The 236,975-nt window shown below is 44.3% G+C and overlaps 1 protein-coding gene across 1 annotated transcript; it reads left to right on the top strand.

Moving 5' to 3' along the window:
* The first annotated feature begins 5,996 nt into the window (after positions 1-5,996).
* Positions 5,997-210,609, top strand: TSPAN14 (tetraspanin 14). Its single transcript, XM_033941676.1, has 9 exons — positions 5,997-6,177; positions 118,673-118,776; positions 158,186-158,236; positions 186,863-187,009; positions 188,362-188,532; positions 193,191-193,316; positions 197,747-197,797; positions 199,904-200,023; positions 209,699-210,609. The coding sequence occupies exons 2-9, from the start codon at positions 118,696-118,698 to the stop codon at positions 209,768-209,770; spliced, it is 819 nt and encodes a 272-aa protein (XP_033797567.1). The 5' UTR covers positions 5,997-6,177; positions 118,673-118,695; the 3' UTR covers positions 209,771-210,609.
* The last annotated feature ends 26,366 nt before the right edge of the window (positions 210,610-236,975 follow it).

The raw sequence follows: 236,975 nt of genomic DNA, 5'->3' as shown, positions 1-236,975 counted from the left end.
GGGTGTTAGTCAGGAGGGAGTGGGTGTCCCTCTTACTGATCTTGGTGGGTGTTGGGGGGGTCCATTGTTTGCCGCTAGGACAGGCACACTTACACACTAGCTAGGTGCTATTCTTTAAAACTGACTTATATCATTGCTGAGGCTCGGAGGCGATTTTTTCCATCATAATAAGAAAACATTGCATTGGCAGAGCTGGGATTTGAACCAGCTCTAGCCTGGGACCCTGGGGACTACAGAGCAGGTGCTCTGACTGCAGAGCCAGGAAAGGGGTCCCTGTAGAGTTAGCACATCCAACAGACTTATTGCCGAGGCGATTGTCTTTTGTTTGTTTTTTTCATAATACGAAAACATTGCATTGCATTGGTGGGGCTGGGATTCAAATTGGCTCCAGCCTGGGGCCCGCAGGGCGGGCGCTCTGCGGAGTCACGACAAAGTCCCTCCTTGAGTGCCGCAATCCAGTCAGGTTTTCAGGATTTCCCCAATGAATATGCATGAGATCTATGTGCATGCACTGCTTTCAATGCATATTCATTGGGGAAATCCTGATGGAGGGACTTTGAGATACCTGCTCTAGAGCTTGCACATCCAACAGACTTTATCATTGCCAAAGCTCGGAGACAATTTTTTTTTTTTTTTTTTTTAATTTTATTCATAATAAGAAAGCATTGCATGGGCAGAGCTGGGATTTGAACCAGCTCCTGCCTGGGACTCTCTGAGCCTACAGGGCAGATGCTCTGGCTGTTGAGCCACAACAGAGGTCCTTGTAGTGCTTTATTATTATAGGGGGAGGGGGGAGGGAAACACTCGCCTCCGAGCTGGAGAGCTGCACGGGAACGGGGACGACGGGGATCCCGCGGGTTCCCCCTTCGGGTCGCGGGGATCCCGTGGGGATTCCCCCTGGGGTCGCGGGGATCCCTTGGGGACGCCTCCAAGGGTCGCGGGGTTCCTGCAGGGTTGGATGCGAGGCTCGTCTTCTCCCTACCTGCCCTGTTGCAGCACACAGCCGATCGTAACAAGTCTTCCACGATGTCAGTGCTGCGTCAGAGGGAGGGCTTAAGCAAAGCCCTCCCTCCAACGTCAGCGCTGACATCGGGAAGACTTCCATTCCGATAGGCTGTGTGCTGCGATCGGCAGTGGCATACCAAGGGGGGGGGGGTGCACAGCCGGCCAGGTCCCCTTTGTGGCGCTTCCTCCAACTGACCGACAACAGGCCCGGTCCGACAAACCTCCCTGCCCTGTAGCCGCGAATCTAAATTACTTTCTTACAGCAGCTTCAAAACACTCGAGCTGCTGTAAGAAGGTAATTTAGATTTGCAGCTACAGGGCAGGGAGGTTTGTGGGACCGGGTCTCTTCTGTTGTCAGTCGGGCAGGGAAGTGCCACAAAGGTAAGCGGTAAGGAGGGAGAAAGGGAGGAAAGATGGAGTGGAGAGGAAAAGACGCTTAAGGTAAAACTGAGGGGGGAGAAGGACGCTGAAAGCACTGGGGAAGACAAAGGGGTGGAGAAGGACGCTGGAATGACATGGGGAAGATGGGGGGAGAAGGACACTGAAAGGAAATGGGGAAGAGAGAGTGGGGAGAAGACACTGGCAGGGAAGAAGACAGAGATGTTAGACTATGGGGGGAGCGGAGGGAAGAAGATGGGTGCCAGACCAATTTGGAAGGGGGAAGAGGAACAGTAACAAGAGCAAATAGAAGACGCAGAGAGAAGAGAGATAGTGGGTGGAAGGAATTGAATGAGAACATGAGGAAAGCAGAAACCAGGCAACAAAGGTAGGAAAAAAATTCTATTTATTTATTTATTTTTTGCTTTAGGATAAAGTAGTATATTAGCTGTGTTGATAAAAATTTATAAACATTAGAGGCTCTGGTAGAAACCCGTTTACAAAATATGTATTCTCCCCAATTAATATTTCCTAATTAATAAAGTCTTTTTGCTTATTTGTAAATGGGTTTCTACCAGAGCCTTTAATTCAGTAGCATAATTAAATGCAATAACTATTTCTGTAATTTATAGGGACGGGTGGGGATGGAGGGGATTCCTCGTGGGGACGGGTGGGGACAGAGGGGATTCCTCACAGGGATGGATGGGGACAGAGGGATTCCTCGTGGGGATGGGTGGGACTTTGGTGGGGACGGGTGGGATTTCTGTCCCCGCGCAACTCTCTACTCCGAGCCTCACCAATGATAAAGTCTGTTGAATGTACTATCTGTACAAGGACCGCTGTTGTGGCTCAGCAAAGTCTATTGAATGTACTATCTGTACAGGGACTCCTGTTGTGGTTCAGCAGTCAGAGCACCCGCCTTCTAGTCACCAGCAGCCCAGGCTGGAGCCAGTTCAAATCCCAGGTCAGGCAATGCAATGTTTTATTATGAGGGGAAAAAAAAATCACCTCCAAGCCTCGGCAATGATAAAGTCTATTGAATGTACTACCTCTACAGTAGTGGTCTCAAACTCAAACCCTTTGCAGGGCCACATTTTGGATTTGTAGGTACTTGGAGGGCCTCAGAAAAAATAGTTAATGTCTTGTTAAAGAAATGACAAATTTGCATGAGGTAAAACTCTTTATAAGCTTTACTTTTGGCTAAGCCTTAATAATAATATTGTCATTTATAGCTAAAGAGACATATGATCAAGAAACTTTTATTTTACTTTTGTGATTATGATAAACATACCGAGGGCCTCAAAATAGTACCTGGCGGGCCACGAGTTTGAGACCACTGCTCTACAGGGACCCCTTTCTTGGCTCAGCAGTCAGAGTACCTGCCATGTGGTCCCAGGATGGAGCCAGATCAAATCCCAGGTTCAGTAATGCAATATTTTATTATGAGGGGAAAAAAAACAATTGCCTCCAAGCCTCGGCAATGCAATGCTTTATTATTATAGGGGGGAAACAAACCAATCGCCTCCAAGGCTCGGCAGTGATAAAGTCTGGTGAAAGTACTACCTCTATAGGGACCTCTGTTGTGGCTCAGCAGTCGGAGCACCCACCCTGTGGTCCCAGGCTGTAGCTATTTCAAATCCCAGTTCCACCAATGCAATGCCCTATTATGAGGGGGGGGGGTAAAAAAATCACCTCTGAGCCTCAGCAATGATAAAATCTGTTGAATATACTACCTCTACAGGGATCCCTGTCATGGCTCAGCACTCAGAGCACCCACCCCCACCCTGTAGTCCCCAGGGTCCCAGGATGGAGCCAGTTCAAATCCCAGGTCTGGCAATGCAATGTTTTATTATGAGGGGAAAAAATCCAATCACCTCCGAGCCTCAGCAATGATAAAGTCTGTTGAATGTACTACCTCTACAGGGATCCCTATCCTGGCTCAGCAGTCAAAGCACCCATCTTGTAGATCCCAGGGTCCCAGGCTGGAGCCAGTTCAAATCCTGGGTCCAGCAATGCAATGTTTTATTATGAGGGGAAAAAAATCACCTCCTAGCCTCGGCAATGCAATCCTTTATTATAGGGGGAAAAAAACAATCACCTCCAAGCCTTGGCAATGTGATGCTTTATTATGAGGGGGAAAAAAATCACAGTCAAGCCTCAGCAATGCAATGGCTTATTATTAAGGGGGAAAAAAACAATTGCCTCCAAGCCTCAGCAATGATAAAGTCTGTTGAATGTACTACCTCTACAGCAACCCCCTGTCGTGGCTCAGCAGTCAGAGCACCTGTCCTGTAGTCACCAGTGTCCCGGGTTGGAGCCAGTTCAAATCCCAGGTCAGGCAATGCAATGTTTTATTATGAGGGAAAAAAAATCACCTCCGAGTCTCAGCAATGCAATGCTTTATTATTATAGGGGGGAAAAAAAACAATCACCTCCGAGCCTCAGCAATGATAAAGTCTGTTGAATGTACTACCTCTACATCAACCCCTGTCATGGCTCAGCAGTCAGAGCACCTGCCCTGTAATCACCATGGTCCCAGGCTGGAGCTACTTCAAATCCCAGATCCAGCAATGCAATGGTTTATTATGAAGGAGGGGAAAAAAAATATCACTTCCGAGCCTCAGTAATGATAAAGTCTTTTGAATGTACTACTTTTTGACCCCAAAATCCCAGTTTATATTCGAGTATATACAGTAGCTGATTACCCAGCATTGCCTAGATATTTATTTATCCAATCAACTGTCATTTTTGATAATTTTTACAAGTCACCCCCCCTCCCACCACACAGTATTTTTCCATAGATCGTAGTGATATGTGTACCAAGTTTGGATGAAATCTGCCCATGCGTTTCAGAGTTATGCTGGAACACACACACACTTTTATACACTATATAGACTAGCTGATTACCCAGCATTGCACAGATATTTATTTATCCTAATCTTCCGGTATCGACAGACTTGTATTCAGTAATTATGCCTGATAAAACGGGAAGTATTTGATTGTTTATTTCATGGACATCTTAATTTTTAGCAGCAAGAATGGACCTCTCTATGGGGTTGAAGTTGGACTTAAACAGCATCAGGAGTGTCAGTATGCATCTCAGTGAGCCTGAAAACTATGGATTAGATCAGGGGGGTCCAATCTGTGGCCCCATGAAGCATTTTGTGCGGGCCCGGTTGAGGGCGATGCAGTGTTTCCCTCTGCTGCCCCCGGGTGTTTACTGTCTTGCTGGCTCCCTCCTCTGTCTTGCTGTAGTGTTTGTGCGGCCCCATAAACATTTTTTTCAGCCAATTTGGCCCAGGAAAGCCAAAAGGTTGGACACCCCTGGATTAGACAATTATATCTGTCATTTATGATTATTTTTACGTCACCCCCTTCCCACCCCACAGAATATTTTCACAGATAGTAAGTAATATGTACACCAAGTTTGGTTGAAATCTCTGCATGCGTTCCAGTTATGCAGGAACATACACACAGATACATCCAATTTTTTATATATAAGATGTTGGAGACAGAGGGTCAGGTCAATGAGAGAGAGGGTCAAAGGGCTGATGCAAAAAGCTACGGGGGGCATGTGGGTTGGGTAGTATTAAAATTTTTTCAACTAGGAAAATATAACTACAAAAATCCAGATCAGAATGAGTACAAATGAAATCACATTTCAAGGAAACAAGTCCAAAGGAGTGGAAGCAAGGAGGAAAATTGAAGGCAGGTGTAGCCTTCCATTATAAAGAACTAGAGAAAATAGGGAATCTATTTCAAGTCAAGGGGAGGGGTGCTGCTAGACACCAGGGACAAAGGGCAGATGCAAAAAGCTGTTGGGGGAGGGGCAAGTGAGGTGTGTTGGGAAGGTAGCATTTGAGTTAACCAGTGCTAAAACCCTTTATGCATCACAGGGCTAGCAATAAGTAGCTACTGTTTATTGTGGACCTTCTGCACCTTCTGTGTACAAAACTCTTTTAGTCCTAGGAGGCAGGAAAATATCTATTGTACCTGAATGTTAACTCACCTCCAAGTAGAGAGGTGCGAGTAAAAGCCATACTCAAGATTTGAGGCGAATTTAGACATTGTGACAAAGTTATGCTGTAAACAAAGAGTAACACAAGAAATAAGAAACACCTCCTGTAATAACAAGAAATGGGTCTCATACGCCATAAGAACCGCAGGTCACAAGTACCTGGTAGAATTCTGTCCTCTTCGGCATTATTACTGTATTCTAACCTCCTCTGCCCCTTTATTCTCGGGCTCTCATTGTTTTCTTCACCCTCCCTCACGCCTATGACTGTGACGTCACAATCCGGGGGCGCTGCGGTGAGACTGGGGGTGGGGCGTTTTTTGCTGGCAGTTTCCTGTGCTGCAGACCCGGTGTCTTATTATATGCTGTAAAGAGTTACACAAGAAATAACTAACAATCTCCTGAGTAATAACAAGAAATGGACCTCATACGCTAAAAGAACATACTAGTCATGGTGGGGTAGAGTACAGTATCCTACTTCCAGCAGGTCACAAGTACCTGGCAGAATTCTGTCCCCTTCCGGTTTTTTATTACTGTTTCTTAACCTCTGCCCTTTTTATTCTCAGGCTTTCATTTTTTTTCTTCACTCTCCTGCACGCCCATGACTGTGACGTCACAATCCGGGGCTGCCCGAATGGAAGCGCTGCAGTGAGACTGGGGGTGGGGCGGATTTTGCTGGCAGTTTCCTGTGCTGCAAACCGGTGTCTTATCTACTTCTATTGCTCTGTTTCTCTCTCTCTATGGGAAAGCGGTGTTCTGGGTCCTGCTGAGGGCGATCAGTAAGTTTCAGCTGTGTCAAATTTCTCTCCGGGGGATGGGAAGGTTTTCGTGCCTGGGCTGCTGTGCACAGCCCGGGGAAGCTCAGCCTGGCTCGCTTTCTTCCTGCTCTGCTTGTTTAGGTGCTGGCTAGCAAGGTGTAGTTTATTTTTTAGTAGTGGGGTGCGTTGTTTTATGTAAGTATGTGTGTACAACACACGACATCCGATCTATTTCCCACCGGACTCTTTGTTTGTGTTTAGCATGAGAACAGCACACAGCTTCCTCACTGGGCTCAGGCTGAAACTTGTTTCTTTGTACATTTAGATGTTTTGTCCGGAAAGCCTTTTTTTCCACGTGAAGCCCGCGTTTAAAAGAGAAAAGTGGCGTTTGATTCATTTAAAAATCGGATTGGTTGGCCAGGCTTGATTTCACTAACGCACTTTTAAACGTCCAAAATGAGTAAATCGAGTAAGCAGCAGAAAGGGCGGAGAAGTTTAACAACAACAAAAATCCTCCACTTTCTGAGCAAAAGAACTTGGTAGTTTGTTTTGTTTTTTTGGAAGACTAGGAGCTAGATGCATTAAAAGTGGTCGTTAAGATTGTGTGGGTCACTGTGGGCCATTTATTTTGGCTGATTTCTAAACAGTGATCGATGTTCAAATGGCTTCCCATGCAAATGAGTTTTGCAGAGCTCTGCCATAATCCCCATCCAGTCAATTGTTTAGAAACTGGCTCTCCTACATACACAGAGCCAGCAGGAAAAGCCCCAAAACAGCCTCCTGCCACTCAGCTGTTTGGGGCATTTTTTTTTAATGGCACAGATGTGGGTGTGTTACACACACACACACACAATATCTGCCCCATTAAAAATAAAAAGTTGAGCCACCGCTACTCACATCCTCCTGCCACAGGATGAACTGACCCCCTCCCTTCCCCATATTTTGCAAAAAAATCAGCATGAGGGATGCCCACTCCCCCCTCCCACACCCCCTAAAACACTCATACCTAGGTCAGGAGTAGGCAATTCCGGTCCTCGAGAGCCAGAGCCAGATCAGGTTTTCAGGATATCCACAATAAATATGCATGACATAGATTTGCATCTCAAGAAGGCAGTGCATGCAAATCCATCTCATACATATTCATTGTGGATATCCTGAAAATCTGACTTGGCTCCGGCTCTTGAGGACTGGAATTGCTTACCCCTGCTCTAGGTGAAGAAGACAGCAGGAGGGATGCACAGTCCCTCCTGCTTGCAGGCCCGCCACTCCAAAATGGTGACCTGCTCGGTTCATCCTAGGATTCCTGGGGAGAGGCTTAAAGCCCTGATTGACCCAGATGCTTAAGGCCCCTTCCAGGGGGCGTCTGAGTCAATCAAGGCTTTAGCTTCCCTGCCCAGTGCATCTTGCCATACACTGGGGGAAGGAAGCCTAAGGCCCTGATTGGCTCTGATGCCCACCACTGGGAAGGGCCTTAGGAGTCTGAGCCAATGAGGGCCAAAGGGCCCTCTATGTGCATCCCAGAGTGCACTGGGAAGGCCTTCCATTTTGGAATGGCAATCCCGTGGGCAGAAGGGACTGGGCATCCCTCCTGCAGTCTTCATCATGTAGAGATATGGGGGAGCTGTGGGACATCTAATAATAATAATAGTTTATTTTTATATACCGCTAAACCAGTTCATGGCGGTTTACACAATAATAATTACACTAGGCAATTAGAAATACAAAGCCATGTAACAATTATTATAAACGAAAATAACATCGTTCAGAATAAAATACTAGTTAGCAAAATACAGTCCTATAAAAACTTATAAAAGATAGTGGTAGGAGGGAAAGCTCATCCCTCCCTGCTAATTTTTTGCAAAGTACAGGGAGTGTAAAAGGGGAGGGAGGTCATGGCATGGGTGGTCCCTTCTGCTGATTTTTTTTTTTTTTTTTTTTAAATGGGGTATAGAAAGGGAAGTAGTTTGTGGTATGGGTGGAGTTGCAGTAGCAGGAAGGAGTGGGCATCCCTCCTGCCTCTATTTTTGTGATCATTGGGGGTGGAGTCTGTTATCAGGGAGGCCGGCTTGACTTTTTTTTATGGGTCAGATATTTGTGCACGTGTTACACATGCACATCTGTTACCTTTATAGAAAAAAAAATGAAAATACATGGCAGACCTGTCGGTCACTCAGTTACCTAGACTTGTCATTTTTTTAGGTTGGTATTAGCGGTTGCTTATGACTTTGCAATGTTAGGCCATTGATCGGATGGCTCGTTTGAATATTAATGACCTAATTTTAATAGTAGTGAGGCCATTTGTTTGCCATGTATGAACCCATGGAAAACCAAGCAGGGAGTCGTTTTGTACATCAGGTTACCAAATTCAGTCGGTCGCTAAATCAGTCAAACTGGTTTAGTAACTATTGGTATATGATCGCAACGTTTAGTGCATCTAGGACTAGGTATGCCTTATTAAGTCTACCCTCCAGAATTGTAGGTGGAGAAAGTAAGAATAGAGGAGCTGATCTTTCTCCCCATTACAGGCAGTCCCTGGGTTAAGAGCATCTGACTTAACATTGGATTCATACTTATGAACCGGGGTCCTGCCTCTCCCTTCTTTTGCCAACATGCCCCCCTCTTCCTCCCAACACGCTCCTTATTATCCTTACCTCTCTTTGTTCTGCGTCCCAAATTTGTGCCTCTCTCCCGCGAGTGTTTACCTCCTCTGGCCGGCTCCCTCCTCCCAGCCGCAAGCTTTTTGTCAGCTGCAGGCCGCACCTTTGTGAAGAGAAGTGCGGCTGTGAGGAGGGAGCCAGCCAAAAGATGTAAACACCAGTGGAAGGGAGGGAGGCATGAATTTGAGATACAGAACAGAGGGTGGGAAGAAAGACGAGGGTCGTGTTGGGACACGGAAGGGAAGAGGAGGGGTGCATTGGCACAGGATGGGAGAAACAGGTGGAAGGGAAGAGGAGGGTCGCGTTGAGACACAGAAGGGAGGAGGAGGAGGGTCGCATTGGAACAAGAAAGGGAGGAGGAGCAGGAGGGTCACGTTGGGACAAGGAAGGGAGGAGGAGCAGGAGGGTCACGGGAAAATGAAGGGAGGAGGAGGAGAAAGAGGGTTGCATTGAAACAAGGAAGGAAAGAAGAGGGTTGCGTTGGGACAAGGAAGGGAGGAGGAGGGTTGCGTTGGGACAAGGAAGGGAGGAGGAGGGTTGCGTTGGGACAAGGAAGGGAGGAGGAGGGTCGCGTTGGGACAAGGAAGGGAGGAGGAGGGTTGTGTTGGGACAAGGAAGAGGAGGGACACGGAAGGGAGGAGGAGGTTTGCATTGGGACAAGAAAGGGAGGAGGAGCAGGAGGGTCGTGTTGGGACAAGGAAGGGAGGAGGAGGAGGGTTGTGTTGGGACAAGGAAGGGAGGAGGAGGGTCACGTTGGGACAAGGAAGGAAGGGAGGAGGAGGGTCACGTTGGGACAAGGAAAGGAGGAGGAGGGTCGCGCATTGGAGCTTTGGGACACGGAAGGGAGGAGGAGAGTCGCGTTGGGACATGGAAGGGAGGAGGAGGGTCACGGGACAAGGAAGGAAGGGAGGAGGAGGGTCGCGTTGGGACAAGGGAGGAGGAAGAGGGTCGCGTTGGGACAAGGAAGGGAGGTGGAAGGTCACTTGGGACCAGGAAGGGAGGAGGAGGAAGAGGGTCACATTGGGACAAGGAAGGAAGGGAGGAGGAGGGTTGCGTTGGGACAAGGAAGGGAGGAGTAGGGTCATGGGACAACGAAGGGAGGAGGAGGGTCACTTTGGGACACGGAGGGGTGGAGGAGGTTTGCGTTGGCATAGTATGGGTGAAGCAGAGGTGTGTTGGGACATGGAAAGGAGGAGGAGGTTTGTGTTGGGACACAGAAGGGAGGAGGAGGGTTGTGTTGGGATGCAGAAGGGAGGAAGAGGTTCATGTTAGCACGGAAAGGGAGAAGGATGGGAAAAGCAAAGGCGCATTGGGACATGGAAGGAAGGGAGCACCAACTTCAGACAAAGGATGACACGAGGACAAATTTTTCCCCATCCCCTTGGGAACTCATTTTCCCGTCCCGTCCTCGTGTGTTCTTTTCCTGTCCCTGCCCCGTTCCTGCAGGTTCTGTCCTCATCTGCACAAGACTCAAACACTTTAAAATCATAAGTGTTTGAGGCTTGTGCGGTTAAGGCAGAGCTTGCAGGAATGGGGCAGGGACAGCGACATAGTTTGTGGGGATGGGACGGGGAAATTGAGTTCCTGCGGGGACGGAGAAAAATATGTCCCCATGTCATTCTTTAAAAGGAAGGAAGGATGTGATGTCAAGCCGCTGAGCAGATGTCGGAGAGGTGAGCTCCAGCGGCCCTTCGCCTTCCTTTTCATAATCCAGCCAATTGGTGCCTCTCCTGCTCTGCCTACTCTTCCGGGAGCTGTGTTGGCCAGTGAGTAATGAGTAGGCAGCCGTTGTGCAGCTTAATGACCTCCAGACTGCCTCGCCGGGAGAGAGATAGGAGCCGGGTCGGGGACTCCAAGATGGCGGAGGGTGATTCCTCTTCTTCGCTGGCGGTTAACTCAGCTTGGGTGGCTGCGGTTGTCACAGAGGTAAAATTATTCCTGGAGGACTCGCTAATGGCCAAGCTACAGCCGCTAGTTGACAAGTTGGACACGTGGCTGGAATCACTGCAGGGAGAATTTTCTACTTACCAGACCCGCCTAGCCGCCGTGGAGGATCAGGTGCAGCAGAATGACGGGGAGCATTAGCATCTTCGTGCTCGGGTTTTGGCACTTGAAGAAGAGATTGAGGACATGGAGAATCGATCCTGTTGGGGTAATCTTCGTCTGGTTGGTCTCCCAGAGACAAGGATGGTGAACTCTATTCTTTTTTGGAAACCTGGCTTCCCCGCACACTTGCCCTACCGCCCACTCATGGTCCGTTACGGATTCAACGGGCCCATCGGCTGGGCCCTCTGGGGGCACCTGGAGTCAGGCCCCATACAGTCATCTTGAAGTTGCTGAATTCATCCCATAAGTAGGACATTCTCCAGGCCATCAGATCCTTGGGCCTGCTGTGAAAATTCTTTGCTTCCAAGACTACTCACCTGCATTGCAAAAGAAACGCAAGGAATTCACGCCTGCTTGCACTTTGCGCTTTCAGAAGCGAGTCCAATTTGCCCTTTTGTATCCGGCCCGGCTACGGATTCGACACGGGGGTTGCATGCATTTTTTCACGGTGGCTCCAGAAGCACTCTCCACTTTGCCCAGGCCCTCCCGGACTGAGTGGAAGATCCATCGCAACAGTAGCGTTCTTTTGAAGATGGTATCCTAGATGGATGTTGTGTTGGATTTTGCATGCGTTGTGGCTTCTCAGTGGGACCCAGGGCTGTTTTTGTGGCCCCCTGGCTTTCTGGGAGGGTCTCTGGGGGGAGGTTGCTGCTGGTGGGTTCTGGCTATTAGCAAGAGGGCTGCCGTTGAAGCCTTGTGTAGCATTGTTCCCCCTTTCTTATGATTTGGTTGGGCAGGGGTTCAGTATGCTGTTTTTATTCAGAGGGGCAGCGGGAGCAACTTCTCCAGACCTCTAGACCTTGGGAAGGTCGGGTTTGATGAGGGTGAATGGTATAGTGGAGGGTGGAAGGGGGGGAAGGGATTGGGAGGGTTTTGGTAGACAGTTTTTTTGGGGGGATTTCTTTTTCTTTTTTGCACGCTCTCGGTCGACCTGCTGCCTACAGGTACATATATAGGAGGACCCCAAGGCCTTTGGGTTTTGGTTGGAGGAGGGGATCCCAGGCTGGGGGGACCTTTCTCTCCTCTCCCTCTACAGTATTTTCGCCTTTTTCGAGTCTATGCATTGCTTGTCCCATAGCACCCCCACGTTTTATATCATGGAATGTTAATAGGGTGACTTCTCTAGTTAAACGTCAGAAAATTCTGCGTGCCCTCAATCGTCAGAAAGCTGATGTTGCGTCTGCAGGAAACTCACCTCTCAGATCTGGAACATGCCAAATTCCAAAGGTGGTGGGTTAAACGTCAGAAAATTCTGCGTGCCCTCAATCGTCAGAAAGCTGACGTTGCGTCTGCAGGAAACTCACCTCTCAGATCTGGAACATGCCAAATTCCAAAGGTGGTGGGTTGGACACCAATTGGGGGCCGCCGTGGTGCACCGCAAAGCAGGAGTTTTGATTTTGATTCGCAAAGGGGTTTCCTTTAGAGTTCAACAATAGTGGACGGACTTGGACGGTCACTTTATCTTAGCCCAGGTGGTCCTGAACTGTCAGGAGCTGGTTCTGTGTAATGTTTATGCGCCCAACACTTATGATCCGTCCTTTTACGCTGCTTTAATATCTAAATTGAGCCAATTTCTTGATACTCCTCTTGTTATCGGGGTGATTTTAACTTGGTATTTGATCTTTACATTGATAAATCACACCCACTACCTCATGATAGAGTCCACCTTACTGTGCTGTGCTTTGGACATCTTGGACATTTGGCTGTTATTACACCCGGGTGATAAGGATTTTATACACTTGTCTAGGGCACACGCCTCTCTTTCTAGAATTGATTATTGGCTAGTTTCCCGGTCCATTTTCTCCCGGATAGAGTCTTCCGATATTGGCTCCTTTGACGTGTCTGATAATGCCATGATTACTGTTATTATACATTTGGGGGAGGGTCCCCCTGGCGATTCCCTTGTCACCTTTATCATGATGTCAAATTTTGTGAATTTTTTCTTAGGAAAAGGGAGGATTATCGGCACAACAACCTGGAGCATCAGGGCACTCCTATTTTATTTTGGGAAGCGGCTAAAGTGGTGTTACGGGGTGACATACTGTCCTATACTTGCCACCAGCATAGGGTGCGGGATCGGGAGATTTTACGTCTGGAGTCACAGGGTAGCCGGTTTTGCCGTTTGTATGGTCAGAAGCCCTCTTCAGCTCTTAAGTCTCAGTTACTGACCTCTCAACAGGCTCTTCAGCTCGAGCAGCAAAGTCCTGGGCTTATTATCGATATCAGTTCCACTGTTACGGTAATAAGCGAAGTCGTCTTTTGGCCAGGGCAATCCATCAAGCGAGGGGCCCCTCTAATATCTTACAGTTATACTCGTCAGGAGGCCGGATGACCCGGACGGATACGGAGATTAATGCTATCTTTTTTGAATATTATAAATCCCTTTATATCGCCTCCCTGAATTTGATGGAAGACGATGGATTCCTGGATGGTCTTTCTCTGTCACAGTTTTCCACTTCCGATTTAGCTGTCATTAATCGGCCATTTACAGAGGGCGAGGTGCAAGCGGTTATCCGCAACGGGCAATTGTTGAAAGCCCCGGGTCCGGATGGCTACCGGATGGAATTCTATAAGTTAGTGTGTGACTTTATAGTTCCCACCTTCACGGCGTCCTTTAATTCTTCAATTCAGCAGGGCTCGCTGGCAGCCTCGCTTACGACAGCGCAGATCATAGTCTTATTAAAACCGCATAAAGACCCAGTGCACTTATCAACCCATCTCTCTTTTGAACGTTGAAGCTAAACTGTTTGCAAAAATTTTGGCCAATCGCCTGGCCCGTTATTTGCCACAGTTAACCGCATAGAACTTCCATGGTTATGCGGTATACAAGAATAAAGTTATTATTATTATTATTAATTGCTTCGCCTCAAGTTGGTTTTGTACGAGGCCGTACAAGCACCCATAATGTACGATCCATACTGGCTACGCTGGAATATGTTGAGCGGATGAAGATTCCATCACTTGTTGTCAGCTTTGATGCAGAAAAAGCTTTTGACCGGGTATCGTGGCAGTTCCTCTTTGCGGTCTTGGACAAATATGGTTTGTGTGTTTTTTTCCACAAAGCCATACGGGTACTTTATCATTCGCCTCAAGCTTATGTGTGGGCCAATGGGCTCAGTTCAGAGTCATTTCCGATTACTCACAGAATGCAGCAGGGCTGCTCTCTATCCCCTTTACTTTTTGCTTTGTTCTTGGACCCTTTGCTTAGGGATATTTTATAGAATGGATAGGCACGGCTGAATTTAAACTATTGACTTTCGTGGACGATCTTCTGTACCATCTCTCGGATCTTATAGTATCCTTGGCTAATTTAATGGATACTTTTCAAGAATATGGGGATTACTCTGGCTTTAAGTTGAACCTTGACAAATCTTTGGCAATGCCCACTTCCCCTCAGCTCTGCGACTCTTGGCCGGGTCAGTTTCCTTTACAATGGTCTTCTATTTCCTTCCGTTATCTTGGTATCGTCTTGACTCCCCAGACATCGACTCTGTATCGCAGTAATGTTGAGCCTTTGTTTTGTGTTACTGAGGAGCTTTTGTCCCGTTTGGCTTCACTCCCCCTTTCCTTATACGGGAGAGTACAATTGTTTAATATGTCCCTGTTTCCTAAATGGTTATATGTATTGCAGCTCCTTCCGTTGTGGCTCTTGAAGAAGGATATTCAGCGGCTGTATTCCCTGATCTCCCGTTTCTGTTGGAATGGGAAGAAGCCGAAGATAGCGTTTAAATTTATGGTGGGAGCGTGGAGGAATGGGGGGGATTGGACCTTCCTGATTTTCGGGCTTATAACTTGGCATGTTTAATGCGATATTTGGGGGACTGGTTCTCAGATCAGGACTACACTCCCTAGTAACTGGAGACAGCTTTATTTGCTCCCTGGAGTATCCTTTCTCTCCTTCATACATTTCAACGTCATCTCCCAGATTGTTTTAAATGTAGTTTACTGTTGCGTTCCTTGCGGGAGATCTGGTCATTTCTGATGGGGACATGGGGTGGCAACCCCCGGGTGACTGGTTACCTGCCTATCCAGGGTAATCTGCAGTTCTCCCTGGATATTCAGGGTAATCTGCAGTTCTCCCCTGGTTCTGACACTGTTAGTTTCTGGAAACTCAGCGCTCAGAGGTTTACTCTTTTGCATCATGTTTTAAGGGCGGATGGCACACTGTTGTCATGGGTGGAGCTATGGACTCGGTGCCAATTATCATTGGGAGATTTTCTGGCTTTTAAGCAACTGCAGCATTATATTCAATCGCTGGACCGGGTTAGCTTGACTTTCCCAATTGAGGCCCATTTTCAGGAGATGTTACAACCTTTCTTAGAAGATGGCTTCACCGTCTCTGGGTTGCATAATGTTGTTCAGAGTCTAACTCCACCTCCTAGTAGGGGGGGGGGGTGTTGCGGGAGAAGTGGTGTGCCGACTTGGGTGTTCCCCCAGTTTCCTTGGATTTGGCGGCTTTGATTCACCGGATACCGAGCATTTCGGTTAATGCTGACCTGCGGGGAATGTCATTTTCGGGTGCTCCATCGGGTGTACTATACACAGAGCTAGCTCCACCATTCCGGGTTTGGTGCCTTCGCCCGACTGCCAGAAATGTACTCATCACACCCACTCCTTTATTCATGCCTTTTGGTTGTGTCCACAAGTTAAGCGTTTTTGGAGGCTCTTTTTGATTGTACCATACCGTTGTCCACAGCAGGCCTCCTGCTCAATAAGTATGAAGCTTTTCGGCTTCCTTTGCGGGGACAGCGGCAGTTTATGCGGCGGGTTGGAGTTGGGTAAAAAGATAATCCTGTCGATGTGGACCACTGTGGCGGCTCCCTCCTTTTGTGCCTGGAGAAATAGACTTCATTCATTGTTGCTTTTGGAGCGGGGAGAAGCTATTTCCTCCAGATCTGGGATCCCTACATTCAGTCCTTGGCCCCTAGGGCATGCAGTGAGATCCTGAACTTACTATCCTAATACTGCAGTTGCCGGGTGGCGGTCAAGGTCAAGGTGGTCAAGGTGGCGCGTGAGAGTTGGTTTTTTGTTTTTGTTGTTGCTGTTTTCTTCTGTTCTATTAGGGGTGGGGTTTGCTCGTCTTCCTGCTTTTGGGACAGCAGGCACAGTACATACAGAGGACTGCCAGAGTCTGAAGTTCTCCGAGTTTCCTGTTGTGAGCTGTTTTGGTAGGGGTTGGGGTGGGGGGGGAAGTTCTATGGGTTTTTGAGCTATTGGTTTTCCTTTTCCTACTGGTTTGGCGGCTGCAGTGCCTCACTATGTTTTCTGTTTTTTGTGGGGCTATGGTCCTATCAATAGCTGTTATTTAGTCTGTTGTTTAACACGGTGGATTCACCCTGGTCTGGGAGGGGGTGGAGGGTGGGGGTGGGGTTGCATGCAATTTATTCTTGGTTATTGCTCTAAGATGTATGGACTTTGCTCTGGTTTGGGGCTTTGCCCGGTGTGTGAATTTGTGCTTTATTTGAAAATCGATAAAAAAATTGTTCTACCTTAAAAGGAAGGAAGGAGAGAGGGAGCATGAACTTGGGACATAGAATGGAAGAATGGAGGAAGAGAGGAAGAGATTTGAGGTGGAGGAAGGAATAGAAAGGGAGAATTGTTGGGTATAGGGAGGGAGAGAGAAATATTGGATGTGGTGGTGGAGAGGGAACAGTGGGACAGATGAAGAACAAAAATAAGTATAAGCCTCCTATCTTTTCTTTCTATTTACACTACGGTACTTTATTTTGAGGACTGTTTCTTTAATGTTAAATTTTTTTTTTGACTATGTATTGTATACGATCTGAGTTACATACAAATTCAACTTAAGAACAGTTTTAAAAATGGATCTCTTTCTTAACCTGGGGACTGCCTGTCAGGTGTTTAGCCTTTGCCTTCCTAGAATACATTTTATGATTCATTTGGCTTTTCTGCTGCTGCTTTTTTTTTTTTTTTTTTTAATAGATTCTGTTAGTAAAAACATATATTTAGTTTAATAAACAACTGTAATTGTGTATTAACCTGCTTGTCCTTTCTTAACTTTTTTGAGGGGCCTGAAATTTTCTTTGTCTTTAATTTGTTGTACCATTTGTTACTTTTCAGATAAGTTGCTTTAGTTCAGAGTAACAAAATTACATTTTAGAAAGGAATTTTGCAGGTAAAGTCTTTTATAAAATCTTAGGGAATATATGTGCAGTGCCAAGAATGTGTACACTTGAACGTAGCTACAAGGTCATTTTGTGTAAGGGTGGAATGAGGGCAGAAGGTGGGCAGAGTTGTAAATTATTTTATAAACATGCATAAACTTCATGTGCACTTGTACCTTACTCTTGTTTTAGAGCAGGTGTATATGTCCTTGGCTTCAATATAAGTATGATTTCTGCCACTGTAGCCCTGGTGTTTTATAGAAATAGTCGCATGCATGCCTATATAACAGGGGTAGGCAATTCCGGTCCTCGAGAGCCACAGGCAGGTCAGGGTTTCAGGATATCCACAATGAATATACAGGAGGATTTGCATCTCAAAGAGGCAGTGCATGCAAATCCATCTCGTACGTATTCATTGTGGATATCCTGAAAACCTGACCTGCCTGTGGCTCTCGAGGTCCGGAATATATAAGATTATAGGACAGAAATGGGTCTCTTCTTGGCATTCAAACATAGGTAGCCTGTTATAAAATGAGCCTTGTATGGTCTAATCAGTTTCATGAAGTGTAGACCTTTGAGGACAGAAGTCCCCAATGGTATCCTTGAAAATGGCTCACTAAATAAATTAGTTAAGCCCTGGGCTTCCCAAAATGTCCTGGGATCCCTGCAGCCAGTCAGATTTTCAGGATAGCCACAATTAATATGCGTGACAGAGAATCCAAGTTTATTATAAATTTAATATACTACACTGTGGGTTGATATCTTCTAGGCAGTTTACACAAAGGAGAAAAACTGGACAATCAGTGAAGTACAAAATATTAAAACGAGAATACAGCATATTAACTAAAAGGACAATAAATATTTAAATTGATGCAGAAAAATTATTATGTTAAAAATAAAAACATCAAATTAAGAGATAAATGAGGGATAGGGGTAAGGGTCACATGTGGTAGACAAACATGAAAGAGGATAGAACTACAATATTTTTAATAGGTTTTTTTTTGGGGGGGGGGTAAATCACATAAGGATTCTAATGTATTTAACTACTCACAGCTGTAATCATAGCGATCATGGTTTAGATGATTAATGAAGTAGAAAAATTAAGTGAATGCATCCTTACAAAGAAAACTCTTCAGTCTTAATGCATTCATGTGGTTATAAATCAAAGGGTTATCAGTAAGGAATTCCATAATTTTGGACTTTGGACAGAGAAGGTTGATTGCCTAATGTGTTCATGTACTATATCATGGTAAGTAGGGACAAGGAGTTGCTTATGATTCATGGACCTGAGAGATCTTGATGGAATGTAGGGAATGAGACAGCAATTAATATACATGGATTCTTCTGAGCTGAACATCTTGAAGGTTAAAATCAATATTTTATATGTAATTCTGTGAGATACAGGGATGCCAGTGTGCTTATTTGAAGAGAGGGGTGATGTGGTCAAATTTTTTTTGCATTTTGCATTAAACGCATTGCTGTATTTTGATTAGTTGTAGTCTGCGAAGATCTTTCTGCTAACGCCTGCATATAGGGAATCGTATGCAGATTAATATTGTGCATATTTCTTACTGGATATCATGGAAACCTGACTGGTTGTGGGTCCACAAGCATTGTCCTTAAAGGTGCTAGTGGACTATCACATTAGTTTGTCATTTATAATTGATTTTTAGCTCAGTTTTTCAAATATTGCTCAAGGTGGCATAGCAGTATAAATATTCATGGACGATAACTCCCTTCCCAAAAGAGCTGATGATCCATAGAAGAGAAAGAGGCCTTTGTATTAAAGGTTAGTGTTCACGCTAAATGCTGAGGAGCGCAAATTGACCTTTAGTAAAAGGGTCCCAAAATGATTTGCAGAAGGTCAGATCCCAATTCCCCACTCATGCTTTGTGAATTCTGCTTTCTGGCTATCAACCTGTTGCTTAGTCTCAACATTATATATATTCAAACAGACTGACTAACAAAAAAGTTTAGTCTACAGAGAGTGATCAGTACATATATACTCCGCTCAGAGACATGAAACTCAAAAAAAGAAGGCTAAAAAGCCATCTTTGCAAAAAGAGTTCACCTTCCAGTCATTGGTGGAACAAAGTATCTAATATTTCAATAAATAGTTTCAAAAAAATCTTTTAACCAACTTTCTTCATGTTGGTTTGAATGTATCAATAAATATCTTCATTTAATTCACATGTGTCAAAGTCCATAATATGCAAGGATGCGTTGTCAAGAAAAAATATTTGATTGTAATGAAAGAGTACTTAGCTTATTATATCAATTTGAGGACCCTCAATAAGCTAAGCTAAGTACTGAGCATGGTGTCTGGTCCAGGAGACACGACTCTGGTTTTGTCGTGACCAGGCGCCCTCAGCGGGCTAGTTCCCGGCGTTACAACTGAAGCTCCCTGCATCTTCCGCAGGCACTGCTCAATGGTGCCAAAGGTCGGGACATCGGGGCGTCGTGAGGCACTAACGGCGCTCCTGCCTCTCTCTTAGGCATCGCTGGAGGTAGGCTACACGAGCTGCAATAGTTATCAGGAAAAAGGCTTTGAGTGGAGCGGTTCAGGTGCGATCCTCTCAGCACTTCTGTACTGCGGCCATCTTGGAAAAGGGGAACAATATTCTATAGTGTTCATTCTCTCTTGCATCAAGATTCCGCTTTCAAGTTCTAGCTCCACTACTTTGGCTATCCAAGCTGGCTTCTCTTGTTCCAAATTCTCCACCTCTGCAATCAACTCAGTAAATAAATCATTCTGCTGAACAAGAATAAACACTGAGCATTGTTCAATTCTTTGCAGTTCAATATTTTGTTGTGGCATCTCCACTTCTCCTCCCATCCATTCTTTTGTATACCAGCAGTGCCTTCTCACCCTGGGAACTTCCGTTGTATCAGACTGCTGGGCTTCAATCCCACTACAACCAACTGAATTCTCCAGATGTTCTTTGTCTGCGGTTGTAACCTCAGCTTGAATATCCATTTCAATGCTGGGAAAAGAATTTGATGCACTGGCATTGGCCTCACCATTTGTACCCTCCTTAGCAGCAATCTGATGACTTTTCTTTCATGCCTTCGTAAATTCTGCCATCATTTTATCAAAGGCCTCGTTCAACTGATGGCGTCTTTCTTCCATCTCCTCCTTCTCTTTTTGCTCTTTCTCTTGCCTCTTGCTTAATGCAGCTTCCCTCTGCATTTCCTGGTACCATTCTTCCTCCCATCGCTTTCTTTCCAATTGAAATTCAAGTTCTAATGTGTTTCTCTGGGCTGTGATGAGGCATTTTCTGAGCTCTAATGAAAACGCCTTCCTCATAAACAGGATACCACCTTTCAGGACTTGGGCTTCATTCACGCCTTTCCAGACTTAGGCTCAGTTCCTGCGGACCCTCAGGGGCAAATTCTCTAAAAGACGCCTAAAAGTTAGGCATCGTAGACATCTGGAAGCACAATGCTCAGTGCAATTCTATTATACATAGATGCACAATAGAGAATTGTGCTCATCAGCGTCCAGCGAATTTAAGTGCATCTGTATAGTTAGGCGTCCTTTATATAATCACCTTTTGGGTGTCGCATAGACATCCTGGTAACATCTGTAACGTTATTGCATTTTAGCATTATAACATCATTAAAATGGTGATTTTATGTTCTTTTTACATTAAAAGTGCATACAGTAAAATGGCACCACTATTATATTTTATTTATCTTTTAATTATTTATATACCACTTATATCCTAAGTGGCATTTACATTTGGCTACTCTTATCATAGAAGCATGATGGCAGATAAAGACCAAATGGCCCATCAGTCTGCCCATCCAAAGTAACCATTATCTCTTCCTCTCTCTAAGAGATCCCACGTGCCTATCCCAGGCTTTCTTGAATTCGGACACAGTCTCTGTCTCCACCACCTCTTCTTGGAGACTGTTCCATGCATCTACCACCCTTTCTATAAAAAAGTATTTCCTTAGATTACTCTGTAGCCTCTCATTCCAGAGCTTCCTTTCAAATGAGAGATTCGACTCGTGCGCATTTACATCACATAGGTGTTTAAACATCTCTATCATATCTCCCCTCTCCTGCCTTTCCTTCAAAGTACAGTGGTGCCTCACACAACGAACTTAATTCGTTCCAGGAGCAAGTTTGTTATGCGAAAAGTTCGTTATGTGAAACGCGTTTTCCCATAACAATACATGTTAAAAAAAATAATTCGTTCTGCAGCATAAAATATGCTAAGATGACATAAAAAAAGATAAATTTGTCAAAATGGTGAAAATGGTGGTCTTGCTGAGGCCAAACTCTTTGACGAGGTCACACTGTTTTACCCCACATTCACTCCTTCTAATTATTTCCCGTTTCATTTCAACAGAAATCACCTTCCTGCTTTTTTTAGAAGCCATGATATATAAAAAATATTGAGTTTATCTTAAAAGGACGACTGTATACAGTGAGAGAGGGCAGTTAAGCGCAGTGACTAACGACTGCCTGCAGTGCCTGCGCGGAAGGATGCAATATATCGGCAGCTCGGGCGACTTCGTTGTGTGAAACGAAGTTCGTTGTGTGAAACGAAGTTCGTTGTGTGAAACGAAGTTCGTTGTGTGAAACGAAGTTCGTTGTGTGAAACGAAGTTCATTGTGTGAAACGAAGTTCGTTGTGTGAATCAAGACATGAAGTTCGTTGTGTGCAGCGTTCGTTGTGCGAGGCGTTCGTTATGCGAGGCACCACTGTATACAGATTGAGATCTTTATGTCTGTCCCCATACTCCTTATGATGAAGACCATGCCCCATTTTAGTAGCCTTCTTCTGGACCAACTCTTATCTTTTTAACATCTTTTTGAAGGCGTGGCCTCCAGAATTGTACATAATATTCTAAATGAGGTATCACCAGAGTCTTATACAGAGGCATCAATACCTCCTTTTTCCTACTGGCCATACCTCTCCCTATGCACCCTAGCATCCTTCTAGCTTCCACTGTCACCTTTTCAACCTGTTTGGCCACCTTAAGATCATCACATACCCTACTCACAGTGGCTGTGGCTCAGAGCAAGTTGACATGTTTGATGCACAATCTTGACATCTTTGTGACATTATCAATATGCACTTAGATTGTCATTAAAAAAAAATAGGAATATGTGCTGGGGTACCTGACCATACTAGGGATTTAAACACACCACTTTGGGAAGATGGAAGAAATGCCTTTAACCACTGAGCCACATATGCTTCCTTTTAGGCAGTGGTTCCTGCCATATGAGATGATACCTTTGGAGATCATAGCCATCCCAGGGTAAAAATAAGTTTCCCTATGGACCCTGGAAACAGAGTGCAAATGTAAATGGCAAAGTCCTCAACCCATACGCTCTTATGAGCCCAAAAAGAAGCTGTTGAAGTACCGGGCAGGGGGGAGGTTGTGTGGATTTGAACCCATGACCTATGGAAGATAGAAGAAGTGCCTTTAACCACTGAGCCACAGGAGCTTCCATTTAGCCTAGGATTCCTATTATTTTTTAGTGACATTCTGCCATCTAGGTGTATATTGATGATGTCAAGATTGTGCATCAGACATGTCCACTTGCTCTGAACAACAGCCATTGTGAATAGGATTTCTCTTTTTATTTTCTTAAACTTTGGGAATGAGGTTTAGTATGCAATATATTTGTTCATGTGCTTTGCTTGAGTAATGCATTATTAAATATCTTTTATCAAACTGGAGTATTCTTTACCCCCAAAAAACAAAACTAATACCACTATATCTGGACGCCTTCAGCATTATCCCACGCCTAGCTAGCACCCAACTCGTGTCCAAAAGTAGACCTGGTTTTGCAATGCTTACATTTTCGGTGAGAATGTAGACGCGTTAGGACGCTGAGCAGCATGCGATTCTGTAAATGGATGTCCATATTAAAACCACGCTCATGTCTAACCCGTTAGGTGCAGCTTTTTCCGATGGGTGTATGAAATTCTGGATGCCTATTCTGTGACTCACACATAGCCTTTGGACGTCTAACTTCCAATTATTGCTTGTTAAAGTTGTTAGGTGTCCAAATAGATTAATAAGCACAATTAAGTCATTGGACATCCACATTTTGGATGCCTCACTTTAGGTGTTCTTTACAGAATTTATTCCCCAGGGCTTACATATAACTCCCTATCTGGGCTTTCAAATCTTGCAGACTTTTGAATATTAAAGTTCCTTGGATCTTCCAGCCTATTTCTGCAGAACCATAAGAGGTGTCCAGGTTGATCACAATGGTAACAAACAACTGGTTTTCTCTCCCTCTGGTTCTGTTGGGTATCTTCTCCCATTTTCATATTTTTTTCTGGAGAATACTGTTGACTCCTGTTCTGCTGCCAGTATTCCTCGTGATTCCATTCTTGCTGCTCAACTGAAGTATTGTAAGATTTTCCTCTTTTCTTCTTTCATTAGAGTACTCCTCTCTATTTCTTGACCATCCTTTTCATAACTCTTCTCCCCTTTGGCCTTGTTTCCATCTGCTTCTGTAGACCAATCTCTCCTTATACCAGTATTCTTCCATTCTTCCTTCGTGGGGTTCCAAACTATCAGAGAAGATGGGTCATTACTCAGGGATTACAATACCAGTGTGTACCAGAAGAGCTCCAAAACTGCAAGAATCCTGTCCTGTGACACCAAAAGTGAAAACTCCTGCAACTCCCTCTGGGATTCAGTGCTACTCTGACCCAATACAGCAGTTAATTAGTAAGTGGAATTTCCCCTGGGTAAGAGTACACTTCCTCCCAAACACACTGCAGTTGTATAAAACCTTGCAAAATCTATGCGTATGTCTTCAGTATATTTCTAATAGGCAGAGACAAACCTACTTAAGGTTGAATTGAGGTATTACAATTTTTATTGCACACAAAAGGCATACCTTATTTTCCGTTCCATAAAACGCACTCCCCCCCCCCAAAGTGGGTGGAAAAGTCGGTGCGTCTTATGGAGCGAATGTAAACACGCACCCCCGTACCTTCCGTTTCCATCAGCTGTTTCCATCATGGCTGACTTGCCTGTACGCTGCATTTGCATCTGACACCCTCATCTCCGGCTCCATCAGCCGCAGGCACCGGCCACTCCCCTTCGCTGCACCCTCGACAGTGTCAGATGCAAGCCTCCTCCATGGAACACACACCCTCCGAGCTCCTCAGATGCGTCGCTCACAACCCGGCAATCCAAACGTTAATCTTCCCATCACTGACCTCCAATACCAGCAGCCAACTCCCCAGAAGTGCGCTTCTGCTGGTTAGTAGCTGCCTGTCTCCACGTGCCCTTTAACAACAACGGAGCCTCGGTCCACGAGGGAGGCTTGCATGCTGCTACTGTGCACAGTCCCACCGAAGTTTCAGCTCAGGGTTGGGCCCCGAGACCCCGCCTTCTCTCCTTGGCCTTCGGCCGTTGGGCCCTTCCTGCCTCTGCCTCCTTACCTTCGGCTGCTTCAGGACCTGTCACTGGAGATTGAGGCAACCTTGCAGAGATCTGCCGAGCTGCTTAATTAACTTTCATTTACTCCCAGTTTATTTTTATTTATTTATTTTTCTTCTTCTTACATTTGTTTTTGTTTTTATTATTTTATTTTTATTCCATACAAATTTTTTCCTATGTTTCTGATTCTCTTCCTGCTCTCTTCTGGCCATTCCTAACTCAAGATGTTGTCTATAGATAGCAGTCAATGTGTTTATTTCCATTTTTTTGTGCCATATAAAGAATTAGATCGTTTCAGTAACAGCAACGATGCTCATAGGAATTCTATGAGCGTCAGAGCTGTTACCGCCATGGCTGGCGCTAAAAACTGTGCTGTGGTTTTATAAAAAAAAAAAAAGGGGGGGTGTAAATGAATTAAAATAATCTGCCCATTGACAATATTGGCAAAGAATAGAACAAGAAAAGAATAATGTAAACAAATACCAACCTTTCCCCCCCCCCAAGCTACAAACATATAGCATAACACTTGGGAATAATTTCAAAATAAAAATCTTGGCAATGCAAAGAAGAAATAATCTCAAAATGTCAAAGAAAGAGCAACATATGCCTGTTGCTGAAGGCTGAACTGTGGCTGGAGCAGAAGCAGTTGCCAAAAATGCGCTGCTGCAGTGGACCAACTTTTCCTTTCAGTTGATAAATTGCACAGTGTCAGATTGACAAATTTGATGCTTTAAAACATTTATGTGCTCCATTTAGTGCTTGTTTCCAACAGATGTGAACGGTGCGAGGCATAAATGTGGCCGCAGTAGTTTTTATAGCAGCGCTTTTGATGTATTTAACTTCAGAAGTCTGCTCTTTGGTGGAGCTAGCTCCCGTGAACTATATCATGCAGCATTGCCCTGGGTTAGAAACATCCCTTAAACCAATATTTGGCGAAGAACACTAGCCAGGAAATCCAAGCCTTTCCTCCCCTGTCACAGAGGGATTTTTTTCTCAGCCTGTCACTAGAGTACATTCATCTCGGTCTGCCCCAGATACATCTGGCTAAGGAGGCTTGCAGACTGCTAGGCAATGAATGGTGAGACTCTTCTGTTCATTGTAGCTCCAGAAAAGAATATAATTGTTTTTTAAAGACACATCAATATTCAGCTGGTGGCTGTGAGTGTTAAAATAAAAACACTCGAAGGTGCTAGCTACTTTAGACCTAGACATTTAGGGCTCCTTTTACAAAGGTGCGCTAGCGTTTTTAGCGCACGCATCAGATTAGTGCACGCTGTAGTGCATGCTACCCGAAAAACTGCTACTTGCTCAAGAGGAGGCGGTAACGGCTAGTGTGTGCGGCATTTTAGCGCACGCTATTCTGCGCGTTAAGGCCCTAACGCACCTTTGTAAAAAGAACCCTTAATGCTAGGCCATGTCCTGGTACTAGCATTGAATATTCAGATCAGCACTGACGCTCTTAAGCAGGGGTTCTCAGATCTAGGCCTCGAGGTCCACAACCCAGCCTGGTTGGGTTTTTTTTTTTTTTTAGGATTTCCACAATGAGTATGTATGACATCTATGAAGGTGGTTTCAAAGTTTTGTTAAAAAGCAAGTTTAACAGCGTAATCTCCATCAAGGGCTATATCCTTAATCCAGCGAGTTTCCAGTGTTTTTTATATCGTAGGGAAAATTGCTTATGAAAAAACTGGGAACTTGCTGGACTAAGAACCAGATTCTCTAAAGTCGCCGTGCATTTACCTTCTGAGTCTCATAATGGCTCACCGTGGGGTTTTTTTCTGTGCTTCCTAGCAGCTTTCGATTGTGCTATGCAAATGTAGTACAACGAGGTCATTAATACTAAAATGAGCGCTCTTTGTGATTCTCAAAAAGGCACGCCCATCTATTTACGAGGAATTGGTGCCGATATTTACCAGCAGAGTCTGAACTGTCGTAGCCTTACTTTTCCTGTCGGTGCCTGAGCGCTGATTGGCTCGGCCACTGACAGGAAAATAAAGCAGCTCAGACCCGCCACCAAAAACGCTGTATAGGACCATCTCATCTTTTGTATGCAGTTTTGGCTCTTTTTTTTTTTTTTGTACAGGATGTCTCTTCACTTGCTTTTTACTGATATCATCATCTTTAACTAAGTTGAGACAGTGTCTGCCTCTGTAGTGTAGTTCCAACTTTCTACTAGTCTTGGTATTGGCCCAACCTCCTGTTTTACACTGCAGTTCTATCGTTCACTCGGCGGAATCTTCCTCTTCTGTATTATGGTTCTGTTTTATCAGGCCTTTCATTGCTGCTCCACTTGCAGTTATTTCTTGTCTGTGAAACATTCCAGCATGGCTATCTAGAGGAGTTTCCTGTGTCCTTTCGGCAACAGTTTATTTTGTTGCTCTTTGGTTTGGCTGCAATGTAATTTACTCATTGGCTCCAAGGTTGGCATCTGGCCTCTACAACTTGCTGAGTTTCTAGGACAGCGCAGATCCAACCCCCTGCTCAAGGCACACCTATGCAGCCAGTGGCATAGCGAGGGTAAGAGGCACCCGGAGCAGTGGCGCCCCTCCCCCATCCATGCCTTATCCACCCCCCTCCTGCCACGCATGCACGCCCCTTCCCTTCCCCAGTACCTCTTTAATGTTCCTGGCGCCAGCATCGGCTCTTCCTCTGATGTTACTTTCTAGGTGTGTGCCCAGGAAGTGACATCAGAGGAAGAGCTAAACTGAATAAAATCATTTCCCCTACCTTTTGTTGTCTGCTGATTTTGTTTTTCAAATGATCTTTTCCCAGTCTCTGGCTGCACTTCTGTCTGTGCTCTTAACTGTGTATCCAAAGCCACCTTATCCATTTGCTGTTTTTCTCTTCTTCACTTTCTGCCATACATCCATCTTTGTTTCCTGTAGAAAAGTCAGGGATAATAAATATCAAGATGGAAGTCAGAAAGGAGTTTAAATACAACAAAATTAACTGACTTCTATGAAAGAGTGATATATTATGTATATAAAAGTGCTCAGAGATATGAAACTACGAAGGGAAGGCTGAAAAACCTCCCTGCAAAATGAGTTCACCTTCCAGTCATTGCAACCTCTAATCATATTCAAAAGCTAAGTGAACAGTGTATCATACTAAATTAACTCAGTGATTGTTGCACATTATACTTTAAAACATGAAGAGAAGATATTATTCTCAGCATTTTTGAACGACTAAAGAACTATATGACAAGCACAATTTAACATCAAGTCTCAGAGAATGATAAAGTTATGAGGTTGCAATAACTGGAAGGTGAACTCCTTTTGCAGGGAGGTTTTTCAGCCTTCCCTTTGGAGTTTTATATCTCTGAGCACTTTATATACATAACTGATCACTCTCTATAGACTGTTTTTCATAGAAGTCAGTTTATTTTGTTGTATATATCCATCTTTAGCATTAACTTTAAACATTGAACTTTCTTCCATTTTTCTGCTTCTCAAAATCTATTTACTTTTCCATGTCTTCCCTTCCCATCTATCCATGTGTACCATCTCCTCCCTCTTTCTTCTCCCCTATTCCCATCTATCTTTAAGAAGCTTTTCTTCTCATTTCTACCCTGCCACACCCATTACTGTGCACCATCTCCCACTGTCTCCCCTTCCCCTCCATCCCTGTGTACCATCTCATCCCTCTCCCATGGTCAGACAGCTCTTGTCTTCCCCCCTCATATGGTCTGGCATCTTTCTCCTCTCCTTCCCATAGCCTGGAATCTCTCTCCTCTTCCCAAGGTCTAACATCTTTCTCCTCTCCTTTCTGCGATCTGGCATCTCTCTCTCCCCTTCTTCTCTTCCATTCCGTGGTGTGGCATCTCTCTCCTCATTCCTGTGGTTTGACATCTCTCTTCCCTCATTCCTTCACCCTTCTCTGGAATCTGACATCTCTCCCTTCTTTGAGTAATCTCCTCTCCCTCCCAGTTTATATTTCTCCCTCCCTCCTCTCCACCACTATCATGTGCAACAATTTAAGTTTCAACTTTATTAAAAGTTTGTTGTACACGCAATGTCAAGTACTTCAATGCGTATAACAGTTTAAAAATAGGAGACAAGAATAAAACAATTTTATACAAATAAACACAGGGCTCTTTTTACAAAGCCACGCTAGAGCCTTAACACGCGGAATAGTGCGCGCTAAATTGCCCTGTGTACTAGCCGCTACCACCTCCTTTTGAGCCAGCGGTAGATTTTCGGCTAGTTCGCGCTAATCTGTGCGTGCATTAAAAATGCTAGCGCACCTTTGTAAAAGGAGCCTATAGTAAGTACATACAAATAAATAACATATACAAAAGGAGAGGGGGATGAACTACAATTTTAAAGAAAATAAACAATCAGGGAAAACACATCTGGAGGGTAACAAAGAATAAATATAAGAGCAAGGATAAGCATAGAAGAGAAGAAAGAGAAGTTTGCGACCTATACATAGGTCTAATTAAGATTAAATATTAGATCATAAGATTTAATGATAGATGAGTTATCCTGTCTATATCTCAAATGCATCCTTATTCAAGAAACTTTTTAAAGAGCTTTTGAATTTTTCTAATGAGGGTTCATCGCGTAAGTAAATTGGTAATTTGTTCCAGGGCAGGGGTGCTATAAACAAAACAAAAAAATAGTAGATCTCCTAGTACCTATTACTTTTAAAGAAGGGATAGTCATTAAATACTGTTCTGTTGATCTGAGTGTCCTGAATGGAGAATATGGTATCAAAAGATGATCCAGAAATATTGGCGCATTAGATTGTGGGATTTTAAAGGTTAACAATGCGATTTTATAAGTTATTATATGCAAAATTGGTAACTAATGTGCTTTTTATAGACATGGTCGTATTTATTTGAATTAGTAATAATTTTTATTGCTGTATTTTGTATAATTTGTAGTCTTATTTCTTTCTGGGTTATACCATGATATAATGTGTTGCAATAATCAAGCCTAGAAATAATTAATGAATGAATGAGGATGTTAAGAGCTTCTGGTTTTAAAACTTTTGATAAAGATCTAATGAGACGTAACTTATAAAAACAGTTTTTAACCACTGAACTAATCTGATCATGATAAGAAAGTTCCTGATCTAGTATCACTCCCAGTATTTTTGTTGTTGTTACTATTTGGAGTGGGGACTTATCTAGGAATATTTGTAATGAAAATTTAAGATAATTTTTTCATGGAAAAAAACATTACTGAAGATTTTGTTACGTTCAAGGTCAACATATTATCTTTAAGCCATTGACTTATTTGTTTTAACTTATTGTTTATATTTGTTATCTCATGGGAATCTACTATATTTAACGGGTGCAGGAGTTGGATGTCATCTGCAAAGGCAAAAGAGGAGAATCCAATAGACTTACTGAGGGTTAGAAGAGGTGACAGAATTGAGCCTTGAGGTATACCATAAGAGTTTGTGTAGTTATTCGATAACAAATTGTTAAAGATAACTTTAGCTGACCGATCTTGAAAATATGATTTAAACCAATTTAATACTTGGTCAGAAATTCTCCTTCTTCCCCATGTATACCATCTCTTTCCCCTCCCACTCCACACACCTGTGTCCAAGAATTTATTTTTCTCTTCCCTTCCCTTACCCACTGGCAGCATCTCTCTTTTCCTACCTTCCTAACCCCGAGTCTGTGCAGCCTCTGTCCTTCCCAATCCCCTCCCAGCCCATGTAGCATCTGTCTTTCTTGCTTTCCCAACCCTCCGCAGCTCGTGCAGCATGTCCTTCCCTCATTCCCAACCCCAACCCTTCCATTTCAGCTGGATCCCAACTCTCCCATCTACCACTTCTCCGCCGCTGAAATTTAAAATCTTCAGGCAACCGACATGAAGCCAGCCTCCCGCCATTGGCCTGCCTTGGAAGTGTTCTTTCTGCAGCACTTCCTCTTCCTGCGTAAGCAGGATGCTGTAGAAAGAACACTTCTGGGGTAGGCCGACGGCGGGAGGCTTGCTTTGCGTTGGCTTACCAAAGATTTTAAATTTCAGTGGTGGGGAGGTGGTAGGTGGGTGAGTCTGGGGTCAAGGAGATGCTTGGAGAGTGTAGTGTGAGGCGTACAGTCACCGTGGGCCGCATAAAACGGCCAGGCAGGCCGTATTCAGCCCGTGGGCCTTGTGTTTGACACATGTGTTCTAGATAATGGCTTCATCAATTCCTTTAGTGCTTCTAAAGAGATTTTTTTTAAAATGTTTTTATGTAGGCTTACCCTTGGTTACCTTTTGCAGTTCCCATTTGCTGATGCTGCAGTTTGTTCCTTCTCTGTTGGGGTTTTTTTTTCTTTGTCCCACCTAACTGGGGCATTGCTTTGCTGCATCCCATTTGTTCTAGACTGGTCTGGCATAGATGGAAGGGAAAATTCTTTCTTACCTGAATAATTTTCTTTCCTTTAGTCATGCCAGACCAGTCTAGAAACCCTCCCTGTCTGGTTTTCTTCTCATAGATAATAGTTTCTGCTATTCATTTCCTTCACATAGATGCCTCACAACTCCTGACTCGGTCAAATACCTGTATATCAGTTGATTATGAGCCTCATTCTATAATGTTAACAGTATCTTCAGTGGCATGTTGGTTTTCATCTTTGCAAATTGTCAACTATATTTGCTTTGAGCACCATTGCTTGGCTTTTCGAAATACTGAACATTCCAGGCTGCACGATACCCTTACAGGGCGAAACTCTTGGGACTATTTTTTTTCTCTGTTTCTTTCCGCTGGTAGATGGACGTAACCAATTTGTTCTGGACTAGTCTGGCACATTAAAGGAAAGAAAATTATCAGGTAATAAACATAATTTTCCTTTAGATTTTGTGCACATTGATTTGCAAAGGAAAAATGGAGCTAAGGTCTTTACCTCAACTCTGTACGGTATATTTTATAACATTTTTGCTGCGAAGAAGGAGCATGTTATCTTTGCAGACACACATTCACATTTCTGAGAAATGCAAAACCAAACATCTGAGATAATTTCTTCTAGATCGAAAAATTGCCTGTGACATTATGAATGGATTAATGGATTTCATTTACCAAAAAAAAATAAACATTGCATGAATATACAGCCTTATGCTACATAATTAAAAACTAATCCTTATTTCATGCTGATTAAATTTTGGACTATAATGTATCTTAAATAGAAAACTATCTTTAGATAGATTTTTCCTCAAAAGAACATTTTATTAAAAAAAAAATATCCAATTTATATTTTTTTAAAAAATCACTTTTATCCACCCTCTTATGGTCATTATTTGTAAAGTTGTCTTCACTTGAGCTCATGTTTAACTGTCTGCAGTATATTTATATTTTTACATGATTGTGTGGTGGGAATTCCTCATTTGTAATGCAGAGTGGATAAGTATGGGGAGCTTTGAAAGGAACTAGCCTGCGTTAAATCTCTCTTCAGGAATTATATCAATTGGAATATTAAGGGCTCTTTTTACGAAGGTGCGCTAGTGTTTTTAGCGCATGCACCGGATTAGCGCGTGCTATAGCTGAAAAACTACCGCCTGCTCAAGAGGAGGCGGTAGCTGCTAGCGTGCGGCATTTTAGCGTATGCTATTCCACGCGTTAAGGCCCTAACGCGCCTTCGTAAAAGGAGCCCTAAATCTTTTAGTTCTATTCATTTATGCTTTTCTTCCATTCTCTATAGAAAGTTGGTAAGTTAGGCCCATCATAACGGCTGGCCAAATTATTTCATCTTCATCCAAGAACTGCTGCAATTGTAATTCTCTCCCCTCATCTATAAAACCCCAAAATAAAACCCTGTTATAATCCTTATCCAAAACAGTTGATTTTAACATTCTTATGCTGCCTTGCTGCTTCTGTTAGTTAGGTAATTCTAGTTTTCAAATGATCAACTGCTGTGTTTTGCATAATAGTCAGGAATACTTAAGTGCATCATTTTTGAATAATTATCTTGTTTATCTAATAAAAACAAATCTTAGCCTGCAAAGAATCTTTAGTGCATTTCAGACATTATTTACCTGGGATCTTTCAAAAAAAAAAACCACTCAAAGATTACGAACCATCCAAAACACGGCAATCCGACTGATCTTCGGACTAAAAAAATGGGAACACTTTTAACTCCCTACTACCACAAACTTCACTGGCTACCCTTGGAAGCAAGAGTGCAATTCAAGTTCGCCTGTTTCTGTTTCAAATCCATCCTTGGCTCTGCCCCTCTTTACTTGGTACCCCATTTTATCCTAGACCGCCCATTCAGACACACACGCAGAACCCACCTGTTTAGCTATCCTACTCTAAAGGCCTGCCATTACAAAAGATATCTAAATAGAATTCTTGCCTTCCAAGCAGGTCAGCTCAATAACTGGCTGGCCCACATCATCTCACGTGCTTCATCCTACCTAAACCTCAGGAAACTACCAAAAACTAATCTATTCACCCAATTTACAACCCAAGACCTCAAAGCCCTACCCATGGCCTCTCACCACATCCTGCTTCCCATTATACTGCATCTTCTTCTGCTGATTTTACCCTTTTTTGATACCTTTCTCAGATTGTCTTGACCTTCTTCACTGTACGTTTTTTTGCTCTGATCGTACCTATTTCTCTGATCGTACCTATTTCTCTGATTGTACCATTTTCGCTGATTTGTTCCTTTTTTTCTGTTTGTACCATTTGCTCTGGTACCTATTTTCTCTGATTGTACCATTGTACCATTTTCGCTGATTGTCCAGTCCTTCTTCATTGTAAACCGCCTCAAACTACTATGGCTTTGGCGGTATATAAGAAATAAAATTGTTATTATTATTATTATTAATCTCTAGATGCAGTTCAGTAAACAAAATAACAGAAGCCAGTGGCCATAATCATTTTTTTTTCTCTCTCTCTTTTAATCTTTAATTACAGTCTCTAGTACTTCGTTTGTATATGGTTCCTTTTTTGTGTGACATTTTTAAACATTTTTGGTCCAGCAGTTACTTCCTGCTCATCTGGGGGTTCCATCTCGGTTGGGATAGACTTCTGTTGGTTTTGGGGCGTGGGCTTTATTCATAACTGCTCAGAGCATGCCTCCTATTTTATAACCCTCACTTAGGGCTGCTTTTACGAAGGTGCGCTAGCATTTTTAGCGCATGCACTGGATTAGTGTGCGCTAGCCGAAAAACTACTGCCTGCTCAAGAGGAGGCGGTAGCGGCTGGTGTGCGCTATTCCGCGCGTTAAGGCCCTAACGCAACTTCGTAAAAGGAGCTCTTAGTCCAGTTGAAACTCCCTCTGAAACTTGATAAGCATTGCACCCTTAGTCTGACCAATAGGAGTTGAACAGTGACCGAGAGGCCCATCTCCCCTAGAGCTCCTGGCTAGTGGTGTGCACTGTGCAGTACTTCTCTGCAGCTGCTTCTCATGCCAGCTCACTGAAATGCTATATACCTTTTTTTTTTTTTTTTTGTGCATTCATAAGAGGGATACTGTCCTTCACAGAGAAGGCCACGAATGTAACAGGACTTGGCTTTGCTTAAGTTTGGACTCTGTAACCAAAGCAAATTCCTTTGCTCTCCTTGGTGACCCAGGGGCAAGGAGACTTGTGCTGCACTTCTTTTTGACTGATCACCCGAGTTCAATAGGTACCTGGAATTTTTCCGCCCCATTAGACACTAAATCGTAACAGTATCTTCCTTGTATGAGTGAAACGCTTTTACTAAGGCATGACACAGTTGTATTAGGTTTAGAGAGAGCTGGCACTCAGAATGTGACTTAACTCTTGTTAGGCAAAAATGCAAAGCATCTTATCAGAATTACCAAAATCCTTTGTAAGCGGTGTTTTATTTTACTGTACATTAAATATCAGAGCTTGAGGGAACTATCCTTCAGATATACAGTTCTGCTGATGAACTTGAGGTATTAAGCATCAGAGGTGGACAAGGGAAACAGGCAGTTGCCCAGGTCACTTGGGAGGAGGAAGGAACAGTATGTTGCCTCCGTCACTAAAATGGCAACAGAAGTGAGGGCTGGTGTTAGGGGGTGCAAATATGGCACTTGTTCTAGGCCCCTGTATCAGATGGAGCCCCTAATCTGGCCAAAGTAGAAGAAATTATAGCCTGCCAATGTGGCTATGGGGCCTTCTCCCAAATTCTGCCCTAAGCCTCTGCATGTGTTAACATCATGAAGTGGAGGAGTAGACGAATGGTTAACGCAGTGGGCCAAGAACCTGGGGATTGGGTTAAACTCTTACTGTGGCTCCTTGGGACTCTGGGCAAGTCATTTAACTCCCCATTCCCCCAGGTTAAAACAAAACAAATTATGAGCCCACTAGGGACAGGAAAAATACCTGCATATGATAAATTTTAACTGCTTTGGTTGTACCACAGAAAGGCAGTATATTAAGTCCAGATGGGACCTACTAAAATGGTCAGTGGTCTTTGTCAAAAAGCCCATGGGGACAGACTTTAAAGATCTCAATTTTTATACTTTGGAAGAAAGTTAGAAGAGGGTTGATCTGAGAGAAACATACTTCCATGTAGAGAAGGTGAGGTGTGGCCTAGTGGTAGAGCTGATTTCTCAGCACCCTGAGGTTGTGGGATCAATGCCAGCGCTGCTCTTTGTGACCTCGGGCAAGTCATTTAATCCTCCATTGTTCCAGGAACAAAATTAAGTGTGGCGTAGTGGTTAAAACTATAGCTTCAGCACCTGAGGTTGTGGGTTCAAATCTACGCTGTTCCTTGTGATCCCTGGGCAAGTCACTTAATCCCCCCATTGCCCCAGGTACATTAGATAGATTGTGAGCATGCCAGGACAGATGGAAAAATGCTTGAGTAACTGAATAAATTCATGTAAACCGTTCTGAGCTCCCCTGGGAGAACGGTATAGAAAATAGAATAAATAAATAAAAAACATGTTTTTTCACTCGTTGCTCGCTCTGGTTGTTATGCCTATCTCTGTTTTCTCCACTTCTGGTTGTATGTCCCTTTGCAATTGCTAATAAAAATATTAAAAAACAAAAACACTTTTTACGGAAAGGATGGCAGATGGCATGGAATGGTCTCCCAAGTGAAGTGGTAGAGGTGAAGACTGTACCTGAATTCAAGAGAGCATGGGGTAAACTTGGGACAAGTACAGAGGATCTCTAAGGGAGAGGAAGGGTTAATAGAGATTAGTAGATGCATGGCTGGGCAGGATAGGTCAAATGGTCTTTATCACGTTTCAGGTTTATTTAAAATTTCTTATACTGCCTAATCGTCCTTCTCAGCGGTGTACAAATTCGTAAAAGCATACATTGGCTAAAATACAAATTTAAGATGACGGGGCATCTCAGGGTACGACAACAACTTTCAAAGACATAAAACCATGACAAATGGGGACAAAAGGTAAATAATCAAGAACTACAATTATCTGCTGTTATCTTCTATGTAGCTTCAAAGGATGGTGTTGAGCATCCTATAATTACAGTTAAGGTTGTGAAATCCATGATTCAACTGTCTGGAGTGTGGATTAGATGATAGTGCTTGAATAAAGAGGTTAAAATGCAAGGTGGGCTCACTGGATTCCATGTTTTCAGATCTTTTTCAATTTGGCTTACAGATAACTATCAAACTAAAATATATACACCCTTTAGAAGTTCTTCAACCGGTTTTTATTTCTTATCCAGTAACACTGCTCTATCTGCAGAAAATTTGAACCGTTTTAGTTTCAAGCATTAAAATAGTAGGTTAACTTTTCTAAAAAGAGAAGCTGGCAAGACTTATGATATAACTCAGAGATGATGATATATTATCCTATAATGATATCCTATGTGATTGTTGTTTCCAAAGCAAAGTATCCCTGCAGGGTGGGTAACAATGTTCTTGACCTTTGTTTTATTTCTTCAAACGAAGATCAAGAACATTGTTGTTTCCACAGTTCTGTTTGATTTTTTTTGGTTTGCCATTTTCCTCTATGGAAATTTGGGTCTTCTTTTTGTTTGTTGTTCTGGGATACTTTAGTATGCATTCACATTAGTAATTCTGGACAGGCCACCTTAAACTCTCAGGCAGTGTGTCTGCAAATCTTAACATACCTTGAGCTTGATTTAGTTACAAACCAGATACCTCTGCCACCTCCATCCTGTGAATATCACTTTCCTTAGCAACGGCAGCAGATGAATTCAGAGACTAGCGGGATAGCACACATCTACCAGCAGGTGGAGATAGAGAAACTGATTAACAGGTGGTCCTATTGGCAGGCACTCTTCCTGTATTTTCAGTATGCTCTATCTCCCAGCAGGTTATGGTCGCTATTCGACTAGCTCCTGGATTCTGGCTGTTACTGGAACCTTCTTTTCTCCTGATGAGGTTTTCTCTTCAGTGAGATACCAGCTATATTTCTCCTGTTGAGATTTTCTCTTCAGTGAGACAGGGGTGTCCGGCTGAACGGTGCCGGCTTTAAGGGTTACACTTAGGCCACCCCAGGTCCCTTCCGCACCCTCCCTCCTGTGATAGAGGGTCTGACTTAGTCCCTATTTTTCTTCTTTCCCTTAATAAAAAAAAAAAAGGGACTCCACAGTTTCTACATTGCATTTCTGCCCTCATAGTGCTGAGCAACCGGCTTTTACCAGCATCTACCTGCACTTACGAGCCCTGACAACAGTTTGTGAGTATGCAACTTTTGTTTTGCGAGGGATTCCGTCGCGGGTGTGTGTTTGTTAGGGACATTTTGGTGTGGTGGTAATTTTATTTAGCCCGCTCTATCTTTTAGGGCTATAGCGGTTGTGCAACTGTGTTTGAGTGCGGGTACCTTCAACCTATTTTTAGCATGGGAATTTGCAATTGCTTGAGGCCCTCCGGGTGTGAGATTGGGCAAGTAGTTGGAGTGGCTGCCCGAATTTTGACAGTATCTAGGGGCGTCATGGCTCTTCGCTTTTTCATATGGGCAACACTGTCTTTATATAAGTCTAGGGTGCCAGGACCTATACCAAAAACAAAGGTCCTCCTTTTTCCTTCAAAACAGGGAATAATATTATCTTCTCCTTTCTTGATAGATGATTTAATAATTGAAACAGTGACTTCACTCAAAATTTTAGGTGTAATCATAGATGACAAGTTTACTTATCAAGAACATGTCAACAACATCGTCAAATGCTGTCTTTATCGTCTTCGTTTAATCCGTTCAATGACAAAATATTTAGAATCACAATCTTTAAATATTTTAATGCACTCTCTTGTTATAGCAAAACTAGATTACTGTAACTCACTGCTACAAAATATTACTCAAAAAGAAAAAAAACGTTTACAAATTATTCAGAACATAGCAATCAAAATAATTCATAATGGGAAAAAATATGACCACGTAACACCTCTGCTAATCAAATCACATTGGCTGCCCATAAATAACCGAATAATTTATAAAATAGCTTTATTGACTTTCAAAACACTAAATTCTAATGAACCACAATTCATAGATCGTTTATTAATTCCCCATTCTTCAAATCGCTCTTTACGTTCTGATTCCCAAGAACTATTAATGGTTCCCTCTCTAAAAATAGTAGGGACAAAACGCCACGATATTTTCTCTGTAGTGGCTCCTCTTACTTGGAATTCTCTTCCTTTATATATCAGAAAAAATAAGAATTTAAACCACTTCAAAACTAATTTAAAATCATTTCTTTTTAAAATTTCTTTTGACCTCTAAACTCACTTCACTGCCAATTTCTATCTGAGAACCTTCAATCCCTCCCTAATGTTTTTTCCCTCCCCTTTCAGACCTCTCTTTCTCCCTTTTTAGGGAAAATATTTTTGTAACTTTAAGTCCTCATGTTCATTCCATATGTTTCATAGTTTGTCAATATCGTTTTGTGTGTCAAATTCCTTTTAGTTAAAGAAATATTATAATACTGTTATTTTACCCCTTTAGTGTTCAATAATATATAATTCAACGATGATTGTAATACTTTGTTAATCGCTTAGTTTGTAATAAGTGATACATCAAATAAAATTAAACTTGAAAACTTGAAACTTATCACGCCAGATTCTACGGTAGCCAAGGATTGCAAACCCTATGTGGCTGTTGGCTTCATCCTTGGAGTTCGTTTTAGGAGTGCAAATCTTGTCTTCTCTCTGTCAAAGTGCAGCTCATTTTCAAATGGGGCGGCATATTCAGCTTCCAGATTAGGCCAAGCACGCCCTCCCTTTAAGGGCAGTGGGTTCTTGGAAAAGTTTGCATGAAGTTAATACTGGATTTTAGGGTTTCCGGATAACAGAGATTCCCGCACCTTACTCCTGGGAGTTCTTTGAGTGTTCTCACCTTCAGGGTTCTGGTTTCCGCATGTTATTATGTTTCTTGTTACATCACAACATGGGATTTTTCTGAACTTTCGACTATTCTCTTGTCTGTTCGCCGGCATTCTGTGTTTCACTCTGAACAGGAGGGCTAGATCTCCGTGCTTTCGGCATTCTCACGAAGACAGAGCCACAATGATGGCAGGTCAGGTGCCTGTCGACATTTTTTGAGATGATTGCAACTTTGAATCTTTCTTCTCCCATTTCCACTTCTTTCTTGGGGTCGCCATGTATTCAGCTTCCATAAGGTTGCGTCGCTGTGAGACCCTCTAAGTGTTCCTGGAACTCGAGGTAGTAGTTTCAGTTCTTTCAATACTCAGGGCCGTTGTTCCAGTCATTTCCTAGTTCCTAGGGAATTAGTCAGACTGGGGCATGATTTCTTGTGGGTCACTTAGTTTCTCAGACTTGGATTTTTCCAGCCTGGTTATTTTCTTTAGCACAACCGGATGATTTCTTTCTTCATTCTTTGCCTGTGCATCTTCACATTTGCTGAGAACTCTCTTGTCCTGTACCATTTATTGGGCTATCTGGCGATGCTCCTCATTAGAGAATGACACGGGGAGCGATCCCCGCAGCGAACCGCTGCGTGGCTGCGGTTTGGCTGCGGGTTATGGTGACCTCATTAGCAAATCGCCGCAGACGCGGGGACAAATCCTTTCACCGACCGCAAAAACGGTGAATAGATTTGTCCCCGCAGGCCAATGTCCCCCCCTCTAGGAACCGCAATTTACCTGTGTTTTCACCGTGCTCCTCATTTGTCAGATCAACCCTTCCTGCCAATAGAACCCGCCCCCCCCCCCGACGATCGCCCTCACTGGTAGGAGGGTGCTCAACCCCTCCTGCCGGCACCCCCAACGGCCCCCTATATCGCCAATAGGAGGGTGCCCAACCCCTCCTGCCGGTCCCTCCCCCAACAAACCCCGCCATCCCGAAACACCACCCTTAGTCTTACTTTCCAAGTTGGACCGGACAGCTCCTCGCTCGTCTGGCCAGCAGGCCTGCCTCCGTCCAAATGAGGCGGGCCCGCCCCTCCCCTCCCCTGCCTAACCCACAGGATCCTAGGGCCTGATTGGCCCAAGCACCTAAGGCCCCTCCTATAGCGGGAGTGGCTTTAGGTGCCTAGACCAATCAGGCCCTAGGATCCTGTGGGTTGGGCAGGGTAGGGGCGGGCCCGCCTCATTTGGACGGAGGCAAGCCTGCTGGCCATACGTGTGAGGAGCCGTCCGGTCCAACTTGGAAAGTAAGACTAAGGGGGTTCCGGGGTGGGAGGGTTCGTTGGGGGGGGGGTCCAGCAGGAGGGGTTGGGTACCCTCCTGCCGGCGATCTTAGGGGAGGCCATTGGGAGGACCGGCAGGAGGGGTTGGGTACCCTTCTGCTGCGATTGTCGGGAGGGCCGTTGGGTGCCCTCCTGCCGTGATCGCTGGGGGGAGGGGAGACTTGCAACCGTAGCCGCGGTCACTATGCTAATCACGGCAGGGAGATCTTTGCCGCGATTAGGTACAGCGGCCGCGTCTACTTACCATATAGGCTAACATTGTAAGCATTTAAAGTACATGTCGTGTTTGTTTTTGCATTGCTAGCCCCAGGGGTGGTGGAAGATTAGTGATTGAAAAACTGTATGAAAAATAACTATTTTAAATTTAGTGATCAAAATGTGTCAGTTTTGAGAATTTATATTAATTAATTTTTTCTCTGCGTGTTTTGTTTTTGTATAGTTATTAACTAATATTTAACTAAGTTTTAAAGTTTTAAAGAATGTTTCCTTTATACGTAAATAAAGAAAAGTGAATGGGATTGTAGTGGCGGTGACGGGGCGGTGAATGGGGTGGCAGTGGCGGTGACGGGGCGGTGAAGAGGATGGTGAGACGGGGACGGGGCGGTGACGGGGATGGTGAGACGGGGACGGGGCGGTGACGGGGATGGTGAGACGGGAACGGGGCGGTGACGGGGACCAATTTTTTCACCGTGTCATTCTCTACTCCTCATCTCGGAGGTTAGAAATTCTCTACATTCTTTCTTGGCGACTGCTTGATTCTGACGTCTTCAGCCAGGTCGATTGGTCGTACTTATTCAGGCGATTTATTTTCTTCATTATTTGGAGATGAATTTTCATATTTGCAAGAGCTCTCTTATCCTGCACGTAGGAGAGTACTGTGCTTCTTCCCAGCGACTGGGGTGCCAGGTTACAGTCTCAGGTTTCCCTTCTTCAGCTACCGAGAACAAGAGTATGGGATTCTGTACAGGTTCTAAGATCTGTGACCCCACTGGGAACTTTGGCTTGCTTTTCCAGGCGGCTGCTACGACAGTTGCTTTTATTCCGGTGGTTCCCGGTATTTCAAGGCTCCGGTTGTGGTATCTCGTGAGCTCCTCAAACATCGCTCAATATAATTTGGTGGCTCCGCGCTTGATTTTTTTCAAAGGCATGCCTCAGTCTTTGCTGGACTAGCTCTCAGTCACCAAACTTCCCAGGCTGTCGGGTTAGGGGGCTTCCAGTTCAAGCGCAAGCCGCACGTAGGAGCCTTTTCCCACGGTTTTGTGCACTGCAGCACTCAGGGAGCCAGCCTGAAGACACCGCATTGATTGCACCGTGGACCGGCGGCTGAAGAACACTATCTTGGGCCTGATAGATGTACCGGCCCTGCGGACTGGCAGAAAATGTCTGCGGACCGGCACCAGTCCATGGACCGGCGTTGAAGAACACTGTTTTAGACAGTGGGGCAATGAAGTGTTAAGTGACTTGCCCAGAGTCGTAGGAAGCTGCAGTGGGAATTGAAAGCACAATCTCAGGGTGCTGGGGCAGCCGCTGTAACCACTAGGCCACACCTCCATTGGCCACTTGGGCCACCAGGAACCATGAACCACCTAAGGTGAAGTGCAGTACTTCAGCTCAGATGATCCCTTTTCTTGTGCTCGGAGTTGGTTCCAAGATTAAGTATTGTAGGAAAAATAAAAAAAAACTAAGTTTCATCACAAGTTTTTTTTTAAGTTGGGAACAATATCCCGTTCTTTCATTTGCATGCAATTTGTATGTCCTTTAGTTCAGTAGTTTTACTCAAGATTTTCCCATTTCTTGAAGTCTTCCTGCATTGGGAGTAAGATAAGCCTGGGGACATCTTGAATAAACTTCTACACTACAGCATAGTACAGCCATGCATATCATATTAAAAAAAAAAAAAAAAAATTGTCTTTAATTTTCTGTAACATGTATGTACTACTATTGGTACACTGTCAATAGCGCACAGGACATTGGTGCACCGACAATTCTGCTGCGTGAAATGCACGCAGCGACAAGTGCATGCATGAAAGGAGGGGAATTGTCGAGGGCCCCCCCCCCCCCCGAGTTTGAGTGCAGGTTGTAAGTATAGTGCGGGGGTATCCCCTCAACCCCCCGTCAACGAAAGCATGAGTGTAGTGGGGGGGGTCCCCCCCCCAGAGCACAAAAGGAAAGGCATAGAGCGGCGCGTGCACTTGTCCTGCGTGCAGATGTCGGGGTGGAATTGTCGGCGCACCAGTATCCTGCGCACATTTGATGTGTCACCACTACTATTACTACTACCACTTATCACTTTAGTACTGAAAGGCATACGCAGTGCTGTACATTTTGATATTGTGTGGTGCAGTGGTTAGAACTACAGCCCTAGCATCCTGAGCGGCTTCAGAGTGAATGCACTTTTGTAGGTCAGTAAGAGGAATTTGAATTGTATTCAGAAATGGATGGGGAGCCAACGAAGTGACTTGAGGAGAGGGGTAATATGAGTATGGCGGCTCTTGTGGTATAGAAGTCGTGCAGCAGAATTTTGAACAGATTGAAGGAGAGAGAGAGAGAGATGGTTGATCGGAAGACCCGATAGTTTATGAGTTTAATTTGTTTGTTTGAGATGTGCTTTTGTGTTTTTATGATATAGTCCTTGCATTATTTATATTGCTTTTGGCAGACTAGATGGGCCATTTGGCCTTTATCTGCCATCATATTTCTGTGGTTTGGACTATGTCCAAGGAAGGTGACATAAAAATGTGTTTGACTGAAAAAGTCTAGGTGAATATAGCCATCCAGTCGGGGCCTTTCCTGAGAACATTTCTACTCATAGCCAAACCTGAATGACTTACGCTACAAATGAGTATAGAGGGGTAACCCACACAGGTCAGTTGGTACCCTGCATGAAGTATAGGTTTGACTATAGCCACCTTCCTGGGCAGACTAGATGGATCATACTGCTCTTTGTTTTTAAGTCTTTGGCAGAGCTATGAGGGAGAGAGAGAGGCTGGGTGAGCTGCTAAACAAAACCTGAACAGTGATATGTAACTGCAGCAGGGCATAAAAATATATATTTCTCTGTACCTCTTTTTATGTATAACTACTTTTTTATCTGTTTATTTTTTAAATTGGAATTCCACTTCCATGATGCTCTTCCTGCAGCCTTGGTAAAACTAGTAAGAACATAAGAGTTGCCATACTGGGACAGACTGAAGGTCCATCAAGCCCAGTATCCTGTTTCCAACAGTGGCCAACCCAGATCACAAGTATCTGGCAAGATCCCAATGAGAAAAACAGATTTTAAGCATCTTATCTTAGGAATAAGCAGTGGATTTCCCCAAGCTATCTTAATAATGGCTTATGAAATTCTCTTTTAGGAATTATCCAAATCTTTTTTTAAACCCTGCTGAGCTAACTGCTTTCCCCACATTCTCTGGCAATGAATTTCAGAATTTTTAAATTACATGTTGAGTGAAGAAATATTGTCTCCGGTTTGTTTTAAATCTAATACAGTATTTAGCTTCATTGCATGCCCTCTAGTATTTTTGGAAAAAGTAAACAAGTGATTCACATCTACCCATTCCACTTAATTCAATATTTTATAGACATTTCTCATATCTCCCCTGAACCATCTCTTCTCCAAGCTGAAGAGCCGTAGCTGCTTTAGTCTTTCCTCATATGCAAGTTGTCCCATCCCTTTGATCATTTTCATCGCCCTTCTCTGTACCTTTTCTAATTCCGCTATATCTTTTTTGAGATGTGACAGCCAGAATTACACACAGTATTTGAGATGTGCCCACAGCATTGAGCGATACAAAGGCATTATTGAAGATATCCCCTCTTTCTATTCTCAGTAACCAAAAGTTTAATGTTATTTGTGAGACTGAGAACCCTTGTGACAATTACCTGTGATTTTACCGCTAGGGCTCCAGAGCTCTGTCCTCTGCTAAGCAGATCGAAGAGCTGTATGGTCTGAAATTTTGCAGGATCTGAATTGTCCATAATCTTCAGGAGGTTGGCTACACAGCTTTCTCTAGTTCATTTTCAAGGTCATCACACTGCTTACTAAGATGTAGCTTTCTCTATAGATTGACTGACAGACTTCAGGTGTGCTGTAGTCAGAGTTCAAGGTGTTTTAAGTTTCTGCATTGAATCAGGTTAATAAGGTCACAAAGTCAGTCTCCTCAGCTGAGAATAACTTCAGTTTAGTGTCCTTATTTGCGGATTTTTTTTTCCTGCTCCAGAGATTTACCATGGTCTCTCATATCATTTTTATAGTATCGGGATGAACCTGGTTTTTTGCACAGTGTGGAAGCTCTCTGCCTGGCCTCCTCTGTCGCAGACATTCATGCTTTTAGCTATTCTGTGAGGTTTAGAAATCTTTTCAGCCCAATCCACAGATAGATACACTTATAATGCCGTCAGATATCTTAGACTCTAGTACCCATGATTATATGAGGTTTACCGTGTATCTTGTCTTATCCCAGGACAAGCAGGCAGCATATTCTTAACACATGGGTGACGTCACCGACGGAGCCCTCGGTACGGACCTTTTAACTAGAAGTTTCTAGTTGGCCGCACCGCGCGTGCGCGAGTGCCTTCCCGCCCGACGGAGGAGTGCGTGGTCCCCAGTTTCTTCGTTTCCGCGGAGCGAAGAAGACGCGTGTATTTTTTCAACGGCCGTTGAAATCACTTTTTGCCTTCCCGCTCGCGCTTTTGTTATATTTTTTTTCTTCCTCTACCTTCGGGTTTCCTTTTTCTTTCAATTGCAAAAAAAAAAAAAAAAAAAAACTTTGATTTTTATTGTTTCTTTCGTTTTTGCCCCGGCGGGGCCTGTTGCCATTATACAGGCCTCGGACTTCGATTTTGCGGAGGCTATCTTCCCCTTCATGCCCCCGCAGGTCGGTTTTAAGAAGTGCCAGCGGTGTGCACGCCCGATCTCCGTTTCTGACCCACACAATTGGTGTTTGCAGTGCCTGGGTCCGGAGCATCGGGCAGATTCCTGCACCCGCTGTGCCACTTTACAAAAACGTACTCTTAAAAACCGAAGAATCCAGCAAACCCTGCTCTTCGGCTCCGAGTCGGCGATGGATTCATCACCCTCAGCGGCGGTACCGCAGAAATCGGCACCGTCCAGCTCGACACCGACCGATCCCGCATCGGCGCCACTGGCGCCAGGTAAGCCGGCTAAGAAGCCTTCCTCTTCCCTCGAGCGCCCTCCAGCTACGGTGACGACACCGTCCATACCGGCATCGCACCGGTCCCGTAAACGCTCCGCCCCGATAACGGTGAGTGCCTCGTCATCGGCCTCCTCATCGCCGGGGCGTGGAGCGGCATCCAAGGAACCGAAGAAAAAGAAAGCGGTTCCGATGCCACCCCTGGATGACCGTATCTCGGCCATCCTACAAACTCAGCTTCAGGAGCAGTTGAAGAAACAGCTTGAACAACTGCTACCCTCTATCCTGGCACCGCTCCTTCCGGTACCAGACCGGCCCGAGCCCCGCACCGAGCCCCCGGTGTCCACTCCTTCGGTACCGGTAAACACCTCGATGCCGATCCTTTCGGCACAACAACTTCCTGATGATCCTGTGGTTCATTCTCGAACCACAGTGGATCCTGCTCGGCACCAGGCGGTACGGCACTCTTCTCGGGACCGAGAACGACGCCGATCGTCCTCCCCTGGTGCCGTTTCGGTGCGCTCTGGTAAATCTTTGTCCAAAACTCACCACACCGCACCCTCCACCCCGGTGTCCCGACACGCACCAGAGGTCAGGGATCCGGATTTATGGGAGGAGACTCCTCTCGGTACCGAGGAGGATCCCTCCTCATCTGATGAGGAACCATCGGCGCCTGATGCCTCCTCTAAACCTGAGCAGTCCTCTTTTTCTAAATTTCTGAGGGAAATGTCTGCTGCTCTGTCACTTCCCCTTGAATCTGACTCCAAAAAGTCCCAAGCCTTTTTAGAAGCCTTAGACTTTGAGCAACCTCCTAAAGAGTTCCTCAAACTTCCCGTACATGACATCTTACGGGAGACATTCTACAAAAATTTGGAAAATCCCCTCACGGTACCGGGAGCTCCCCGTAAACTGGACAACCTTTACCGTGTCATCCCTATTCCAGGATTCGACAAATCTCAATTGCCCCATGAGTCCCTTCTGGTGGAATCCACCTTAAAAAAGACTCAGGGCTCCAGTGTCTATGCCTCTACCCCTCCTGGCAGAGAAGGTAAGACCATGGACAAGTTTGGCAAGAGGCTTTACCAAAATGCCATGCTTGCCAACAGGGCAAACAACTATTCCTTCCATTTTTCCTTTTATCTCAAACACTTGGTCCAACAGCTGTCTGCCCTCCAGAAGTACCTTCCTGAGCGCAAGGTCCCGCTATTCCAGCAGCACATATCTGGCCTTCTCCAAATGCGCAAGTATATGGTCCGCTCGATCTACGACTCCTTCGAGCTCACCTCTCGGGCCTCTGCCATGGCTGTAGCCATGCGTCGCTTGGCCTGGCTCAGAGTCTCCGACCTGGACATCAACCACCAGGACCGCCTGGCCAACGCCCCCTGTCTCGGGGATGAGCTTTTTGGAGAGTCACTGGATTCCACCACCCAGAAACTCTCCGCCCATGAGACTAGGTGGGACACCCTAATCAAGCCGAAAAAGAAGGCTCCACCTGCTCGACCCTATCGGCCTCAATCATCCTACCAGCGGAGGTTCTCAGCCAGGCCACTCAATCCGCCTCCCCAACAATCTCGGCGACCCCGTCAACAGCAGCACCATGCCCAGGCTCGGTCTCAGGCCACCCAACCCTCCAAGCCTCCTCAGCCTGCTAAACAATCTCAGCCCTTTTGACTCTTCTCTCCAGGGCATAGCCAGTCATCCACCCTCGCTACCTCTTCCACAGCCTATCGGGGGTCGTCTCACCATTTTCTCAAGCCGTTGGGAAGTCATCACGTCGGACCAGTGGGTCCTCAACATCATCCGCCACGGCTACTCTCTCAACTTCCAGACTCTGCCTCCGGACAACCTTCCCGTAGAGTCTGCTTCAAACTCATCTCAAACCCCCCTCCTCCTGAGGGAGGTTCAATCCCTCCTCCTTCTCAATGCCATCGAAGAAGTACCTCCAGATCAAAGGGGGCAGGGATTCTACTCCCGCTACTTCCTGGTACCCAAAAAGACGGGAGACCTCCGTCCCATTCTCGATCTAAGGGACCTCAACAAGTGTCTGGTCAAGGAGAAGTTCAGAATGCTCTCCCTTGCCACACTCTATCCTCTTCTTTCTCAACACGACTGGCTATGTTCCCTGGACCTCAAAGAGGCCTACACTCACATCTCCATCAATCCACATTCTCGCCGCTACCTGCGATTCCAGGTACTGCACCACCACTATCAGTACAAGGTGCTACCGTTCGGCCTCGCCTCCTCACCCAGGGTCTTCACCAAGTGCCTCATAGTGGTAGCGGCCTTCCTCAGGTCTCACAACCTCCAGGTGTTCCCCTATTTGGACGATTGGTTGGTGAAAGCACCTACGTCTCCACTTGTGCTACAGGCTACTCATCACACCATCTCTCTCCTCCACCTCCTGGGGTTCGAGATCAACTACCCCAAGTCGCATCTGCTTCCCACCCAGCGACTTCAATTCATTGGAGCAGTTCTGGACACCACGCTAATGAGGGCTTTTCTCCCCTCCGATCGCAAGCAGACCCTGCTCCATCTCTGCCGTCAGGTACTCTTGCATCCCTCCATTCCTGCTCGACAGATGATGGTCCTCCTGGGTCACATGGCCTCGACAGTGCATGTCCTCCCTCTGGCTCGTCTCCACCTTCGTACACCTCAGTGGACGCTCGCCAACCAGTGGTCACAGACTACGGATCTTCTTTCTCATCCCATCTCTGTGACATCATCTCTTCAGCAATCTCTCCAATGGTGGTTGAACTCCTCAAATCTTTCCAGGGGTCTACTTTTCCATCTGCCCCCCCACTCTATGATCATCACCACAGATGCGTCCCCCTACGCGTGGGGAGCTCACCTGGGAGATCTACGCACCCAGGGACTTTGGACCCCACAGGAGCGTCGTCATCACATCAATTTCCTGGAACTCAGAGCCATTTTCTACGCCCTCAAGGCTTTCCAGCATCTTCTCTGTCCTCAAGTCCTCCTCCTATGCACAGACAATCAAGTCGCCATGTACTACATAAACAAGCAAGGCGGCACCGGATCTCGCCCCCTTTGTCTGGAGGCTCTGCGCATCTGGACCTGGGCCACGGACCGCAATCTCTTTCTCAGGGCGGTCTACATCCAGGGCGAACAGAACTCTCTGGCCGACAATCTCAGCCGCATCCTTCAACCTCACGAGTGGACGTTGGACCCTCCGACTCTACTCTCCATCTTTGCTCGATGGGGCACTCCGCAGGTGGACCTCTTTGCAGCACCTCACAACCATCAGCTGCCCCAATTCTGTTCCAGACTCTTCTCTCCTCACCGTCTGGCCCCGGATGCATTCCTGCTCGACTGGAGGGATCGGTTCCTCTATGCCTTCCCTCCACTTCCTTTGATGTTGCGGACCTTGTCCAAACTCCGCAAGGACAATGCCACCATGATCCTCATCGCCCCTCGGTGGCCTCGTCAACACTGGTTCTCCCTTCTGCTTCAACTCAGCTCCAGGGAGCCCATTCCTCTTCCTGTGTTTCCTACTCTACTTACACAGCAGAATCAGTCTCTACTACATCCCAACCTGTCTTCCCTCCACCTGACAGCTTGGTTTCTCTCGGGCTGACCTCTCCGGAGAATCTATCTCAACCGGTCCGCCTCATTTTGGACGCCTCCAGGAAACCGGCCACTCTTCAATGTTACCATCAGAAGTGGACCAGATTCTCCTCGTGGTGTCTCCGGCATCATCAAGAACCCACCTCTTTGGCGGTGGAAACTGTCTTGGACTATTTGCTCTCGCTGTCCAACGCTGGCCTCAAAACCACTTCCATCAGAGTCCACCTCAGTGCCATCACTGCGTTTCACGAGCCTATTCTCGGAAAACCCCTCACGGCTCATCCGCTGGTTTCAAGATTTATGAGAGGGCTCTTCAACATCAAACCGCCTCTCAAGCCTCCTCCCGTCGTCTGGGACCTGAATGTGGTTCTCTCTGCCCTTATGAAACCTCCGTTTGAGCCTCTTGCCACAACTTCATTCAGGCTTCTTACCTGGAAGGTGCTTTTCCTAATTGCCATCACCTCTGCCAGGAGGGTTAGCGAACTGCATGCACTGGTTGCCGACCCACCGTTCACTGTTTTTCACCATGACAAGGTTGTTCTGCGTACCCACCCTAAATTCCTTCCCAAGGTGGTCTCAGCTTTTCACCTCAACCAGTCCATTGTGCTTCCCGTCTTCTTTCCTAAGCCTCACTCGCATCCTGGAGAACAGGCGTTGCACACGCTGGATTGTAAGCGTGCCCTTGCTTACTACCTTGATCGTACCAGAGCTCACCGAACATCCCCCCAGCTCTTTTTGTCTTTCGATCCCAACCGTTTGGGCCGTCCTGTCTCCAAACGGACACTTTCAAATTGGCTTGCTGCCTGTATTGCCTTCTGTTATGCTCGGGCCGGTCTCTCACTGGAAGGATCTGTCACGGCCCACAGAGTCCGAGCTATGGCTGCTTCTGTGGCTTTCCTCCGTTCCACGCCCATCGAGGAAATCTGCAAGGCGGCCACTTGGTCCTCAGTTCACACGTTCACTACTCACTACTGTCTGGATGCATTCTCCAGACGGGATGGACACTTCGGCCAATCTGTGTTACAAAATTTATTTTCCTAATGGCCAACCATCCCTCCTCCCTCTTTGTTAGCTTGGAGGTCACCCATGTGTTAAGAATATGCTGCCTGCTTGTCCTGGGATAAAGCACAGTTACTTACCGTAACAGGTGTTATCCAGGGACAGCAGGCAGATATTCTTAAGTCCCACCCACCTCCCCGGGTTGGCTTCTTAGCTGGCTTATCCTAACTGGGGACCACGCACTCCTCCGTCGGGCGGGAAGGCACTCGCGCACGCGCGGTGCGGCCAACTAGAAACTTCTAGTTAAAAGGTCCGTACCGAGGGCTCCGTCGGTGACGTCACCCATGTGTTAAGAATATCTGCCTGCTGTCCCTGGATAACACCTGTTACGGTAAGTAACTGTGCTTTTTTAGTTCTTTGGTCACACTCTGTTTCAAAATTGGCTAATTTAATGATGAAAAGAATAGTTCTTGAAGATTTAACCTTGCAAGACTGCTGCTACCTTGCTTCAAAGTGTTACCGGACCTCCTGTGTTTTGATGTGATAACAGGTTTATCAAAAGACAGAGGGATACTCCTTGGTTGATACCCTATTAATTTTTCTTCCTGTTATCCAGCAAGATGAAGTTCAATGTTGTAGCCTCAAACTCTGTCAGACCACTACATAGTGTAGGCTTTCATTTAAGATTCCAGCTTCTGGAGAAATGATAATAACTGTTTCCCCAATGGAAAATGCCTTTCCTTTCTGTACCAGGGATAAGATCATCTCTTCTATCACCCCGCTCTTTGTATAAAAGAGCCCAGTGTTCCCCCTCCCCCCTCAGTTATCTGATTTCCAAAGAAAATAACCCCGGCGAGGATCAACATGCAGCATAGCAAAGTTTTCTGTTCCCTTTTTTTAATTAGCTAAATTATCAACATTCTGCATGTTGACTACAGCGTGGCTGCAAAGCAGGAATGAAGTGTTACCAAGGGGAGTACTGAAGGTCCGTGTTTTATTGTTAGCAATGCCGGTCTGGCAGATGTATTCCCAAAACGCCCAACAAAGAGGGAGAACAATTATTCTCATCATGAAAGTCTGAATCTCTATAAATGTAAGCTCCAAATTGTCTGCAACAGTCCATGCAGTCATTAAATAATTATAGTATACAGGTAACCCTTTAGTGCAGTGTCTCTCAAACTTTTTTAGTTCTAGCACACTAATCGGAGCAAATGTTTTTCACAGCACATTATAACTGAAATTATAAAATTGCAAAACCAACAAAGAATTAAATTTGAAAGTTATTTATTTAAAGTTCTTTAAGCTATGTAAAGGTAATTGTAACAATGGTGAAATTGAATTGCTAATGGATGTGCTTGTTTTTGAGTGCAAATTAACTTAAAGTGTGGCTCGATAGTTGACAAGCAAACATCTGCAGGTCTCTTTTTTTTTTTTTTCAATTTAATTTGTCCAACTTCGCAAAGGTAAGAAGATCCAAACGGTGACAAGGCCTTGATTGCTTTGTTGTTAAAGTAAGGATAACTACTGCATAAAAAGTAAAATAACTAAAATTATTTGCCGACAGTTTTCAAGGACTAATCATGTCAAAGAATATTTGTCTGGGCGGTTGTATCCTTACACAGATGCTCATAACGTTGATGGACTTTAGTGTACACGACGTACATGCCACCTAGGGTTCTTTTTACGAAGGCACATTAGGGCCTTAACGTGTGGAAGAGCGCGCTAGCCGCTACCTCCTCCTCGAGCAGGTGGTAGTTTTTCGGATAGCATGCGCTAAAAACGCTAGCGCACCTTCGTAAAAGGAGCCCCCTAGTGTATACTTAAGGGAATTTTTTAAAATAAAATTCTGGAATCTCTCGTGGCACACCCAGAATCTCTTTTTGTGGCACACAGTTTGAGAGACACTGATCTCATGCCTAGCACCCATAACCTACTTTAGCATAATGCTTTAAATAGTTTCCAGGTTTATTTAATTTTGAAATACCACCAATGGTGAACCCTCATGACAATTTACAATAAAAAAGAACTCATATTATAAAGTAGATGAATAAAAGTTCCATCTTAAGCAAAGAGAAAAGCAAAGATGCTTCAGCCATCCAGTCCTGGTCTGAGCACCTTCATATACTTCCTACAAAATCTAAGTATTTCTAACTGCTAAATAAATCTGCAGATAGGTAAGATTTAAGATGATTCCAGGCATAAGGTCTGGGGTAGATAGTTTCATAAAGTTGGTCCAACAGTTCTCAAGAGAAGTTCTCAAATGCCCAAAAAGATGATGGAATAACTAGTTGATTTTGCTGAGAATTTAACTCCAATAAAGTACGATATGGTATTAAATGTCTAGATAAAAATACTGATAAACTTGAGTAGTGAATCCTAAGTATTAATCTAGGAAGCTTACCCACAGGTCCTCTCACAGAGCAGGGTTTTATTAACCTTTTTTGTTCTTGCATCCCTTTAACTGATCAATGAAACCCTCGCACTCCCTTCCTAAACCATGTGTCCACTAGTGACTACTTCAAAAGTTTGGAAAGTTTGGAAGAATTCCTTCATTATATGAAAAATTTCTCTCATCTGAGTCACATGTTTTTCCTTGGCATTTGAAGTATATAACCTCTCTTTTCTTGGGTTCCTTGAAAAAGACCCTCGAAACATGGTCCATGTCGGGACCTGCAACAACTCTTTAAGTTAAGTGAATTTTTTTTTCTTGCCACTGAAAATCTTTATTGTTATAACACAAAGAGCATTTTGCCTTAGCCAGCATTTTTACACTAAAGCCATACACTGTGATGGGACAGTGTGTTCGGCTATAGGAGTCTAGGCTCTTGGTCGTATCACACATTTTCTAAGTGTATGTGAAGAATGTATAGATGCAATTTATATATTTATACTTTCAGTTCTATATATATTGAGAAGTCTTATTTACAGTATCACTAGTGACTACTGACAGCACTGTTAGTGGCTAACAGTATTATATGTAGCTAATGGCTAACATGTCACTAAAATTGCAACAGTACACAATTATACTATCAATAAGCATCCTAATAACTGCCTGCACTAGGTCTAGAACAGGGGTCTCAAAGTCCCTCCATGAGGGCCGCAATCCAGTCGGGTTTTCAGGATTTCCCCAATGAATATGCATGAGATCTATGTGTATGCACTGCTTTCAATGCATATTCATTGGGGAAATCCTGAAAACCCGACTGGATTGCGGCCCTCAAGGAGGGACTTTGAGATCCCTGGTCTAGAAAGTGTCAATAAATTTCACAGATTTCAAGAACTTTCTCTGCACTCTGTTTGACATTTTCCCACACCAGTGGCTAAGAAACCCATGTTGGAGAGTAAAACTGCCATATTGCTCACTTTAGAGCATAACATTTCCGTGCTCAAAATCTGTACACGACACACACACACCAATAAAGGTACATACAATATTGAAACAAGGTCGGAGCAGATAAAAACAAAAGCAGAAAGATTCAATCCTTGCAATAGGTCAAATGCTCAAAGAAATGCATCAACAAATAATTGCGTTTTCAGCAATTTCCTGAATGAATTCCTATTCCCACATTTCCGAATTTGACCAAGAAGGCCATTCCACAGTTTTACTCCTGTACATGCGGTGACTATTTCTTACTTTTTTTTTTCTTTTGTGTGATGGTGGGGAGGGGGTAGAATTGGTGCGCCTTATTTCTGAGAAACCAGGTTATAGCTGACTGGATGGGTTAGTGTGGACTGTGGAGGTTCATGTGTGGTTAAGTCACACCCTTTCTGTTGTGATTCAGGACTGCATGAGCTGGGCATGACCTGCATACCTGTGAGGAAATGAATAACAAAAATCAACTGTGATAGTTTCTAGGAATAACATGACACATGAAAGTGGGTGAAACTTATGCAACAGAAAACATGTATTGAGCTGAGTCAGCATGGGACACTGAACGGTCAGTAGGAGCTACAGTTAGCAGTGTTAGTAATTTCTTCACCGCAAATAGCTACTCTCTATCCTAAAATCAGCCAAAGGTCAGAGAAGCAAGAGAGGACGTGGAAGGAATGCTCTGTAAATAATGGTGTGGGAAGGAAGGAATAGACCTCGTGTGTGTGTGTATATGTGTAAAATAGGTTTGGAGGAAGGAGGAGGTTAGAACTGTTGCCTCGGCACCCTGAGGCTGCAAGTTTGATCCCAGCCTTTGTTTGACCATGTGTCACTTCTCTGATCATAGGGAGTGGAGGAATAAACTAGCAGAGCGATGGGCTACAAACTAAGGAGGCAAGGGTTCATATCCTGTCTCGGATTCAAACTCAAGGGTCTCTGCAGCTCACTGTAGATTTCTGAATTGGCCCCTCAGATTTTAAGTTCTCTGGGGATCGGACAATGCCTTCTGTATCTGAATGTAACCCTCCTTGAGCTACTACTGGAAAAGGGCATGATCTGAATTGCACAGGTCAATCCGTTTTTGAAAGTTTAAATCGTACAAAATCCAGAAGCTAGAAACTTTCAACCCACAACAAAAGTTCTTTAGTATGTAACTTTATCCACTGCTCAGTCACACAATCGCATTCAATCTAATGGCTGGTGATATTCAATATTTTTAGCTAAGTGTTGTTTAAAGTTCAGCCCATAGGCAAACCCCAGTCCTCGGAACTTCAAGTTTCAAGTTTATTGTAAATTTGATTAATCGCTTACTCAAATTTCTAAGCGATGAACATATCGTTAAAGTTATATACAATTAGGAGGGCAGCAAAACAAACAGACTAAACATACATAACATGATAAGGACTAACAGTACAAATATGTTAAAACGAGAGGAAAGGATGGGTAAGAAATACATATCGCTGATAGAAAAGAAGACAATTATGGTAACAAATAATAGGGAGGGAATAAATAGTGAACCTTAAAGAGGTTATGAAGATGAAATGAAATTCTCAAGCAACTTGATTTCTTTCACACTATACATTTTCTTCCAGTGGTCAGTCCATCTACTCACCCATTCAAAGGTAAATATGACAGATGACAGTTGTGGAGAAAAGATAAAAGAATGAAATGGACAGAGTGAGGTAGCAATGCAAAAATTTACTTTTAAGGGCATGTTAGTATGCCCCATACTCTGGAATCGGCTGCCTGAGGCCTTGCACATTGTCTTGCTATTATTGATATTTAAGTGACAACTTGAGGGGTGGCTTAGTGATTAGAGCTGCTGCCCCAGCATGCTGAGGTTGTGAGTAGAGAATCACACGGGAAAAAATCTGTCCCCGGAAGTTGCGTCAGAGGAGAAGCTTCTGCCCACACACGCACGCAACTGCACGTACACTCCGGCGGCTTTCAACAAGTCTGAAATCTTAAAACATGCCGTGAAGGTAAGGGGGAGGGAGATAGATAGATTTGGGTGGGTAGGTAGGAAGGAGGGAGGGGGCCGTGCGCGTTCCCTCCCTTAACTGCGGGGACAAGGCCATTCACCACTCCACGGGGTGGTGGATAGGCCTTGTCCCCATACCTGCGGTGAGCATCTTCCTCCCTCCACCATTTTGGCGGGATACCCGCGGCTACTCGTGGCTAGCCGCGGGTAACATCCACCATGTCATTCTCTAGTTGTGAGTTTGATACCAGCCTGCACCTTGTGACTCTGTGCAAGTCACTTAGTAATCTATTGCCCAAGGTACCACAGTTAGATAGGAAAAATACTTAAGAGAATCTGATTAGTATTCAATTAATAAATCCAAATAAATAAGATGTCGGTAAAACAGTAGTAGTAGTAGTTATATCAAAATAGCTTTAGATAATTAAGCACTGAATGGTGATACTTAAGTAAGATGACTAAGGACTAGATTCTCAAAACTCGCCATGCATTTAACGATGGATGCTAAACCAGTCCTAGCCAGTTTAGTGTCTCAAGTATTTTCAGAATGGCTCATTGTGGTCTTTTCCGTGCTTCCTAGCAGCCTCTGATTGTACTATGAAAATGTAGTACAACGAGGTCATTAATATTAAAACAAGCACTCCGGTCGATTCTCTAAACTTTTGCCCACTTTTATGGGCAAAATTTTCTGGCGGGGTCTGAATTGTCATAGCCTTACTTTCCTGTTAGTATCTGAACGCTGATTGGCTCTGGCTCAGGCACTGACAAGAAAGTAAGGCTTGATAACTCAGACCCCACCAAAAAAAATCTCCTCCTGACCACACATTTTAAAAAAATACCCCTGATTTCTCCCTTCCTCCCACTGATTCCCCCCCCCCCCCCGGGCCATTTGATGCACCCCAGCACTAAGAAAAAATGCCCACTCCCTCCTGCCATTGGAGTCACCTGCCCCCCTTAAGAACCGCAGGTGACTCCTGTACCTTTAACTTGAAGGATGGCAGGAGGGCTGCCCACTCTCCTGGCTGAACACTGACCATTTGGTAACTATCTGGAGAGGGACTGAGGACCTAAGTTCAGAGTCCTCTCCCTCCTAAGCTCTCTCCTGGTTTCCTAATGATACCTCTTCTTTCCTGATTTACCTCCAGATTCACCATCCCTCTGCAATCTAGAATTTAAGTAACTTTGGGTTAGCTTAGCAGGAGGAAGATAGAAAGGGCTGGATTTCAGTTGTCAAAGGTAAAAACTGGGCTGCTTGTTAACAATGGTTCTATGACAAGTCTATCCTTGGGTAAAAAACTGCAAAAAAAATAATCATTAAAAAAACAAACATAAGGAACAAATTTTCAGAACAGCCAACACTGCCTCCCCCATACAGTTTGTTGCTCAAGAACAAAAACTTCTCAGATTGTACTGGATGTCTGTGTTGTAGTTTGTATTTCTGTGTGTGTTGTGTTTTAGTGTTTCTTCCCTAATAATTTCGAAAATGGCTTTAGGAAATTGAACCAAGATACTTGTGGCATTAAACCCTTGCAGAGAGATTGGAATTTTCAAAACTTCCCCCCCCCCCCTTTTTTTTTGTTTTTACAAAAGCGTAGTGCGGTTTTTAGGACCAGCTACGGCGGTAACAGCTCCTACGCTCTTAGCAATTCTATGAGCGTCCAAGCTGTTACCACGGCAGCTGACGCTAAAACCGCGCTACGCTTTTATAAAAGGGGTTGGGGGTTTAGTGAAGTGGTGGGCGAGGTGCCTCTTAAAAGGACAAGTTGGCAGTTTTCTTACAAGAAATGAATTGGGGAGGGGGTGAAAGACCAATACTATCCACAATGGTATATTTGTGCTGGAGTGGTGTGGGTGGAATTTTTCTCTCCCTTTCTTTTAGGGATGTATTGGGTGCTGAAAGAGAGGGATTCAGAATAGGTTTTTTTTTTTTTTTTAAATTGCTAGTTAAGTTGAAAGAGGGAGGGAGGATGGCTGGCTCCAAGGGTGGATTTTGAAAGAATTTAAAGTACTGATTTCAGTGCTAACCAGCTAAATTTAGAGACTGAACCAAACTGCTTAGAGAGCTGTCCAAAATCTTAGCTGATCATGTTTTGAATGGCTAGAGAGCTGAATTTCGAGCTGAAAATTAACTGGTGATCTTCGTTTCTTCAATGTTTTTTTGTTAAGTTGACTATATGGTGAATATAGATCACAAGGCTTAAGTAAAACGAGGCTTACAGCAGAAAACCCATGTAATGGCACACGCATAGAATGCTGTAGGATCCTGGGTCTACCTTACAAATGATAGAATTCTGCAGTATTCCTGCACTGTGTAAAATAAATGATAAACATTTGGAGAAGGTATTTGGCTTAGAACATTTTTTTTTAGTGTAAAACAAGATTACAGTAGTTGGCTGTGTCCTGTGGAGCTTTACTAGAGTGCAGAATTCCTGGCTCATGTGTTTTTTGTGTTTCATAGTGAAAATACAAAGTTCTTTACATTCCTGTGGCTGGTTGCTGATGTTCTGTTATTAATTACCTTTTTTCCCCCTTTTTTTGTCTTCCTCTTGATTTTATTAACTATCCATCTTTGCAATTGCAAGTAGCTTTTTCAGCTATCTAGTGTATGTACAGATCAAAGTTCTGTTGATCCATTAGGGGGAAAGGGAAGGGGGCTTGTATACTTAACGTGACCATTTATTTTTTTCATCAAAACGGGACATCTATTAATATTCAATCCCGCCCTAGCCCCGCCCCCAATTTCTTCTATTCATTTTTCATGTACACACAATATCTTATTATTTCATAATGGTAACCATAAAATAAAAAACAAAAACAGAAAGCACCCTATACGCAGAGAAAATGTTAATTATCATTTATATTTAGGGGGTTTCAAAGATGTCACCTCAGTAACTATAGAAAAATAGACAAATATATTGCAAAATATAGACAGCAGATATAAATTCTCAAAACTGACACATTTTGATCACTAAATTGAAAATAAAATCATTTTTCCTACCTTTGCTGTCTGGTGATTTCATGAGTCTCTGGTTGCATTTCCTTCTGACTGTGCATCCTTTCTTTCATTTCTTTCTGAACTCAGGCTCAACAATTGTCCCTTTCTAATCTCTCCCTCCTTCTTTCCTATGTCCTTAGTGCCCCCAGTGCCTCCTTCCTATGTCCTTAGTGTCCCCAGCGCCTCCTTCCTATGTCCTTAGTGCCCCTTTCTATGTCCTTAGTGCCCCCAGCGCCTCCTTCCTATGTTCTTAGTGCCCCCAGATCCAGTGTCAGTTCTCCTTTGTACTTTTGTTCCAGATCTCCCTCCTCTGTTATGATCTTGCCTCTCTCTGTTCTTCCTCAGGGGCTCTCCCCCTCTGTCTGCACCTCCCAAAGTCCTGCTTCTGCCTCCTGTCTTTCCCCTTTGGTCCAGGCCTTTATCTCTCTAGTCTTTCTTCTACTTACAACCCCCCCTTCTCTGCCTCTTTCTCTCCTTCCTTCATCCCTCCTTCCTATGTCCCCCTTACTGCCTTCCAGCCTTTGTCCCACCCCTTCCCAAAAAGCCTGCTGGCCTACCTCCCCCAAAGCTAGCCAGCCAGCCTGCTTGCCTACCTACCTCTGCTGCGCAAAAGCCAGGCAGCTTGCCTGCCTACCTTCTTCCCTCCCTACCACGGAAAAAAAAAGCCTACCTCCAGGCCTGATTTAAACTACCCCCCCCCCCCGGTCCACCGCCGCTGCTCCTCTGCTTACCTCTCTGCTGCTAATTGCGCCTAGAAGCCTTCTTCCCGACGTCAATTCTGACGTCAGAATTGACGTCAGGAAGAAGGCTTCTGAGCGCGATTAGCGGCAGGAAGGTAAGCAGAGGAGCAGCGGCGGTGGACCTGGGGGGAGGTTTAAATCGGGCTTGGATGGAGGCTGCCTTTTTTTTTTTGGTGCGGCAGGGATGGACAGGAAGCGATCGCCTGTCCTGTTGTCCCCGCGCACAACTTCGGGACGCTGTCCCTGAAAATGGGACATTTTGGCATCCTGAAGCTGTGTGTGGGGACAACGGAACAGGGGATCAGAAAACGGCACTGTCCCGTTCAAAACGGGATGTATGGTCACCTTATGTATACTGCCTTATTCTGGTTGCACATTCAAAGCGGTTTACGTATACTGTAGATATAAGTACTTATTTTGTACCTGGGGCAACGAAGGATTAAGGAACTTGCCCAGTGTCAGAAGGAGCAGCTCTGGGATTTGATCCCACAATCTCAGGGTGCTGAGGCAGTATTTCTACCACTAGGCCACTCCTTGCCTCCAGATAATCATAAAAAGACCCTTGATGGAATGCATACAGCTATCTAATATAATAAAATGGTAGGCCGCGCAAGCGCACTAAAAAAAACGTGTTCCCTGATCTGTTGCGAAAATACGACTGCACATGCGCGGCCCCGGCGGCGGCTTTCAAATAAAAATAAAAAAAATACACAGCGAGACAGGAGCTGCGGCGGCGGCGACGGCGACTTTCAACGACGAAGAAGCTGCAGCTCGGGAAGTTGGGGCCTCCCCCGCCACGTACAACCCGCTCCCTCTCCTGCAGCTCAGGCACCACAGAAGCTGTGAAAACGAGCAACCCGGTCCCCGCGTCTGCCTACCCTTCCCCCCAACACAGCGCATTTGCCCCCCCCCTCTCAGAGAATCCTTTGCCGCTCACCACCCTTCCCTTGCCGCTGACCCGACTACCTACCCGGCGATTTAAGAAGCAGTCTTCACATGCTGCTTCAGGCACTTCTACTGCCCTGACTTGCTCTGCCGCGTCTCTGATGATGTCATCAGGGACGTGCCAGAGTAAATCAGGGCAGTAGAAGAACCCGAAGCAGCGTGTGAAGACTGCTGCACAGGCTGCTTGAATGGGAGCAGGAAGAGGTGATGATGGACAGGGGGGGAAAAAGGAAGGGAGGCCTATTGTTGGACAGGGGGAGCAGGAAGAGGTGCTGATGGACAGGGGGGGGGAATGAAGAGAGGCCTACTGCTGGACAGAGGGAGCAGGAAGAGGTGCTGATGGACGGGGGGAGGTAAAACAAAGGGAGAAGGACTGCTGCTGGATAAGGGGAGCTTGAATGGGTGGTGGTGGACAGGGGGGAAAAATGAAGGGAGGCCTGCTGATGGACAGGGAGAAAAAATGAAGGGAGGCCTGCTGGACAGGGGGAGCAGGAAGAGATGCTGATGGACAGGGGGAAAAAATGAAGGGAGGCCTACTGCTGGACAGGGGGATCAGGAAGAGATGCTGATGGACGGGGGGGGGGGGGGGGGAAATGAAGGGAGACCTGCTGGACAGAGGGAGCAGGAAGAGGTGATGATGGACAGGGGGGAAAAAAAGGAAGAGGGAATGCTGATATGGCTACTGTACAGGAAAGTAGACAAGGGGAGATAAATGCTGCATAGGGGGCAGAAAGAGAGACAAATAATAGGAGGGAGGGAGACAGAAAGAAAAGAAGAAAGACACAAGGGCAGGGAGTGAGACAGAAAGAAAGAAAGACAGACATACATATATTCTAGCACCCATTAATGTAACGGGCTTAAAGACTAGTATGTTATATATTAACATCAGAATGTACAATAAAGCCATTCTTGACCCATCTCTGCTCAGTCTTGCTCATTCATAGCCCCTCCGCCCCTTGCCGCCTCTCCGCACCAGTTTGCAGCAGATGTTAATTAATTCACTTTGATTGCCACTGGTAAGTTATCTCAGGAGGTATTTTTTTCAGGTTTCCTTCATTGCAAATCAGTTGCAACATAACAGTCAAGTCACATTCTCTCTTTTTAAACGTTAGCTGCTGATGCTTCTCCTCCTGTGCTTCAGCAAAGGGGAAATAAAACCAGTGGCCATCACTGGGAAGCTTACACTCGCTTATTGCCATTAAGAGAGTATGATAACGTTGTTCTTAATAGGCAAAAATCATGAGTAACTTTTCATCCCAGATGAACAGCACAGTCTTCACCAAACCCTTGCTGGTATGTCACTGAGTATAGCTAAGAAAATCAGTAGAGGGTTTCACAATCAAAGGGTATGCGCCGTTTTTAGGAATGGAAAACAAAGTAAAAAAGCAAATTAGCCTCTTCATGTTTGTTTTCCCCAAGATCTGAGAAATGTGTTGACTTTTAAGAATTTCCTGGGGCTCAGGGTGCGTTTGTCTTGTACGTCATGAGTGTAACCAAGTGATAATCTTGGTCCTGTAATGTAAAAATGTACCGACTGCAGCTTAAAAATTTACAATATGTTATAATGTTGCAAATTCTAACTTAGATCTTTTTGCATTTTACTAGTACTTTAAATCCAGAATATAAAATTTTAAAACTAAATTAGTAGGAGTTGGATAGTAAAAAAAAACAGAGGAGTTGAAGTTGGTTTGGTGTACTGACCCCACAGCCCTGCTTTGCTGTCATTTTAAAAATTGCTTATTAATTTTATATAACAATATATAGCTGATACACAGTGTAAGAAAAATTTACATAAATTGACAATACGATCAGAAAACACTAAGAAACTATACATAAAAATAACTTGAGACAAACCCACCAAATACACCCATCCCAATGTCAGCTTTGCTGATGGCTAATGGAAAATGAACACTGGCACAGTACAAAATATCTATAACGAAATCAACTGTGTGTTGAAAGTACCGTATATACTCAATTATGTTTCGGTCATGTTTATTGGAAATGAGAAGTCAGAACAACGTTCAGAGATAAACAAGAGGGCTGACCACAACTTCCCATAACAAAACAAAGAGGAGTAAGTTTGGGGGCAGCTCCAAATACAGTGGAACCTTGGTTTACGAGCATAATTCGTTCCAGAAGCATGCTCGTAAACCAAAATACTCGTATATCAAAGCGAGTTTCCCCATAGGAAATAATGGAATCTCGCTTGATATGTTACCATCCCCCCAAACTGTCCCCCCCCGGCTCGCAAAGCCCCCCCCCCTGCGCGTTCCGGCACCCCCCACTCGAACAACTTGATCTCCGAGATTCTCAGCAAGAGGGAGAATTAGAAGGCCTTGAGCATGCGCAGATGCATGCTCAAGGCTCGGCAGAGGCAGGAAGTTCTTCAAGTGGCACCGGCACGTCCTGTGGGCTACGTGTCGGTGCCAGATGAGGGATAAGTTTCAAGTTGTTCAGGTGGGGGGTGCCGGTTCGAGCAGGGAGGCCTTTACGAGTGGGGGGGAGTGATGCTGGATCTTGGGGAGGGGGGTGCTCGCAAATCGAGTCAACACTCAGTTTGCGAGACAAGTTTTGTGAGAATGTTTTGCTCGTCTTGCAAAACACTCGCAAACCGGGTTACTCGCAAACCGAGGTTTGACTGTATATACTCGATTTATAAGCTGAGATTTTTGAGCCCAAAAATTGGGATCTCGGCGTATAATCAAGTTAGAGGATTTCTGTGCTCCTCTCCTGCCCATGCGACTGGACAGTCCGCTCTCAAAACCCCCCTCCCTCACCACCACTGCTGCCACAACCAAGTAACTACCAAGTAATTGCTAAACCTGCAGAACCAGAATCTAACTGGCAAAATTGGGTCGCCCTCTCCGAGTCCACCTTCCATTCCCTCGCCCCTCTCTCCACTAAAACCATTTCCTACTCCCGTAAGGCCCCTTGGTACCTCCCATACCACAGAGAACTGAAACAGAAATGCCGTGCTCTGGAACGAAAATGGAAAAAATCTAAATTCCCTACAGACAGACTCTCCTGGAGGGTCAACATTAAAATCTATAATAATGTTCTAAAAAAAGCAAGGAAAAACTTCTACGGTGACAAAAAATCTCCAAATCCAACAATCAGAGTAGCACATTATTTAACATCTGGTGTTCCTTAACCTCCAAAAATGACTCCATACTTCCCTCCCCCCTCAGCCGATTCTCTAGCAAAGTTCTTCAATGATAAGGTCTCCACCTTGAGGCGCTCCTTCCCACCTGCAATCTCCTACAAATCTCCGATTCCAATTGACCCCAACCCTATCCCAACAGACTCCTACCCTATCCCAGCAGACAGATCCTGGTCTTCCTTCGAACTGGTTTCCGAATCCCTGGTCTATAATCTCTGCCTCAAATTGTAATCTTGCAACTGTACCTTGGATCCTTTCCCCTCATACCTCTACGAGAACACTCCCCCTCAGGCCATCTCATCTCTTACCATTCTCATAAACTCCGCCCTCCATTCGGGTCTCTTCTCCCCAGAAATGGGCCATATTTCCTTAATCCCACTACTGAAAAAACCTGAGCTTGACCCCTCTACACCATCCAGCTACCGTCCAATAGCTAACATTCCCCTTCTTACCAAGATGCTAGAGTCCATCATATTCCCTCAACTATCTTCCTACCTTGAGAAATTCACCATTCTTCAACCCTACCAATACGGCTTCCGTCCCAATTTCAGCACCGAACCCCTTCTGACCTCCTTAATCTCAAAAGTTCAATATCTCCATTCTCGCAACAAGTTAGCCGTCCTTCTTCAATTCGACCTCTCTGCAGCTTTTGATGTCGTCCATCATGATATTCTAATTTACCAACTCACTGAGATAGGCATAAACTCCACAGTCATTGACTGGTTCTTGAAGTTCTTACGCTCCCGCTCCTACATAGTCAACATGAAGGGCACTTCTTCCTCCCCCCCTGGAACCCGATCTGTGGAGTCCCGCAAGGCTCACCTCTCTCTCCTATCCTCTTCAACATTTATATGTCCTCCCTTAAACTCCTCCATCTCACCCCCCTTGAAACACTCTACACTTACGCAGACTACATCTTTGTCCTCCTCGAGACCGACCGGAACCTCACCAACCTCTCGGCGAACATATCCTCATGTATATCGAACCTTCAATCCTGGGCCCACACTGTGCAGATGAAACTGAACGAATCTAAAACAAAACTTCTCTGGCTCGGCCCAAAATTAGACCAACTGCCCACCTCCATCCCACTGTCCTCTGGCCCCACCCTGCATCTTGAATATTCTAGTAAAGTTCTGGGAGTCATCATTGACTCTACACTTTCCTTCAATGACCACCTCAACTCCCTAGTAAAAAAAATGTTTCTTCAGCCTTCACATGCTGAGAAAAGTGAGATCCTGTTTCCATCAAAAACACTTTGCCGTCCTTGTCCAATCCACCATCCTTTCCAGATTGGACTACTGCAACTCTATCTACCTTAGCCTAACAAAGAAAAACCTTCAAAGACTCCAGCGGATTCAGAATACCGCTGCTAAGCTTATCTTCGCAAAAAGCAAATTTGACCACGTCTCACCGCTTTTATCCAAGCTCCACTGGCTTCCGATTATCTCCAGAGTCCACTTCAAATGTGCCTGCCTCACTTTCAAGATCCTACACAGTATTCTCCCTCCCTTCATTCCTCTTTCTTGGAACTCCTCTAACCCCAATTCTGCCAGATCCACCCCAAAACTGAAACTTTCCTTTCCTTCTCTAAAAGGCGTTTCACTTGAAGGAAAACTAGGTTCTTCCCTCCCTTTCAGAATCACTCAGCTCTGGAACAACCTTACCTCTCCTCTTAGGAATCTGAGCTCCCTCCAACTCTTCTGTAAACATCTGAAAACCTGGTTATTCTCAAAAATGGAACTCCTCCTCCCTCTCTGGTTATTCTAGTCCTCTAAATTTTCTCTTAATTTTGCCTCTTCCCTCCACTGGAGTTCCTTTCTACCCTAACTCTTGTTAACCGTATCGAGCTTTACGAATGTAGAGATGATGCGGTATACAAACCTAAGGTTTAGATTAGATTAGATTAGATTAGGTCGAATGTTTACCGGCAGCGAGCAGTGTGACTGATACACTGCTTGTGCTGGCCCCTTCAGTCTTTCCTTCTGATGTAACAGGAAGTTGTGTCTGCTCTCTGTCTCTGCTTCTATACTTCCTCTAGAATAGATCCACAGTCATCTTGTGTGTCCCTGACCCTCCCCAAGTTCAGCTTCTCTCCTCTTTTCCTTTCATCCTGCACCCCCCACAGAACACTATCCTTCCTCTTCTTTCCCCCCATCTGTGGTCCTATATCCCTCTCCTCCCTCCCTCCCTTGGCCTATTGTTTGTTGCCCCTCCCCTTTGGTCCAGTTTTCTCTTTCACTGTCTCTTCCCCCTGTTTTGCTCCATCTTTTTCTCTCTATTTCAGCTGCCCCTCCCATCATCCAGTGTCTCTCCTCTTCTTTCCCCATTCCTTTCCTGCATGGTTCAGTGTTGTTTGAACTCCTCTCCTCCCACATATCTAGCTCCGTTCTTTGTCTCCCTCTTGCCCCGCCAGCCTTCTGCATTGTCTTTGCTGCGACCAGCCCAAAGGGATTGCTGGCATGGTGGGAGAAGAGAAAACATAGAAACATGATGGTAGATAAAGGCCAAATGGCCCATCCAGTCTGCCCATCCGCAATAATCATTATCTCTTCCTCTCTCTAAGAGATCCCACATGCCTATCCCACGCTTTCTTGAATTCAAACGCAGTCTCTTTCTCCACAACCTCTTCCGGGAGACTATTCCACGCATCTATCACCCTTTCTGTAAAAAAGTATTTGCTTAGATTATTCTTAAGCCTATCACCTCTTCCTGTGTAGGCAGAGCGTTGTAGAAAAAACACTTCTGGGGCAGGCTGATAGTGGGAGGCTGGCTTCATTGCACCATTGGCCGCCTAAAGATTTTAAATTTCAGCGTTTGGGAGGTGGTAGATGGGGGAGTCGGGACTCAAAGAGGTTCCTGGAGAGGGTTTCACTACAGTGTAGTGTCATGCGCACAGTCATCGTGGGCTGCATAAAACAGCCAGGTGGGCCAGATTTGGCCTGTGGGCCTTGTGTTTGATACGTGGTATAGGGCAATCCTGAGCCGGTGGGTGTCAATCACTAGTTTAAAAACCACTACTATCCAACAGCGAAGCTGTGCAATATCAATGTCTTGCTATACAAAACAAAGGCATTTAAATATATATTTTTTTTAAGTGCTGAAAGGTGAAAACACTTATCTGTTTTTTGTCCGATATCCCAATGGGAGCCCGTTTCACCAGGGCTTCATCAAGGGATATACTGTGCCAGTAATATGATGCCTGTATATTATATTCATACACTATAGACTACTGGCTACCTTTCAACTGGGTAATAGAAAGATATCAATTACAAACGCAACCTAGTATAAAACAGTAATTTTTACTTTTTAAAAAAACATTTTTAATTTTATAAACTTTTGCAGAATCTTCAGTAGGCTCTCAATCTTCTTGTGTGTTTTTTATACTGGAGTAGCACAAGCCATTATCTTCAGCAGATCCTTTTTATATTTGAATTGTACAACATCAATTATCTAGAAACAGGAACGAAGTGCGAGATAATAAAATTTGCGGACGACACCAAACTATTTAAGGGAGCTCGGACTACAGAGGACTGCGAAAAGTTGCAAAGGGACTTGAACAAATTAGAAGAATGGGCGGTGAAATGGCAGATGAAGTTCAACATTGAAAAATGTAAAGTATTACATGTGGGGAGCAGAAACTCGAGGTACAACTATACAATGGGAGGGATGTTATTGAATAAGAGTACCCAGGAAAGGGACTTGGGGGTAATGGTGGACATGACAATGAAGCCGTCGGCACAGTGTGCAGCGGCCGCTAAGAGAGCGAATAGAATGCTTGGTATAATCAAAAAGGGTATCACAGCCAGAACGAAAGAAGTTATCCTGCCGTTGTATCGGGCGATGGTGCGCCCGCATTTGGAGTACTGCGTCCAATATTGGTCGCCGTATCTTAAGAAGGATATGGCGTTAGTCGAGAGGGTTCAAAGGAGAGCAACACGTCTGATAATAGGTATGGAAAACCTGTCATATTCTGAGAGATTGGAGAAGCTGGGTCTCTTTTCCCTGGAGAAGAGGAGACTTAGAGGGGATATGATAGAGACTTACAAGATCATGAAGGGCATAGAGAGAGTAGAGAGGGGCAGATTCTTCGAACTTTCGAAAAATAAGAGAACAGGGCATTCGGAAAAGTTGAAAGGGGACAGATTCAAAACAAATGCTAGGAAGTTCTTCTTTACCCAACGTGTGGTGGACACCTGGAATGCGCTTCCAGAGGACGTTATAAGGCAGAGTACGGTACTGGGGTTCAAGAAAGGATTGGACAAATTCCTACTGGAAATGGGGATAGAGGGATATAGATAGAAGATTACTGCACAGGTCCTGGACCTGTTGGGCCGCCGCGTGAGCGGACTGCTGGGCACGATGGACCTCGGGTCTGACCCAGCAGAGGCATTTCTTATGTTCTTATGTTCTTAATTAATATAAAAATAATTTTTTTTTAGAAAATTATTTAGAAAAATGACTTATCTTGCATATTTAACTCAAGGGAGCATTTCCACTGACATGACATGTTTCAAATTCCTTTCATCAGGGTCAAGGCTCCCAGCACGTGATTCTAAAAACATGAAACATTTTAGGATCCCATCGAAATAAGAGGACACACTCATGCATTACTTAAGATATAAGATAATAAACATAGCAAAAATAGTGTTGCCAATACAAAAATGCCTAGAGTTCAAAGACTTACTATTGAGTTGTTCTCATGTCGCGCTCCATGGCATTTCATTTAGAACTAACAGCGTCTGACGTCAGATCCGGCATTTTAAACTAGTAGAACAGCTGATTCCGGCAAGAGGAAAAATATCCATCAAGGATTGATCATCACCCGACATCAAACCACAGCATTTACACGAGGGACACCCAGTCTATTTCTTCATTGAGTCCCTCCAGTACCAGAGCATTTAAAGAAAAAAAATCCATTTTTGTTCTTTAACATTCGAGGCCTTTTGATAGTTACCTACCTCCCTCCCAGCATGAACTGTATCAGTCACTCTCCATTTGATGTCTTGTATGATTCACAATTGGGGCTATATCTGTGTTCGTATTGACCCTAGACTTGTGCTCTGTAAGGTGTACTTTAATAGATCTACCAGTACGTCCAACGTAAATTTTATCACATGGGCATGGTATGATGTAAACTATAAGAGATGTTGACTGCAGTATAGAATTGTACCCTAGTCTTGGGATGTACCCATACATCTCCTGTCATAGCTAGCGGACACCACAGACATTGACCACACATACTGTGGTAACCTTGATGTTACTGACTAGAAGGTGTTTTTAAGAGTTCGCCTACATTACGATTTCTCTGGTAGGCAAAAGTTGGAAAATCCTGAAATCCATTGAGTAATTGCATTTATAATTATCTGTTTAATCTTCATAGGGAGGGGGACTTTTGAATGTAAATCAGCCCCTGTTCCGTGGCTATAGTTTTAGGTTTTACTAAAAGATCGTGCTGGGCATAACAGCTTTAGGGTATCCCCTTTTTTATGCTTCCACAGTTTTCATCCATATCTTCAGTGTTTGTGGAGTCGGGGCCACTTTCATTGGGTTATACAATGGGAAAAGACCACAGTAGTATTTTCACTATTAGTTTCTGTGCCACGATGCTGCGGAGCCTTTGAATGTGCTTTCCTGTGGTCTCTGTATAAAAGATACTTGTCAATCTGTGTAAAAATTCTGAAGGGACATACACAGGGTGTGGTCTCAACTCAAGAGTTTCCCTAAACTACCGTATATACTTGAATATAAACTGAGATTTTTGGGCCCAAAAAATGGCCCCAAAATGGGGGGGGGGGGGGGGTTCTTGGTTTATATTCGGGTCAGCGCTGACTCGCCTCCCTCCCAAACCTGTTGCAGGCCTATGGTGGGCTGGGACAGGAGCGATCCCTCATGCCCCAGCCAACTTTAACAATTTTTATCTCCCTCCCGCTGCCTCCCCCAGTACCTTTTAAATCCCTGGTGGTCCAGCAGTGGGCTGGGATAGGAGGGATCCTTCCGTCTCCTGCCCCAGCCAACTGTAAACAACTTTTATCTCCCTCCTGCCCCCTCCACGTACTTGATAAGTCCCTGGTGGTCCAGCAATGAACTTTGGCAAGAGCTGCTCACTAATTGGCTGCTGTGAGTTCTCACAGGGGTTAGGGGATGATGAGAAGGAGATAAAAATTGTTAAAGTTGACTGGGGCAGGAGACAGGAGAGATCCCTCCCTGTCCTGGCCCACCAGGACATATAGTAGGTCCGGTGGAGGCCTGTAAGGCATCGGGAGGGAGGGATGACGGTACAGAACTTGGCAGGGCGGGAAGGAGTGGGGCTGGGTACAGAGACTAGCAGGGGAAGAAGTGAGGAAGGGGGATGGATGCATAGCCTGGCAGGGAGGGAAGGGGACAGGGTGCAGAGACTGGCATGGCAGGCAAGGGAGTAAGGGAGGGGGCTGGATGTAGAGTCGGACAGAGCAGGGAGAGATGGTAAACAGGGTGCACAGCCTAGCAGGGAAGGAGGGGGGCTGGGTGCAGAGCCTGGCAGGGGAGAGATGGTGGTTGCTGGAAGCAGAGCTGGGCAGGGCACTGGAGTTGAATATTAACCCCCCCCCCCCCCCGGGTCTATATTGAGGTCAACCTTTATTCCTCATTTGGAAGGTTATCTCGGTTTATATTTGAGTATTTAAGGTGCTTCTAAAGTTGCATCCTAGGGTATAGAAATGTACAATGACCGAATATCCAAAGTCCCTAAAATGAAATCCCCTACCAATTCAGTGTGACTTTCTCCCTGCAAGTTTTTAATATCTTAGCCACAGTAATGTGGTTGCAGTATTCAATTACTTACACAGCATGTGCCAATAAATAATTGTGGGTAGAAAATTATTCTTTGGGTTTTGTTGTAGCAACTGGACTGTTTCTGAAGGTTAGAAATGGTTTTTAAGAGGCACCCAAATATCTTAATACTACTGTACTACTATCAAATCTAAAATTGGAACAAACAGTTCCTAGTCTTATATGATAAACTTAATTTCTAGGGTAAATTTAAGTGTAAGCCAACAAACAGGAGAGATTTAAAAAAATGTTTTTCTACTGCAGTCTCCCTTTCTTCTCTCAAAATAGTTAATGTAAATGAAGCGGGTGTGTGCAACTTTTTATTTGAAAAGAGGTGGCGTTTCCTCTTTCTTGTTTGCTCGTTTTATAGGACGTGAACTTTAAGATTTACTAGCTGAAAGAGCTACAAATATACTATGCCCAATATGATCCTATGGCAATAAACACTAAATAGCAGATGATGGAAGAAGAGAGTAGAGATCTATTATCTCCCTCTACTTATTTAAAGCATGAAGCCAACAATGGTGCTAGCAGTAGCAGTCAGCTCTCATCTTGTGCTTTTGTGAGTTCACAGACCTTACAGACCGAGGATGGAAAAAGTCCTGTGGGATTCCCTCCCTGGACTGGAAGTTGCCATGAGATTCCAGAGTTTAGCCAAAGCCCCTGGCAATGCCAGACTGAGGCTTGGAACACACTGAACAAGGTAATTGGAGTGCTAGTTTTCTTGGTTGAACAGGAAGCTGTTGGTGGTCAGAGGAAATGGAGAGTTCCAATTGACTAAGCAACAGCATTGACTGCTACTGGTACAGATGGAGATGGAGGAGATTAATCTGTGGCGATTGAATGGGTTTTATTGGGTACGGGTGGGTATGTTTTGGATTCCAATGGGGACAGTTGGGGTTGGATACAATTTCTGTCCTTTTGAAACTCCACTCATTGATCACAGTACCACTGAAACCGGAAACCCACACAGGAGGAGAGGGCCTGTGAATATTCACTGACTTACAGGCTCCTTGCTGACTACCACTACTGGGTGTAGGTCACAGTGGAGGCTTAGCGGAAGGGGGAGCTACCCTGATTCTGTGAACCTTTTCATTAATGATGTAACCCCATCTAGGGGTTTGACTCAAGATTAGGAACAATTATACTAGGTGCTCTGGAATATATCACGTTTGCCTTGACACACAAAGGAGGAGGCATTGTCTTGTTCAGTGTTTCTTGATCTTGTTTTGGCATATACCCTGATGAGTCTAGTTTTCAGTATATCTGCAGTGAATATGCAGAAGCAATCCAGGTTTAGGCACAACTAAAGTAGGAAATGGCCACTAGTGCCAAATTTAGATAGGATCTATACTGTGAGGCGGTGGCCAAAAATAGCATATAGGATGCTAGGAATTATTAGAAAAAAATATGGTAAATAAGACCAAAAATATTATGATGCAACCTCACCTTGAGTATTGTGTTCAGTTCTTGTCGCTGTATCTCAAAAAAAGATATAGATTATTGTAATGTCCTATATCAGGGAATTACCCAAAATGAGCTTCGGCAATTACAGGTAATATAGAACGCTACAGTGAAACTCCTGTCAAAAAACCAAAAATACGATCAGGTCACCTCCACTTTTAATTTTGACTTGCTGGTTACCAATTACACACTAGCTAATATTCAAAATTTTGCTCCTTACATTTAAATTTAGACAAAATCACAGCGTTCATAGACAGCCTACTTATTCCTTATGTTCCTTCATGGATAGTTCGTTTTAGCCAACAAAATCTCCCAATCATACCCTCTGCTCATCACATTGCCTACAATACCACTCATAAAACCATATTTTCTGTAACAGCCCCTACATTACGGAATGCCCTTCTGTCATATCTTCACCATGAAACCTCTCTAGTCAAATTCAAATCCAGCCTCAAAGCCTTTCTATTCAAAGGTGCATATGATACAAGGGGCGTTCAATAATTTATCTGAGTATGAAAGAAAGTAGCAAGTGTGTTTAAACAAGTCTGTGCATGTTGTGACGTGTTTCAAGGTTACTCATGCACAGTTGTAGCTCAGTGTGAGTCTAACATTCCAAGATACAGGATGTCAGAGTCCTTGTGTGAAGTTTAAACTAGATTTGGAAAACTGTTCAGTGATAAAATTTCTCATAAAAGAAAGGAAAAGCCAAAGGAGATCCATGAACACATGACTACAGTTTATGGTAAATTTACCCCATCATCCTACAAAATAAAATTTTGGAGCAAGCAGTTTAAGTGGGATAGAGACTCCTTTGAAGATGACCTTCACACTGGACTGCCGGTGGAAGCAACTTCCACAAAAATGTTCAAGAAAGTTGAGAATTTAATTTTTTCAGACAGACGAATTAAGGTTTCCCGAATAGCTGAAGAAATGAGTATCTTAGCTGGTACAGTTTGGAAAATAATTCATGTAAAGTTGGGCATGTCCAAGGTTAGTGTAAGATGGGTTCCAAGAATGCTGAGACCATGTCAGAAGACCACGAGGCTACAGTGCTGTCAGGAGAACTTGGAGATGATACATGAAGACCAAATGAATTTTTTTCATTGTTTGGTGACTGGAGATGCTCCATGAAGACCAAGTGAATTTTCTTTATTGTTTGGTGACTGGAGATGAGACTTGGGTCTATCATAGAGATCCTGAGTCTAAAATTAGGTCAATGCAGTAGAAGCACAAGTCATCCCCCACTCCCAAAAATACTAAGAGAGACAAATCTGCAGGCAAAGTCATGGCAACTGTCTTCTGGGATGATGAAAGACTTTGCTTCTGGAATTCATGCTACATAAGACAACCATAACCAGGGAGAGTTATGCCAACACAATGATCGCTTTGTGGGAGTCAGATCAAGGAGAAAAGATGAGGAAAACTCACAGCAGGCGTTCTACTTCTTCACAATGCGCTGGTGCACATATCATGACATCAGAGGCTGCCATCCGAGAATATGGGTTTCAGCAGCTGAACCATCTTGATCTGGCTGAACCATCTTGATCTGGCTCCCTTGGATTATTTCTTCTGATTTTTGAAGAAATCTCTCCACGGACAGTGGTTTTCAAGTGATGAATACAATCAAGGAAGTTGTGATATCTTAGTTTGAAGGTCAAACAGAAGAATTCTTTTCAAAAGGGATAAAAGTCATTGCAGAAAAAGTGGATGAAGCTATCAGGAGACTAAATCGAAAAATAAAGCAAAACTTTTTTTAAAACTTTCCTTTTGAGGTAGATAAATTATTGAATGCCATGTGTGTGATTAGAGTAGGCTATTTTAGAACTACACATTCATTTTACAACCTGCAACATGGAGTTGCCTATAGCAGTGTTTCTCAACACATGGTATGCATTCCCTTGGGGTTACGTGTCCTGGCTAATGCCGGGGATCCCTCCCTGACGCCCGCTGCTGAAGTTGCTGCCAGGGATCCCTCCCTGCCTGCCTGTCTGCAGGCTCACTGCACTATCCCCCACCCATAATGCCAACCCTGTTACTTCGTTGGAGCCAGACTCGCTCCATCCTCCCCCAGCAGCAACTCCATGCAGGGACGCAAGCAGCAACTCACACTTTGCACAGCTGATCTGGAACCTTCTCTTTGACATTACAATTGACATCAGAGGGAAGGCTTGTGGACCAGCCATGTGCATTGTGTGAATCGTTGCATGCACCGTCCCTGAACAAGAGTTGCTGCTGGGGGAGAATGGAGCAAGTCCAGCTCCAGCAAAGTAACGGGGTCAGATTCAGGAGTGGTGCAGTGAGCAGGCAGGGAGGGAGGGATTCCCATCAGTGGCTTCAGCATGGGATGGACGGGCAGGGAGGGGAAGTGCAGGCAGATGGGCAGGCAGGGATCCCCAGCAGTGCCTGTGGCTTCTGTGGACTCGTTAGCTTCGGGGGATGGATGGAATGCGGGCGAGGCAGGCAGGGATCCCCAGCATGCAACTTATTTTGGGGACAAAATGAAGGCAAGGAAGGGGAAGGGGCATAAACACGACACAGAATGAAGGGAAGGGGCATGAGCATGGGACAGAAGGGAGGGAATAGAAAGAGAGAATTGATGGGCATGAGTGTGTGAGTGAGAGATGGTACACATGGGGAAAGGAAGAAAAGAAAATTGGGCATAAAGCAGAGTGAGGTAGAGATGCATGGGGAATAGAAGGATGAGAGGGAGAAATGTTGGATATGGTGGTGGAGAGGGCAGATTGAAGGGGATGCAAGGGGGAGAAATGTTGGAGGGAGAAATGTGGCATTGTGAGGGGTGATAGAAGGAGAAATGGACATGGGGCTGGTGGGCAGTGGTGAAAAATGCTGCACATGATCAGGGGATGAGAGAGGGAGAAATGTTGGATGTGGCAGTAGAGGGGGTGGGAGAGATGCCTGGATCTTTTGACAGATGGACAGTGAGTGAGGGAGAGAGAGGGAGACATGTTGCCAGTAGGGGTGGAGGAGAGAGGAAGAAAAGTTAGACTCATGGAGGGACAGCGAGAGATGTTGTTTGGGTAATGAAATGAGTTCCGGAGCAAGCAAGAGGCAGAAAGAAAGAAATATTGGATGCACAGTCAGAAGGAAATGCAAACAGAAACTCAATAAATCACCAGACAACAAAAGTAGGAAAAATGATTTTATTTTCAATTTAGTGATCAAAATGTGTCAGTTTTGAGAATTTATATCAGCTGTCTATATTTTTGTACTATATTTGTCTATTTTTCTATAGTTATTACTGAGGTGACATTGCATATTTTAAGGTCATCTGCCTTGACCTCTTTGGAAAAAAAAAAGAATATAAATGATAATTAACATTTTCTCAGCGTCCAGTGTGCTTTGTTTTTTAAATTTTGTGGTTACCATTATATATTAATAAGATTATATTGTGTATATGAAAAATGGGTGGAAGAAATTGTGTTACAATTAGGACTATTAGGGGTCAGGGGTGGAGCTTGGGTGGGCCTGGGGCAGAGCTTGGGCAGGGGTATTCGGTACAGTAAACCCCTGCGACTTCACGGTTCTCGGACTCAGTCTTTCGCTGGTATTTTCTGACCACCTCTTCCTAGAACTAAAATCAGGCTACACCAATCAGGAGCTGCTTTGACGCGCCAGATAACATATCAAAGCAGCTCCCGATTGGTGTAGCCTGACTTTAGTTTCCATAAGAGGCAGTCAAAAAGTACTAAGAACGATCCCGCACCTGATTTTCAGCATCTGCCATCACCCCTGCAGCCCTCTCCTGCCTCCGATCCACTTTGGTTTTTCAAAATTCGCGGGTGCTCTTGGAACGGAACCCCCCACAAATTTCGGGAGGGTACTGTATTTGTTAGGCTTAGGGGGTACTTGGCTTGAAGAAATTGAGAAACAGTGGCCTATAGCAACCCCCTGCCCTCTTTACTCATGTTATTTTCCCATTTTCTTTCCTATCATGACATTGTAGTTCCTCCCCTTTTCCCTCTATCATTTTATCCTTACTGTATCCTTCTTGAGCACCTCTCCCTTTATTTTTATTCCTTTTTGCTTTGCTCCTATTGATTTCATATGCCCCTGTAATTTTTACAGTAATTGTATACCGCTCAGGCATTTGATGTGTGGTATATCAAAGATTAAAATAAACTTGAAACTTAAGCCACTCCTAATGGAAAAGGAGAAGAAAAAACTTGTCTTTGAAGAGAATTAGCCTAGGTAAGACTGACAATGATGCCTTTGTATGATATGTGTTGGAACAATTGTTTATTGCATAGTATCATATTTACTGCTGAGAGCTGATTTCTTTATGCCAAGTCACTTTCCTTTACTGTACATTACATAACATAACATGTTTCTGTACTTTAATTCAAGTTATGCAACTAGAAGAATGTTAGCTTCATTTTCTGCTTCTTTGAGGTATAACTGAAAGTACAGTTTTTGTTTTTATGACTCCAGAGAATGAAGTCTGTAAAAACATAAAATATTCCTCCTGCCCCCTCAGGAGTTATTCTTAGTTGGTAAACTAACACTCGCTCTGGTTAGAGCTATTTTAACACTGTGATTAAGGGGGTAAGGGCGTATGCTTAGGAGAAGGAGGACTGATTTGATGCTGTTTTTCTGTTGTGTGTTCTCTAATTTTCTGTTCTCATGAATAGACATGTGACTTGGAATTGCATGAAGATACTTGCCTTCTTGTATATCTGAAAATAGGTCTAGAGGTAGAGAATATCTGAATTAGTGAGGTTAATGGGAACATCTCAGTCTAGTTGAGTTTTTACAACATTCTCTGGCAACGAATCCCAGAGTTTAATTATATGTTGTATGAAAAAATATTTTCTCCTGTTTGTTTTAAATCTACTACTTAGTAGCTTCATCGCATGCCCCCTAGTCCTAGTATTTTTGAAAAGAGTAAACAAGTGATTCACATATATCCTTTCCACTCCATTCAGTATTTTATAGACCTCCTTTTTCCATCCCCCCTACACTTTTAGTTTTGGGTCATTCTTTGTCAATTAGTCCAGAACTCCCCACTTGACCATCTCAGAAATTGCTGAAATTATTTCAGGGGATATGTTGGGACCTATAATGAAGTCCCAAAAATTTCACTGGTTGGAGCCACAGCGAGATCAAATCAGGACCATCACAACACTTATGCGTCCCTTGGCTGATATTGATCATTAAATAATCACCAGAGCTGGTATATAATGGAATATCCTTATTGATATACTAATCAATCACACTTAACTTATGATTTGCCAGCAATGATGATTTAAACATTGTGGCTACACAGGTGTCCTCCACCTCGTGTTCAATCATATGTGCAAATCTCTTGGCATCTCTTGGCTCCAATGTAGGAGATTGGGCACTGAACACTTATGATTTCATTAATTATTTATATAGATAGATAGATACACATAATTTGAGTGTATATTATTATAGTTAAGATTTAAGATTGAAGCATCAAACTTACAGACCAGTGAAATTTTTGGGACTTCTTATGTATACACTAGAATAGTACCTAATATACTTCTGATAATTATACAGGGGACCTGTAATGAAGACATCCAAAGTTTTGGGGCATGATCTCAACCAGGTCCAGAGTTAGGGGCCCCTTTATTTGGACCACTTATTAACATCCAGTTGACATGGAATTACCCTTTTCCATTCTTCTTGTGTTATTGAAGGACTTATTTCCAAAACTTGATATGTCCTTATTGGACTTAGAGGGTTTTGTCCTTTCAGTTGTTTTCCGTAAAAATAACACACATAATATACCACTGTCTGGAATCTCTCCCAGGCTTGTAGTTTCCAAAGAGGAAAGTCACTTGTATTGATGACACAAACAAGGTTTTAAACTAAGCTTGTCGCTTTTTCAAAGGGGTGTGTGCTTGGAGATCTCTGCTTTTCGTTAGCCTCTTGGCTGAGTAGCTAGAATCTTGTCTTGCTTAGGAATAGAGACAAAATTTCTGGCTCCTTGCCAAGCAATGTCCCATAGTTATCGAGCATTGCAAAAAAACAAAGAGAAGGAGAAGGAAGAATGCGATGGTGGAAAGGTAGTATGTGGTAGGAGGGTGAGGAAAAGGACTTGTGTTGCAACGGCTTGAAAGTGAAAAATTGTTCAGGAAAAGAGAATGAAAAGAGGAAAAAGATGGGGTAAAACTTGGGGAATGATGAGAGAGGACAAGGATTGGTGTTCAGAGAAGAAATAAGGTTTAGGGTGGAGGAGAGCTATTCTTGGAAGAAAAGATGTGACACAGGCAAGACAGTGAAAAAGGAAGGCAGTCTGAGAAAATGGAATCTGTTTTTGCTGCCACTATAATGGGATTCCCAAAAAAAGATCAAGAGACGGTGGGGAAACGGTACTCTTTTTGTGCTAGCAAGTAATCAAGGCCGCCCTACTGACACCGGGTACCTTGTTACTGGGATTTTTAGCGATCCAAAAAAGTGACTGGTCAAGACCAGTCGCTTGCATTTCTCTAATATTTTCTTTTTTAATGGGCACAGATGATGTGCATGTTATACATGCATAATATCTGCCCCATTAGGAAAAAAAGAACCCCCCTGCCAATGACATCCCTCCCTGACGCACCGGAAATGACCCCCCCCCCCCATGCCAGCGAAAACAGCAGGAGGAATACCTACTTCCTCCTGCCATGACAACCCTAACTCCCCCGCATGAGAAAAGATGGCTGAAGGGATGCCCACTGCCTCCTGCCATGGTGTCACTCCCCCCCGCAACAGTGAAATGGCAGGAGGGATTACCACTCCCTCCTGCCACCCAAAGCCCATTACCGCGCCAGGTGCCCCCCAAACATTCTTTCTTCTCTCCCTTCCCTCTCTGAAAAAGGCAGGAGGAAAACCCACTCCCTCCTGTCTTTCCCTCCCCAGTGCATCATGCAATGCATGAAGAGCAGCCTAAGGCCTTGATTGGCTCAGATTCCTAAGGCCCCTCTCTCTGTATCCTGGGATACAAGGGGGAAGGGCATAAGTCTGAGCCAGTCAGAGCTTTATGTCGCTCCCCATACATCACATGATGCACCGGGGAGGGAAAAGCCCACCATTTTGGACTGGCAGGCCCATGAGCAAGATGGACTGAGCTTCCCTCCTGCTCCAACTTCTCTGAAAAGGTATGGGAGGGCAGGAGGGAGTGGGCATCCTTCCTATCTTTTTTTTTTGAGGGGGGAGACAGGGAGGGTAGTGAATGTTTGGGGTGGCCGCCTGGTGCGGGAGTGGGTCCTTTGGTGGCAAGAAGGAGTGGACATCCCTCCTACGGTTTCTCTGCCATGGGGGAGGAGTCAGCATGGCAGGAAGGAGTGGGCATCCTTCCTGCCATTTTTGTCTTGCGGGGGGCGAATGGCAGTATGGAATGGCCATTCCTCCTGCCGTTTTTTTGCTAGTGTGAGGGGGGGGCGTTACCCGGTGCTGCGATTGTCAGGGGTCGTTGGGGGGGGCTTTTTTTTAATGGGGCAGATATTGTGTGTGTGTGTAACACGCACAGCATCTGTGCCCATTTAAAAAAAGAAAGAAAAAAAAAAGTTTCCTGCCCTGAACAACTGAGTGGTAGGAGGCTTTCCCCTGTCTCTCAGCTGTTCTCCTGCTGGCTCTTTGTATGTGTGAGTGTCGCTCTCAGCAATCAATCGTACGGTGGAGTTGGGGATTACGATGAATATCCACATGAATCATTTGCAAGCAAACATTTTAGTGCATCAATAGCTCTTTCTGAATCGGCCAAAAAATTGGTTTGGAGTAGACCAACACGATCTTACTGATCCTCTTAGTGCATCTAGGCCAGGGGTCTCAAAGTCCCTCCTTGAGGGCTGCAATCCAGTCGGGTTTTCAGGATTTCCCCAATGAATATGCATTGAAAGCAGTGCATGCACATAGATCTCATTGGGAAAATCCTGAAAACCCAACTGGATTGCGGCCCTCAAGGAGGGACTTTGAGACCTCTGATCTAGGCCAAAACCTTCTGATTTACTGATATGCGTTTGCACATGTATTAAGATGGACAGGTAAACTTATCTTTTCAAAAATAGGCATTTGTCCTTTATTGTGAAGTGTGGATTGGTAAAAACATCTTTGGAAATCAGCAAGTAGTTTAAAAATCAATTTTTAAAAAAACCCACTATTGCCTTTATCATTTCAGATAGGTATTTAATTCCATACATATTCTTCATAACAAAAGATATTGCAGACATTGCCACATTCCAGTAGTGAAATTAGTTGTCTCGCAGTCATCTTCTCCCCCTTTTAAGCATGTCATAAGCTTAGAACCAGGGATGTGTAGTTGGAATAAGAAGCAATTTTGGGTGGAGACATTTGGTAAAAGGTACGGATTACGACTGTAGCTTAAAAATAAAATGTTATATTTATCATATTATACTTAACTTTGTCCTGGACCTAAACTACTGATAAATAAGTTATATTTACCAGTACTCTTAGTTAAAAACAAAATTTAAAACCTAATAATACTAGGAGTAGGGGACATGCAATGAAGCTACTAAGTAGATTTAAAACAAACTAGAGAAAATATTTCTTCGATCGATGTGTAATTAAGCTCTGGGATTCATTGCCAGAGAATGTGGTGAAAACAGTTTAGCAGCGTTTAAAAAGGTTTCGATAATTTCATAAAAGAAAAGTCCTTAACATGTTAAGGAGGAGCTGGAGAAAATCCACTGCTCATTTCTAAGATAAGCACTATGAAATCTGATTTACTCTTTTGGCAACTGTTGGAAACAGGGTCCTGGGCTTGATGAACCTTTGGTCTGTCCCAGTATGGCAACTCTTAAGCTCTTATGTTGGAGCCGGAGCCGGAGTTGGCATCAGATAGTAGAAAATAGAGGAGTCAGAGGTGAAGGTTTAGTGTACCGACTCCATACTCGGAACAATAAAGCACCTAGATCTAAATTAAATCATTCAAAATAAGGCGGAATGTCCCATATATGTGTGATGTAATCTTCCTGTGCAAAGTTTTATCTGTTAATATCACATGTACAGAGAGATTTAGTTTAAGGCACAGTAAATGCATTACAACTTCATTCCATTTGAAAAAGAGGGGGAAGTCATCATGGGTAGCAAAACTTTATGTGAAGATATGCAATTCTGTATGCAGAATATTTTCTGAGGCTAAAAGAAATCTTAGAGGATTGTTTCCTATGGCTCCAATCTTGTGTTACTGTGATTCTAAGCACTTAGTATAGTGAAAATGTGCAAGGTCCATTCCTTTTCCACCTGTGAAAGCAGTATATGAACAGTAATTTGGATGTAGTTTTTGTTAGCCCATCTTTCTAAACAATTCTTAAGGCAACTATATATATATATATATATATATATATATATATATATATATATATATATTTTTTTTTTTTTTTTTTTTTTAATGATGTATGCGGTAACCCTAGTGTTAATTGAGTAAGAAACATTGTGAAGGAAAGATACTGAGGCAGCAGTTTTCACTGTGGGCCCATTTACTAAGGGCTAGCTTCACTAAGCCCACCGATCAAGTCCAGACCACTTTGTGACCACTTAGCAACCCGATTTCCCTCCGACCTGATTCACTAACCTCGTGGCCAATCATCCTCCAATCCGATCCGATCTGTGCATGTAAAGTAGGCAGGCAGCGATTCACTAACCAAAAACTGGAACACCAAATGGGCTGGCCGATCAACAAACGACTGCTGGGGATCAGTTACTCACGTTGTTTCCGATTGCATCTCCTGCTCTCTGCCCCTACTTTCCTGCTCTCTGCCCTGATCGCCGCCCTGCTTCTGCCCCTGCTCTTATGCTCTCTCTGCCCCTGACTCTACTGCTCTCTCTGCCCTGACTTTCCAGCTCTCTCTCTGTCCCCGACTCTCCTGGCCTTCCCCTGCAGTGCGAGCCCATGGTTTTAACCCACAGGTTAAAACCACAGGCTCGCTATAATCAACAGTAAAAAAATAAAAATAAAAAAAAAGTTGCTGCTATGTAAGCATGTGCAGATCTGCGCATGTGTCAGAATCGCTATTCAGTGATCCCTGCAGTCGGTTGGGGGGGGGCGTGATTCTGAGTGTCCTCATTTTCATGAAAACGCACCGTGAATCTGCCCACGGATCGGATCGCTCACGGGAGGGTGCTGAAGGGAAGTGAAGAGGGGGAGGGAGGAACAGATGCTGCATGGAAGTGGGTAGGAGAGAGAGAGGGGAACAGACGCTGGAAAGAAAAGAGGAGAGAGAGGAGAGCAGACGCTGAAGGGAAATGGAAAGAGAGGAAGGAGCAGATGCTGCATGGAAGTGGGGAGGGGAGAGGAACAGACGCTGGGAGGAAGTGGGGAGGGAAGAGAGTGAAACAGATGCTGAAGGGAAGTGGGGAGGAGAGAGAAAGGGGCACACATACTGGATGGTAGACGGGGGATAAAAAAAAAGGGCACATGCTGGATTGGGGAGACAGATACCAGATCTCAGGGGATGAAAGGAGTAGAGAGATGCTAAAAACCATCTGGGAGAGAGAGTGAGATATGGAAGGGAAGAAGACAGAGATGCCAGACCATGGGAGAAGTGGAGGGAAGAATATGGGTGCCAGACCAATGGGGAGGGGGGGAAGGATAGATGAAAGGGGGAGGCAGACAGTTTCTGATAGAGGCATAGAAATAGAACAGATGCCATATGGAAGAGTAGAGCGAAGGCAGACAGTGGATGAAAGGAAGAGAATGACGAGAAACTAGACAGCAAAGGTAGTAAAAAAATTATATTTCTTTTCTTTTTTTTGCTTTAGGATAAAGTAGGATATTGTAGCTGTGTTGATAAACATTTATAAACAAAGCCCTGCCAGCAGAAGATCTCTTCTTCTAGTTCATCAGCCAGACTCTGATTTATGAAATGACAATTGTACAGAATGTTGTTTCTTTTTATACTTTAATAAAATAAGTTCAATATAAAACTATTCAAGGCTTGTGTGGATGGGATCAGATGGTTTGCAGGGACGGAGCGGAGATGGGGACTGAGCTTGCGGAGACGAGGCAGAGACGGGGACTGAGCTAGCCAATCAGGGACTTCCTTAGGCTGCTCCCTAAAAGAAGTCCCTGATTGGCTCAGGTACCTCAGGCCCCTCTCAAGGGAGGTGCCAGAGGCACCTGAGCCAATCGGGGCCTTAGGCCCCTCCCCATGCATCACATGATGCACTGGGGCAGGGCCTAAGGCCTCAGACATGTCACGGGAGGCATTAGAGTAGGAGGGAATGAGCACGAGGGAATAAGCACCTCTCCTCCGTTACAGAGAGGGGGTGGGGAGGGGACTGGGAACAGGGAGGGGGCGTCCGGTGGGTGGCAGGAGGGAGTTGGCATTCCTCTTGCCATTTGATTTTTTGGGGGAGAAGTGGGAACCCTCCTGCCATAATTTTGAAGTGGTGTCAGACATTGGTGCGGGGGAGTGGGCATGGCACGGGTTAAAACCACGGTCTAGCAAATGCGCTTTTTGCAGAATATATAAAAAAAGGAAAATTTCCTTTTTTATATATTCTGCTAAAAGCGCATTGCGAACCCGTGGTTTTAAAGGGCAGAAGAGAGCAGGAGAGTCGGTAAGGAAGTAAGCGACTGGTCCTCAGGAATCACTTAACTTCAGATCAGCAAGCCCAATTAGTGTTCCTTCCTATGTTTAGTGAATCGAGGGCTCCCTACTTATGCATGCCATTTCCCCTAATTTGCATGATTGGAGATTGATCGCACAGCTGTTTAGTGAATCGGGTCGAGTAACGATCGCAAAATCATCGGTACACGATCGGTAAGTTTTGTGAATCTTGCCCTAAATCGTTTGAAAACGGTTGTCTATGTTAGACCAGGAGTTCTAAACTTGGTCTTTGGTTTTGAAAATATCCATAATGAATATGTATGTGAGAAATTAGATTTGCATGCAATGGAGGGAGTGCATGCAATCTCATGCATATTTATTGTGGATATCCTGAAAACCTGATCTGCTGGGTTGAGAAATATTTGCCAAATCGATCCTCGCAATCACAGTCAGCAATGAGTTTATCCATTGAATCAGTGAATATGATATATTCATTATATGAAAACATGATCTACAGCAGTGGTCTCAAACTCAAACCCTTTGCAGGGCCGCATTTTGGATTTGTAGATACTTGGAGGGCCTCAGAAAAAATAGTTAATATCTTATTAAAGAAATGGCAATTTTGCATGAGGTAAAACTCTTTATAGTTTATAAATCTTTCCTTTTGGCTAAGTCTTAATAATAATATTGTAATTTATAGCTAAAGAGACATATGATCAAGAAACTGTTTTATTTTACTTTTGTGATTATGATAAACATACCGAGGGCCTCAAAATAGTACCTGGCGGGCCGCGTGTTTGAGACCACTGGTCTATAGCTATATTTTGGTGGCTGGTACACAATTCTGGAACACTTTACCAGGTTCTTTAAGATTTAAGTAATAATTTGAAATCATTTAAAAAGCAGCTAAAAACTCATTTGTTTTTTAAAGCATTTTATTAGAATGGATGATCTTTTAGCACATTCTTCGAATGGTAAATTTCTTGTCTTGTTTAAAAGGATATTCTGGCAGCTCAGTTCTGTAGCAGTTTGGTAATGTTTGTGATGTATTGATGTTTTATTGATGTGATAAGATATGTATGCTTTATTGTAATCCACTTAGGCATTAAATGGAATAGAATTTTTTTTAAATAAAAAAAATTCTAAAATCCTTCTTTTTTTATATGTTCAAAAACAGGAATAATAGAATGCGTCTTTATTTAGTCATCTGCATTTATACAAGGAAGTTGGAAGGGGATCATAGTCTCCGATACTGTGATCTTCCATAACTTTCCCTCTCCTTAAAAAAAATGTGTCCGAGTAACACTTCCACTCACTAGCTGCATTTCTGCAGTGAACCAAAATAGTGGGTTTCAGGGATAAGGTTCAGTAATCTTTCCTGTAGCCTTGGTCCATTCATATTTCTTATTCAACAGTAGAAGCAGCACTGAAAACGTCTGCATTTACATACTACTCCTGAAAGAACTCTGTATGCAAAGGATTTCCATCTAGTTCCCAGGTCTTGGTGTAAGATTTTCATAATTCCTTCCCTTTTCAGTGACCAACAAACATTCTCGCCAAAATTCAAATTTATGACCAAAAGTCTTTCCTGCCTCAATCACCTCAAGCCCCAGCCAGTCAGGGTTGAGAACCCACTAAACATAAAGCCAAACAGCAGACCTCATAGCACACCCTGAAGAAAGCCTCAGCATGATAGCTGGAACATTGGTTCTACCTATCCAGATGTGGCGAGACTCGGCCAAGTTCAACAATCACAAATATTGTGGTTTCTCTTGAAACTATGCTTTATGTGTAAGGATTAACAATTTTTTATTTGGCGCAATATATACATGGCAACCAGTGAGCTGGATTTAGGAGTGGTGTGTGGCGGTCAAATCGCTACTATACAGTAGTTATTTTTATAACAACATTATGAATGGTTTGCAATCTAATTTGATAAGTCTATTGCCTACTTTGCCATTCATTCTGACAGTCTCATTCTCATTGTTCCATCATTTGGAGTAGACACTTTGAAAGCATGCAATTAGGTCATGCTTGTTGTGGGGTTTTGTTTTATTTTTTTTGCAACTACCGTGTTTCCCTGAAAATAAGACCTACCCCAAAAATAAGCCCTAGCATGATTTTTGGGGCAGGTCTTAATATAAGCCCTACCCCAAAAATAAGCCCTAGTTAGATAGACCTTCCGAAGCCCCTCCCGAATGTCCCTGATACTCCCCGACTCCATCCCTCCTGACAATAATGCTGCCCAATTCACGGGCGGCGATGCTTTCTTCCCCTCTCACCCATCCCCTTGCACAGCATCTTTCCCTCCCATTCCCAGCTACCAGCCGATTGGCAGCCTCTGCACCCTGCTTGTCTGACCCACGATCCTGCCTAATAAACCCGCTGACACTCCCACCCATCCACCACACCCCCGCGCAACAGAACCCCGCCGACCCTCTGCTCCCTTCAACATCGGCAGCAGCATTCTGAACAGGCTGCTTTGTTGTCATCAGTGATGCGGCAGAAGGGAAGGCCCCGGCAGGGAATGCTGCAATGCAGTCTGTTCAGAGTGCTGCTGCTGATGCTGAAGGGAGTGGAGGTAAGGTATATCGGTTTGGCGGTGGGAGGGTCGGCAGGTTCTGCTGTGCAGGGGGGATGGGTGGGAGAACATAAGAACATAAGCTGTGCCTCTGCTGGGTCAGACCTGAGGTCCATCATGCCCAGCAATCCGCTCACGTGGCGGCCCATCAGGTCCTCTATCTATACCCTTCTATCCCCTTTTCCTTCAGAAAATTGTCCAATCCCTTCTTGAACTCCAATACCGTACCCTGTGCTATCACTCCCTCTGGAAGCACGTTCCAGGTGTCCACCACCCACCCGTTGGGTGAAGAAGAACTTCCTAGTATTGGTTCTGAATCTGTCTCCTTTTAATTTTTCGGAATGCCCTCTCGTTCTTGTAGTTGTCGAAAGTTTGAAGAATCTGTCCCTCTCCACTTTCTCTATGCCCTTCGTGATCTTATAAGTCTCTATCATATCCCCTCTAAGTCTCCGCTTCTCCATTGAAAAAAGCCCCAGTCTCTCTAATCTTTCAGCATATGAAAGGTTTTCCATACCTTTTATCAAACGTGTCGCTCTCTTCTGAATCCTCTCGAGTATTGTCATATCCTTCTTTAGGTACGGCGACCAATATTGGACGCAGTACTCCAGATGTGGGTGCACCATCGCCCGATACAACGGCAGGATAACTTCTTTCGTTCTGCTTGTAATACCCTTCTTGATTATTCCTAGCATTCTATTTGCTTTCTTAGCAGCTGCTGCGCATTGTGTGATGGCTTCATTGTCATGTCCACTATTACCCCCAAGTCCCTTTCTTGGGAACTCTCACTCAATAACAGCCCTCCCATTGTGTAGCTGTACCTCGGGTTTCTGTTTCCTACGTGTAAGACTTTGCATTTCTGTACATTGAACTTCATCTGCCATCTCGTCGCCCACTCCCCTAGTTTGTTTAGGTCCCTTTTTAAATCTTCGCAGTCCTCTTTAGTCCTAGCCCCATTGAATAGCTTGGTGTTAACAACGAATTTTATTACTTCACTCTTCGTCCCCGTTTCTAGATCATTTATAAATACATTGAATAGCAGCGGTCCAAGCACCGACCCCTGCAGAACACCACTCGTGACCTTCCTCCAGTCCGAATAGTGGCCCTTCACTCCTACCCTCTGCTTTCTGCCCGCCAACCAATTCCTGATCCATCTGTGTACGTCTCCTTTCACCCCATGGTTCTTTAGTTTCCGAAGTAGGCGTTCATGGGGTACCTTGTCAAAGGTTTTTTGGAAGTCTAAGTATACAATGTCTATGTGGTCCCCTTTGTCCATCCGTTTGTTAATTCCTTCGAAGAAGTGCAATAAGTTCGTCAGGCATGATCTTCCCTTGCAGAAGCCATGTTGGCTTGTTTTCATAAATTTATGCTTCTCTAGATGCTCCTCGATGCTATCTTTTATCAGCGCTTCCGCCATTTCCCCCGCAACTGAGGTCAGACTTACTAGTCTGTAGTTCCCTGGGTCACCTCTCAATCCCTTTTTAAAGATGGGCGTAACATTGGCTATCTTCCAATCCTCCGGGATCACGCCTGTTTTCAGGAATAGATTACAAACCTGCTGTAGTAGTTCCGCTATTTCCTCCTTTAGTTCTTTCAATACTCTAGGGTGGATTTCGTCCGGGTCCAGCGATTTGTCAGATTTTAATATCTGCCTGTCACGTCCTCAAGGCTTACTTCTAGGGATGTTAATTTCTCTTCTTGGTCTCCTTTGAAGATTTGTTCAGGTTCCGGTATGTTGGATGTGTCTTCTTTTGTAAATACTGACGAAAAGAACATGTTTAGTCTTTCAGCCACTTCTTTCTCCTCCTTCACCACTCCTTTCCTATCTCCGTCATCCAGCGGTCCCACTTCCTCCCTAGCCGGCTGCTTCCCTTTAACATATCTGAAGAACGGTTTGAAATTTCGTGCTTCCCTGGCTAGCCTCTCTTCATATTCTCTTTTTGCTTTTCTAACCATGAGGTGACATTCTTTTTGATACTTCCTGTGTTCATTCCGGTTCTCCTTGGTTTTGCCCTTTTTCCATTTCTTGAATGAATTCTTCTTGTCCCCTATCGCTTTCTTCACTTCTTTAGTTATCCATGCCAGGTCTTTTGTTCGGCTCTTTTTGCACCCTTTTCTGAATTTGGGGATATACCGATTTTGCACCTCGCTTACCATGTCCTTCAATAAAGACTAGGCTTGCTCTACAGTCTGCCATTTCTTTGTGTTGTTCTTGAGTTTCTTCCTTACCATTACCCTCATTGCTTCATAGTTTCCTTTCTTGAAGTTAAAAGTTGTCGCTGTGGTTCTCTTTCCCTTTGATATTCCTACTTCAACTTTGAACTTGATCAGCAGGTTTATTAGGCAGGATCGTGGGCCAGACAAGCAGGGTACAGAGGCTGCCAATCGGCCGGTAGTTGGAGTATCATGCACATATATGGGACTGGGTGATGGAAGACAGAATAGAAGGTAGGTTGAAGGTAAATTTGGGCTGGAGGATAAGGGAGTTTCTACTGTATAGACTTCTCCTCTTCGTCCTTATTCTTGAGTACTAACTGCAACGGAGCACTTACAAAGACTCTAGAAGTGCTTTTGTTCTGGCTTTTTTAAAAATTATTTATTTTATTTCCTTCATCCAAAGCAAATGTGGAAGGGGGACAGATTATTAAGGTACACAACCCTCTGCAATGTGGCACAAGAATTGGGGTGGAGGAGAGGAAGGGAGAAATGATCATTGTACATGAAAAAAAAAATAAGACATCCCCGAAGATAAGCCGTAGTGCGTTTTTGGGACCAAAAATTAATATAAGACACTGTCTTATTTTGGGGGAAACACAGTAAATAGCATGTACTTTAGGCTTTGCTTCAACTTGGATTTGGAAAGGTGAATAATTTAAATCACTTATCCAGATCCAAATCTTTAGTGTGTTAACCTCCACTGTCAATCCTGTCAAGAGTGTTCCAGGATTACCATACCGTACAATTTCTTATACCTCACAAATTTCAGCAAGGTTCCATTACAGTTTATAATAAGATTCCTAGACGTACATTGTAGTTACAGTAGGAGACCTAAATTATAAATGAATGGGGAAAGTCAGCAGCCTGTCTTCGATGTTAGGCCCCTGAGGCGGGTTTGGAACATATGTTCTGGACCTGCCCGAACATTCAATCCTTTTGGGACGCCATCTTTCTTTTTGTGAAGCGCATTTGGGATATTACTGTAACACGTTCTCCCCTGGTCTTATTTGGAGCTGTCCCCCATTATTCCCCCTATAAACGGGGAGCTTCTGCTTTCCTCAAATGGACAGTTCTTATTGCCTTGAAATGTATTTTACTTAAATGGCTTGATGGGGGGAGGCGCCAGACTACTATCTATGGCGGTACCAATGATTACTCTCCTGATGTGGGAACGTCAGGATGTGCTGGACTTTTCCTCACTCCCTGGCCGCTCTTTTCAGTGCACCTGGGAGCCCTTCTGGACCACTATGACTTCTGTGGTTCGCAGCCGCTAACTTAACTGTTGATATTTCTTTTATATTGTTGTATTCCTTTTATGTGTGCCTGCTTCTTACTGTAATACAGTTCGTATTTGAGGTTTCACTCGGAAGGAGGACCTGGGGTGGGATGGGTTGGGGTTTGGGGGGTTGGGTTTATTGAATATAACTTGAGCTTGTTCTTGCTGTCTTGTGTGCTCATACATGTTTTCTTTTACTTTGTTGAGCTCAATAAAGTATATTTGAATCATAAATGAATGAGGATCTGGAGAACTACATCAATCGGTATACGGAAGATGTACCGGGTCCACTTCAGTTTCTTTCAAACTGGATTCCATTTTTGTCCTTTCTATGAAGATATTTCCTTGTATTCTTTCTGAGTCTGTCCCTCATCAAACTTGCTTTTGTATTAAAACTCTTTTGTTCTTTAATATCTTACATTTAAAGGTATCTTCACATGTAAAATGTGCATGGATAGATTCTCTGATCTCATCTTGTAGGAAAGGGAAAGGGGATGGAGCTTGATATACAGTACTCCTCTGAAATTCGCAGGGGTTCCGTTCTTCGCCTGTCAAAAGGCAGGAGAGGGCAGCTGGAGCGCCGGCGGGTGAAGAAAATCACTCGCTGTCTGCTCCGACCGCCTCTTCCTGTAGTGAAGTTGGGCTACACCAATCAGGAGCTATTTTGACACGCAGCTCCTGATTGGTGTAGCCCGATTTTACTACAGGAAGAGGCAGTCGGAACAGACCGCAAATGATTGAGTTCACGAACCGCAAATTTGCGGGGGAACACTGTCTGTGGTTACAATCAAAGCAGTTTACATTTGATATACAGATACTTATGTTGTACCTGGGCAGTGGAGGGGGTCGGTGACTTGCTTAGAGTGCAGAAAAATCATTAAAAAAACTTTGTCTCAATTAAAGGCTTATTTTTAAATGGCATTTGAAAGAACTCATAATTTTCATACCTCTGTTCTTCCCCCTTTTCCTTCAGTTGTCTTCCTCTTTGTGTTTCCCTACAAATGTTGTTAACCTTCACTTTCCCTTTTACTCCATTTCTGTTAGTTTTCTTCATGGTTGAGTTACACTGTCTGTCATTGATTTTTGCAATGTTGCCCTTGTTTTTATTATTGTAAACCGCTTTGGTTTAACATTTCTGTTAAGTAGATCAAATAAAGTAACTGTCACAAAGGAGCTGCAGTGGGCATCAAACCCGATTGCCCTAGTTCTCGGGCCACTGCACTAACCATTAGGCTACTCCTCTTTTTTTTTTTTTTTTTTTTTATAAATCTTTATTTATTTTCCATTACTAACAAAAAGTGCAACATAATATTCATATCAGTAACAATAACAACTAAACACTTAAATTTCATCAAGAGCTTTGCAACAATATAAGCCCACCCCACAATTATATCAAGGAATCACACTAAAGGTATTTCCCTAGCAACAGCAGCAGATGAATCCAGAGACCAATGGGATAGCTCACATCTACCAGCAGGCGGAGATAGAGAAACTGATTAACAGGTGGTCCTATTGGCTGGCACTCCTCCTGTTTATCTAGTATTCTCTATCTCCCAGCAGGAAAAAGTCGCTATTCAACTAGCTCCTGAATTCTGGCTGTGGCTGGAACTTTATTTTCTCCTGTTGAGGTTTCTCTTCAGTGAGACTGCCATTCTGTTTCTCCTGTTGAGGTTTCTCTTCAGTGAGACTGCCATTCTGTTTCTCCTGTTGAGATTTTTCTCTTCAGTGAGACAGGGGTGTCCGGCTGAATGGTGCCGGCTTTAGAGGTTACACTTGGGCCCCCCCTTGTCCCTGCCTCACCCTCCCTCCATTGCTAGAGGGTCTGACTGGGTCTCAATTTTTTTCTTCTTTTCCTTCTCTGTGTAAAAAAAAAAAAAAAAAAAAGAGACCACAGTTGTTACATTCTGCTATGCTTTTGCTGCAAACTGGCTTCAACCAGCCCTAACAACTAGCTTGTGAGTATGTCTGGCTTTTACAGTTGTTTGAACTTCAGGTTCTGTTTGGGAGTCTTAGTACTGTGGGTTCGGTCATCGTACATTTAAGGCATGGATATTTTATTGAGGCTAAGTTTTATGACTAGAAATCCGTGGAGGGAGCCGGGACTTCCCGCCCTTTGCATGCACACGCTTGGTTTCCATTGTTGATTACAGTGCGGCAGTAGCGGTGCGATTTCTTGCTCGCACTTGTTCTCATTGTTGGGTTTCAGTGCAGCAGTAGTCCTGTTTATTCTGAGGCTCTCTTTCATCGGTGTTTGTCACGGTCATGTGCAGCTGATTGTGCAGGTGCCGGTTTATAGCAGCATGAGATGGGACATGTTTTTTCCGGCGCTGTGGGCCGTTCTTCTGGTTATTCCCTGAGTCTGATTTTATTTCTATGCAAGCCGCGGCAGGGTAAATTTTGCGGGGCTTGAATCTAACTATGTTTCTAGGAGCGTTGATGCAGCGGCCACGTGTCAGTGAGAATCCGGCGTGCGCTTGGGTCTCCGGCGATGGCGGGAGAGCTGCAGCGTTCCGGTAGTTTGTTTCCAGCTGACTTTGGTCAGGGTATGCCGGGGCTTCTCTCCTTTCCGGTTCAGACAATTTGTATGTGTGTCACCAGCTTTGGGACAAGCTTGGGCAGCTTATATGTCTATGTCTGTGTTCCTGCTGTACTCCCTTGAAGGAAGCTGCTTGTTTAATCGGACTCTGGGGTTAGCACTCAAGGGGTTTACCAGAGAGACTCTGCCCTGTGCTAGGTCACCCAGTCTCGGTTTGTCTCCGGACTGGGGCGACATACGGCAACTCACGGCACGGTGAGATCAGCAGTAAGATAGTGCCCTGTATTTCACACAGGTATCTCATTGTCTCTCTTGGGGTCCCTGCAGATTTAGCCTTTGTCTGTTGGTAATTGTCCTTATTTGGGCCTCTGTGCTGAGCTGCATGTGTCTAGTAGTGGCACAGGATATATATGCCTAAAGGTAGTACAAACAGTTCGGGCTGTCTCTATGGGCATAATGAAACTGCGCATCTTCCTGCGGCCAGGACTCTCTTTCTCTATTTCTGAGGGGGCCTGGACTTCAGATTTCCATGCTTATCACGCTGGTTTCTCCTGTCACCATTTTCTCATGGCACATGCTAGACGGGCCCCCCATCCAGACAGGAAGGGCTATACAGTTCCTTTTAACCAGGAGCCAGTTACCTGTTCTATCAAACCCACGGAGGATCACGCGCTATGTGGCTGTTAGCCTCATCCCTGAATCTCTCATTAGCGATGTGAGCTTTGTCTGATACCTGTAAGGATGCTGTTGTTTTCCACGGGGCGGTAGATGCAGCATCTTGATGAGTGTAGTATGTATTCACTTTAAAGGACATACGTATTTCGCTTATGTTACATGGGGTTAGTACTGTTTTCATGGTTCCAGTATATTCCTCTTTACATTGTGAAACTTGAATTTTCCTAGGAGAATCTTCTTGCAGATCCTACAGTCTCATCCTGCCATTACCTGACCTTCTGCACTTCATTCTGAGGGGATCTTGACTTCTTTCAATGACTCTTCAGGCTTTCTCATGAGGGTGAAGACACTATAATGTCAGGTCAGGGGGCTGTGAAGATTTTTCAGGATGCTTGCATCTTTGCATCCTCCTCAGGTTTCCAGTTCGTTCTTGGAGTCTCTATGATTTGTGTTTCCCTTTTCAGTGTTACTGGTCCTCAGGACAGTTCTTGTAGTTCTTCGGGAACTAAGGGACGTTGTTCCACTTACTGCATGGTGCCCGAGACGGGGGCATTGGGCAGGCTGGATCCCATTCTTCTGAATTAGTTTCTCGAGGTTACACATTTCTGCAGACAACATGGTAGTATATTTACATTTTCTCTATGGACTCCGAATCGGCACTGGGTTTGCCTGCCTCCCTTGGAGCAGCGCTTTCGGTTTTGGCACATGCCAAAGCCTACCCAAGGCTTCACGAACGTTTTAGGTGATGTGGGCGGTGGTACCGTTTTGGCGCTACCAGGCGATTCATCTAATTTCTTCTTGACTGCCTGCTTGATTTGGTCGACTTCCAGTCGGGCCATTTGACTGACACGAAAAGGGTGGTATCATTTCCTCAGTTCTTTACACGTGCATCTTCGAATTTGCACAGCGCTCTTTTCTCCTGTACTATTTATAGGTATATCGGGGTAATGTTTTTATTCATATAGGAGAGACGTGTTTCTTTCCGGAGACTTGGGCGTGAGGTCTCGGTCTCAGATTAGTATTCTTCTTCGCTTACCATGACCAAGAGTATGGGATTCTGTACAATTTCTGTGATCCATATTGCTGACTCCACTGGGAACTTCGGCTTGCTTTCCCCTTCTTACGCTGCAGCAGTCGCTTTTGTTCCGGTGGTTCCCGGTAGCTCAGGGCTCCAATTATTTGGTATGCTCCTCCTGCATCGCTCTGTATGATTTGGTGGCTCAGCGCGATTTCTCTTTTCAAGGCATGCCTCGTTCTTTGCTGGACTAGCTCATGACCACCGACCATCCCGGGCTGTCAGGTTAGGGAGCTCGGTGGCTTCCATCCTCAGCTCCAGGAGTCTGGTCTTCAGAGGCGACTCAGTACTTGTTCATTCTTCTACTCTTGAGCAGGGTCAGGCTACCTTTCTGGAGCTTCAGATCATTCTTCCGGATTGCCGCTGAGGGTCATTTTGGTCAGTATTATGATGGGGGTATTTCTCTACAGCTTGGGCAGTAGGTGTTGTACTCAGTTGGCAGGTGAAGTTGGTCTGCTTCAATGGGTGGATTCTCATCTTCGTCTTCTGTTGGCAGATCCTTTTCTGGATCAGGATAAGAGTTTGGATAGACTTTCTCTCCGCGGAATCTGAGCATGGCCCATTTCTTATATGTTACAGTGTACAGCGCTGTGTACGCTCTGGAAATTGGGCATGTTAGTAATAGTGTAATCTTCTGCATCCTGGATATTGAGATTTGTGGCTCAGGCGTTCTAGCTCTTTTTATGGACATGAGATCTCCTTGACCTAGACCTCATGGCCTCGTCTCTCAATTCTAAGCTTCCTAGCTTCTTCGGCGGGCCCAGGAAGTGGGAGTTAGAGGGGGTAGCTGCATGGCTCCTTTCTCGCCTCTGCCTTCTCTTTTTCAGTGTTTTCTGCTGGCTGATGATGGCTTGGATTTGCCATCTCGAGCTCGCTTTCCGGGCACAGTATTTGTAGAATCTCTGGATTGGCGGCGCCATCCTTACTATGCGGATTTGATTAGTCTTTCGACAGCCGGACTAAGAAGTTTCCTGGCTTTGCTCGCCTAGGGTCCGATCAACATGGATATTTGTACTACTTTAGTATTACGACCTAGTTTTTTGAAAAATCTTGGTTGACGTGTAAGGGTTATGCGAAGCAGGTAGTTTCTTCTCTTATCCAGGTGCTACAGTCGTCTTCTCCTGTGGCTTCTGCTTCCTTTTGGAGGTTTTTCCTTTCTTGGGTGCTTCTTAACGTTTGAAACACTTCAGAGTTCCTTTTTGGCACAAGTGGATTGCCGAGGGCTTAGCTTTCAATTCGCTTCAGCTTCTAGTGTCATTCTTGGCTTGTTACTTCTCAGCTTCATGTAGTTCAGTTCCTAAACAGAGTGCGGTATATTCATGCGCCTCTTAGAAAGCCCGGTTTGGAGTACAATCTTCACGTACTTCTTCTCAGTTTACCGAAGGCTTCATTTCATCCTTGTCTTTTGGGACACTAAAGGGCTGTGCCGTTGAACATGGGGGTTTCTTGTGGCCATGGCTTCAGCTCTGCAGTTTTCTATGTTGCAGGCCTTGTTTAACGGGGATTCCTATTTCTGATTTCCGAAATATGGGGTATCAGTTCGGATGGTACCACTATTTCTTTCTAGGGGGGTGTCATCCTTTCTTTTATGTCATGCTCGCTTTTCCTTCCTTCTTCCTGGGAGGAGAAATTGGGAGCAGTGCTTTTATTCACTGCATTTTTTGATACGTACGTAGCGTTCTCCGCGAGCTCGGTTTCTAACGACTTTTAGTTGTTTATATCTCCTTTTTGTATTCTTTAAGGGATACCTCAAACATATGGCGGCGTCCGAAGCCTCCATCGCTCAATGGGTCCAGGAGGACATTCTTTATGCTTGCTTGCTGGCAGGGAAGCAGTTGGCGAAAGAACTTTATGACCATTCCGCCGGAGCGATGGCTACTTCTTGGGCTCGGCCCAGAGGTTTTTTCCTTGGAGGAGATTTGTCTCGCGGCTACTTGGTCTTCCGAGAGTGCTTTCTCTCTGCATTTCTGCTTGGATGTGGGGGTGCATGTGGTAGGGGCGTTTTGTGTTTGGTTGTTGCGGAGGCGGCGTTTGCTTCCCACCCAGATTGAGGATTGCTTTGCTACATCCCATTGGTCTCTGGATTCATCTGCTGCTGTTGCTAGGGAAGGAAAAATTATGTTCTTACCTGTTAATTTTCTTTCCCTTAGACGCAGCAGATGAATCCAGAGCCCCACCCTTTCTGGATATTGTCTCTCGGTTTTTTCTTTTGCAACTTTCACAGTTGGTTATTATGGCAGGTTGTTTTCTGTATTATTGCATTTTGAGATTTGTTATGGGAAATAAGTTTTTTACATGCTATGCCTATTGATGGTTACGGATGCTTGGGCAAGGAGCTATACTAGATAAACAGGAGGAGTGCCAGCCAATAGGACCACCTGTTAATCAGTTTCTCTATCTCCGCCTGCTGGTAGATGTGAGCTATCCCATTGGTCTCTGGATTCATCTGCTGCGTCTAAGGGAAAGAAAATTAACAGGTAAGAACATAATTTTTCCATCCCTCCCCTCCCTCCCCCTGGATATCTTTGTATTATACCAGCAAAAAGAAGGATAAAAGAACTATAACAATTGTACAAAAGACGTCAGTGGACCCCAAACTTAAGTTAAATATCTTAGAATGTCCTAGTATGTCAGCATTCATTTTCTCATACCTATAGCTTAAACATAAGCTCGCCCACCAAAAAGAAAAATTAAGTCGATCGGCTACTCCTAACGCATACATTTTGCTAGCCCTTCAGGAGTTAGTCTTCAAAATGGTAAACACTATTCTTGGTGAAACCTCAACAACGACCTGGGAAACAACATAAGTTTCCTCTTTCTAATTTGCTGTGCCTTTTTCTTGCTATTGTGACCTTATGGCTGCTTAAGGAATGTTTGTTTTTTTTATTCATGGAGCTTGCAGCCAAAATCTTCAGACCTTGTAATTTGTATCTTTTCACTGTACAATAAAACCTTGGATTGCAAGTAACTTGGTTTACAAGTGTTTGCAAGACAAGCAAAACATTTGATTAAATTTTAACTTGCTATACAAGCAATGTCTTGCAATACAAGTACATACAGTATACACACATCACAACTGAGCCGATGGTTCTTCTCTCTCTGACGCTGCAAGAGTGTAGTGATTGTTCTAAACAAGCAAAGTCTTGCAATACGAGTACATACAGTATACACGCGTCACATCATCACGGTTCTTCTCTCTCTGACGCTGAAGTTTAGTAACTGTTTTAAATGAGCGAGGTCTTACAATACAAGTACATATAGTATTTTGTATTAAAGTTTTTGGGTTGTGGAATGAATTGTCTTGAGTTTCCATTATTTCCTATGGGGAAATTTACTTTGATATATGAGTACTTTGGATTACAAGCATGCTTCTGGAACAAATTATGCTCGCAAACCAAGGTTTTACTGTATATGTTGTCTTTTTTATATAAGTCTTCTCAAATCAGGTCAGATTACATTCACTTGGAAAATGGTTATGAGATCCTCTACTCACATGACCTGCTGGTTTCCTTTCACGCACAGTAAGCGTCACCTGAAATGTCTCCCTTGCATTAGTCTGTGTGGCTGATCCTGGGAGACGATGCCCAACAAGGGCTACCCATTAGAGAATGACCCGGGGAGTTGTCTCTGTCTCTGTCCCTGCCCCATTCCTGTAAGCTCTGCCTTAACCGCACAAGCCTCGAACACTTATGATTTTAAAGTGCTTGAGGCTTGTGCAGATTAGGACAGAGATTGCAGGAATGTGGCAGGGACAGGAAAAGAACTCGCGGGGACAGGACAGGAAAATTTGTCCCCGTGTCATTCTCCACTACCCATCACTTTGTATCAGCCCTCTGGCAGACTTCAATCCACTGGGTCCTCAGATGCCTTCCTGTTTCAAGGGTTACAAGTGCTGCCTCCACAGTGCTTCTAGCCAAAGTTGGCATGAGGAGGGGGGTGGTGCTGTGGTCATGATCTTCAGTATCTTGTATGGGTAATACTTTGTTCTTGTCCAGGATGTGTGTCAACCACAGCACATGTTTATGAATGTCTTAATCACTTCAGTTTCTTTCCAGCTAGAGTTTATGAATCATACTTTAATATGCTGAAAAATCCATATCCATTTAACTCGTGTTTGACATTCTTTGTTAGAGAACAGTAAGATCCATTGAAATGTCTCTACAGTACTACGACTGGGCACTGAACAGATGCTGTGCTCGTTCCCCCCCTCCCTACCCCCCCTCCACTGGTGAGCAAGAATATGTTGGGAATTCCTATGGCTGTGTTCATTGCTGGTGTGGTGGAATGATACATGTGTCCTTGCTTTCTTTTGATGACTCAAGCTATAGAGCTTTGCCTTGAGTCATATCTATTAACTTTTAGGGTCTGATAACTCTCTTTCCCAGAAAGAATGTTGTAGCTGGAGGCAGAGGCAGCAGATCCATTCTGCAAGAATTCCAAGAAATCTCTTTGCCTTTATATTGACTGTATTCAGAGCCTCTTCAGTTTCCTGTTGCTAAGGTTCAAGGGTCTTGTGTGTGATACATTTTTGTTAAATATTTTGAGAGGCAGGCAATCAATGCAAGATAGTGAGTTCTTAGACATTCAGGGATTGTGAGCTCCAACTATAGACCCTCCACCTTTTTGAGTTTTCAATAAGGGTAGTTGCAGAATTTACCCTCGGGTGACTGGTTTGTGGTAGATAGCACAGAGGCCTCCAAGATGTATTATTTTTTATTTATTTAAAACATTTATATATTGTCTAAAGTCTAGGCAGTTTACAAAACAACACACAAAATAAATAATAACAATGCAACATATACTCATAAACTCTCTGACATCCTCCACTACGAACATACTCATTATCCCAGGACAAGCAGGCAGGTATTCTCACTAGGGGGTGATGTCATCAGACAGAGCCCCGGTACGGACGTCTCACAAGCACGTGTTGCTTGTAGAAACTTAAAAGTTTCTAGACGCCCGCACCGCGCATGCGCCGGTGCCTTCCCGCCCGGAGATCCGGGCGTGTCTCCTCAGTTCTTTTCTTTCCGCGGAGCTGAGAAGTTCAACTTCATCATGCGCTAGCTGAATTCAGTTAAATTTGCCTTCCTTGTCCGCGTTTTTCGCTTTCTTTTAATTATAGTTAACAGTACATTTCTTTTTCAGTAAAAAAAAAAAAAGATTATTTCCTCCGGCGGGTCGAACGGGCCGGCCACGTGGCTCAGGCCCACAGGCTTCGACCTCGCGGCGGAGATTTTCCGGCCTATGTCCCGGCCAATCACCGGGTTTAAAAAGTGCAGCAAGTGCCAACGCGCGATTTCACTCACGGACCCTCACCGGCGCTGTTTGCAGTGTTTGGGTCCTGACCACATTCCGAAATCGTGCAGGCCTTGCTCTACCCTTACGGCACGCTCATTCAAACGGCGTTGCCTATTGTGGGAATCGATGTTCAAGATGGACGCAGCTAAGGATCCTTCAGCCTCCACTTCATCTGATACCTCCCCGGTTCGGGCGAAACCGGTATCGACCCCTCCTGCATCGAGTGTGGTGAAACCGGCATCGTTCATCCCGACAACATCCACGAGCTCGACGTCGGTGCCTGCCCCGGTCTCCTCGGTTCAGGTACCTCTTCCTTCCACAGTACCACCAGTGGTCATCAAAGTGCCGAAAGCTACTAAGCAGAAGCACTCGACCTCGAAGGAGCGCGATGACCGTGCAGGAGGACCCCCTTTCGGTGCGGATCCCTCCTTATCGGCTTTGCTACGGTCCATGCTGGAAGCTCAATTCGTTGAGCTCATGCAGACCATCGGACCCGGGCTCATCGCTGCCATACAGGGTGACCTCCCGGTACCGGTCCAAAGGGGCGGTCCGCCCCCTCCCCCTCCTCCACGCCGTTCGACCTCGAAAACCGACGAGGACGAACGGGGGAGGGCGGCGATGCCCATGCGGCAAGCCTCGCTTACCGATATGCCGCCATTAGAGCCCATTACGCCTCCGCGCCAACATGTGACCAGACCTCCGATCGATACTCAAAGCCCTGGGCATAGTCAGGAAGAGTTCTTCCGTACTCCTTACCAGACTTGGGTAGCATCGCAAGAATCCGCATCGCAACCCCAGTTGCGATCCACCGCTTCCAGCCCTATCCACCACTTGGGGGCCTCGGGAGACCATGCGATGCACAGACGATCCCGATCCCCGTCCCGCCACCGAGACGGGCACCGATCAAGACACTCATCTGGCACTCTTCACGCCACTCGGAGGTGTCACCGCAGAAAAAACTGCAACGTATGGGATACTCCTCCTCGGAGGTGTCCCCTCCGGAGGGACCGGAGTACGAGGAGACACCCGTACCCGATTCTCCTTGCCACTCCCCGATGTCCATGGATCCGGAGGTCTCTTCCTCCTCCAGCCCGTCCCACAGACCGACGCTGGCGGATCAATTGTCTTTCTCATCATTCCTCCGACAAATGGCGGATGATCTGGATGTGACCCTTGACACGGGCTCCCGATACTCCAAAGAGTATCTGGACACCATGCATTTACCTAACCCTCCAACGGAGTCGCTTCGGCTCCCCCTGCATAAATTGCTGGATCAGACCTTCATGCAGTGTTTCGAAACACCGTACTCCATACCGGCGATTCCCAGCAAACTCGATGCTCGATACCGCATCGTGCACCATAAAGGGTTTGAGGGCTCTCAACTCTCCCACCAATCCCTACTGGTTGAGTCTTCTCTTAAACGCTCTCATCCCTCTCAGGTCTACGCCTCTGTACCGCCGGGCCGAGAGGGGAGAACGATGGACAAATTTGGTAGAAAATTCTATCAAAACTCCATGATGGCATCACGGGTGCTGAACTACAATTTCTTTTTCTCTTCCTATCTGGAGTTCTTCTTGCCGGTGCTCCGCAAGTTCACTCCGTTCATAGACACCCAAGCTCGATTCGAGTTCGAGGAAGTGGTAGCCTCCCTCTCCCAATTACGCCTCCAGCTGATGCAATCCTCCTTCGATGCATTCGAACTCTCGGCACGTGCTGCCGCAAGCGCGGTAGCCATGCGTCGCCTGGCATGGCTCCGTACAATCGATATGGATCCCAACCTCCAGGACAGACTCGCCAACGTACCATGTGCGGGAGCTGACCTGTTCGATGAATCTATCGAAACGGTTACCAAGAAGCTGTCGGATCATGAAAAATCTTTTCAATCCATCCTGCGGCCCAAACCCAAACCTCAACAGTCTCGACCTTCCAGGCCACCCCTGATTTACCAGCGGCGTTACATGCCCAGACAAACGCCCGCTGCGAGACAACCTGCGAAGAGACAACCTCCCCAGAAGTCTCAGCAAAAACCTCAGCCACCGGCTGCACCCAAGGCTCCCCAGCCCTTTTGACTCCCCTCCGGGGAGCATAACCGACACCGTTCTGCACCCCTCAGCCTCTCCCATAGGGGGCCGCCTCCATCTTTTTTACCATCGATGGGAGGCCATAACCACGGACCTATGGGTCCTTACCATCATAAGAGAAGGATACTCTCTTCACTTCCACCGGGTCCCCCCGGACCATCCTCCAAGAGAGTATCCTTCAAGCTCGACACAGACCGCCCTTCTTCTCCAGGAAGTCCAAACCTTACTTCAGCTTCGGGCCGTCGAGCCGGTCCCGTCAGACCAGTTGAACCGAGGGTTTTACTCCCGGTACTTCCTCGTCCCGAAGAAAACGGGCGACCTGCGACCCATTTTAGACCTTCGGGCCCTCAACAAGTTTCTGGTCAAAGAGAAGTTTCGCATGTTGACTTTGGCTTCTCTATACCCCCTCCTCGAGCAGAACGACTGGTTATGCTCCCTGGATCTCAAGGAGGCCTACACTCACATCCCCATTCACCCGGCCTCCCGAAAGTTCCTCAGATTTCGGGTGGGAAATCTGCACCTACAGTATCGAGTGCTACCATTCGGCCTCTCTTCGTCCCCCAGAGTCTTCACAAAGTGCCTGGTGGTAGTGGCCGCGGCACTCCGAGACAGGGGCCTACAGGTGTTCCCATACCTCGACGACTGGCTCATCAAGGCCCCGTCAGCCCCAGAGGTCACTTCGGCGGTCTTGGCTACAACCTACTTCCTCCAGAATTTGGGCTTCGAGATCAACTTTTCCAAGTCTCATCTACAACCCACCCAGTCCCTCCCCTTCATCGGAGCGGTCCTGGACACCACTCGACTCCGAGCATTCCTGCCTCTGCAACGCATGGAGTCCCTTCTCCATCTCTGCCAGTCGGTGTCTACTCGCCAAACCCTACCGGCGAGACAACTGATGGTGCTCCTGGGCCATATGGCCTCCACAGTACATGTGACACCCTTTGCCAGACTCCATCTCAGGATCCCCCAGTGGACCCTGGCATCACAGTGGAATCAGACGTCCGATCCACTAACCAAACACATCTTAGTCACACCTGCTCTTCGGCAGTCTCTACTTTGGTGGATGACCTCTTCGAATCTATCCAGAGGTTTGCTGTTGCACTCTCCCCCCCATCAGAAAGTCCTCACAACCGATTCGTCGAACTATGCATGGGGGGCCCACCTGGATGGTCTCCGCACCCAAGGATTCTGGACCAGTGCGGAAAGACTACATCAAATCAATCTACTGGAGCTCAGAGCCATCTTCAATGCGCTCCAAGCCTTCCAACACCTACTTCACGACATGGTGATCCTCATTCGCACAGACAATCAGGCCGCCATGTATTATATCAACAAGCAAGGAGGCACGGGCTCGGCCCTCCTTTGCCAGGAAGCTCTACGAGTCTGGGACTGGGCGGTGCGCCACAACGCCTTCCTCAGAGCTGTCTACATTCAGGGGGAGAACAACGTCTTAGCAGACAAACTAAGCCGTCTGCTACAACCGCACGAATGGACTCTCCATTCCAGCCCCCTTCACCAAATCTTCACGCAGTGGGGGACGCCTCAGATAGACCTCTTTGCGGCTCCCCACAACTCCAAACTGCCTCAGTTTTGCTCCAGGATCTACACTCCTCATCGCCTCGAGGCAGATGCTTTTCTACTGAACTGGGGGAAACGATTTCTATATGCGTTCCCACCATTCCCGCTGATCCAGAAGACTCTGGTCAAGCTGAAACTCGAACGGGCTACCATGATTCTAATAGCTCCTCGGTGGCTCAGACAACCTTGGTTCTCCCTCCTACTTCAACTCAGCAGCAGGGAACCAGTACCACTTCCAGTGTTTCCTTCACTACTTACTCAACATCAAGGATCACTGCTTCATCCCAACCTGCAGTCTCTCCACCTGACAGCTTGGTTCCTCTCAACGTAACCCCTCACCAATTCTCACAAGAAGTGAGGGAGGTCTTGGAAGCTTCCAGGAAGCCCGCCACTCGACAATGCTACTCCCAGAAATGGACTAGATTCTCCTCATGGTGTGTTTCTAAATCAAAGGAACCTCAGCGAGCTTCCTTATCCTCCGTGCTGGACTATCTCCTACACCTATCTCAATCTGGGCTCAAGTCTACATCCATACGAGTCCACCTGAGCGCTATTGCGGCGTTCCACCAGCCCCTACAAGGGAAACCCCTCTCGGCCCATCCGGTGGTCGCCAGATTTATGAAAGGACTCTTCCATGTTAACCCTCCTCTCAAATCACCCCCAGTAGTTTGGGACCTCAATGTAGTCCTTTCCCGTCTCATGAAGCCCCCGTTTGAACCACTCAACAGGGCCCCTCTTAAGTATCTCACCTGGAAAGTGCTTTTTCTTGTAGCCCTTACGTCCGCTCGCAGAGTCAGCGAACTCCAGGCATTGATGGCGGATCCACCATTCACAGTATTCCATCATGACAAGGTGGTCCTCCGCACTCACCCGAAATTCCTGCCTAAGGTGGTCTCCGAATTTCATCTCAACCAATCCATTGTACTTCCAGTATTCTTCCCTAAGCCCCATTCTCACCACGGAGAATCGGCCCTTCACACTCTAGACTGTAAACGTGCTTTGGCTTTCTACCTGGATCGCACCAAGCCACACAGAACCACTCCTCAACTTTTTGTCTCCTTCGATCCTAATAAGTTGGGAAGACCCGTATCAAAGCGCACCATCTCTAATTGGATGGCGGCTTGTATCTCTTTCTGCTATGCCCAGGCTGGATTATCACTTCCTAGTAAGGTCACAGCCCATAAGGTCAGAGCAATGGCAACCTCAGTAGCATTTCTCAGATCAACACCAATCGAGGAAATTTGTAAGGCTGCCACCTGGTCCTCGGTTCACACATTCACCTCACATTATTGTCTGGATACTCTCTCCAGACGGGATGGACAGTTTGGCCAAACAGTATTGAAAAATTTATTCTCTTAAGTCGCCAACTCCCCCTCCATCCCACTGAGGTTAGCTTGGAGGTCACCCACTAGTGAGAATACCTGCCTGCTTGTCCTGGGATAAAGCAATGTTACTTACCGTAACAGTTGTTATCCAGGGACAGCAGGCAGCTATTCTCACGTCCCACCCACCTCCCCTGGGTTGGCTTCTCAGGCTAGCTACCTGAACTGAGGAGACACGCCCGGATCTCCGGGCGGGAAGGCACCGGCGCATGCGCGGTGCGGGCGTCTAGAAACTTTTAAGTTTCTACAAGCAACACGTGCTTGTGAGACGTCCGTACCGGGGCTCTGTCTGATGACATCACCCCCTAGTGAGAATAGCTGCCTGCTGTCCCTGGATAACAACTGTTACGGTAAGTAACATTGCTTTTCGTTCACATAAATACATTCTTATAACTAAATCTTCATGTGTTTTTAAAAGTATCACAGAATACTTACTGTATTTTTGTTCACATATGAGTACATTGACAAATAACTGTGTTTTCAAAAGTTTCTTAAAAGTATCCCTAGGTTTACATAATCATAACTGACCTGTCAATGAGTTCCAAAATTTCACCCCTACTATTAAGGAGCCCTGATGCAGTGCTGCTTCACTTATCCAGAGATGTTTTCTGAACCATTGATAAATACAGGACCACAGAGCAATACCATTACCATAGAAACATAGAAACATGATGGCAGATAAAGGCCAAATGGCCCATCTAGTCTGCCCATCCGCAGTAGCTATTATCTTTCTCTCTCCGAGAGATCCCATGTGCCCATCCCAGGCCCTTTTGAATTCAGACACAGTCTCTGTCTCCACCACATCTTCTGGGAGACTATTCCATGCATCTACTACCCTTTCTGTCAAAAAGTATTTCCTTAGATTACTCCAGAGCCTATCACCTCTTAACTTCATCCTATGCCCTCTCATTGCAGAGTTTCCTTTCAAATGAAAGAGACTCAACTCATGCACATTTACATTACGTAGGTATTTAAATATCTCTATTGATCTCCCCTCTCCCGCCTTTCCTCCAAAGTATACAGATTGAGATCTTTAAAGTCTGTCCCCTTACGCCTTAGGATAAAGACTACATACCATTTTAGTAGCCTTCCTCTGGTCCGACTCCATCCTTTTTATATCTTTTATAATAACAAAATATTGCTCAATTAGTCCTTAGGTATCTCCACCTATGTCTTTGAGATCTAGAACAGTGGTTCCCAACCCTGTCCTGGAGGACCACCAGGCCAATCGGGTTTTCAGGATAGCCCTAATGAATATGCATGGAGCAGATTTGCATGCCTGTCACCTCCATTATAAGTAAATCTCTCTCATGATATTCATTAGAGCTAGCCTGAAAACCCGATTGGCCTAGTGGTCCTCCAGGACAGGGTTGAGAACCACTGATCTAGAATACAAAGCTAAATTAAAGTCTATACAGTTCCCAGAAGAGATAGGCCAGACTCTAAGACTATTAAGGTGTCTGTGGTGTGTATAAAGAGAGAGAAAATTATATACATCTACCTTCATTTATTATCCTCCCATCTGCTAATTTTTCACTAGCTTATCATTCTGCTCCCTCATTGACTTGTCTTGTGTGCTGATGGGTTATGTGCAAGTATTTCTTGTGTAGATTCTTCTTGTGTTTTTCAAAGGATGCACATTTTTTTAAATTTCCTTTGATATACCAGCAATCACCAAAAATGACAGCAGTGTGGTTATAATAAAAGCTCTAGATGAACTATGGAGAGAAGAGAAATCGTAGAGGATATGTTTGTACATTCCTGTCATTACAAAGGAAAGGCTTGACTGAAAAGCCAGAATTTAAGGAGCTTCTTAAAAGTTAAATATGAGGATTCAGGTTTAAGTTCAAACGATCTGGGTCCAATATTGGCAAATGCAGTAGCTCAGGTGGTATTAAGCCATACAAGGGGAGCGAGAAAGTAAAGAACTTGTTGAGAAGAGTGCAAATTCTGGGGGGAAACATTGGGAATGAGCAAGTTGGAAATGTGTTTTGGAACTGATAGTAACAAGCACTTATAAACAAATTAGAGTAATTTGTAGTTGATGCAAAAAGAAACTTGACAGCCAGACTTTATTTTTATGTAACAGCATCTCATAATCAAATTTATGTGCATTTTACAGTATAAGAGTAGCCATTGATTGAATGAGTTGAAGGTGTTTTAAAAAAGAAAGAGGAAATCCAGAGAATAGTGCATTACAGTAATCCTAATGTGTAATGACAAGGGAGAGAATAAGGGTGAAGAGGCAAGATGCAGGTAAATAGAACTTGACTGAGCAGATTTGTTGCAGAGCAAAAAGTGAGAATTAAATAATTTTATTAATGTGTAGTTTGAAGGTAATTTTCAGATACCTTTGAAAAGTTACACATCTTAAATTAAAAGCAAATTGGACACAATCTTGAATGAAGGGAATGTTCGGGATCCCAGTCAGCATGGATTCACCAAGGGTAGGTCCTGCCAATCCAATCTCATCAGCTTCTTTGACTGGGTAACAAGAAAGTTGGACTTGGGAGAGTCTTTGGACGTCGTGTACCTGGACTTCAGTAAAGCTTTTGACAGTGTCCCACACCGCAGGCTGCTAAGCAAGATGGAATCGATGGGGTTAGGAGAGACACTAACTGCATGGGTCAATGATTGGCTGAGTGGCAGACTTCAGAGCGTGGTGGTTAATGGTACCCTCTCTAAAACATCGGAGGTGACCAGTGGAGTGCCGCAGGGCTCGGTCCTGGGTCCACTCCTTTTCAACATATTCATAGGGGATCTGACTCAAGGGCTTCAAGGTAAAATAACACTATTCGCCGATGACGCCAAACTATGTAATATAGTAAGTGAATGCAGTTTACAGAATTATATGGCGCAGGACCTGCTTACATTGGAAAGTTGGTCCTCCACCTGGCAGCTAGGCTTCAATGCTAAGAAATGTAAGGTCATGCACCTCGGAAGCGGAAATCCATGCAGGACGTACTTCTTGAACGGAGAAACTTTAACTAGGACTTCAGCAGAACGAGATTTAGGAGTAATCATCAGTGCAGACATGAAAACTGCCAATCAAGTGGAGAAGGCTTCATCTAAGGCAAGGCAGATATTGGGTTGTATCAATAGAAGTTTCGTCAGCCGAAAGCCTGAAGTCATAATGCCATTGTACAGGGCCATGGTGAGACCTCATCTGGAGTACTGTGTGCAATTCTGGAGGCCACATTACAGTAAAGATGTGCGCAGAATTGAATCGGTTCAGCGGACGGCCACCAGGATGATCTCGGGGCGAAGAGAGACTGAACAAATTGCAGCTCTACACTCTCGAGGAACGTAGGGAGAGGGGAGAAATGATCGAAACATTTAAGTACCTCACGGGACGTGTCGAAGTGGAAGATGATATTTTCTTTCTCAAGGGACCCTCGGCCACAAGAGGGCACCCGCTCAAACTCAGGGGCGGAAAATTTCAAGGCGACACCAGAAAGTATTTCTTCACAGAAAGAGTGGTTGATCATTGGAACAAGCTTCCAGTGCAGGTGATCGAGGCAGACTTTAAGAATAAATGGGATACCCACGTGGGATCCCTATGAGGGTCAAGATAAGGAAATTGGGTCATTAGGGCATAGACAGGGGGTAGGTAAGCAGAGTGGGCAGACTTGATGGGCTGTAGCCCTTTTCTGCCGTCATCTTCTATGTTTCTATGTTTCTATGATCTTAATTGATTATTACCTCCACCCTTTGATGTGAGGACAGTCTGTCCATTACAGCCTCTGTCTCGGAAGAGATTGTGGAGACAGAGACTGTGTCTGAATTCAAGAAGGCATGGTATAGGCTAGGCTGGGATCTCTTAGAGAGAGGAATAGATAATGGTTACTGCAGATGGGCAGACTGGATGGGCCATTTAGCCTTTATCTGCCATCATGTTTCTACTAATCAGGGCACCTTGCTAGTCCAGAGTTTGTTTACCTTCTCAATTCTTTCAGATGTCAAAGCCATTTTCTCCTCTTGTTGTGATCTAATTCCAATTTAATAGATATTGAAGAAAGTTCTAAAGTTTTAGGTACAGAGATATCTAACTGAATTAAGGCAGACCAAATGGCATGAAATATGATCATCGATGGTTTAATTAAAGGGACAGGAGCAGAGACATGTTCTCCAGGATACAAATACCAGAAGCTTGGACTGAATTACCCAGCCTCACTTCTGTTCTCTATCCCGAACTGACAAGACAGTACCTCCCCACTCATACAAATAACTCTAGGAATTGCACCATTAGAAGAAGCTGCTAAAATTGGCAAACCACTCACTGTCAGAATCCATTCCAAGCAATGCCTCTTGACTCTGCACTTCAGCATCCCGGGAGGCGTCCTGTGACTTCCCTTTTCTGGAGCTCAGCAGGAAGGTGGGGCTCCATGTATCTGGGCTCAACAAATATTCCAGCAGTTGGTGAACCAAAGCTGCCTGTGCTAGACACTGGAGACACTAATTGGGGATAAGCAATGAAAATTGTATCAATGACTATTCTTCATTGGGAAGGTTTAGGAGGTTTGGAAGAATAGCTCCTGACTTTCCTCTCATCTTCATGGCCATCTCAAGGATGTAAGAGTAGAACCAAAAGTTTATAAAGCTGCAGTACAGCATAGAATAGGACTTGGTCAGTCATGTGCATCTTTCCAGGCAGCTGTCATCTTGTATTTCCCATATGTTGATTTAAGTGGGTTTGGATTAATTGATATAGAAACTAGTCTTCAGAAATATATGTTGGAGAAGCTTTTGATTTAGAGGCCGACCAAATTTCTGTTTTGGTTTTGGCCTAAAATCTATATTTGTTCTTTCTCTGGTTTTGGTTGAAAGTTCTAGCATGTTTTCAATTGAAACTTAGTGTTGTGTCCCATAACTCCCTTTTGCTCCATTCCATCAAACAGGAGTAGCCACAACTCCCATCTTTCCTCCTGGGCTTACATTACAATTGCTGGTGGTATAGTTGGGGTAGGAATGATCCCCATTTGCTCCTGCCCATACCAGGTCTGCTGTCAAAATGGCAGTCACGACCTCTACTGGCAGTATAGCAGCAGCCATTTTGATAATGGAGCCAACATGGGTAGGATTGATTGGACCTCATTTCTGTTCCAATTATATCAGGCCAACTGCAATTTAGAAATTTGGTTATATAATTTTGGATTTGGTACCTGGAATATCCTTTCTGTACCACTTCTGCCAAACAGCTGTTTTCTGTGTAAGTGCAACTCAGTTGGGAGCAAGTCTTATGGTGTCTGAATTTCTAGAATGTTGGTGTGATACTTGAGACCGCAAGACCATCACAGTTCAGGAATTGTGCAGCTCAAATTTATTAAGAACCATGAGGGTTCAGAACTGAAAATAGCTGAAGGCAAGGTACAGAAGAACATCACCTGGAGTACTGCGTCTAGCACTGGTCGCCATACATGAAGAAGGACAATGTACTATTCGAAAGGGTCCAGAGACGAGCGACTAAAATGGTTAAGGGGCTGGAGAAGTTGCCGTACAGTGAGAGACTGGAGAAACTGGGCCTCTTCTCCCTTGAAAAGAGGAGACTGAGAGGGGACATGATCAAAACATTCAAAATACTGAATGGAATAGACTTAGCAGATAAAGACAGATTGTTCACCCTCTCCAAGGTAGGGAGAATGAGAGGGCACTCTCTAAAGCTGAAAGGGGATAGATTCCGTACAAACGTAAGGAAGTTCTTCTTCACCCAGAGAGTGGTAGAAAACTGGAATGCTGTTAAGGAGTCTGTTATAGGGGAAAACAAACTCCATGGATTCAAGTCAAAGTTGGACAAGTTTTTGCTAAACTGGAACGTGTGCAGGCGAGGCTGGACTCATTTAGAGCACTGGTCTTTGACCTGGGGGCCGCTGCGTGAGCGGACTGCTGGGCACAATGGACCACTGGTCTGACCCAGCAGCAGCAATTCTTATGCTCTTATAATAGCATCATTGATTGAGATGGAAAGAGCATGGAAGAACAGGAACAGTTGAAAATTGTGGACTTGGGAGCATCAGTGAACCACAGCTTAGTCTCGAGAGCAAATAGCAGATAGGAAGGTGAGGGGGAGGGGTGGGTGGTTGAAACTGGCTAGGTTACTAATGGGAAATACCTGGCTTGGTTTGAGGGGGGAGGGCAGGGCAAAGCAGAGAGAAAATAATGATAGAGTTTCCTAGGGATCTTTTGGGTTACAGTGGAGGTGGGTTTGAGGCTGGTAAGGAGAAGGGTGAAAGGTTGAGAGAAGGGACAGGTTGGTGGTAGCAGGGTGGGGGGAAGATTGCTGGGGGACAGATTCAGAGGATGAAAGATACCAGGCAAAGGCAGTGTGATCGGGAAGAGAGAAAGAGAAAGTGGATGGTAACAGTATTATAAAGATCCTCGCCATATTACCTCTCCCCATGGCACAGAACATAAAAAACACCCTTTGTGAATCAGGCCGTAAAAGAGCTTTGATAAACTTGGAGGGAGAACCCATAAAATGTGGAAGTCAGCTGTTGGAGTGTTACCTAAAGTTTCTTCTCTCCCCTATTCTATCTTTAACCTTGATGGAGATGACAGGAAGATTGAGAGAGCTGTCAGGTGCTGGCTCTTAAGATTTTAGGCTGGCACGTAGATGTAGACAAGATTGTGGAATGACTTGTGTAGGTTTCTTTAAAGTTCCTTTTTTTCTATGATTAAAAGAGGAAATGTAGTAACCATAGATGTAAAAGAATGTTGCATCATAGAATTAAATTGCATAAGTTTTCTAGGAAAAAGTTAATATTTGTAGTTTTGCAAGGTAGTCTGCTATCATTTTGAGGCTTTCAGAGACTAGGAAACAGGTTTCATTTGGTTTTGGTATTGCAGTAGCGATTAATATTATAAGATTTTTGTCAGGCAAATCTAAGAAACTTGTTCGGTGAAAGGGGAGAGTAGTAAGGGGAGGAACCCTCTTGTTGCTTTTCCTGTCTGCCTTTTGGACCCACCCCTTTCTTTCCTATCTTTCTCTGAAGTCTGGGTGACAGGACCACATGACCAGTCAGGAACTTCTGATCAGTTCCTGCTGTTACCGTTTCTGTCTCTTCTCCTGCATAGTGTTAAAACATTTTGATCTAACCTGCATGGGAGGTTAGAGAGCCCACAGCAGAAGGAGTATGTTAGAAGTACCTGACTGATGATCAGGTATTCCTTCCAGCTGGACTGAAGGGTAGGGGTAGGGGTAGGGGACAGCACTTTAGAATGCCTATTTGGTCCCAGCAAGATTCAGATTTTAGAAATGGGGAGCAGCAATCGGCAGAGGTCCACTTAGACAAGAAAAGCAGTGGTTAGTTTTTGGACAGGGCCAGCACAGGCCACATTGGAGGCAAGGAACATCATTTTATTTGGCCCTTGGTTGACCACATTGAGAAAAACAGCTGTCTTGACTTTACTTAAGTTGAGCATGGGTCAAATGTTGGGAGGATGGGCCTGCTGCCCACTGATGGCCTGAAGAAAGTGTTCCATCACCTTCCTTTTCTCCTTGAATAAAGAGATGGATGATCTCCACCCCCTATACAATTGTTGGCCACATCTAACCTGTGGACAGGGTTGAAGCTCGCTAGTGAGTGCTGCCATCATTATCTGTGGTACAGCCAGGGGGGGGGAACCCATGCCTCTGAGGACAAAGCTTTAAATTGAGGGGTCAGTTTCCAGACATCATTGATGTCTAGTAGCAATTATTGATGTGTACATTCTTTTTATGTGTTTTTGTTATGGGAATATGGGGCTTTTGAACTATTTTGTCACCTCTTTGTCCCTCCATCCCCTTTCACTGAGTTTGTACTACTAAAAATCATAAATGGATTGTTTTGTGACGTGAAGAAAAATAACTCTTGAAAGCTTATCAAACATACCTTTTCATTGAACTAATAATGTATTTGCCTGTAACTTAGTGGTTAACGGTTATTCCGGAACTTGGAGGCGAGGAGGATGGCAGTTTGAGTGCAGAGCTCCTCTCCCTGGACAATCTGCCTGCTTTTAAATATCAGCAGCAGTGGGAGATCAATTGCTTTTACACCTAAGCAGCAACGGGACCAACCCACCAAAAACCCACAGTCCCGGTCCTGCAAAAATATGAGCTCCACCCTCCCTGCAGTTCGCTAGGAAAATCAACTGCTTTTACACCTAAGCAGCAGCAGGACCAGCCACCACTACCAAGAGCCCTTTGCCCCGATCCAGCCAGGCATGTGAGCTCCTCCCTCTGCAGTCCATTGGAGAGATCAATCTACCTGCTTTTAAATATCAGCAACAGTGGGAAATCAACTGCTTTTACACCTCAGCAGCAGCGGAACTATCCGCAACTACCAAGAGCACACAGACCCGATCCAGCCAAGAGTGTGAGCTCCACCTCCCCCTGCAGTCCACTAGGAAGATCAACTGTTTTTTTACACCTAAGCAGCAACAGGACCAGCCACCACTACCGAGAGCCCTTTGCCCTGATCCAGCCAAACAAGTAAGCTCTTCCCCCAGCATTCCGTTGGAAAAATCAATATGCTTGCTTTTAAATATTATCAGAAGTAGGAGATCAACTGCTTTTACACCTAAGCAGCCTATAATAGGAGCCCTTGCCCCGATCCAACCAGGCATGTGAGCTCCTCCCCCTATATCCCGTTTAAGAGATCAATCTACCTGCTTTAAATATCAGCAGCAGTAGAAAAACAACTGCTTTTACATACAAGCAGCAGCGAGACCTACCGCAACCACCAAGAGCCCACAGACCCGATCCTGCCAGGAGTGTGAACTCCTCCCCCTGCAGTCCATTGGAGAGATCAATCTGCCTGCTTTTAAATATCAGCAGCAGTGGAGATCAACTGCTTTTACACCTAAGCAGCAACGAGACCAGCCACAACCACCGAGAGCACACAGACCCGATCCTACCAAGAGTGTGAACTCTTCCCCCCATGCAATCCGCTAAGAAGATCGACTGTCGGCTCCGGGCGGCTTTCCCACAGAGGAGAGAATCCTGCATTCACCGTGGGCCTCATCTGGGGCAGCCTCCTTGGAGCGGCTGGGGCACGGGCAGTGTGTCTGGGAGGGAATGCATGGATGGGAGAACATCGCAGGGGAGGAGACATAGGCATCCTGGGACTGTCTGCCAAGTCTCTTCCCTGAAGAAGCCCTTTCTGGAAACATCAATCGCTCCTCCTAAACTTACTTGCTCCACTTCATCACTGACGCTGAAACCGTGGATTGAAGACAAAGTTTTATTTTATTTTTCTTTCCAGCTTATGATTTATCTTTAATCTTATCTATTGTTTTGCCTTTTGTCTTTGTTTTGTTCTATTTCTATCATTTAAATTTCTCCAGAATTCTACTGTTCAACGGCTCCCCCTTCTGCTTCTATTCCTTTCTCTCCTCTCTTCTACCTTCCAAAGTATTTAGATCAATGCTGTCTTGTTAAAATGTTTATTTTATTTTTATTTTTCCTCTAACTCTACTTTTCACTTCTCTATTACCCTCCAGGTACTTTAGTTAGATTGTGAGCCTTCGGGACAGTAAGGGAATTTTTCAAGTACCTTTCTTATTTCTAATCTTAATGTATATTTTCTGTAAACCGCTTAGAACCTAACGGATGTAGCGGTATATAAGAAATAAATTACATTACATTACATTACATTATTCTTGACAATTCACAATTTCATTAATGTACTTAAACTAAAGGACACAAAAAAGAGAGTGGGAATTGACAATGAACACTCCACTGAAGATCACTGTTGTAGAAAGATCTGTTTATTTCATGGACACATATATAAGCTATGGACCCGACACAGCACTGTGTTTTGGCGACTGAAAGACGCCTGCATCAGGGGTCACTGCAACGTTGTAAGTCACAAAATAGCAAGTCCAAGCAATGAGAAGCTGTCGAAACAGAACAACGTTGGCAACCTGAGAAAGGATAGTGGCTTACAGAAAATTAAGGAAGTGTGTATAGCTGCATTTTCTGCTGCCAGGCTGTGCTTCCTGATGCCATTGTTCCACATTAGAAAGGGAAATGCTGTACTTGGGGGAAATGGGGAGAGTAGACTAGGAATTGCAGGATTCTTAGGGTTAGAGGGGAAGAGAAAGGGGCTAGAGAAATGCTGAAAGGAAGGAAGAATGGACAGGAAGATGTTGGGCTACAAGTGTAGGAGCAAGAGAGAGAGGAGATGCTGGATTGCACGTGTGAAGGAAGCGAGATGCTGGATGTGGTGAACATAATTAAGAATAGCCTTACTGGGTCAGGCCAGTGGTCTATCAAGCCCAGTAGCCTGTTCTCATGGTGGCCAATCCAGGTCCCTAATACCTGGCCAAAACCCAAGGAGGGTGGGAGAACCATATGGGAGTGGCCATAAGGGTTGTGAAGTAGATGAGTGAGAGAAGGATAATGAGTTCAGAAGATGGAAGTGTTTTATTGGGGAGTGCGTGAAAAATCAGGGAAGGTGTGAGACAGGAGAAATGAAAGAACTAAGGGATGAGAGAAGGAGGTAGAAAAGAGGTAAGTAAAAAGAAAATTGAAGACTACAGAGTGAGAGTGTGAAATTTGAGAGAAAATATGTCTGACTTAATGAGGGAATGGAAGAAAAAGAAGGAAGAAAAACAGATGGACAGCAGCCATTGGAACGAGAGTCGTCAAATAATCAGGAAATAGAAAAGAGAAACTTGGCCCAACATACTTGGCAAAATAAAATGCCTAGACAAAAAAGATACAGGATTTTTTTAAAATTTATTAATTGCGTTGGAAGTGTCTTTGAAATTTGGTCAGTACAAGAAGAAATGTCTTAGGCGCCCGGGCCATTCAGAGTCTTAGGCCCCTCCCAGTGCATTCCAGGAATTAGCTTGGTGTAGCCCAGACTGTGGGGCCACCCCAGCTGACTCAGATGGTGGAGGGAAGAGCCCTCCATCTTCTGCTACCCTCACGCTGCCTGTCAGGGAGTGCGGAGTCTATACAAGGCCCGGCACTGGCTCTAACTTAACTGATGCAGAGCCTTCAAGTCTATCCACTCGTGAGGCCCTGTTGGTACCGCCCCTCTGATACAAATGTGTCAAAGGGGTGGAGCTGACAAGGCCTTCCCGAGCGCATGGCTGTGAAGGCTCTTCGTTGAAGTTAACGCTGGTGCCAGGCCCTGTGTGGAATCCAGAGTACAGGTCAGGCAGTGGTAAGGCAACAGAAGTAGGAAGGTTAGAGGTGGGAAAATGCTTGACTTGTGGGGGGGGAGGATAGGGAGAGATGTTGGACTGAGGGATGTGGGGAAATGGAGATAGTTGGTAAGGTTGGATAGATGGATGGGTGTGGGGAAATGCGGGACATGGACGGAGAAGTAGGGCTATGCTTCTTATGGGAAGGAGAGGAAGGGAAGAAAGAGAATAAAATGCACATGGATGGAGGAGAGGGAAGGGGAACTGAAGAGAAAGGGAAGATATGCACATGGATGAAGAGGAAAAGACAAGAGGAAGAAGGTGCACATGGATAAAGTGGAATGGAAGGCTGGAAGGGAAAAGGAAGATAGGAAATGATGCATGTTGATGAAGGAAGGGAGGGGCATGAACTTGGGACACAGAAGGGAGGGAAGGAATAGAAAGGGAGAATTGTTAGGCGTAAGTGAGAGGGAAAGAGATGGTGCACACGGGGAAAGGAAGAAAGAGGAAAATTGTTGGGCACAGAGAGAAGAGTGAGGTAGAGATGCATGGGGAAGAGAAAGATGAGAGGGAGAAATGTTGGATATGGTTGTGGAGAGGGAACAGTGGGACAGATTGAAAGGGATGCAAGGGGAGGAATGTTGGACATAGTGGTGGATGGAATGGCGGGAGAGATGTTGCATGTGCTGGAGAGAGGTGATAAAAGGAGAAATGTTGGACATGGGACTGGTGGGCAGTGGTGAAAAATTCACATGATCTTGGGGATGAGAGGGGGGAGAAATGTTGGATGTAGTAGTAGAGGGGAATGGGAGAGATGCACCATGGACCTCTCTCTCCCTCTACTCCCTTTGCAGCAAGGGAAGGAATGAGAGCAAGACAGATGAACAGTGAGAGAGTGAGACATGTTGCTAATGGGGATGGAGGAGAGAGGAAGAAATTCATGGAGGGACAGAGAGAGATATTGGTTGGGGAAGAGAATGAGATCCAAAGGAGAGGAAAGAAGGCAGGAGGCAGAAAGAAAGAAATGTTGGATGCACAGTCAAGGAAATGCAACCAGAGACTAATAAAATCACCAGACAACAAAGGTAGGGAAAATAATTTTATTTTCAATTTAGTGATCAAAATACATCAGCTTTGAGAATTTATATCTACTGTCTATATTTTGCACTATATATGTCTGGGTTTTTTTGTAGCTGTTCCTGAGGTGACATTGCATATTTTAAAGTTATCTGCCTTGACCTCTTTGAAAAACCCCCAAATATAAATGATAATTAACATTTTCTCTGCATATAGTGTGCTTTTTGTTATTAAATTTTGCATTACCATTATGTATTGTTAATAAGATTAGACTGTATGTGAAAAATGAATGGAAGAAATTGCATTACAATTAGTACTATTATTATGGGGGTGGGTTCAGGGACAGAGCTTAGGCAGCGGTACTCTGTTGATATTTGTTAGACTTAGGGGGTACTTGGCTTGAAGAAGTTGAGAAACACTGCTGTAGAAAAAAAGCCATTTGGTCTATCCTCTCTGCCCAGATATATCTGACAGCATTGTTAGATATATTTTAGCTGACAGCCACAGAGCCTGACTTTTTATAAGATAATCCCTCCCCCATCCAACCTTAGAACCTTAGCTTTTTGGTGGATGGGTATGAGAGATCTCTTATTTAATTCCCAACCAGTATCCATCTTTCTTAGTGTCCAACCATGAGCTGTTATCCCAACAGTTCAGCCTCTAGACGTGCCTTTCCACATCAGTACCCATTAAGACTTCTGATTAGTTCACAGGATGTGATGGAGTAGCAGAATGGTTAAAATGGTGGACTGATACCTGGGAAAGCCAGGGTTCATATCCCATATTGGACCCTTGGACATGTCACTTTACTGTCTATTACTACAGGTGCTAACAGGAGACTGTGGTGTAGTGTTTAGAGCTATAGCCTCAGCACCCTGAAGTTGTGGGTTCAACCCCCCCTCTCCCTTGCTGCTCCCTATGACCCTGGGCAAGTCACGTGGGGGAAGAGTCAAAATTTCATGGTAAAATCCAACAGGCCGCTGTTGCGGCAGTAAATATAATGATTTGCAAAAGACGAGTCATTCTTAAAAACCCATACATGCAAATGAGGATAGCTATATTTGCATGTGGTGATAGCGATCTGCACATCTGCAGAATATACCCCTGAATTAAAGGATGGCAAGAGGGATGCCCACTCCCTCCTGCTGCTGGGGTCCCTATCCTCCCCATCCCTCAGCAGTAGGGATGCCCATTTCCTCCTGCTACCGGAGATGCATAAACCCCACCCCTGGCAAGAGGGATGCCCACTCCCTCCTGCCGCTGGTGATGCCCACCCCCTTGACACCTTCGTACCTCTCATGGCCGGCCAGAGGGATGCTTGTTCCCTCCTGCTGGCAGGCCCGCCTCTTCAAAATGTGCATCCTGGGAAGTCCAGAGAAATAAAAAAAAAAAAAAAAAAACTCTGTGGAGTGATGATGTTCCTAAATGGACTTTATTTGAAAGTGTCAAAGTTCCAAAGGTACACTGAAATCATCCACATAAAAATAAATCATCCACATAAAAGCCTTAAAGGGCCAAGTCCGCTAGGGATACAGGACCCAACACGGTCCGAGTTTCAACAAAAAGTCTTCTTCAGGGGTCCCTGGGGGACTATAAAGGTGAATACGTGGGAAACAATTGTATAGTGAGCCCGAAGTGAGACATGGAATGGGCAGAGTGACCACGGAAGCATTAACCAGCTAGTGTTTTACACTTACTGTGTACTAACTGGCTAATACAGGGCAACAAAGGGCCTACTTATTGCCTTTTAAATACTGTAAAACAGTACACTGAAAGTAAACTAAAAATTGTTGGCTTGTAGTCAATGGAGTGGGAAAAGGGATTGTGGGAGGTGGAGGGAAAATGGCTGGATCCAGTACTAGGGGAGAGGAAAGGACAGGCCAGTCACCCTTTCTCCCAGCAGCCATTCCCCTCCTTTACCGACTCCTCATATCCCCTGCTGATTTCCTTCCCTCACAACCCCTGTCACTTGTTTAGCAAAAGGTGCCTGATCTTGGCAGCTTCAAAAGCACAGCAGGGAATTTGGCCTTTAAATCACATCACAGCCTCCTTCCTTGCTTCTGGCCCAGCATGCCTATTTTGAAGCACTTAAAAGCAGGCACACCAGTCCCAAAGAAGTGAGGAAGGATGTGACTTGAAGCACAGCCCCTCCTGCTGTGCTTGGAAGCAGCCGGGATTGAACTGAGGTGGCAGACTCAAAGCAGCCACTGATAGTGTTGGTGTACTGGCGCTCAATTTTCCACAGCATTTGGAGGGAACAGGGGTTTTCTCTGGATAACTGCAAGGCTTTATTTTCAAAAATTCTAGCTGACAGAAAATGTCTTTCAGCTGAAAAACCTTACAAATAAATGCCTTTTAATGCAAATCTCACATATCCAATGGCTATCTACGCTGGTCCAGATTCTCAAAAATAAAATCAGCATTTAACGTGATCACTAAACTGGTTTCCGATGGTTTAGTCTGCATGCATTTTAGTGGTGAATTATCAAAACAGCTTATGGCAGTCTTTTGCGAACTTTCTAATAATCTCTGACATTGCCATTCAAATGGGCTCTTCAGTATTCAAACGAGCGCTCCAGTGGATTCTTAAACCTCTGTGCAAATCATTTTCATGCAAGCTTGATAGTGCGTCAATCGCTGCTGGAGAATCGGCCAACAGCGATCGAGGTGCTATCTTTAGTGCATCTAGCCCTTAGTGGTTAGAGCAGTAGACCTGATATCCAGTGATGTCTGGTTCAGTTCCCACTGCTGCTGCTCGTGACTTTGGGTAAGCCACTTAACCCTTCATTTCTTCAGGCACAAAATTAGACTGGTAGCCCCCTAATGATAGGGAAATATAGAGTGAACCTGAATGTAATTCATCTTGAGCTACTGCTGAAAAATGTATGAGGAAAGCTCCAAAATATTCATTATGGACCCAAGGGGCTGTGGGATTTTCATGATTAATTTGGGAAACTCTGATTAAAGCCCTTTTGAGTGAATTGAAGCTTTGATTTCTTTACCAAACTTATTTTATTTCTCTTTTCTCTGTAGAAATTTTGCTTTCTATCTAGAAGATGCACTATTATCGATATTCTACCGCAGAAGTCAGCTGCTGTTACAAATACCTACTCTTCAGCTACAACATAATTTTCTGGGTGAGTGGAAAGGGAAAAAGTCTTTTATCATGTTATGTGGCTGATCAGATTAGTTTACGCCTTTGCTGCTCAATCATTTTCTGTGCAATATGAGCATGCAAATTTTAAATGTTCAAATGGACTCTGAAAAAAGCAGAAATGTTCTTGAGGACCTGACATGCACTATTCAAGTTGTTTAATAAAGGTGGAGCTTTAGAATCATCCAAGAATCTCTTCCTCTGTGTATAAATTTTGGCAGATCACAATTGTAGTACCCTGAAACAGACAGATTGTGCTGAAATGCAGCTGTGTTGGGTCAGCAAGAATAGCTGGTTGTTTCACAGCAATACTTTTGGATGTCACAATAAAATCTTTGAATCCTTTGAAACTTATCTATTGTTTCTCCTGTTGGTTGTCACCACTGTCCTTGTTTTTTTTGTGGTCTGCAGGGATCTTTACTGATTCCTTCTCATGTGTTTTTGGGATTGCAATCCACACTTATTGTATGTCTGCAGTCCCTATTGTTCTTTCGAAGGGGGGGGGGGTACAAAAATTCCTGTTTGCCTAGCCTTGTGGTTAATTTGCTATTCTAGTACTATGTTTCTGGTTTTATTCTGTTTGAATTATTGTAAATCATTTTGAATGGTGGTTACTAAATTACGAGTTAAAATGTTATAAATAAATAAGTTCCAAACTTATGTCCTGTCGATGAAGATCAGATAAAACAGGTCCTGGCTTGTGTGTGTTCATACTCGTACCTGACATTGCCTAATTACCATATTGTTCGGACCATAAGACGCACCCACCTGTAAAGGAGGAAAAACCAAGGAAAAAAAATTTGGTTCAGAATTTTTTCTTCTTGGTTTTTCCTCTACATGTAGGTGCATCTGGTGCTGGGAAGCCCGCTGCCCGCAGCCCCCCCCCCCCCCCGGTACCTATTTTAGTTGCGGTGGTCCAGCGCGGTCTCCTGGATGGCTGCTTTTGTCTTAGAAGAGCGACGCACAACGCAGGAGCGCGACCTTTGCGCTTCCTGCCTGGTCCCGCGCCGCTCTGTGATTGGCTGCAGTCAGTTACTGATTGTAGCCAATCACAGAGCGGCGCGCGACCAGGCAGGAAGCGCAAAGGTTTGCTCCTGTATTGTGCGTCGCTCTTCTAAGACAAAGACAGCCATCCAGGAGACCGCGCTGGACCACCGCCACTAAAAAAGGTACCAGGGAGGAGGCGCGTAGTGTATTCGATCCATAAGATACCCTTTTTGGGAGGTGGAGAAAGTGTGGCTTATGGTCCGAAAAATACAGTAATACCCTGAAAGTCAGCAAACAGCTTATAGATCTGTGGCTACACTGTAGTACAGGCTCGTTCTGAAAGTAAAATGCTATACAGACCCTTTTGTAAAGCTTGAAGATTACCTCCTCTTATCTATTTATTTATTTGGGGATGGAGGTGATTGGCGGTGTACTATGTCACAAGAGACAAGCAGGAAAGGTGTAGCTGTCATATAAAATGATTGTGAAGAGTTTTGTTGTATGAATTTTTTTTTTTAAAATGGGCAATGGACATGCAGGTCTAGTCTCTGTGTCCTAACTGTAATCTGCTTCAGCCTTTCTGTTTTGTTGACAAGACTATAATGGAACATTCCTTAGTTTTGTACTATTTACGCTCATCACTTCAACACCCAGACTTCAGAAACTGGTAACATACGTTCCACAGTTGTCTTCTGTAAATGAAGAGGGTAATTTCATAAATCGGGAGGCCATGGATGCACCTATTTTAAGCTTGCTTTATAAAGACAACTAGGCACCTATATGTCATTATAAAATTGTCCCATAACAGAACCCACAGAAATTCTGGCCTAACTTGCAACCATGTAAATTTACACCTATTCAGGAGATGACATAAATGCACGCAGCTGATGTAGAGGAAGAGGGGAAGTTTGGACCTTTTCTCAAAATTTGAAAATTGCCCAGTTTTTTATTTTATATTGTTTTATTTTTTTTTAGTTAATTTATTTTTGTTTTTTGGTGAAGTATGGTTGATGATGTACAAACTCCTCCCTTGACGATGTTTACAGGTAGGTGATGCAAAAGTACATGCCGCCTAAACATGAGGAAGCTTTATAAGGGGCCTTTTACTTATATATAAAGGCAAATCCATGAAAAAAAAATGGCCTGCCAGGAGTTATGATTTCAGTTGGTTTGTTGAGGGACATATGGTGGAGCCTTTTAGAACCTTTTGGGCTGGTGCTGCTATATTTTCAGCCCAAGGAGTGGGGGTCAAGTCTGCAAATTTAAAAGCTAGATCTGCTGAGTAGGGTGCTTTTACTTTGCTTGACCTGAACTTGGTGATTCAGAGGAAACTCGGGTTTGAGACTTTGAACAGGCACAGAATTTTCAGGCAGTGCCTGTTAATTCTAAAATCTTTTTGTCTGTTTACTTCTGCTCTTTTGGGCTTCCAGCTGATCAGAAGCAGGACTGGGATTTGATGCCATGAATTATCATTCACATCTGCTCAAATTTATTTTGTATCCCTTTTACATTTATTTAATGTACTTGTTGCAGTTGATAGCTTTTGGTAGGGGCAATGTTCCAAGGTTTCCTTTCAAAACACTGCGTGCTCCAAATCCAGCACTAGGTGTCACTAGTTCACAGTGACTGACTCAGCTGCAATATCCTCTGTCATAGACCGGAGCCACAGGGCTGGCCCACCTGACCATTCTTCAAAAATACCATGTATCTGCTTGGCACTGCTTAGAAACATAGAAACAAAATGGCAGATAAAGGCCAAATGGCCCATCTAGTCTGCCCATCCACAGTAACCATTATCTCTTTCTCTCTCCGAGATCCCATGTGCCTATCCCAGGCCCTTTTGAATTCAGACACAGTTTCTGTCTCCACCACCAGTGCAGGATTAATTCATCGAGGGCCCCTAGGCATACAAGTCCACTTGGCCCCTTTACCTACCCCACCATGCCCCACCCCTTTCTCACCATGCTCCACCCTCTTCCCCACCCCCTTTTATTTACCCATTTTTTAATTTACTTCTTTATTTCCACTTTATTTCTTTTATTGTGAAATTCAAAACAAACAACAAAGACAGTAAATTTCTTCCCGCTATGCCCCATGCCTTCCACCCAAATGCAAAATATAAATTGGTGGGCTTCCCAAAACCCTGCCAGTTGAAGATCTCTTCCCCTAGGAAGGAAGGAAGGGGGGATTTGGTCAAAGATGTTTGGAGGTTGCACAGAAGAAAAATAACACATTTACTGTCTGCCATTTTATTGGACTGATACATTTCTCAATTAGCTTTCAGAGGTTAAAACCTCTTTCTTCAGGTCTGTAAACTATATTGCTGTTACATTATCCCTTTCCTGACCTGAGGAAAGGAGTTATGGTCTCTGAATAAATAAAAAAATGTATTAAAATTAGTCCAAAAAACAGTATCACCTTATTTCCATTTTCTATTAATAAACGATTATCAACACAGCTACAATAATACTTTTTCCTAAAGCAAAAATAAATAAATAAAACAAATAGAAAATGGATCTTCGGTCTGTCACAGTATGACAACTCTTATGTTCTTATGTAACATATCACCAACTGTGAACTTGGGCTTTAGGCCTAATGATTTACCTCCTTCTGAATCCCTTCCTGGCTCCACTTCCTCTACAAAGTCTTCCAGTGATGCTGACAGGAAAAGGAACTTACAAGCAATATTCAATGTATGCGAGAGCCTTGTGTTATGTAGGAGGACCAGACTCTAGTACTGAAGATCTCCTTAGCCCTTATCTATCTCTGACATAGATTCTTTAATACCCAGTTACTCAAACAGTCATTAGTGTTCAATCTTAATAAGCCAGCCCTCAAGGCTGTGAGTGTGATGGATATGGGAAGGCTCATATGAGCCATATTTGGAGCTGTGTGTATGGAAAAGATAAACGGTCACTTAACCCAAAAGAAACAGCAGTGCAACTTCAGAAAAACATCAGTCCCAAGACTCCAGTATAGCATCTGGCAAAGCTAAAGTACACTATCAATACTTAAAGAAGAGATGCAAAAGTATCAAACAATTAAATTAACAAAGTCAAATGTAAAAATGCATCTCACACTATGTGTAGAGTGACAGATTAAAGCTATTATATACAGAAAGGGGCCTCAAAGCCAGACTACAACTCCAGGTGCAAAAATCTCCTATAAGGAGTACTTTTTCTAATCATTGGCCCACCCCGAAAACAGCCAGATAGAAAAATAACTGGCCAAAAAAACAGGGTCATCATGTACAAACAAAAAAACAGATTTTTCCACGCTCCACACAGTGAGTGTTATTTAAATATACATAAAGAAATTCAGAGGAATAGCAACAGTGGAGGCAAAGTACTTATCTCTTAGTAGATCTAGGCTGTAGTACAACCATTGTCCTACCTGTAAGTGCATGTCACGGCAGTGGAGACATCAATAATAGTACAAACACTGACTGCTGCTTGGCCAAAGCTTCTCTCTGCTCTGACATGAACCGCCCAGGCGGAAACAGGAAGCTGTATCAGAGCCGGGGAAGCTTTGGGCTGAGCACCGGTTGTCATTGCCCCCCGGCGTCAACAGCAAAATCGGAAGTTCCAGGAATTGGCAACTCGGCACCCCCCCTCCCGGCATCAAAGCAAGATCAGAAGTATAATCGGCAATGTGCCCCCCCACCCCAGCATCAACAACAAAATCGTAAGATCTGATATTACTGTTGATGCCGGGGGGCCCCCGCGTTGCCGATTTCACCGCCGATCTTGCTGTTGATGCGGGCCCGAGGGGGGGGGGGTTGCCGTCGTCGTCCATTGGGCCCTCCTGACAATGTCGGGCTCTAGTCACATGCCTGCTAGGCCTATCCTTTAATCCGGCCCTGTCCACCACCTCTTCTGGGAGACTGTTCCACGCATCTACCACCCTTTCTGTAAAAAAGTATTTCCTTAGATTACTCCGGAGACTATCGCCTCTTAACTTCATCCTATGCCCTCTCATTGCTGCGTTTCCTTTCAAATGAAAGAGACTCGACTCGTGCATTTACATTACGTAGGTATTTAAAACATCTCTATCATGTCTCCCCTCTCCCATAGACTACACATAAGGAGAGAATTAGTAAAGATGATTTAAATGCTCAGTGCCATATTTAGTGCAAAACTCTTGCAGGTGCTTGACCAGTTTTGAAAAGATTTCAGTCTTATAGAATCGGAGGGGAAAATCATTACACAGAAAAAATTGTGCACCCACAAAATATTTCCTGTGTTTCAGAAGTTCCACAGTGGTTTCTGCAGTGTGTAATGTTTATTCACCTATCAACAAATGCAGGAAATAAAGCAAGTTTAAGTGATTAACTTTATTAGATTAACATACAACATCTGCAGCTAGAATTTGAGAGTTGAAAATGATTAAACCCTTTAGAAGAAGCACAAAGAGTCTCAGATATAGGCTTTATTGCTCATTGCCAGCCATAAGAATATTATTGCATAAATAGTTATTTGCATAGCAGGTGATGTTCTTTTGAAGGGCCGCTCAGAGCTTTCTCCCCAGCTTTTCCTTTGACTTTAGAACTCTGGATTTGTGGAGGGCAAAACCCTGATGTCTAATCGTACAATTTTACTTGTATATCTGTTTATTTAAAATATTTAATTTCTGCCTAAAACCTAGGCAGCTTACAATAAAACATTCATATTCAGTTGAACAAATGAGCATTAAACAAATACCACATTATTTACATCACCCATAAGCTGTAATAATATAGAAAATTTACCAAGTTCATAGATCTTCTTTTCAACTGAATGCCTGGACAAAAAAAAAAAAAAAAAGATTTTTTAACAATTTCCTAAACCTCAAAACATTATCATATAAATGTAAATTCCCAGGCATCTCATATTCCATCTAACTGGGCCAGCCACTGGCCCAGTTTTGTCAGGCTTCAAAGCCTTACTTTGCATTGACCAAATAAAGGAAACACAGTTCTGGAAGGTGTGTGATTAAATTATTAAATTCCAAAAACAGGCCTGTTTAATCTTTATTTCTACTTGCCTTTCAAGGGAAAAGGAACGTCCAAATTAATATTGTAAATGGTTTTTAGGACTGCTTAGATACTGTGTTGATATGTAGTGTATCAAATATATTTGAAACTTCTAATCATTTTCTCTGCAAGAAACTTTCTAACCCCTATTTGCCCTCCTGTCTATCTGCCCAAATTGGATTGAAAGTTCTTCTGAGCAGGGACTGTCTGTTAACATGGCAAATGTACAGTGCTGCACATACCTTTCAGCGCTATAGAAATGATAAATAGTAGTACTAATAATGGTAGAATATGATTACTGCTTGTAAGTCTTCTAGTGACCTGTTCTCTGTCAATTTCAAGTCATTGTTTTTGTAACCTCACAGAATAAACAGTGTGTCTGTAAAAGGTCAAAAGTCATTTGCACTTCCTGCTAGCCGGGCTATCTCCTGCCTCCAGCTCTTCCCTTCAACTGATTCCCTGTATCTTTCACTGTAAGTTCTGTTTTCTCTACTATCTATGCCTGCATTTTCCTTTGCCTCAGCGATTTCTCATACTTTTTTTAAGTAAAAAGTTATTTGCCTGTTTTTTTTGTAAAGGTTGTTTGTCTTTCTCTTGAAAGGCGTTTGCTTGCCATGTTGAACTAAGAGTTCAGACTGATAATTGAGGGGACATAAAAACATCTGCATCCTCTCTACCCTGACTAATGTTTCAGAAGTAAACACAGGAAGTGCTCAGCTCACATCCACCTTTACCATCTGAGATGTTCACTTTATCCTGTGCATATTTTCCTCATGTTATCTGCACAGCAGCCACATTAAAAACTCTTGTTACTTGATTGGTTTGTTTGCTCTATTTTGGATGGTGATTTTCAAAGGGATTTCTGCATGTAAATGGGAGTTAGCCCTCGGAAAATCTTAATTTTCAACCTCCCTCCCTCCAAAGTAGGTGCAGTTGGGACAGAGAGAGGTACGGGGAAGGAAGGAACATACAAATTGGGCTAGCCTTTTAAAGACCACATTTATTTATTTATTTTTTGGCAAGTATGCTTGCGTCAGCTTCAAAGCAGGTGCAAATGTACATTCTAAAATGTTACCTTCTTCCCATGGTTGGACATATTTTCAAATTGTATTGTAAATTTTTGTGCTGTAAGTTGGGGGGAAGTGCAGCATAGGGTGGCCTGAAAGTTAATTGAGAGGGGTCCAAGACTTTGGCTGCCTAACACCCTTCCACTGACCCTGGGTTTTATTTAAGATCATAGAAGAATCCAGTTTTATATGAAGTATTTTTAGCTGTACCCATTTATCAGCTCTCAGTTCCTTTTTTTCCCCTTCCTCCCCCACCCCCCAAAAGAAGAAAAAAAAAACATCACAAACTCTCCAGAAATGACTGTTCTAGTCTTCAAACTTTGCAATTATAACCGTTTCCTTTCATTCCTCACTCATTAAACTTACCATATCTAGCTTCCAAGTTATTGTTTCAGCATCTGTAGACTGGAGCATAGGACAAAGTTTGGTCAGTTCTACCTTTATCCACTGACTTTGGCTGAGACCATTATCAAACCTGCTAAATCAGACTGTGCATGTCTTAAATATTTTATGCAGGCACATTAAAATATAGCATCCTTCGTGATTAGTATTAATTGAAAAACAGATTGCCCTAGAGTATTTTAAATGAGATTCTCTCTGCTTCCATCACTTGAGTTTAAGTAAAACAGGCCCGTGCAGACTGACTGTGCTCTGCATATTTCTATTAAACCATTAATCTCTGTTAATAAATTAAAAGTTTAACATGGTACACAGACTCTATAGAGTAGGCATTGTGGATATGGGAGAGGATGTGGATGGCTTTGGGTAAATTTATTCTAAGAGGTGGTAAATATATCCTAACAAATGAAAGAAAGGCTAGACAAAATACTGAAAGCCTCACCAGAGGCTGGAAAGACTGAAAGAGAAAGGAAGAGGAGCGGATGCTTTATGCTAGTGTTTCCACTGTTGGAAAACCTAAGCTAAAAAGCTCATCCGTACTATTGCCCAATAGAGCTCTGTGCCGTCCCTCCTCCAGTAAACTGTCTCTCTCTGGGCTCATCCAAACTGTGGCTTTGCAATTGGGTCTGCTACTACCTGACAATAGAGCTCCATGTCAGCCTCTTACCCAGAAAGCTCTCGCTCTCTATCTGCTGATTCTGGGTTCCCCTTTACTGCGACTATGCAAACAGACCTGAGACTGCCTGAACAGAGCTTCATGCCAGTTCCCCTACTAACACACACCATCTTCCTCTGGCCATCTCAGGCTTGGAGCTCTGTGCTCCCCCCCCCCCCCCCCCTTATTGGAGAAAGCCAATCTTCATCTGGCCATTTCAGTATTGAAGCCTTGTCTACCCTTCCCTCCCTCCCCCCTGGAAAAGCAGTCGTTATCTGATCTGGTCTCCTCAGAATTAAATCTCTTTGCTGTCCCACCCACCCACCACAAGTCCTCCACGATTAAAAAGCTATATCTGCCTCTGGGCTGTGCAGTCAGGTCAGGAGACCCAATTCCATCTGGGATGCAGCCGTAATCCAATTTTTCACTCCACCTCAGTGCTTGGATTGCAACAACAACAAAAAATTTACTCTGGGGTTGGAATAAGTGAGTACAAGAAAGAAATGATGGGGTAGAGTGAAGAAGGAAGATTTTGGGGCAGCAGAATAGGAGGGACAGGATGGGAAAAAGGAGGGAACAGACGTGAGCAATCAGATTACCTCAACATCCACAAAAGGGGCCATTGGAGCAGCCTGTAGTGCTGCACCCCTATTACAAACGACACCCACAAACCCCCTGTGTATGGTCATTATACTTCACTTTATCTCTTTATTCTTTTCATACACTCAAAGACAAGAAATGTTCTATAAGAAGTCGGAATAAACAGGAGCGTTATAGCCCAAATTCCTATACACAAAACTCTTAAGGTGAACGTTATAACACACACACTTCAATAAAGACACTATCAAAGAGACAGACAGGGAAAACATCTGGGAATCTGTCCTCCTGGTTGGGAAATACAACCCCTGAAACCAGATCAGGACAGAGTCTGTTCTGCTGGACTCGGAGCCTAGTCTTTATAGACATTCTATTACATGAATTAAAGAGGAAAATGCATACTCATTAACTCTGCCAACCTCTAGGTTAAGTAATAAACTTTCTTGAAGGCTTCGTATGCTATAATATAGAAAAGCCAATTTTTATTTTTTTACTGGGGGCTAGAGAATATACCTCTAAGATGGCTCCAGAAAAGCCATAGAAAGGTGTTAACGTTTCTTATGTTGCCAGCCAGATGTATACTTTGCTCTTAACTGAAAGGCAGTAATTGATGTGTGACTGTTTCTGCATCTCCTTATGATCCAGGTGGCCTGTTTTCTCTGTCTATCAACAATTTAAATTATCTCTCCCTTCCAAGAAAGAGATAAAAGGAGTCAAGATTTTTACTCAATCTCTGATATATATATATATATATATATATATATTTTTTTTTTTTAAGGTTTCTCAACTTTGAAATGATCTTCCACTCCTTTTAAGGAGTTCTGGTTCATTTCAACTTTTTCGTAAATCTTTAAAAAGCCATTTAATTTGCTAAACACTTTGAAAATTAATAGGGCTCCTTTTACTAAGGTGCGCTAGCGTTTTTAGCGCACGCACAAGATTACTGTGCGCTAGCTGAAAAACTACCGCCTGCTTAAAAGGAGGCGGTAGCGGCTAGCGTGCACTAAAACCGCTAGCACGCTTTTGTAAAAGGAGCCCTTAGTCTTATTCTTTATGGTATTTATTCGTTAAGTTAATTATTGTAAACCGAGTCGAGCTTTCTTGGACTGATGTCTCGGTCGGTATATAAAGCCAAGCATTAGATTAGATTAGATGTGTGTTATCAACAAAACAGATCCAAAATGTATGAGAATTTTAGAGGGGGTTGAAACTGGGCCCCTCGATGTATTTATGTATTCCCTCCCTTGTTACCTTTTGTATCAACTCCCTCATCACCCAGTCGTCCTTGTCTAGTTTAATCCCTCCCCCCTTTTTTATTTTAAATAATTTAATTTTTCCCCTTAATTATTTTAAAGTCTTAATTTTAGCTCTGTAAACCAACCAGATACTTGTTGATGGTCGGTCTATCGAATTACAAATAAACTTGGAATTATCACAAAACAAAGAAGCACACAGAGAAAGAGAAATATGAGTTATGAGGAGGTAGGAAAGATAGTTTGAAGTAATTTATTTATTATAGTCAGAGAAGCACAGGCAAAAAAGGCCCAAATTCACTAAGCAAACCGATCGGTTTGCTAGCCCTTAGCGAGCAGATTTACCTCCGGCCCGATTCACAAACCTGTGCTGCGATCCGCTTTAAATCCATGCATACAAATGAGGGGAAACGCATGCAAAGTAGGCAGGGCCGCGATTTACTAAACTTTTCTCCTAACACACTGACTGGTTGGCCGATCAAGAAAAAGCGACTGGTGAGGACCAGTCGCTTGTGTAAAAAAACTGCACTCCTCTCTGCCTAGACCTGCTCTCTGCCTGCCCCGACTCTCTCTGCCTCCCACAGCTTTCCTGCTCTGGGCCGGGACCTGCTCTCTGCCTGCCCCGACTCTCCTCTCTGCCGCCCTTCCCCGCAGTGCAAACTCATGGTTTTAAAGTGGGGCTGCACTGCGGGGAAGGGCGACAGAGAGCAGGAAAAAAAAAAAATTGCCACCCCCGGTCCAACACCCCCATACGTAAAAGTTGAGAGCAAGAGGGATGCTCAGTCCCTTCTGCTCCATAGGCCCGATTACCCCCACCAGCCCACAACACCCCCGACCGGCCTACCCGTGGTCGGGCTTGCCGGACCAACCCCCCTCTCCGTACCTTTAAAAATGTTGGGAGCAGGAAGGGTGCCTAGTCCCTCCTGCTCCATAGGCCCAATCACCGACCGGCCCAACCCCCCTCCCCGTACCTTTAAAAATCGTTGGGAGCAGGAGGGGTGCCGGTCCCTCCTGCTGCTTGGGCCTCCGTGATATCTTTGGGAGCAGGAGGAAGCGCAAAATCCTCCTGCTTCTGCCGCTCTGCCACGATACTGGCCTTAGGCCACGCCCCGGTGCATCATCTGATGCACAGGAAGGGGCCTAAAGCCCTTATTGGATGAGGCACCTCGGGCTTCTCCCTTGGGAGAGGCCTGGGGCGCCTCAGCCAATCAGGGACTTCCTTAGGGAGGAGTCTAAGGAGGTCCCTGATTGGCTGAGGTGCCACAGGCTCTTCCCAAGGGAGGAGCCCGAGGTGCCTCAGCCAATCAGTGCCTTAGGCCACTCTCTGTGCATCAGATGATGCATCGTGGCGTGGCCTAAGGCCAGTATCGCGGCAGGAGCAAGAGGACTTTGGGTTCCTCCTGCTCCCAAAGATATCACGGAGGCCTAAGCAGCAGGAGGGACCGGGCACCCTTCCTGCTCCCAACATTTTTAAAAGGTACGGGGAGGGGGGTTGGGCTGGTTGGGGATTGGGCCTACGGAGGGAGGGACCGGGCACCCCTCCTGCTCCCAACGATTCTATAGGTACGGGGAGGGGGTGGGGCCGGCCCGACCAGCTGGACGGCCTACTACAGGGAGGGAGGTGGGCCAGGCCGGGCCCGACCAGATGGTGTTTGAGATTGCAGGAGGGAGTTGGCTTCCCTCCTGCCTTGTGTTCGGCGGGGCATCAGGCGCAGGGGGCGCGGCATCATCGCTCAGGGCATTTTTTAGGGGTTTGGGGAGGGAGGAGGCACTTCGGGGGTGGGATTTTTTATTTTAACCGAGCAGTTATTTTGTGTGTGTAATACACACAAAATATCTGCCCGATTAAAATAAAAAATATAAAAAAAGCTGTCAGAAGCCCTGACAGCAGTGACAGGAGGCTGCTTCTCCTGTCACTACTGTCAGGGCTGAATCCGATCCATGCAGTTGTTTGGGGGCGTGCCTCGGATCGCCCCCATTTGCATGCAGATGGTTGACGAGTCGGTCGGCCTGCCTCCAATCGCACACGGATTGGAGGGTTAGTGAATCTACCCCAAAGTTGGAAAAGCGAGATTTGTTTAGCATTCATTAAGGTTATCTTGATGACCTCTGCTTTTTTCACTTATTTTTCCAGTGTTTACATCTTGCTGCAACTCAGTGGTTGGATAACGTCACGTCTGTGTGGCTGTTTTTTCTTTGTGCTGAGGGACATTGAGATAGGAATCTACAATATATTTCAGAGATGTATAGCATGAAAAATTAAGGTGGTCAATATTGAATGGAAAACATATTTTTTTTTAACATTGATTAAGCTGATACTTTAGCTTATTAGAACTTGAGTGGGACCACATGATTTGTGAACTTATAAGATTCTTCTACCTGAATATGTAATTTTATTTTTCCTTTTAATTCCCTTGGTGTTTTTTTCTTTTAAAAAATGATTTTATTTTATCTTTATAAACTGCCTTGACCTGCACATTGAATTAGGTGGCTTATCAACTTCATAATACCTTTTTTGATTAGCTTTCTGTATTTATAATTAAAGCAGTTTTCATATTATATATATAGTACTTTTTCTGTCTCTAATGAGCTCAGAAACTAACTTTTTGTACCTAGGGCAATGGAGAGTTAAATTAAGAGGGTGCATTCTGGGTGGAAGCATGTTGTCGACTTCCTCACTGTTCAGGCAGCATGGGGTTTGGGCACCAGACCACTTCAGCTAGGGAGCTTAGGCATCCCTGCCACCAAAGGTAGGACTCCTTTCTGCTCTGGAGGGTGGGATGGGTAAAAGACCTGAGAGGAAATCTGTGGCCTCACTTCCGGTTCACCACACAGTTGTTTCCCACGTACACACCTTTATAGGACCCCCAGGGACCCCTGAAGAAGACTTTTTGTCGAAACACGGACCGTGTTGGGTCCTGTATCCCTAGCAGACTAGGTCCTTTAAGGCTCTTATGTGGATGATTTACTTTTATGTGGATGGAATTATTTTATGTGGATGATTTCAGTGTACCTTTGGAACTTTGATACTTTCAAATAAAGTCCATTTGGGAACATCGTCACTCCACAGAGTTTTTTTGGTTTTCTATGGGCACCGTGAAAAAATTAGACACTAAGGCCCTGATTCTTTCGAGTCCACCTAAAGTTAAGGCACCGATATCGGCACCAATCCTATAAAACTTAGGTGCCCATTATAGAATCACATTTTGTGTCACCTAAGCGTGCTTAGGCAATGGTCAGCATCCTAATATTTAGGCACGCCATGGTTTTATTTGCCTAATGTTACGCATCAATTTCAGAGTCTAACAGCACCTAATTCACAAAAAAGTGCCTAACTCAAAAACACGCCCATAATCTGCCCCTAACCACGACCACTTTTAGTGTAGGTGCTTTGGGCCAGGCACCTACTTTTTATAGAACTGAGTTTTTTGAGTTAGGTGCCTAACTTTCTAAGTCCAATTAAAGCCGATTGTGAGGTGTTGAGTTCAATATCGGCACCAATTGTCTATTCCTCAAATAAGTTTGGCGTCCATATTGGTGCCTAATTTTAGGTGGACTTTATAGAATCAGTGCTTATGGGCACCATGAACCACTCGTATATAGTATGAAAATACAGTATACACTAAGGCCCTCCAAAAGGAGAGCCATAATTTTTTTTGTAGTTTGGACTAGGTGCATACTATATTCCAATATTTTTAAATCCTGCTACCCCCCCCCCCCCAATCTCCCAGAACATCTATGAGCTTTCAGAGCTGCATATTGGGAGAGAGGAGGAGGGTGGGCGGGCGTATGTGTTATGCACTGCAGATAGCAGCTACAGAAGAATTGTTAGAGTGACATCTCTGTGTCCAATTAGATTTAAAAGATACAACATTGAAAATAAAGTGTCTTCAGATTTACACAGAGCGATTAATACCTTTTGAAGGGCACATAGAAAGATGGACACTTTTTCATGCTCAGTGGGATAATTAATGGTAATTAATGCAACATTAAGCTGAGATTGACTTCCTTTTAGGCAAACATCAGCTTTATTGACTGAAGAGGTTAACATTGACTGATGCAAAGCAGAGATCCATATTTTCCCTTCAAGGGTAATATGTTGTGATGATCCCTGACACCAGATTACTTACTGAAATACAAATCAGTCTTTTGTTTCAAGGTCACATATCACCAACAGAAGCTCTTTGGTCTGCTTGGAACTCCTTTTTGGGTGCGTTTCCAAAAAAAAAAACCAGAAATGTGTTATTGATGAAGTTGTTTTAGTCTGTCTGCCTCTCCATCTATAAGTAGGGTTACCAGACATCTGGAAAAACCCAAACATGTCTTCCTTTTAGAGGACTGTCCGGGAGCCTGGAGGAATTTCCAAAACTCAGCAGTTTGTCCAAGTTTTTGAAGTTCCCAACCTTGGGGCTGTGTCTGGAGGGCGTCCGCACATGTACAGACGCGGTCTCAAACTCGGGGAGGTTTGTGTGGGGGCGGGGCTGGGGCGGGACCAGGTGTCCTCTTTATTTTTCATAGAGGAAATCTGGCATCTATAAGCATGTGTGGGTCTGCATGTGTTTGACTGCATAAATACAAAAGTCGGGGTAGAAGAGAGGGAGTAGAAAGCTCGAGGGGATGCAAGCCCTGTTTCCAAAGAAGATGAGAACTGTCAATATCTGAAAATATGGTTGTGGCTGTGAGCTGTCACAGGTTCCAAAGAGATCACAATGACTGCGGTAGTGCAAAGGTAAAATCAGTAGCAGGCAGGAGAAGGGAAATACTGGAGAGAGTTGGCTCCAAGGATAGCAACTGGAAGAAAATAACCTAACTGCTCAGAAATCTGGGAGGGTGGGAGACGACGAAGCAGTGGATCTCCCTCCCTCCCCCCCCCCCCCCCCCCGCACCTATGCACATGTTTTCTCTAGCTCTTAATATTCTGCCAGTCTTGAGAGAATTTATTTCTCTCCCCACATAGGTACATACCAGTGGTCTCAATCTCAAACCCTTTGCAGGGTCACATTTTGGATTTGTAGGTACTTGGAGGGCCGTAGAAAAAAATAGTTAATGTTTTATTAAAGAAATTACAATTTTGCATGAGGTAAAACTCTTTATAGTTTATAAATCTTTCCTTTAACCGTTAAAGGAAAGATTTATAAACTATAAAGAGTGTTACCTCATGCAAAATTGTCATTTCTTTAATAAGACATTTACCTATTTTTTTTTTGTCCCCCCCCCCCCCCCCAGTACCCTATTTTTTTCTGCGGCCCTCACAGTTAAGGTTTAACATCTTTCCTTTCTCAGAACTGACACATTTCAATCACTATATTGAAAATAAAATCATTTTCCCTACCTATGCTGTCTGGTGACTTATTTTTCTGTGCTTTTGACTATGTTTCCAGGGTCTTCTTGTCCATTGACTGTTTTGCTCTCCGTCTTCACTCTCTGCCTTGCATCCATCTTTGGCATTAACTTAACATTAAAATTTTCCATTTTTATGCTTTCTTCTCAAAATCTACGTTTCCATGTCTTACCTTCCCTTCCTATCTCTCTCTCTATCTTCTTCCCTCCCCATTTCCATGGTCTGACATCTCTCTCCTTCCTTCCTCCCCCCCCCCCCCCCAGTGTAACATTTCTCTTTTCCTTCCTCCTTTCTGCCCCCTGCAGTCTATCTCCCTTCCCTTCCTCCTTTCTGGCCCCCCTCCCAGTCCAACATTTCCTCCTTTCTATCAGTCCAACATTTTTTTTCTCTCTTCCTCCTGCATGCTTCTCCTCTGGTCCTCCTTCCCTCAACCAAACAACATCTCTCTCTGTCTCTCTCTCTTTCTCCATCCATGAGTCCAACTTTTCACTCTCTGACCTCTCCCCATTCTCCAGTGTAACATTTCTCCTTCCTTTCTTTCTATCCTCCCCATCCATCTTGCCCTCTCCATGAGTCCAACACTTTCTGACTCCTGCACGCTTTCTCTCTCTGTCTTTGCCTTTTCCCTCCTTCCCACCCTCCAACCCAACATGCTCTCTCCCCATGCACCATCTCACCCTCCCCTCCAGTGTGTAGCACCTTTCCTTTCCCTCCCTTTCTGCCAGGTCCAACAGCACCTCTTCTCACTAACTTTTACCTCCCCCTTGTCCAGCAGTACCTGTATTTTGCAGCCGTGGCCTTGTACGCGATCTCGCACACTAGGCAGAAAGAGAGGCGCTGGCATCAACTGACTTGCAACTTCCTGCAGTCGTCGCATATACCGGGGCTCCTGCCTTCGCCTATCCAGCAGATACACGAAGGCAGGAGTTCCGGCATACGTGATGGCTGCAGGAAGTTGCAAGTCAGTTGACACCAGCGCCTCTCTTCCTGCCCAAAGTGCGAGATCGCATACAAAACTGCGGGCCGCAAAATAGCACCCAGGGGGCTGCATGCTGCCCATGAGCCGTGAGTTTGAGACCGCTGGTACATACTTTCAAAAGTCACAATCTACAAAACAAGTTTAAACTTGTATCAATTTTAGCTTCCACAGGTTTTTTTTTCTTCTTTACACTATTCAGACTCTTCTGCCTTTTTCCTAATTTTTATCCATCTCTTTTCCTCTTCCTTGCCATCTTTCTCTCTTTGTGCTATTGTTCTGCCTTGCTCTGTCTCATACATGCCTCACCTTAATCCTCCATTCCAATTTATTTCTCAGCCTCCTATCACCAGTTCCTCTTTCTGTGTTCCTTCCCCACTACTTAAAGCCCCTACTCGTGCCCATTGCCCCTACCTAATACATTTTCCATGCTTTCTACTCTTTCACTGCAACCTCTCTGCCTCACACTTCCTCGGACCCTTTTGATCTGCAGCTTTTTGAGAAGTGGGAACCAGGATTGTATATAATGCTCAAGGTGCAGGCACACCATAGAGCGATACAGATGCATTATGATATTGTTTTATGCACCATTCCTTTCCTAACAAAACTTAATAGTCTATTTGGCTTTTTTTTAGCCACTGTCAAAGTGAGCAGTGGATTTCAAGTTATTGTCCACAGTGATGCCCTAAATCCTTTCCCTGGGTGAAGACCACCTAATGTAAAACCTAGAATTGTATAGCTTTTATTTGAGTTGTTGTTCCATACTTACATTACCCTACAAGTCTCGGCATTAAATTTCATCTGCCAGTTAGATGCCTAGTCTCCCGCTCTTTCACGTAATATAAATGTGCACCAGTCAAGTCTCTTTCATTTGAAAGGAAACTCTGCAGTGAAAGGGCATAGGATGAAGTTAAGAGATGATAGGCTCTGGAGTAATCTGAGGAAATACTTTTTTACTGAAAGGGTAGTAGATGCATGGAATAGTCTCCCTGAAGAGGTGGTGGAAACAGAGACTGTGTCTGAATTCAAGAGGGCCTGGGATAGGCACGTGGGATCTCTCAGAGAGAGAAAGAGATAATGGTTACTGTGGATGGGCAGACTAGATGGGCCATTTGGCCTTTTATCTGCCGCCATGTTTCTATGTCTGCATGAGAGTATGCAGGATTTGCATCTGTACCTCACCGGTGATCTACGTAAATCATGGGTGATATCCTTGTCCATGCGGTCCAAAAAGAAAAAATGAAGACATTTGCAAGTGACGCTGACAACATGTGGCAACTTGTAAATAAAATATGCAGTAGACTCTCAGTTAACCAGCAGCACCCATAGGGCTGGATAGATGCCGGATAAATGTAGTTTCTGGTTACGTGAGAGATACTATTAAAAATAGTCCTAATACTGTACCCCATACTATGCCATACTATAAACTGTTCCAGACAAACTACCAGACGTGGTAGGCAAAGTGTGGGCATACTCAGGTGTGGTGTGCAATGTTTGCACTTAAATTTCTGCCAGAAATTGATTTTATTTTCATTTTTATTTAAAGTATTACAGTATTTCTTTGATTTTTTTTTTTCCTGGTTGCTTGAGATCCGGTTATCAGAGTCTACTGTACTTTAGAGGTTACCCTAAACCAGGTCTTATGTCAGGTCACCATAGCGCCTAGAAATTGCACCCTGGTGCTCTGGATTTCTTACCCTGTTATTTTTTGTAATTATATTATGAACTGCTACAGAAATGACATGTTTCCTGCTGCTATTTGGCTCTCTGGACGTTTGAACCAGCCCTGTGCAGGAAGTTTGAAAAGTCTTGACTGAGCAGAGGCTTTTCTTTTGGTAGGGTTGAGAAGAGTTTTGCATTTATTCCTCATTATTTTACATGGGTATTTTCCTTACCTGGGTTTACCCCTTATTAATTTACATGGGTATTTTCAAAACTAACACAAAAAAAATTGTGTGTAGTAAAGAGCAGATATAAGTGTCAGGGCATAAATTCCCTAGGGTAATATTAAAATTGGAAGTACCGTATTTTCGCGGATATAACGCGCACCTGTGTAAAACGCGCACAGGGGTATAGCGCGCAGAAATCACGATGATATGTACCAAAACTTTTCTATACCGCGCTCAGGCATATAACGCGCATGATGCCCGACGCTCCTTTCGCCCGCCCTGACTTTCCGTGCGCTGTCCCGACTCTCCGTTCACCCCCCCTGACTTCCGTGCACTGCCCTGACTTTCCGTGCGCTGTCCTGACTCTCCGTTCACCCCCCCTGACTTTCCGTGCACTGTCCCCCCTTGAAGTCCTGTCCCCCCTTGAAGGTCTGTCCCCATCCTGAAAGCCTGATGCCCCCCCCCGACGTCCGATACATCCCCCCCCCCGGCAGGACCACTCGCACCCTCACCCCGAAGGACCGCCGACTCCCCAACAATATCGGGCCAGGAGGGAGCCCAAACCCTCCTGGCCACGGCGACCCCCTAACCCCACCCCGCACTACATTACGGGCAGGAGGGATCCCAGGCCCTCCCGCCCTCGACGCAACCCCCCCCCCCCCAACGACCGCCCCCCCCCCCCAAGAACCTCCGCCCGTCCCCCAGCCGACCCGCGACCCTCCTGGCCGACCCCCACGACACCCCCACCCGCCTTCCCCGTACCTTTGTGTAGTTGGGCCAGAAGGGAGCCCAAACCCTCCTGGCCACGGCGACCCCCTAACCCCACCCCGCACTACATTACGGGCAGGAGGGATCCCAGGCCCTCCTGCCCCCGACGCAAACCCCCCCCCCCCCCAACGACCGCCCCCCCCCAAGAACCTCCGCCCGTCCCCCAGCCGACCCGCGACCCCCCTGGCCGACCCCCACGACCCCCCCACCCCCCTTCCCCGTACCTTTGGAAGTTGGCCGGACAGACGGGAGCCAAACCCGCCTGTCTGGCAGGCAGCCAACGAAGGAATGAGGCCGGATTGGCCCATCCGTCCTAAAGCTCCGCCTACTGGTGGGGCCTAAGGCGCGTGGGCCAATCAGAATAGGCCCTGGAGCCTTAGGTCCCACCTGGGGGCGCGGCCTGAGGCACATGGGCCAAACCCGACCATGTGTCTCAGGCCGCGCCCCCAGGTGGGACCTAAGGCTCCAGGGCCTATTCTGATTGGCCCACGCGCCTTAGGCCCCACCAGTAGGCGGAGCTTTAGGACGGATGGGCCAGTCCGGCCTCATTCCTTCGTTGGCTGCCTGCCGGACAGGCGGGTTTGGCTCCCGTCTGTCCGGCCAACTTCCAAAGGTACGGGGAAGGGGGGTGGGGGGGTCGTGGGGGTCGGCCCGGGGGGTCGCGGGGCGGCTGGGGGGGCGGTCGGAGGTTCTTGGGGGGGGGCGGTCATTGGAGGGAGGGGGGTTTGCGTCGAGGGCAGGAGGGCCTGGGATCCCTCCTGCCCGTAATGTAGTGCGGGGTGGGGGTAGGGGGTCGCCGTGGCCAGGAGGGTTTGGGCTCCCTCCTGGCCCGATATTGTCGGGAAGTCGGCGGTCCTTCGGGGGGGGGGGGGGGATGTATCGGACGTCGGGGAGTCGGCCGGGCAAGAGGGCTTGGGCTCCCTCTTGCTCCGATCGTGGATGCGGGTGCGGGTGGGAGCGCGTGCGAGCGGTCGTTCGGGGTGGGGGTGCGAGCGGTCCTGCTGGGGGGGTGAATCGGGCGTCGGGCGGGGTGGGAACTATGTTTAAAAACTTTTCTATACCGCGCTCAGGCATATAACGCGCGAGGGGTATGCGCGGTAGGTAAAATCGCGTATAACGCGCGCGTTATATCCGCGAAAATACGGTATTTAAGAGCAAATGGTTTGGGGTTTTTTTGTCTGTCAGTCATTTAACATACCACCTTCCAGTGAAGACGATCAATGTAATTCATAACAATAACAAATATACCCAAAAGTGGGTGGAAATAAGAGTACGTCTTATGGAGCGAATACCCAACCTCCCTGCTCGTCCCCGTTACCTTATTTAGTTCCTCTGGTGGTCCGGCAGGCCTGCCCTTCCCTCCGGCTGACACCCGAACTGCTGTCGTCAGCGACTATTCTTTTCTGTTTCTTAGCTTCTGTTATCTGATGATTTTCATTCACCTACATATTTATTTTGCTCTTTTTATCTTTCAATCTTTGTTCTGTTCAGTTGTGCTTGATCGTTTTCCGGCCTTTCTTATTCGCCTGTATATTTGGTTTTTTCTTTAGTGTATCAGCTGTCTCTGTCTCCCCATTTTTTTCTCTACCTTCCTTTAATTTATGATAGCGTTCCAGGCCCCCTTTTTTGCAGCGACTGTTCTCACTTATTTTTAGTTACTGTTTACACTTTACCCCCTCTCTTTACACCCAACACGCAGCGTGCGGTTCCCCCTTCAATTGAGGTGTCATCATGATTTTACTTTCACTTCCTTTTACAAGCGGACTCTCCTGCGCGGTCTTTTGATCTCCTGGAGATCCTTTTTCTGAGCGTGCCGCGTTAGCCCCTCTTCTACTAAACCGCGCTAGCTGCGGTGAATGGCCCATGCTCCTCCCGATGCTCATATGCCCTTATGAGCGTTGGGAGCAGCGCGGGTCATTCATCACAGCTCCCAGCGCTAAAACCGCTAGTGCAGTTTAGTAGAAGAGACCCTTAGTTTCTAAGGTGAGTCTTTTTTTCCCTTGATTCAGCATGTCCTTTTTTTATATTCTGTTGTACACTGCCATTTATTTTTGGCTTTTTTTTAACTCCTCCAGTGCGAGCTTTGACATTCCTGCGTCGGGTATTGCACATCACCTTTTGCTTGTTTCTTCTGAATTACATGCTCCTCACCCTTTGCATTAGTTTTCCCCTTTTGTGTTTTTTTTGTTGCGTTTTCTGGTTTGTGTATTGCTGGGTCTCGTCTAGCTCTTTATTTGCTTTAGGCACCATGCTGCAGTATTTTGCTTTATTGCTCCGGGTTTTTGATCCTGTATGTGTTTGTCTTCTATGTGAACATGAAGACTGCCAATCAAATGGAGCAAGCTTCATCCAAGGCAAGGCAAATCATAGGTTGCATACGCAGGAGTTTCGTCAGCCGTAAGCCTGAAGTCATTATGCCATTGTATAGATCCATGGTGAGGCCCCACCTGGAATACTGTGTGCAATTCTGGAGGCCGCATTACCGTAAGGATGTGCTGAGACTGGAGTCGGTCCAGAGAATGGCCACCCGGATGGTCTCGGGACTCAAGAATCTCCCGTACGAGGAACGGCTGGATAAGTTGCAGCTGTACTCACTCGAGGAACGCAGAGAGAGGGGTGACATGATCGAGACATTTAAGTATCTCACGGGCCGCATCGAGGTGGAAGAAGATATCTTCTTTTTCAAGGGTCCCGCGGCAACAAGGGGGCATCCGTGGAAAATAAGGGCGGGAAACTGCACGGGGATACCAGGAAATTATTTTCACTGAAAGGGTGGTTGATCGCTGGAATAGTCTTCCACTTCAGGTGATTGAGGCCAGCAGCGTGCCTGATTTTAAGGCCAAATGGGATAGACACATGGGATCTATTCACAGAGAAAGGTAGGGGAGGGTCATTGGGGTGGGCAGACTAGATGGGTCGTAGCCCTTATTTGCCGTCTATTTCTATGTTTCTATGCTCTGTGTTTCCCTGGAATTCTGATGGGTTCAGCATGTTTTGGTAATTTACTTACTGCCTGGGACAGCCCATTTTTTCACTTCTGGTCTTCTGGGTCTCTACTCTGTGTTTTAACTTATCTGTTATCTTGTGCTCTGATACTTTTATATATCTGATTTTATATTTTAGTCCATATATTGTTGCTTAGTAAATATGTTTTGTTCCATTATTCCTGTACCCTGTCTCTGCCCGCCCTGTACCCTGTCCTGGCCTACCACTAGACCACCAGGGGGGGAACAAGGTACAGAGCCTGGCAGGGAGGGGGGACAGGGTGCAGAGCCTGGCAAGGAGTGTGGGGTGGGTGCAGAGGCTGGCAGGGAGAATTTGGTTCAGAATGGGTTATTTTCTTGTTTTCTTCCTCTAAATCTAGGGTGCGTCTTATGGTCAGGTGCGTCTTATGGAGCAAAAAAATACGATACTTGAATAGGAATAGAATTACAAAAGATAGGGTAGCAGAGTAGAAAGAGTTAAAAAAAAAAGCAGGGAATCAGGAGAATGACATGGGGGCAAATTTTTCCCCATCACCGTGTGAATTCATTTTCCCATCCCGTCCCCACAAGTTCTTTTCCTGTCCCTGCCCCTGCCCCATTCCTGCTAGCTCTGTCCTCATCTGCACAAGCTTCATCCAGCATCTCTCCCTCCTTCCCCACCACCCCAGGGTCCACCATCTCTCCCTTTCTGTTCCCAATTACCCTCCTATCCAGTATCTCTATCCCCCCTCCACACCATCCCTTGTGTCCAACTTCTCTCCCTTTCTGTTCTTTCCCTCCATAAATCCCATTATCCACCATCTCTCTCCCACTCCTCTGTTTTTAGACCCATTATTTCTTCCCCCCCCAAAGTCCGGCATATACACGTCTTTATCCCAGGACAAGCAGGCAGGTATTCTCACTAGTGGGTGATGTCATCCGACAGAGCCCCGACACGGACATCTTGAAAGCATGTCTTGCTTGAAGAAACTTAGAAGTTTCGAGATGCCCGCACCGCGCATGCGCCAGTGCCTTCCCGCCCGATGTACCAGGCGTGTCTCCTCAGTTCTTTTCTTTCCGCGGAGCTGAGAAGTTTGTACTTCATTCTGCGCTGACTGAAATTCAGTTTTTGCCTTCTAATTACCCGCGTTTCTGTTTCTTTCTTTGATTTTATTTCAATTTTTCTTTATTTTTCTAAAAAAAAAAAAAAAAAAACTTAAAATTATTTCTTCCGGCGGTTCGGCCGGGCCGGCCTCGTGGCTGCGGCCTAGCAGCTTCGACCTTGCAGCGTCGATTTTCCGGCCTATGTCCCGACCAATCACCGGTTTTAAAAAGTGCAGCAAGTGCCAGCGTGCGATTTCGCTGACGGACCCACACCGACGCTGCCTTCAGTGTCTTGGTCCGGAACACGTTCCGAAATCGTGCCGGCCTTGTTCCACGCTCACTGCGCGCTCGTTTAAGCGGCGCTGCTTGCTCTGGGAGTCGATGTTCAAGATGGAGACTGCCAAGGACATCTCTGCTACTGCGGCTGTTGAGGTTTCGCCGGTCCGTTCGAAACCTGCATCGACGACTCCTGCATCGAGCATCGTGAAGCCCGCATCGTTCACACCGGCTTCAGCATCGTGTTCAGCATCGGCGCCTGCTTCCGTCTCCTCGGTTCAGGTACCGCCTTCCACTGTTCCTCCAGTGGTCATCAAAGTGCCTAAAGATAACAAGCAGAAGCACTTGGCCACGAAGGAACGCGAAGACCATACTGGAGGACCCCCTTTCGGTGCGGATCCCTCCATATCGGCTTCGCTTCGTTCCCTGCTAGAAGCTCAGTTTGTCGAGCTTATGCGCACTATGGGACCCCGGCTTATCGCCAACATTCACGGTGAGCTTCCGACCCCGGTTTCAGAGGGCGGTCCGCCCCCTCCCCCTCCTCCTCGTCGTTCAATCTCTCTACTCGACGAGGGGGATCGGCGGAGGGCGGCGGAATCCTCCAGGAGGGCTTCCCTTCCTGAGATGCCACCTTTGGAGCCCATCACACCTCCACGCCAACAGGGTGCTAGGGCGGCTCCTGATAATCGTAGTCCTGGGCATACTGCATCGCAGGAGGAGTTCTTCCGCACTCCATACCAGACCTGGGTGGCGCTGCGTGAATCCGCATCTCTGCCACCTCTACGATCCACTGCATCAAGCCCTATCCATTCCTTTGAGGCTTCAAAGGACCACTCGATGCATAGAAGATCTCGTTCTCCGTCCCGTCACCGGGAGGGGCATCGATCTCGACACTCTTCTCAGCACTCCTCACGTCATTCGGAGGTGTCCCCGCAGAAGAAGATGCAGCGTTTGGGATACTCCTCGTCGGATTTGTCCCAGCCGGAATTGCCGGAGTATGAGGAACCATCTACCTCCTATTCTCCCTGCCGATCTCAGCTCTCCCTGGACCCGGAGGCTTCCACGTCTTCTAGCCCGTCTCGTCGGCCGGCCTTGGCGGACCAACTGTCTTTCTCATCCTTTCTCCGACAAATGGCGGATGACTTGGATGTGACTTTGGACACTGGGTCAAAATATTCTAAAGAGTATTTGGACACCATGCATTTACCTCACCCTCCGGCGGAGACACTTCGGCTTCCTCTACACAAGCTGCTGGACCAGACTTTCATGCGCTGTTTTGAGACACCGTATTCCTTACCTGCAGTCCCCAGTAAACTGGATGCTCGATACCGCATCGTTCACCACAAGGGGTTTGAGGGAGCTCAACTTTCTCATCAGTCCCTTCTAGTCGAGTCCTCTCTCAAACGTTCTCATCCCTCCCAAGTCTATGCTTCCGTACCTCCGGGCAGAGAGGGGAGAACGATGGATAAGTTTGGTAGACGTATCTATCAGAACTCGATGATGGCGACTCGAGTGCTCAACTACAACTTTTTCTTCTCTTCATACTTGGATTTTTTCTTGCCGGTGCTCCGCAAGTTCATTCCTTTCATCGATGCTCAGGCTCGTTTCCAGTTTGAAGAGGTGGTGGCGACCCTGTCCCAATTACGCCTTCAACTGATGCAATCCTCCTACGATGCCTTTGAGCTCTCGGCTCGAGCGGCAGCATGTTCGGTTGCCATGCATCGCCTGGCATGGCTTCGAACCATCGATATGGATCCGAACCTCCAAGACAGACTTGCAAATGTACCTTGTGCAGGAGCGGATCTATTTGATGAGTCCATCGAAACTGTTACTAAAAAGCTGTCGGACCATGAAAAGTCTTTTCAGTCTATTCTACGTCCTAAACCGAAGCCTCAGCAGTCTCGTCCATCTAGACCGCCTCAAATTTACCAGCGGCGTTATCAACCAAGGCAGACTCCCCCTGCGAGACAGCCTGCGAAGAGACAACCTCCGCAAAAGACTCAGCAGAAGCCTCAGATGCCAGCTGCACCCAAGGCTACTCAGCCTTTTTGACTCTCTTCCAGGGAGCATAACCGACGTCCTGTCTTCCCCTGTTTTTCCCATAGGGGGTCGTCTCCATCATTTTTGTCATCGATGGGAGGCGATCACCACAGACCTTTGGGTCCTTACCATCGTAAGAGAGGGATACTCTCTTCATTTCCAACGGGTCCCCCCGGACCACCCTCCAAGAGAGTATCCTTCCAACTTAACGCAGACCGCTCTTCTTCTCCAGGAAGCTCAGGCTTTGCTTCGGCTTCGGGCCGTCGAGCCGGTCCCGTTAGATCAGCAAAACCAAGGGTTTTACTCCAGGTATTTCCTAGTTCCGAAGAAGACGGGCGATCTGCGGCCCATTTTGGACCTTCGAGTCCTCAACAAGTTTTTGGTCAAGGAGCGGTTCCGTATGCTGACCCTTGCCTCTCTCTATCCCCTCCTCGAGCAGAACGATTGGTTATGCTCTCTGGACCTCAAGGAGGCCTACACTCACATCCCGATTCATCCGGCTTCCCGCAAGTTCCTCAGATTTCGGGTGGGACATCTACATCTGCAGTATCGAGTGCTTCCATTTGGCCTTTCCTCTTCGCCCAGAGTCTTCACGAAGTGTCTGGTGGTGGTGGCCGCTGCACTCCGGAACATGGGTCTCCAGGTGTTTCCATACCTCGACGACTGGCTCATCAAGGCCCCGTCGGCCCCAGAGGTCATTTCGGCGACCTTGACTACGATTTGTTTTCTGCAGAACTTGGGCTTCGAGATCAACTTTCCCAAGTCCCATCTTCAGCCCACTCAGACTCTCCCCTTCATCGGGGCGGTCCTGGATACCATCCAACTTCGAGCGTTCCTTCCTCCTCAGCGCATGGATGCTCTTCTTCTACTTTGCCAATCGGTGTCTTCTCGCCCGTCCATCTCAGCGAGACACATGATGGTCCTCTTGGGTCACATGGCATCCACAGTTCATGTGACGCCTTTTGCCAGACTACATCTCAGAATTCCTCAATGGACCTTGGCATCTCAGTGGACTCGGGTGTCCGACCCGTTGTCCCGCCACATTGTAGTCACTCCTGCTCTACGGCAGTCTCTTCTCTGGTGGATGACCTCTTCGAATCTATCCAGAGGTTTGCTGTTTCACTCTCCTCCCCACCAGAAAGTTCTCACGACCGATTCATCGAACTATGCATGGGGAGCTCATCTGGATGGTCTTCGCACTCAGGGGTTCTGGACCAGTGCGGAACGACTCCATCAAATCAATCTTCTGGAGCTCAGAGCCATCTTCAATGCTCTTCAGGCTTTCCAACATCTGCTTCACGACATGGTGGTCCTGATTCGCACCGACAATCAGGTCGCCATGTATTATGTAAACAAGCAAGGGGGCACGGGCTCGGCCTCCCTCTGCCAGGAAGCTCTTCGAGTCTGGGATTGGGCGGTCCGCCACAACACCTTCCTCAGGGCTGTCTACATTCAGGGGAAGGACAATGTCTTGGCAGACAAATTGAGTCGTCTTCTCCAACCTCACGAATGGACGCTCAATTCCAAACCCCTTCATCAGATATTTGCACAGTGGGGGACACCTCAGGTAGACCTCTTTGCAGCCCCCCACAACTTCAAGCTGCCTCAGTTTTGCTCCAGGATCTACACTCCTCTCCGCCTCGAGGCAGACGCTTTTCTGCTGGGTTGGGGGAATCGCTTCCTATATGCGTTTCCTCCTTTTCCTCTTATTCAGAAGACTCTGGTCAAGTTGAGATCAGACCATGCCACCATGATTCTAATAGCTCCTCGGTGGCCCAGACAACCTTGGTTCTCCCTTCTACTTCAACTCAGCAGCAGGGAGCCCATACTTCTTCCAGTGTTTCCTTCACTACTCATTCAACATCAAGGTTCACTACTTCATCCCAATCTGCAGTCCCTCCACCTGACAGCTTGGTTCCTTTCAACATAACTCCCCACCAGTTTTCTCAAGCAGTGAGGGAGGTCTTGGAGGCTTCCAGGAAGCCTGCTACTCGACAATGCTACTCCCAAAAATGGACTAGATTCTCTTCCTGGTGTATTTCCAATGCCACGGAACCTCAGCGAGCTTCCCTTTCTTCTGTATTGGACTACCTTCTACACCTATCTCAGTCTGGTCTCAAGTCTACCTCCATACGAGTCCACCTGAGTGCTATTGCGGCTTTCCATCAGCCTCTACAGGGGAAACCTTTGTCTGCTCATCCTGTGGTTTCCAGATTTATGAAAGGGCTTTTCCATGTCAACCCTCCTATCAAACCTCCTCCTGTGGTTTGGGATCTCAATGTTGTCTTGTCTCATCTCATGAAGCCTCCGTTTGAACCTCTCAACAAGGCTCCACTTAAGTATCTCACCTGGAAGGTGGTTTTTCTGGTGGCCCTCACGTCTGCTCGCCGCGTCAGTGAGCTTCAGGCCCTAGTGGCGGATCCACCGTTCACTGTATTCCATCATGACAAGGTGGTTCTTCGTACTCATCCAAAATTCCTGCCTAAAGTGGTCTCTGATTTTCACATCAACCAATCCATCGTGCTTCCAGTGTTCTTTCCAAGGCCTCATTCTCATCCTGGGGAAGCTGCTTTGCACACTCTGGACTGTAAACGTGCTTTAGCTTTCTACTTGGATCGCACAAAGCCTCACAGAACTGCTCCTCAACTTTTCGTCTCCTTTGATCCAAACAAGTTGGGACGACCCGTATCGAAGCGTACCATCTCTAACTGGATGGCGGCTTGTATCTCTTCCTGCTATGCCCAGGCTGGATTATCCCTTCCCTGTAAGGTCACAGCCCATAAGGTCAGAGCAATGGCAGCCTCTGTAGCCTTCCTCAGATCGACACCGATTGAGGAGATTTGTAAGGCTGCCACTTGGTCCTCGGTTCATACATTCACCTCTCATTATTGTCTGGACACTTTTTCCAGACGGGATGGACAGTTTGGCCAAACACTGTTACAAAATTTATTCTCTTGAAATTGCCAACTCTCCCTCCATCCCATTGGGGTTAGCTTGGAGGTCACCCACTAGTGAGAATACCTGCCTGCTTGTCCTGGGATAAAGCAATGTTACTTACCGTAACAGTTGTTATCCAGGGACAGCAGGCAGCTATTCTCACGTCCCACCCACCTCCCCTGGGTTGGCTTCTCAGGCTAGCTACCTGAATTGAGGAGACACGCCCGGTACATCAGGCGGGAAGGCACTGGCGCATGCGCGGTGCGGGCATCTCGAAACTTCTAAGTTTCTTCAAGCAAGACATGCTTTCAAGATGTCCGTGTCGGGGCTCTGTCGGATGACATCACCCACTAGTGAGAATAGCTGCCTGCTGTCCCTGGATAACAACTGTTACGGTAAGTAACATTGCTTTTTGAACCCTCCCTCCGTATACTTCTACACCAGGGCCCCCTCCCCTGAAGGTCTGTCCCCCTCTGAAGGCCTGCATCCCACTCCTGAAGGTCTGTCATTCCCTGAAGGACTGCACCTTCCCCCCCCCGAAGGTGTGTCCCCCCCCCCTGAAGGCCTGCACCCCACCCCTGAAGGCCTGCCTGTCCCCCTGAAGGCCTGCACCCCACTCCTGAAGTCTTGTCCCCCCCCCGATGGCCTGTGTCTCCCCCCCCCCGGAAGGCCTGTGTGTTCCCCTCTGGCCTCCCACGCCTCCTTTTACCTGATTGCAGCAGAGAGCAGCCTGCAGAAAGGATCGCGGGTACTTTAGCGATCCTTGCAAGTTGCCATAGGCCTCAGGAGACGTCCTTCTGCTGCAGTCCTGCCCCTCCTCTGACGTCAGAGGCAGGATCGTGGCTGAGGGAAGACAGCTCCTGAGGCCTATGGCAACCTGCAAGGATCGCTAAAGTACCCGCGATCCTTTCTACAGGCTGCTCTCTGCTGCAATTAGGTAAAGGGAGGTGCAGGAGGCCAGGGGGGAAGCCAGACACTGCAGCACTTCCTGACTGACCCTCCCCCTCGCACTCTAAAGCAGGAGCAGCAGCGCCGGCCATCAAGAGGCAGCGCTGCCGATCCTGCTTTAGGGGGGAGGGGGGAGGGTCAGACAGTGAATTGGGAGGCCAATTTTTTTGTTGTTGTTGTTGTTTTGAATCGATTCAAATCGATTCACCCAAAATAAATCGGTGAATCGATTTACATAGTGAATCGAGCAGCACCAGGAGCAAGTAAACATTTGTGCATGAGAATTCACATGTGATTTGGGCTGGTTCTTTGTTTTATAAAAAATAAATGCAGAAGAGGAGCGATGACCCAGGAGGTGAATAAAGTACTCATGAGTCCACTGTGGCAGCAAAGATTCTAATTATAATATCAAAAGCTATTCACAGTGATGTTTTTGATCCCATTGGATACTATAATAAAATCTTGAGTACTTTTATTCATCTCTTGGGTGATTGTTGCTCTTTTCCATTCATTCTTTTCACTGTAAGGACTAGTTCTCTTTTGCTTTATCACTGTTTCACAAGGGGTCCTTTTACTAACTAAGCTATGGTAAACTCAGGGTTTCACGGGTTAACCTGGGGCTTTCCTGCATTGAAGCCCAGATTGAACACTGCTGTTTTTAGGGCTTTTTTTTTTTTGCTTTAATTGCATTGTGTGGGGTTAATGTTTCCATCAGAATGTGGTCCATGTAAAAAATTAACGTGGGAGTGCTTAACACCTCTTTGTTAGCCAGTTAGAGTGCACTGTTTATAATGTGCTAACAGGATAATGTGGGAATGAATGTTCCCAATTCTGAGTTCAGTTTGACTGAATTTTCTTCTGAACTGATTCTTTCCTATCACGCAAATGGAGTTCCTTTCTGTGTATTAGTTTTATTAGTCTGTGAACTGCTCAGTTCTACTATCCAGTTGTAGTATATCAAATTGTGAAGAAATACATACCGTATTTTTCGTTCCATAAGACACACTTTTCCCCCAAAAGACGCACCCTTATTTCCATCCACTTTTTTCCCCAAAAAAAGTAGATGGAAATAAGGGTGCGTCTTATGAAGCGAATATACCAACCTTAACCCCCTCCTCCCCGGCGGTACCTTTAAATTTTGGAGGTCGGTGGACGGTTGCCTGCTGTTTGTTGGGGCCCACAGCACACAAGCTCGCCAGTGCTTGGGCCTATGACACTTCCCTAATTGTGCCAGTTGCTAGTGCTTCGCAGGGCGGCTGCCTGCTGATTACCGGCACGTTGGGGCCAGTTGCTCACAAGCACACTGCTGCGTGGGTGTGTGCCACTTCTGAATGGCTACCTTGAGCTGGGATGGAATTTAAAGGTGCTGGGGGGTATGGAAAAGTGATGATTGATTGATTTGGGGGGGGGGGGGGCTGGGATGGAATTTAAAGGTGTCGGGTATATATTAGTATACAATTTGGTTCAGAATAGTTTTTTTTCTTGTTTTCCTTCTCTAAATCTGGGGTGCGTCTTATGGAGCAAAAAATACAGTATATGTGCCAGTATATTTTATAATTAGTTTGCTAAAACGCATGTTTTTGCTGTGTGTATCTGACACATAGATGTCCATTCGTCCTGTATTTTAGAACAGGCAATGTCCGCAGTGGTGTAGTAAGAGGGGGTGGAGGTGGGGTCCGCCTCGGGTGCCAGTACTTCACTTCCTCTCCTCCCCCCGTGCCGTGCGCATGCACGCCTTCACTCCTTCCCCTCTCCCTCCTCCACTGTACCTCTATCTCTTTGCCGGCACGAGCATCAACTGCAACCTGCTGCTCGCGCCAGCAGTGACTCTCCCTCTAATGTCTCTTCTGGGTCCCGCACCTAGGAAGTGACATCAGAGGGAGGGCCGATGCGGGCACAGTTGGTGATGCTACTCACGCTGGGGGAGTTAAAGGAGGTACAGGGTAGGCAAGGGGTGTGTGCGCGTGGAAGGAGGGGGGCGGGGAAGGAGTGGGGAGGGGCACCACTGCCCCGGGCGCCTCTCACCCTCGCTCTTCACTGTCTGTCAGTAGATTCTGTTCTAAAATACTTGAGAAACTTGAGACTCGCTGACCTGCGTGCCTTGATTCCTGCTTCTACAACCTGTCTAAAATGGAGTTGTAAATGTCATGAAACTTTTAAACAGAGCAATTGAGATAAATAATATAATTTTTAAGTCTTCAGGTCATTTTGAAAGTATGGCCAGGCAGTCCCTGGGTTAAGAATGAGCTCCATTTTTTTTAAATTGTTCTCAAGTTGAATTTTTATGTAACTCGGATCCTGCACAGTACAGAGTCTATAAAAACATTAAAGAACAGTCCTCAAAATAAAGTACTGTAGCTTAAATAAAAAGAAAAGATAGGAGGTTTACACTAACTTTTGTTCTTCATCTGTCCCACTGTTCATAAGAATAGCCTTACAGGGTTAGACCAATGGTCCATCAAGCTCAGTAGCCCGTTCTCATGGTGGCCAATCCAGGTCACTAATACCTTTCCAAAACCCAAGGAGTAGCAATATTCCATGATACCGATCCAGGGCAAGCAGTGGCTTCCCCCGTGTCTTTCTCAAAAACAGACTACTATATAGGGGCGTGGCTTGGACGCGAATGCTGACGGTTGGGTGAAGGAGAAGCTCCGTACAAACAAGCTTATTTTACAGAAATTACTACAAAAAGAAATCAGCAAAACATTAACAGAAGATGACATCTAAAAAACAAAACAAGTGCGATACAGACGCTAGTGGATCCGGTATCGGCAGCAGCAATAAAAGATCGAAACCAGAGCCAAATACTACACCTTCAAAAGTTCCGTTGCCATCGGATGAAAGCCCCGACGTCATGGAAGAATTGAGACAAATTAAAGAAATAGTATTAGACAGCAACAAGAAACTACAAAAAACAATTGAAGATGCTGCACTTCTTACCAAAAGAGTGGATATAGTTGAAAACAGAATAAATGACTTGGAAGACAATACAGAGCAACTGAACATAGACATGAGAAAATCTAAAATAATATGGAAAGAAGTTGAAGAAATTAAAAGAGACCTGGAAGACAGCCGAAATCGAGAAAGAAGAAATAATTTAAGGATCATCGGGATCCCGGAAGGGGTAGAAAAAAATGACCCTATAACATTCCTGGAACAATTTCTACCTAAAATATTACCTTTAAAATTCAAAGCTGCATTAGAGATTGAAAGAGCACAAAGAATACCAACACAAAATAAAAACCTTCAATCAAGACCAAGAACTTTAATATTTAAACTTTTGAGACACCAACAAGCAGTAGAAATCTGCCAACTTGCAAAAGAAAACAAAAACCTCAAATGTCAGGATGCAAAAATCCACATTGTCCCTGACTTTGCAAAAGAAACTGCATCACGAAGAAAACAATTCCTGGACATGAGACCCCAACTACGAGCTCTAGGGGCTAGATATGGCCTTCTTTATCCAGCAGTAATGAAAATTACTATTGCTAATAAAACTCAAAACTTTTCAGATCCTACAAAACTTCAAGATTTCCTCGACCAATATGAACAGCCAATGACCTCTTAAACAAGAAATTATTATCAAGTATTATATTTGTGTTTATATTTATATTTATATTTAATTTAATAAACATAAAGATTGAATATAAAATACAAATATAGAGTTCGATACAGAAATAGAACTTTCAGCTCCAACTGAAAAGAATTGGAAGAACATGGAATTATAAATTGAACTGCAGGAACATTCTAAACAACGAGACTAGAAAATAACAAAAATCTTCAGCACATATTTAAAGATATATAAAAAACTTACATGTAAAACTCTGAGCCAGGAAACGTTCCGATGATAAGACTGTAAGATTACGCAGTATTGAGCTTTTATTTACTCATGACCTTACATTAAGAGAATCGCTGATTGGATAAGAAAAGCTAGGGGCGTCAAATTTAAAAAAAAAAAAAAAAAACACCAATCGCTTTGACAAATGTAAGATATTGAGTAAAACAAATTTGGATTGGATAAAAAGGGAAATTTCCTTTTAATGACTATACTTCCGGTTACTTTGCGTTTCAAAGCGCACATGACAAGAGTCCATATCAGAAGGTTCCAGCATGCTGTCTTGTCATACTGCCAGGAGACGAGATGTGAGCGAACTTGGGACAGGCGGAAGATTGTGTCAATGACAGAGAAGGGAGATGGCTGCAGATTGAAAACTGTCTGAGGTAGTAATGGACATGAACAGCTTGGGACACGAGATGGGACAGGAGGTTTGTGAGAACTGAGAAATACTTTCCTGAGTTGCTTTTGATTAGGCCCCTCCACATCTTATGTCAATTAAAAAAAAAGAATACTTTTATTGAATTCACAGGAAATTCTACCTACATCTTCCTTTAAAGAAAATATGGCACTGGTTTGTCTCGACTGATACCACCGGAATGTTGATTGTTAGTTGAGCCTTTTTACAGGGCCGAGGTGCGATTTTTGGCGCCGGCCATGACAATGGCAAACGCTCATAAACATCAAAGATGTTAGCGTCACGGTTGGCGCTGGAGGCCGCGCTGCGGTTTTATAGAGAGAGGGATGCTCTTCTGGATGTGATAGTTTCCTGCACTGTTGATTTGATATTCTAAAAGTGCAACTAATAACTATTTTGAAAGGAAAAGATTGAAGATAATCTCCTGAAGGTTGGACTGGGGAGATATCTGCTCATCCTTTTTGACTGCCTTCAGACATATACCTAAGCCTTAAAAATATGAGTTATAAGATTTTAAATACAATTATTCATCTTTTTGAATTATTCTATATCTAACTAAACTTGTGGTTTACATTGCTGTCATATGTGATATTTTCCTTAAAGACTAGGGAAAAGAATGTAATTCATACATAATATTTAAAAATGAAAACATTTCTTAATATCACTTAGAATTTACTGTTAGAAAGCATTTACTTTATTATACAATACAAACCAAAAGATAAAAATAGACTAAAAAAAAAAAAAAAAAAAAAAAAAATTATACATTGGGAATTTATAACCGAATAAAATAAATTAAAATATCTCTAAAGGGGGAAATATAGTTTAAAAGATAAAATAAATATTAATGGTAGTAAATATAGTTATATATTGTAACAGCTTGTGGGAGTTATATACACCTAACCTCAATATGCGTATCCAAGTGTTCATATTAAAATGGGGAGGGAAGGGAGGAAAGGGAGGGAAGGGAAGGGGGAAATATAATGGAGGGTGGGGTAAAGAAGAAAATGGGAATATTTTAAAATATTTTAAATACTGGGAAAAAAAATTAAGAAAAACAATTCATATAATTTTAAGGAAAATATATTATAAATGTATAAATGGATCTTAAAATAATATCCTTAAACGTTAATGGTCTAAATCATATGATAAAAAGAAAAAAAGCACTATTATTTTTAAAAAGGCAAAATGCGGATTTATGCTTTATACAAGAGACCCACCTCTCAAATATTGAATCTAGTAAACTACAAGGAGGTTGGGTCAAACATTGTTTTTTCTCACCAGCTACAAGGAAAAAAGCAGGTGTTGCTATTCTGGTAAATAAAAAATGTACTGCTACATTCAAATTAAAGGCAACAGATATTAATGGAAGATGGATAATTGTGGAAATGAATATGGGAAATACTACCATGACGTTGTTTAATATATACGCCCCTAATTCGAACCAAAATGAATTTTTTAAAACTCTTCAACAATTGATATTGCCACTGGCTACTTCAAATCTAATAGTAGCTGGGGATTTTAATGCTGTTATGGATCCTCTATTGGACAAAAACCCAAGTAGATATATGAAATCAATGGGATTAGATAATTTAATACAAACTTGTGATTTAATAGATATTTGGCGAATACTTCATTTTAATGGACGGGAATTTTCATTCTGTTCTCATGTTCACAATTCCTTTTCAAGAATAGATTATATTTTTATATCAAAACACCTAGCACATCAAGTGACTAAAGCTGCCATTGATCCAATTATTTTATCTGATCATGGTGGGGTATGGATTGAAATTAAAATCACAGATCAAAATACAAATAGACCAATATGGAAGTTTGATAATGCATTGCTTGCTGATCCAATATTTTGTGAAAATTTTCAAATAAAAATGAAAGATTTTTTTCAAATAAATGATAAAGATGAGATCTCTAGAGAAATATTATGGGATGCATTTAAAGCATCAATAAGAGGACAAATTATTTCTTATTCGGCTTATCTTAACAAACAAAATAGAAAACAATATTCTAACTTAGAAAAAGAAATTAAAAATTTAGAATTAAAACTAATAGGAAAATGGGAATATTCTATACAACAAGAACTGTTAAAACTCAAAGGTAAATACAATGAAATATCATCAAAAATGATTAGGAAAGATTTATTTTCTCAGCAAGCGTTGTATTATGGAAACTCAAATAAGTCGGGAAGAATACTAGCAAATTATCTAAAAGTGAAAAAAAAGAAAACAAAAATAATTGCTATAAAAAATGAAAATGGTGAAACACTAACACAAATTGAACCAATCTTAAAACAATTCCTAAAATTCTATAAATCTCTTTATTCTTCCGAGACTTATTTAAATAAAGAAAAGGAAGGTTTAGAATTCTTGAAACTATTAGAGGGTCCAAAAATTCCTGAACATATAAAACGAAATATGGAAGAGCCAATATCACTAAAAGAATTAGAAACAGCTTTGAAATCCCTTAGAGTTGGATCCGCTCCAGGTGGTGATGGTTATACAGTGGAATTTTATAAAACATTTCAAAACTTTTTATTACCCTATTTGTTAAATCTTTTTCAATATCAACTTGATAAAGGTTGTACAAATGGCACTATGGCAGAATCATTAACAATAGTTTTACCAAAGCCAAATAAAGATCCCACTTTGGTATCGAACTATAGACCAATTTCTTTAATAAATGTAGATGGAAAATTATTAGCAAAAATACTTGCGTTAAGATTGGCTAAAGCTCTCCCCCATATTATAAGTATGTCTCAAACAGGATTTGTTGCTCAAAGACATTCATCTCATAACACTAGATTAGCATTCCATATGTTATACTTAACAAAGAAAATGAATGAGCCCACTTTTGCTGTTTCTTTAGATGCAGAAAAGGCTTTTGATAGAATAGAATGGACATTTATGTATCAGACAATGGAATGGTTTGGTATAGGTCCTGGATTCACACAAATGATACAAACATTATATAGCTCCCCTTCTGCTAGATTATACATTAATAATACGTTTTCAGAAAAATTTAATCTACAAAGAGGAGTCAGACAAGGTTGTCCTTTGTCTCCTTTACTGTTTGATATAGTTTTAGAACCCTTAATATTAGCAATCCAACAAGTAAAGGAGATACAAGGTATACCTCATTCAGATAAAGAATACAAAATATCAGCTTACGCTGATGATTTATTATTATATTTGAGGAATCCAGAATCTACCATTCCACATTTACTTGAACTGATTGAGAAATTCAGAAAATTTTCAGGATATAAAATAAACTGGAACAAATCAGAAATACTTCCATTAAATATACATTGTACAAAAGGTATATTTGATTCATTCTCTTTTGTTTGGAAAGAGGATGCTATTAAATACCTTGGAATTTGGATTACAAAAAATTTGGAAGATACAATGAAAATTAATGAAAAAAGTTTATTACAAAAAGTGACAGAGATGTGTGAGCAATGGAACCCTTTACACTTATCTTGGTGGGGAAGAGTACAAACTGTTAAAATGATGATATTACCTATAGTCTGTTACCAAATGGGAATGATACCAGTTTTCTTCCAAAATTCTTTTTATAAAAAATTAAATAAGATATTAACAAAATTTATTTGGCTTGGGAAAAATCCCAGAATTGCTTTAGTGTCATTACAAAGACCAATTGCGGAGGGAGGGGTAAATTTTCCCAACTTTTATAGGTATCATCAAGCCTATATTTTACGTCAAGGTATGTATTGGATCCTCCCAGAGCCCACTGACAATATTCCAGATTGGTTCTGGCTAGAATGGAGACTTATGTTTCCTTTACGTCTTAGTCATGTAGTTAGTATCAAAATGCCAAGGCTATACAAAGAACATAAAATATTCATGGATACATGGAAAACTTTAAGATACATAAGTAATCTAACTCCTATTCCAATTAGTAAATCAACAACTCAAACGATTTGGTTAAACCCCAAGATCAAAATAGGCGGTTTCAAAATAATCTGGAAAAACTGGATGACAGCAGGTATTCGTATTTTAGATGATATAATAAAAAATGGTAAAATGCTGGAGTTTTCACAATTGCAACATAAATTTGATCTTAATAAAACACAATATTTTAGATGGTTGCAATTGAAGCAATCCATTCAGGTAGGGTTCCCTGAATGGAAAAATCTTACTAATTATCACAGTTTGGAATTCTTGTGTTTCCAGATAAATTCAATAGGACATGAAGCCGCACAGTGGTATAAATTAATATCTGGATATATAAATAAAAAACCAAAAAATGGACTTAGAGACATTTGGAGCATTGAGATAAAACATCATATTAATGCATCTCAATGGCCACGACTTTGGTCTTGGAGGTTAAAATGTACTGTGTCAGCATCTATGAGACAAACTTGGTTTTTTCTTTTACACAGAGCTTTATGGACCCCTACACGTTTGCATAGAATTGATAGCTCTAAGTCTAATAGATGCTGGCACTGTCATGTTGAAATTGGGACATTAGACCATCTTTTATTCTTTTGTCCATTTATCTTAACATTCTGGAAATCAATCTGGCCCCAAATTAATAAGATGTTAGAAAATCCAGTAGCCTTGACATATGATACTATATTATTTGGAACAACAATGAGAGCAAGAAGTCAAATCTCATCAAGTAATAACAAACTTCTATTTATTTTAACTGGAATAGCAATACAACAAATCACATTTAATTGGAAAAGGCATGACAGGTTAAATTACACTTTCTGGTGGAATTCTGTTTGTCATATATACAAAATGGAACTCACCATAGCAACACAAAAAGGATATATTAATAAATTTCAAAAAATATGGAGACCATTAACAGAATTTTGTAAAGAACAATAATTTTCCCATGTTTAGAATTTGATTAAAAGGGAAAGGGGGGAACATGTTTTTGAATAATATAATATATATAAAAATTTAAATATATAATAAAACTAATGGAATTTTGATTGAAAGGGAAGGGAGGGATGGGATATTTTTATTATAATTATACAACTTTAAAAATCTGATACATTAATTGCATCTATTTTAAAAAAAAAGTTTTATCAATTTATCAATATGTAAGCTTATCAAGTGTGTATATATAAGTTTATATATAGAATATGTAATTCACTTGTTGTAACATAAGAAAATGAATAAAAAAATTCAAATCAAAAAACAGACTATGGACTTTTCCTCTAGGAACTTGTCCAAACCTTTCTTAAAACCAGCTAAGCTATCTGCTCTTACCACACCCTCTCCACCACTTCATCTGACATTTTTCTCTCATCTCTGTCTTCCTCATGCATCTGTACCTCATGCATCTCCCTCCACCATGCCCAATATTTCTCTCTCTCACCCTATACCCAACTATTCTCCTCTTTCTTCATTTCCCCATGTGAACATCTCTTTTTCCCTCTCACTGAGACACCCTGTCCAACAAGTCTCCCTTTCTATTCCTTCCACCACCTCCGCATCCTATATCCTCACTCCCTTTGACATCAGAGAGAAGGCTTCCGGGTTAGCTGCGTGCCGCGTGCAGGAGCCGCTGCATGCGGCTTTGTGAAGAGAAGTGTGGCTGGGAGGAGGCAGTTGGCCAGTGGAGGTAAACACCCATGGGAGGGAGGGAGGCACAAATTTGGGACGCAGAATGGAGGGAAGGACGATGAGGGACACGTTGGGACATGGAAGGGAGGAGGAGTGTCACATTTGGATAGGAAGGGAGGAAGAGGGCACTGGCACAGGAAGGGCGAGGCAGGACCCCGGTTCGTAAGTACAAGTCTGACGTAAGTCAGACATTCTTAACCTGGGAACTGCCTGTATGTGTGTGTGTGTGTGTGGGGGGGGGGTGTTAATGAATTAATGGTATTAGTTTAAAAATCTTCTTCCAATGTAGATTAATATATATTTTGGCATTTATTATTTACAGTTGTCTGGAGTCGTTCTCCTAGCAGTTGGATTTTGGGCATGGAGTGAAAAGGTAAGAATGAAAGAAAAATTCAGAAATGTCTATTGAAGCGCAATCTCAGGTTATTGGATGTTATATCAGTAATGCATCATTTTAGAAGCTCTGCGTGGTATTTCACAATTGTAAATGGCACATACTAATGGCACATAGGTAGTTTGGGAAAACTGTATGTTTTAGGTATGCTTTGGACAGGATCATAAATTATACACACATTCTTCATTTTACAATGGCAATACAGGAATACAAAAAAAAAAACCAAAAACTGGACATCTGCATATATGCCTGCTCTGTGGAAGGTTCAAATAATAAAGTAAGTGCTCATTTGGACCTCAAGTATGGTTTATAGTTTATTAAAAATTTCATATACTAGCCTTCTTGAGCGCATCACAAGGCAGTTCACAAGAAAATATAAAAGAAAGGAAGTGCCATTGTTGAAAGAACAAAGAACCACTCAGACAATAAACAGCAAGAGAACCCCTTCCCCCCAGAGAATACAGTCAAATTGAATTAATTTTATCAGGTCATTGAATCTGTAACACGTGGTCACCATTCATCATATCCTTCATTGAGGGTCAAGTGTACTTGCTCCTCTAGTGTGCAACTTTCCATTCAAATGTCTAAAATAAAAAGCTTTTACTGGGCTAGATGGCCATTGGTCTAAGCCAGTAGGCAATTCTTTTTTTTTAATTTATTTATGCAAATTTTCAATATTTATGTCAATATCAGTCACAAGACGATTTTAATAATGTACAGAGAAGAAAAAAATAAACTTTCACAGAAAAAATAAGGTAATATAAATCTTAGATACATTGTAATAATCAGATTAGCACATGTCGGGCCACCTCATTCACTATTACGGCCCCTACAATATGGCATTCTTTACCACTTTATATCAGGGCAGAAAAAATTTAGTTAAAATTAAGTGAAACCTAACGTGTTACCTCTTTCAAGATGCATATGACTATTAAACAGGCTTGGATACAGCCAGAGTTGTTCAATAATCCTATTGTGGTTAACCTTTTATGTATTCTTTACTTTTGATTTTGTAGTTCTTCCAAACTTCCCTATTGTTTTATATTGGTCAAGTATTGTTTAGTGTGTATTTACTTGTTTATTGTCTCCCCCTTTTTAATACATACTGTTTTATCAACATTTTAGTAAACTTGAAAGTTTTAATAATAATTTTAATTTAATAATTTTTTTTAAGCTTGAAATTTGAATTGTAATAATTAGGGGGAGAAGCTATAAGAAAATGACAGAAATAATTAGAAACTAGGGAATAATTACAAAGTTTCAAGTTTATTTAAAATTTCTTATACCGCCCAATCAAGCCTTCTAGGCGGTGTACAAAAACACCAAAACAATGTGCCAAATAAAATACAATACAATAGAATAAAAGATGGCGCTTGAGAAAGATCTAGCAAATTTAACCTTAAACGGAGATAGCAAACTACCTAAGGAGTACTAATTATTACTTGACCTTTGCCAGAAATAAAACTAGATAACTGTTGAGGTACAAAAAACATATATCGTACTCCTTGATAGGTAACCACACATTACATGGGTATCGTAGAACAAATGTAGCACCCAACTGCAAGACCTGAGGTCTCAATAACAAAAATTGTTTCCTTCTATTCTGGGTTAACTTTTACACATCAGAATATATTCTTATTTTAAGTGTCATGAACTTAAAAATAAAAATAAAAAATTTAAGCAACCATTCTCTATCTGAATCAATAGCAAACTGAACCAAAAGAATCGCTGGAACTGGTACCTCTATACCTGATCTCTTTATGATATTTGTTAAGTCTAAACTATTGATTTTTCTTCGCAGGAGGATAGTAAATCTTAGAAGGATGAGAAGCGTCTGGAACTTTTTATTATCTCTGTTAAATATCTTTAAAACATATCTTGAGCAAATACTGAAAGTACCAAAGGAAAATTAATTAACCTGAGATTATATCTTCTAACTCCAAATTTTCCACTTTAAAATGGAAATTTCCACTATCTATTATCTAAGTTAAAGCTTGAGCTTCCATAATCCACAATTTTAGATTCCATATTTGATATTCTTTTCAGTGGTGTACCTAGCATGTGTGACACCCGGGGCCCATCATTTTTTGGCACCTCCCCCCCTATCTGTACGAAAAACATGATTTTTAGTAACAAGCCACAAGTCACACATGAGTACCTAGGAAAAGGCAGCATCTTACATACTGCAGGGAGAAGTACAACAGCAATACACCCATTGTAAAACTAAACAAGCCAGACTAGTTCAGATTAATCCTGCAGTCAATCCTAACAGAAAACCATGTCTTTTGAACAAATAGAACACAGAAAACACCTTCACTTAGTATGGTATGTCATCACAAACTTACCCCTCCGCCTTTTACAAAACTGTAGTGTGGATTTTAGCCATGGTGGTAACAGCTCTGACGCTCATAGAATTCTGAGCATCAGAGCTGCTACCACCACGGCTGGCGCTAAAAAACGCTCCACAGTTATGTAAAAGGGGGGATAAAATAGAAATGCATAGACAAATGTTAAATTGAACCAGCAAGAAGCTGGACTCTGCATACAATGCAATACCACAGAAACAGTGACACATGTCTCCTAAAGCAATAAATAAATAGAAAATTTTTGTTCTACCTTTGTCTTCTCTGGTTTCTGCTTTCCTCATCTTCTTGTTACTCTCTTCCTTCCATCCACTGTCTGCCATCTCTCTGCCCCTATATGGCATCTTCTCTCCTTCTATGCCCCTTCCAGAAACTGTATGCCTCCCCCTTCCATCTCTCCTTTCACCCCCATTGGTCTGGTATCTGTCTCCGCTCCCTTCCTCCTGTTCTTCCCTCATTTTCCTTCTCAATTTATTTTCTGCCTCTGTCTAAATTATTTTTTTACTATTCAGTCCTTAATTTCCCTCTTTCACTGTGTCTACCTATAGCTTCCTTCACCCCTTCCAGTAACTAACTCTATCCTCTTCCCTCAATCCTGCATGTGCCCTTTTTTTCTTTCTCCTCCCCACTTCCTTCCAGCATCTGTTCCCCCTTTCTCTCACACTTCCATTCAGCAGCTGTCCTTCCTCTCCCCCACACTTCCATTCAGTGTCTGTTTCCCTCTCTCTACCCCTTCCATCTACTGTTCACCCTCTATCTCGCCCCTTCCATTCACTGCCCTTTGTGCTCTTTCTATCCAGTGTGCACCCTCTCTCTCTCTTCCATATGGCATCTTCCCTCTTTCTATGCTCCTTCCATAAACTATCTATCCCGTGCCCCTTCTCACCTTTGTACATGATTGATTTCAACTCTGTCACCTCTCCGTTTTTCTCTCTCTGTCACCACCCCCTCCCCTATGCTCTGGCATCTCTCTCTTCTCCTTTCTTTCCTTCCCATCAAAGGAACATCAAAGGTGAAAAGAACCACAACGACAGCACTCAATTTCAGAAAAGGAAATTACAGGGCCATGAGGAAAAAGGTGGGAAAGAAGCTCAGCAACAGCTCAGGGAAGATGGAGACCGTTGAGGAAGCCTGGGCCCTACTCAAGGGCACGGTGCACGAAGCACAAAACCTGTACGTCCCCAGGTTTAGGAAAGGGTGCTAAAACAATCGAATCAAAAACCCGGCGTGGATAACAAATGCAGTGAAAAAGGCGATAAGTGACAAGAAAACATCATTCAGAAAATGGAAAAAGGACCAAACAAAGGACAACCAGAAGGAGCACAAAAGGCACCAAAAGGACTGTCACCGAGTGGTTAGGAAAGCAAAAAGAGAATATGAGGAGAGACTGGCGGTGGAAGCAAGAAACTTCAAACCATTCTTCAGGTATGTGAAGGGGAAACAACCAGCCAGGGAGGAAGTGGGACCATTAGACGATGGAGACAGGAAGGGAGTGGTAAAGGAGGAAAAAGAGATAGCTGACGGGTTAAACAAGTTATTCTCGTCAGTCTTCACGAGAGAGGACACATCCAATATCCCAGAACCCGAGGAGATCATAAACAAAGACCATGATGAAAAGCTGGTCCAACTAGAGGTAAGCAAAGAGGATGTCCTCAGACAGATAGACAGACTGAAGAGCGACAAATCACCAGGTCCCGGCGGCATCCACCCAAGGGTACTAAAAGAACTGAGAAATGAAATAGCGGAAACATTTCGCCAAATATGTAACCTATCCTTAAAAACTGGGGAGATCCCAGAGGATTGGAAAATAGCAAATGTCACGCCCATCTTTAAGAAGGGATCAAGGGGTGACCCAGGAAACTATAGGCCGGTGAGCTTGACCTCGGTTCCGGGAAAGATGATGGAAGCACTGGTTAAGGACACAATCTGCGAACACATAGAAAACAATGGTCAACTGAAGGTGAGCCAGCACGGCTTCTGCAAGGGAAGGTCGTGCCTCACAAACTTGCTGTACTGGATGTCCACCGATGGATCAAACACTGGCTGGCAGGCAGGAAACAGAGAGTTGGAGTAAAGGGCCATTACTCAGACTGGCAATGGGTCACGAGCGGAGTTCCACAGGGGTCAGTGCTGGGACCGCTCCTGTTCAATATATTTATTAACGACCTGGAGACGGGGACGAAATGTGAGGTTATTAAATTTGCTGATGACACCAAACTCTGCAGCAGAGTTAGAACCACGGAAGACTGTGAAGACCTGCAAAGGGACCTAACGAGACTGGAAGAGTGGCAAATGAACTTTAACATAGAGAAATGCAAGGTCATGCATGTAGGGAAAAAGAACCCGATGTTCAGCTACAAAATGGGATCATTGCTAGGGGTGATCAACCTTGAAAGAGACCTGGGGGTGATGGTAGACACATCACTGAAAGCATCAGCACAGTGTGCGACAACCTCAAAGAAAGCGAACAGAATGCTGGGTATTATTAAAAAGGGTATCACAACCAGGACGAAGGAAGTCATCATGCCGCTGTATCGTGCAATGGTGCGCCCACATCTGGAGTACTGTATCCAGTACTGGTCGCCGTACCTCAAGAAGGACATGGCAGTACTTGAGGGGGTCCAGAGAAGAGCGACTAAACTGATAAAAGGTATGGAAAACTTTTCATACGCTGACAGGTTGAAAATGTTGGGGCTGTTCTCCCTGGAAAAGCGGAGACTTAGAGGAGACATGATAGAAACCTTCAAAATCCTGAAGGGCATAGAGAAGGTAGACAGGGACAAATTCTTCAGACTGTGGGGAACCACAAGTACAAGGGGTCACTCGGAGAAACTGAGAGGGGACAGGTTTAGAACAAATGCTAGGAAGTTCTTTTTTACCCAGAGGGTGGTTGACACATGGAACGCGCTTCCGGAGGTTGTGATAGGCCAGAGCACATTATAGGGGTTCAAGGAAGGTTTAGATAGGTTCCCAAAGGATAAGGGGATTGAGGGGTACAGATAGAAGTAGAGGTAGGTTATAGAAATGGTCAGGAACCACTTCACAGGTCATAAACCTGATGGGCCGCCGCGGGAGCGGACTACTGGGCACGATGGACCTCTGGTCTGACCCAGTGGAGGCAACTTCTTATGTTCTTATGCACCCAACCCCTGCGAATATAGAAGGAGATCTGTAACTAGAATCGTCTTGGAGGATAGCAACTTTGCAGCTTCATACTGCTGCCAGACATGTTCCTTTTTGTATTCTAAGCAGCATCTTATTGGAGACCTGCAGTGAGTCAAAGGGGGAGCCAGGATGTGAACTAAATCTGGAAATTGAGAGCAACAGTTATTTTTATTATCAAAGGATATAAAGCATTGTGGGGGATATTTCCTATCAGGATGCCTTTATAAAATAGACTCCAACACACCCTATTAGTGCACAGATTCTTTCACAGACTTAGACCTGATCTGAGGAAAGTGTGTGTATTTATGCATTTGCATTCATATAAAAAAAAAGTGTCAAAATTTAGTGTCCCAGATAACCTCTGTTTCTGGCCCTATAAGTTCTTCCCTTTCACCCCCCACTTCCAGTGTGGTACTTTTTCTTGAAACCCCTCCCCCATTCTACTTAAACCCCCCCAAAAAACAGTTGGTCCAGGGGGCTTCCTGGCCCAGCATGTCTTCCCCTTCTAACTGCACCGGTCCGATATCACCTCCACCTTCGTTCTCATCAATTTTTGGTGCAGGGGACTGCCGGCTACGGTAGCGACTCTGAAGTGCAGCCTCCCTCTGTGCTTTCCTTTTGTCACGGTCCACCCCCAATGATTCAACTTCCTTTTTCTGCCTGGACGGACCGCAGCAGAAGGAAAGCACAGAGGGAGGCCACAGGCTGCACATCAGAATTGCTGCCACAGCTGGCAGACTCCTGCAACAAAAATGGATGAGAGCGAAGATGTAGGTGACTTTGGACTGACTCAGTTAGAATGGGCCCCCTCCCCCATGCCTACCCTGTCTCTGTGTGCGAAAGCGACATGGCTTTCTGTTAGCATTGACTGCAGGATTAATCTGACTTGTTGAGTTTTCCAATCAGTGTATTGTTGTTCTAGCATCCACTGTAGTACTCTCTTTTCCTAAGTAGGTCCTTGTTGTGTGTGTGAATTATGGAAGTTACTACTATTATGGTATGTTGCAATTGCTCTGTAGGTCCCGAGTGACAAATGTAGTGTTTTGTATTACTTTACATTATGCCTCGTATTGGATTGGATTTACATCAAACCTTTCTTAGTAATAGCTCAAGGCAAGTTACATTCAGGTACAGTAGGTATTTTTCTGTCCCTGGAGAGCTTACAATTTTAGTTTTGCATCTTAGGCAATGGAGGGCTAAGTACTTGTCTAAGATGTTTATTAAAAACTTTATATACTGCATAACGGCCTAAAAGGATCCAAACGGTTTACAATGTATAATTTGCATTCATTAAGAAAAGAACTCCATTTAAAAATAGAAAATATAGAATATATAGGTTATAATCAAATATTATTATGGATGGGGGCAGGGTGGTTTATAAGTTTAAAATATGTCTAAGTGGATAAATGTGTAATTTTATGTTTAAAATATATAGTGAATTACGGAATTATGATAGATCTATAGATTCTTGAATGATAAAGAATAGTTTGGGTGGGAGGTTATTGGTCTTTTAAAAATATTGTAATATTTTTAGTGATGTCTATAGTGTAAATGTTTTAATTATTGTTCTTCACTTATTGAAATTATTTTAAAATGAATAAAGATTATTAAAAAGAAAAGGAAATATTAAGAACAAAAGTTAAAAAAAATTTTTCTTCATAAAATATTATAACAAGCATCTCAGTAATAAGAATTCTAACGATAAAACAATAAAACACTCAAATCTCAATGAACCATAATTTATACATACAGCTAAAAATTTTCCAAGGAGCACCAATGGGAATTGAACGCTGGCTTTAATGGCTATTAAGTACAGCTAATACCTAATGTTTGGTAACTCAAGAGAAATTAAATGCTAGCAGAGCTGAAGCCTGGTGGCCATTTGGCAACCTACCTAAAACATTGATAGGTAGATTATTTTATGGTTGCCAGTAACCTCAGAATTTCTGAACATTACTATTTTTATCCCAGGACAAGCAGGCAGGTATTCTCACTAGTGGGTGATGTCATCAGACAGAGCCCGGTACGGACGTCTCACAAGCACGTGTTGCTTGTAGAAACTTAAAGTTTCCAGATGCCCGCACCGCGCATGCGCCGGTGCCTTCCCGCCCGGAGAGCCGGGCGTGTCTCCTCAGTTCTTTTCTTTCCGCGGAGCTGAGAAGTTCAACTTCATCATGCGCTAGCTGAATTCAGTTAAATTTGCCTTCCTTGTCCGCGTTTTTCACTTTCTTTTGATTACAATTAACAGTACATTTCTTTCTCAGTTTAAAAAAAAAAAAAAAAAGATTATTTCCTCCGGCGGGTCGAACGGGCCGGCCACGTGGCTCAGGCCTACTGGCTTCGACCTCGCGGCGGAGATTTTCCGGCCTATGTCCCGGCCAATCACCGGGTTTAAAAAGTGCAGCAAGTGCCAACGCGCGATTTCACTTACGGACCCGCACCGACGCTGTTTGCAGTGTCTTGGTCCTGACCACATCCCGAAATCGTGCAGGCCTTGCTCTACCCTTACGGCACGCTCATTCAAACGGCGTTGCCTATTGTGGGAATCGATGTTCAAGATGGACGCAGCTAAGGATCCTTCGGCTTCCACTTCATCTGATACCTCCCCGGTTCGTGCGAAACCGGCATCGACCCCTCCTGCATCGAGTGTGGTGAAACCGGCATCGTTCATCCCGACACCATCCACGAGCTCGACGTCGGTGCCTGCCCCGGTCTCCTCGGTTCAGGTACCTCTTCCTTCCACAGTACCACCAGTGGTCATCAAAGTGCCTAAAGCTACCAAGCATAAGCACTCGACCTCGAAGGAACGCGATGACCGTGCAGGAGGACCCCCTTTCGGTGCGGATCCCTCCTTATCGGCTTCGCTGCGGTCCATGCTGGAAGCTCAATTCGTTGAGCTCATGCAGACCATCGGACCCGGGCTCATCGCTGCCATACAGGGTGACCTCCCGGTACCGGTCCAAAGGGGCGGTCCGCCCCCTCCCCCTCCCCCACGCCGTTCGACCTCGAAAACCGACGAGGACGAACGGGGGAGGGCGGCGATGCCCATGCAGCAAGCCTCGCCTAGCGATATGCCGCCATTAGAGCCCATTACGCCTCCGCGCCAACATGGGACCAGACCTTCGATCGATAATCAAAGCCCTGGGCATAGTCAGGAAGAGTTCTTCCGCACTCCTTACCAGACTTGGGTAGCATCGCAAGAATCCGCATCGCAACCCCAGTTGCGATCCACCGCTTCCAGCCCTATCCATCACTTGGGGGCCTCGGGAGACCATGCGATGCACAGACGATCTCGATCCCCGTCCCGCCACCGAGACGGACATCGATCCAGACACTCATCGTGGCACTCCGCACGCCATTCGGAGGTGTCACCGCAGAAAAAACTGCAACGTATGGGATACTCCTCATCAGAGGTATCCCCTCCGGAGGGAACGGAGTACGAGGAAACACCCGTACCCGATTCTCCTTGCCATTCCCCGATGTCCATGGACCCGGAGGCCTCTTCCTCCTCCAGCCCGTCTCACAAACCGACGCTGGCGGATCAATTGTCTTTCTCATCATTCCTCCGACAAATGGCGGATGATCTGGATGTGACTCTTGACACGGGCTCCCGATACTCCAAAGAGTATCTGGACACCATGCATTTACCTAACCCTCCAACGGAGTTGCTTCGGCTCCCTCTGCATAAATTGCTGGATCAGACCTTCATGCAGTGTTTCGAAACACCGTACTCCATACCGGCGATTCCCAGCAAACTCGATGCTCGATACCGCATCGTGCACCATAAAGGGTTCGAGGGCCCTCAACTCTCTCACCAATCCCTACTGGTCGAGTCCTCTCTTAAACGCTCTCATCCCTCTCAGGTCTACGCCTCTGTACCGCCGGGCCGAGAGGGGAGAACGATGGACAAATTTGGTAGAAAATTCTATCAAAACTCCATGATGGCGTCACGGGTGCTGAACTACAATTTCTTTTTCTCTTCCTATCTGGAGTTCTTCTTGCCGGTGCTCCGCAAGTTTACTCTTTTCATAGACACCCAAGCTCGATTCGAGTTCGAGGAAGTGGTAGCCTCCCTCTCCCAACTACGCCTCCAGCTGATGCAATCCTCCTTCGATGCATTCGAACTCTCGGCACGTGCTGCCGCAAGCGCGGTAGCCATGCGTCGCCTGGCATGGCTCCGTACAATTGATATGGATCCCAACCTCCAGGACAGACTCGCCAACGTACCATGTGCGGGAGCTGATCTGTTCGATGAGTCTATCGAAACTGTTACCAAGAAGCTGTCGGATCACGAAAAATCTTTTCAATCCATCCTGCGGCCCAAACCCAAACCTCAACAGTCTCGACCTTCCAGGCCACCCCTGATTTACCAGCGGCGTTACATGCCTAGACAAACGCCCGCTGCGAGGCAACCTGCGAAGAGACAACCTCCCCAGAAGTCTCAGCAAAAACCCCAGCCACCGGCTGCACCTAAGGCTACCCAGCCCTTTTGACTCCCTTCCTGGGAGCATAACCGACACCGTTCTGCACCCCTCAGCCTCTCCCATAGGGGGCCGCCTCCATCTTTTTTACCACCGATGGGAGGCCATAACCACGGACCTATGGGTCCTCACCATCATAAGAGACGGATACTCTCTCCAGTTCCATTGGGCCCCCCCGGACCATCCTCCAAGAGAGTATCCTTCAAGCTCGACACAGACCGCCCTTCTTCTTCAGGAAGTTCAAACCTTGCTTCAGCTTCGGGCCGTCGAGCCGGTCCCGTCAGACCAATTGAACCGAGGATTTTACTCCCGGTACTTCCTCGTCCCGAAGAAAACGGGCGACCTGCGACCCATTTTAGACCTTCGGGCCCTCAACAAATTTCTGGTCAAAGAGAAGTTCCGTATGCTGACTCTGGCTTCTCTCTACCCCCTCCTCGAGCAGAACGACTGGTTATGCTCCCTGGATCTCAAGGAGGCCTACACTCACATCCCCATTCACCCGGCCTCCCGAAAGTTCCTCAGATTTCGGGTGGGAAATCTGCATCTACAGTACCGAGTGCTACCATTCGGCCTCTCCTCGTCCCCCAGAGTCTTCACAAAGTGCCTGGTGGTAGTGGCCGCGGCACTCCGGGACAGGGGTCTACAGGTGTTCCCATACCTCGACGACTGGCTCATCAAGGCCCCGTCAGCCCCAGAGGTCACTTCGGCGGCCTTGACTACAATCTACTTCCTCCAGAATTTGGGCTTCGAGATCAACTTTTCCAAGTCTCATCTACAACCCACCCAGTCCCTCCCCTTCATCGGGGCAGTCCTGGACACCATTCAACTCCGAGCATTCCTGCCTCTTCAACGCATGGAGGCTCTTCTTCATCTCTGCCAGTCGGTGTCTACTCGCCAAACCCTATCGGCGAGACAACTGATGGTGCTCCTGGGCCACATGGCCTCCACAGTACATGTGACACCCTTTGCCAGACTCCATCTCAGAATCCCCCAGTGGACCCTGGCATCACAGTGGAATCAGACGTCCGATCCACTAACCAAACGCATCATAGTCACACCTGCTCTTCGGCAGTCTCTACTTTGGTGGATGACCTCTTCGAATCTATTCAGAGGTTTGCTGTTGCACTCTCCCCCCCATCAGAAAGTTCTCACAACCGATTCGTCGAACTATGCATGGGGGGCCCACCTGGATGGTCTCCGCACCCAAGGATTCTGGACCAGTGCGGACAGACTACATCAAATCAATCTACTGGAGCTCAGAGCCATCTTCAATGCTCTCAAAGCTTTCCAACACCTACTTCACGACATGGTGATCCTCATTCGCACAGACAATCAGGCCGCCATGTATTAAATCAACAAGCAAGGAGGCACGGGCTCGGCCCTCCTTTGCCAGGAAGCTCTACGAGTCTGGGACTGGGCGGTGCACCACAACGCCCTCCTCAGAGCTGTCTACATTCAGGGGAAGAACAACGTCTTAGCAGACAACCTAAGTCGTCTTCTACAACCTCACGAATGGACTCTCCATTCCAGCCCCCTTCACCAAATCTTCACACAGTGGGGGACGCCTCAGATAGACCTCTTTGCGGCTCCCCACAACTCGAAACTGCCTCAGTTTTGCTCCAGGATCTACACTCCTCACCGCCTCGAGGCAGATGCTTTTCTACTAGACTGGGGGAAACGATTTCTATATGCGTTCCCACCATTCCCGCTGATCCAGAAGACTCTGGTCAAGCTGAAACTCGAACAGGCCACCATGATTCTAATAGCTCCTCGGTGGCCCAGACAACCTTGGTTCTCCCTTCTGCTTCAACTCAGCAGCAGGGAACCAGGACCACTTCCAGTGTTTCCTTCACTACTTACTCAACATCAAGGATCATTACTTCATCCCAACCTGCAGTCTCTCCACCTGACAGCTTGGTTCCTCTCAACGTAACCCCTCACCAATTCTCACAAGGAGTGAGGGAGGTCTTGGAGGCTTCCAGGAAGCCCGCCACTCGACAATGCTACTCCCAGAAATGGACTAGATTCTCCTCATGGTGTGTTTCTAAATCAAAGGAACCTCAGCGAGCTTCCTTATCCTCCGTGCTGGACTACCTCCTACACCTATCTCAATCTGGGCTCAAGTCTACATCCATACGAGTCCACCTGAGCGCTATTGCGGCTTTCCACCAGCCTCTACAAGGGAAACCCCTCTCGACCCACCCGGTGGTCGCCAGATTTATGAAAGGACTCTTTCATGTTAACCCTCCTCTCAAACCACCCCCGGTAGTTTGGGATCTCAATGTAGTCCTTTCCCATCTCATGAAGCCCCCGTTTGAACCACTCAACAGGGCCCCTCTTAAGTACCTCACCTGGAAAGTGCTCTTTCTTGTAACCCTTACGTCTGCTCGCAGGGTCAGCGAACTCCAGGCATTGATGGCGGATCCACCATTCACAGTATTCCATCACGACAAGGTGGTCCTCCGCACTCACCCGAAATTCCTGCCTAAAGTGGTCTCCGAATTTCATCTCAACCAATCCATTGTACTTCCAGTATTCTTCCCTAAGCCCCATTCTCACCATGGAGAATCGGCCCTTCACACTCTAGACTGTAAACGTGCTTTGGCTTTCTACCTGGATCGTACCAAGCCACACAGAACCACCCCCCAACTTTTTGTCTCCTTCGATCCTAATAAGTTGGGAAGACCCGTATCAAAGCACACCATCTCTAATTGGATGGCGGCTTGTATCTCTTTCTGCTATGCCCAGGCTGGATTATCACTTCCTTGTAAGGTCACAGCCCATAAGGTCAGAGCAATGGCAGCCTCAGTAGCATTCCTCAGATCAACACCAATCGAGGAGATTTGTAAGGCTGCCACCTGGTCCTCGGTTCACACTTTCACCTCACATTATTGTCTGGATACCTTCTCCAGACGGGATGGACAGTTTGGCCAAACAGTGTTGAAAAATTTATTCTCTTAAGTCGCCAACTCCCCCTCCATCCCACTGAGGTTAGCTTGGAGGTCACCCACTAGTGAGAATACCTGCCTGCTTGTCCTGGGATAAAGCAATGTTACTTACCGTAACAGTTGTTATCCAGGGACAGCAGGCAGCTATTCTCACGTCCCACCCACCTCCCCTGGGTTGGCTTCTCAGGCTAGCTACCTGAACTGAGGAGACACGCCCGGCTCTCCGGGCGGGAAGGCACCGGCGCATGCGCGGTGCGGGCATCTGGAAACTTTAAGTTTCTACAAGCAACACGTGCTTGTGAGACGTCCGTACCGGGCTCTGTCTGATGACATCACCCACTAGTGAGAATAGCTGCCTGCTGTCCCTGGATAACAACTGTTACGGTAAGTAACATTGCTATATGGCCAACAAGAAGATGATGGACTGGGGAGTTGGGGCTGACTGAGAGCCAAGTACCTACTTACTCGTATTTCCATAATACTGTAAATACTATTCTGTTTAATATGGTGTATCATTTTGCTGCGCATTATTTTGTGGGGGTGATATTCAGAGGGCCATTGTTGATATGTTTTGTGCATGAATAGTTAGAACTAAAATTATTTGCTGCCCAGGCTAAAATATCATTGGTATTGAGCTGATGTTTGGCTTTTTGTGCACAATGCAGAACCCTCCCCCTCTCCACTATAGGCTTAAAAGGAACGGATTCTATAAAGGACACCCAGTCTCAGAAGCTACCTAAGCAGCAATTGGTCTGATCATGTAGTTTTGTCTATATCGCTAGTAGCCCACACCAATACTCCCTCTAAGCATTACAACCTTTTTTTTTTGTGCGAGCAACAGGTTTTAAAAATTTTTTTAGATAGAAACATAGAAACATAGAAAGATGACGGCAGAAAAGGGCTATAGCCCATCAAGTCTGCCCACTCTACTGACCCACCCCATTAAGTCTGAGTACTAATGACCTAGTTCCTTAACTTGACCCTCGTAAGGATCCTACTAGGGCATCCCATTTATTCTTAAAGTCAATAACGCTGGTGGCCTTGATCACCTGCTCTGGAAGCTTGTTCCAGTGATCTACCACCCTTTCTGTGAAGAAATACTTCCTTATGTCACTATCGAATTTCCCTCCTCTGAGTTTGAATGCATGCCCCCTTGTGACCGAGGGTCCCCTGAGAAAGAAGATGTCTTCTTCCATCTCGACACGTCCCGTGATGTATTTAAATGTCTCAATCATGTCCCCCCTCTCCCTGCGCTCCTCTAGAGTGTAGAGCTGCAATTTGTTCAGTCTTTCTTCGTACGAGAGACCCTTGAGCCCCGAGATCATCCTGGTGGCCATCCGCTGAACCGACTCAACTCTAAGCACGTCTTTACGGTAATGTGGCCTCCAGAATTGCACCAGTACTCCAGATGAGGTCTCACCATGGTTCTGTACAGTGGCATTATGACTTCAGATTTGCGGCTAACGAAGCTTCTATTGATACATCCCATAAGTTGCCTTGCTTTGGATGAGGCCTTCTCCACTTGTTTGGCGGCCTTCATGTCTGCACTGATGATTATTCCCAAGTCTCTTTCTTCTGAAGTCCTAGCTAGTGTTTCTCCATTTAAGGTGTAAGGTTTACATGGATTTCTGCTACCGAGATGCATAACCTTACATTTCTTAGCGTTGAAGCCCAGCTGCCATGTCGAGGACCAGTTTTCCAACGTAAGCAGATCCTGCGTCATACTATCCTGCAGATTGCTTTCACTTACTATATTACATAGTTTGGCGTCATCAGCGAACAGAGTTACTTTACCCTGAAGCCCTTGGGTCAAGTCTCTTATGAATATGTTAAAAAGGAGTGGACCCAGGACCGAGCCCTGTGGCACTCCGCTGGTCACCTCCGATGTCTCAGAGAGGGTGCCGTTGACCACCACCCTCTGATGTCTTCCACTCAGCCAATCCTTGACCCATGCAATTAGTATCTCACCTAACCCCATTGATTTCATCTTGTTTAATAGTCTACGGTGTGGGACGCTGTCGAAAGCTTTACTGAAGTCCAAGTACACTATGTCCAGAGACTCTCCCGAGTCCAGCTTTCCTGTTACCCAATCAAAGAAGCTGATAAGATTGGATTGGCATGACCTACCCCTAGTGAATCCATGTTGACTAGGATCCCTTAGATTCCCCTCATCCAAAATCGTGTCTAATTTACATTTAAGTAGTGTTTCCATGAGTTTACACACTATTGATGTGAGACTTACTGGTCTGTAATTTGCAGCCTCTGCTCTGCAACCCTTTTTGTGCAGTGGAACGACGTTAGCTGTTTTCCAGTCCAGGGGGACTCTCCCTGTACTTAGGGAGAGATTGAAGAGCATGGTTAATGGTTCCGCCAGGACATCGCACAGCTCCCTGAGTACTCGTGGGTGCAATTTGTCTGGTCCCATGGCTTTGTTTACCTTGAGTCTTGACAGTTCGCTGTAAACATCAGCTGGTGAGAATCCAAAATTCTGAAATGGATCTTCCTTGCTTGGCTTTGCTTCCAGCTGTGGCCCGTGTCCAGGTGCCTCGCAGGTAAAGACTGAGCAGAAGTAATCGTTCAGTAGTTTGGCTTTTTCGGAATCTGTTTCCACATAAATCCCATCTGCTGTTCTAAGACGTACTATCCCGTTTGTGTTCTTCTGCCTGTCACTAATATACCTGAAGAAGGATTTGTCCCCTTTCTTAATGTTCTTTGCTAGAGATGTGAACAAGTCGCCTCAATTTTCCTTTTTGGTGGACGAATTTGTGCTCCAGTTATAGATATGAGAAAATGAATGTTGATATTTTGGGGCATAGCAATATATTTAAATTGGCTTGGTACCCGTTGACATCTTTTATCACCTCATTATAGTTGTTTCTATGTCTTAACTTTTTGTTTATTTCCACATGCACATCCAGGGAAGGGGGAGGGGAATATTTCTATTTATCTTAGTTCTACAATCTACACCTTTGAATATTTACATCTAGGGTGGGTGGGGGGTGGTTGGGATTGCATTATAATTTTACATAAGGGAAGGTTATTGAATGTATATATGTATTTATGCTATTATTGATTAGTCAGTGGGTGGGTGGGTTGGTTAAAATGTTTGATCTGATATCTGTAAGAAGAATGTGTTTTTGTTGTTTTATTATATGTTTATATACTTGTTTATTGCACTGTCAATATTTGAAAAATCAATAAAGTTTAATTTAAAAAAAATGAACAAGTAATTCTAAAACCAACAATTTTCCAGATTTGCAAGTATTTTTGTGAGCATCCATGTAAAATCTGTACGTGACACTCCTAGAATGTATGAGCAGTTGCTCACGTGTTCAGCTTAGAGAACATAGGCCCACGCTACGCTCTGCTGTTCATTGTTGACAGTGCGACATACTTTCTAGAAGCGCTGTTCTAGTTTACATGCCACTGTTTTTGCCAAAATGAATTCTGGATATAAATTGAATCTGTGCTTCTGTGAGGTTGGCTGAGTTTTGTAGGCAACGGTTCTTTGACAGATCAGGATAAATATTTGTAAACCATTAATGGATGGAGCATGAGTGTCCATTGACAACATGCGCTTCCTGCCATGGTATACAGTTCCTCTCCAGGCTGCATTTTCAGCACTTTTATACTTTTGTTCTGTTAATGTTCTATTCATGGTGTCGCTTGGCTTACCATTTACAGTGCTTTTGTAAAAGCCTCCACACCATTGTACATTTTTCCCATTTCTGCTGTCTAAAAAGAAATACAGTTCAAAATGCATTAAAGTAGGATTTTGTTGGCGCTTGAATCCACAACGTGCTCTATGCTTTTTTTTTGTTGTTGTTTCAATATCTTTATTTTAAGTTTCATAACAGCACAGACAACCATCCAAACAATATTCACAGTGCGGTCACGAGTACGGTAGTTAATTTGAAAGACATTTATCAAATGCGGCCTAAATGTGGCTACATTTAAATGAATGATGGTTTCTTTTGTATAGCTACTGCTTCATATTTATGAGTAACAGAGACACCAAGGAGAGACCAATTTCCACAACATGTTTTGTCTGTCATTGTGCTGTCTTTCCAATTTTGCAAAATTAATTTCATAGCCAATGACACTAACAGAAAACATTAAGGAATCATTTTTGGGAAAGGTATATAGGAGCCCAAGGGCCTTCCACATAGCAATTTTATGACAAATTTTCACCGCTATTAAAAACAGTACATTGTCACTCACATACATCATTCCAAAATCCTGTTAGGTTAGAATACGGTATGTGAGATAGTGTACCTAGTTCAGTTTGACAGGACTCTTTTTTTTTTTTTAATTGGATGTACTATTTTACTGGCTTTAACTAGATTCTGTGTGCTATAAAAAAAACCCCACAGATTTATGTCGGTGGCACAAAGAAAGAAGTCTGGGTAAGCTTCCTCCTAAAGAATTCAGATCCATTTGGGTATAAAGTTAATTGATTGAAGTCCGAGATAATAATAATTTCTATTCTTATATTTTGCACAAACTAAGTTCTTAGCAGTTCCATATGAGAATTGCAATAATAATGTCACAATCTTGACTTATACAATGTGTAAAATGAAATATCCAGCCTTTAAATATAAAAACATTACAGGTCAAAGCATTACATAATTTATTCTAAAAAAATGTGTTCCCCCAAGGAGATGGAAAGAGTTGCCACGGGATTCCTGCAGGAGTGTAGTAAAAATCTCTGGTGATACAATAAATGAGGCTTGGAACACACAGAGAGGTAATTGGAGCACCAGAGTGAGACTTGGAATCCCCAGAGAACAGCCAGGCTTGAAATGCTGATTGGTTGAATAGTGAATATCATCCAAAAAGCCTTGGGAAGCTATTGGATTGAGAGGAAACAGAGGGCTTGGAGTGAGCAAGTAGTAGTGTTGACTTCTGTAGGGATGGATGGGTATGGTATGGGTCTTAGTGGGATTGGGTTAAATTCTAGTAGGAATGGGTAGAGATAGGTGAAATTTGTACCCCCGGGCAACTCTTTCAGATCTGTGGTGCCAATTACATGAATAAACACTTAAATAATCCTTTTTTATCTAGCATTCTGAATAGGTGGTAACTGTGTTTGATTTTTATAAACAGAATGGAAAGAATACATTTTCAGTTCTAATATCGGATATGATCTCAAATACGAAGGAGCTTGCCTATATAAAATCTTTAAAAATAACACAATTTGAATTGAATTCGAGTACAGTTAGGGAGACAATGTAAAAATCTTAACAAAAAAAGAATTATTTTGCAGCAATTGAAGTCTCGGTAATGATCTATTTGGAAGCACTAAATATGAAATGTTGCAATAGTCTAATCATGAAAATATAGCATTATTGCTTGAAGATCCTTGGGGTTGGGGGGGAATCACAAATCTAATTTAATAGCTTTAATTTTATAAAAATACATTTTTTACAATGAATAGTCTAATTCAACCCTTTCATTTGAATATCAGTCAAAATCTCCAGGCTACAAATGGTCAGATCAATGGTCCATCTTGCCTAACATCCTATTTCCAACAGTGGCCAATCCAGGTCACAGGTAGCTGGCAGAAACCCAAATAGTAGTAACATTCCTTGTCGTCAGCAGCAGATGAATCCAGAGACTAGTGGGTTGTATCCATCCACCAATAGGCGGAGATAGAGAGCACCAAGCTGAGCTTTATAATAATAATAATTTTATTTTTTATATACCGCCATACCCGGCGAGTTCTAGGCGGTTTACATCAATTAAAAAGGATCTACGTTTTCAAGCAGATTTACAAACAAATAAAACAATTCATTAACAAGTAAAACCGAAATTGACAGAGGATGGCGGGAGGTTGTTGAAGACGGGGAAGAGAGGAGCTGAAAAGGGGGGTGAGAGCAGGGGGGGGAGAGGAAAATGTGAGCGGGTGGGGCCGCTAGGGGTCTTGTTTGCTGAAACATACCATCATATATAGGATGGTATGCTCACTGGTAACCCAGTATTCTCTATCTCCGCAGGCAGATTGATGGTCTCTCATCTGCTCCTGGTTTCATATGTTGCTCCCAGGGTTAGGACTGGCTCCAGGCTTGGCTAAGCTTCTGTTTTGGCTATGATAACTCAGTTGAGCGAGGGGATTAGGCTTCTTAGGTCAGGGTATAGCTGGTGGTGCCAGTTCCCTACCCATCCCCTGTAGCCCTATTTGGCATTGTCTGGCACACCTACCTCCCTCTTCACGATAAAAGAAAAAACATGATATCTCTATCTATCGCTTTCTAAACCCAGAGGGGGTGCAATGGACTGGAGGCATTTGGAGAAAAGCAGTCAACCAGGTATGTGTGCTTTAAATCTGCCTTTATCGCAGTGACTATATTTGTTAGATTTGGCTATTTCGTTTGCTGCTTGGTTGATTCTCTGATTGGCTGTATCTCATTGGCAGCTCGCAGACAGAGTTGTCAGTTTGGGAAGCCCCCCTCCCAATCCCCTTTCCTCCTCTGAAGGGCCAAGTCAGGTAGCTGCCCTTGAGTTTTCTTTCTTTGTGGCGAATGCCTTCTGTTCAGAAGTCGGTGGGGGGGGGGGGGGGGAGGGAAAGTAGGATCATCAGAGGTGTACCCATGCAGGATTTTAGACTTTGTGCCGGTCTGAAGTGCGAGGTACTTTACTGGGGAGGTCCGAGTGTTTTGCAGGCGGCAGCCACACCGTATTTTTCCGCACAATGGCAAGTTTGAATTTCCCAGTTTTGGGAAGGCCTGAACATTTGGTGGGTCAAGTTTGGACCTTTTGCGTGTTGGCAGTAGTGCTGCATTTTTTATTTAGTTCCCGTGGTGATCAGTTAATTGGACTCGAGAATGTGCATTGGGCAGCTTTTGGTCTTGGTGGTTGCACTTTACAGCATGCAGTAAGTCTCCGAGAGTGGGGCTTACACCATATCACATATAGACTTGACGTGCCAATGGCTACATTGAGGAGGCATTCCACGCAGCAGAGAAGTCCTAGTGCAGAAGGAGGGCAACTATTTTCTGGGTTTTTACGTTATCCATAGTCTGGGTAATACTTGTACTTCTCTTGGGAAGTTGAGGAGTTTTCTTGGTGTCTGTCACATGCACAGGTCTGGCTGTTTGAAGTTTTTTCTCCAATTTTTCCCACTTGCAGCGCAGGTCCAGCATACTATTCCAGTATCTGGGACTACCTACAAGTCTGCACTTTCAGCAGTACAAACTTTGCAGTATTTGCTCTTTTTTCTGCTGGGTGGTATCTTAGTCATTGAGAACAGCATAGGCTATGTCAGTCACTTTTTTGGCACATTATATGCTCCTGAAGTTGATTCAGATTGGGGGTTCTCCAGCCAGGGGAGGCTGGATCTCTTAGTACAAAGTTAGGGAGATGTACATGTCGGCCTTCTCATACATTTTATCTCCTATGAGGTCTTTTGCAGGTAGGTTCCATGCCATGAGAGCCCTAAAGTTCAGACTTTCGAGGGAGCATAGCAGTCAACTCAATTTGTACTCCACTAATCTTTTGTAAACCGCATAGAATTTAACGGTATTGCGGTATATAAACTGTTGTTATTATTATTATTATTATTTTCCCCCCTCCTTGTTTATCTTAGTTTGAGGATCTAGCTTTAATATCAGCTGCTTGGTTCACGAAGTGGGCACTGTATCTCCTGCTTCTGCGGCTGACATTTTTTCTATGCCCTGGGATTATGTCGCAGGCACTTCTCCCCTCAACCTCTCAGAATTTATACTAGTGGCCCTTTTCAGCTACTACTTATCTTTTCTAAAGTGCTCCTAGATGTACGCAGCGCTGGACATCAGGCTTTGGAGAGTTGGTCCCAACTCCATAGAGCTTATGATCTCTCTCAACAGACAAACAGCACAGGTAGGTCCTCCTTTCCTAGGGGTGTCTGAATTTTTCCCGTGGTATTTCTGGCACTGATGTCCATTAACTTCATCTGAAGTGGCCTACTCTTTCTTGGGACCATTAATATGCAAAAAACAAACAGACCACCAAGTAGACCCAATATGTGTGCAAATGAAAAAAAACAACTAGGCAGACCTGTCGGTAACACAGTATGGTAACTCTTATGTTCTCCTCTTCCTCCTCCTCCTCCTCCTTCTCACTGCCGCAATCCTGCAAAAGTAGTATTGTAAAAAACCTGATGCAAAATAGCCAAGCAAATGTAAGTAAATCAATCGCTTGGCTATTTTGCATGGGGTTTTACTAATTTGCATAGCCAGATCGGAAAATGGGCAATCGAGGGGAAAAACACGTGGTAGGCTGTTTTGTGAATCGGGTCAGTTAGCATGCATTGGTGCTTACCGCAACTTAGTAAAAGGGCCCCATAAGTCAAAAAAGTTCTGAAAATGGTACCACAGCAAGCACAGCATCATGCATATTTTTTGTATGTACTTTCCTTTCTTGAGTTATATCAGCTCCTAAAATTATTTGAAATAATTCTTTAAATACATCAGGGAGTAGATTAGTTATTTTTTTAATATCTGTTTTCCTGGAACGTGTACTACCTGTATTTTGATTGGACATTGAAGGATGCAAAAATTTCACACAGAATGTCTGTTAGGGTTACTCTAGACTGCAGGCTATCATCAGCTAGCATACACTTGTCTAGATTCCACTGTGTATTCCTGCCAGTGAAAATTAATCTTGCCCTCCTTGGGATCTAGCTTAGGTACTTGGGACCTGGGTTGGTCACTGTTGGGAACAGGATACTGGGCTTGATGGACCTTCGGTCTGTCCCAATATGGTAATTCTTATGTTCTCCTCTTCCTCCTCCTCACTTCTGCAACCCTGAAAAAGTAGGCTTTGGCTGCCATCTTGTGGCCATGTACTTAGCATAGATTAGCACATCCAAAATTAGAGCAAATGATAAGAGATCATTGGGCTCTGCAGTGATATTCTCGCCATTGTTTAGATCACAGTTCTTCAACCGCCGGTCCGCAAAAAAATCTTGCCGGTCCGCGAAGGATTCGGTCCCCGCAGCAACAAAAGGCCGGCGTCAGCTGACTTGCAACTTCCTGTTGCAGTCGCTGTACCGGGACTCCTGCCTTCCACCGCGTTTGCCTCCTGCCTTGTCTCCTCACCTCCAGACCACCAGCGGCAGCTCTGTTTGCTTTTAACTTCAGCACAGAGCTGCCCCTAAGCAGTAGTTTAGCGCGGTTTCATGAGGCAGCCTCGGGGCCTTTGCTAGGCCGGCCCACATCGCATCATCGAAGCGGGCCGGCCTAGCAAAGGCCCCGAAGCTGCCTCATGAAACCGCGCTAAACTATTGCTTAGGGGCAGCTCTGTGCCGAAGTTAAAAGCAAACAGAGCTGCCGCTGATGGTCTGGACTCTTGGGCCGCTGAAGGAAGGCAAAGAGCAGCTTCCTGGAGGTCTCCGTTCCTCTCGCCTTTGCAGGTCCCTTTTTTTTTTCCTTCAAACGGCAACGAGCCCCAGCATCGACATCAATCAAGTAAGTTACACTGTTCCTTGCAAGTAGTTCTGCTCAGCCAAAGCTTCCCCTCTGACATGAGCCACACTCAGGGGAAAGAAAGTGACCTGCAAAGGTGAGGGGAAGGGGGGCAGATGATGGAAGTTGGGGGGGGGAGGATAGAGAGAAAAGGGGCAGATGATGAAATGGAGGAGATGAGAGAGAGAAGGGGACAGATGATGGAAGTGGGAAGAAGGGAGAGAGAGCAGAAGGCAGATGGATGTCAGTTGAGAGGGGAGAGCAGATGCTGAATGGAAGTGGGGAAAGAACACATACTGGATGGAAGGAGGAGATAAATAAAGGGGGAAGAAAATAGTAAGATAATGGAGGGGTGAGGGAAAGGGGTGACAAGCTGTGAGTAGACACAGTGAAAAGAGGGAAATGGGACTAAATAGTAAGAAAGAATTTAATTTAGATGGAGGCAGAAAATAGAGAAGACCAGAGAAGAAAAGGGAAGAGAGAGCAGAGAATGATATCAGATCTGAGTGAAGGAAATGAGAAGAGAGAGATGCTAAAAACCACAGGGGGGAGGGAAGGACAGAGATGCCAGACCATGAGGGGAACAGAAGGAAGATGATGGATGCCAGACCAAATGGGGGGGGGCAGGAGGAGAGATGGCAGGGAAAGACAGACAGTGAATGGAAGGGGCAGATGCTGGACTGAAGAGACAGAGAAGGTTATCATGCCACTGTACTGGGCCATGGTACGCGTGAGTGGACTGCTGGTCATGATGGACCTCTGGTCTGACCCAGCAGTGGCGATTCTTATGTTCTTAGGGCAGACACTGGCTGGAAGAGAGTGAAAAGGCAATGAAAGCAGAAACCAGAGACAACAAAAGGTAGAAAAAAATAATTTTATTTCTATCTTGTGATTCAAATATATCAGATTTGAAATATGTATCTTGCTAGACATAACTGGGGAGTGCAAAGCCCAGACAGTGCTTCTTTAGCTTCCAGCTGGCTTAGGGCTCTCTATGACCAGGGGGCAGTTGCCCTAGTTCCACTCCCCTAACACCATTCCTGTCATGTGTGACTGTGGTATTCTGTTACATGATATTTGTGTAGCATTCTGTAATAATTTGGCTTATTCAGTTTTCTTGATAGTAGAGGGGATATATGTGAAGGGAAGGGGAGACAGGGGTTTTGTTGATCTTTGCCCTGTATTATTTGTATTTATAAAATGACAATTGTATAGAATATTGTTTCTTTTTATACTTTAATAAAATATGTTCAATATAAAATCATAACTATTTGAGGCTTGTGCGGATGGGATCAGATGGTTTGTGGGACCGAGCTTGCGGGGACGGGGCGGCGAAGGTTTTTAAAAAAAAATTTCAGTCTTAGTAGTTTGCCGGTCCACGAAATAATTATTTTATTTCTGCCGGTCCATAGGTGTAAAAAGGTTGAAGAACACTGGTTTAGATGATGTGGAGAGAGCTGATTTTCATGATGGGCTGTCTTGCATGAGTGTGCACTTCTATTACACAGATGTATTACTGTTACACAGATGTATTACTGTTACTAGCTTAATTCATTGATTATTCATTGGAGACAATGTTGAATTGTGGTTTAAGAATTGGTTATTGGACAGAAAGCAAAGGGTAGGGTTAAATGGCCTTTTTGTAAATGGATGAGGGTAAATAGTGGTGTGCTGCAGGGATCTGTACTGGGACCAGTTCTATCTCTAAATTGGAACTACAAGTGAGGTGATTAAATCTGCAGATGACACTAAACTGTTCAAAGTTGTTAAAATGCATGCAGACTGTGAAAAACTGCAGGAAAACCTTAGGAAATTGGAAGACTGGGCATCTACATAAATAGCCCAAAATAATTATAAGGTTTAGGGTAGTTTTAAAGGGTTAGTAAAGATGGTTAAAGGTAGACAAAGTGAGTTAAGCTGGTGCAGCACTGCAAGGAAGCTGTCTGAGATGCAATTGTGAAGAACAGTTTGCAGTCAAATATGAGAGGTGGCCCAACCAAGAAGAGAATGACGTGGATATGGTTCAATCAATGATCTGAAACAATGTCAAAACAGAGAATTTTGTTTCTGCAAGTTGGCACTGAATGAAATAAGATAACACTTTGCAGCAACAGTGGCAAAATACTTAGAATTTAGGAAGTTGGTTGGTTGGGCTGAAAACTTTACAGCACCCCATCATAAAATAAAAAAAGTTCAAAATGCAAAAACTTCATCTGCTGGCTTAACGAAAATAGTTGTGCTCCTGCTCAAAATTTGGATGGCTTTCCCTTCTCTCGTAATATTGTGGAAGACCTTAATATTTTGTTCTAATTTCTCCACGTCTTTCAGAACCAGTTTTCGATTGCATGTACAAGAGTATTGATATTGCCTTGAGAACATACGAATAGCCTTACTGGGTCAAAACAATGGTCCATCAAGCCCAGTAGCCCATTCTCACGGTGGCCAATCCAGGTCACTAGTAGCTGGCCAAAACCCAAGGAGAAGCAATATTCCATGCTACCAATCCAGGGCAAGCAGTGGCTTCCCCCATGTATTTCTAAATAACAGACTATGGACTTTTCTTCCAGGAACTTGTCCAAACCTTTCTTAAAACCAGCTACGCTATCCGCTCTTACCACAACCTCTGGTAATGCGTTCCAGAGCTTAACTATTCTCTGAGTGAAAAGAAAATTTCCTCTTATTGGTTTTAAAAGTATTTTCCAGTAACTTCATTGAGTGTCCCCTAGTCTTTGTAATTTTTGACGGAGTGAAAAATCGATCCACTTGTACCCGTTCTACTCCACTCAGGATTTTGTAGACTACAATCATATGTCCTCTCAGCCATCTCTTTTGCAAGCTGAAGAGCCCTAACCTTTTTAGTCTTTCCTCATACGAGAGGAGTTCCATCTCCTTTACCATCTTGGCCGCTCTTCTTTGAACCTTTTCTAGCGCCACTATAGGCTCCTTTTACTAAGGTACACTAGCGTTTTTTAGCGCGCGCACAAAATTAGCGCACGCTAAACCGCGCGGTATGCTTCTAGAATAACGTGCAGCAATTTAGCAAGCACTATTCTGCGTATTAAGGCCCTAACGCACCTTAGTAAAAGGAGCCCTATATCTTTTTTGAGATAAAGAGACCAGAATTGAACGCATTTGCTATTTCTTTTTACAATGGATAGGTCTATACTGCATGCTGTTTGTGTTGAAAAATAGTCTGTTTTTAATTTCCTTGTAAACTTGAATAGATCAACCCATGTGTTGAAAAGATGTTTGGGGAGGGCGCAAAAGACAAGCCTTTTTTGCAAAACCTTCATCTCTATTTCACCAAGTGGCATTATAGAAATGTTCACAATGGCATTCATCTCCATTTGATTGTTGTGTTCCGTGTGTGGTTGATATGCTTACTGTTCCTTTCCCTCTGTATGGAAATGAGTTTCTCTCTCTGGTATACAGGACTGTCTGCTCTAATGATGTTGAGACTAGGGGGAAAAAAAAGTGCATCATTGTAAAGAAACTGAATCCAGTATTAGGCTATAGTGTATTTTAAACAAAGTAACATTTTTTTAACCATTTTAAAAAGTTTTTAATTGTTTATAACTTTTTAAAAGTGATGCTGTCATCTACATAGATGCTGGATATGCGGGCTACAAGTGTTTTAAATAAATAAATTAAATAAAATAAATTTTAATTGGTTTTAATATTCATATTTATTCATTTAAGACCTCAGTCAATAATATTGTGCAATAAACTACACTGGTTGCATTAAAATTTGGTGTTCTTTCTATATTTGCACTGTTAACTTAATTTAAGAATCTTGTAACACCTTAGCTGATTCACTACTGTAATCTTAATTCCAAATTAGTATATATTTTCCTTTTGGATTGGAGTAAATTCATCCAAACGTGGTTAGTTTCTTTTTGTCCATCTCATCCTGAGTAATAATAATAATAACTTTATTCTTGCATACCGCCATACCCAGGGAGTTCTAGGTGGTTCACATCAATTAAACAAAGTTTAATAAGAAATTACAATAAACTAGAATTACAAGAAATGTAGATATTCAGGTGAGCATGAGGAGGGGAGTTTTCACAACAAAATTTGGTGACGGGGCTAAATCGTGTGAGACAACGGCGCGCAGACAACTGAGCGCAAGGTTGATGGTGTGCTGAAGAAAAGCACTATTTTAAAGGGCTCTGACAGGGGGCGTGGGGGGGAACCCCCCCCACTTTACTTAACAGGCATCGCGCTGCCGTTGTGGGTGGTTTGGGGGGTTGTAACCTCCCACATTATACTTAAAACTGAACTTTTTCCCTAAAAAACAGGCAAAAAGTTTGGTTTCAAGTATAATGAGGGGGGTTACAACCCCGCAAACCCCCCCAAAACGCCAGCGCGATGTCTATTAAGTAAAGTAGGGGGGTTCCCCACAAACACCCCCCGTCGGAACCCTTTATAATAGTGCTTTTCTTTGGCGCGCCGTCAACCTTGCGCTCAGTTGTCTGCGCTCAATTGTCGGCGCGCCGTTGTCTCGCGCGATTTTGTCTATGAACCCAAAATTTAACAAGAACTTACAATTGATCATAATTACAAGCAATGAGGTGGTTAAGGTGAGCATGAGAGGGGGGGGGAGGGTTGTACAGGTCATTGGAGGTAGTGAGATGGGGGGAATCAAAAAAGGGGGGGGACCGGGAGAGTAGGGTCGTTTGAGGGAGGGGTGAGAGAAGTGGAAGAGAGGGAATTAGGGATTTTGAGCGTGGAATAAATGAATTTTGAGTATTTTTCGGAAATCCAGGTAGGAGTGGGCCTTGAGCAGAATTTGGACTTGGTCTGCGGTATCTTGGCTTTAAAGCCAAGTCTCCCGTCTCAGCAGTATGGGGGTGACTTAGAGCAGTATTTCTCAACTTCTTTAAGCCAAGCACCCCCTAGATTAGAAAGCATTGTAAGCAAATAGATCTCATGCATATTCATTGGGGAAATCCTGAAAACCTGACTGGATTGCGGCCCTCGAGGAGGGACTTTGACACCCCCGCCCTAGATCGAAATATTTTCAACTGATTACCCATGAGCTCTGAGCAGCAGAGATTTTGAAATGGTCATTTTATTGTTAAATAGTAACTAACTAGGCAACATACATAACAAATACAGGTCACTGCAACTGGTGTACAGACCGAGACACACTTGACATGATCTGTTATATTTCAGTCTCGTATAAACTGGCCCCTTGACAGGTGGTGTGCCATGCTTACAAACTGAGTGAAAATGAACAATGATGCTTAGATGGGGCCTATTTATAAGAAAAGGAGAAAAGGAAGACCTCCACAAAATTTGTCATTAGTAACTAATGAAGTTTCATCTCTTTTTTTTTCTAGGAAAATAAAATATGAAATCTCATTGGTCACTATGGGCAAGTTCTTTCACACACATCCCACCTGTCCTTTTTTCTCTCTCTCTCTCTCTCCCATCTGCCCTCAGTCACTCTGCCCTGTCTCTTTCACACACATCCTACCTGCCCTCGGCCATTCTGCACTTCTCTCTCTTTGTGTAAATATTTAAAATCCTTAATAATAGGACCTAGCCAACTGTATTATCACAAAGAACTGCAGAGTGCCCTAAGTGAAAAAGTGGTAGAAGATTCATTCTGACCATACCTGTAATAAACAGTGACTATCATGTTATTTATATTTCTAGTTTATTTAAAATTTTGTGGTGTTAATATTGTTTTGTTTACTAGTTTGCTTTTTTTAAAAAAATAATTTTGTTGTACCTCACGTGGAACTGTAGATGATTCAAGTTAAAAAAAAAATATATTTTTTAAATGTCTTTCATGTTTTAAAGCAGGGGTGTCCAACCTGTGGCCCCGTTAAGTATTTTGTGTGGCCCCGGTCAAGAGCGATGCAGTGTTTTCCTCTGTTGACCCCAGATGTTTACCGTCTTTCCGGCTCCCTCCTCTGTCTTGCTGCAGCGTTTGCACATTTGTGCGGCCCCAGAAAAAAATTTTTCGGATAATGCGGCCCAGGGAAGCCAAAAGGTTGGACACCCCTGCTTTAAAGTAAAAACAAAAGAACAGTAACAAAAAAAAAAAAAACCTTGCATGATGACCTGTTTCACATACTTAGGAGTGGCTCCTTTGTAGTTGGAAGCAAGGAGGCAGAGAAAGCAAACAGATGTTTTCAGTAAACAAACTTCTTTTATCCTGTTTGTTTGTTTTTTGTTGTCATTGTTTTTCCAGGGCGTGTTATCGGATATCACAAAGGTCACTCGTCTCCATGGGTTTGACCCTGTGTGGCTTGTCCTGGTGGTGGGTGTGGTGATGTTTACACTAGGATTTGCTGGTTGTGTCGGAGCCTTGCGTGAAAACATCTGCTTGCTGAAATTTGTAAGTGCTAAAAGAAGCTGCTTTAAAATTTTTACCTGACTGATTTGTGACTTGCTCTCTGTATGTCACCTGCTTGAATATCAAAATCTTTGTTTTTTTAACCTAGGGTTAGGCATCTAAGGGTGTTCTTTCATTAAGCTGTCCTAGGTGCTAGTAAAAGGGAAGGGGTAAAACGCGGACCTGACGGACCTCGCGGATCTAAACCCGTACGGCCTTAAAAATCTGAGGTCCGTGTCCGTGGCGCTTGTAGTTTCTGTCGCTTACAGACCTTGATGAGATTTGAGCGCTGACGGATCCGTCTCAGCATAGGGAGGGAAAAGTGTTAGGATCCGTCAGCGCTAAAAATCTCTTCGAGGTCTGTCAGAGCCAGAGACTAGTGCTGGAGCGGCAGAGCAGAAGCCAAAAGAGCGGGGACATAGGTTTTGGACGTGCGTTATGGAAAAGAAGTCTCCGAACTCCAGCACGAGTCTCTGGCTCTGACAGACCTCGATGAGATTTTAGCGCTGACGGATCCTAACACTTTTCCCTCCCTATGCTGAGATGGATCCGTCAGCGCTAAAATCTCATCAAGGTCTGTCAGTGACAGAAATTACAAGCGGCAGGGACAGGACCGACACGGACCTCAGATTTTTAAGGCCGTACGGGTTTAGATCCGCCAGGTCTGTCAGGTCCGTGAGGTCCGCGTTTTACCCCTTCCCCTAGTAAAACTTCCCCTTTTTTTTAGATATATTCTGAATGTCTACTATTAAATCTCTGTCCACTTCTTCTATCTCTGAAGGAGGCCTGTACATCACACCAGTGTAAATATATTTACCATTCTCTCTTTCCTAATTGATCCACGGTGCTTCTTCCTTGCCCTGCAGATCCTGTAATTGTGTGGTTTTGCTATGATCTTTAACATATAATGCTACTTCCCCCTCCTTTTCTTCCTACCCTGTCTTTCCTAAACAGATTATTGCCCGATATAACGACATCCCAGTATTTAGAGGGTGGGGAGAGGAGAGATGCTGGACACAAGGAGGTACATTTAGGGAAAGGGAGATGCTGAACATGGGTGAAGGGCCTTGAGCTTCCCTTTGATGGGTGATGCACAACTGAGTATTTACTTAGGGTTTCAGATACCCTTGGGTAGGGTTCCTATATAGCTCTAGAAAAAGGGGAAAGAATTGAGACATCCGGGTTTTACTTCCATTGTTTTCATTGGAGGTAAAAAACAGATGTCTCAATCTGTCCCCTCTTTTTCTGCAGCCACATTGCAACCCTACCCTTGGGCGACCCTGTGAGCCATTTGATTCTTTTCTATCCTTCAGCATTTTCTCCTTTACGTTTCTTCCTTTTTTTATTTCTTACAGTTTTGTGGTGCCATTGTGATTATTTTTTTCCTGGAGCTGGCAGCAGCTGTACTTGCCTTCCTGTTCCAAGACTGGGTTCGAGAGAGGGTTAAGGAGTTCTTCGAGAACAATGTAAAGGCTTATCGAGATGACATTGACCTGCAGAACCTCGTTGACTCCCTGCAAAAAGCAGTAAGATCCTTATGTACTACAGGGGACTTAACCAGCTTTGCAATTGGTTTTCCTTTCTTTCCTGAATAAGAAATAAAAATTTTTAAAAAAGAAATGGACTAATATGGCAACCACACAGATTTTAAATATGAGTAATTAAGTGGAAAAATGCCATTTTGTTTTTAGGAATCGTATCACATACAACATATCATGGGAAAGTTGTTAAAATGCAGATGTATTTTCATTTGGGGTATGGTCTATGCACGCACATGGTGCTACATACTAGAGAGTTGCACGGGGACAGAAATCCCACCCATCCCCGCCAGGATCCTCTCCGTCCCCACCCTTCTCCGTCAGGATCCTCTCCGTCCCCACCCTTCTCCGTCAGGATCCTCTCCGTCCCCACCCTTCTCCGTCTGGATCCTCTCCGTCCCCACCCATCTCCGCAAGGAATTACCTCCATCCCCGCCCGTCCCCATAAAAAGTAGCAATTACTTCTGACAGGATCATCAATTCCATAGTTTCTTTTGTGTTTGTGCTGCTGTTTTCCTTGTGGAATCTCTTTGGTGGAACCCTTTTTTTGTTTTCTATTCAGGTAATTAACTTATAAACCCCCTCTTTTACTAAGGCTGATGTGTCCATTATATTATATGGACGAACCCTGCTTCCAAAGACTTCCATCCCCGTGGGAGTCCCGTTGGCTAGAGGGGGGTCCCCGTGGGAGTCCCATGGGCCAGAGGGGGGTCCCCGTGGGACTCCTGTGATTTAGGGGGGATTCCCGCGATCCCCGTTCCCGTGCAGACCTCTACAACATACAGTCCACAGTGGCTTTAGAGGGTCCGAGTTGTGTGGCAGGTAGAGAACCCAAGCAGATCCTGCTAAATCTGAAGCAGTGCCAGGAAATTTGTACCACAAATCAGACCCTAAAGACAAAGCAGCACGGGGAAGCCTGAGCCCCACCTGATTCTGGGGAGCTGTGGAGCCTAGCTAGGGTGAAGGAAGGCACAGGAGGAGGAAAGAAAAGAGCAGCGGGGAAGAAGTGCAGCCCATCAGGAAATGGGGCAGTGAATGGGGAGAAGACTGAACCATGCACTCATTGCCCTCACACCTGCTCACCTTTCATACTGATCCCCTCCCTCCCCCGGTCAGTCACTCAAAACAATTCCGAAGTCATCCACTACTTCCATCCACACTTGATCTCATAGAAAGTGATTATATAATTTGGTGCCTTGGTGTTCTGCACACCTAAACTGAGGCAGGCCCAGGCCAAATTACACTAGCATTCTATAATTGCATTTTGGGCAAGATACCGATAAAGAATTAATGCCCAGGCCATGTCATCAGCGCACTTAAATAGAAGTGCCAATTTATATAGTAGAAATGCTTCCATGTCTGTCTCTGTGTCTCTCTCTCTTTCTCTCTCTCTCTCTCTCTTTTTCTCTTTCTCTCTCTTTGGTAACTCATTCCAGAGCTCAGTTACTTTGAAAATGAAAGAGTGGCTGAATCTCTTGAAAGTTCTGTTTTTACCCCTAAGGGAAGGAAATGTAAGTTTTAATTTTTGTGAACTCCTGGCGAGATGAAGATCTATGCACATTCCAATCTAAAGGAACCAGGTTGATAAAGATGCCAAATAGAATATTAAATGCAATAGAAACACACTTGAATTGAATTCTAAGATACACTGGAAGCCAATGTAATTCCTTGAGCAATGGGGTTACATGATCGAATTTACTCTTACTGAAAATGAGCTTAGCAGCGGTATTCTGTATCAACAGAAGCCTCTGCAGACTGACCATTGAAAGACCCAGGTACATTGAGTTACAATAATCTGTCTCTCACACACATGTCTATACCATGTTTTCCTATGTGCTTGATACTCTCCACTCCTGATGTATGCCCACTCATTCCAACTCACACAGTAAAGTCACCCAATACCTTGGCGCACACACAGCTTTTTAAATGTCAGAGGTGAGGGTTTCTGTAAGACACCTATGGTAGAAGGGACATCGGGTGGGGTGGGCTAGTGGATGGTAGAGACTCACTGCGAATATGTCTGGCGATTGGCGGTGGGGAGGGTGTATTAGAGAAGGCTAGGGATTGAGTTAAATTTTTTGGGGGCTTTGAAGGTTTGCTGGAAGGTGTATGCTGAGAAGTAAGAAGGGAGGTTCAGGTGTGAGGGTACAGCTTTACTTTGCATTTAAGTCTGTCGTTTATGATGGGTTTTCCCATTAATACAAAATGCACAAGTAACTTAAATGAATGAATAAATGAATTGATATTGCAGGCATCATGCTGATATACACCCCCCCCCCCCCCCCCCAATATTTACAACTGAAGAGTTGATCACGAGAAAGGATATTTTTCAGACTGGATGCAACCTTCGGAAAGGATGCACAACTTTTTATTTTCTACCAAAAAAATTACCGTAATACATTTATTTATTAATACATTTAATACAATTAATAAATTGTACCAGGATAAAGGAGAAAAGGTAGAAACTAAATTTCATTGAGGAGGTAGGTCTGAAAGCCTTGCAGAATCTAGCCAGCATTAGTGCTTTAGGGTCTTCTCGATCTCTGAGATTTTTCTGCGCTTGGAATAGGTATGTAGAAATATTTGCAAAAAGAAGTTAAGCCTGGGGTAATCCCAACACATATTTCTGCCTTTAAGTATATATAAAGCAATTTTTTTTGTTCTCCTGTTATTTTTCTGGAGCACTGTTCAACAGACTTGCTTCCCGCCTGAATCTTAAGTGTAAGTTTCATAGGAATGAACTATTTCCACCATATTGTCTTTTGCCAAAATAAGCTGATTTCTATATCGCATGCTTATTATGGAAAGTAATTAGAGCCATGTTACAGAAAAACAAATGTTGCGTTCCTCTGCAAAAAAAAAAAAAAAATCAGCACATCTGCTGCTAGAGCAGATTGTCTGCCTGCGAGCCATCCCCATATTCCCTGCTGGATGGCTCGGCTTTTCCTGTGTTCTCAGGTTTTATTCCATGTTTGTCATTTGTGAAATGGTTCTTCTTTTTTGGGCCCCACGGCTCCCTCGTGGCTCATCTCGGTTGAAAGTGGGTCTGGGGTGCAGTGCTATTTGCCTTTGTTCAACAATCCCCTGGATAATTTTCCCTCTGTTTTAAACCACTCTCTACCACCTGAAACATTCCTGGTCTGTTGGTTGCAGTGAGAGTATTGGGCCATGCATCAGGTCTGCAACAAGGGGTCCCCCTCCCCAAGATCTGGGAATGCTATCTCTGCAGTGCTCCAGCTAACCATGATGAGGTGTGTGTGTATTAGAGAGGGGGGTCGTGCTGTCTGATTCGATTTGATTCACTGATATGAATTGATTTTTCAATTTGATTTAGTTCTTTAATACTACTATCAATAAACAAAAAATAAAATTCATTTTCTGCCTTTGTTGTCTGGTCTTTTAGTTTTTGTAATTGTGTTGATCCCAGCCTCTGCTTTCTTCTGTCTTTTCTCAACTTTTTTGCCAGTGTCTCCTGGTCTGTTTGGCATTTGTCCATGGCCCTCTGTGTCTCTGTCCCTATCTTCCTGCCATGTTGAGCATCTCCCCTCTCTACCTTTTATTTTAGTCTTTCCTGCAGCACCCATCAGTGACTCTCTTCCCTCCTCCATGTCCAACACTGCTTCTCTATGTCCCTGTCCCTCCTCATTTTCAGCTTCTCCTCTTATTCCTTCTCTCTCCCCTCTTGCCCTTCCGCCCCCTAGGACCAACATCTTCCTCTCTTCTTTCTTTTCTCTCCTCTTTCCATCCATGGTCTGCTCTCCTCTTCCTCTCAGTCCAGCATCTGCCCCTTTCCATCCAGACTCTATCACCCCCCATCACCGATCCAGCATTTGCCTCCTTTCTGTTCTGCCTTCCTGTCCCGACACTCATGCTGCTGCTTCTGTAGAGCGGCAGCGGCAAAAGGAGCTACTCACTGTGGGGCTGGAGTCAGCACTTGAGCAGGCTGCCGTTTCAGCCACAGAACAGGAAGTGACATTCAAAGGGGGGGGGGGCAAAACCAGAAGCCTGTACAAATGTTGACTCCATCCCTGCAGCGAGTAGAGAAGCAGCAGCAGCAGTGGTGAGAGAGATGGGAAAGTCCTGATTTGTCCCCGAACAAATTGATTTAAATCAGGATTCGGATAGCACTAGGGAGTGGGGGAGGGGAACAGAGACTGGGACCGTTTGCATGGCATTGCATAGCATTTGCCACCAAGCGAGCTTTCATTTTAAAATACTGGCATGTGGTTAAAGCAGTGTATTGCAAACTGTGTGCTGTGACACACTAGTGTGACACAGTGAGTCTGGCACTGGCTGACTGCTTTCAGGATGTGCTACTCACGGCGAGAGGCATGTCCTGTAGAGTTAGCCGGCACCCGCACCTCTCCTCGGTGCCTGTCCTGCTCCAGCACCCCTCACTGGTAGCTCAGGGCCCTATCTGGAGAGCCTTTGCACAGGCGTCGTGATGCGTCATGCATGCACGTGACGTCATCACATTGATGTCAACACATTTCCAGGTGCCCTCCAGTCACAGCCGGGAGTTTATTGTGCCACCCAATAAAAAAGTTTGCGGGACACTGGGTTAAAGGAACTACATTCTTGCATAGTTTGTTTATATCAGAAACCAGATCTGGAGTCGTACACCCTTGCTTTATGATTTTTTTCAGAACATGTGCTGCGGTGCTCGGGGACCGGATGACTGGGACCTGAATGAATATTTCAACTGTACTGGAATAAACAACAGTCGTGAGAAGTGTGGTGTTCCCTTTTCCTGCTGTGTGGCAGATCCAGCTGTAAGTAATTTTCCAGAATTGGAGTACTAGATGGGGGTGTAAACAGTGCATCTTTTCCCTTTTCTGCATTTTTTTTTTTTTTAAATGTATGTACACTTCTCCCTCCGTATCCGCGGATTCGCTTATTCACAATTTTTTGGAAGCTGACTCTGCCCCCAAAATTACATCATCATTAAAGTTCTTTTTCCTTTTACTGTACCGATAAAAAAGTGTATCGCTTACCATTCACTCTGAAAATCGCTGCTACCATGCTTTCTCCCACAAATTCGCTGCTTCCATGCTTTCCAGTGTGCACTGAGAAAAACGCTGCTTCCCAGCATCCATAGAGAGAAAGGCTTCTTCCCAGCATGTCTGCCCAGAAATCGCTACTTGCCTGGCCAGAAATCGCTGTAGAAAAGTTATTTTAGGTTCCAATAATAAAAACGGAAGGCTTTTTCTAAAAACTGCAAATAACCTTAAAAAAATTATTTGCAGTTTTTCCGTATTCGGGCCTATGGTCTGCCCGCATCCCCCGCGAATAAGGAGGGATAAGTGTATATTGAATGCAAAAGCAATTTTGCATTGTTAAAGCAGGCCAAATCTTTTCTTACTGCAGCTAAAGCTCTCTGTAGAGCTTCAAGTACACATTGGAATATGCTGGCAATAGTAGGACGCACATCAGCTTTAAACAGATGGAGGGCAATTCTGTAAAGGGGTGCTTATATCCAGATACTGTTATAGCATAGCAGCACCAAATACATCCATATGATTTAGACATAATCACTTACACCAGCCATAGAGCTGGTGAAAATGCTTTTTAAAAAAATGCATATAATTTATAGCATCCTATGAATAGTATGCAGCTGTGTACCCCTTTCCATGCTCCATCCATGTATACCCACCATCAAACTACACATCATCACATATAGATGCTATGTTATATAATAACACATAGCTAGAATATTGACTTTTATGTGTGTATATTACATAGGTCTTCGTACCTAAATGTTGGGCCCCCATTTATAGAATTAGTGGTTTCTTTCAGGAACCCTTTCAAGATACTAATGCTTATCCATAGAATACGCAATGCAAGGTTTCCATTAATTTTAGCTAAACTTTTCACCCCTTGTACTCTGGTATGAACCTTAAGATCAGTGGACCAACAGCTTCTAACTGTACCTACCTTTCATCAAGTTGAACATATTTGAAATTCTCTATTTCATGATACTGGACTGTCCTTATAGAATGCAATGCCTAAATATTTTTCCAGTGTAATAGGAATGGTATGCTGAACTGTAGGGTTATCCATGGATACTCATGAGCATACTGCAGAAGATGTCAATAACAGCTTCCCGGTCTCTGCTGCCCCCTTCAGTTCTTCCTTTAGTTCTGCAGGCGAGCATGAAGTTGTCATTCTGATCTTCTCCCTTTATTTCTTTATTTTTTTTGTGGTGTTTTTGCAATATTTTGGGTTGTTTATAGTTTTTACATGGCTCCAGGACTAGCTGTGTCTGCTTGGAGAGGAGCAGACTCTGTCTGCATCTGGCAGGTGCATACTTTGTGCAGCTCAGGGTTCTGGGCCTTCAGCATTTGCTTGCTTCCTTAACTTGGTCAGGAACTTGAGCGCATGCTGTTAGGCATTAATAACGTCCTTCGGGGCGCTCATGGTGCCAGATGTGGCTTTGTCTTCCTTCCCAGCGTTTGTCGCAGCCTTGGGGGAGGGGGAGGAGGTTCAGTCCAACTAAGGTTTGACTGGCAGCCCGAAGATTTCGGTGTGATAGCTGGCTGGTGGATTAAGGCAGAAAATCCCTTCAGATAAAGCTATTCTTTCAAGGAAGTGAAGCAGACTGCAGCACCCTTTCCCCCTGTGAGTACAGGCTATGACAGCCTATGGAGAAAATCAGGGATGGGGGTCTTAAAAACTGTAAATTCACTGTTTGTGCAGCTGGAGCTTTGTTCTCCCTCTCTATAATCCTATTTTTAGTTATTTTTGGTCAGCCCTGAAGCGTTTTAAAACAATTTTTTTGGTGCCAAAACGCTGCTGTGGTGGGTCATCTTGGATTTCCCAAATTTTTTCTAAGTTCGCAAACGCCCTCAAAACACCTCATTTTGCCTAAAAATTGGTAGGGATGGAGTCCTCAGACCCTAATACCCCTATATCATGCCTTATTTGTGCTGGATAAGCGGCTGAAGAGCACCCTCTGTAGGCCACTAGGGTTGGAGAACGGCAAATGGTTCTATCAGGGGGAACAAAATATTTTATATAGCTCCGGGACAGCAGCTCTGCACACCATCAGGGCGTAGAAGCTTTGCAATCCAAGAAAAGATTCCTGCTCCACCCTAAGTGATAAGGAAACTTGCCGTCTCAAGCCTTTACCCAAGATTTTGTTAATCTCCTCTGGCAGGCTTATGCAGAAGGCAGAAATCTGCTGGTCAAGTCCACGAGTGAACAGACCAACTTGTTGGAGCACTTCCTCTCTGAAAGTGGAGGCTATTCTGGATTATGATGATCTTTCAGACAGGAACTCTGAGGACAAAGGGTCAGATTTGATCCCTGTACTGTTCCAAAGTAAGGCTTCCTGATGGGTGAAGCAGTCTCCTATTCAGAGGACCAGGAGTTATTGGCTGAAGATCAGGGAGAAGATCCCTCAGTTTGCCTACTGTTTAAATCCTTGACCCTAATGAAGATCATTGCCGAGTAATGAGTTTCAGAGCTTAACTAATCGTCAAATGAAAAATATTTCCTCCTATTCATTTTAAAAGCATCCCCCTTGTCTTAGTACTTTTTGAACGAATAAATAACTGATTCACTTTTTTCAGGATTTTGTAGATCTCTATCATAGCCCCCCTCAGCTCTCTCTTCTCCAGGCTGAAGAGCCGTAACCTCTTCAGTCTTTCCTCATAAAAGAAACGTTCCATTCCCTTAATCGTTTTGGTTGCCCATCTTTGAACCCTTTCTTATTCGGCTATATCTTTTTTAGATATGGTGACCAGAATTGCTACATCATGGAGCAGTTGAGGCATTTTAATATTCTTTTGTCTTATTTGCTATCCTAGCATTCTCTTTGCTTTTTTGGTTGCCGCTGCACAGAGGACTTGTATAATTGGCATTAATATGTGGAAACTGAAGAATTTCTATCAATCCAATAGTGAACTGGATGGTTGACTTATGGGCTCCTTTTACAAAGGTGCGCTAGAGTTTTTAGCACGCACACAAGATTACACGCTAGCCGAAAAATTACCGCCTGCTTAAAAGGAGGTGGTAGCGGCTAGCACGTGGGCTAAAACCGCTAGCGCATCTTTGTAAAAGGAGCCCTATAAGTGCTTAAAACTTATTTAAAAAGAAGAAAAAGACCTCATTGAATGGGACAGCCTGCCTGGATGATAAACATCCAACAACTCCAATATAATCATGGTCTGAAAACTCCTTCCAGCAAAACATTATTATTCTTCATATTTCTTCGTAACGTTCCACAAATAGTAAGTCAAACACACCTCCATAGGATCTTTTCAGATAAAACCAAGCATCCAAGGAACAATTAATCCATACAATGCATTCATAGTCAGTGAAAAAACAGCACTTATCTTAAGTAATTTAATAATCCCTACGGAGCACCTACGTTTCACCTAACGACTTCTTTTTCTCCTTACAAAATAAGCTTTAAGCATATATAGTCAACCATCCCGTCATTGGCTTTACAGAATCCACTTTTGTTGGATTGATAGAAATATATTTATTGTGGACATTTGATCCCAATTTTTTGTGGTGAAATTGAAGAATTGCCACTTAAATATAAAGACTGCCAAGTGATACAAATGATGCCTCTTTTTTTTCTGTATAGATTTTTGAAATTGCTGTTCCTGTTCTACGTATGTGCTGGGAAGTACACATCCTTGAATGTATTTTACAAAAGGCTGTACTTTTAACAGAGCCTTTTGGAAAATACTCAGGGAAATATGAATGCCCCAATCTGCGTATCCCATTTCTCAATTAAGTCCATGTGCAAAATGGGATTTACTTATTTAAGAGGTCATTTTACTAAGTTGCAGTGAAAAGTGGACTTAGCATGCCCCTATGCGGAATTTTCCCATCCGCTAAAGCCATTTTTACCACAGCTGAAAAATGGCTGATCTTCTATTTTCTCAGTTAATAGCCATGTACTAATGTTGCCATTAGCACATAACTATTAAAAAAAATTACCATGTATTTACAGACACCAGTTTGTAGCACTTCTACTGACCAATCAGACTGGCTCAGAAGATGTCATAAGACGTTGAATATAAAGTAGTGGTGGCTAGGATTTTTGGGATGCAAAGGTGATGGCATATGTCTTCAGAGGCTGAAAGGGGCATAGCAAATATTGATGGGTGATGGATGACTGCAGAGATGGAATTTAATAACTTGCAGTATGTTGTTCCCCCTCTTCCCCTCCCTCTCATTTCTTTTGCAGCAAAAGCAAAAAGTTGTGAACACTCAGTGTGGCTATGATGTCAGAATGAAGGTAGGTGGGTTCTTGGTGTCTGCAGCATTTGTGTAGCGTTATTCCCTGATGATTCTATGTGTTTATGCAACTCATGCAGTTGTGAATCACACTGGCATGGTTTTATAAATATTTTCTTTCTTCTAATGATCACTTATCCAAAACGTTTCATTTCATTTTTGAAGGAAGTACATATACCTATATGTCAAAAACAACATTCCCTCTAAGCTGTGTGGGGAGTCCCAAGGGAGGGGGTGGAGAGGAAAACAATGACAGAATTTTTTTTTAAAAAGCATGGGATAAACACGGAGGATCTCTAATCAGAAAATAATGGTATATTTTGGAGAACTAAGGCCAGTACTGAGCAGACTTGCACGGTCTGTGTCCCGTATATGGCCATTCATTTGAGGACAGGCAGGGGAGGACTTTGACGGCTGGGATGGTTTAGATCAGGGATCTGGGCCGCAATCCAGTCGGGTTTTCAGGATTTCACCAATGAATATGCATTGAAAGCAGTGCATGAACCTAGATCTCATGCATATTCATTGGGGAAATCCTGAAAACCCGACTGGATTGCGGCCCTCAAAGAGGGACTTTGAGACCCCTGGTTTAGATGGGCTGAAGCGCGCTTTGACAGAGACTCCAGTAGATGGAACCTAAGCACAGTACCGGGCAGAGCTCTGGGTTTCTGGCCCAGAAATATATAAGAAAAAGAATAATTTAAATTAAATCATTAATTTATAGAGAGTGCATGGTTGGGCAGACTGAATGGACTATTCATGTCCTTATCTGCCATCATTTACTTACGTTTTCGGGACAGAGTCAGCACTTGATCGCTTAAGTTCTGATAAGTCAACACTTAAGTGGCCAGGGTTAGCATATAAATGGGACTGCATGTTTGTTTGTCCTATCTTTATGCGCTAACCCACGACTGCTTAAGTGATGAATTATCAACTTAAGCGGCTATAGGTTAGCCGCCTAAAAATAACTGGATATTCAAGCCAAAGCCTGCACAGGTCCTGGCTTTAAATACCTGGAAATAACACAATTATCTGTGAGCAAAGCACTCGCCGCCAACGACTGTTCTCCTCCATGCTAAAGTAGCATTTCAACATAGCTAGTCAGATTCTTCCTGACTAGTACATTTGAGGCTCGGGTACTTCTAAAATTTATAAAAGCTCCTATGGTTTCATTTTGCCTGTTTGTCCATCTAACAAAATTGTAGTTCTACCCTTTTATCCGAATTTCAAGTTAGTCATGGTCTATGTCTGTCTATTTTATGTTTCTATACGCTTATTTTTATAAATGTTAATCACTTTGACATTTTTAAAAAAACATTCTATCAAATTGTAAATGAAACTTGGAAACTTGGTATGACACAGATGTCATAGGCAGGAAATAACAGTGGGCAGGTGGAGAAACTGGAACCCTAAGTCCTGTTGAGGGAGCTGATGCAATCAAGAGCACTGGAGCTCCCCAGCACTGGGGATACACATGCCAAAGCTGAGCGGAGCCAATAGCTCTGGGGATAACCCCTGATAATGGGGAGGCATATGGGTGGGGTGGAAAGAACCCTTCCCCCCCCCCCACACACCTCCAACTCACACACACACTGCCAGAGCTCTTGTAACATAGGCCATAGAGTTGTATAAGATGCAATTGTAGAATAGATTTGAAAGAAACTATGTCTAATATCAGGTTGGAATGAACAAGAATTGCTATTCTCTTCCTTTTAACTGACTCCCTGCTGTAATCCACACCCTGCAGGCAGTTAGAGAACAGCTAGAAGTGTAGTATTCCTCAGTTGTCTCAAATTACAAAACAAAGTATTTTTCTAACAGGGTTTATTCTTCTCTAAGTATGCAGGCATTTTGCTCTGTAACTATACATCCCTAGGTTCATGCTTTGATATAAATGGCTTTTGCTCTGCTGTGTTTAAATGCTGCTATAAGTAATTTCTTGTAAGAACCCACTGTGCCCTGCGGTTCGGAAGCTCACCATCCCCAGAGAGCAGCAGGGACTCTTTTCTTGTCTGGCAGTTTAACAGTAAGTTTTATCAAAAAGCTACCTAGGGACAGCATACTGATGTTCAAACATTTGATTTGCATGCTTTTTGTTTGTTTCCAGAAATCTTCTGAGTGGAGTACATTAATTTATACCAAAGGATGCATTGACGCTCTTGAAGCTTGGTTACCCCGAAATATCTACATTGTTGCAGGCCTCTTCATAGCAATCTCATTATTACAGGTCAGTATCCCATGGAAACGGGGTTTTTACTAAAGCGCCCCAGATAACTTCTAAATGCCAATCAGATTCCTGGCCACAAGATGTCAATCTGTATATATAAGAATAGCCTTACTGGGTCAGACCAATGGGCCATAAAGCTCAGTATCCCATCTTCACGAAGGCCAATCCAAGTCACAAGTACTTGGCAAAACCCCATGCTACTTATCCAGGGCAAGCAGTGGCTTCTCCCCTGTCTGTCTCAATAGCAGCTCAAGACCCTTAGAAAAAGGCCAACTAAAGATCAAGAAGATCCCAGCTTACTCATAAGAAAAGGTGAAGTGCCCATAGCCAGTTACCAGAGCTAATCTTAGTTACTTGGCTTACAAATGGGCTATCATTGATAAACGTCTTCTCCACTATGTAAGCAGTGTGTGTGTTTAATATTTTATTATTATTAATAAAATAATAATAAAATATTTTGGTAATAAAAATATTTTCAACAAATACACCTTTCCCCATAGCGAAAGTGGCAAAGGACATTAGCGTTCACATTGCTTACTTGCAGGGCGGCCAAACTTTTTTAGGTATACACAATCCCAAGTGTTTCAATGTGGTCCACGCCCAGGGATCAAGAAGATCCCAGCTTACTCATAAGCAACGGTGAAGACTGTATATCTCAAGTGCCCATAACCAGTTACCAGAGCTAATCTTAGTTACTTGGCTTACAAATGGGCTATCATTGATAAACGTCTTCCATAGCAAAGCAGCAGATGAATCCAGAGACTAGTGGGTATAGCTCACATCGACCAGCAGGTGGAGATAGAGACCTGATTAACAGTTGGCCTTAAAGGCTGGTGTTCCTTCAGTTAATTCAGTTTTGCTCTATCTCCCAGCAGGGTGGGAGCTATACTTCTAGCTCCTGGTCTCTGCCTGCTGCAGGATAGATGGAAGTGGTGTTCCGTTAGGATTCCTCTGTTGAGACTAGTTCTCTTCAGTAGGTGGGGGTGCCTGGCTGATTGGTGCCGGCTTTGGGAGGTACACCTGGGCCCTCCCAGGTCCCTGCTCCACCCTCCCCTCCGTTGGATAGAGGGGTTTCTTTCCAGGTGCAGGATATTGGCTGGCTTCTTCATTCCAGTATAAAAAAAAAAAAAAAAAAATTTTAGAGCCTTCCTGCTAGTACTGAGCCGGGCAGTGGTTAACTCGGCTTCCAGTACATTTACCAACGAGTGCCTGGCTTCGGGGGTAAGCGGCGGACCGGGTGAGTGTTTTCTTTGCCTTTTTTGAGTGTGGTCGCGTTTCCCGGGTGCCGGGCGTCTTGGGGGGCGGAGTCGTCTTTTGGCGGCGTTCGCCGCGTGTGTAAAAAAAAAAAAAAAAAAATCGCGTCGGAGCTGTTTGGCAGGCCGAGGGGGGATGGCTGAAGAAGTTAGTCAGCGGTGTTCGCGCTGTGGGGAGCGCCGAACACGGTCGGGTCTTTGTTCTGCCGGGTGCTTGGAAGCACAGGCAGACGACCCGTTTTTGGCGGCTTGCGAGGCGGCCATGTCCCGGGTGCGGGAGTCTTGCGCAATGTCCCCGCCGCTCGGAGCCGATGCAGGGTTGCTGCAAGACTCGGCCATGGAGGACAAGAGTGAGGCGGCGGGGGAACAGGCGAAAGCGCTGGAGGCCGGCGCGGCCCCTCCCCTCGGCTCGGAGCAGGGCGGGGGAGTCCCTCTTAGCTGGGGTGCATTTTCGCCCGAATTTGTATTGTTGCTCCATCAGGCATTTCAATTGCAGCGCTCGCAGCCTACCCAGCCGGGGCTGGGGGCCGGGCGGTCCCTTGCAGTACCCTCTACCTCTGCGGGGGGGGAGGGGACAGAGGCTAGACCCACGGCAGGGGCAACAGGATCCCCGGGGCAGTCACAGGGGGCTAAGAAGCGCAGGCTAGTGGCTGCGGAGGCAGTGGATATTTTGCCCAGCTCTCCTTTCTCCCTGCCTGAGTCATTGGAGGAAGGGGAGCTCTTGGATTGGGACTCGGAGAGTATCCCGGGTAGGGAGGGGGATGACCCTACGGCTATCCGGTTGTTCCATAGAGAGGAGCTTTCTTCTTTTATTACAAAAGCTTTGCAGAGTTTGAACATTGCTCAGGAGGATGCCACGGGGTCTGGTAACCCCTTGATGGCAGGTACCCGTGGGCCGTCTAAGGCCTTTCCGGTCCATGAGGCCATGCAGGAGCTGATCTCGGCACAATGGGAGGCGCCGGAGGCCAGTTTGCGGGTGGCAAGAGCCATGAGACTCTTATATCCGGTCGTTCCGACCGAACTGGATAGGTTTAGATTGCCTAAGGTGGACGCTCTGGTGGCAGCGGTGACTAAAAGAACTACCTTGCCGGTAGAAGGGGGCGTGACACTTAGGGATGCACAGGATAGAAAGGTTGAGGCATCCCTAAAGATGTCCTTTGAAGTGGCTGCAGTTACCTTACAGGCCGCAATATGCAGTTCTTACGCGGCGCGAGCTTGTCTGCAGTGGTCACAAGGGATGACCGATAATTTGCTGGAGTCTGGAGGTTCTATCCCTTCGGAACTGGCTGATTTGGAGTCCGGCTTGGCTTATTTGGCGGACTCCTTGTATGATATTATTAGGGCGTCTGCGAAACAGATGTCTCTATCTGTGGTTTCCCGCAGGTCCTTGTGGCTCCGTCATTGGGCGGCCGATGCGGCATCCAAGCTCCGACTGGTGAGACTCCCATTTAAAGGGGGTTTATTGTTTGGAGCAGAGTTAGATAAACTGGTAAAGGATTTTGGGGATACCAAAACGCAGCGTTTGCCGGAGGACAGGGCTAGGCCCCCGGTAAAGGCCGCATCGTCTAGGCCGCGTTTCCGGGATGTTAGGCGGGCCAGGGCTGGTAAGCCTTTTTCCAGGTCTGCATCTGGCCCGTTTTCTGCTTTGAGACCTCGGTTTCAGCAGAGAAGTTCCTTTCGGACGGCGAGACCCTCTTCAGGGCAGTCAGCCCGTACCCCAGCCAGTCGCCCTCCACAATGACGGGGGCTTGGCTCCCTCCGCCCTGCCCTTAGGGGGTCGGCTTTCGGCATTCCGGGCGGAGTGGGCCAAAGTCACGTCAGACCAATGGGTATTGGACATTGTTCGCGATGGGTACAAATTAGAATTCGCCGCTCCCGTCGTAGATTCTTTCTTGGTGTCCCCGTGCCGTGGTGCGGCCAAGGGAGCCGAGGTCCGCAGGACACTGCAGGGGCTGCTCGAGCTGGGGGCGGTGGTACCGGTGCCCCCGGAAGAGGTAGGCCGCGGTATTTATTCCCTGTACTTCATTGTTCCAAAGAAGGGGGGGTCCTTCAGACCAGTGCTGGATCTCAAAGGGGTCAACAGATTCCTCAGCGTGCGCCATTTCCGAATGGAAACGGTGCGCTCGGTGATTGCGGCGGTAAGACCAGGAGAGTTCCTCACGTCTCTCGATCTCAAGGAGGCGTACCTCCATATTCCGATATGGCCTCCGCACCAGAGGTATCTGCGGTTTGCGATTCTGGGCCAACATTTCCAGTTTCGGGCTATGCCCTTTGGCCTGGCGACGGCCCCCCGCACTTTTTCCAAGGTCATGGTGGTAGTAGCCGCTTTTCTACGCAAAGAAGGGATTCGGGTACACCCTTACTTGGACGATTGGTTGATACGCGCCTCGTCCCGGCAGGAGAGTTGGGCGGTGACGCAGAGAGTGATCTCTCTCCTTCAGTCTTTGGGGTGGATTGTCAACTTTCCCAAGAGTGTTGTGGCCCCATCGCAGTCTTTGGTGCATCTGGGGGTACGGTTCGATACGGCTCTGGGGAAGGTGTTTCTACCCCGAGATCGGGGGGAGAAATTGCAGGCTCAAATTCGCCTCCTTCTCGGGTCACCCAGACCTCGGGTTTGGAATTATGTACAGGTGCTGGGCTCCATGGTGGCGACTCTGGAGGTGGTTCCCTGGGCCCGGAGCCACATGAGGCCCTTACAGCAGTCTCTGCTCTCTCGCTGGTCTCCAGCTTCTCTGAACTACAATGTCCGTCTCCAGTGGAGTCCTCGAGCAGCTCACAGCATGCGCTGGTGGCTCCAGGACTTGCATCTTTGGAGGGGCATGCCGTTGGCCACACCGGATTGGGTGGTAGTGACAACGGATGCCAGCCTGCAGGGCTGGGGAGCCCAGTGCATGCAGACGTCGGTGCAGGGAATTTGGTCTTCCCAGGAGGCTCAATGGCCCATAAACTTGTTGGAGTTAAGAGCGATCCGGTTAGCGCTGCGGGCGCTTCAGGCCCTAGTTCACGAAAGACCGACCAGGATCTTTTCAGACAGTGTCACGGCAGTCGCATATGTCAATCGGCAAGGGGGGACCCGGAGCCCGCAGTTAGCCGAAGAGGCAAGACATTTGTTTCAATGGGCAGAGCTGCATGTTCCGCTTCTGTCGGCGGCACACATTGCAGGGCACGAAAACGTGCAGGCGGACTTCCTCAGCAGAACTCTTCTCGATCCGGGAGAATGGGAGTTGTCGGCTCGAGCGTTCGGCCTGCTAGTCCGTCGTTGGGGGTTGCCAGAGATGGATCTCATGGCCTCTTCCCGCAATGCGAAGGTGCCTCGGTTCTTCAGCCGACGCAAGGATCAGGGATCGGAGGGGGTGGACGCATTAGCTCTCCCGTGGCCTCCGAATTCCCTTCTTTATGTATTCCCACCTTGGCCCATGATAGGGCGGGTGTTGCAACGCATCTCTCGCTTTCGAGGCAGAGTAATCCTGGTGGCTCCGGATTGGCCACGGCGGCCGTGGTACGCAGATCTGATGCTGCTGTCGGTAGGCGAGCAGGTAGCGTTCCAGGTAACTCCGGACTTGCTAACTCAGGGTCCAATATTAATGGAAGATCCGGGCCGCTTTGGTCTTACGGCCTGGCTATTGAAAGGGCAAGGCTGAAAAAGAAGGGCTATTCTGAACGGGTGATTTCTACCCTGCTTAAGGCTAAGAGGATTTCAACGTCAGCCTCTTATGCGAGGGTCTGGAGAGTCTTTGAGGCATGGTGCGGAAGACACGGAATTGCGCCTTTCCATGCTTCTCTGCCGGCTATTCTTGCGTTCCTGCAGGAGGGCGTAGAAAAAGGGTTAGCATATAACTCTTTAAAGGTTCAAGTATCGGCCATTGCCTGTTACAGGGGCCGGGTGGCTCGCTCGGCTCTCGCATCACAGCCGGACGTGGTGCGATTCCTCAAGGGGGTTCAACATATCAGGCCGCCGGTTAAGCGAATTTGTCCAACTTGGAACCTTAGGCTCGTCCTTGGAAAATTGCAGGGGGCACCTTTTGAGCCCCTGTCAGCGGCCACGTTGAAAGATGTCACACTAAAGACAGTTTTTTTGGTAGCGATGGCTTCAGCAAGGCGAGTATCGGAGCTGCAAGCGCTTTCTTGCAGGGAACCCTTTTTGCGTTTCTCGGAGACTGGAGTGACGGTGCGGACGGTGCCGTCCTTCCTGCCTAAGGTTGTTTCGTCCTTTCATGTGAACCAGAGTTTGTTCCTGCCATCCTTCAGGAAGGATGATTGGGGGAAGCGTTTTTTGTCGGTACGGCTACTGGATGTGCGCCGTATGCTTCTCCATTATTTGGAGGTGACGAATGATTTTCGCCGGTCGGACCATCTCTTTGTCGCGTTCGCGGGTAAAAACAAAGGGATGGCGGCGTCTAAAGCGTCCATTGCGCGTTGGGTCAAGGACGCTATTGCTTCGGCGTATGTGTTATCAGGGAAGAAGGTACCGGAGCATCTTCATGCTCATTCCACTCGGGCTTTGGCTACATCTTGGGCGGAGTCCGGGGGGATGGCATTAGAGGAGATTTGCCGGGCGGCCACTTGGTCGTCAGGGAATACTTTTTCGAAGCATTATCGGTTAGATGTAGCGGCCCGTTCAGAGGCGAGTTTTGGCGCTGCAGTGCTGGCGGAGGCGGCATTGGCGTCCCACCCAGTTTGAGTTTGCTTTGCTACATCCCACTAGTCTCTGGATTCATCTGCTGCTTTGCTATGGAAGGTAAAATTATGGTCATACCTGTTAATTTTCTTTCCTTTAGAAGCAGCAGATGAATCCAGAGCCCCTCCCCAAGTGCACGGGCTCGGTGTAGGGTGTTTATGTCATTAGGGTAGCCGGGGCTATAATTGGTAAGTGTATTCTTTCAGGACTGAAAAAAAAAAAAAAAAAAATTTTCAATTCAATTAAAATAAAAAAGAGGGAAAATATCAATGGTATTCAGAAGAAAAAGACAAATTTGTTACTGGAATGGAGTTTGTGGCTGCTCATTCTCCTTTCGGGATGCTTGGGCAAAGTGCATAACTGAATTAACTGAAGGAACACCAGCCTTTAAGGCCAACTGTTAATCAGGTCTCTATCTCCACCTGCTGGTCGATGTGAGCTATACCCACTAGTCTCTGGATTCATCTGCTGCTTCTAAAGGAAAGAAAATTAACAGGTATGACCATAATTTTACCTTCTCCACTATGTAAGCAGTGTGTGTATTTAATATTTTATTATTATTAATAAAATATTTTGGTAATAAAAATATTTTCAACAAATACACCTTTCCCCATAGCGAACGTGGCAAAGGACATTAGCGTTCACATTGCTTACTTGCAGGGCGGCCAAACTTTTTTAGGTATACACAATCCCAAGTGTTTCAATGTGGTCCACGCCCAGGGAAGAGGTGGTAGCTAAATTTTCCAAAAGGCTCATAGCTTCTGATTTGTCAGCATTTATCAGAGATCTGCTTGAAATTCCGCAAGATTTCCAGAGCTCTAGGTAAGTCCACGGTCTTGCAAAAGCTGCCAATAAGTCATCAGCAGACAGGACAATGGTAAATACCGAATGGCCCATCTGAATGCCAGTTATGTTTTAATCTTGTAAAAACTTTTGGGCCAGTGGTTCCATACATAACATAAAAAGAGACTGCGAGAAGGGACATCCCTACCTCATGCCTCTCTGTATGTCAAAAGGTTGTAACAAAATATTACTGTATTTATCAAAATCTGCGCCCACAGAGTGCAATATAAAAGCTTAATTATAGAAGCTTAATGGTTTAAAAGATATGCACACATATTGATATAGGATGCATTACTAGAAGTAGAAGAGGCGGAGGTAGAGTTCAGGTAGGGTTAGGGTTCCTAACCGACAGGTAACTGGGGCACTATAAAGAGTGCAGGTGCCTCAGAAATATATCTTCAATTAACGAATCACTTGATATGGAGAGTTAGGGACAGGGAGGGAAAATAAATTAAAATATTGAAGTTCCATAAACTGTTACAAGTTGTACAAATGTAGACATGTAATTTTGTTGTGGCGTCTATTGAAATGTTCAGTAAAAAGATATTGTGTAAAAATTTAATCATAGTTAATACAGGACTCTGAACCCAGATCTCTCTAGCATTCCCTACATGTACTGGCATGAGACGGTATCAAACACTCTTTCTATATCAAAATTGACAAGTATTTATTCTATTTGTTTTTCATGTACTAAATTTATTGCACTTAACTGTTTTTCGAATATTAACTACTGCATTTCATCCCTTAATAAAAGCCCACTTGATGGGTGCCTATCAAATGGGGGATAATATCTATCAGTTGATTCACCAGTAACTTTACATAGATCTTCACATTAACACTTTAGTCTTGACCTGGCTTATAGATTGGTATGATTGTATTGTGGAGTGTTGTGGAGTGTTCCCAACTCCAACACTTCATTATATATGGCCAAGAGAGTGAGAGTGAAATGGTGTCCCAATATTTTAAAAAACTCAACTGGGAGATCATCTAGCCCTGGCGTTTTAGAGACTGGGAGGACTCAATGGTGAGTTGTCTGATTCCTGATCCATGCTAGAATTCTACTGTGTTCTATAATAATTCATTAGTAATTGGTTAATTAATTTGTTGCTTGTAAGAGGTCACTCAGCCAGGTCCCTCAATAACAGGATAAAACATGGTCCTGTTTTCGCTTGGACCAAACAGGCCAAGTGATGAAAACATATCTCTTGCACAATTCGCTCACTATTTTTTCCCCCTCCTCTTCCTCCGGGATCCCAGAATCTTTTGATGTTTCTTCTTGCCCAATTTTCCAGATTGTCTACTTTCTCCTGCAAGGCTTCTCTCTGATTGCTGGTTGCATCCACTTGTGTCACCACCACCATGATTTGTTCCGCATGCTCCTTAAACTGTTGCTCAGTCTCTTCCATTCTCGTGCTTAAGTCATCAAGGCCTCCTCATAGACCCTGAATCAGGCCTTTGAGCTTGCCAATCCATGCTGCAGTGTCCCCAAAGCTAATTTTAAATCCTCTAATATATTTTACAAATCTTTCTTAGTGTTTAGCGACTGATCTCCCAGGCAATCGGTATTTTCATCTGCTATTGAGGAGGTTGAGGCATCATCATCATCTTGATATACTGAGAACAATGCTCTGCCGCAAGGCTCACTATTTTCTTCACTTGCTGCTGCCTGGAAATATTCGTTATCTCTTTTGGATGCTTACTGGCCATCCTGCAAGCAGCACTAATGTGTGCTGCTTGCTTTATAGGATCGGTTTATCTCTTTGATAGATATTCACCCTGAATTGATTGCTAAAAGACTCCTTTGCATGTGGAGGCTGATCAGAACTTCAGGCAAGAGCTGCCATCACTAATGACATCACTAGAAGTCCTGGGCGCAGATTTGATTTAAACCATGGTTCTCGTTCTTGCTGATATAATTAGGGTTACTGGATTTTCCTTTGGGAAAATCCGGACCCATGGCCATGCCTCCAGGACCGCCCAGTTCCGCCCTCAGCCCCACCCCCAGACAGCATCTGCGCATGCGCGGACATGACACATGTTATGGCCCGTCTACACTGTTTTTACTTTATCCTGATATACCCTCTGAATCCCTCCTTCCACCCAATCTCCCCTTTTGATATCTTCTGACATGTCAGTGAGCAATGCTTATTGAGTTCTGTTACTGCCTCCTCTTGCTGACACTTGAAGAAGCAGCTAAACAAGGCTCATAGATTCCTCCTGGTAGTTGCAGGATGTCCTGCAGGCTAGCTGTTGCAGCTCTTGCCTATCCCAACTCATTTTTTCCATATTATCAGCTGTAGCTGGCTTGTGAAAAAATTCCCCTGTACATCTGGTCTTCCACAATATACTTTGCATTGACCCAATAAAGGGAGCACAGTTCTGGAAGGTGTGTGATAAATCATTGAGTTCCAAAAACAGGCCTGTTTAATCTTTATTTCTACTTACCTTTCAAGGGAAAAGGAAGGTTCAAATTGAGGCGGGGACACTAGTATTGTACATGGTTTTTAGAATTGGAAGCTGCTTAGATACTGTATTGATACATGTGATGTATCAAATACATTTGAAACTTGAAATCATTCTCTCTGCAAGAAACTCCCCAACTCCTTTATGTCCTGTCTGTCTGTCCAAATTAGATAGTACACTCTTCTGAGCAGGGACTGTTTGTTACATGTCAAATGTACAGTGTTGCATACACCTTTCAGGGCTATAGAAATGATAAATAGTAGTAATATACCTGGTGGAACATTAGGGATGGAACATAATAGGTTTGTAGTGGTTCAGTTTCCAGTTAACCCAAGGATCACAAGTGCTACTCAGGGGAAGACCTGGTTTAGATTCCAAATTATGTGGGCTGGTGCTCTGTAGTATTTTTAACAACCTTTTTTTTTTTTTTGCCCCCAGATTTTTGGAATTTTCCTGGCCAGGACTCTGATATCTGATATTGAAGCTGTCAAAGCAGGTTACCGCTTTTGAAGATAAAAATATATATGAACTTGAGTTTAAAAGTCTTTCCTGCTACAAGCTCACTTCAGATTTTGAAGAAAAAAAAAAAAAGAACTATACCTGAGATTTGGAACATTCCATCTTTTGATCTTCTGTATTGTTGACAACTGGGGAAACTTCCGGTACAGCACCCAGGATTCTTAGTTCAGTCTTTATGACCTGCTGGTGCAACTGCTGAAATCCAGAACGAGCAGGAGTGAAATTTGAACACAAGGACTGTTGGTGTTCTGCTGGTTTTAGGATCTCTACTGGTTTAGTCCCTGACTGCTAATTTTCTAATGTGCATTCAGATTTTACACTGTGATTACACTCAATATCTGTATATGCAGTGTTTTCAGTGAAATCATTGCTGTATTTTGGGCCAGCAGGTAAGAAAATCTGTTCAAAAAGATGGTGACAAGTGTTTTTGTTTGGCAACAAATCTGTTTGTGACTAGTAGCTTATATTGGTGATATCTCAGAGCTGTGACACTGGAGAGACCTTAGCTGGGATTTCCTTTTGGCCAGTTACTGACTGAGTTATTATTATTTTTTTTTTTTTTGTATAACTGAATCCGTTTCTTCCTCCAGTCTTTGCTTCCTTTGTTGTAGCCTGCTGCAGCTTACAAAAAAAAAAAAATTGGCCAAGCATTATTCTAATTTCTTGTCGTAAAACTTAGGAATGCAAACAGTCTCCTCTGGTTTGTAAAGTCAGACTTCCCATTGAATGTCTACACTATGTGATAGTCTAAGGAAGTGTGACAACAGAGGACATGCTTTTTTTGCTTTTAATGAATGAGAGTTGTGAAAATAAAGACCCATTGAAATGAGGATCTGTTTTGATGCTGTACAATCATTGTAAACTGAATCAAAACTCAAAAATCCCAGCACATCTGAATCTTATTTCACCATTGTAATTGTTAAATCACATTTCTTAAAAGTCCATTGGACATAGTTTGCTTTTATAGAAAAAATATTTTATAACTGTGATGCATTATACTATTAGAATGCAGACTTTTTTTTTTAATTGTTGCAGAATTAGAAGGACTAACTTGAATTAGGAGATACAGTAGTCCAGATGTTAAGACAATGTACAGGATCTTTACTGACGGTGACACTCCTGTATGTCACCTTCAAGGGCTAGGACTTTCCTCTCTGTTTGAAGAGGTACAGAGCTCTGAATGGGAGAACACAGAACTACCATCTGGCCTCATCATCATGAGTTGTCTTTGTATTATTTTCAAATCTTTAGCCTCACACATTTTATGATTCTTGCTTTTTTAAAAAAATTCTACAAATAGAATGAGCAAAACTGCTTAAATTTGTTAAAGATGAGAAAATTGGTAGAAATAAAACACCGATGCATTTTAGAGAGAATAGTAGAAATAGTGGCTAGTGTGAACTGGTTGGTCTTGTAGCTCATTGGACTTTTGAAAATTTGACGCTCTACTTACAGCTATAAGACCACTAGGAGAGGCAAATTTTGGCAACACTGGACATTTTTATTCTTAGTTAAGAATAAAATCGCATTGAAAATAGTTTTGTAATCTTTATGCTATTGTCTGAATATTGAAGAGTAGAAATTAGTGAATCTTGTTTTCTTGACGTCAGTATTTTGAATGTAAAGATATACCAAACTGCTGAGTTCTTCAAAACCAAAATAAGCCCAGTGGTGCTTGGCATAATGATGATTCTGAAAGTGTCACAAGTCTTTAGTACTAAAAGTCCTATTTTGCTCTTTCTAAAGAATGACGGAAGCATTGCCATCAGATTCACGATATTGCAAGACTAACAGAAGACCTACAACAGCTTTGAGAAAGATGGTATGACAGGCCACGGCAAGGGCAGAATTTGCCAGAGATGTTAGAATGCCCAAATATCCATCTCTGCTGTGGAACTCAAACAAGTAAAACCTGGTGTAAATTCTTGCACTTAAATTAGGTGCAGATCTTCCTTATTCTATAAAACTGTGTGTACATTCCAGGAACTCCTCTGATCTACCCAAGGCCATGCTCCTTTTTGGATCCACATACAAAATTTACACGTAGATCCTGGGCCCTTAAAATTTGCATGCAAATTTTAATTCTAGTTACCATATATACTCGAATATAAACTGAGATTTTTGGGCCCAAAAACTGGCCCAAAAATGGGGGTTTCATTTTATATTGGGTCATCCCCCTCCCGGACTTGTTGCAGGCCCTCCTGTCCCGGCCGACTCTGCCAATTTTTTTTACCTCCCTCCCGCCTCCCTCCGCGTACCTTTTTGAATCCTTGGTGGTCCAGAAGGTGCAATCCTTTGTGGGCAGGAGCAAGCTTTTTGCGCTCTTGTCACACACTGAGCCTGTCCATGAATGGCTGCCTCAAGTTCTCACGGCCCAGCAGTACCGGGCATGAGCGACCTTTCCTCACTCCTGCCTAGTGCTGAGCCGCTTACTGAATGACTGCTCCAAGTCCAGTGCAATAGGTGAGACATTCTAGACAAGTGGGTATTCTAATGGCCGCATGCCATTTGCAGAAGGAATCCAATCCAGATTTTCTCTCTGTGACTCTGCTCTACTTCAGTGTTCTCTCTAGTGCCACCTACAGTTTTTTCCTTCTGCATGCTTGCCAGCAGGAGTATGTTTGTTCTGCTCCCTCCTTTTTATTATTTTATTTGGTGTTTTTTGTTAATTTCTCTGTATTTCTTATGCTCGGAACGATTATTCAGCTCTGCCTGTGTGGAAAACTCACAGACTTCAGTCTGTAGCTGACAAGCCAATCCCAGTGGGTACCTGTCAGCCAGCCTGTATCTGCTTCTAAGGAGTTTGTGCCATCCCTGTTTCTCCATCTGTTAGGATGAAGTACATGTCATCTATTCTAGTGTATACTTATGAAGAGAATTTTTAAAAATAAAGTAAAATTCTGGAAAATCTTGTGGCACACCACTGTTCTTCGGCACTCGGTTTGAGAGACACTGCTATAGACCCATTACCCTGTAGGAAACCCCAGCTGCCCCAGGGTAAACAGGCTGTTGAGCATATCTAGGAGACTTGGCGGTGTCTCGCAGGGTGCCAGCTGCGTTCCAGGCCTCCGCCCGTTCGGCAGTCCGCAGGAATGGAGGTGCAGTCAGGCATGGATTCTGAGTGGCAGCCCAAAGATCAGTATCCTAGAGGTATTTTAAGCATGAGGCAGTGGTTTTCTGATTCCAGCTACTGTGAGAGAGCTGTGGCAGGCTACAGCACATTTTCACCATTTCAGCATAAGTCACAGTGAGTAAAAGCTGTTACAGACTGTGAGGTGATTTGGGGGTGGGGTCTGAATTTCGCAGTTTTCAAGGTTTCTGTATGTCCCCCTGTGTTCCCCCACCTGAAAAATGTGGGGATAGAACTCGCAGGGATGAGGCAGGAAGAAAACTGTCTCTGTGTCATTCGCTAATTGCTCCTTCCTGCTTTGGCTGATACTGACAACTTTCCTTCTACTATAAAGGCAAAATCAAAGCTTTAAAGTGAACCTAGATGCCATCTTTACCAAATCTAAGATATATATATATACTCTTTAATATTTGTGATAGCAGAACTTATTCTAGAAAATTAGATTTCTCACTGTCCTCCAAATCAATAGCAGCAGCGATGTTTAATCTGCCCTGCCCTGAGTTTAACACTGCACCAAGTTTGTTTTCTCCCTGCAAGCTCTTCTGAATATTTTCTATTTCATCAGACTCTTGCATAGGGAAGAAACTGCAGGCCTTAAGCATGCACAAATGCTCAAGGCCCTGTACTGACATAGCTTTTGTTAATGTAAGCTGGGTTAAAAACGTGCTGCTGCCATCAGGCCCAAGAAGAGCCCAAAGTCTCTCTTCTCTAGGCAGCCCAGGTCTCCATTGCCCTGGAGTGTTCATGTTGCAAGCACTTTTAAGTTCACAGCAGCTCTTCCTCTGGCTGCTCTAATCTTCCCTGGCAGCAGACAAGCAGCAAACAACCAGCCAGCCGTTCTATAGACTTGTGTATCTCAAACTTTTATAGGTCCGACACACTAAACAGAACAAATGCTTTTCATGGTACATTATAATTGAAATTATAAAATTGAAAAACAAACAAAAAATTAAATTTGAGAGTTATTTGTTTGAAGTGCTTTAAGCTAAGTATGGATAATTATAACAATGGTCAAACTAAAGTAAATAGAATAGAATTGCTAATCAATGCGATGGATGAGCTTGTTTTTCAGTGCAAATTAACTCAAAGTGGCTCGATAGTCGATAAGCAAACACGCATTTCATCATCCACCATCTATAGTCATTCTCTTTTTTTTTAATTTAATTTCTGTCAATGCTAAAAATCCAAGTTCGCAAAGATAAGAAGATCCAAATGGTATCAAAGCCTTGATTGCTTTGTTGCTCAAGTTAGGATAATTACTGCATTAAAAATAAAATTACTTGCTGTTAGTTTTCAAGGACCAGTCACATCAACGAATGATGCTCATCTGAGCGGAGGCTCGTAACCTTCCATACACTCGCAGACGATGATAACATTGATTGACTCCTGTGTTGCCTATTCTAGTGTATCCTTATGAAGGGAATTATTTTAAAATAAAGTAAAATTCTAGAATCTCTCGCGGCACACAGTTTGAGAACTGCTATAGACCCATTTCCCTGCAGGAAACCCCAGCTGCCCCAGGGTAAACAGCCAGCACTTTTTACCCTGCTACATCAGCATCAACTGAAGGAGGAAGGAGCCACAATTTAAAGCTTTTAACGGGGCGGGTGGAGGGAAGAAAAATGCTGGTAACCATTGGAAGGGTGTTACTCTATATTTGGGGAGTTACTCTATATTTGAATGTAGACACCCTGGTTTCTATCAGGTTAACAGTTTTCTCCCCTTTAAATTACTTTTTACTTATACAGCTACAACATCACTTGTAGAGGCAATTTTATTCTTAGTTTAGAGTAAAATTGCATTGAAACAGTGAAATTTGTTTAATTTGGATTTACTATAGCACTTTTAACTGCAATAGCAGAGCAAGTCGGTGTGCAATCAGGACCGGTGGCAGACAGAACCTGGAGGACCATACGATCAGTGGGAAACAGCTCGTTCAAATGACTTGTAGCTTTCTAATATTTATGCTGGGTTTTTTTTAATATTGAGCAGAAATTGTGAGAACTTATTTTCTTAGAAATATAGGGGTCCTTTTACTAAGGTGCATTAGCCGTTTTAGGGTGCGCTAAATATTAGTGTGCGCTAAACGCCAACGCGTCTGTATCTAGGAGACTTGGCGGTGTCTCGCAGGGTGCCAGCTGCATTCCATGCCTCCGCCCGTTCGGCGGTCCGCAGGAATGGAGGTGCAGTCAGGCATGGATTCTGACTGGCAGCCCAAAGATCGGTATCCTGGAGGTATTTTAAGCATGAGGCAGTGGTTTTCTGATTCCAGCTACTGTGCGAGAGCTGTGGCAGGGCGCGTTGGGGTTTAGCGCTGCTAAAACAGCTAACGCACCTTAGTAAAATGACCCCATAGAGACCACGTAGAAGAGAGAGAACTTAAAGAAACCAGAACAACAAAAAAGGCAAGCATGATGTCCAAACTAACAGCATCAATTTTTATTTTATTGATATAATCATGTCCCAACAAGGATCCTAGTTTCGGCATACAATTATACCTTCCTCAGGGACACTGGAAACAGAAATATTTAGAATGTAACCTAAATAAAAAAATTATAAACATATACCTCTCAAACTATACACTTAAAAATATATGCAGATGAAAAACAATCATTAAAAAATATGATGCAACTAGCAAGGATAAACAAATACACCTGGATGTTAATTGAGAAAGTAAACAATAAAAGGACAAATCATAAATGTAGAAACTACAGTAACTAAACAGAGCAAAAATGCTCTTGTAGTGCAAATGGCCTAATTTTCAAATGTAATCATTTCAAAGAATGAACATACAATACAAGATTTTATTTCTTTGCTGGCATATGCCACTTCATCACGCTCAGGTTTGTGGGTTACCGGACACAATTTGCACCTAACATAAATATTATCTTTTTCACTTACTAAATTTAAAAAAAAGTGACATAATTAGAGCATTTAATGTTGAGGACCCAGCCATTTTTATCACCTCATGCAATTTTACTCAAAAGGAAGTTTGCCAGAAAACAGCAGAAGCCCAATAATGGACCTGAGATATAAAACCCAAAAACAAATGGGTATCTTTAAAAAGTAACTAGAGATTATATTACTCATTACTGAAAATATAATCTAACTCATATTACAGTTATTCTTTATTTTTCCACAAATCACAGGACCAGCTCCTGTTAGTTGTACCTTCGATTCATCAGCCATGAATGTCATCTACAAGGTTGCCAGTATTTTCGGAGGCAGGATCACAGTTGTGGAATGATTTGCCAGAGTCAGTTCAACACGTATCTCCACTTGTAAAGTTTTTACAAGGTTTTGAAGGCACATTTGTTTCAAGGGGCTTTTTCTTCCTTGCATAATATGAGGGTCATTTCATAAATAATACACACTTTTTTTTTTTTTTTAATTTACATGTTTTATTTTTTTTTTAAAGTATTTCTTTACAATCCCTCAATATAATAATAATAATAATAACAGTTTATATACCGCAGGACCGTGAAGTTCTATGTGGTTTACAATGATTAAAAATAGTTCAAATTGAGTAGAACTGACAAGTTAATACTAGTGAATCGTGGCTCTAGGAATCAATTAAGTGGGAAAGATTGTACAAATCAGTTGCTTTGCAATGACCGATACCCAGCATTTGGGAAGCTTCATTATTCCATCCAAGACACTTTTAGTTCAGTTGCCGAATGGCTCAGGTACCGGCAGAAGAAAGCTCTTCCAGAGATGCAAATCAATGTCCACGTATAGGTTGTTTCAACTTTGGAAAAAGGTCAAAGTCTGGTGTTCTCATGTCTGCACTGTATTCACGTAGTTTTTCAATGATGAGTGGAGAGCTCCATCTTCCCCATGACCAAAAAAATTTTGATGAGCTCAATCAAAAGTCAAACAAATGATGATTTTTGCTTATGATCATGAAGGCATCATCATCATCATCACAGACAAAGATCCATGTGGAAGAAGTGTCACAGCAGTGTATTAAAAATGCACAGAAAAATGCACAAAACCCGACCTCAGTTGCTCTTGGCTGGGCCACTCATTCTTCACGACAACACTCGCCCGCACATAGGGAATGTCATTGAAAAACTACACGAATACGTCTGGGAGGTGTTACCTCATTCGCCTTACAGTCCAGACATGAGACCACCAGACTTTGACCTTTTTCCAAAGTTGAAACAACCTATGTGTGGACATTGTTTTGCATCTCTGGAAGAGCTTTCTTCTGCTGGTACCCGAGCCATTCGGCAACTGAGCTAAAACGGTGTCTTGGATGGAATAATGAAGCTTCCCGGATTCATTGCAAAGCAGGAAGATTATATTGAAGGATTGTAAAGAAATACTTGAAAAAAAATAAAATATGTAAATTTTTTTAAAATAGTTTGCATTATTTATGAAATGACCCTCATAGATGAGTGTATTTTTTTTGTAGGAGTCTATAGTACTGTGTGTTTTAATTTGTTATATATGTCTTTTTGTAACCCACATAGATTTGGGATATGTGGGATATAAATGTTTTAAATAAATAATCATTACAGTTACTCATTACTTTTTAAGTAATATATTAGCAGCAATATACAATTACTGTCCAACACTGAGGGGTCCTTTTACTAAGGCACACTAATTGTTAGCTCTTAGTAAAAGGACCCCCTAGTGCTAGGTAAGATACTTGGGCACATTAAGTTTTAAACTTTTTTTTTTTTTTTTACTATTACCTCTTCTGGAACATGCATTCAATATACTTTTTGCTTTATTCCTCATCCACCTTTTCTGTATTATCCAACTGTAATTATCCAACAACCTGTTAGTCCTGTTTACATTGGATAATCAAGACTCTGCTGTAATGCATGAAGTGCTGCAATAACGCATTTCAAAATGCACTTTACTGCACACCTTTAATGCAATAGCTTAGTTTTGTATTAATGGCAGATTTAATGCAAAGTAGTAGAATGATGTGATTTTGGCTTTCAATTTTTTTGAAAATTGTTTACGTCAGCAAAATATAAAGAATTCAGAATTACATAACAAACTGTTTTTTGGTTTTTGTTTTTTTTTTACTGAATTTTGTATCTACCCCCACATTTCCCATGAACTCACTCGCCTCTCCCCTTGGCCAGAATTCAGTCAGTATTATTCGCTGACTACTGATCTGACCTGAGTGCTGTCCTCTAATCTCTACATAGGAGTTGCTGGTCTCTTTTGGTTTCGGTCTTGAGTGCTTTTAATAACTCAACAACCAACTCTACCCTGTGCAGCAAAGATGCTTAACACAGTCTCCCAGATTTTTTGGTATCAGCGGTATTGCCTAATTTATGTCTAAAATAGCAGTCCCAGCCCCACCACTCCACCGCTCAAAGTATTTCATATCGCGGGAAGCATATTGTGGTGCTTCATCATTGGCTGTCGTTTTTTTGAAATAAAAGTTTTTTAGTGTTTTATATATATAAAGATTTCTTTTGTCTTTCAATTTAAATTAGTTTATCGTTAGATATTTGTGTTTAATGGTATCCATTTATATCTTTTGGAAAATAAATAGTACTTAGTACTTATCTCAGCCAAAGACCCAGGGAGTCAGACCCCAGGGAGTCTTTGGCTGAGATAAGTACTAAGTACTATTTATTTTCCAAAAGATATAAATGGATACCATTAAACACAAATATCTAACGATAAACTAATTTAAATTGAAAGACAAAAGAAATCTTTATATATATAAAACACTAAAAAACTTTTATTTCAAAAAACGACAGCCAATGATGAAGCACCACAATATGCTTCCCGCGATATGAAATACTTTGAGCGGTGGAGTGGTGGGGCTGAGGTGTCTTTTTGAAAAAGAAAGAAAGTTTGTTCATCCAGACAATTACTATTTTCACTCAAATAAAGGTTTTGCCTGGATATACTATACAGTATAGTAATAATTTTTTGCCACAACTGATAGCTTTAAAATAGCAGTCCAACATCATTCTGTATAACAAGTTCCTCCATTATAATTGGGGGATCTCTAGATTTCCAATTCTAAAAAATATATATGCCAACAAAATATGTAACCTATTGCAATGAATTGGGAGATACAATAACATCTAACACACTTCACATATACCCTATGGAACACATATCAGCAAAAAAAGGAAACAGGTAGTGTTTTATCCCTTTATTTCTTCAGAGTGAAATCACTCCACACTAATATATAAAAAGCGCTTCCTCTTCACACCAAAATAACTTTAAATATAGTTATTCAAGACTATCTTTTCAATATTCCAAGCACTAGGGAGTTTTCTTGAACTTTAAAAACTAACACTAACTAGGAGAGGAACAGCAGAGATTTAATCTAGGTAGAGGGATCATGGGGCCTCTTATAGTGCACAGCTATTTCAGAACCTGCTTCACCAATCTCTATCTTTTTAAATAATTTGTTCCTCCCCCAACCTCTCTTTTTATAATGTTTTATGATCCTTGCTTTTGTAAAATATTCTGTGAAAAAGTCACAACAGAATACAGTATACTAGCACTAACAACTTATCAATCCTAACGTATGAAACTGCACTTATCTGTCCCATAGAATTCCAGCGCTGACAAAATTTCACTCCAAAATATTTCATAGGTCTGCCTACTAATTCAAAAATGTCAAACAGCATGAATTCAGGATGACATACTGTATTTAATTGTTGATACAAATCTCAGTACATAGAGATCCTGCTAAAAAATGATCAACCCTCTCACAATGCCAAAATAAGGGACCCAAATTACTTTCTTCAGTGCCATATTTTTAAACAAATTATCTCAGGTAATACCCATTTTCACTTTGAGCCAGTTGTCATAACTTTGATACTGCTGCTTTTGTGGCCTGAATATGTTAAGGCCCTTTGCTTGGTAGGGACATATGTTCTTACAACCTCTTCTGTGAAACCATTCAGACATTCATTTATGGCCTACCCTACCTTTGTTCTCTTTTGGCATCACCCCTCCGGTTGATATCCAATCCATACCTTAGAAGCTAATACAGATGGTAGCCTGAGCTGGAAGTGTTAATCCTGAAGTGTTCATGTTTTGCTCTAATCCTCAGATATGTTAACTGCCCCTTACAACAAAGGTGTACAGTATTGTCTTGTAAATAAAGATGGATTAGTCAAGAAATAAATCTTCATTGCATTTTTGTTTCTTGCATTTTATCTTCAATAATCTATTTCTGATCAAGAGTATTGCTATGCTTGTTAGGTTTCATAGGTTAATATATTATTAGCGGCAATTGGAACTGTGGAGCATATGATATTTAACTGTCCATAGGTGGCTTCTTATTGGAGCAAAGTTTGGCCCACTATTACAACTTTGCTCTCTATATCAGAACCTTTAACCTATCAAATAATTATATTGGGGGTGTTTGGTCTAAAGACTGAGTTAGATATATATAAAGCACAACTATTGAAAAATCTAATAATGATAACTGTTAAAGCGATATTATATAACTGGAAAGATTTTTCAAAATTAGATTATAATTTTTGGTGGAATATGTTGTGCTTGTAGAGTAAATATGAGAAAATATATGCTATCAAGAGTGGCAGGTTGAGAAAATTTAAGAAAATATGGGAATGTTTATTTCAATTTATTGATTAACTGTAGATATTATCTCAGATAGAATGTTAGTTATGTTGTGACATCCCAGGACTAATCTTCGATCATTTTTGATTGCTTTTCACTTATAACGTATCCGTTTTCTAAAATGTTATTATATTGTATTGTTTTTATAAATTTTCAATAAAATATTCTATGAAAATAAAAAAACATCCCGAAAACGGCTTAAATCGGCACTTAGATGTTTTTCTTGCCAAAACGTCCAAGGGCTGATTTTCAAAACTGCCTTTCTGAATGTCTTGCAAACTGTTCTAGCCACTCTGCATCCAAAACTAAAGGGAGGTAGGTTTGGGGGCATGTTCTGGGCAGCCCTTGGGCAGGCTTAGACTTGGGACATCTTGCGGTAATAAACCTTTCCCAAGATGTCCTGGACGGAACTTAGATGTTGTGAGCTAGACCTGTTTTAAAAGCATCTAAGTGCCAAAAAGATACCCAAACTGACTAGATGACCACTGGAGGAATTAAGTTATGACCCCCCCTCCCCCCCCCAAAAAAATCTGAATGAAACAGTACATGTCTACAAGAGGGCATCCGCTCAAACTCAGGGGCGGAAAATTTCATGGCGACACCAGAAAGTATTTCTTCACAGAGAGAATGGTTGATCATTGGAACAATCTTCCAGTGCAGGTGATCGAGGCAGACAGCGTGCCAGACTTTAAGAATAAATGGGATACCCATGTGGGATCCCTACAAGGGTCAAGATAAGGAAATTGGGTCATTAGGGCATAGACAGGGGGTGGGTAAGCAGAGTGGGCAGACTTGATGGGCTGTAGCCCTTTTCTGCCGTCATCTTCTATGTTTCTATGTCTATCTCTAGAACAGCAGTACCTGATAAGGGAAAGCCTATTAGAGCAGCACACAGGTGTCTTATGTAGTCTGGCGAGTGGCCTAGTGAACCAGAGAGGAGGGCTCAGGCCCATAAGCCACTATAACTACTACATTTATGGTGGAAAGTGTAAGCCCACCAAAATCCTACTACACTTCCCCCTCCCCATTCGCGGTTTCTGCACTCGCAATTTCACATAATCGCGATTTTTTTTCTGGGGAGGGGAAAAATAAAAAACAACAACATATTTTTTACCTCCCTGCTGCCTTCCCGGCCTTACCTGGTGGTCTAGCGGGCTTTCGGGGCAGGAGCGATCTTCCTACGCTCCTGCCCTGTGCAGATCGCCATGAGGAAATGGCTGTAGGGAGTTCCCGTCGTAGTCTTGAGAGACTGGGAATTCACAGCAGCCATTTCCTCATGGCGATCTGCACGGGGCAGGAGCGTAGGAAGATCGCTCCTGCCCCAAAAGCCCTCTAGACCACCAGGTAAGGCCGGGAAGGCGGCAGGAAGGTGGGGGTGGGTCAGAGCCAGATAATTGTGGGTTTTCGCCATTCGCGGTCTGGCTCTTCCCGTATCCCCCACGAATAACAAGAGAGAAGTGTATATTGTTATATGGGTGCCACCTGCAGCCATTAGGACTATTGGGATGGTAGGTGGGTATAGAAGGTTTGGGGGGAGTTTTGGTGGGCTCACCATACATTAGAATGGGGTTATAGTGAGATGTATTTCCGGCATGCATTATGTGAAGTTCACTGCGGTGCCCTGTAAGGAGCCCCACTGCTCTATGTGGCCGTCCATTACATTGCTGGCCCTCCCAAGTCCAAATGGTCTGGATTTAGACGTTTTGAACTTGGGACAGTTTTGTGGTCGAAAATGGTGAATAAAGTTGGGATGTCCTAGGACAGTGACGGGGAACCTTTTAGAGACCGAGTGCCCAAACTGCAACCCCAAACCCACTTATTTATCGTAAAGAGTCAACACAGCAATTTAATCAATACTGAGGTTTTAGTTTAGAAAAAACAACTCATACATTTACATCTTTTGTCTTAAAAGCACGGCCTGGGCTTTGCAGTTAAGTCCAAAACCAGCTCTAGCAGGATACATATTTCAAATCTGATATATTCTAATCACAAAATAGAAAATAAAACTATTTTTTTGTTGTCTCGTCATTTTATTCTTCAAATTATGTTGGTCTCGGGCACTGATCTCTTTTCTTTTGCCTTCTCATAACTCAACAGGGTCTCCTAACCATTTGACATTTCTTCTTTCTCCATGCTCACCATCCATCTATCTTTGTATTGTTCCCCATGTTCAGCATCTCCCTTCTCTATGTCTCCTATACATCCCTTTCTAGTATTTCCCCTGTGCCCATCTCTCTGCCTTCATCATCTCACCATTCTATGATCCCGTCCCCCTATGTACAGGGAGTGGGGAAAGAGAGAGAGAGATCCATGGTGCCTCTCTCCCACTCCCTCTACTGCCATATCCAACATTTTCCCCTCTCTCATCCCCTGGATAATGTGCAGCCTTTTTCACTATTGCCCACTAGCCCCATGCCTAACATTTCTCCTATCGCCCCTTTCCAGCACCATGCCATACCCCTCCCTCCATCACTATGTCCAACATTTCTCCCCTTTAAATCCCCTTCAATCTGTCCCTCTGTTCCCTCCACCACATCCAACATTTCTCCCTCTCATCCTTCTCTTTCCCATGCATCTCTACCTCACTGTATGCCCAATAATTTTCCTCTCTCTTCCTTTCCCCATGTGCACCATCTTTCCCACTCACACTCATCCTCAACAGTTCTCCCTTTCTATTCCCCCCCTTGTGTCCCAAGTTCATGCCTCCTCCCTTCTTTCTGTGTACCAAGTTCATGACCCCCTCCTTGCCTTCCAACCTTTGTCCCAATTTCATGCCCCTCCCATGTCCCAATGCGCTGTTTCCCCTCTTTTCTCCATTTGTTCATGTTATCCCTTCTTTCCCTTACTTGTTCAGGGCTGTCCAGCTGGTCATGCCCCCCTCCGCTGAAGCTGGATCAGAACTGGCAGCTCCCCTTGTGCTTGCAGCCGCCTGCGAGTCCATCAGGCCTTCCTTATCGCCCATGAGTCTGGCAGTCTCCCACCCTCACACCAGGCCTCCTGCCGAAACTGACTGAAGGGCTTCACTCTGATGTCAGAACTGACATCAGAGGGAAGCCTTTTTGGTCAGCCGGGGGATCCCAGGCAGTTACCTCGATCGTCGGACACCGTCTTCCTTCCAGCTTGGCTGCTCCTTATCTTCAGCGCTAGCCGCAGTTGTTTGCCAGGACAGTGCGCAATGGCTCTTGCATGCTGCTGACTCAGTTCCTGTTCTGGGTCAGCCACGTGCAGCATGCAAAAGCCACTGTGCACTGTCCTGGCAAACAGATGCAGCTGGCACTGAAAATAAGGAGCAATCAAGCTGGAAGGAAGATGGTGTCCAGTTGAGGTAACTGCCTGGGATCCCCAGCTTACCTAAAAGTCTTCCCTCTGACATCAGTTCTGACAGCGGAGGGAAGCCCTCCAGTTGGCTTCAGCAGAGGGGGGCCTAGTGCGAGGGTGGGGGGGGGGACTGCTGGACTCTTGGGCGATAGGGAGGGAGAGTGTCGGGCGGCTGCAAGCGCGAGGGGACCTTCCAGTGCTGATCCGAAGGGGAAGGAAGGGAGGCAACTCGGCAGATCCTTTACTTTCTAGTAATGAACTCTGTGCTGGGGCGACAGCGCACGTGCCCACAGAGAGGGATCTGAGTGCCATAGGTTCGCCACCATAGTGTCCTAAGGGTTGGATGTCCTGGCAGGCAAGACGTCTGCGATTTTGCAAAAAATTTGTACGTCTTGCAGTGCCAGTTTCGATAATAGCCATTTCTCCACTTCTGACATTGGATATCTTGAGGGAAATGTCCAAAGCCGGACTTGGACATCCTATTGAAAATGGCCACATATTTTGCGACTTAGAAACCCAATATAAAATATTCTTCTTTATAACTATCCTCCTTATGCATCATTTTGTGAAAAAATAAAGTAAATGAGATCCCAAATGGTTTGAAAATGTTCAGGTTACATCAGGTTATATATATTGAAAGTATCATATAAGATACTAACCCCCTCTTCTACAAAGCCGCACAGTAACGGCCCCATAGCACATAGAAATTTAAAGGGCTTCGGGATTGTTGCCACGCGGCTTTATAAAAGAGGCCCTAAGTTATGAAATTGAGCAAAAAGGGAGGGAATAAAAGGAACTGAGTTCTGCTTGTTAATCAGAATAAGATGATCTGAAAATTGGAGGACATGAATCCCGGAAGGGAAAGTGTGTATGATGGGAATACCAGCAACAGTAGAAATTCCAGGTGTGAAAGATAAGTTGAAGGGGGTACCGGGTCAAAAGAGCCCTAACAAAAAAACTCCACATTATATAGCCCCTGACAATTTGGTCCCTCACCTATAGGAGTCCAATTGATATGGAGAATTCAATTTATTCAACAAATAAGGAACAGTATATATGTGCAACACGTTCTAATGAAACAACCAACCGGAGACTATTTATGGGTTTGGTTTTTTTGATCGGACCTCGCCACATCTTTGCTTGAGGGGTTGCTGAAAAGTTCTCAGCCCGACCAAGAAAAGAATGATATGGATACAGTTCAATCAATGATCTGAAACAACGTCAACACGTAGAATTTCGTTTCTGCAAATTGGCACTCAACGAAATAAGATAATACTCTTTTCAGCTACAGTGGCAAATTAATGCTCAGAATTTAGGAAGTTGGATGGCTGGGCTGAGAACTTTTCAACACCCCCTTATATTTCTGTGAGGACCATCTCCTTTCCTTATTTTGGCTCCCATAGTCATATTGACATATTCCATGAATGCTGACATTGATGCTCATAAGTTAGTATTTCTGGGGCACCTCTTGAGACCCGTTTAGGCGGGATTTTTCTCTTTCATTCCATTGCTTTTGTGTTACTATATGATGGCTGTTACGTTTGCACCTCCTCTGTTCTGGGGCATCTGTATTTCCTACTGTTTTGCTTTTCTGTTGTACCAGTTCTGTGGTCATATGCCTGACCACTGTTGTGTGTATTGACTGCTTTTTCAATAAAAATTTTATATGCAAAAAAAAAAGAAAAATAAATTAAACCTGTGTCTGCTGCAGTTTTCTGACTACACTGAAAATGCCAGTAATTGATCTTGAGTCTATTGCATTAACCTATGTTTCAGGACACTGGTATTCAAGTAGCAGAAACCCTGTAGTAAAGTGTTCTTCCTGTGATTTAAATAAAGTTAAGTTGAGAACCTGAAAGGCTGGAGACCTTACAATGTGTCTGAGTAGAAATGACTGTCCTAGTGCTTTTACTTTAGAAAGTGAGCAGCTGATGTATGGAATAGTCTTACAGTGCTGTTGACAGAGATAAAACTGGTAACAGAATTTGAGACATTGGAAATAACAAAGAAGTGAGTTAATGTTAGTACCCTGCATGTAAATGTATGCTAATGGCCTCCATATGGAATTATTTAAATGAAGAAAAGTCCACTAAATGACTTTTGTATTTTTTAACTTCTATTTTAGTGATGAAATTTTACTTCAGCCCCTGAAGTGAAACATTAACTTCTATTTAGTTTTGCAAAAAATCCCAAAATTGTCTATTGTCAGACCGAGGGTTTCCAAGTTGGGGACATCTGTGTCCTCAGATCTATTCCTAGTTCCTCTCATTATATTGTTGTTCTCTAATCCCTAAGCTCATCCACCTACTAATCCACCTTGTTATGGTGTCCCACCCCAAACACTGGTCCATCCCCACTCTGGACACCCAATGGAATCCTGATACAAATCTATTTTTAAAATGGATCCTCCCATCTAGCTTGACATTTGTTCAAAATTTGCACTGGCTGAGCTGGTATGTTTTTTTAAAATTGCTGCAGCAGAAAGGAGGATTAACCCTGCAGGGCATGTAGTTGTATGGGATAGCTCTAGGGTTCCTAGCTTGGGGTGAGGGGGGTTGTGAATGAATGGGGTAGAGGAGAAGGCAAAGATGGGTGGTGGTTTTGATGAGTCTGAGGGACAAGGCTTGAATGTGGGAGGGGCTTGTGGAGGTGGTGTGAGCCTCTTTTGTCCTGGAGCAAAGTCTCTCTTCAATCTCCTTGTTCACTTAAGATTCAATAAAAGACCCTACAAGTTGCTTTATTAAATTCAGTGATGAGATATGTGAACAAATCTAGATTTCCACCACTATCTGTTAAAATTTGTTAACTTTTTTCTTCCATTTTAACTTTCTTTAAGGCAAGGGTTCTCATCCCAGTCCTTGGGACTCATCTACTCTGTTAGGTTTACCCTAAATGAGTATGCATGAGATAGATTTACATACAATGGAGATAGGGCATGCAAATTTATCTCATGCATATTTATTGTGGGTATCATGAAAGACTGGCTAGGAGTGTCCCAAGGACTGGGTTGAGGACCTCTGCTTTAAGATGCACTTTTAATTGGTGTGTGCAATGCATCTCATTGTGACCTTGCCTAAGGTGTAAGGCGGGCAAGACATTTTAAAACAAATAAATCAGATGTAAAATGAAAATGTTTCATGATAGGTATATAAATAAAATTGGTGCTAAATCTAGTGCTGAGTTTTATTATATTAGTCCCCATTTGTAGGCTGTGGCAAATGACTTTTCTCTTGAAAGGGCCAGATTCTGTAATTGGTGCCTAAAAATGTTAGGCGCCCATTGCATGTCAATCACACTTAGCAGGGCTTAACTTAAAACTTAGGTGCCTATAATGTAGACCAGGGTTTTAAAGAGCTTTTGTCCCAATCGAGCCAGACGTGTATGCTCTTCACCATACAATTTGTTGGAGAGATCAATCTGCCTGCTTTTAAATATCAGCAGCATTGGGAAAACAACTGCTTTTACACCTAAGCAGCAGCGGGTCCATCCGCAACCACCAAGAACCCACAGACCCGAACCTGCCAGGAATGTGAGATCCGCCCCCCCCTACAATTCGATAAGAAGATCAACTGTTTTTACACCTAAGCAGCAATAGGACCAGCCGCCACTACCGGGAACCCTTTGCCACGATCCAGCCAGACATATAAGATCTTCCCCCAGCATTCCATTGGATAGATCAATCTACCTGCTTTTAAATATCAGCAGCAGTGGGAGAACAACTGCTTTTACACCTAAGCAGCATTGGGACCAACCGCAACTACCAAGAGCCCATAGACCAGATCATGACAGGAGTGTGAGCTCCACACCTCCTGCAGTCCGCTAGGAAGATCAACTGCTTTAACACCTAAGTAGCAGCAAGACCAGCTGCCTATAATAGGAGCCCTTGCCCCGATCCAACCAGGCATGTGAGCTCCTCCCCCTATATCCCGTTTAAGAGATCAATCTACCTGCTTTAAATATCAGCAGCAGTAGAAAAACAACAGCTTTTACATACAAGCAGCAGCGAAACCTACCGCAACCACCAAGAGCCCACAGACCCGATCCTGCCAGGAGTGTGAACTCCTCCCCCTGCAGTCCATTGGAGAGATCAATCTGCCTGCTTTTAAATATCAGCAGCAGTGGAGATCAACTGCTTTTACACCTAAGCAGCAACGAGACCAGCCACACCCACCGAGAGCACACAGACCCGATCCTACCAAGAGTGTGAACTCTTCCCCCCCATGCAATCCGCTAAGAAGATCGACTGTCGGCTCAGGGCGGTTTTCCCGCAGAGGAGAGAATCCTGCATTCACCGTGGGCCTCATCTGGGGCAGCCTCCTTGGAGCGGCTGGGGCACGGGCAGTGTGTCTGGGAGGGAATGCATGGATGGGAGAACATCGCAGGGGAGGAGACATAGGCATCCTGGGACTGTCTGCCAAGTCTCTTCCCTGAAGAAGCCCTTTCTGGAAACGTCAATCGCTCCTCCTAAACTTACTTGCTCCACTTCATCACTGACGCTGAAACCGTGGATTGAAGACAAAGTTTTATTTTATTTTTCTTTCCAGCTTATGATTTATCTTTAATCTTATCTATTGTTTTGCCTTTTGTCTTTGTTTTGTTCTATTTCTATCATTTAAATTTCTCCAGAATTCTACTGTTCAACGGCTCCCCCTTCTGCTTCTATTCCTTTCTCTCCTCTCTTCTACCTTCCAAAGTATTTAGATCAATGCTGTCTTGTTAAAATGTTTATTTTATTTTTATTTTTCCTCTAACTCTACTTTTCACTTCTCTATTACCCTCCAGGTACTTTAGTTAGATTGTGAGCCTTCGGGACAGTAAGGGAATTTTTCAAGTACCTTTCTTATTTCTAATCTTAATGTATATTTTCTGTAAACCGCTTAGAACCTAACGGATGTAGCGGTATATAAGAAATAAATTACATTACATTACATTACATATTATAGGCGCCTAAGTCATAAGAACATAAGAATAGCCTTACTGGGTCAGACCAAAGGTCCATCAAGCCCAGTAGCCCATTCTCACTGGTACCTGGCCAAAACCCAAGGTGTAGCAATATTCTATGCTACCAATGCAGGGCAAGCAGTGGCTTCCCACATGTCTTTCTCAATAACAGACTATGGACTTTTCCTCCAGTAAATTGTCCAAACCTTTCTTAAAGCCAGCTACACTATCCGCTCCTAAGTATTTCTCCACCCCTAAAGACGCCTACTTTGGTGTTAGGAGACAATAGGTGCCATGCGATAGGTGTCTATCTTTTATAGAATTGCAGCTAAGAAGATAGGTGCCTATCTCCCAATTAAATTTTTTTTATATTTTTTCAATTGTGAGCATGTTAAAGCTCATTATGCAAGCCAATTTAACTAGTTAACTAGTTAGGCGTCTAACTTTAGGTGTCTTTTATAGAATTTTTCCCTAAATGTCTACTTTGGCCTTGCATCTTCCTGAAACTTTCTTCCTCCCCCCCCTGGGATTTTTAATTGTATTGAGAGAAAAGAATTTGAAGATGCAGTTGCTTAAAAAAATCTTCATGTAAGTGATATAAAGATTCCAAGACGCTTGGTTTATTTCATCAGACAAAAAAACGATATACAGTACACTTCCCCCTCCCCATTCGCGGTTTCGTCTGTCGCGATTTCACATATTCGTGATTTTTTGGGGGAGGGGGAAAAAAATAAAAAAAACCCACAGTTTAGCCTTCCCCCTGGCGTCCCGCCTTACCTGGTGATCTAGCAGGCTTTCGGGGCAGGAGCGATCTTCCTACACTCCTGCCCCGTGTAGATCACCAATAGGAAATGGCTGTGGGGAGTTCCCGTCGTAGTCTCGAGAGACTACAGGAACTCACGGCAGCTATTTCCTATTGGTGATCTGCACGGGGCAGGAGCGTAGGAAGATCGCTCCTGCCCCGAAAGCCCGCTAGACCACCAGGTAAGGCCGGGATGCTGGGGGGAAGGCAGGAGGGAGGCGTGGGTGGGTCAGAGCTGGACCAGAAGATATTTGCGGTATTCCACCATTCGCGGTCCGGCTCTGCCCCTATCCCCTGCGAATCCGGAGGGAGAAGTGTAACAACATTTTCTGTTGTGGATTCCCTCATGCGTTGTGCCTTACTGTATGTTTATTCTGGAGCTCATTAGTATGAAGGATAAATTATATTACACAAATATACATGAAAAGTCACCCCCTCTTCCTGTTTTCCCTATTTGGTTGCAATTGTTGCTGCTAATGTTTGTGCAACAAGTTATTAAGAGTAAAGGACAGTTGTTTTTTCATGAGTGATATGGACATTAGATAACTATGGAGTAGAGAATGACACAGTGGCGGTTTACCCGCGGCCACCGCATTTAGCCACTGGTAACCCGCCAAAACAGGGAACGAAAACTAGCAGTCGTGGGGATGGGAACAAGGCCATTCACCGCCCCGCGGAGCGGTGAATGGTCTTGTCCCCGCAGTGAGGCATGAAGGATCGCGCGGTCCCCGCAGCCCACACCCGCCTGCCCAATCGATCCTAGTGATTAGCCAGCTCTCTCCCTTCTCCTCACCTTAGTTTGTAGGTTTTCGGCGACCTGCACGTTATCAAAGAGCCGCGCACCCGCTGCTGCTCAGTTTCGATCTTCTGCAACCAGAAACAGGAAGTTGCAGCAGAGCAGAAGATTGAACACAGAGCAGCCGCGCGTGCAGGTTGCCGAAAAAGAAAGCCTGCAAACTAAGGTGAAGAGAAGGGAGAGAGCTGGCTAATCACTACGATCGATTGGGCAGGTGGGTGGGGGCTCTTTGGGAAAGCGTGCAGGTCGCCGAAAAAGAAAGCCTACAAACTAAGGTGAGGAGAAGGGAGAGAGCTGGCTAATCACTACGATCGATTGGGCAGGCGGGTGGGGGCTGTGAGGACCGTGCGATCGCCCGTGTTCCCGGCTCAAACTGGAAGGAGGGAGTGAAAGGGAAAAGGATTCTGGGCCAAGGGGATGAAAACAGAAAGAAAAACCCACAGCAGGAAAGAAAGGGAAGGACAGGAGGTGAGCCAGATGCTAGAAGCAGGGGGGGGGGGGGAAGAAAGAGGGAAAAAAGCTAGATGGGGTTGAAAAGAAGAGACACACTGGTATGGAAGAGGAAGATAGGGGAAATCTGGACACAGGAAGGTAACAGAAAGAGGGGAAATTATGTGCATGGGGCATAGGGACAGAGACATAAAGGGAACATGCCATGGGGATGGTATATGGACACGGGGGGGGGGGGCAATGGCAGATACATAGGGGAGATATTAGAAATGGGGAAAATAGGAGCACAGAAGTGAGATGGTTTGTGGGGATGGGACAGGGACCAAGCTCGCAGGCTCCAGTGGCTTGCACAAATTACATTGTAACGTGCCATGAAAATAAGAGGAAGGAAGGTAGATAGGCCACGCGAGAGGAGCTGAAGGGTGGTAGAAAGGAACAGATGGTAAAGGAGGGAGGGAAGGGTGGTGGTGGAAAGGAATAGGACAGACATTGAAGGAGGGTGGAGAGGAACAGACCCTGAAGGGAAATGTGGAAGACAGAATGGGAAGAAGACAGATGCCAGACTATGGGGGAGCGGAGGGAAGAAGATGGGTGCTAGACCAATTGGGGGTGGGGGGGGGTGAAGGGAGAGGCACAGTAACAGCAAATGGAAGACGCAGAGAGAAGACACACAGTGGATGGAAGGAATTGAATGAGAAGATGTGGAAAGCAGAAACCAGACAACAAAGGTAGAAAAAAAATTCTATTTATTTCTTTTTTGCTTTAGGATAAAGTAGTATATTAGTTGTGTTGATAAAAATTTATAAACAAAGCCCTGCCAGCTGAACATCTCTTTCTCTAGTTCAGCAGCAGGAGCTTTGATTTATAAGAAAGGAATAAGCTAAATATTACAGTACTAAGGCTTATATGGATGCAGCGGGGACGGTGACGGGGCGGTGAATGGGATGGCAGTGGCGGTGACGGGGCGGTGAAAGGGATGCCGGTGACGGGGCGGTGAAAGGGAACCGCGGTGAAGGGGCGGTGCAGAGGATGGTGGGCCGGGGCGGGGACAGATTTTTTTCCCCGTATCATTCTCTACTTTGGAGCCCCATTAGTGCATATATGTGAAATTGAATGGTTTCTGATCTTTAAATAAAACATAATATTAGAGAAAGATAGCCTGAATAAACTCATGATACAAATAGATTTTAAATTATAACATCCTTTATTTAAGAAATAAATAAATAAACCAGTTAAGTTAGGCCTTACTGCTGCCTAACTTAATTGGTTTAATTGGATTTAAGTGGTGGAATAATGGTTGTGCCATTAAAACCCAATTAAAACCTTGTAACCTGGCCTTTGGGACTGGCGTCTTGGTGCCTGGCAGCTAGTCCCAGCCCCATTCCTGCAAGCTCTGTTCTCATCTGCACAAGCCTCAAATACTTTAAAATCATAAGTGTTCAAGGCTTGTGCAGTTAAGGCAGAGCGTACAGGAATGGGGCAGGGACAGGGAAAAATTTGTACTGTTCCCTTAGGTTTTTGTAGCCCAAATACATGACCCTGAATTTCTTAGCATTAGAGAATGACAAGGGGGACAAATTATTTCCCGTCCCCATAGGAACTCAATTTCCCCGCCTCATCCCCACGAGTTTTGTTGCAGTCTCTATCTCTGCCCCATTCCTGTAAGCTCTGCCATAACCACTAAAAACCTTGAATACTTAGGATTTTAAAGTGTTTGATGCTTGTGCAGATGAGGACAGGGCTTGCAGGAATGGGGCAGGGATAGGAAAAGAATTTACCGGGAAGGGAAGGGAAGGGAAAATGAGTTCCCGCGATGTCGGGGAAAAATTGTCCCCCGGGTCATTCTCTACGTAGCATTAAATCGTAGCTGCCAAATTCCAGACAATTCTTCAAGCTTTGCTATGCCTTTTCTATGTTATCCATACCAGTAGGGGTGTCTACCCTATTGCTGATTTTGGTATCATCTGCAAAAAGGCAAACCTTATTAGATAGCCCATGAGCAATAATCGGCTAACTGGCCAGGTTAATCACATAAATAGAACTGACTTATATGATCCTATCTTAAGTGGTAACCCATAGCTTGTTAAGTACTGAATATTGTACTAAACTGGCTATATGTTAGCTGGCTCTTGTCACAGGGAAGCCCCTTTGAACCCTGAGTTAAACTCAGAAATGCCAAATGCTGGCTGCCTTCCACCTATTGCCAGAGAGGAAAATGGAAGGTGACAATTCCTGTTAATTTTTTTCTAAAAAGACACCAAAGAATTGGAAAGATTGGAGTAGATTAAATTATAATTTCTGGTGGAATTCTTTATGTCATGTTTATAAAATGGAGAGATTTATTGCAATACAGCGGGAATGTTTCAAGAAATTTCAAGATGTGTGGGAGCCATTAACAAAATATTGTACTGTTTAGATGAAATTGTTTCCCTTAAATTTACAAGTTCAATAGTGAGGGGGGGAAGGGGGGTTATTTTATTATTACATATTCTATAAGATATTTGATTATATGGTAGGAAAGGGTGGGAAGGGGATGTGATAAGAGTTTATGTTTTGTACCAATGATGATTATTAAGTGATGTATTTATTGTTAATTTGTTTGAACATATGTCACACTTATTGTAAGTTTGAAAATGAATAAAGAATTAAAAAATAAAAAGACACCAAAGATGGAGAGTGCAAAACAGCCAGGTTTGAGCCAGCAGGGAAGAATAAAGCAGGAACATATTGTCCCAAAGTTAAATACTGTACAGGCAGAAAACCCAGAGAAGTCAGGTAGACACACCTCCTTGCAGGGCACCAACTAGAAATAAGCAGACATCTGAGGCTGGCCATAAGTATTCTAGCAGTGCAAGCCAGAGAGGAGGCATCGCAGCCAAAGCAGAAGTTTGCAGGGGAAGCAGCCACAGCCCAAGCCATTCTGGATTCAGGTCAGGTGGACCAAGGGATTTCACAATTCAGGTACCTAACTGAACCTGAGCTTACTTACCCAGAGACAATAAATCAGAATGAACGAAAGCAGACATGGATTCTGAAAATGAGCTTTTGGACTGCACTAACAATGGTTATAATGAATAATTCCATGGAAAGTTAAGAGGGCTGAGGAATTGAAAGGTGCTGGACTAAAATACTGTTTAGGAAGGTGAATTTAGCAGCTTTGTAAAGTAGCAGTTTAAAACCCTAGGATTGAGGGGGGAAGGGCTGCAACTGTAGAAACTGCTAGAAGTTGGGAGTTTGATTTAAAAGTGAAACCTGAAGGCTGGCTGGCAGTACTTCCTGACGTTAAAAGTTTTATTTTTCCTTTTAAAAGCAGCTTATAGAAACTAGCTGGACCCTGTCTGAAAGCGGTGATGAAGATGAGTGATATGATCAGAAGGTTCAGCTGAGTAACCTGATGTAACCAGTTAAAAGATTCTTATACACCAAGCTAGCCATTGAGTTTAGATATTTAGTACTATGCTTTTGATTTATATTGTTTAATTCACTACCACGTCTGACCAGTTCTGTTAGTTCTGGTTTTTGTTATTTGTTCCTGTTGTATCATTATTACTATGGTTATGCATTTCGCTGTCACTGTCTTCGATGAATGTCATTCGTGCCTACTGATGTATGTTTTAAAATGCTAATAAAGATTATTGAACTCAAAAAAAAGATTCTAGTTTATAACCAGAAGGGTTCTTGGATAGGTATCGTTACATCTGAATAATTCTGAAAGACAGAACCCGCTCCTTTGGGCAGTGCAGAAAAAGCTCAAAGGTAGTATTAGGTTCATTTCCTGGCAATGAAATGGTGGTGGAAGATTATATGGAATGCAGTTTTCACCATTTATTTTGAATTCTAAAGGCCATGTGTGAGGGTCTGTGTTAGGCTGCTGCCTAACTTAAAAGACTTTAGAGAATTGAGGCTTGTTCCAAGAACAGAAGGGCAGAAGGATACTGGACTGTGCATTCCTGCCCAAATATATGATGTAGTTTTCTGAGCCTGTATTTTTGGTGGAGCTAATCTTTTGGGTTTTTTTTTTTTTTTCTTTTCTGACTGGGTTATTGTGAGCAAGTGCTTAAATGGATTAAAGGCTTTGAACCTGAAACCACAGTCACAAAGACAAGCAGAGGGGAACAGTGATTGGAAAACCCTCTGAGGAAGATAAGAAGTTCCACAGTGAGAAATAACAGTTGAATTTTCCCTGAAAGCATATTGATTAACAGTTACAATAAATATAGATCATTAAGAAAAAGCAGAAGTGAGTGGGACTCTTTTTTCTTCTCCTTCTCTGTGCATGCTAAATACACTCCACCAGCCTCTAAGGCTAACCGCTCGGTCATGTTTACCTGTGGTCAAACCCTAGGCTGGGCAGTTGCTCTGCCTATGCCCAGCCACACTCTGCAAACGAGGACATTCAATGTTGAAGCCCAGAAACGGCTTTGCATTGAATTTCTGAGCATAACATCAACAGCAATCAACAAAACACTGATTGCCCCTGGCTGAATATCATTCCCATGGCTTTTTAGACTTCACAGTGTATTCTGTTATAAAATTACCCCAATGATATGGTATTAATAACAGAAGTATCCAATAGTATTTCAGTAATAATCTAATCTCAACCCATTCATCAAATCAGATGTTCCCAATAAGAACATAAGAAGTTGTCTCCGCTGGGTCAGACCAGAGGTCCATCCCGCCCAGCGGTCCGCTCCCGCGGTGGCCCATCAGGCCTAATCAACTGTGCAGTGGTCCCTGCCTATTCCTATAACCTACCTCTACTCCTATCTGTACCCCTCAATTCCCTTATCCTCTAGGAACCTATCCAAACCTTCTTTGAAGCTCTGTAACGTGCTTTGGCCTATCACTGCCTCCGGAAGCGCGTTCCATGTGTCCATCACCCTCTGGGTAAAAAAGAACTTCCTAGTGTTTGTTCTAAACCTGCCCCCTTTTAATTTCTCCGAGTGCCCCCTTGTACTTGTGGTTCCCCACAGTGTGAAGAATCTGTCCCTGTCTACCTTTTCTATGCCCCTCAGGATTTTGAAGGTTTCTATCATGTCTCCCCTAAGTCTCCGCTTTCCAGGGAGAATAGCCCCAGCTTTTTCAACCTGAGAAGTTTTCCATACCCTTTATCAGTTTAGTCGCTCTTCTCTGGACTTCCTCAAGTACTGCCATGTCCTTCTTGAGGTACGGCGACCAGTACTGGACACAGTACTCCAGATGTGGATGCACCATTGCATGATACAGTGGCATGATGACTTCCTTCGTCCTGGTCGTGTTACCCTTCTTAATGATATCAGTATAAATGGTAGTTTGTTAACGTAATGTAAAATATTTGAAATTGTGCTCCTTTTATAGCAGAAACATGGGGGCCAGTGTTCAGTGATACTTTATTCACATTATATTAATGAGTTATCTATATACCTGGTATTTGTGTAGTTGTGCTTAATGGGTTTTCTTTAACTGGATGGAGCTGGATACTGGTTCTATCTGGCTAAAAGTTCACCTTTTGGTCCTTCCACTTTTTTCAACTGATTAATTTTTTGGCCAACCACCAAGTAGTCTGGCACAAAGTTAGTGATGAGTAGCTTCAAGATTTGAAAAATGACAATTTAACTGCTGTATTTTTCGCTCCATAAGACATAATTTTCCCCCAAAAAAAGTGGGTGGAAAAAAGGGTGCGTCCTATGGAGCAAATACCCAAATACCTCCCTCCCCGTTACCTTATTTAGACCACCCCTCGCATGCTACTGCCGCCGCCGCTGCTGATGGTCATTCGCTGCTGCCGAAAGTAAAGGAAAGGCCAGGCTGGTGCAGCGATTGCTGCTGCCAGCCCAGAAGTCTTATCCCCGACGTCAATTCTGACATCAGCGAGAAGGTCCGGGCCAGCCAATGGTTGGCCCGGACCTTCTCTCCAACATCAGAATTGACGTTGGGGATAAGGCTTCTGGGCCAGCGGCGTGCAATTGCTGCACCTGCCTGGCCCTTCCCAGCAATTTCTTCAGTTCCGGTGCCGCGCTGCTGAGCCAGGAGTTCCCCCTCCTGCTGCTGTTTCATTGACATGTCCTCTCAGCAGCAGCAGCAAGAGGTAATTAAATCAGGCGGGCAGGCTTGGGGGGCACAGAAGAGGACAGAGGCTGGAAGGCAGTGAGGGGAACATAGGAGGGAGGGAGGAAGGGACAATTGTTTGGCCTGAGGA

The sequence above is a fragment of the Geotrypetes seraphini genome, chromosome 4 (assembly GCF_902459505.1).
Source record: "Geotrypetes seraphini chromosome 4, aGeoSer1.1, whole genome shotgun sequence".
NCBI lineage: Eukaryota > Metazoa > Chordata > Amphibia > Gymnophiona > Dermophiidae > Geotrypetes > Geotrypetes seraphini.
The sequence above is the reverse complement of the archived record's forward strand: the minus strand, read 5'-3'. Positions and strand labels throughout refer to the sequence as shown.

Coding starts and splice junctions, on each gene's coding strand:
- TSPAN14 (XM_033941676.1), top strand. CDS start 118,696: ATGCACTATTATCGATATTCTACCGCAGAAGTCAGCTGCTGTTACAAA. Junction 118,777..158,185: donor GCTACAACATAATTTTCTGG/GTGAGTGGAAAG, acceptor TATTATTTACAG/TTGTCTGGAGTCGTTCTCCT. Junction 187,010..188,361: donor ACATCTGCTTGCTGAAATTT/GTAAGTGCTAAA, acceptor TATTTCTTACAG/TTTTGTGGTGCCATTGTGAT.